Source organism: Polyodon spathula, chromosome 8 (assembly GCF_017654505.1).
Source record: "Polyodon spathula isolate WHYD16114869_AA chromosome 8, ASM1765450v1, whole genome shotgun sequence".
Lineage (NCBI taxonomy): Eukaryota > Metazoa > Chordata > Actinopteri > Acipenseriformes > Polyodontidae > Polyodon > Polyodon spathula.
Window position 1 is genome coordinate 19,716,874 of NC_054541.1, and position 256,638 is coordinate 19,973,511.

Genomic DNA, 256,638 nt, shown 5'->3' on the forward strand with positions numbered 1-256,638 from the left:
TGATGTCCAGGTTAATGCTGGCCTGCAGCTATAGCTTCGGATCGTGCTAGCAGTCTTGAAGACAAACAATACAAACAAACAGTGTTATAAGACAGACAAACACTCAGAACACTCATAGTTTACTCACAAATTACGGGCTACTTCTAGGTCATCGCTAACCATCTACAAAGGAACAGATCACTGAATCTACGCCCCCCTATTTACACCCTCTCCCATGACCCCTAGGTTAACAAGCGCATCCACTCCTCAGATGCTACGTCGTCTACTGTCCTTGTCAGTGAGCTTGGGTGCCGTAGCACCGCCCCCTTCCTAAATGGCTGACTTCCACCTACCCTACAGAATAAATTGTATTGCCATTTCTTACAGTTACCGTGTTCCTTCTTTCTAGTGCCCTCATAGGTCGGGATGGAGATCTAACACCAAGCATCATTTGATCTCTGCCACAGTAGTCCAATGAAGTTATGTAGTTAGGTGGAGCTGGGGAGTGAGGAAATTTACCTTTTAGAGTCCTCTTGGCCGAAGGTCGGGCTGGTTCTGAGGAAGAGAACCCTGAGCTGGCAGAGACTCCTCCATGCTTTCACTCTGGGGGGGTTGACCTGGTCAGGGTCAATCTCCTTACCAACCCATCTGATATTCGCTTAGAACAGTCCAGGGATAACACCTTATCTCACCTGTACGACCAAGTGGCAATTGTGGATGGCCATACAGTTGACAGCTATGTGTAAGGACATATCCTCAGTTTCACTTGATTCAAGATTTACTGTATAGAGTTGAAAAGAATCATAAAATGGGGGAGGTCAGGAAACAGCTGTTGGTTCCATGGACCCACAGGTTTCAAGTTTTTGAACTGGCCCTTGTATCCCCATGTCCAGACACCTAGGATGGGATAAAACTAGAGAGGCCGGTGGTTCAGTTCTACTGACCTGGTATCCGCGGAGATGTTACTCACTGGGACAAGGGCTGCCCCGATTGTCAGTTAGCCAGTGGCCGTTCAGAGCCTAAGGTCCCACTAGTGCCCTTACCACTAGTAGAGGCTCCTTTCAAGTGCACTGGCTTGGGTTTGGTGTTACCTCTGGAGAGGTCAGCAGCGGGGTACCTGTATGTACTGCTCATTGATGGACCAGGGTACTTCCTTTATGTCCAATGCGGTGAAAGAATTATGTAGGTTGTCAAAAATACGCTCCATCAAAACTTCCATTTATCACCCCCAAACTGATGAATTGGTGGAGCTTTTTAACCGTACCTTGAAAGAAATGATTCACTGTTTTTCTGAATCCGATGTACGGAACTGGGACAAGCTGTTACCCTCACTGCTTTTTTCTATCCGAAGTCCCACAGGCTTCTACGGGGTTCTTGCCATTTGAACTCTTGTATGAGAGGAGACATCGAGGAATTCTCGATTTAGTTAAACAGCTGTGAGAAGAACAGGCTTCCAACTCAGTTAATCTTGTGAGAAGCATATTGGACTTGTGCAAGAGGCTGAACACCTTGGGGGAGTTTGCTTGTTGTAATTTATTGCAAGCCCAACATAGGCAACAAGCCTCATATAACTTGAGAGCCCTTTTACGTACATTTCACCCCGGAGATAAAGTTTTACTATTACTACCCAGTTCATAATCAAAACTCCTGACTAGGTGGCAAAGACCCTATGTGGTCACACGCTGGGTTGGACTGGTGGACTACGAGTTGCCTCATCCTGGACGGAGATGAGAACTACAGGTGTATCATGTTAAACTCCTCAAACCCTGGAGGAGCCAAGAAAACCTTTTCATTGTGCCGGTCCTTGGTGAACCTGATCTGGGCCCAGAACCCTCAAAAGCAGAGGTAAAGGTTCAGGTGGGGGAAAAGCAGGTTGAGGGTCTTTTGCGAGATTTTTGAGGAGGTTTTCTCCTCTCGTCCAGGACATACAGCCTTAGTCCACCACCATATACACACAGACCCAGAGGTGCGGATTCGCCAATGGGCATATCACCTATCTGAATACTAAAAGGAGTTAGTTCAGTCTGAAGTCCACAAAAATGTTGGATCTGGGAGTAATTGAACAGTCTTTTAGTGACTTGTGCAGCCCTGTAGTTTTGGTCCCTAAACCAAATGGTACAGTGAGATTTTGTATTGACTTTCGGAAGCTCAACACAGTTTCAATATTTGATGCCTACCCCATGCCCAGAGTGGACGAGTTGTTGCATTGGCTTGGCAGTGCTCATTTTTTCATGACACTGGACCTAACTAAGGGCTACTGGCAGATTCCCCTGACGCCAGAGTCCAAAGAAAAAACTGCTTTCTCGACCCCTTCAGATTTATACCAATTCTGCACTATTCCGTTTGGGTGACATGGAGCCCCCTCCACATTCCAGCGAACGATGGCTAGAGTTCTAAGGCCCCCATGATGGATTTGCAGCAGCCTACCTTGACGATTTGGTAGTCTACAGTTCAGACTGGAATTTCCATCGCCCTAAAGTGGCTTCTGTGCTTAAGTCTCTTGGGACCACAGGGCTCACTGCTAACCCAGAGAAATGTGCCATTGGTAAGGGTGAGACTAAATATCTGGGAAGGGGATAGCTTCAACCTTTAGTAGGTAAGGGGGCTTGCCGGGTACTACCGTGAGTTCATACCTGGGTTTGCAACCCTGGCAGCCCCTCTGTTAGATCTCACGAAAAAGGGTGCTCCATATAAGGTCCAGTGGATGGAACAATGCCAACAGACCTGTTGAGGAGATCTGAGGAGATTAAGTTCCGGCTGTGTAACCAGCCGGCCTTACAGTCCGGATTTTGGAAAAGGCTTTATTTTACAAACAGATGCCTCTGAGGTCGGACTGGGGGCAGTTCTCTCCCAGGAGGTTGCGGGGAAGAAGAACCCAGTTCTGTTTATTAGTAGGAAGCTCCTTCCCTGAGAGAAGAACTATAGCACCATTGAAAAGGTGTGTCTCACAGTAAAGTGGGCTGTGAAGACACTTCACTATTACCTCCTGGGGTGACTGTTTCTCTTAGGCACAGATCACACTCCCCACTTGGCTTAATCAGATGAAGGACTCCAATGCCAGAATTGCCCGCTAGTACTTGGCCCTTCAATCCTTTGTCTGCACGGTAGTCCACCGACCAGGGAATAAACATCAGAACGCGGATTTCTTTTCCCGGGTAGGGTCGGTGGATTCCATTCTAATGGGGGAGATATGTGGCAGGAGAAACACCTGTACAGTCTGTCTCCCTGAACGAGGGTCCGGGAATCTATGTGAAAATTCCAAGAATGTGAGCTTAATTGATTTCCCAGCCCAAAACCCTGTATATAAAAGACTTCTCTTTCATTTACTAAGTGGCGGCCGACCAGGGAGGATGAATGAAAGAGACGCTGTCCGAGCTACACTGTTCAAAAAGGTGCTGAAAAGTGCGGAGCTGTCTGGGTGCTGAAGCTGGACAAAGATCGTGTAATTACAGGAAGAAGCACGCCTGCTGAGCCTGATGTGAAAGTTCACATTTTTGTTTAAACTCTTTTATTTTTGTATAACAGTTTTGATTTGTGTTCTTCTTTGCACCTACCATTGTTTTCTGTATGAAGATTTTTCCCAGCAAACCCAGTCAAATAAAGCCACCCACGAGGTGTTCACTAATAAAGACTTTACTTCTACACCCACACCTCTGTGGCATACAATTATAACTTTAAAATCTATTTTAAAGCTCTTTTCAAAATGTCCGCTCTAGTACCATCAGGTTTGTGATCTGGCCTTTAAATCAATGCAGTGCTCTGGCTTTTCTGTTCCATGCACTATCATGGACTGGTATTGCTGTGTTACTTGTTTGGCAATGTGGGCAATAATCCTCAGACTATCAATGCACTATGGGGATGCTTCATTGCGTCAGGGCCTGGAAAGCTTGTGAAGATAGAGGGCAAAATGGATGCAGCAAAGTGCAAAGAAATCCTGGAGGAAAACCTGCTGAAGTCTGCAAGAGACCTGGGACTTGGGAGAAGATTCATCTTCCAGCAGGACAATGACCCCAAACATACAGCCAAAGCCACACTGGAGTGGCTTAAAAACAAAAAGATCAATGTCCTGGAGTGGCCCAGTCAGAGCCCGGACCTCAATCCACTTGAGAATATGTGGAAAGAGTTGAAAATTGCTGTTCACCAAAGGTCCCCATCCAACTTGACAGAGCTTGCGCAATTTTGCAAAGAAGAATGGGCAAAAATTGCAGTGTCCAGATGTGCAAAGCCGGTAGAGACTTACCCAAATAGACTCATGGCTGTAATTATTGCCAAAGGTGCCTCTACCAAATATTAACTCAAGGGGGTGAATACTTATGCAATCAATAATTTCTGTTTTGTATTTGTAATTAATTTAGAACAATTTGTAGAATTTATTTTTCACTTTGACATTATGGACTTTTTTGTGTTGATCAGTGCCAAAAACTCCTATTTAAATCAATTTTGATTCCATGTTGTAACACAATAAAATGTGGAAAAGTCCAAGGTGTGTGAATACTTTTGAGAGCCAATGTACATGGCCTCTTGAGTGGCTAATACAGGGATTATCTTGCAAATGGTATAGGCTAATCAAATTTGGCTTTGCTTTTGTTGTCTGAAAGCAACGTTTTTTTCATATAAAGGGTGAGCTCATATATTGGGACTGGTGTGGATTAATTTTCTTTTGGTCTAGATACATCTCTTGGTGATTCAAGTGCCCCAATACACAGGAGCAGGAGGCCACCCAGAACCATTGCTCGGTTTATTAAGTGTACTACTTCTATTTCAAATGTAAATGTGAATATGTTGATTACAGAAAAGCATTTGTTTGTGCTCCATCACAAACCACAGTTGTTTCATGCATGTGTCCTAAAATATTCCAGAATTAGAGTTACATTATAAAGTTTTGATGTAATCACAGATTCATGTGTTATTTGTATGCAGGTATTTGATTTATGTTTCTTCCTTTTCTTTCTGTAGCTTCTCCAACACCACTGATTTCTACCACTAATAGCCATGGGAGCATTTCTCCAGGCAGTCACCATGTGAGTGCTGAAAGGTAAAGAGAGCACAGGACAGCTCCTAATAATAATAAGTTCATCTCTTTTCACGTGATTATAAGGGTGTAATCTTGGGATAATATACAGCTTGTATTTCTCGCGATACTAATGACAGGTTATATATGTATAGAAATATATGCTGATATGGACAGTCATCCAAAAACTAGAGATATTCAAAAAAACTATGGGGAGCTAGAGGAGCTATGTATACGTTTAGAAGAAGAAAATGCATACCAAAAGAACATGGTAAGAAAACATCAGGTTTTAGGAAAATTAATTACGAATTTAATGATATCAGCAGACTCCATTTATATTCCTTAACACACTGTATGTAATTGTAGCGTATCCAGCTAAGGTACTCACTGGAAGTGCAGGATGCGCCCTCTAACCCGGAGAATTACTGGTTCGAATCCGGGCTATGCCATTGCCGACTATGGCCAAGAGTTCCCAGGGGGTGGTGTACAATTGGCCAAGCGGCGCCCAGGTGGTGAGGGTTTAAATCTGCTAGGTAATCCCTGTCTCACCGTGCACCAGTGACCCCTGTGGTGGCCGGACACCTGCAAGCTGGCTGTATTGTAACTGGAACTGCGATGGTTGGCTTCACTGTCAGCATGCAGAGTGAAAAAAAGCAGGTGACCTGACAGCACACATTTCAGATGATGCTTGAGTGCGTTTGTCTTTGCCTCTCACTGAGTTGCAGCTGTCAGACAGGGTCTTAAAAGTAATTGGTCATTCTAAATTGGGGAGAAAATGGGGGCAAAATAATTTGCACTTCCATAAAAATTGTGTTCGTCTTTTCAGAACTTCTACATGAGTTCAATTGGTGACAGCAATACTGGGCACAGTGTTAGATGCATGATGAGGAAGTTGGGGGCATACCAAGTCTGGGCTCAATACAACCTTAAGGGCAGGAAAGAAAAGAAGAGTTTCCAGGATCTTCCCATCCGCAGAATTATTGGTTGATTTTATATTCATATATATTTAGAATTGCCATTTTCACATTTCTTCTATTCCCATATGGTAATTTAAGGCTCATCCAGTTATGTTTTGTTTAATGTAGTAAAGGAAAATATATAGTCTTCATATTGAGGGAAGTCTTTTCATTCAATTTCATTCAATTGTGAACACAAATGAAAAAGCTGCTGCAAATGACCATTATACAATTTAATTTATCTTGAACAAAACTTTCGGGATTTTTTTAGGGTTATGATCTACATCTCCAATGCTTTTCTTTTGTAGAAACATTTCATTGAACAGACAAAAGTGCAAAGGCCAGGGTAGCGGAAGACCTCATTGCGGAGATGCTAAGATATGCTCTTCAACAAGAAAAAAGGAAATGACATGTAAATTACAGTCATGTTCGGTTGAAAAAATTTTAAGTTCACCTTTTTTTGTGTATGATTATGGACGTTCTCCAAACTGTTATTTTCAAGTTCTTTTTTACCCATACATTGCTTCCTATAAAACATTGAATTTGTATGCTATGCCAACATTTTCTAAAGAACTTTTAATTCTTAGAGAGATAATAGTATCTGTCCATATGGTAATTAGTTTTCAGTTTTGACTAAATACAATAAAACCTCTTTGTAGCAGTCGTGGACCGGACTGCACCTGACATTGTAGGGTTTTGCAGCAAACCTATGGTAGGTCAAAACGTCCTGATGAGCCCCAGGTGCACTGTGATGATGTCTTCTATAGGCGGCAGTTTGAAATGAAAAGCTGAACAGAAGGAGGAAGACAGCAGCGTGACAGACACAGCAGAAAGCTTTATGTTTTTTTTTTACTTTTCTGTTTGTCTCCCCTTATGCAAGGGACATTCCGTGTCAAATGCACAAAGAAATTGCGAAAATGGTTCATTTCTAATAAATGCGGTCATCCGACCTAAACCCATACCTTCCTATGTCTGTGTTGTTGTTATGCATCCGGAACTTCAATATGTTTGATATAGCAATTGATCGAATATTCTAATGTTAATGACCAGGACCGGGAGATTGGCAGGCACAGCAGAATAGTAGTGAGACGGAAACTAATGTTACCAGAAAGTACTGTAAATATTAATTCATAACATTTGTTGAGAATCATTACGAAAACTTTCCAAAAAAATGTTCTTTGAACAGTACTTCATAATGTTATCCTAACCTTAGAATAACATTCTGGGAACATTCTGTTAGCCGAGTATGGACTACCAGTACACAGGATCCCCAATAACAACAACATTCGACTGGCAAGAGCCTTGCATTGTCCCTGTAGATTTCGGATTCAGGTATTATTATTATTATTATTATTATTATTATTATTATTATTATTATTATTATTATTATTATTATTATTAGGGACAATAAACATATTATGTTTATAATACATCGTCTTTACACCCATGAAATCCTTCGGTAACATCTACGTGATGGTAATAATATTGTAGATGCATACATTATTAGAAAACTGTAATGTACTAAACATTTTGAATGGATAATTTTATATCATTAACCTATAAGGTACAGGTATATATATATATATATATATATATATATATCTATATAATATATATTATATTTAAAATGTTTATTAATACACTATAGTACACAGCACTTTCTTACAAATGTTGTTTTTTTTTATTATATGGTGCACTTCAACATAACCTAAAAACTTTGTGGAAACCAAGTTTAACCTTTGGTTCAAATTCTTTATCAATAGTATCGAATATATAGTTATCAGCCGTTCCGGTGAAACCTTTCGTCTTGTGTTTGTAATTTATGTGACGAGGGTCATGATTAAATTGTGCCCATATTTTAATATTAACTAGATAGTTTGCATTTGGAAGGAGAATTTCTCTCCCTAAAACAAGATTACATGGAAACCCAAATTACCCAAAAGTTTCTACCAAAATAAGCAGAGAAAAAGGTGAGACTATTTTTTTCAAGGAAACGCCGCCATAGTTAATCCTAACCAATACTTTAAGCGCAGCACAGAAACCAGGGCCACAGGACACAGTTAGAAATTAAGTAGAGATAGACTTAGGACAGAAGGAGGGAGACACTTCTTCACACAGCAAATGGCAAGGTTATGAAATGGGTTACTGTGAATGAATCCTAAACAATCTCCCTCTAGACCTGTGAGAGCACTGTACAACAGGAATTGCGTGTCTCATACTGAAAGGTTGGGCAGTTCATTCTGGGGGCAGTCAGAAGCCGGCCATTTGGGAAGGGGGCGGCGTTACGGTACCAGGAGCCATGGCCCTAGTACTGAGAGTGAAGTTTCAGTCATGAATTGGAAGAGACGTGTATCTGTGTTGTGTGTCTGTGCTGGGTGTGTTATTATTATTTTGGGACTGCAACCCTTTGGTTTATACACTGGTGATACCCATAGTTTGGTAGAGCCAGCATTTATTATTTTTACGGTCAAGGAGAGTAGAAACAGAAAAAAAAAAAAAAACTTGAACCATGAACTTGGTGTTTTGTTGTTGTCTGGTGCACCTGCATCACCCTTTCACTGCGCATTGCAAGCCACATGTTCACAGTTACCTAATGTAGTCATGTTGTTGAGGCAGAATCACTTGGATCCTTTAAAACCCAACTTGACAAAGTTCTGATATCAATCAGCTATTAATCAGCACCAAAAGAGCTTAATTGGACAGGACGGCTTCTCATTCAAACATTTTGTTATGTTCTTCTGACATAAAAAAGTCACATGACTCCAATATAGTCAAAGCAAAGGATGATGTTAGGTTTTGCCTGATTAGTTTACATATTACTGAACACATGAGGTTGGTAGTTGAAGTGTTTTCTTAGATAACAGTAGTTGCTACATTAGTTAAATACTTGAATATATTTGAGCTCTGCCCTCCCACACCCCTATTGCAACAAAAAGGATCATGATGTTTATTCTGCCTTTTACCTAAACTATATCTGCAGTGAAATGTAATTAGTCATTAGATATTCATTATTGTAGACAGTGTAATTTGCCTACCTCTCATACCTTTACCCTGCTGAAGGTGTGAACAACTAGATATTCCTTGAAGACAAAAACTGTCAGAAAGCAGTGTGTTATTATTTTATTTACAGCAAGAATTAATTAACTCCCTTTTCTTGTAAAAACCCAGTTTTCAATGCACTAAAGTATAAGTTGTTTTGTTATTCTTAGCATTTTCTGCTACTCTCTGAGGAAGCTGTAACTGCCTTTTTGGTCTTTACACTTTGGACAACCAAGTTTGTTCTTTGTAGTCCATTAGACATAGTTTACATTTTTTAAATACTCACTGAATACGTTATTACCAACCAATATTGTCACATTTGCCAAGAGTAGTCAAGTGACCTCAACATTGACCTATTGTCCAGATTTTGCTGAAGGTTTGATACATTTGGGCTGTTAAATTTGGCATTAATCTAGTTGCACTGTTTGCATTGCACCTCTGCCAAAGGGTGCCAGGACCTTACTTAAAACAAAGAGAGCAAGTGGGGTTCAGGTAAAGGCTGTTGACTCAAATTATTACTATTGTGCCAGCTTTGAATGCTTTTTTGTATTTCTGATCAGTTGAAAAATGTTACATGCCTGAAACTACAGATTAATTTTGATGGCTTACCTCTTTACAAGAGTTCCACAATTCAGTTTTGGTCGATTTTAGGGATGTTATGGGATTTGTCAAAAGGTACCCATTATCATTGCTCTGTACTGTGATTCTCCAGCTAGAGCATTTCTAAAAAAAAATTAAATCTCACAATGGATACTCAGACTGCATTTATTCAGTCTGGAGTTTATGTGAAAACAGAATGACTTTCCCAGAGACCAATTCCATTAAACAAACTGATGTTCAGTTTAAAGAAATGCTTGATGAGGATCATCATTTAGGTCCATCTCTTTTGTATAAAACATCAGTAGGAATGGTATCTCAGTCCCTTGATTATATGCATTTAGCTTGCCTGGGTGTTATGAGGCATTTATTGGGGTTTTTTTTTGGATCAAAAGATCACTTAAATACAGACTTCCAGCATTTGTTGTACAGATACTATCCACTAGATTAATTAGCCTGAGAAATAGCATTCCATGGAATTTTCAAGACTACAAGGGGCTGAACGAGCCGGATTAGTGGAAAGCCACAGAATTTCATCATTCCTTCTTCATACAGGACCTGTAGTTCTCTCAGAAATATTAAGTCCAGCTTTGTACCACATTTATTTGTTTTTCTTTGTCGGTATTCATGTACTTGCCAGTCCAAACTTCTATATGAATTACTGTAGCTATGCACATGAATTGCTTGTTTTGTTTGTAAATAATTATGCCGTTCTATATGGAAATGAATTTCTTGTTTACAATGTTCACAACCTCACCCATTTAGCAGCAGATGTTAGAAATCATGGACCTTTTGATTTATTTTCGGCCTTTCCAATTTTCTTGGCAAACTTAAGAAACTAGTAAGGAAACCACACATCCCATTGCCACAGGCTGTACGTCGCTTGTCTGAAGGAAACCTTGGCTGCAATATGCCAACAAGCAGTCCTAGAGGATGTAAAAAGGAACATTCAAATGGGCCTATGCCAATTGAGTATTCAAACTGTGCACAACACAAAGAAATAATACTAGCGACCTGTTACCTGAGGTGACTCAGCCAGACAATTTGTATTGGCAACAATGTTTCATTAATGTGATACATCATTGTTTGCTATTCAGCTGAATTCATTGCAATAGAGAGGTTTCTGCACAACACATCCCTGTTTTACCCATTGGACTCTAATGTGTTCAGCATTTACATAGTAGCCGACCCTTGTGGTGAACTGGAGTGTGTTCCTTTGAAAGAAAATCACAAAAAGAATGTGCTTCTCCCACACGGGCATCGTTTTGCTGCCATTCCACTACTATATTGTGATTCCTGACTGATACTGTCTTCATGTATAGCCTCCAAACAAATAAGTATTGTAAGTACAATATCATAATTAACAGTAATAGAAACATTTGCACAAATATTTAACAATATAAATAATAGCACAGTACACCTTTATACATATTTACACCAACACAATGCCATAATAGAAAAACACCCTTCATGCTATTTAAAACAGTTTAAAGACAATTATATAAATAGACTGGGGTGAAAAAAAGAGCCTGGTTTGTTTTCTAACTATTAGTGTACTTAAAGCATGTTATATTTGTACTTAATACAAATTGCAAAACTGCTATGTTCTAGTGTAGATGCATAGAATATTTACATAATGAAATCAGTAAATTACCACAACTTATATCATTTTAATAAAAATATCAATTTATTAACAGTAAAGTGCAGTATTCTCACTTCAAAACATAAACTTCAGGTTTACACCAGGATGTACAAGTATTAAGCTGATATACAATGAAATTAAATACATCTTGCATGTTAAATGTACCTGAAGATTTATATATATATATATATATAAAAAAATATATGCAATTAAGGTGTTTCACATGATTTCAGGTTAAATACACCTGTCTCTGGGAGGTCCCACAGTTGCTTAGTACATTTCCTAACAAAAACTACATCATGAAGACAAAGGAACATTCAAAGCAAATCCGGAATAAGGTTCTTCAAAAGCACCAGATCAGGGGTAGGATATAAAAACATTTCTAAGGCATTGAATATCACCGGAGCACAGTAAAGTCCATTATTAAGAAATGGAGAGAATATGGCACAACTGTGAATCTGTCTAGAACAGGCCGTCCTGAAAAACTGAGTATAGGTCGAGAAGGGCACTAGTCAGAGAGGCCACCAAGAGGCAACTTTAAAGGAGTTGCAGTCTTCCATGGCTGAGCTGGGAGACACTGCATCTGGCAACAATAGCCCGGGTGCTTCACAAAACTGGCCTTTATGGGAGAGTAGCAAAATAAAAGCCATTGTTGAAAAAACCTCACATCAAATCTTGGCTAGAGTTGGTCAGAAGGCATGTGAGAGACTCTGAGACCAAGTGGAAGAAGATTCTATGGTCTGATGAGACTAAAATAGAGCTTTTTGGCCTCAACGCTAAACGCTATGTTTGGTGCAAGAATAACACCGCACATCATCCTGAGAACACCATCCCTACCGTGAAGCATGGTAGTGGCAGCATCATGCTATGGGGATGCTTCTCTGCGTCAGCGCCCCGAAAGCTCATGAAGATAGAGGGCAAAATGGATGCAGCAAAGTACAGAGAAATCCTGGAGGAAAATCTGTTGAAGTCTGCAAGAGACCTGGGACTTGGGAGAAGATTCATCTTCCAGCAGGACAATGACCCCAAACATACAGCCAAAGCCACACTAGAGTCGCTTAAAAACAAAAAGTTCAATGTCTTGGAGTGGCCCAGTCAAAACCCGGACCTCAATCCAATTGAGAATATGTGGAAAGAGTTGAAAATTGCTGTTCACCAAAGCTCCCCCTCCAACTTGACAGAGCTTGAGCAATTTCTCAAAGAAGAATGGGCAAAAACTGTAGTATCCAGATGTGCAAAGCTGGTAGAGACTTATCCAAATAGACTCATGGCTGTAATTGCTCCCAAAGGTGCCTCTACCAAATATTGACTCAAGGGGGTGAATACTTATGCAATCAATTGTTTTCTGTTTTGTATTTGTAATTAATTTAGAACAATTTGTAGAATTTATTTTTCACTTTGACATTATGGACCTTTTTTGTGTTGATCAGTGAAAAAAAAAACTAATTAAATCCATTTTGATTCCATGCTGAAACACAATAAAATGTGGAAAAGTCCAACGTGGGTGAATTTGTTTAAGACCCACTGTAAATATCCCCTCCCCAGAATTACTATGAATTGAGTAATCTGCATTGGTACGGCCATTTTTTTTCATTAATCAGAACTGCATAGCAACGCATTTCCTGAAAAGTACAGCAAACAGGTTGTGACTGTCATGACTTGTGCCTGTAAACGCCACCACTGTTACTTGGAACACCAGCAAACTTTCTCTTCTGAAACTCATCAGTTGGTCGCCTGTGAAAAGAAAACTGTAGAGAAACTAATTACTGAAGAACCCAAAATTGAAAAGTGAAGAAAATAATTAATAATAATATTCACCTGAAGAAAGAATGAAAACTTTGGAAAAGCTTGTTTTAATTCCTCCCAGGAAAAGTTATAAATCTGAGTGCAACAACCAAAGTTCACTAGTTATGTTATACCACCTTTGACCACTCACAGAAGTACAGGCTAGTTTATATATTAGAGAAGCCAGTTCTCTAATAGACTTTAGTTAGGGAGCCAGTAATATGTTTAGTTAGACTCCAGATTTTTGTTGTTTTATTTTTGTTGAATTTATTCTTTGATGATGTTTTTCCTTTAAAATAAGGAAGTTAAACTTCATTAAAAACACTTGCTTTACTGGACAGTGCTCAGTTTGGACATTCTCATTATAGCCACTCGGTCATAGTTGTTCCTATATATATATATATGTTTTTTTTTATTATCGATGCATCGTTTTCATAAAGACCCAATGCATCAATGCATTGTTTTTTCATAAAGCAAAAGACATGTTTAAATGATAAGTACATATATTTTCATCAAATCTAATCACGAAAAGTAAACATTTTGCCAGTTGAACTTAAAACTACACATTTCTAATTATTTATGTCTAGTCACACTGTCGGTGAGGTTTCCTACAAAAAATGTAATGAAATATTACAAATATTACTGTCTTACCTGAAGATGACAACAACAGGATTAAAGAAAGAAAAAAAAACTCCAACAGGGAATGCAAGAATTTAACTATTTACAAGTTCAGCGTAACAAACTCTGTGCTCTCTCCAGAGCTTAATTTCAGTTTTTATTCAGAAATATTATAACATCCACATTCTCCAGTTTAAAAGAACAGAGTTTGTTCACAAACATCCCTGCTTTGCTGAACACACGTTCGCTCGTGACCGATGTTGCAGGGATACTTAACATGCTCTTTGCCAAGGCTGCTAGTTTGGGAAAGCGTGTCTGGTTGTTTTTCTACCAAATCAGGGGATCTTCGTTGATGTTTAATGGAGTTTCAGAAGCATAAATCGTCATCTCTTGTTGGATTAAGGTTTCCTTGGAAGCAGTGTGTGTTTGTTGCCGTCCACAAAGTAACAATTCCATTGCTTTTTCGGTCATCGTTTTCTGTTTAACAGGTAAGTCCTCTGTGCTGCACTCACTTGTACAGGCATGATTTCCATCATTTTCAAGGTTGTCCTCCACCAGTCTCACTAGTTTGGAAGATAGTGCTTCAGACACACGGGCTTTGGCCTGTTCGGCTAGGGAATCCAGGTGGCGAAATCGAGGGTCAAGAAATGATGCAAAACAGGGGTCATTCAGCCGATATAAACAAAATCACTGAGACAAATTACACACTAGCTTATCTCTCAAACTCTGTGTAACTGGACTAAGCAAATCACTTTGTAGAAGACGGAGTCACTCCTTCATCAGGAACATCTTCAAATGTGATTTATCTATCAAGAGCTATAAAATACTTATTTTCTAGTTAAAATGAACAGACCAATGCAGGACTGCACAGCAAGTCTAAGGTGTGATTATATTGAAAAAAGAAAAACGCAAACACAAAAATCAAGAAGCACAAAAACAAAAAGAGGCGCAAACACAAAAAGAAAAACATAAACACAAAATAAGAAACACAAAAACAAAGACACAAACACAATAAGAATGCAAACACAAAACGAGAAACACAAAAACAAGAACGCAAACACAAAACGAGAAACACAAAAACAAAAAGAAGAACGCAAACACAAAACAAGAAACACAAACATAAAAAGACCACTCATTACTGAAATGCATCATGTTGGAGCCTTCTGCCAAAAAAAGAATTCTTGCACCCAGCAACACGTAAGCATATGTCTGCTGAAGGTAGAGGGAGTTTCAAAGACGAAGGTAAAACAAAAAAGTTATTATTATTATTATTATTATTATTATTATTATTATTATTATTATTATTATTATTATTATTATTTCATCGTCATTATTTGGAGTAATTCCCAATGTGTCTGAGAAGGGATTGTGGCACTGATAATGGTACTATTGTTGCAATCCAATGTGCTTTGAGGTCAGTGCACAGATGATTTTGCTAGATCTGCAAGTCATATTTATGGCCCTTCCACAACAAACCAGCGGATAGAAGCTTGGCGGTCATACTTCAGAAAACACAGGTATGTTTTTTGTTCACCATTGGCCTTTTTTTCATACAATAATTAACAATTTGTGACAGTTGCTTGTTTGTAGTGCAGTCTTTTAAATCAAATTAATATTTAGTTAGGTTACCCCTGTATTTTGAAATACTGCTGACTGTCACCTGAGGAATTAAGCTCCCAGGTATTTTGAATATCTTCTGATGTTCTCCACAGGGAAGCCTACACACAACAGACTAAAAGTCTGAGACAGTGTACTTCTTGTATTTTTAAGCAAAAATTTGTGACAGCTTAAAAGGGGACGGAGAATCTTAATCTGTTCCTTTGCTTTGGTTTTTGCATATAAACTAAAAAGGACTGTGAGAGACCCCGTTCCTAATCGTAAAAAGTACAGTGAGTGTTTTGTTTGTTTTATTTTGTCTTGTAATTGTCCTGTCTTGTCTTGCACATTACCAGACAGCTAACACAGTTTTGGAGCTGTTGCCTAGGGCCAGCACTAAGCCAGAACGGCACTTCACCAACAGTCACTAAATAACCTGTATCACCCACCACGAGCACTACTGCACGCACCCAGGACTGGTGACTATGTATGTATTATTGTGGATCAGATATTGTGTTTATTAGTTGGGACTGCAGTCCGTTATTGTTTACCCCATGCAGTACACATTGTTGTGTATTGCCAGGGGATTATTGTTTAGGTCACCAGACTTGGAATAAAAATAAAGTTCACTGTTCCAAACTGGATTACAAGACTCTGTCTGTTTATTTACCGCACTTCATCACTCCTGCACGTTCCCACTCAGCCACTTTGTCACAAACATACATTTAACATTCCTCATCACAATTCTGGACGGATCTATTAAATAACCTGTGAGAGTGTGGTCTTTTTAATGGCAGCCATGAACACACATGCTTGCTTCATTTCATGTTCATGGATGCCTTCCAAAAGGACCTCGACGAGTGCAAGCAGATGTGGAACACGCACACTAGTGGAGCTTCACGACAGTCTTGTTGTCCATCAGGCATACCGCATGTGTTGTACAATCTACCTCACAGATTTGTATGTCCTGTCAAGTAATCTTTAGGCACAGCATTGTACTTTTCTTCTCCTACTAGGGGGATTGGCAGCTCCAGTCCTCAAGGGCCATAGGGTCTTCTGGTTTTCATTTCACCTCAAATCTTAATTACTGAACTAATTATTTAGATAATTGTAAGATTAACCTTTTATTTTTTTCTGAAGCATTTGGCAATTGAACGATCCTCATAAAACCTGCATGAATCTGTCTCTCGCTGATTGGAGTCTATCGGTGACGGGCAGGAAAGACATTTTATAAAATAGGTTTATTTGGTATTTAAACAAAAGACTGGCATGACAGCCAAACAGATTTCACACACACGCTGTATTCAATTCCTCTAAACAGACAGAATGCAAACAAGGAACAGACAACCCAATCAACGTTGTGCATTTCTGCAGTCCTACAAAATTTTAGCTATAACAGAATAAAGGGGGATTGAATGACTTCTTAATGCAGTACAGAAAGTGAAAGGTTCCAACAGTTTGCACATCCACATACTGTTAAGTTTAGTATTATGTATTATTTTGCTATAGTCCTTTTAACATGTTGCTGTTGCAGGTTTGTTGAAGGGAATTGTGGATTTCCTGTTTCAGTGGAGATGTTACAAGAGTTCACATCAAAATGTGGTATAATGAGCTCCTGTGGAGATGACGCACTGCAAGAGTATTTCAGTGAAATACAAAGCCAGCACAACATACCACAACCTGACAGCTGGAAATCAGCAGTGGACAACTATGTAAAACTCAAAGAAAATGCTAAATCACCTTCTGGCACCTAAAAAATACCAAACAAGTACTTCATTCTTATGCCCTGGGGGCCTTAATTAGAAGGGCGAAGGGCCTGTTACTATCTTGATTATGTTCTTATGTTCATTTTTATTCTAGCTAACCACAAAGCAACCACAAATAACACAGTTTCTCTTATTACATGTATTTCAAAACGTATTCCACGTCAGCACAACAGCATCTAAAACATCATAATATTGTTACATAGAGCTACAGCTTTTATGTTAATGGAAGCAACAACAAAAAAAAACTCACATAGCATGTTTGCAGCAAAACGTGAGGAATACAACAGATTATACAATGAAAACTGTCTTCTATCTTATAAAGTGTACAACAAAAGTACGTGAGTGATATCTACCATTGAGCTACAGGTAGTTTACTATATGTTTGATAAAGTATTAGCATTAGCTCAAGTACTGTGGAAAGGTTTAAACTATATAAACTTTATGAACTGAAACTGTCCTTTGGATAATTAAAGTCAGTACAACTGACAACTATTTTTAGTCAAGGTTTTCAGGGACCCTAGTTTGAAAAAAACCAAAACTATTATTGCTAAATTTAACATTCAGCACGGAGAATATGGCAATGAATGAATGAGGATTGCAATTGAGGGCAGCCCTTCCTCCAGGCTCTAAGCGGTGAACTGTTTCGGCTTCCCAGCGCTTGACTGAGCAGCCGAAACAAAAAGTAGTAACATGAAAGAATAACACACTGAGCTGTTATGCACTTGCTGATGACGTGTTGGTTAGGGGACGGATTTTCCTTTGCAGAAAAGCAACCAAATTTACAATCCAGGTATAGATTACCCCAGGAAAAGGCATAAAATAAAACAGCATGTACAATTACAAGATGCAGACTGCATTTTCAGTTTGTATTCTTCAGTAGAACAAGCTGTGGTTGACAAAAAAAAAAAAAAAAAAAGTTGCATGTGTTAGTTCTTTATACTTGACCCAAGCTGCTCAACATTTGGCCCTTCCAATCCACTACATTGCTGAATTTTGTGAAAACCAGTTAAATTATCAAAGTCATAATTAGCTGGATCAACACAACAATTTAAGCGTTGTTTTTTTCAAGAGTGCAAGAGAATGGAATGGAAGGGCTGCATGTTGAGTAACCTGGATTTAGACAAATGAATAACCTGGGCTTAAGCAAATACAACTCAAAAGCAGAAAACCAGACAGTTTTTAACCCTGCAAAATGGTGATACATAAAATTTAAATGCATGGTTATGCACAACCAAATCCAGGTGAATTCTGAATTCCACAATCCATATTTTCCTTTTGAATTATTTGTAAGTGTTAAGCACAGGAAGTCTAATACTATTTTCACATGTGTTTGACATTGGGAAAGGTGAAGACCTGTCAAAGTGAATATACGGGCGTGGCTGAATTCCTGCTCGTGGAAGTAAGCAGAATCCTGTGGTAAACATGAGGATATCCTGGAGGGACACACCATTAACTTGTTCTGGAATCATTAATAACAATGCTTTAGAATTCCATTTTAAGTCACCTAATAATAATCACCTACAACTCCTTACTTTAATCAAGATATTAAATATATTCTGTAATAATTTAACTCTTGGGACATTTCACAAAAATAAGTAGTTTACTAATAAGAGATTATGTTTTCACAATTTTTTTTTTTCAGCATTACATGTAACTTTAATTACTTGTGTCTTTAACCCCTAAATACGCATGTACTCTATAAACTCAAGAGTCTAGCAGGTAGTCTGCCCAGTAACCAATGATTCTGGTCTCGTCTATTGCTACTGACTGAACTTAATGGAAGAGGTTTTCTAGCACTGCAGCTGTTAGCGTCTCCTCACTGAGACAGTTCCTCCTCAATGACAGTTGTTCTAGTTTCTGCAACACGACGCCCGTTGTTGGTTTTGATTGTTTCAGAAGGGATTCGGTTTCTCTAAAATAACATTTTTGATGTCAGAAACCCCTCTCCACCATAACGTCAGATGCGCACTGCCCAGCATTATTTATCCCACATACAAATATTACTTTTATCTTGTAACTGTAAAAAAAGAGATACCATGAAGCATTTTTGTTTTTGACAGAATTCGACTTTAATATTGATATTTGGAAACAAGTTCACTGCAGCTCTCTGAGTGCACAATACAGTGCCGGATTCTATTGCACTTCCGGGTCTCACGTGTCATTGCAGCAAGGAAACCGAGAGGAGGGGAAATTCTTCTGCAACTCTGTAGGTAACATATGTTTATCTTATGTTTGATAAAACGGTTAAAAAATGGATGTGTTAACATTTACAGAAATCCGGGGAACGTATTCCTTTGCTTTTTCTGTGCGAGCATTGCAATCCGCCTGGGTTGTTTGTGTGGAACTAAAGTTTAATCATGTGCCCTGACACAGTATACAGCGAAGAGTCAGAACAGGTAGCAGCTGACATAACAAATGCATTTAATTAGAAATGAAAGTGTTACTCATTTAGGAATTACAAGTTAAACTTCTCAGTCATTGTGGAGAAATCACTTCAGTTGCATTCGTTTGAGCATTGAAGTGTTTATACTGTCCATACACAATTATGTATAATACGTCAAGAAAAAAAATATTCAAAAGCAAACTGTACATTGCCAAGAATTATACCGTCTGTACCTCCACCACTAAATTAGGTGACGAGTAAACGATGTGACTATTGAATAGAATGTTTACACAAGGTTCGTTATTGCTAATAAAACAGACCAAGTGAATTGCGTTGATACTAACCACATTAAACAGTGTTTATACAACTGTATAATAAAAGTGCTAAATTATTTAATGCAGAAAAAAAAACAAAAAAAAAACATAATGAGACACCTGGCATTAGACACAAAAACATGAAACTTTTTGCAAGTTTTAAATTACGTTGTTAGTTGTGGTGGTGTTACAGTACCATTAATCCTATCACGGTGACTTTAGTGAGCGGGAACAAAAAAACATACAAGCACACGTCCTACCTCCGTTCATGATGGTTTCGTGCTTTTCATTAATACCTTGTTCGCTTGTTGTGTGCTTATCGGTTAATATACCCATGCAACTTGAATGTGAAAAATGCAATATGTAACAACAAAACGTTTAAATTGTGACAATACCAAACACATGTCAAATGCCTCTTCATGTCACGATGTATATGTGCCCGTGTAATATATACGTACATGTGTCAATGATGCCCTGAAACAGCGAGGTAGGCTAAATAAGAGCCCATGAAGTTTTTAGCATGTGTATATGTGCAAGGAACATTGTTATTAACTTTTCAGGGTAGTTAGCTGTTCTATTTGTGCTGGTTCTGTGCAGGACATCGTTTATCAAGTGCAAATGCCAGTTATCTGTCAGTGATATGTGTTTATTGTTCATTAAATCAATATTATTCACTAGTACACATTTATGAAAGGACAGGATTCTATAAGCTGGGAGTAGAATCCTGTCAGGCCCAGACATGCAATTATGGTCATTTCCCCTTTATGTGAAATCTTTAAACAAGCCAGTATTCAGTATGCTGTTTAGCATTATGAGATGTGGTGAATATTAAATATGATATTGTTTAAAGCACTCACATAAAACATGGGTGCAAAGTACCAAACATTACCTTAAAATGCGCAAAATTACACAAGCGGACCTAGAGTACACAGGATTCAAAACTCATGGAAAAAATAGGTGTGGCAATATTCAAGTTCAGCAAATATACCCTGGTACATTAGTTCCAGTTCATCATATACTAGACCCTTGTTCTTTAAGGTGCTGATCCTTTTTATCAAGTATCACCATGTTCCCTTGATGATGGAAGCCTTTCGTGAGACAAATTGATCAGTAATGCAGTCTTTTATAGAGCTTGGACTTTAAACTAATTGTAGGAAACAAAATAATTCCATAAATCTTGCCCATTTAGCACTTCCATTAGATACATAGATCTCAAATGTTTAGTTTGTTAACAAAAACATGTTACTACTATTAAAATTAATATTACCACAATTCCTTTTTTAAAATTTTTATTTCAATCAGACTCTTGTTGCTGTAATAGTAAGTAAAGCACCTGAAGACCTGAAACCTGTCATTATGTTTATGTACATCACTTGGCTCATTGCTGGCATTAAAGTAAGCAGGAAAACCTAACAATTATATTACAGCAGTTCAGAAAACCAAATGTCCAGCAGAGTCATGAGAATCATCCACAAACACAGTAGTTCAGTCTACAAATAAAGGTGTTTTGGAAAAACCTGTTTTTGTATAAATTTAGTTGCCGCCAATTTTTTACCCCAGTTTTCTCCCCAATTTCAGTATGCCCAATTATCTGTATCCTCGGCTCACCGCAGCTGGAGCATGCGTCCTCCGAAACGTACTCCTGCCAATCTGTCATTCTTCGCTCTGTGGATCCACAGCAATGCCACCAGACCTATAGTACTGAAGGACAACACAGATCTGACGGCTCCACTGCAGAACCACAGGCACCCTATCGGCCACAGGTGTCGCTGATGCGTGGTGAGCTGTGGATTCCACTGCCGACCTAAACGATTTAAACCCTACCTGGGCAGCGCTCTGCCAGTTGTGCGTCGCCCCCTTGATACTCCTGGTAACGGTCGGCTGTGACATAACCTGGATTTGAACTTGCGATCTCCAGGCTATAGGGCACATCCTGCACTCCACGTGGAGCACCTTTACTGGAAAGTGTATTGTGATTTTTATTTATGTTTACCGGAGTATTTATACTTCTGAATAATGCAGGAAGATTGAGCTTCACTGATTTTAGCATTCAATCATATGATGAGTTAAAAAATGTAAAGTTCATTTGTAGAGGCAGAATCGCCAGACACCTACTTTGCCCGCCCTGTATCAGTAGATTCGCTGGTGGCAGAGCAAGCTCTGCACTAATGTGACGTGCATTTTTACAGAGGGAAATCTGAGAAACAGCAGCAAATTAGCCACAAATGTGCTTATGTTAATACTTTGTAAGAATGGACTCAAAATAATAGGTTTACCTCGAGAGGCTACAGTCTTGATTGAGGTTGATATTTATGATAATAATTTGCGAAAGTTAGTAAATTGAGTGCAAAGGTTGTTGCCAGTTACTTTGAAAAATGTGTTTATTTTTCTTAGTGGAAACACTGGTAAGACTTAAAGCTTGGTTTGTAAATGGAGATATTATGTTTTAAAATGAAAATACATGTTTTCTATAACGTGTTTCTTTCAGAATTGATTTGAGAGGTATATAATGAATGAATGTGCATGGGGAGAACATTTATGGAACTATTTTGAGAGCTCTAAATACTTTACATGTATAAATCTTAAAATAAACAAGCAAAATTGTTTTACAAACTTTCGACTGGATGTTTTTATCAATGTCTTATACGAATAAATAGTTTCTACATATCATAAGTTTTTCAAAATTTAAATGGACTTTGAATGACAGAAATTCATTATGAGCTGTTGTTTACTGTGGTATAAAGGTTACATTGCAAACTTGCAATTCGGTTTCTGTTTTGTTTTTCAAAAACAAGAAACGCTTTAGGGGGTTACAGCTGTCTAGCTACCGGGGAAGTTTGGGAGGTGTTCTTTTTATTATTTACTCAGGCACTCGCCTAACATCCATGACCTTTCTTCAATTTACCTTCCATCCATCCAAGGCTTACCGCATCCTTGCACTGCAGAAAGAAATACTGTTCTCTCAGGTGCTTTTTCATTTAATAACAACAGGGCTCGTCCAAAAGGATTTGTGAAGTAGTCCTACTGTTTCTTTCCCCTGCCTGCTCTGCAAACAGTAGAAAGGTTGAAGTTTAATGGTAAGGATTTCTCAAAAAATTGAAAGGTTCTTTTCATTTTGTTTTTCATTTCTCTAGGCCCCCACGACTGTTTGATCAGCACACAAATCAAAATGTAAGCAGTGCAGTAAACTTTGGTAATAAAATGGTGGCTGGGTATGTGTGTTGACCCTCACCCAGCATATTAGTGGGCCAGAGCACCTAGAGGCTGAAGCAGTGTCAGTACAGTAAGGGGAATAGTCTATGGGCCATTAGCTGCAGACTTCTACCATCAACTTCCTTGAAGTAATTAGAGGTGGTAATCGCTGTAGTCTGTAGAACAAATAAAACACCCTTTGGACTGGTTGCATGTTGTACTGGCTGCCCATGACCCTACATCAGGGATGGGCTACTCCAGTCCTGGTCAGCCATTGCACTATGGATTTATTGTATAATTAAATAATGAACTACAGTCAAACCTGCTCATGCGACCACCTTTATCGACCACCTGGTCTAAGTGACCACTTTAAATTTATTTGTGCTTTTATTTACCTGTATTAAGTGACCACTTGTCTGACAGTGTTTTGAGCCAATTCTGTTAATTACAAAACAAAGTTACTTCTTTTTACCTTGATGTCCTGATTGACTTGTTGATTCTGTTTCATCTGTGTTGAGAGGCGACTGTTGGTCTGTCCCTTGAGAGGTCTCTTAATACAGATTTGACTGTACTTTGAATGATGAACCACATTCATTCCATATGTGTATGCTGTTATGTAGGGTATGGAAGTAGCAGCAGCTGGTTACCAAGGGACTATTTGCACTGGACAAGTGTAACCATTCCCAAGGTTACCAGGTGATGCTAATGATTATTTCAGTTTTGCAAGGTTTTGGATATTAAAGTTTATGGTTCCTTCTATATATGCGGTTTAGAAAGGACAGTTGGAAGGTCAGCAGTCACTTGTCCAGCGCAGCAGAGAGGTGGCAGTTATGGAACTATACTAACCAAACCGAGATTTGCTGTATTTGAACTGAACTGCCTCATTCAATTGTGGGGCTGTAGTGTGACTGCATGGCTAGAATTAGACGTTTACAGTACATTCTGAGTCTGATTGGTGCTGCTGCTGAATAATAATAGTCCCTATATAAATCTGTAGTAAATAAATCTGCAGTAAAAATTCAGCAAATCTGCTGAGAGAAATAATTTTTTGGCAAAGAACTTATCCAATTTTGCCAAAATTACTTTTCAATGAAAAATAGTGTTAATGATAATTAATAAATAAGAAAAAGCACATCACTATTAGCTTAGTAAGCAATTACCCAAGACAGTGTGTGCTGTAAAACATAGGAAAGGTTGCTGCCAAGAAGTACACCAAGGTTTCGTACAGTGGGGGAAGGCAGCATCAGACAGTTTCCAAGGTTCAGGGCAGCTGTATTAAGATTCTTAAGTTGAGTTTTAGATCCTACTAGTTCAGATTTGCTAGTGTTAAGCTGAAGAAAATTGGCAGATGTCCAGGCCTCGATGTCTTGAATGCAAGGCGAGAGCCGGGCCATGGCAGATGGGCTTCCAGGGTCGAGTTGTAAGTAGAGCTGGATGTCGTCAGCATAGGATTGAAACATGAGGCTGTGTTGGCGGATGATTTGACCCAAGGGAAGCGTGTAGATGTTGAAGAGAAGAGGCCCAAGAACAGATCCCTGAGGGACACCACTGCATGCAGCATAGAAAACAGACTGCTTGCGTCCAGATAGGTAAGAGGACATTCAGATGCGACAGTTTAAGCATACTTCTGAAGGCAGTCAAGAAGAATGCTATGATCTGTGGTTTCAAAAATAGCCAATGTTGCGAACTTACTATCTTCTTGCAACATTGTGGGTGTGGGAGGCTTGAGTTTGTTTGAGGCCATTCTTCTTAAATAAGCCCGACAGTAATACTGCACATCTGGCATATAATACTGTAATACTATATGTAGCTCATCAGCGTTCATGTGAAGAGGATGATCTCTTTTTAACAGTAAGGATCATATTTCAATCCAAGAATGCTTGAAAAAGCAAAATTAATAACCATTTTAGATGTGTTTTATTATCATGTATATGCTACTTTGAGCTAATTTAGGCAGATTTCCAATTACACTTCAGAAAACAAACCAAAAAAAAAAAAAACTTTCGATAGCGCAGACTCATATGGAACTTTAAACTTGTAGTAAAAAATGAGCATTGTTTAGTAAATGGCAAGCAAAACTGACCAGAATAAATAGCCTAAATAAAAATGCCATTGAGAGTGAACTGTTTTGTTTAGTGTTCTGCAGATAAACTGAAAGTTCATTATTTAGTTGATAAAATTAACGTCTATGAAAAATAAACCTTTTAAAAGATTCCTGGTCACTCTAAATATATGACCTCTATCTCATAACACTTGCCTGCAGTTGGTATAACCTGTGCCAGTGACCTGCAAAGACTCCTCTGTGGACCTGCTGTTGGAAAACATTGGTCTAAAGTTTGTCAGGAAAGTGGTCAGTAAACATGTAACACCGGACTAGGATATGCTGACGCATATGGAGTTGGTTTAAAACAGGGATATTTCTTTTTTCTGATGCCATTGTTCCACGTTGACCTCGGAATACTAAATTGAAAAGTTTCCTTGAATATTCATGGGTTATTCCATTTGAATTTGGCTTGTCATGTTCAATATAGTTCTAACCTTTAAGTCCTACGCACGCATACAGTACGTATGGTTGTGATCAAAACATTACTGTTTTTTTTTTCCTGACTACTTTGAGTCTGAGGAAGAATTAGGCAGTTCCCTAGCTCCAACCAGACTCCAGAAGGAAATCTATCTGACTCAAATCATATAAATAACCGTAAAACAGTGAAAGAAAACAAGCCACTGAAGGGCTAGGCAGTGCGAGAGAATGAAACCAGAGCAATTATTATGGTTAGCTGCCTTTTTGAGATTAGTTTTTGTGGAACAGAAACAAAAAGAAAAGAAATTGATTAAATTTTCTGTTTTATCACAAAATTGCTGTGTGAAACTAGTCCAGTTGATTTGACGCAAAGCAGAAAACTATTGTTCTTGAGTCAGTAATTCCAGTATGAAGGAAGTGTCTCTCTGTCGTGCCAGGAAATTGGAGCCTGAGTTGCTTGTTGTCCTATTATTTGGAATTGAATTTGGATTTGAACTCATTTTAACCATTTCAACTCCATTTGTAAAAATGAAACCCCTTCCAAGGTACCAGATTTTGAAAAATGTTTGCAAACCTGTAATTGCTATAAAATGTTAACACATGATGAATAAAACACAAATAAAATTACTGAAACCCATGTTCAATATAGAGATAAAAATATATATTTTTTATATTATATTTATTTTTTGTTTGAACAATGAAAACAAAAACGCTGCTAAAAACAATAATAAATCAGTAAACAGTAATTATTAAGTAAAAATTCGAACATTAAAATGTGTGCCATTATCGATTTGCTATTTATTGAGATGTTAAAAGCAACAGAACCAGGAGTTGCTTTCGCAACCACTGCACATGTTTCTTGTGTCCTTTCTTTTGTTTTCATTTTCGTATCAGACCCTGCACCTTTGTTGCGGTGTCTGCTTCCCATGTGTTGGAGGGATAGTCACAAATGCGTGTACAGGGCTACTTTGCACAGGCATTGTGATGGATCTGGCTGCTACAAACGCCTGCTTTATTGCCTGTACCCAGTCCTGTGTTTTGATAGTATTTCATCACAGCACTGCCATTTCAAACCAAACAGCTTTCTGTTTGCAGCTGGTGTACCTATAAAGTAGCTGCATGCTCTTTTGTTTGTACAGTTTGTACTCTTCTTGGCTCCACATCCTGTTCGCCATCATGAGTGATAAGTCAGCATCACTGTTGCTGGTATCGAAATCCTCAAAACCAACTTCACTCCCTTGTCGCTATCCACGTAGGTTGCCATGTTTATCTTTCGCTAAAAAAACTTTATAAAACTACAACTAAATAAGTAAAACTAATAATAAAATTAAAAATAATTTTAAACTCTCTCTCTCTCTCTCTCTCTCTCTCTCTCTCTCTCTCTCTCTATATATATATATATATATATATATATATATATATATATATATATATATATATATATAAGATATATAACTCAGTGTTCGAGTCTCAAGCGACGGGGGACATTTTACAGGACCCAAGACACGAAATGGAAGTTTTAGCAGCGCTTGTGCGCTATGTTTAATAAACACAGAAACAAACACAAAATAAATAAAACACCAAGCTCCGTTCTGAGCACTAACTGAACACAACTGGAACCTAACTAAAACAGGACAGCTAGGCTGCTTACCTGTTATACAAACAAAACAGAACACAAAAAAGCCTTTTACACAGTACCTTTTATCTAACGGTTGAAAACTCCATCAACCGGGCCCTCCGCACAGCAGCAGCCCTGAACACACTGGCTGCTTTTTTTTAAATACACTGCACCTGGCTCTAATTTACAATGATAAATTAGAGCCACGCTACACTTCACGTAAGGTAATTGAGGAAAACAAGTTAAATACAGTAGTCTCCGTGTATAGTAACACCTCATAAGAGAACACTTCGCCTAAGGGAACACCCTTGTGGTGAGACAGATTTCTCCCATTGTAAATGCTCCAGCTAAAGTAACAGTAACTTTGCTTAAAAGAACACCTTCTTGGCACTGATAGCAATTCATTCACAATGGATAAGGTACTGTTTTGCAAAAAAGTGGCTTGTCATTGCGAGTGTCTTGAGGGACACAGATTGGTTTATTAAATCTTTCCAGAGCTGCCGTCATATCATTGAATTGTTTTGCATTCATCGCTACAAAATAGCATGTAAACAAATGGCAAAATGCGCCACTGTTTCTCTTGCTAAACAAAGTTGGAAATTGTTCATGCTCTTGAAAAAAACTGAATCTCGCTGAGCAATTTGATCTTTCCCTTTCTGGTGAGTTGCTTCACCATTCTGTTAAATAATGTACATGTCTTGTTAATTATATATACAGTACCAGTCAAAAGTTTGAGTATACCTGCTTGAAACCAAGTTTTTTTCATAATTGACAATGTTTTACGTCGTATACGTTTCTGCAAATACTTGAAAATGAAAACACACGTTACAATATACAAAACAAAACATAAGGAGTATCATAGCAATGTGCAAGAAAACTGAAAATTGTCCCTAAATCTTGGATTCCTCTTGGAATTTTGTCATCTTGGAATGACAAACTTGTGCCTATGCTACCTATATTTATAGTAATCATGGACCCTCACCTGTTAACAATAATTGGTGACAAAAGGTTAATTAGGTAACATGCTAGTTAACTCAGAGAACATCTAACAAAGACACTTTTATACTTAGGCCAGTGTTCTAACACCATGTTATAGACATTTCAGACTTTTAACTGACTTGGGCTTCAGACTGAAATCCCCTTGCTTTGGGTGACCATTTCATTGAAATTGACAAGACAATTGACTGCAGTACTTCTCCAAAGTTGTGCGCCTCATTGTTTTCAACGAATGTTTTGAGATTTGGGAACATGTCCATGTTATCCTTTTCTAGTCTGCTACTCCACATTTCCAGTTTCCTAACGAACAAATTTATCTTATCTGCAAGCTGAGTGTGAGTGCGAGTGCCTTGTAATTGTGTGTTCAAAATATTCAGTTTATCAAAACTATCGCTTAGATACGCCAATTTCAGAACAGAGTTTCGTCATGAAATTTCTCTGCATGTGCATGCTGTTCCTCTTCCAGAAAGATGCCTACCACATCTTTGAGCTCAGACATGCATGTCGTAACTTTTCCATGTGATAGCCATCTAGAGAATAAAACAACAGTGCTTTGTGATCTTCTCCCAGTGAAAAGTCTGGCTTTTAAAGGTCTTGTTTTTGTGTAGTTCACAATGATGATGACAGTTCATAACACGTAGTGTAACTCAGAACTTAAATTCTTGAAGCCAGCGTCTGGCGCTTACTTTCTTATCAAAGCCTGAAGACCTTCATGTTTGCCAACCATAGCCTTTGGCCCATCTGTACGTATTCCAACACAGTCCTGCCATTTCAAACCAGCCTGTTGCATAAAAGTGTCGATCAGTTTGAAAAATCGTTCGGTGGCTGTTCTGTTCGATATAGATTTACAAAAAAGTAATCCCTCATTAACAGTTGTTTTATCCAACTATGGCACGTAAGTAAGTAGATGATTAGATCATCCTCTTGAATAGCAAAGCAATTGTTCCGAAGCTTTTCAATTAGTTGCTATTCTAAGTCTTCTGACAAATCGAGCTATTGTGTTGTTAGATAAAGGAACACTTTGTATTTGATCAGCACTTTCTTCAGTAAGCATAGTTGACACAATGTCTATGGAAGCAGGAAGGATTAATTCTTCAGCAATGGTGTGAGTTTTTTTTACACTGAGCTACTCTGTATGCAACCTGATAAGACAGTAATAGGGCCTTTGAAGGGATGGGCGTAGTTTTGATGAAACGATTTTGTTGACCACGATATTCATTCAGTTTTCTAATCAAGAATTTGCAAGGTTTTCCCTATTCTTAGTCTCTAAATGTTGTCTCAGTTTATTTGGTTTTAAAGTATCAGCTTTAAATAATTTAACCCTTTGCAGTCCATTTATGCAGCGCTTGTCAGACGCATCAGGTCCAGTTTATTTTCACACGCGCTGTTTATTTTACACGTGCTGTTTAAAATATATTTTTTCAGAGTAAAACAGGTTTAAAAGGCATTGAAAATTACAAAAGGACACTCTGTACTGTATCTCCAGCCAAGCTCCTCCCCTTGTTCACTGTATTGTTGACATACCTCTTTATATATGTACATACTGATAAATCTTCAGCTGATGGCCATGATATTCTTTGAGCTATGAAGTTGCTCATGAGGGCTAGCAGAGTGTTGGCATTGAGAAGCCAGCATTTGAGCTCCCTCAGCCGGGGTTGGATTGATGCACAAAGATTTGAGTACACTTGGGACAAGCTTTGCTTAAGTGGGGGAAGTACGTAAGGATCTCCGATTAGCGGACTGTGAGTATTAAACTAATAGAGACGTGTCTGAAATCTATTCAGAAATATCCAGAAAATAACTCTGATGTACCAAATAAGGGGAGTCAGTTTCACTTAATGTACTGTTTGACCCTAGTTTCTACCATAATGTTTTTGTTGCAAGTAAGTTTATTGTATTTGTCTGTTTGATTCACTAATTTGTACAATATTTACCTTGGAAATTGAATAATTATTTTTTTTTGTCACAAGTTGTCCAAAGTAACCAGTACAAACATTGTACTTTTATAAAAAAAAAAAAAAAAACTATGCTGAAGAACTTGCATGCAGTATCTATTCTTTCTCTTGACCTGGCCCTCAACACAATAACAGATTCACTGCGAAGGGTAACCACAAAACAGTACATTTCTTACACAAGACAATTAGATTTTTAAAATGACCGCCCATTTCTTATTCCCAGGAGTCAGTCTGACATTTTGTGGAGGTACTGCTGGGACAGCTTACTCCTGAAGTTAAGCCACTTTTTGCCAGTTGACGTCTATATTATTTACTCATACACCAGTGCATTTTTAACCTTTTGACAAACACAAATTTCTACTATATATTATTGATATAATCCATTAGAAAATCACTCCGGTGCAGTGGTGATGACACAGATTTTGACAGGAAATCAGCAATCTTTAGCTGGGGAGTTTATGACTGCATGTGTTAACAGTTTCAGAAACAGCAGTGTCAAAACCTGATCACTTACACATATGTACAGTACACAATAACAAATTACAATTGGAAAGATGATTTCTAATTATACTGATTCATGTTAATGACCTTTTACAAATGAATTGCTTATATCACAGGGACTATTTTATACACATTTCGAACATTGGCGTGGTTTGCATGTAAAAATACAAATAAATCTCGCCTTTTTTCTCAGGCTATTTTGTTTGTACCTTTTTGAGTAATTTGGGCTTCCACCTATTTTTCTTTTAGGAAGAGAACTTCTCCTTCCAAATACAAATCACCTAATTAACATTAAAATACAGGAGGGGATATTTCTGTTTGCATTTGGCCTTGTGTGACTACTGGTATCATGCAGCTTTCTAAAACTGGGTCTTCACAAAATTTTTAGGTTGTGTTAAAGCACCTGTAATAAACATTTTGATTATTTTAATATAAAATTATAATTTTTATATTATTAATGTAAAATGCTAGACTTTAGCTCTGTTCGTAGACAACCATAGGCATCAGAATTGCTGATGCTACAGTTCTGTAGGAAAACCTACATGCATATATATATATTGCTCTGCTTAAAGTATTGGTTGGTTTAACTTTGTCAACTCCTTTTAAGATTTTAAATTCATTTCAGTCCGTCCATCCCCCCCCCCCCCCCCCCCCCCCCCCCCCATTGTTCTAGGCTAAATTCATTTTTTTCAGCCTTCTTCATATCGTAGCTAATTCCTTTCCTTTAATCCCTGGTTCCTCTCCGTTGAACTCTTTCCTCATGTACGTTTCAGATTATTTTTTAGATCACTCAAGTTTCCCCTTTACATGTTGCCCTTTTGTTAAGCTCTGTCAGATGATTAGTATATTTCATATAGCTGCAAAAGCGCTTAAATACCTATTGAGATGAAACTTGGTATTAACATTATTTTTTAGCATTAGTTATTGAGAGTATTACATTCAAGATATATGGAGGTGTTTGGCTGTCTGTTGATTTACATTGTGTTCATTCTGCAGTATATTTGGAGAAACAACTTTTCACTTCTTAGAATGTATAGCAAAAATCTCCTTTAATGTAAATTAGAGATGCATCCAAGTAAGTTTGTACTTTATGAAAAATGTTAAAAAGAGCCGTTCTTCACATTGGAATAAATTGAGAGTCATCATTGATTACCACTGCTTTATGCTATGGTATGTACATCCCTAAGGTATACGTTCAAACATGTAGTTGCATATTACATTGTTTTTACAGAATCTACAGTAGATTAATAATAAAAAAAAACTGTTTAAGAAGCTTTGAATCCAAGCCATAACACTTCAGACCTTCACTGCCATGATAATATACCTATATATATATATATATATATATATATATATATATATATATATATATATATATATATATATATAATTTTTGCAGTTTTTATTGCTTTTCCCCCTTGTTTAAAAATAATTAAATAAATAAATCGAAATCGCTCATAAATTCTCAAAAATATTAGATTGGCTTGTATTTTCCAATCGTCAAACCAGTGGTGTCTATTAATCTCAACCCACTTGTAACATTTAAATGAGCATATGCTGACATGTTTCCTGCCAAATTACAGTTAACATGCACACTTTATTTATTCATATAGTATTTTAAATGGACTTCTTTCAGCCTAAACCTGCTGCTAGAAAGTTGTGTCTTTTCTGCCTGCCCTGCGATGCTGTCCTTGGCACGACTTGGACATGTCAGGATAAACATGGCAACCCCTGAGAGTTCTACTACAATGTAGAAATGCCACCCAGTTGTAAGCGGCGTGGCCACATAGGAGTGGCTGAACTTTCTTAACCCTGTAGTGCAACAAAACTGTATAAAAGCAAAAAAAGGGGGTTTCTGCAGTTATTTTTTCCAGGGAATTAAAATCACAAAAGTGGAAAGCAATCATTATGGCTTATTCTCCCCACAGTTGTTGTCCTCACAACTACTCTCCTCACAGTTGTATGGCATCAAAAGTGTGTATGTGTGTTGGGGGGGGGGGGGGCTTCAAAATGCTGTAATAAATATTTTATTCAACACCAGGCAGCTGTGTTTACACAATTTGTAATACCTTATGCACATATTGTTCATTTATAATGAACATTCTACCATGATATGATTTAGGTGGCAACGTTTTTTATCTTGGTTTTGATTGGAAGCAAGGAAGACCACTTTTCTATATCCGCCACTGCTGTTTCTCATAAATCTACCCATATCTCATCAACTGTTTCAGAGCTTGATATACTCAGTGTTGTGGGAGCTTGTCTGGCAGAATCTAGTGGTACCCTTCACATTGACATTTGGCCTAAAATGGCTGCATGTGACAGCAGTCCTGTCTTGATTTTGTAATGATTTTTTTTTTAACATCTCTTTAGCAGGTGGAAGGCAGTCAACCACCGTGCCTTACGCTTGAGTGTTGTTCCATTTTAGACATCTACTGTGTTGTGCTGAAACTCTGCAAGCTAATGAACTTGCTGGCCACTCAACAGGGTGCTGATGTAGCCTATTGGCACATAAAGGAGGATCCCAATTGCAACTCATGGGAATAGAGCTGAAAAGCAACCCTCTGGAGCACAGAGCCTTTGCTTTATTTGAATTTGTATATTCACTCTAACTAAGGCATTTTGTTTTGTAAGACGTGAGGCCAATGATAGAGGTTCAGTCATCATCTGCTGTTGTGGACAATACCCTTCTTTGTGACACACACACATGCCTCTACTGTTATACTTTTTTTTGCGGTTACTGTATTCAGTGATTCTCTAGGTCAAGTTCGATCTTACAAATAACATCCCTTTAATGACAGTAATTTTACAAAAGTGAAAAATTGTAAAATCTTGTATTTCATTTTTCATAAATGTGTCATTAACCGCTGACCTAAGTTGATTCTGTTACAGGTGCTATCCAGTAGGAATGATCAACTTTACTTATACAGACCACATATTTTAAGATAGTGTCTTCACATTTGGTACAGCTGTATTCTATGATTCTCACAATCTAGCGCAGTTATAGGTGCTGATGTTTCACAGTGACATTGCTTTAATCTCCATCCATATCTCAGAAACCTGTAACAATACATACTTACATTAAACTACTCCTCAATCACAACTCATTCTTTACTCATGTGATTCCCTTACATATCCTGCTTTGTTGTTGAATTTGACGCTTCAAGCCTGTCCCTAAAGGGGACAATTCTGTATTTCAAGAATTGTTGTTCTGTTTGTGTTTCCTTGTAAGATGGCCCTTTACTCCTGCAGCACAGGTAATTAATTTGCAGACCTTCAATGTTTTGGCATATTTAAAATACATTGAAACCATTTTATTTTTAAAAATGAAGAGTTCACACAGTCTTAGTTCTATATGAATCCAGTACTAGACTGTGAACATCAGCAAAAACATCTGCTGGTAAAACTGATGAGGGATACAGACTTGGCAGTTCCTTGCTTACAGTAGGGGCTACTCTACAGCCCTTATTTATTAATCCATCCCTTGTTCCCCCATTAGGTTTGAATTACTGAACCACATAATAAACAATTGAATTTAGTCTTAAATCCCTTGGCAGACTGCAGATCCCACCAGGGAGTTTACTGACAGACATCTCGACTACGATGTGAACTGATCGTCTTGACTAATTGAGCTTCAAATAAAGTAAAAAAACGAAATAAAATAATGTAAACCGGCTCTCACTGTATTTCAGGTTTAGCTGGAGGTCATACAGTAGCTTTCATATGGAAGGCAAGCATAACAATTGGCTAATGTTTTTTTAAAAAGTAGCTTGCAATTAAATGTTCTTATAGATAGATAGTTAGATACTAAAAATATATACTTTATTTTAACAAAAACCAACAACCAAAACCAAACACATTCATGTTACTGTAACCAAAAATCAGATATAAAACGGAGTTAAAGTATTTTATTACATTTAATACATTTTAGTATCACCCTAAAATGTAAAGACACCACATTAAAATCACAAAAACAAAGAATAAAAGTAAAAATCGAGTCTAACAAAACCAGCACTCTAAAAACATCAAGGGCATCAGAAGCTATAGTCAAATCCACCTTGTGTTTCCTGCTTTTAAAAATTGCCAATGTACCTTGTCCAATTTGAAGTTTGCTAGTTGGCATAGATGTTTCCTGCATTTGGTGTGTGTATATATACACACACAGTATGTGTGCAGGTCTGTAAAGGAATAACCTGTGCTGCATGAGTAAGGGGCCATCTTCCAAGGAAACACAAACAGCATATTAGTTAGCTACTGTGTTCTCAGTCTCCTCCTACTAGTACTAGGCTGTTACAATTCTAGTTGTTTTCAATAAATCTTCCTTCCTTAGTCTCTTGTACTGTCCCTTTCCAAGTTGACAGACACACTCCCTAAAAATGTAATGACAAAAAAATGACCACAAATATTTGTAAAAAAAACTGTACAGATACTACAGTAATACAAATAAAGCAATATAAAACATCCAGATTCTCTCCAAACATAGAATACTGTATTTATTATGTAGAGTTACCTTCCAGAAATGTGGTTGACAGATAGGTAAATTGGTAGTTTAGGTTAAGTTGGAGGAAGATGGTACTGAAAAATCTAGAATCAAGTCTCACACACAGTTGTAGTCAAATGTTTACATACCCCAATTCAAATTTCTAATTACATTTCTAGAAGTTTCTCAAAAAAATTATAGGAAAAATCTTTTTTAGCAAGTTTAGCTTTTGTGGAGGAGGAAAAAAGTTACAAGAAACTAGCTATTAATTTTATTTTCCTATTAATATAATTTTATTCTCAATAAAAACTTTTTTCCCCTTAAGTGTGGAGTATGGTTTGTAGATAAGTGGAAAAAAATCCTCATTTAAATGCATGAATCCCTGAGGCACTGACACAACAAAATGTGAAAAAAGTTCAAGGGGGTGTAGACTTTCTATAGTCGCACTGTATATATGTTACAGCATTGATGTTATGATTTCAGTGTTTTATATAAATTGTTCCGGGAGTCAGTGCTGTTTTTTTTTTTATATATTTTCTTGGCAAACTATGTGTTCCTACTAGTAAATTAAAGCATTAAAATGATTTTTAAATTCTAAGAAATATTGAATAAGATGAATTGGTAATAAAGGGATGCATGACTAAATAAATGTCTGTAGCTACTGCTGCCGCCTAATCAACGCGCCAATGCGCGTGTGTGTGTATATATATATATATATATATATATATATATATATATATATATATATATATATATATATATATATATATATGTATGTATGTATGTGTATATATATATATATATGTATGTATGTATGTATAGTGTATATATATATATATGTATGTATGTATGTGTGTATATATATATATATATATATATATATATATATATATATATATATATATATATATACATATAACATATGTTTTTTTTTTTTAAAAAATAACCTGCAATAGGAGTCGAATTTCACTAATGAGAAGAATATGCTGTTTTATACAGACGGTGCTGTGTTTGGTATGATTTTTGATGTTACATCGCATATCGCTGCCTCACATCAGCTGTGACAGACAGAGTCACATTACAAAGCAGGAGGATTTTTTTTTCTTTGCACACACTTCCCCACCCCTCTGTTAAAGGGGAAGTCGGGAAGTAATCAGTTCAGAGCACAAACAAACTAGATTAATACTAGTATTAATACAAAAATAAAAAAATAAAAACATTTAAATTAAACGTCAAGAAATGATAGACAAACGCATGTTAATTATCCAAAGAAATTAACACATTAATAACAAGTTAACTTCGATTAATTGACAACACTAATATGTATTTTTTAAATTTATTTTACTGTTCTCTTTTTTTGGTGTTTGTAATTAAGTCACTCAGAAATCTGCGTTCTTGTGCTTTCACCTGAGACCATATGTTGTGCAGATAACGGATCTTCTTGTGTGTTAATTAAAGTACATAAAGCTAATAAATAATTCAGGTAAATCTTATCTAATGTGTATTACCATCACTTTGTAGATCTCACATTTTTCTATGAAAGAAAAAGTGGTTTGCATTACACATGTGTAGTGGTGATGTGATTAGGAAACACAAGACAGACAACAAAGTTCACAGTCCAAACAGGTTTTATTTTGTAAATCCTGGTCTGGTGACCACAAAGAGTAATCCCAGGCAATGTAAGTACAAGTACATTTTGAGTACACACTGATTGTCAAACTCGGTTCCTGGAGGGCCGGCGTGACTTCTGGCTTTCGTTCCAACCTGAGCTCTCAGTTACTTAATTGGTCTAATTATTTGATTAACTGGACATATTTAGCATTTCTCTTCAGGCCTCACAATGTTTCATAGGTAGTGTACTTTGAATCCAATACATTTTTAAAGTTATGAACTGTAAACATCAACATATAATTATATCATTTATGTTAATTGAGAGCTTAAGTTCCCTCGAGGACTATAGGTTGACACCCCGATGCTAAATTCTCAGACAGCATGCCTGCGCCCAGAGGTACCAGGGCACCAGGATATTAAGCTCCTGTAGAACAGACCTCATTTTACTGGTTATAGTTTCAACTCAACCATCGGGCACATCAAAATAACTGATCAGCCGATTTAGTAGCTTTGCAATCCTTCATATAGTGAATGTAAACAATCTGTTTCTTTTTAACGTTGATATTTGTTATTTTGTCAACCAAAGTCCCAGTGCTGTAGTCAGGGGTACACGCAGGTTAACTACGTGTAATCATTTTTAATTGGGGCAATATAGCGTTTATCCACTTCCCCTATAAGTAGGGCTTCTGTTTTTTTGTGCTTTTTCCGCTGCCTTTTCTACTCTCCTTTTAAAAATTCAGTTAATACCTGTTAAGCCTTTCGTGTCTCAATCACAACTAAGAAACATATTAATAGTAAAATTGATTTAATTTATGGTGTTTTTATGAATGGTTTAACAGGTATCAATTGAATTCTTAAAGGAGAGTAGAAAAGTCAGTGTAAAGCACAGATAATCAGAAGCCCTACATATAAGGGAGAGTACTCATTTCTACTGTCCTGTGATATTCAAATCCCTGGTTAAAGACGAGACATTTTAACAGTGAGCATCTGTGATGTTTTGCTGCGCGAGACTAACAGCTGAGAGCTCTCATTTATAACTGTGGCGCGAGCAGGGGGTGTGGCCACTGGACTGCGTGTTTTCTGTGTGTGCGTTTGTCTGAATGAGTGCTCTGTGATTGGTTGTTCTGTTAATGTTCTGTTGTTCGGCACACTGGACCTGCAGGGCGGTGTTAGTTGACTTCATCCTAGCCTGTGAAAGGACGCTCAAAGAACTGTTCGTGTGTTGTGAATAAACCATGCCAGCTTGATCATAAATCCTCCAGAAACAGGGCAGGTGTCATGAAATAAGTCTGCCCCCATAACAAAACCTGGACGCCTGACTGGCATTTTCAATTGCATCCCTCTGTCTCTGGTTGTTCAGCGGACACCCACAATTGACATAGCAGGTAACAAAAACCCCTGTTACAGTGCCTAATAACAGCTATTTGGATGGGGGGACGGGGGACGACATTGGTTTATTTAACACCAAAATCATGCTTAAAACGTTGTTGCCACTGTCCCTGTGGAACAGAGTGCCAGAAATGCATTTTAATGGCTTTTTTGCCCATGATGTCCTCCACACCCAATTTAAAAATGGAAACAATGGCCTGGAGCACCAAACAGGAGTTTACCCACTTTTTTTATTTACCTCTACACCATTGCAAAATTCCAACTTGAGGACTTGCACTTACTTCCTGAAGAATTTCTTCTGTCACACACTCGGCAAGAGCATGCTGAATGTTTGCCACAGATGAGCGATGTCTATATAAATTGTCAAATTTGAGTTTTGTGTGGAAACTCTGAAGCCGTATTACAGAAGAGAACTTCTCATTTGCTATTTCTTCTTGTCCATCCAGTGGACCGTTTGCATGACAATGAGACGGGATTCTAAACACTTTGTTGGCTTCATCTATATGTGTTTTCATCTTTTCCTGTAATCCAAGAAGTGCAACAGCATTAACATGTAGGTCTTTTAAGAGAAAAGTCTTGAAAATCTGTACATCTTGCCATTTTGATAAACAAGCCACGGGTACTTCATCTCCCATTCAGAATTATAAGAAAGTCTTTTTTGTTTGTGTTCTCCATTACTACTGGTTGCAGCTGCTTCAGTCACTAGTACAGTAGTCTCCGGCTAAGAGAACACCCCTCGGGAAGCAAGCGAAGTGTTCTTGGACCCGAAGTGTACTATAAGACGGAGTTAGCCACCAGACACAATATGAATCAATAAATAAATAGGTATTACTTGTCATGACGTATGAGCATCAACATATTAAATTAACTGAATAAGTAAAAGAAAAATAGACAAGCGTATGTTAATACATTATAATTAGATTGTAACAGACAAACTAACATTAATAAACTGTCAAACTAAATTAACACAGCAGCCCTACACACGTTAAACAATGCAGCAGCAATATGTAAGACATGCACGTTATTTAACAGAACCGGAAACACCAAATTGCTCAGCGATTTGTGTCTGATTCAGGTCTTTTTGAAGAGCTTGAAAAATGTCCAACTTTTTATAACAAGAGAAACAGCAGTGCATTTTGTTGTTTGTTTACATGGGGTTTTGTAGTGATGTGGTGCACTCGTGGAAATCAGAATACAAAATGAGTGAAGAATATGAAGGCGGTTCTGGAAATATTTAATATGTCTCGACAATCTTGTGATGACAAGTTGTTTTTTAAAAGACTGAATAAACCATTTTAATTTAAGTTTGATGATGAGTTATCAAGTTATAAAACAGTACTGGGTATCTGTTGTAAACTATTCACTAATTGGTGCCAAGAAGGTGTTCTTTTAAGCGAAGTTCCTGGTCCTTTTAGCCAGAGCATTTACAATGGGGGGAAAAAAAATTTCACCACAAGGGTGTTCCCTTAGGCAAAGTATTTTCTTAGGATGTGGAGACGACTACTCGCACAGTCAGAAGTAGATAGCTGAGATGCGGATGGATGATCTGCACGAGAATCCCCAGAAGATGCTGACTTAGCAAAAAAAAAAAAAATCAGATTGACAACTGCTTCGCCATATTGTCACAGACATTGGTCTAGCGCCAGAAACGTCTAAAAGTAAATATCCTTCTTAATATTGCTGCGTAAGCCAAATATGAGGTTTTTTGCTGTCACTTACAGGATTGGAGTGTACCTTAATCAATGTTGCATCTATGTACTTGATGTATATATATATATATCATATGCATTATGATATATATATATATATATATATATATATATATATATATATATATATATATATATATATATATATATATAGTACCAGTCAAAAGTTTGAGTACACCTGCTTGAAACCAGTTTTTTTCATGATTTAGCTATGCTTTTAACTGTATAAGCTTGTCTATAAACACTTAATATTTCATTATATGATATGTGTACTTTATATAAGGTGATAATCATAAGTGAATTGCATTCAAAAATTTTATTTTTAAATGAAATTGAAAATCTTGTCAATTTCAATGAAATGGTCACCCAAAGCAAGGGGATTTCAGTCTGAAGCCCAAGTCAGTTAAAAGTCTGAAATGTCTATAACACAGTGTTAGAACACTGGCCTAAGTATAAAAGTGTCTTTGTTAGATGTTCTCTGAGTTAACTAGCATGTTACCTAATTAACCTTTTGTCACCAATTATTGTTAACAGGTGAGGGTCCATGATTACTATAAATATAGGTAGCATAGGCACAAGTTTGTCATTCCTGAATGTGAGGGAGCAGAAAATGGCAAAATACGCTCAGTTAAGCAAAGAAAAAACACAGTCTGTAATTACTTTAAGAAATGAAGGTCAATCTTTAAGACAAATCGCAAGAACTTTGCATATATATATATATATATATATATATATATATATATATATATATATATATATATATATATATTATATATAATCACTCATTACCTGTATCAAAAGCACAGAGATTATTGACTCCTTCAAAGTAGGCCTGTAGAACAACCTGATAACTGGCATCAATGCTTTACTTTGGACATTAGGTTTCAGAAGCTGTTCCTTACCTAAGCAGTATCCCAGATTGCTTGCAATAACTAAAGGCAATTACAGCAAAAAAGGTGTTTTGATAACATTAGGCCTTGGCTGTAGTTAAGTACAGATCTGTGCCGGTTGTTTATCCAGAAAATTGTATCCATTCCAAGAGTTAATAGAGTCCTTTTATTTAATCATAGCGTTGGGTTTTTTAGCGAATAGAAAAGTTTTGACTTCCACTCAGGAAATAATTAGTCTCATTTCCTTCTTTATTGGTCAAATGTGCCTCCCTTTGCCAAAGCAGTAATGGAAGTTTTGTGTAATTTGCAAAGAAACGGACCCTGAAGAAATGTCTCAGAGAAGTTGCACAGTGTTCATGCGGTGTCCCTTTTCAAAAAGAAATATACAAAGCAAAGGTTTCAAAACTGTTAACTGCAACGATGCAGTTTTTACATTGTCTGCAGAGTTTATGAGGTTTGGATAGCAGATGATAAGACTAAAAATGAAAGAGGTAATCAACTAACTGTTTCCGTGTTGGGTGGCACTAATGCAGCTACTGAACATGTTGCCAATCACAAGGACTATGATTTCCCAGTGTTATGTTCGTATGGCCAGTCTTCGGGGAGTCTTCCCTATTCAGTGCAATGGAACAGTCGCAAGTCCCTCAGCAGGCAGCAGTGACGTCAGACAGTTATCGTTGGGGTTCAGTTTCTTTAAAACTAGGACTCCCCAAAATATATTAATACCCTGTTGCACATCTACACCTCCGGGGCTATGTGTATGTCGTCTTAATTAAAAAAAATAAAGACGAGAAACAGGTGCTTTATACACCACTCTTTATCTGAAAAAGTGTTCAACCAAATGCTACCCCGTTCACAGGGTTTGTTGAGCCTGCCAGTCCAACCACACACATTTTCATGCATATTGGTGGGGTTTTACCCCCCTTTTGAGCTGGCTGTAAAATTGACTTTAAACAAGACCAACGTTCAAATCTTAATTATGTCTGTGTGACCTTGCAGACACAATGAGAAATTTGATATATGACTGCTAGAAACAGTACAGTGTGCCACGAAAGAAAAACAAAGATGTTGAATTGTGCTGCAACACCTAGATGTTGACTTGTTGATGCCAGTCGTCGACTAGTTTCCAATGTGTTGTTAAAGTTTATCTCAGATGCATGTGTAACAAAGTAAGAAACAAAAAATAGAATAAATGATGACAAAAATAAATATACAAATGCATGCAGGCATACAGAAATTAATACAATATGGGAAACCCCGCCTAATGGGAAACCCCGTTGAGAATATGCATAGCTATGACATCAGTTGCCATCGACTATGAATTTAGAGTAGCCGAACTGGCAAAGCTTAGCCTTGCCGTGGATCTTTCTAATAAATTAATCTCATGAAAAAAATATAACCAAACGTTGAGAAGAGGCTCTACCCATGCCCTCAAGATCACCTTCTTGGCTGCAGTCAATCCAGCAAGCAACAGCATGTCTTTTTCTTCAGTTCAGGGTTCTTTTTCCCTTCCTCTGATGAGAGCTCTACGTAATGCAATCATTGGGAATGATCTAATTTAATGATTCAAGGATTTCTTAAACAACCCTCAGCTCAACCATGCTTTAAAACTCATAATATGCAGGGATCACAAAGAAATATAGCCCATGGTACTGTATGTGTAGTGTTCTGCATTTTCGTTTTTTATCTTTAAAAAAAATAGTTTTTAATTGAAACATCAGGTAGAAATTGGGTGGGACATGTGGAATATGATGTATAGCAGTTCTGGTTTCTGATTAAGTTTGATGTTCTTGGCATCTATGATGAAGCAGAATCTCCAAGTCAAGGCCACGTTTTCCCAAGTTACCTGGTACTTTGTGAACGTTGGGCAATCACTGTGCTGATGGAAATAATGTCTGCAGAAGATACAAACATGACATCAGCACAAAACAAGCCAGGTTTATTCACCTTGAATAAGAAAGAAAAGTGACAGAACTGGGTGGTGCAAGCAATCGAGAGACACGTCAAACACCACACTTGACATTTCCATTAATACATTCCGTAAGTTTATCAACTAAAGCATCACCATTTTCTGTAAAATATTTATTATTAAGATTGTTGGTGTTGGGCAGTGTTTTAGCTGATGGACAGTACTGCCGCACAAAGTCACCAATACACACCTGTGCAATAAACAGTGGCGGTCCAGCAGAGTACATAGCTCTGACTAACTCATTAACACAGTCATTCTGCTATTTCTTTTATTGAAGCGTGTGTAAAAGCCACATAAATGGATTGCTTGTGTCTCAGTTAACATTCTTGTTTTATTTTTGTGTGTCACTTATTTTTTAATATGTTCTTTTATTGTCAACGCAAACATGTACCTCAATGCAGCAGTATTTGCATAACATTTGTTTTCATTTGAATGTTCATAAACTCATTTATATTTTCGTGTAAGTATTTCAAGTAGTTTTTGATCAAGCCAGTAGTTACCACGGCCAGCAAGTGCCACAATAATCAGACTTTGATTGGCCACCAGAATCAGGTGATAATGTGTTTGTGAACAGAGAACCAATGTGCGACGTTTGAACGCCTAAACCAGTGGTGCACAACTCGGTCTTGGAGGGTCGGTGTCCCTGCAGGTTTTTATTCCAACTGCACCCTAAAGTACTTTATTGGACCTTTTTAGAAGCTTAATTGGTCCAATTAAATAATTTAGGGTATGGTTGGAACAAAAACCAGGAGGGACACCGGCCCTCCAGGACCGAGTTGTGTACCACTGGTCCAAACATACCTGCTGAAGTAACTTAAAAAATAGATGGTGAGTAAGTAGATTCAAGAAAATGCACAGAGTCCTTTTCTTCAGTCAGTTGCCAGGTTTATTGAGATATGCAGGGAGTCTGGTCCCAGGTACAGGACAAACAACACTCAAAATTACAATGTTTGCGTGACATTAAATACCCTTCTGTATAGATGGTCCACCTCCCCTTTCTCTGACATTAACCAATGGTCAAGGTAATTTAATTTATTGTGTGAGTGTTAATGTGTGTGTGTCTGTGTGTGTGGTCTAGTGTGACAACCTCTGAACTCAGTGCATTCTTCACACTCCTGGAGACAAAAGGTCCATACATCTGCCTTTTGTTATCTCCTTGCGACCCCCTTTGGTGCCAGTGGGATTATCTCTTTTGATCTCTCTGAAGTCTAGAGCCTGTTCCCTTCTAGTCCACAGCATTGTTATCTCATTAGCTTGCAGTCATTGTTGGGCAGTTTGTAGACACATCGTCTCTATCAGTGGTTAGCAGTACATGCAATTTGAACCAAACAGTCTGCTATCTGCATTATTAGTCTCTTTTCAGAAAAGAACACCAGTATAGCTCTGCTAGTCCATATGCGTAGCAAACCCCTAATCAATTCTCAATCCATGTTTTCCAACACCTGCTATATCCCAGGATGCAATGTAGAGCTGCTTATTACAATCAGAGTCAAAATAAAACAGCATTTTAATCAAAATATTGAGTAGTTCATAGAAAATAGAACCAGGAATATATTGAATAGTAGACAAAAATATATATATCTTGTAATTTATCGGTACAATTTGGAATAAACTGGAAAAGCGGAACACTATGTATGTGTTAAAGATTAAAAAAGAAGCTTCATGCCAAGTGGCTAATTTTATTTAGTCTAATTCCAGTATGTGCAATAAAGTTTTATGATCGTATTTTACTACTTACCAAACAGATATTAACTTTAGCTGTAGGTTTCTTTTGCAAAACAATAGCTACACACTGTACAGCACACAGGGCTTTGATTTTCCCTTTTTCAACTCAGAATTCATCCACATGTTTGTCTTAGGCTTTAGCAAGCGGCCAGAGAGTGTTTTTGTGCTTTTGTGTAATTTATTTGCATATTTATTGAGATCTCAGTCTACATGCTTTCATTCTGTACTTTCAAGTGCTGGCTCCTACAGAAATGAGGTTGACCATTCAACCATTGGTTTTGCTACACCTTCAATAAACTAGTTGTCAGCTAGTCAACTGCATGTAAACCACCTACAGTTCAACCTACAGCTCCTATATATAAGCCAACTCTGTTAGGATGATTAATTAGGGGAGGCAAGGAAGCAAAGGTTGTGCACTTTGTTTTAGATTGAAAGACAAAGTGGGACAGTCAAGTCCGAACAACTGCAGTGAGGTAACTGAACAAAAAATAGTCTTATTATCTAAAATGACTAATTTATTATCAAAGGTAGGGTGGGCAAACCAGGGGCTGTAGTCTAGAACCAAAACAAGGGCTCAAGCCTGTTTTGCAGACTATGCCATGACTGTGCTATTAAGCCCGATTCACATAGCAATTTTCTGGAGGTCTTAATTTAGATCAGTGGTACCAACTCTGGCCTTCAATCTAATCCAGTCCATGTTTTAACTCCAAGGAGGCTCTAATGTAGTTAATTGAAGCTGCTGAGAGGCAATGAACTAATTTAGGACCTGGTTGGAATAACGACCAGGACGAGAGTAGATCTCGAGGGCCAGAGTTGAGTACCACTGACTTAGACCGTGATTCTGTCGTCGCGCAACTTAACTTCACTATCTTCCACTCATGAGAAAAATTGTCAGTTTGGCTCCTTCACTGGGATTATAAAATAAGAAATATAATTGTATCAGAAAATGTACTATAAATATATACACTAGTCAAACTAATATATTGTAAAACAGGATTAAAATTAATATTTTTTATTAGTAACACATCATTATAATTATATTATATTATAAATAAAGTGATACGCTGCATAGAAGCACATTTATGTGCAGTTGTGCACTGTGTGCTTTCATTTACAATACTGTTTTTATTGAATACAACGTTTTCGTGCTGTGCTAGCTTGCGGCATAAAACAATTTGGTAGCTTTTCTTTTTAATTGTACAGTCTTGTACTGTGAATATTTCTGCAGGTTTTTATAGTTAACAAGGTGTACTATTTTGTTTAAAAGAAAATTCCCTAAAATTGACAATTCCATTTATTTAAATAAGTTGAGTGATTTGTAAAGATAGTAATATATCGTTTGTGTTTTTTTTTTGTTTGTTCTTTCTCCAGCAACAAAGGTGGTATTGCATTGCTTTTGTTGGTCAGTATTTAAAACATTTAGTAACTTTTCAATTAACTGTCTCGCAAAATGGTATTGACTTCTCAGTTCAGTCTCGGTAAAAACCTCCGAAGAGTGTTCCCTGTTCCCAATTTTCCACATCTGGGTGATCTTCAGATAAATCATACAGTATTATCTGTTGAGCCATTTTAGCTAAAAAATAGCCGTGGTCAATAGCACATTCCTCCTGGGGTCTTAAAGTTAAGACGATACTTAACCACTCAGCTGCCCCTTTATCTGAGCAATTTCAATGTTAAAAATGTTCCTTTTTTTTTTTTTTTTTTCAGATGTTTCATTCTTAGCCCTCAAATAAGCAATTTGGACAGTTTTCAAAACTATTTTTGCCTTATTTTTTTAAAATACACACTTCTTTTATTGTTATTATGAAAAGCGGAAATATATTATTTCAGTAGAACTTAAATAACAACAATGTGTTTACAATTGTATCATTATAATATAGATCACAACATAACAAAAAAAAAAAGCTGCATTTGGTCCATTACAACATATTTCTTATATTAGAAAAACACATTTTTTGGTGCATTTTGATTTCAGATATGTTAAGTTAACAATCTGTTTTGGATTTTGTTTGTCGAAATCTAAAATTTGGTTCGACCACCCTACCCAAGGGTCTTATGGAGGTTATAATGAGGTTGAATAATGCACTGGTGAGACTAGAGTACTGTGTGTAGTTCTGGAGTGAGTCTAATAAAGACTATCCCAGGGCTTAATGGAATGAGATATGAAAAGAACTAAATGGGGACACAATTGGAAATTAAGTGGAGATAGACTAAAGACAGAGGAAGAGAGAATGGCTTACCTAGTCATGTTGTTGATACTGGATCACTTGGATCCTTTAAGACCCTAATTGACGAAGTTTTGAGATCGATAAGCTACTAGGAACCATATGAGCACAGATGGGCCGAACAGCCTCCTCTCGTTCGTAACTGTCCTTATGTTTTTATCTGTGGCCCTTAGGTTAGCTCAGGTTGTTTCCATCAGCTGTAGATTACTCATTGTATATTGTTTTTAAATAGGCCTCTGTATAAACTGTTAGGGAGCTCCAGTATAGATGCAATGCAATGTGGACTGGCCTGCTGTGGTGCTTGGCTTCACCACGCTTGCTGCAGCCAGGGAACCATGTCACAAGTAAGTGTCATATAAGTGCAGTAAAAAAATGTGTACTTGGAATTTTCTGTGAATTTTCTCATTGTAGTTCTTTCTACACTTAGACTGTTTTAAGAAAAATCTTTTAATTGAGAATGTGATAGCACTGGTTGTACCTGCCAGTTACTGACTACAACTTAAAAAAACAAATAAAAATGAGATTTTCTTCTGTAATTGTAAGAATAGCGTATCAAATCACGTCCTTTACTTATTTAGATTAATTAATTGTTAATTGATGATGTAATATGAACATAATTAAGTGGCCGAAAGACGAATAAGGTTTTCAAAACTGAAAAAAATCTAAATTGAAAAAAGATAGATCTAATTCATTTTGACATTTTTTACAGGATGTAGCTAATTTGTGGCCTACAAATATCCTATGGTGTGACATGTTCTTTAAAAAGATGAATATAATGATCTTGTAAAAACATTTTTTAAATATATATATATATATATATATATATATATATATATATATATATATATATATATATATATATATATATAATGTTATAAATACATGTATATGTATATATATAGTATATATGTGTGTGTGTGTGTGTGTGTGTGTGTGTGTGTGTAACTGTTGTTACCATGACCAAAAACAATTTGTTTTCTATTTTTGAAAGCGTTTTAAATGAGGCTTGTGCTGTAACAGTGGTCATTTTAGCCATAGCTGACACCTATCATTTTCATTTTTTTTTTTTAATCAAAAATGTATTCTACCTAAAATAAAATTATTTGAATAGCTTTGTACTAATCAGTTTTCCCTAATGTTGTGCAAATTTACAGAATAAAGCATTATTCATTACATTCTGTTTACCAATTTTAAATGTCACACCGCAGGACTGTGACGTCACACTACAGGACACTGTCGTTAGGACTGACCTGATATGGTGATGATTTGAGAAATGACAAAAGAAGAAATACAAGATAGACAATGGGAAACATTTAGAAACAAAATATACTTTGATTTTATTTTTGTTTTTAAAAGCAACACATGTTGAACTTAAGTACGGTAAGATACAGCATGGGCGGCAACAGCCGGTCCATTTTTGGGACAATTAATTTTTTTATGGTACTTCATGGCTAAGTAACAATAAGTGCAGTAAGTAAAATAACACTTCAAGTAACATTGTGCATTACAGTAACATTACAGTAACATTAAGAGATAACATCAAGTTACAGGAAAACAAGTACTGTACTAGTAAGTATGGAAAAAAAAATGACATACTAGTTCATAAATTAGCTAAAAATAATTTAATTTTTAAAATAATTGTCCATGTGTGGGGTAGTCGAAAATCAGACACTTTGAGAATCAGGAGGGGTTTAAAAGTATCATTTAACTAATCATGCTAGCTGACTTTTGAATTTTTCCCAATAATCATGGGACAGCTTCACAAAGGGTGATGATGGTGAAGGTTCTGGCTCTGAGATATGACTGAGAACTTCTGAATGTATCTGTATAGTGAATCTTGTGGCCATCTAAACACATTGTTGACACCAAGTTGCATCATGCAGCTCACTTCCACTTTATCTTCAGAGATCTTCATAATTTGACCGACATATGGGACTGTGGCAACTGCAAATGTTAGTTCTTTCACAAAAACAACTTATGTCTCTGTGATGAATCACTCCAGGACTTGTTGCAATGACCTGATGTGATTTCATTATGCCAGGTACTTTCTCGACTGTGACAGGTAGTTTATCGTCACAGCTCAGCATTTTCAGATCATCAAAGTTTCTTCCATGGCTGTCTCTCATGTCTTTGAGTACAGGCTCAATGTGAGCCCATACATCATGGCGTGTGCAGTTTGAAATTGTTGCATACGTCTGACATCCATCTGATGTGTATGCTACCACTGTATGGATTGTGGCTTGCTGTCGACTGCAAAGTGGAAAGCCTGTATTTCTGAGCTCAGCTTACAGGCATAATTTATTGAAAAATCAACATGGAGAGTTATTTCATTATTTCTCAGTTTTTCTTTGAAAATCCTGAACTCTTTTGCCTGGTGGATCCAGTTGAATTGTTGCTGTGCAAAACATATTCTAGCAAAGCATAAACTATATTTGAAATGATAAAATGATCTTAGAAGGCTAAAAGAAACACAAGTGAAAAGTTAATGTCCTATGGTGTGATGACTATGTCCTGTGGTGTGACACACCTGTCACGCTATAGGACATTTTCGTCACACCATAGGACTTTTTTTGATTTCTGATCCCAATCAGACACTTATGAAGCCACCTATATATTATCTCCTGGCCTTGAACCTATTGTTGTTCTTTAGTTTTTAATGCAAGATAGCCCATTAAAAAATATATAATTAGAAATTACTTTTCTATATGTCACACCAAAGGACATAAAATGATGGTATAGATGGTGATTTAAATGATATTTGTCAGACTAAGTTACGTTGATGCATGTGCAGGGGGTCCTCCTAAGACTGACTGAAAATGCTGACTTCCTGTTGTTAAAAGTGAAGTGTAGCCGTCTTCAAAAATGCCATAATTTCTTGGCAGATTAACCGTCACACCATAGCACATTGATTTGGGTGATAACTTTTTTATTTGATTAAAAAAAATGTGGAAAAATGATTTTTTTTTTTAACGGTGTGATGTAGTAGCATAGGAAACCCCTGTAGAATCAGTTAAGGAGTTCTTATATTGCATTTTTTATGCATAAAAGGTTGAGTTTATTCAGAGTTTTTGGAACTGCACACCTCCGGGGACAGTCACACCACGGGACATTTTGACTATTTGGAGTGAAAAAAATCAAACATGAAAATTCCTTTTTTTTAAATAAAAATCACTGTAGTTAGTCCATAGTAAGTTGTTTTATGGAATATAAAATTAAATATGTCAACATTTCATTGAATATCACTTATGTTGCTAGGACATGAAAATGGATGCATCTTGTCTTTTGCCCAAGTAATTAAGACTTGTTAATTGATTAATAGTTTGAACTGCCTTTTTACGTGCAGCTGCAGGTAGTTATTACAGATGATGAAAACGTGACGGACGTGCTGAAACGCGTTGTTGATGTGATTGTGAATATCAATCAATCTTTATTTTATATAGCGCCTTTGATAGTGGAACACCGTCACAAAGAGCTTTACAAGATGCAGTAAATACAAGAAAAAACATAGTACTTCAAATAGAGAAATGCATAAAACATGATATACAGTGGAAAGTACTTGATAGCATAATACATGAAATAGTACACTAAATACAGTAGTCATGTAGAGTTGACTACCAAGCGGAATGATCACAAGCATGTATTGAATGTAATGCAGTTTGTTTCACCCTTATGTTTTAACTATGCTTTTGGTTTTAAAGGTATAGTTGATTATCCCTGGGCGGGGCTAGTGATAAGGGTGGAGATATAAACATGGTGAGGGCTCATTTTGAGAGAGAGGTTGAACAGTCCAGGGAGCCTGGAGTGTCTGAATAGTTCTGTGTTCAAGGAATATAATTGCTGTGTTATAGAGTCTGTTATTGGTTTGCCTTATTATTATTTTCAAAGTTTATTTTGTTTATTTGTTCCTGTGTTTTAAACTGCCATTATATTTTCACTGGAGGCCTTCAATAAAAGCTCTCTTCTGACATTTGAACCTTGACCTCAGTCTGTTATTTGCTACCTGTATGACAGCTTGACTTGACATCCTTACAAACCTGTTAACTGTCATTACAGTCACCACTGGGGAAGAACTCTGTCAGTGGCAATGCATTGGCCTTTAACTATGTAAATTTATCAGCTTAGCTTCAGAGATCTGACGAGATCAGACTCCAGAGTAGTACTGTGTGGCTGTTTTCCTTTAATGAGCACTGTTTTTACAAACATGTTAATAAAATCATTTTAAAACCAGCCAATAACTTGCTGACATTTGAAATGTTGATGTTGTTTATGGTAATGTTAGGGTATGCGCTCATGTTTTTATAAATACTGCAGTTAATACATTGCAACTTTTATATGCCATTATTAAAAACCACATTTTAAAATGGTTTATTTTTAGAAGTCTCAATAAACCACTTTGAATCACAAGTTGCGTAAGACACAGTCGCCTAACCCAAAAAAATATCACTGGTGTTAGAGGTCTTGTAAACTTTTCTGATTCCAAAGGCTGTGCCACCCATAGACAAGCACTACATATTTAAAACATTTTCGCAGTCTGTAAGGCTAATTTAGAATCATTATCAATCTCTTAAGACACTGCTTGCAGACTAGACAAGTGAATTAAAAGAATCGCTTTCAAAATTTCAAAGCAGATTTTGGCCAGTGTCTCATGACTTTGGTTTGTCTGGTTTTGTACAACAGTGTAAAAACTGTGCTTTAAAACCCTGTGGTGTGGTGGAGGCGACTGACAGCACTGTGACATTATGTAATGATCATACACTGTGTAATGGGTTCCTGTTATTCATCTTTCCATTGCTCTATTGTTATTTATAATTACTTTTTTCATTTTGTTATCCATCATTCAGTTTAACAGACCTCCCAAATGTATTTTGCTGTCTTCAAGGTACAAAAGTATCTATTATCTCATCAAAGTACATGATGCCATTGATAAGGACTTCACATTAAAACGGCCTCAGATTTTGCACAGTTTCTGCTTTACAGTCTAAAACAAAGATGTTGTAACAGAGCCATGTTTCTGTTAAAAATGTTTTCCTAGTTTTGTGTTCTTTCTTAATGTTTTGGCACCAGAAACATCACTGCTAATCTGACAAGTGACTAAGCCCAGTACAGTTGACATACAATTACACCAGTGGTATTACCCTTTAATTGTTTTTTCTTTTATTTATTTTTTACTTTTTTCACTATTTAAGGGTGCTGACAATCATTTTGAACCTGTCTGGATAGACATCCTCATTCGATTTAAATCATGTGAAAATATGACCTTTCAACTCGGCCAAACACACTTACTCTACGTTTATACAGGCAGGTGTGGCTGGAATGTAATGCTGTCCCATAATTTGAATAAAGTGAGGAAGTCTGTTCAGAACCAACATTTACGATTCTCCAGACAAGCCCAAAGTAAGCTCAAAGCAGGGTAAAGGCAGAGAAAAATTATACTAACTCAATATCGGTGCAACAAAACCTAAAGCTGCTTAGAATTATAGCAGACGTCCAAAAATAATAAGAAAGGTGTAAACCAATGATTTTAAATACATTTGAAGCAAAGTTTTGTAGATATTAGAATGTATAAACTAATATATGGCAAGATCATAATGTTTTCTCTATTTCAGGTTTTCACGGGAAGGATGGACGATGATGATTTTGGAGGATTTGAGGTATGTACTGAATTATAAAGCTGCATGCAGCAGTTTGATCATGGGTATTTTTTCAAACTGTTGTCCATATCTCAGAAACCATTTACATGTAGGCTTGTAACTTAACATCTTTGGCATATATGTTTTGTATCAGGATAATAATGGCCTAACATTTTGCTTTCGAATTTTATACACATAAGTGTTATACTGTATGGCTCTCTAGTTTGTTATGGGTACAATACAAAGTGAACAGTTGCTATTTGTTTTAACCACCAGTGCCACACTTTCAACACCTCATATCTTGGACATTGTTATACAGCACCTTGACCTTAATCTCTAACCTAATATGGCTACCATATTACAATTGGAATAGACAGTGAAACCTCTGGGGTTTAAATCCACATAATCCATTCTTCGGTACACAGACCCCAACAAGTTAGATCCACAGGGAAAACTGCATTTAATGGGTCCCATGAGACCAAGCTTGCCTGATCGGGGGAAAAAAATAGGAATACAACAAAGCAGGCAGCAGTGGTAGCAATGCATTGTTTTAGTACAGAGATAGCTTAAATGTTATTTTTTTTATTCAAAATATGTTGCACGAATAACCTGGTCAGGAACATTACCGGCATCAATATTTTCATTTAGACATTTTCCATATTTTTCTAAAGGGGGTTCATATTTTCACTGGCCATTACTTTCCAGTAATTTAAGGTCATGTAGGAATAAAAGGTTGAGGTAGTCTAAAATGCAAGCCAGTCTGTCTGATTGAATCTCTAAGTAAATGGTGATGATTCGGGATGCAGTGGTGGTGTTGTCTGTGAAGTTGTGTGGTATAGGACCCTGCCCAGATGGGGTGGCACTGATCCAAAGAGAACGTGGTCTTGACTTGTGAGGTTGGTTTATTAACATATTGTGTGGTTCACTGTCCATGTTGAGGTTTTCTGCCCTGTGGTTTGGTTTCGTGCCATGTGGTAAAAGTCCATTGGCGTGTATGTATGTATGTGTGTGTGTGTGTATAAAGTCTACACCCCCTTGAACTTGTTTCACACTTTGTTGTACCAGTGCTTCAGAGTTTCATGCATTTAAATGAGGATTTCTTCCACTTATCTACACACCATACCCCACACTGTTAAGGGGAAAAAATTTTTTATTGAGAAAAAGATTATATGTTAAAAATATAAATCTGAAAGATTATAATTGGATAAGTCTCCACCCCCCCTGAGTTAATACTTGGTGGAAGCACCTTTGGCAGCAATTACAGCTGAGAGTCTTTTGGGATAGGTCTCTACCAACTTTGCACACCTAGATTTGGCAATATGTAACCATTCTTCTTTACAAAACTGTTCAAGCTCTGTCAAGTTCCTCGGGGAGCATTGATTGCAGCAATCTTCAAGTCATGCCACAAGTTTTTGATTGGATTTAGGTTTGGGGTCTGACTGGGTGCCACTCAAGTACATTCACCTTTTTGTTCCTTAGCCACTCCAGTGTAGCTTTGGCTTTGTGCTTTTTGTCGTTGTCATGCTGAAAGGTGAACTTCCATCGCAGTTTCAGCTTTCTTGCAGCAGGCAGCAGGTTTTCCTCATGGACTTCTCTGTACTTTGCTCCATTCATTTTCCCTTCTATCCTGACAAGTTCCCCAGTCCCTGCCAATGAGAAACATCCCCATATAATGATATTGCCACCACCATACTTCACAGTAGGGATGGTGTTCTTTGGGTGATGCTCTTTGTTGGGTTTGTGCCAAACATAACGTTTTGAATTTAGGCCAAAAAGTTCAATTTTAGTTTCGTCAGACCACCAAAACTTTTGCCACATGTCTACAGAATCTCCTGAGTGTTTTTTGGATACTTCAAACGGGATTCAAGGTGGTCTTTCTTGAGTAAAATACAGGCCAGATTTGTTGTCATATGCACACTTTGACCAGTCTTGCCCATAAAATTCTGTAGCTCTTGCAAAGTTGCCATTGACCTCTTGGTAGCCTCTTTGATCAGTCTCCTTGCTCGTTCATCCAGTTTGGAGGGACGGCCTGATCCAGGCAGGGTCTTGGTGGTGCCATAAACCTTTCACTTCTTAATAATTGTCTTGACCGTGCTCCAAGGGATATTCAAGGCCTTTGATTTTTTTTTATACCTATCCCCTGATCTGTGCATTTCAACAAGTTTGTCGCAGAGTTCTTTTGAAAGCTCCTTGGTGCTCATGGTTGAGTCTTTGATTTGACATGCACTACCCAGCAAAGAAAGTCTACAGGAACTGCTGAATTTATCCTGAAATCACTACAGTTTAGCACCAGTGGAGAAAACTTAAATTGGTGTGTGATTTTGAGGGCGATCGGTACACCTGTGCTAATTTAGGATTGCTATTACAAGGGGGGTGGACACTTATCTAGTCAAGCTATTTCAGTTTTTATTTTTAATTAATTTTCTACAAATTTCTAGATTTTTTTTTTTTCACTTGGAAGTTGTCAGGTAGGATGTGTAGATGAATGAAAAAAAAAAATATTTTAATGCATTTTAATTCCAGGCTTTAAGGCAACAAAAGGTGAACATTTTGAAAGGGTTGTAGACTTTCTATAGGCACTGTATGTATGTATGTATATACACAGTGGCTCTCAAAAGTATTCACCCACCTTGGACTTTTCCACATTTTATTGTGTTACAATATGGAATCAAAATGAATTTAATTAGTAGTTTTTGCCACTGATCAAGACAAAAAAATCCATAATGTCAAAGTGGAAAATTTAAAATCTACAAATTGTTCTAAATTAGTTAGGGTTCTGATTTTAGGGTTAAGACTAGAAAGTTTTTACCCAGAACTTTAAAATTTTTAAATTAAGCTTAAATTTATGTTCTGTTCCTTAGGACATTTTACTATCCAATAGTCGAGACCAAAGAAAACAAACAGATTTTTTTCTATTTCCTGCTAGGGATTAATTTCTCTGCCTGGGTATGCATTGGAGCCATCGTATCTATCTAAACCAATAAGCATGATTTCTGTTATATGTAAACTTATGGAAACTATAATAAGATCCAAAATGGAAAATTACCTATATGGTAACAGCATCCTGGGAGACAGTCAGTATGGTTTTAGGAAAGGGAGATCGTGTCTAACTAACCTACTTGATTTTTTTGAGGATGCAACAAAGCATATGACATGGTTTATTTAGATTTACTGAAAGCTTTTGACAAAGACCTGCATAAAAGATTAATTCTCAAACTGAACGCAGAGGCATTGAAGGAAATGCATGCATATGGATTAGGGAGTGGTTAACATGTAGAAAACAGAAAGCACTGATAAGAGGAGAAACCTCAAAATGGAGCGAGGTAACCGGTGGACTGTTAGAGGGATCAGTATTAGGTCCTCTGCTCTTCCTAATCTACATTAATGACTTAGATGCTGGTATAGTAAGTACATTTGTTAAATTTGAAGACAACAAAAGATAAAAAAAAAGTCATTCTACAGAAATAAACCCCATCAATTACCTGTACAGTAGAATGTGTGTTAGGTTTCAGACATCTTTTATGTATAACATGGTCATTTTGCCACCAAATGTGTTTGTTGGATTGTTTGAATATTTGTCCCAGCTCTATAAACAATTGGTTTACTAAAAAAATACACAAGCAACAATATGATTACATTCTTTAATTTACACACACCCATATTAACACAACCACAAGCCTTTTTATTCCTGAGGAAGCCAGACACACTCAGGATAGGACAGGTTCAACTGGAATTAAAAACAAGGTCGGGGTGCGTGCTTTGGAACTTTAAATAAAATAAATTGGTGTCTGAATTAGATGCATAGTTATTTCAAGTTGTGACTTGGAAAGTACCAAGTAGAAGTTGTTAACTAATCTGTTTCTTGTTCCAGACTGCTGAGACATTTGAAAGTGGAGATGTGTCCCCGGCGATACCATGGGCTGCCTTTTCAGCAGGTATTATTATTATTTTGTGTTTTGTTTATACAAAAAAATACTTACAAAATCAGTGAGAACTTTGAAGTGAGACTGCATGTTGATTTGAAAAACAGGTGAAACTGACTATGCCAAAATATGAATCATGTTAAAATGTGTTGTATACTGTGCTAGCATGGTCAGAACTAGACAAAATAAACTTTACTATAAAGCTGGTGTTTCCAATAGCCATGTTTATATTTATACTAGTGTATAATTACTTGTCTGTTAGCTAGATTTTTACACATAAAAATAAGAACACACACAAAAAATAACCCAAAGACACAATAATGCTGCTTTTTACAAGTAAAAAATATAAGACAACTATAAAGGCTTCCAAGAAAACATGGTTCAGTCATCACAAGTAATCACTAATACAGCTCGCTACGTTTCCTATAATTAGTTAATGGGTTACTTAAGTTGCATCTTATACAGACCTTAATCTTACGCTGAAGACTAAGTGCATTGATCTTTGTTAGACACAGCTGAGGAGCTATAGGCTAATTTGTGGATTTTGAACGTTAGCAGAGGTCAAAGGTTCTGGGTGATGACAGTTTTTTATAGTGCAGACATGTTAATGCCATTTTTTATAGCGCACATATGACTTCCTATATGTGTTTCCTATGAACCATGACTCTATCTCTAATCCTTGAGGTGCAAGGAGACAGTTTTTAGTTTGACCTTTTAGAGAGGTCAAAGGTCGCGGGTGATGACATTTTTTCATACAGCATATATGACTTCCTATACGTGTTCCATTATAACTTTGACCACATCGGTATGCCTAGGAGATACAATTTAAACAATAATTCCAATATGGATGGCAAAACATGTGACCAATCTGCTTTAGATTTTAGTGGTTATTACTTTATTATGGGCGGCACAACTGTACCAACATTGAAGAGCATATGTGCTACACTGTTGTTATTATCGGTCATAAAAGTCATTTTTCAATTATCAATATGGCTGCCAAACCATGTGACCAAAACAAGCCATTTTTAAATCGACAGTTCTTCACATTACCCTCTGCTGTCATACTCAGTTTCATGTATCTAGTCTATAAATTAAAGATTTATAGTTTAATATATGTAAATATAGCACTAGTGAAATTGTTGTTTTGCTCGCTGTATCCATGTTTTTTAACAAAAAAGCTGGGATTTTACAAGCTTTAGAAAGGACCTTCTCATGAGCAAAAATAACAATTTTGATGCCGATCAACATTGCAGTTTCAGACAAGAAGATCTTTGAATATTTTGCGCAAATCCAATGTGCATCATGAAATTGTTTTGTTTGCTGCGTCCATGTTTTTTAATGAAAATGTGGGGATTTTACAAAACTTAGAAAGGACCTTGTCATGAGCAAACGTGACAATTTTGTTGCCGATCAATGCTGCGGTTTCAGACAAGAAGATCTTTGAATAACACTGTTCTGTTATGGGTCATAAGTCGTTTTTTAATTATCAGTATGGCTGCCAAACCATGTGACCAAAACACACCATTTTGAAATCGACAGTACTTCACATTACCCTGTACTACCATACTCAGTTTCATGTCTCTATAGTCTATTGCAGTATGGATTTATACTTAAATATATGAAAATATAGCACTGTAACAAAGTGCCCGCCCCTGTGTATATTATCTGTTATGTGTTGCGTGTGGTGTGTTTAAATGTTGGTGTATAGACATTGGTACACGGGATATAAACGGGTCTGTGTAACACGAGTGTTTAAAAATGTATATGTGTATTTAGGCACGAGGATTGCACAGCACTTCACGTGCAAGTAAAATGTAGTAATATGTGAGCACGGGGAATTGCACTTTATTAATTCACGTGCTGGGATTCAAGTGAATAATTAATTGGTAATTGAATCCCAGCACAATAGTATATATAGATGCACGTTGTCACATACTGGGGGTGGGGTGTTCGGTGAGCAGAGAACGGGATTGGAGACGGAGGAAATAAGTATAGTAGTAATAATAATAATAATAATAATAATAAGAGAAAGTATCTGCTCACCGTGTTTGTCCGTGTCTGTCCGTGCACCGTTTTAAGTTTAGTCTGTTTTTGTTTGTCTATTTATTTTGGCGTAGAGTGCCGTGTCCTGTGTTTTCGTGTTTGTTTAAACCTTTTATTTTGTAATAAACCGGCGCCAACAGGCGTCTTCATCATTTCATTTCACATCATCGTCTTTGTATATTTCATTCCTTCCTGGTTCTGACGCCGCCCACTTGGCCGTCTTTGTGACAAGCACTCATGAAATTTTTATTTTGCTCGCTGCAGCCATGTTTTTTAACGTAAAAGCAGGGATTTTACAAAACTTAGGGAGGACCTTGTCCTGAGCAAACCTGACAAATTTGGTGCCGATCAACATTGCGGTTTCAGACAAGAAGATCTTTGAATATTTTGCGCAAATTGTTCTGCAGCCCAGCCACGGAGAAGCAATCACCGTGAATCTTGGGAATCCTCTCCAGCTCGGCTGTATTTTGAAGACTGGTCAGTCGATAAACTCCTGAAAACTCTTTTTAAAAGAGGTATTCCGATTCCAGCGGACAGTGAACGCAAGTCCATGTTTATTCTATAGTGCAACAGCATTTCAGCCAAACCTATCTTTTCTCATCAGCCCGTAGCGACATCATCAGCATTTCAGGAATCCACGCCACACTGCATCCTTGCAGCAAGCCGCCCCATCAACCAGCTCAGATCCTCAGCAGCCAGCAGCCTCAATCTCTCCAGCTCCTCAGCCACCAACCGTCCAAGATCCACTCTACGATCTACATCAGGCAATTCTCAAGGACATTAAACAACTCAATTCAACCTGTTGCCGATGCCATCTCAGATTTCAGCACCAGCCTGGGAAATCTGGACTGACGAGTTATTGTATGGAAGTTAATTTGTCCGTCCCTTCAGCCACCATTTCTGTCATTACTCCAGCAGCCGCTGCAAGCTCTACTGCATCCATCATTTCTGCCGTTCCAGCAACTCCTGTCCCTAGTCGACCTGCCAGTCTACAGCTTGGCTTCTGCTTCTTGTGCTGGCTCCACCTCTGCTTTATCTGTTCACAGGCACTCCCTGTCTCCTCAACTGAGACCCAGTATCATTGAAGGTAAAGATGTTAATTTAGTTTCTATTCTTATTACCACTTCGGAATTTTTAGATCAGAGAATCATCGACTGCAGGGCTCTTTCTGTAATACTGAAACCCAGGAACCCTAGGCATCTTAAAAATCTTATACTGGGAGAATTTGTGCTGGCTTTTTCTGTTTACAGCGATGTAATGTGTGAATCATATCCCAACCGTCGGCATGAACTGGACTCCTGTGTTCAAAATAGTAGTACCACAAATCATTTTCAGCTAAAGCAGACTCAGTTCTCACCATGGATTATATCATCATCAACTGGTCCCAATCTGATCCACATCTTTTCAATAAAGTTTTCAGTGGGCTCAGAGCAAATGCTTGTGGCGTGTGCGCATCCACTGCACACTCAACCTCCCTCTGCCTGCCTCAGACAAACCATTTTTCATGCCAACTCCACCTCGCTTTAAAGACCATCTTTCATCATTTAACCATATTCATTCTTCTAGAATCTAGAATCTTCCAGAATCTTCTCACAGTAACCCTTCATCTTATGTTTACGGATGTGTAATCAAATTTTCTGGCGGCAGACAGCTCTGCAATAACTTCAATGAGAAATACTGCTCTCTGGATCATTGTAGATATATTCATATGTGCAGTTTCTGCGGCTACACCCACTCTCGGTCCATCTGCCCATTAGCTTCCAAATGACTCTCTCTTCTTTTAACAGTGTTCACACCTATATCTATCCTTACACTGAATAATTTATTGTAAAATCGCCCAGACCGTATTTTCATCAAATATCTCATCTACTACCTTTCTGATGTTTTTTTCTGCAGGAATTGAACACACCCCTTCATCACTGCACATCACTGCACATTCAAATATCAAAGAACCTGCAATAGTTAAAACTCTCATCAAATCAGAAGTATCTAAGGGGTTTATGTTTGGCACCCTTATCATCGTCCCCCCCCCCCCCCCCCCCCCCCCCCCCCCCCCCCCGTTTTGCATTAACTGGTATAACTACCAGAACGATGTCTGGTAAAAAACGGCTCATCATTGGTCTATCAGCTCCTCATAAAAGCCTTTTCAGCAGCATTAACTCTCCAATCCTTTTAGATCCATTCTTCCTCCACTCCATCACCATCTTCGATGCCATCAACTCACTCAATTAAGACTGCTTGCCGAGGATCCTGGTTAGCCAAAGCAAATATTTCAGATGCATTTTAAAGTCATGCCCATTATCCCCTCCCTCCGTCACCTCTTCAGGATATGTAGGAACAATAAATTCTATTTTTCCACCCAGCTGACTTTTGTCTGCCGCAGCAGCCCCAAGATTTTTGACTCTCTTTCTGAAGCTTTATGTTGGATTCTGTTAAATATTCACCACATCCCTTTCCTTCTCCATCTCCTTGAAGATTTTCTTCTGGTTTTGCCTCCCTCGGATCCCCCAGCTCAAGCAATCACAACTCTCAAAACCCTCTTTTAAATCAGTGGGCGTTCCACTTTCAGAAGACAAAACCATCAGACCAATGGACACCCTGGAATTTCTCAGAATCACACCCAATACCATGCACTTCGAAGCCCACCTTCCTCCCAGCAAGCTCACTCGCATCCGTTCTCTCATTCAAGAATTCCAGATTTCCAACACTGTCAAGAAACGTGATCTTCTTTCACTGCTCGGTCACTTCAACTTCGCTATTCATATCATTCCGCATGGCAGGACATTCATTTCTCGTCTTCTTGCTCTATCTGCCAAAGTAAAAAATCTCAACTCTTTTGTTAACATTTCAGCAGAGGCAAGAAAAGAAATCAGGATGTGGTCCTCTCTGTTACAACACTGGAATGATTTATCTCTTTTCTATGACGACTTCATCTCAGCCCAGCATGACCCATTTCTGCACACCGACGCATTCTTCTCTGGTTTTGGCGGGTTCTTCTCTCAGCAATGGTTTTCCTCAGTTGAAATGTACCGCCCTACTAGAAATCTATCCATAGTGGTGGCGGCTCATTTATGGGGACCCTGCTGGAAAAAGAAGTCAATTTTATTTTACTGTGATTAATCATGCAGTTATTACCCTGCCTCGTCTGGATCTGCGTATGTAACAACTTCATCATTCAAGCCTGTAATAATGCTGCCGATGCCCTTTCTCGTCTTCTGATTCCCAGGTTCAGATGTCTGGTTCCATCTTCTCAGCGTTTCCCTCTGGCAGTCTCTCCATTCAGCAAACTCGTGATGAGATGAACCCAGCTATTCAAAACCTGTTCACTGTTGCCTAGGGATACATTATCAACACCCTCGCGCCTTCTACTCATTCCTCCTTCTCATCTTGTTGGCCTACCTTTTCATTATTCTGCAATCAAAACCGGGTTCCTCCAACTCCATTCAACCTGGACTTTATGCTTGCCTTCCTCGTTCACGCAAAAGACTGCCTTCACTTATCCACAGGAACTATTTAAATCCTATTAATCTTCTATTAATATCCTATTAATATATCAATTCTTCACCAAGGTTGTTTCAACACCTTCAATGATCTAGTTATGGAGTTTATCTATCTGATTGCCTTTTTTGGTTTCCCCCGTGCTCCGAGTTTGCAATTCCTTCCCAATCCAGTTTCCCTTCAGTAGGTATTTGTTGCAGTGATCTGTCCTTAGTTCTTAACTCTCTTTATATCCTTTTCCTCCGTATTTCCAAACGAAGCAGTTCTGTCAAGGATAGCTCATTCTGCTCTGCAAGCTTAATTCTCATTTATTCTTCGGATCCTTTAATTAACAGCAATCATTGTGTAGTTACAAGAAGTTACAAGGAGCTGGTTTTTGTCCCACCTCTCGTATCTCATCTCTAAAGCAAGTGTACGCCCGCAGTTCTACACTTCCCATTCTTTTCGCATAGGCGCAGCTACCTCCGCAGCCAAAGCTAACATCAATCAACATTTGATTAAAACAATGGGGCGCTGGACATCCTCTGCAGTAGAAACCTACATTCACTCCTGTCTCTCTGACATTTCCACAGCTCAACAGAATATTGCCAGTATGCCCGCAGTGGGGGCTATCTCTCTGCCTGGGCCACCAGAGATCCCCCCCCCCCCCCCCCCCCCCCCCCCCCCCCCCCCCCCCCCCCCCCCAAAAAGAGGTTTTCTTTCCACAGAGTGGTAGATCACACATCATCTAAAAAAGAAAAGGGCTCCTTCTTTGAGCTATGGGATCCTGATGTTTACTAATACCACTTGGGGCACCAGTAGCGTGAACAGGGTCATACAAATACATAAGTGGCGCTCCTGTTATGCTGCTCTCCATATACTGTATGTACATATTTTCAGTTGTAATAATTGCTAGTCCTCATGAAAATAAACGTAGTACTCCATTGTATCTGCAAAAGGATTTGTATCTGCAATTTGAATTTATTTTTAAATTCATATTTGTTTGTTAATTTATGAATAATACTGTTAGTTTCTTACATTTTGTCTTTTTTGGTTCTTTTTTACTTTTCTTTCTTGATCTCCTCTTTCTATGTCAGTCCAAATGCACAGCTGCTACATAGGACTACATTGATTTTTATAGTGTGTTCAATTGTTAACACAGTGCTCAATTGTCTATTTGGGACCCCACTGCGCCGTCAGAATATCAGAATTGCTTTGGTGAATATGTTGATGATACCATACCTCGAAATTTATGCCAACCCATGGCGACAGGGCAGGTGCTCTAGAACTGTGCAAGACATGTCTTCAGAATACAATTTCAACACTTTTTTTTTTTTTTTTTTTTAACATCTTCGCTCCATTTATACTCCACAAAATAGGGGGCAAATGCCTTTTGCGCTTGCACTCGCATTTGTGCTGTGATCAGAATACAGCCCTATAATTGCTATAATTATTATTTTGTATTAAAATATTTTTTTCAATTGTGGGATTGGATGCTATGATCGTAAGGACTGTAAGCGAAGGGTTTATTGAGTAATCTAAAGAGTGATTTTAGCTATTTGCTGACTTTGGTGATTTGTCAGCCACAGTCTGGTGGTATATGCCAAAATAAATAAAAGATGGCTTTTGCTTGCTTGCCCATCCCTGCCAAACTTAAATTCAAAATAATAAATCTTTATTAAAACCCACACAGCTAAACAAAACACTGTGCCAAAGCTATACGGCTGCAATCGGCCACCTCCCTCCTTGAATAATCCCCCCTCTGTAAAACCAATTTCCCCATGAGTCCCATATTGTCCCTTTTTATTTTTACTTCTTGTGGATGGGGTGGAGGACGGGTCAGTTTAGGTTCCTGCACCTCTATCATGGGACTGAGAACCGACGACAGGGGACCCGGGTGATGTAGACGGGTCGTTGGGAGCACAGGTTGGCGACCGGGTAGGTGCAGCAGCAGGCAGCAGTTTATCCTTTGGCACAGCGCTCCAAAAGTGAAGCTTTACCACTTTAGAATAGACTTCAATCTGCCATCTTCCCAGAGTTCAAAGGTTTCCATTCGAGAAGCTGCTTCAAAAGGGTCAGCCAGAAATCTAATCTCTGGTCTTTTCATTATTTTATTTTTAGTTTCCGCATTTCAATTGAGTTTTTTATTTAATTGGTAAGATTATTATTTTGTTTCTGTTTTAGTTTTTGTTTAAAATTTTTATTTAGTTTTTTTCAGTTAACTAAATTCAGAAAGATATATTTCAGTTTTATTGTTCGGTTTCAGTATCTTTTCATTTTAACCCTTTGCAGTCCATTTATTTAGCACTTGTAAAGCACGTCAGGTCCAGTTTATTTTCACATGCGCTGTTTATTTTACACACGCTGTTTAAAATATTTTTTGCAATTCAATGCCTTTTAAACCTGAGTGCTGTATCTTCAACAAAGCCCCACCCCTTGTTCGCTGTATTTCACATACCTCTTTATAGACGTGTATACTGATACATCCTCTCCTGATCACTCGTTTTATCGCCAAGCTCCTCAATAATGTAATCCAAGTCATTATTTTATTACTATAACATCTCAAAAAAACTCTGCAAATGTCTGTGATACTCTTTGTTATCAAAATGTTTTCTCTGTTTTTTCCAGAGAAAAAACGACTGGGTACCTGTGCTTTATATCTTTTTTAATGATGTCGGACAAGGTCCGACAATAGTATCTCAAAGGGTTAAGAGACTTTTTTAGGTTTATGCTGAGTTTCTTCGGTGGTGGTCCAGTTGGTCAAGTTATAAATACTTATCAGATGTTACTATGGTGACCAGGGCCTACTTCTCTTAACCTAAAGTAGTATAACATGGTTTAAAATGAAAATACACGTTGCTTTCAAAACTGCATATTTCAGACCTATGTTGCTAATAGAATTCCAAAATACAGTAGGTAAGATTTACAGAATTATTTTGTTAGCTATAATTACTTTAACATCTGCACAAAAGAGTAACAACATTAATTATAGAGCTTGTAATCTTTCTCAACTACAGGGGTCATGGAGTTGGCTCCCCATTTTTACTGTAACTGCACATGCCTTAGCTGCAATATACATAGGCACTTACAATTACTGTTAATTTTATTTTGAACTGCACATCGCAACCAAAAATATACAAAACAATTAAAAACAAAGCATTAATATCATACTGTTGTTATCATATACACATGCATTGCACAATAACACAATGCAAACTAAATATCTACATTGCTGAAGCGGTTTTTATTTTAGTCAGCAAGGTGTTCACTTGTGGTAGCAACGCACTAGCAAAAGTCACAGGGCAGTGACGTTGGCTCCCTAGCAACACGCCTGTTGGGAGTGGATTCTTTCAATGCAGCGGGTTTGGGCATTTGAGAAAGGAGAGGAAGACTCCTTAATTGCAGACTGAAGTTGAGGAGAACCAATTGCCCTCCGCTGTACGAATTAAAATGGTGTACTACTCTTTATACGAAAAAATGAGAAAAAGCAGGGTGCGTAGAGGACTTATACTGGACCCTGACGCCCCTGATACAATGAGGGAGTAGTTATACGGTAAATTTATTTGTTAGCCTATTTGTTTTTCTATGGGTCTCTCGCTCTATCGTGGCCCTCGACATATAGCGGATTTGTATTGGACCCCGACACCCGCGATATATCAAGTGGGTGGTGTCTTACCACTCTATAAAACTAAACCCTGCTACAAAATTAAAACAAAGGCAAGGCACTGTTTGAGAGGGGGTAGACAATTTGAATGCAAGCACACATCTTAGTGAAACACAGAGTTTCATACACATATCTGTCACATTCACACAACAACCATAGCTTACATTGCTAGCCAAAACAAAAACATATACGGTAAATATTATAAAACAAACTGCATTAATTTTGCTGAATTTAGGTGAAATTCGTTGCTGTTTCAGGTACATCATCAGTAAAGTGGTTGTATTGTAGCTAGCACAATCAGACCTGTAATGTAATTATATAGGTCTTCAGTGTGCAGTTTGCAAACATGTACTTTCCTTTTAAAAAATCTAGTACCACACTATGAAAATAAAAGTTTTTACTTTCCTTCCCTTCCAGAAAAATGGTCACACTTTCACTGCTTGGGTCATTGGTACAATTTGAATATGAGTCTTTTGTCAGCCCTCTCATGTTCTGGCAGCTGGGGCTCGTGCTCACCTGCTATTGAGGCAGCTCACTTACCCATGTCTCCCAGTCTCTTCTCCCTTCCCTCCATTTCATCTGTCTCAAAAAATAAGATTTTGCATTTAATAGATACATGTTAATTTATATAATTTTTATCATACCTTTCTTTCAGGGGTTAGTTTGTAAAAAATAAATAAATAAACAAATAAATAGGTACTGGATCTTACAATGAAGGCGGGAGATAGCATTTTTGTTGCCAAAAAAAAAAAAAAAAAAAAAAAAAAAGAACGCCATGTACAATACAAGCTAGTTTGCTGTGCCTTGGATTGAATGAAAAAGTGTTCTGTAACAATATATTTTAGGATGCAACATCATTAACGATGAGGCATCTAAACTACAAGCAGGGAACAGGTGTGGGAGGTGAAACTAACTACTAATCAAATTAGTCTGACATTGACACAAAAAGCCCATTGTGGGAACTAACTAGAAGAATGTTGTATGTCTTAGTAGAGAATATATCACTGGTCCTTGAGCTCAGATTTTGTAAAAAGAAGTTTCAAGGATGTGATGAAAAACCAAAAAAATAAACCAAATACCGTGAACGGTATGTGGGTGAGAAAATTATTTAATGTTCAATATTTGTTCATTTTAATGAATACTGAACACTAAATTGTATGGCCCCATAAAATAGAAAATACACTCTCAACCCTGAGATTTTCATTCTCAGCTAACCAGCCATTTCCCCTCAAAAACATGGCACTGTTAGTGTTTATGTTTGTAGAAGGAACTCAATCCCATCCCAAAAGGGGTTAAACAATCCCATTAAATAAAATATGATCTCCAGTGGGGAATCCAACTTCTGACATTACATTTTTTTGAACACCTCAAACGGACAAAATCATTAACACTTAAAAAGAAGTGGGTGTGACTGGTTTATAATTTATGTTTGTCTTAGAAGTCAGAAGGAGTAAGGATTTTTGAAAGGAAAACCACAAATACCGTTATTTTAGACAACCCCAGTGAAGACAGATTTATCAGCCTTTGGTTTAACTAGATTATACAGAAAGAAAATGCATTTTAATCATGATCTATGGTCCATATTATTAACAGGAAATACTTTATATATAAAAAAAAAAAAAAAAATGCCACTGTTAATAAATTGTAAAATTACCCATTAATTATAGAACAAATTTGTTGATAAAGCTTCAAATTAAAAACGTGATGTACCGGTACAGTTAGTAAATTGTGAACTTAATATGAAAAATGAATTGCAAATGATAATCACAGAAAAACTTCTGACTGCATAGTTGTAAAGAGTTTACAGGTTATTGTTCTGACTGCAATAATTATGAGTTTTCTGACAAGTACCATAAATATTGCTGACAGTGAAACTCATTTATGACAGGGCACTAAACGTTATGGTGCACCATAATTGCAATTGCTGTGCACATTCATGATTTCCGTATTTACTATTGCAATTGTATTCATTATCGCATGAAATAGAGGGCATATTATGGCACACACTGATTTTATTGTGCCACACTATGATAATCAGAATGAATATGTGATTCATATGGTAATGCATGATAATGTATTTAAATGGGGCACCCCGCTCTGGATAATGAGATGAGCTTCATTCACACCATATTTACTAAAGGGAGCTAATCACAGTGTGCACCTTAAAGTGAGCGATAATTAGTTAGTTTAGAAACCAGGCTTCAACCACTGATAGGCACACTATTTAAACCTATTTTTCTGGGCTGAAATCTCTCTGGTATCATGGAAGCATTACTTGCATTAAAGTTTTCATATAGAGCAGTGAAAATAACAGGTTATATTAAGTGTGAATAAACGTGTTAATGTTATCATTTGTTAGGTTGTATTTTATAGTTCATTACATTGGTACAAATAACAGAGTGGTTAAATAAAAAACTGGACCAAACAAAGTATTATAATTTAAAACAACCTCCTCAGCTAGAATTTCTAACTCCAATGCGTGCAGTTTCACTTTACGTTGCCTCTGCCTGTCCCCAGCGGAGGACTACGTCTGTTGATCACTCATTTTCAGTCAATGTAAGCCAGCTCCACCTTTCACAATAAGCCAAAAGATACGCCTGGACTGCTGTGGTTTTTTATATCACGGTGGTCATTGGTAAATCTTGGATATTATCGTGCACATTAAATTATCACTGACAATAGTAGTGTGCACGCTATGGTATGTTAATTAGCCAAGTAATGTGCACCTAAATTAATATGTTTTCTGTTAGTAAATGGGACTGTACATTTTGATTTATGGTGCATGTTAGGCTCAATTTTGAATTTATGGTGCATGTCATGCTCATTCAGGTTTGGAGCAGAGCATGTGAGTGGAGTACAGCACTTATAAATGCTGCTTCTGACTCTCTTCCTCTTTTGAAACCGCTCGCTCCAAGGCTTTTATTTCCCCAGTCCGTTCCGCTCCACTCGCACTCTGCTCTCGTGCTTCTAATTCTGCAGCCAGCTCCACTCAAGCTCCACTCCACTGCTAGTGTAAATCACTTAAAAATGTAGAGGTGTGTGAACCGGTTCCTTTGAAATCGGGTACCCGGTTCCTGCTTTGGTGCCGACGAGCTGAAATCGTGGCAATCGTGAAATCGTGTCGTGTTCTGCTTCAGGTTGTCTTGCGAATGATCCTATTGAGGTGCAACAGATTCACTTTACCCAAAGTGTTTTCATCACTCAAAACTTTAAAAGCCCTGTTATTGCTGTAATAAATATTTTGCAGATTTTCTCTAAAGCATGAACGTGTCAATTATAGTTATCAAATGTATTTTTGACAGAAATTAATGTTTTAATAATCAGTTTTACAAAAAACATAATAGCACCCACTGGAACCGGATCCCTGATCCGCACGGGGTATACATTGGGCTATGTAGCACAAGTGTTGTTAAAATGTATATTTGTATTTAGGCACAGGGATTGCACAATCACTTCACGTACAAATACAATATGTATTAGGATGTGGGTACGGGGATTGCACAAATTAGTTCACATGCTGGGATTCAAGTGAATGATAAATTAGTAATTCAATCCCAGCACAGTGGGGCTAGGTGTTTGGTGAGTGGAGAATGGGGGAGAGGAAAGTAAAAACTAAAAACAAACAATGATACTTGTTTGTTTCGTGTTTGTCCATTGTTTGTTTGGGGATAGGGGGTCTAGCGGTGAGGACACAGCCCAAGATCACTGGAGAAGGTTGTGGAGTTGGTCCTCTACTACCTAGAGGCAGATATGGAGAGAACAGCAGCCCAGGTATCAGTGTCTCCCGTGCGAGAGGGAGAAGGCACGCCTTGGTAGGCCTGCTCGCCGTCATCTGGGGTTGCCCGTGTGCTATTGCCCGGACATGCCTGCCCTGGAGGTCCTTTACTGCTGACCAGGGATTTTCTGGGGCTGGAGAAGCCAGCCTGGGAGCCATTGATGGCTCTGCTGACAGCATTTCCGCTGGCAGCTGGGAAGCTGGCAGCATTGCCACCAGCAGCTGAACAGTGGCAGAGGCATCTGATTGGCCCCAAATTTATTCTGCAGCATAACAACGACCCCAAACCTACAGTGAAAGCCATTAAGAACTATCTTCAGCGTAAAGAAGAACAAGGAGTCCTGGAAGTGATGATATGGCCCCCACAGAGCCCTGATCTCAACATCATCGAGTCTGTCTGGGATTACATGAAGAGAGGGAAGCAACTGAGGCTGCCTAAATCCACAGAAGAACTGTTGTTAGTTCTCCAAGATGTTTGGGCCAACCTACCTGCCGAGTTCCTTCAAAAACTGTGTGCAAGTGTACCTAGAAGAATTGATGCTGTTTTGAAGGCAAAGGGTGGTCACACCAAATATTGATTTGATGTAGATTTTTCTTCTATTCACTCACTTTGTATTTTGTTAATTGATAAATATAATCTATTAACATGTCTATTTTTGAAAGCATTCTTACTTTACAGCATTTCTTCATACCTGCCTAAAACTTTTGCACAGTACTGTGTGTGTGTGTGTGTGTGTGTGTATATATATCCATTTTATAACGTTTATTAATGTAAATATAATGGTCACTCTGGTTAGTGCTACACAGGTGAAACGCTGCATTTTTTTTTTTTTTAAATAGACACATGCACAAATATATTTAACCTTTATTTCTTGACATCCTTCATCAAATTCATTTTTTCTCAACATTAACGTGATAATACATTTACATATACCGCAAGGTTTCCCGCTGCCAGTGTAATATGAAAAACCACACGTTTATTGCTTTCCACTACCGCTCCTGGTGTAATCAGACCTTTATGCTTACATGCACTACACAATTCTTTGTATGGATCAGTTATTGAAGTTTATTAGAAAGCTAACCTTGTTCTAACTTTTTGTATTCACTGAAGGTTAAGCTGCATGAACAAAATAATTTCATATATATGTTTACAAGTTTTAGGTTAATAAATACCTAAAGTTTTACTACACACTTTCCCATTGTGTATGATGAGTCAATAGAAACATACTTTAATTAATACCAGTCAGCTGGTTCCAAAATCTTCATTGGAATACTAGTTTCATACACATTTCTCTGTATAAACAAATATGTCAGTGTGCTGTAGGGGCAGTCTTCAAAACACAGAGCAGCACTGTTACAGGTCATTGTGAGACAGTCATTGAGATTTTACCATAATAACGTGCCAGCTAAAGGGGAGGATAGTATACCTGTAAAATCATTAAACATAATCAGTAACTAACTGCAGCTCTGAAAACAGGAAATATGTTGGAGGTACAAATCACAGGGTTCACAACCCTTATTGTTTTTGTGGTTTTTGTTTTCTGTTCCTAGCTTTTAGAAATCATGGGTGGTTTAAGGAACCTGGAACATTTCTTGTTTATCAATAGCAAGTTATCTGTTTTTGTGATGAATTCACACATGTTTTCTTTTTACTATAAACTTCCTTGAAGTGCTATACAATGTAATGGTTGATTATTACAAGCACCCGCCTGGAATAAAAACAAGTAATACCCCATTCATAAAACAGGAGCTTTTCTGTAAGACAAATGGAAGACTACCAGGTGAATTCAGTACCACTTTATATGGTTAAGTTAATATGTGGTAGTCATTTTGGCTGACTTTAAAACATTCTGACTGAATTGTTCTGCTGTAACTAACGCATAGAACATCCTGTCCCTAAGGCATGGTATATTTCAAATCTTCAAGATTCCAATTTTATGACAGGAAAGACGTATAACAGCCTTATGGGGATTAAGAGGTACTTAATGTAATAGTAAATAGTTGTTGTATTCTTTTAATCTATAATACGAAACTCTACAGTTCTTTTAAAACTTTTTTTCCAAGTGAAATACACTGCAATTACAGTTTAACCTAAGGATATTACATTTTTGGCACCTCTCTATCGTAATAATAACCTCTCAGGTTTGTAGTTTTTCTGATACAGTACATCAATCTTTAATGTTTAAAAAATATTTTCTTGCCTCCCAATAGCATCACATCTTTCTTGTACCTTATCTTCTGTGAATTGATTGCTTAGTTTTATGTATATTATTTTATTTTTTACTACACTGTATTTGCATGATCTGGTCAATCAATTTGATGACCAAACTATGAACTCTATATTTTTTGCTGAAATGTTATATGAAATGCAGTAAATTGAATAAACAGGGAAATCGAAATCCACCGGATTTTATCAGCAGGTATGATGTCAAGAACGTTTCCTCAAGCCCTACTAAATTTTTCTCAAGGTGATCACTCATTTAGATGGAAGACATATTTTTCTGTTTGTTTCTATTAGGGTTAGGGTTAACCCATGCTGGGACTCCTGCTCTTTCTTATTTTCATAAATGATCTGGACAGAGGGTTAGTTAGCATACTTGTCAAATCTGCAGACAAAATGAAGCTGGGGGAATCCGTGGCCAACACCCCCGCTATGAAGCATAGTGAAAGCATTGGTAAAAACTTTTAAAGCCTTGAGAGGTATGATAAAGCATATAAAAAACAAATAATTTAAAAATGGCAAACCATAAATACTATGGTGATTGCAAACTGCAAAATTACTGTGCAAATGTATCGTGGGAAACTGTTACAAGGAAAATATCTTAAAAGTAATGTTAATAAATAAGGTGTTACTTATCAGTGACAAAAATATAGAATTAAAATACCAAATGGGTGGTAAAGAACTAGAACAGGCCTGTCATGAGAAAGACCTTGGTGGTGTAATAAACTTATCACTGTCACTAGACAGAGAGTGTAGTGAGGCAATTGAAAGGCAAACACAATGCTTGGTTATATAATGAAAACTAAAAATCAGGAGTTGTACCATAGTGAGACTGCACTAAGACTGCGTTCACTCCTGTCCCCTGCCTTACAAAAAGGACATTGTGGCTTTGGAAAGAGTCTAATATTGACCAGTGACGTTTTTAAAATAGACACTACAGAGACTAGGACTAGAGGACACATTGAAAATCGAGTGGAGACAGACTTAGGACAAAAAGTAGAGGCACTGTTTTAAATAAAAAAGTGGTGAATCTTTAGGAATGAGTTACTGAGTCCAGTTATTGCTGCTGAATCATTTGAATACTTTTAAAATCGACTGACGTGCAACTACAGCCCTGTAATAACCCTTAACTAATTGCTTACTGCACCTTTATGTATAAATTTCTACTGTGCCACCTACCGGGTTGTACTCGATTATCTCTCAGTTGCGAGGAGGGCAGAGAGCTGTGTAGACATGCCTTGGATGTATCCAGAGTAAGGCGGGTTAACTATTGGGCTAAATAATACAAGTGTCTGGCTCGGTGCCATGTATGTTATTGAATAGAACTGTGGAACTAGACTGTGTATGGTCTGAAACATTTGACTACTAAAATAAATGTTCACTGTGCACATCCCACAATCCGTGGCTGGCCTAGATTAACATCAAATCAGCCTGCTCATCATTGCAAATCGGACAAGCATAGATGGGCCAAATGGCCTCCCGTTGTTCATGACTTTTCTTATGTTCACTTGATAGTTACTGTGGGCCAATATCTTCTTTTAAACTAAATCTAATGCATTTCCCCACATAACTACAATTGCTGTAAAAGCTAGCTGTAAAGATAGAGACGAAAATAATTACCTTGCACTTTTAGTATTACCAAGAATATGCTTTGTTCTTTCTATTTCCCTGTTTATTTTTGGCTTCAACTTCTAACACTGTGATTAATGAGTGAACAGGAAAATCCTTCATAATAATAATTTGCTACTGAAATATGCCCTTAGCTATCGCTGCTTTGAAAGCCTCCTTGGTGCAAGCCAGTGGAAGCATGTAGGGAATTAACTTTACGACCCAGGGAAGTATTCATCGTAGCCAGTTTCCATTTTATTATTTCAAGACCTTTTTAATAACAGGTTGCTGCTATTTCTACGTTAGTATTGTGGGAAACATTTATTTCATTTTGGTTTTGCTATAGTAAATTCACTGTTTCCTTTTTGATTTAGGTCTTATCTGTCAGGGAATTTTTTAACTGTTGGTAAAAGAAACCTAATTTAGTTTTCTTAACTAGGCAATTTGACACAAAATAATCACTAATCATATTTTATGAATTTTCCCCTGTGGACCAAATCAATTTTCAAAAAAATGAATTATTTGTTTAAGAGGGACCCCATTTGAGATTTGCTGCACATCTCATTTTCCAGGGTAGTGCTTCTCACACGCTCGCAGTAAGAGGAATGATAACACCGTGTAACAATTTTATTTATTTTTTGTTCCTGGGTAGTAAGTGTTATTTCCTAATTGCTTATGCCTCAAAAGTATAGAAAATGGCTATTATTCCCCACAAACTTTGCTTTTGTGACCAGAACAGGTAAATTTCAAAATATCACTATTTCCAATGAGAAAACGGGCGAATTTGTGCCTTCGTTTACATAAAGTGAGAAAAAAACAACATATGAATCCAAATTAACATGTATTTATACTAAAGTAATACAAAAATGACTACAAAAGATTTAGAAGTGAGTAGTTTTTCAAGATTTACGATTATACTGTAAATTTACAGTATAATCGTAAATCTCGAAAAACTACTCACTTCTAAATCTTAAGACTTGTTTAAAGTCTTTTGTGAATGGAAATGTACTGAGTAGATAAAAAGTTTCCTTTATTGCTGTATTCAGAAGTTGGGCCATCACTCCATACATGCAGTATAGTAACCCCACTCTCCTTTAGTCACTGTAAAACTGGTTTTAGATGTGCCCATACAGGCATGGAGATATTGTGGCAAACGCTTGATGCTTTATGGACTCTTCGTCTTCATTAGGAGAAGTCTGGCCAATGTAGGCTACACCGTCATGAATGGCAACTTGTTTCTGTTGCCTCCAAAATAGATTCAGCATCTCTATTAAACAAGACTGGCTAATTGAAGGGAAACAAAAAGGAAAGCGCTATGAGAAATCGCAATGTAAACCCATACTATGGCAATAGTAGTTACAAAATGGATTGAAAGGGTTGTGGTCTAATGTAAAAGCATGTTCAGCGGGTAAATGTACTAAAAAATGTCTCATTCAAATGCATTGTCATCTTTGTGTTGCAATATGTACCATTTCTTGAATTTGGTGTATAGTTGCACCTTTACTTCCTGAGACGGATAGTGAAATCTAGGATATGGCCTGCTTGTGTCCCACCATTCTAAGATCTGAGTGGGGAAATCACAGTCAGGATTTACAACCTTTAAAACATAAGAACATAAGAAAGTTTACAAACGAGAGGAGGCCATTCGGCCCATCTTGCTCGTTTGGTTGTTAGTATCTTATTGATCCCAAAATCTCATCAAGCAGCTTCTTGAAGGATCCCAGGGTGTCAGCTTCAACAACATTACTGGGGAGTTGCTGCAGTCAGTCATCACATTCGTCAGCAGCACTAGCTAGTCCTGATACACAGCAATTTAATTAAAAACTACTATTCTTAACAAAAACAAAAGTATACTGCTCACTGCCAGTATAAGTTCTCTGTCTGAAAACTGAGCTGTCTTTTGAGGGAAGAAAATGCCAATGTTTCCAAACACACTTCAGCCAGGCTTCTGCCATTTACCTTCTGCTTCTGTGTTTCCTAACTCTGCTTTAAGAGCAAATCCCTGAAGTGAAGGTTTCAGCATCACCTCATAAATTCTGAGTCCTGGGCCTTCCTTCTTGGGTCAAGGTATTTTATTTTCTTAAATGCAGTTATCCTGACTTGTGGCATCTGGGGAGCAGCAAGAACTTATGACGTGTTGTCAGGATTTTAAGTGTATATTAACAGGTGTGTCATCAAAAAACAATATTTTGTGTGGGCGTTTAGTAAGTTGGTGGGACCTTTAACAGAAGAGAACCTTTACTGAGATTGTGTTTTGAGAACAATAATGGAAAAGGATAATTTTATATACCTGCTGGGTTATCTTTAGGTGAAGTGTTGTTCCATAAAACCCAGAAGTCATATGTATAGTCATATATTACTCTATCAAGTTGTTTGTTTCTCAGTTAAATTAACATGGAATTGTACCGTAATAAATTAGTTACAGTACTTCCTGTTCCCAGCTATATGTACCATACAAGACTTTCCATTGGCGCCCACAGCCGTATGAACGTTACTCACTGTGTGTACCATTGGTTTGCAAAATTGGGCGTCATAGGTGTGGACTCGCATATAATCTTGTGCGATTGGTTGAAAAGAAACATATAATTTAAGCTTACAGGATTGTACTGTTTATTTAGTGGTAATAATGAGCAAACAGAAGCAGATACGTTTGGTTGAAGCTTGAAAAAGAGCAAAAATCTTTCTTCTGATGTCCCAGAATGTTGGAGGGAAAAAAATCAGTAAAAGCGCCAAGCTGTCTGTTTCTGACAATAACGGTGATGGAGTTTTAAGTGCCGAAAATATGTTGGCAGCATTGGCTGTTAGTCCTGCATGATCAAAATTGTGCTGCTCTTCCAGGATTGAGCATGGTACACAGTTATACAAGTTGTATTTTCATTTTATTAGTGTCTTATATTAAAATGAAAAATACATTTTCTATCATTAACACATAATTGTCAAGTTGTGGTGGTGGTGGTGGTGGTGGTGTTGTTGTTGTTGTTGTTGTTGTTGTTATTGTTGTTATTGATGTTTTATTTAAACTGCCTGTTTGGTCACAACATGCAAGATTAAAAACAAATAATAATACGTTTATGTTTATAGTCCCTGCATAGGGGGTGAGTAGTAATAAATTGGTTGTGAGAGTATGATTAATAATGGAACCAGCATAACAGTGTTGTGAGAGAGTTTTTTCCCTGGTTTAAGTCTGTATTTCAAATAGGTTTTATTTGTACCTTTTATTGTTGTTGTGGACTGTTTGGTTGCAGTCAGTGTAGTTGCTGTTCTGTCTTGATGGCAGGGCATAGTGTTTATTCATTTTTAGAAAGGGAAACAGGGATGCAATTTGATTTGCAGTTTTCTAATGTGACAGTTTAGGTGCTGGATGCACAGTGCAAGGAAGAACAAAAATGCAGCACTCTGATAGGCTGAAACATTTTACAGCATGTTGATGCAGAGTCGTTATCGGCATGAGATGGGATGTCGGTGTGGTTCAGTTTCGCTTACCATGTGAAAGATTTCTGGGGGCGCCCCTGGCCACATCCCCAGGGTAACTCGTTTAGACACACAGTCTACTAACAGGTTTCAGTCAAGTGTTCAAGGCACAACAAAACTTACCTGGAGAGATTACTTTTATTAAAGGAACATTGCAGTTTTCATTGAAAGTAACTTAATGTCCTGGTTTCACAGAGATTGAACTCTGTTTAATGGATAAATAAATCTAGAATGCAATACTCAAAGAGGACTGGCTTTGCCTGGTCATCAAAATGTAGTGTTTATAAAGGGCTATGACAGACTGCACAGAGCGATATGGATATGCTGGCAGACATTGTTGAATTGGGGATTGATGTGTTTTCTGGATGGATTTTGTTAGAATAATAAAAACTAATTGTATAATCTTCTAAAACTATAAGGGCCTAGTAGCTTTGGAGATTACATTTTTACCAGATTAAGCACTGTTTTCCCTATAAGGACCTCTGAAGAAACAGGCACTGGTTTTCTTTTAGGTGTGAAGAGCTGTCAGTCAACATGGTCTGCTACTAACCGGAAATCGCCTCCTTTTTATACACACTTACACATAATAACATTTTACGAACAAGAGGTCATTTGGCCCATCTAAGCCTGTCTGGTTCCTAGTAGCTGATTGATCTCAAAACTTTGGGTCTTAAGGGATCCAAGTGATTCTGCGTGAACATTCTCTGTGTGATCAAGTGTCCCTCTGTCCTAAGTCTATCTCCACTTAATTACCAATTGTGTCCTCTCGTCATGGTTTTTGTAGTGTGCACAAGGATTCCCTGATGGCCTCAGCCATCACAAGGCTGTAGAAAGCTACTTGAGATTTCCATCAAAATGAAATCAGCCAAATAACAGTAACAGTAAAACACTAGCTCCATCTTGCAACACATTTCTACTTACCATTGACTAGTCATTTGTCCTGTCTGTTATACCTCTGAAGTTCCAGGGATGACACTGACACAGAGCTCCCCTCCAGAAATCCTCATGGACAACAGTGCTTCCTCTGCTCTAAGCCTCCCCACCGAACCTTTCCCCTACCAGGCTGACATACCTGACCCAGCTCCTGTATCTGTTCCTTCCACCGTACTTTCAGCAGTACAGCAACAGGTGAGCTTGTTCTCAGTACCAGTGTTTTCATTGGTCATTGATTTTGTTATGATTATTATTATAGGTGAATATAGCCACATATTTAAAGTAGATATAGTAGAACTGCTTGTCCGACTGTGGAAGTTCTTGAGAATTTCAGAATCTAGATACTGGAGATCTGGTGTCTGATTGGTTGGGGCAGTGCACATGGCATATTTTTGGGTCAGTTTTCTGCCTTCAAAGGTTGTGTGTTTCTTTTGCAAGAAAATAATTATTTATTTAGGCTTTGTCTGTGAAATTTTGTAAAATATTCATTACCTTCTAATACTTTTTTTTTTTTTTTTTTTTTTTTTTTTTTTACCACTTATGAAGGGTTAAATAAAGACTGCAAATTGTTCAAATTGTGCTATATTGTGTGGTCATTTTGTCATTGTCACGAAAGGCTAAACTGACAATAATTTTACCCATGACTTAAGCTAGCTTTAAACCCAGGTGAAGGGAAAGGATAGGGCATTAACTCTCTGTTATCTCACCTCCAATTATCCCAATATTGGAATTGTCCTTTTATTTATATTTAGGTGCTGCTCCAGCTTTCTCTGGATAATCCATCAGGCTCTCCACCGGCATTGCCAGAAGAAGCCAAGAAGGCACCTGTTTCTCTAGAAGTAAATCTAGCATCATCGACAGTGAAGGAATCCGAAATTCAGCTCCAACAAGCACGAGCCAGCTTGGAGGCTAAACTTTCAGCTGCCGAAGAGGAAAAGGTTCGAATTAAAAGTGTGAGTGTAATTATTAAGGAAATATTTGTGAGAGGAAAAGCAAAACTGCAGAAAAATGTTTTCTGTACTGAGGAGTAAAAACAGCAGCTGCAATATTAATAGCCATCAATAGACTGGTGCAATTACATAAAAAATCAGAAACGCAAAGAGTTTTAACCCTTTGCAGTCCATTTATTCAGCTCTTGTCAGGTGTGTCAGGTCAAATTTATTTTCACACACACTGTTGAATTTTTTTTAAAACAGGTGTAAAAGACTCTGCATATCAACAGGACACTCAGTACTGCATCTCCAGCCCCACCCCTTGTTCGCTGTATTTATCACATAACTCTTCATAGTCATGCATACTGGTAAATCATCTCCTGATCACTTGTTTTATAACCAACCTCCTCAATAATGCGATCCAAGTCATTATTTTATTACTATAACATCTCAAAAAGCTCTGCAACTGTCTGTGATATTCTTTGAGCGCTGGATGCTGAAGCAGCTATCTTCTTTGTTTGTGTCCGTGTTATCTCTGTGGTGCAGGGGCTGTAATGCTCAGATCCGCCCTTTTTTTTTTCCCCTGGCTTCTCTTGGCTCCTATCGGTCTCGGTCTCAGTCGGCCATTGAAAGGTTTTCTCGACTAGAGACCTGTGCTTAAGTAAAGGGAAAATTGTAATGTCAGACCTGGTCCGACATTGGACCGCAAAGGGTTCAAGTTTGTTGCACAGTTTTATTTCTGAGTAACAAAATAGTTGAGTAAATAATTCCATAAATCTTGTTTTGCACTTCCATAATCTATCTCCCAGGACACTGGACACACTTCCTCACTGAGAAAAGCAAGCATATGGAATGGGCTACCTAGTCATGTTGTTGAAGCAGAATCACATGGACCTTTTAAGACTCAAAGTGAAGAATCAGCTACTGGTAACTGGATGAGCTTAGATGTGCGAATAGCCTTTGTTCTTGTTCGTAAAAGCAGCTCTCTCTCTTTGATGTTTGCAGGATTTGGAGGAGCTGATGGAGAAGCATTCAAGGTTAGAAAATGATTTCCTGAAAGAAAAGGAGGATGAAGCAGAGTCTTACAGAGTCCGCTACACACAGCTGCAGGTAAGCTAGACTATAGCAGAGTGATTGGATGCAAATAGGAGCGTGAGTTTATGTGATGGAAGTACCCCTATATACAGGACTATTTCAGAAAAGATTAGCACATTTTAAGAAGCAAAGGAATTCGGTTGCTAGGCTTTAATGTGATATTTTATAAATGTTACTGTCACAGCTGTCCAAGCTGGCAAGTAATAATGCAGCTCTACCTTAGCCCCTACACCTTGCATTTACACTTTCTGTCTTTATCTGTGCAGTCTCTGTAATGGTGGCTGCCAAGACTGGTAGCATTTTAAAATGCCCTATCCCGAATTTTTACATTTCTAGAAAATGGAAAGCATTTTTGGGTATCACTATATATATCCATGGTATTTAGTAAGAAATTGATCTTGAATGGGGTAAAACAGACAGCAAATAACCAACACTTGTGGGCTTTTGGAACTTACTCATATCAATGGTTTCTCAATTGTTCCCTAATCTTCAAAAGATAATGATACGTTGGTTTATTTCAGATGACTTTCTGTGGCCTGTGAGTCCCTCTCACTAAGTGCTATCTCCTTCTTTCCTTTCCTTTGTTGTGAAGGTATGGGGCTTGCCACAGCTGGTTAACCACACCTAACAGCAGAGCTGCATCGGGAATCACCGGGTGGGCAACGATGCCTGTGGTTGGTGAAGGAACCAACCTCGTCATGTATTAAAATCAGGCGCGGTAAAACAGCTTAAAACAGGGGGCACATCTGTTATCAAGCAAGAGTATAATGCAGATGCACTATGTGACCTGAAGTGGGTGTGTTGTCTGCCTGAAGGTAGTGGGTAGAAGTTGCTGGGAAACCTGCCTGTGTCAGAGGCTTTATTTAACATCCATTTGATTCACCTCAAAGTGTTGCTTGTGGTGAGCCAACCGCAACTGCTGGAATATTCTAATGCTATTTGCGAAGCCGGTTGGCATTCTCTGTAGTTCCTCTGTGTTATCCTGTTTTTAACAAAACAATCTTGTTATTTAATTTGATCTTTTACTTTGTACAATGTTTACTGCTTACAATTTCTCTTGTGTGTGATAGTGATAGTAATAGTATGAACAAGGGTGGATTTAATCTGTTTTACTGTGCCTGATTTTAATACATGACGAGGCTGGTTCCTTCACCCGCCACAGGCATCATTTTCCACCCAGTGATTCCCAATGCAGCTCTGCTGTTAGATGTGGTTAACCAGCTATGGCAAGCCCCATACCTTCACAACAAACGAAAATGAAAAGAGGAGATTAATAGGATCATTAACATTCAGCTTGGTGAATGTCAATGATCATATTAAACATGCAGTTTACAGTACTGTTAGTGTGAAACACTTCATTGTTATTAGTAGTGGTTGTTTCATTTTAATAGAATTTTTATCTAAGCAGCGGTCTTGAAAGTCTAAGAAAGGCCTCTGTTTTATTGACAAGGAAAAAACAGTACTCCCATTATAAGGTATACAGTGGAACACACATTGCACGCGATTTCTCACTTCCCCAAATACTAGAGTGACCAGATAGCAAGGGTGAAAAATTGGGACACTTTCAGTGGAGGGTGGGGGGGTTATAATATAAGCATTTATATAAATAAAATTTTAAAAAAAGAGCGTGTACATACCATGTACTATAGGTGGTATGCCCTCTAATTGTCAACACCAGCAGTCACATACATCTTGGATGACTTGGCCATGCGCATAACATCCTTTCTGCTGATGACATAACTGTAGAACTCCTTGCAGCTCATGTTGAAATTAAGTTTTACTTGCGTTTCTCACCTCACCAGCTCAATACTGCTTCGCTTCCTCGCGCAATCTTCAATTCACAGTCACAGGACTGATAGGAATGTTGGTGCTCTACTGTGTGATACACTTGGGTGGGCTCTGTAGCAACAACTTGGGTATCCAACATTTCATTAGGCTTGCTGAAGAAGTTTGAGACAAGGGTATTCTGTTTTGTAGTTTGGCAGTTTTGCACATCTTGCCCCCCTCTTCCAACCCCTCCACTGACCTCTCTGTCTCTATTTCTCTTGAATCTACCACCCTCTCTCCCTCCTCATCCACCAAGAACCTCAATGTCACCCTCAACCCCTCCCTGTCCTACTCTCAGCACATCTCTACTCTGGCACGCTCCATTCGCTTCTTCCTCAGCAACATACTCAGAATTAGACCCTTTCTCACCGACATGCCCTAAACCAGCAGAGTAAGCTATTGCAGTGCAAGACGGTACAGCAGCCACATATACGGAATTTCCGAACAAAAAAAAATCTAAATTTCACATTTTACTCCGGGGTTTGCAACGTTTACTCTAAAAGTCGGGACAAATGGTGTCCTGACAGTACCTCGATCGGGACGCCTGGCAAAGCCCCTAATATTGATCCTGATTTTCACCCTACCAAATACAGCGTTATTATGGAGGACCACTGATTTTATAACTTTAAAAGGATTAAAGGGCCCATACATATGCACAGTGTGCACAAAGCTTTGCTTCATTGCAGTAGAGCGGCGGTTCTCAAACTTCGCTGCGTTCTAGCAATAAAAATAACTACGCGACCCCACTGCCCTGTGTAGAATGGTTAGTATTAAAAAGTAAAGGCAATATCAACAAAATTAATATATAGCCATTTGTTATTTTTAATTAACAATGCAATCGCTAGATCTTTTATAGCCAACAGTAAAAACTTTTTAAAAAAATGCTTCCAGGTGGCTGCCACAGTTTACGCGATCGGACAGCTTCTTGACCCAGAGTTCAGTTTAGTCAATGAGAGGTAGATGTATCTCGTCCTTGAGTGGCATGTTAAGAATATTTAAGTGATCAAAAATATATGCCAGGTAAGCAAGCAGAGCAAGCCATTTAGCATCTACAAGCTTTTCAGGTTTTTATTTTTTTCTGCTGATCGTGTCCTTGTTGTCGGCAGTGCCGCTCGATTCCCCTTCATTACTCCCATTTCCAACACTTTTCTTCAGAAAAGTGTCAGTTTTTAGATATTTATGCAAAGCAACTTGTTTAACTCACTTCACAACAAAAATCACAGAGACTAGACTAAACACTATAGAAGTGCATTCCGCTGATTAGTTGACATACAAGTTGGTTGCTAGGTAACCAGTTCAGCAGGTTCAGACAAAGGCAGAGTGAAGGAGTCATTGGGAGTTAAAAATTGGAGTAAACAGTGCCAATAATAATAATAATAAACTAACACTAACATTACTTTTCATTAACACAGATTTACAGAGAGGGATAAAAGTATTTAAAATGCGGAAATGTATTTATGTGATTAGTTACAATACGTCCATGAGGTACCAGCACAGTCAGAGCTACGAATCTCCAGCTATTATCTTGATTTATAAAACTGAATGTTTGAATTAACATACAGATTTGTTGGTTGAAGGCATGAAGCTTAGTTTTGTGCCTCTAATCCAACTACAGCTGTATGACAATGCAACACAATCCATGCCCTGCCGTGTGTTATCCCTTACTTTACAAGCTGCTGTGTTGAGTGCACGTGAGCGCAACACACAAAAACTCCCTAGTAAAGAATACACACTCCAAAACTATATATGACAGAGAGTTTAGACCTTTTTTGGATATGTTCTCCATATATGCATTTTCTTCCCGCTTCTGTAGCTGAGTTTTTAAGGTCTCAAGTTTTGGGTTTGCAGTGGGATCTATAAACTATGCTGCCACTTCCTTTACGTAATTATGCAGTCTTTCCACGGACCACCTGAAGGGAGCCGGCAAACCACTGACATTAACCTATGACACCACCTAGCCCCCTCCTCCTACTTTTTCTGAAGAAGCGTCCTGTGATTGGGCATAGCTTGCTGGCCAGCGAGGCAGAACCTCTGTCATAAACAGCACGTGTCATAACCCTTGTGGTCAGTTTGTTGTCACCTACTGTGTTGTGAGGACCTCCACTACAGGAGCAACTTTCCTAGGCAGAGTGTCAAAGACCGTTTTTTTCTTTTTTTTTTTAATATTTACTATGGTTCATACAGATGTATCGCATTCGATCAGCCAAATTGCAATTTGTAAAGGAAAATTCAGACTGTTAATGTTACAAAACTGGTAACAAGCTACTTACAGGTACATGTCTCCTCTTTTTTCTGATCATTGTAGTGCCATCTTGTGAGTTAATTGAAGCAGGTTGAAAATGGAGATGCTGTTCTTTACAGCAGTGCCAGATGTAATTTTACTGTTTGCATCCAAAAACATTGACTGTAAATATAATTTACTTGAAGTACTTGTTGTTAACAAAAGAATAAATCTTACTTGTTTTTCACCTCCATTAAAAACAAAGGTCTCAAATGTGCAGTTTTGAAAGTACATATGTTATAGCACACATATATTTTAATTTTAAAACATAATGGCCCATATGCATGCAACTTAACAGCTCCTTTATCATGCTAGCAATGGTGTTTAACATGACAATATTTCACTTGTGACGTTAGAGACCAATTTTCTCATTAACATATTATATCTAATTCATTAACTGACCAGGCAGAGAATTGACCACGCGGAGAATTAGATGTGTCTAAATGGTAAAAACATGTACTCTGTGTTTAATTATGCAATAATACGGTAATTTAAGTATTTTGTTATTTGTAACACATATTTTTATATTGCATTGTTAACTCGTCTGAATGGGATATGCTACTTATTGGTTGAAAAACATAAAAATCAGGTTTGTAGCCTATTCATTGCTTTAAGCGGAGAAAATGGCAGGCTTGCGTGGTCTGTACATCAAGAGGAGGGAGATATCTTGGAAGATGGTCCTCCCAGAACAGTGAGAAGACCCCACAAATTTGACACTCTGGATTACTCTGATAATGTGATTTGTAGCAGGTTTCCACTTAATAGGAGCACAATTATTCACCCTTACAGAGAACTAGAACATGAACTGGAGAGTTACAAACTCTAAGAACTAGAGCATGAACTGAAGAATTACAAACTGAGATCTAGAACATGAACTGAAGAGTTACAAACTCTAAGAACTAGAACATGAACTGAAGAGTTACAAACTGAGAACTAGAACATGAACTGAAGAGTTACAAACTCTGAGAACTAGAACATGAACTGAAGAGTTACAAACTCTGAGAACTAGAACATGAACTGAAGAGTTACAAACTCTGAGAACTAGAGCATAAACTGAAGAGTTACAAACTCTGAGAACTAGAGCATAACCTGAAGAGTTACAAACTGAAAACTAGAACATGAACTGAAGAGTTACAAATTATAAGAACTAGAGCATGAACTGAAGAGTTACAGACTAAGAACTAGAACATGAACTGAAGAGTTAAAACCTTAAAAAGGTCTCCCCACAGTGGCAAAGCAAGGTTCTAATGATAACATTTATTTCTTAAAGTGTATGCATTATTAAAAGAATGGTGGAGATTAAGAAAAGATGGAACAATATTCCACACATGAAAGAAAGTCTCATATACAATGAGGGCTCATCCTCCACTGTTATTTAAATGTACAGTTCACAGTCTTTGTAGATACTGGCAGATTCACCTCAAAAAGAATAGCAGGATGATCAGAAATAGTAAAATCAAGGGTTTTAACATTCTTAACAGCTAAAGATTAAGACGGCGAGAGATTACCAGATCTAAAGTAAGGCCATGATTATGCGTAGGACCTTTGACATGCAGGATGTAATCCAAGGAATACAGTAGGATCAGAAAGTTGCCCAATAAAAGCTTCCTATCATGTTTGACTGTCAGTATATATTGACGCACAAAAAAACGCAACATTTAGGTCTAATGGATTTAATCAAATATTTTGAACATCGATATCAAACAAAATCACGTAAAATGTGAACAAAAATATAGATCAAAGAACCATGAGAGGTTTTCAGTATGAAACATGACACACTATCAAAATGAGAACATTTTCAACGCGGGTATGACCTCCCTGAGTATTAATACAATCTTGGCAGCGTTGATGCATAGACCTGATCAGCCTCTGGATAGTCTGCTGTGGGATGTTCCGCCACTCTTCCTGTGCAGTTGCAGCCAGCTGGCGAAGGTTAGCTGGTCATGTTTGTCATGGACTGTTTAATGTTAATGAAAACAGTAGCAAGTCCACCTCCACACCCAGTAGAGCGAGCTTTCTGGAAAAAAGAATAGTTAGGTGGAGAAGCCTCAATCAGGGAAACATTGTCATTCGGTCCAAGCCAAGCCTCATTAGACAGAGACCTAACATTAAATAAACCTAGGCATAAATTGTGTTTACTCAGCGGTTAGTGGGAATGGCAGGATACTTTAACCTGAATTTAACATGCCTCTTTAGATTCCTTCCCCTCCCCAGTCAAATACCTTGCTAGGTGGTGTTTGATGTTATCAGCTAGCCTGCTTGCCCCTGACCTATGTAGGTGCAGTCCATCTTGCCTACAATATCTGTTTCTTTTCCAAAAGCAATCACAGTTGTTTGTAAATCCCAGCCTTTCTTGCACACACCAACCAACCAGCCAAGTATTTAAGGCCCAAATTCTACTGAATACTTCATCCCCACCACCAGCAGGTAGTAGATCTGAGAGAGTAACTTTTTCAGCTGTCTTGTTAATGATTTAAAATCTTCTTTAACCCTTTGCAGTCCTATGTCGGACCAGGTCCGCCATTACAATTTTCCCTTTCCCGTCCAATGTCAGACCCTGTCTGACATCATCAAAAGATGTAAAGTACAGGTCGCTAGTTATTTTTTCTCAAGAAAGTGAGACCAATAGGAGCCCAATGAAACTGAAAAAAAAGGGTGTATCTCATAGCCCCAGAGATAGCACAGACATAACAAAGGTGGTAGCTGCTTCTGCATCCAGCGCAAAGAATATCACAGACATTTGCAGAGCTTTTTGGAGACACAGTACATGTATCTGTAGATGTGGCTGTAGATACAGTACTGAGTGTGCACTATGCCTTTTAAACCTGTTTTACTCTGAAATAAAAAAATTAAAAACAGCATGTGTAAAATAAACAGTGCGTGTGAAAATAAATTGAACCTGACGTGCCTGACAAGTGCTGAATAAATGGACTGGGTTAAGAATCTCAGATTTTCAGTTTCGTATGTCATTTATACCAGCATGTACAATGACCGCAAGTTGTTTTTTGTGATTTAACCCTTTGCAGTCCATTTATTCACTGCTTGTCAGACGCATCAGGTCCAATTTATTTTCACATGCGCTGTTTATTTTACACACGCTGTTTTAATTTTTTTTTTTCAGAGTAAAACAGGTTTTAAAGGCATTGAATCGCAAAAGGACACTCAGTACTGCATCTCCAGCCAAGCCCCACCCCTTGTTCGTTGTATTTTTCACATACCTCTTTATAGACGTGCATACTGATAAATCATCTTCTCATCACTCATTTTATCACCAAACTCCTCAATAATGCGATCCAAATCATTATTTTAATACTGTAACATCTCAAAATGTCCGTGATATTCTTTAAGCACATGGGGCTATGAGATACGCCCTTCTTTTGGGGGGGGTGGGGGGGTGGGTGGGTGTCTCACTCAGCCATTGAAAGGTTGTCTTGTTTTTTTCCAGAGAAAAAAACGACTAGAGACCTGTGCTTTACGTCTTTTTGATGATATCGAACTTGAAAGGGAAAAATGTAATGTCGGACCTGGTCAGACATAGGACCGCATAATAATCTGTGCACTCTTGATTCATTATCCTTTACTTTTGCTCCAGTGAGGCGGGTAACAACCCTATTTACAGGACCTTTACTAAACTAAAATCACTGTCGACATTGTGTATAATTGAATCACCTACTAACAACGCCTCACCCCAGTTTTCATCCAGCACAGGGTTGCCATTGCTCAGTGCTTGGAATCTATTAGCTAGATCAGTCTCTTCTCTATGTTGACTGCTCTGTGTCATCCTCCTACTTTTTCTAACAGTTACCCAGTCCCCACTCACCTCCTGCCTTTCATCCATATTTACCTTCTCAGGTCCATCTACACATACAGTTCCACTATCATGCTGTGGCACTGAAACATCACAGGCAGGTGCATTTATAAAGTTAAAATCAGAGTCATTTTCAGCCTCACCTTCAGTATCCAAAGCTAACCATGTTATTAATTTTGTTAAAACTATTTTCAGTTAACTGCTCGTTTTTGTTTATGCTTCTGAGTATTCCAATTTGTTCATCAAAGCATGCGTTTCAGAACCCATAATGTATCAAAGGCAATAAATAAAATAGGGTGTATAATAATTTAACAAGGAAGAGCAAGGTGAGAAAAATGGTAAAAACTGAATAAAAACAAAAGGTAAACTTATAGCATAGGTTACAAGTGACTTACCCCTGTTCTGGACCCAAACACAGTTCCACTCAACCAACAGCAGCCTCTCATGGGCTAGCTAGGACAAATACAGATAACGAGCAGCAGCCTATCACAGGCTAGCTAGGACAAATACAGATAACCAGTAGCAGCCTCGCACAGGCTAGCTAGGACAAATACAGATAACCAGCAGCAGCCTATCACAGGCGAGCTAGGACAAATACAGATAACCAGCAGCAGCCTCGCACAGGCTAGCTAGGACAAATACAGATAACCAGCAGCAGCCTCACAGAGGCTAGCTAGGACAAATACAGATAACCAGCAGCACCTCGCACAGGCTAGCTAGGACAAATACAGATAACCAGCAGCAGCCTACAGGCTAGCTAGACAAATACAGATAACCAGCAGCAGCCTCACACAGGCTAGCTAGGACAAATACAGATAACCAGCAGCAGCCTCTCACAGGCTAGCTAGGACAAATACAGATAACCAGCAGCAGCCTCTCACAGGCTAGCTAGGACAAATACAGATAACCAGCAGCAGCCTCTCACAGGCTAGCTAGGACAAATACAGATAACCAGCAGCAGCCTCTCACAGGCTAGCTAGGACAAATACAGATAACCAGCAGCAGCCTCTCACAGGCTAGCTAGGACAAATACAGATAACCAGCAGCAGCCTCTCACAGGCTAGCTAGGACAAATACAGATAACCAGCAGCAGCCTCGCACAGGCTAGCTAGGACAAATACATATAACCAGCAGCAGCCTCTCACAGGTCCGTAGGACTGGTGGAGGTCTCAGAACAGCTGTTTTCCAGACAATTAGCGCAGTATCTGCACCACTCTGGGCTAATTCCCAGGGCAATCAAAAAGGAATGAAGCCACTCCCTACCAGATTAAGTACCAATAATGTTAAACAAGCAACTCAAAATATTTAAGCACTATTAATAAGCTTGGTAAAATGAACTTGCCAATCACTAATAACACCTCAGTAAATCTTCAGTAAATCACAGATCAAGTGACCTCTGCCTGTACTGGACTCTAGCTCAGATCTGCTTAAAAAACTATATTGTTTTGCAACATCTTTTTGTAGTGTCTTTGATTACATGATGTTAAAAAAGATCTACATTATGTTCATACATTTTTTTTAAGTGATGTCTCAATCTTAAAATTCTATATGATGCAAAACTTTTGGCTATAGCTGTATATTGAAAAATACATATATGTGTCAAACGGGATTATATTCTTGTTTTTCTGTTCTTTAAGGTTGGCAGAGTTTTCTAATCCAATTTCACTATGAAACCGAGTAGTACTGAGTGCAGGATTTTTCAATCTAGCTATATTTATTTATTTTAGTTTAAAAGAAGCTTTTTGTATGGTAAGGTGCACTGTATGAGAGACAGATTTGAGATGTATTATTATTGTATTTGAATGAATTGTGCAGTTATTTGCAAACCGAGCGACTACAGTAACAAATTAAAACATTATTTCCGCCATTTAATTGTATTGTAATGTAACTGCAGTGCTGCTTTCTGTGCCATTTGTAATTCAAACGAAAGTTAACCGCAGGTTGCTGACGCTCCAGAAAGCTATACTTCCTTGTGCGCTGGAAAGGAAACGTATGCTAACATTAAAGTATCCTTTTTTTTCTCAACAAAAAGTAAAATATCATGAACTGTGACAAAAATTGCATTCCTGATGATTACAGTTCTTTCACTCGCATCCAGCACCTTTCCAAACTGGACATTTGAGACCTTAAAATGAATGGATGTGAACAGTAGGTGTACTTTAAATCTGTGGCACTGTGGTTACCAATGTAATGAATTTTGTGTGAGACACGTCACATTAAGTATTTAAACTCAATACAACAGGCCTGAGTTTTAAGGCTTACAGTTCTTTGTTGTCTGCTTGAATAAAAATGTGTTTTCCTGATTTTACACAGTTCAAACGACAAAATTCTTGGAAGAAAATATGAGTAAAGGGAAATGACTTATGGCAGTGAGTGAAGCTGATTAATGAACCATGAATATCTTCACAGCAACAAACATTAATACTGTTGAGCAGCTGTATTGAATTGCAATCAGCCCTTTTTGGTGAAGTCGGGGGCCAGTTTTTTTCTCCTTGACTCCACATTTTTGTTGCGCAGTTTGAAGGCATCGGTAGAAAGAAGAATAAAACTTGAAATAGCAAATGCATTAAAAATACAAAATGACAGCCAAACTTTGGAATGCTGTTAATAATATTGAGCATCACTGGTGGCATGAAGCAGCGCAACTATCTGTTGCTATTAAAGTAGTGAGTTCAGCTGTAATAGTTAAAATACCTCCATTGTCTAACTGATATATGTTGATGGCAAGACTCTTTTCATTAGATCAGTGGTACTCACTCATTCAGACATGGACAACTCTGGTCCTGGCGGGCCATTCAGATATAGTGGTTAATGACTTTAGGATCTGGGTAAAGGATTAATTGGTTCAATAAAACAATGAAGAACATGGTTGGAACAGAAACCTGACCATGCAAGGCCTCCTTCACTTGTAGCTCCTTAAATCTATTCTATTCTAGGACAATGTTCCAACTAGGGGAGCTGTCTTTTTGGCGCATCACATTTTTTAAATGCATTTTTCTCCACTGATTTGGCAGCTAGGCACCTGTGTGTTTTTTTTTGTTTGTTTTTTACTTTTTATATATATATATTAAACATCTCAAACCATCAGTAGACCCAGGGTTGCAGAAACTTATGGAGATATACTGTAATACGTTATACCTAGAACTACCACAGCAGTCATTTTGACTGTCATAGTAAAAACAGTGGGTTTGGCGTAGTGCTGCTGAACTTGAGAGCTTTGCGCTTGTTTTGAATAGCTACATGAGACATTTTCAGACGTGATTTATCCATCAACAGCTGTAAAAATACTTATTTTCGAGTTAAAATGAATAGACCAATACAACGCAGGACTGCACAGCAAGTCTTAGGCTTGCTGAATAGTAGTGTACCAAAACAGCTACTGCAAGACTGGAGATGAAAATTACCATTGAGTAGCTAACAGAGTCGAACATAGATACAAAATAAAAGGGTAAACAGAAAACACTTGTATGAAACAGTCAAACAAACAAATCTCAGTCACTATTCTCTTTTGCTTCAGAGTGTCGTAAGCTCCCGCTGCATGTCAAAACGTCGTCTCTGAGCTGCTAAAACCACTCTGTTTTATAGCCTAGCATTTGCAATCATAAGTCCCCTTCCAACACCACCCCCAAGTCACTTGTTAGTGCTCATGTTGTAACAGGTTTCCCTCACGTGTAACAAGCAGGCTGCAAAAACGGAGTCGCAGACCATATCCTAAAGGAAAACAAACAATAACATCAAAACATCTGATTTACCAAGAAATTATGAGAAAATACAAGTGAGGAAATCAGAATTAAAGGTAAGCACTATGTTTGGTATGTTAAAATAAACACACTGCTTTGACTACATTTAACACAGAACAGTTTTGTAGTGTGCAGTGCTGCAGTAGTTTTATATGCATTTTCAGCTCTTTCAGCTCAGCAGAGCACTAAAGATATTTACGTTCCAGAAATGTCTGGACCTGATGTCTGGACAAGCTTTTGCTCTGGGCACACGAGAACCTCCTCTCATGGGTGACAACAGCTGCATGTGAGCTGTCTGGGGCTTTCTAATAGGGTTATTTAAACCCTGCACAGGACGAAAAGTTGGAGACAGTCTGAACAATTTTTTTGTCTACTATGGGGCTAAGTCCCATTCCTGCCCATTGCACCAGGGGCTCTACCCATTTCACCAGGGGCATGAGAACTTTGTGGGCTTTATTCCAGGATGCATCTGTCAAGGCCATATGCTGCGAGACAGTGTGGGCTACTCCATATACTTTCACTAGGTTTTACAGGCTGAATGTCATGGATCCTCAAAACCCTGGTTTTGGAACTACTGTTAATTAGTGTTAATGGCTTCCCAGTCGACCTGTACAACACAGGGTTTCTCTCTCAATTTTTTCAGCCTAGCTACTTGTTACTGGGGTTCCGTATAGTAATGCTCAAGACAGCCTCTCTGCTTAGCCTTGTAGCATTCTACTTGTTCTGCAATCTTGACCTTGCAACGGCTTTCGTACACTCACCCATATAGCAATGGTTTCAAAGTCACTGCATCTATGATTGCAGCAGGCTTGAAGGAAGAATTAAGCTGAGATCTGTGAGTGCAGTTTATGCCCTCCGGGGCGGGCCATAACTGTGTCACAGGCTCGTTGAACAGCTTTGGTATAGCAATATTCAGGTTTCGTGTCTTTAGGAGGTAAATACCCCATACAGTAATTGTTACATTTCTATTTCAGGGAGCCAGGGTTATGATAACATTTTATTCCATTTAATGGATACCAACAATTTCAAATTCCTTGGAAAATACAAGTATTGGCACACCCCTAGTTCCAATCATGTCCTTATTTATTGAATTGAGAAGTCCGGTGTTTTGTTCCAAACAAGTATTTAAATGTGTTCTACTGCGTAATTAAGGACCTGATTAAAACAATGTCCTGGATTAGAGTGGACAGAGACACTTGTTGTTCCCAACTTGTACCCTTGAGATCCTTTCCAGCCCAGGACTTTGTTTCAACCTAGGCCTAAATTAGTTAAATGAAGCATAGCCAATTCAATTAAGTAATTTCGGATGTGGTTGGGAAAACATGTCTGTGCTGGAATAGATCTTGAGGACCAGATTATAAAGCCAACAGAAACACATATGTTAGTAGTTTCATGACAGAACATATTTGCAGACCCATATTGAAACATAAAGCACTATCCTCCGACATGAACTGGGACAGATACAGTGGTGCACCGGGGGGGGGGGGGGGGGGGCGCTGAGCAGGCGGTTTGCTGAGGGCCAATTTCAATTTTTTATTACCACATTAAATCAGCTGATCCCTATTGAGTCATTATTGTCTCTTAATTATGGTACAATCCAAAATGTGTTATTTGTAGTGCTGGGGCGAACACAGGATTTTCATGTTTCGGTATTCGCTTTTTTTTCATTCCTTGCCATTGCCATTTCTTCGCAGTAAACAGTGGCCATAGACACCTTTTTATAAAGTATTAACATGAGGTTTACTTGTGTTTTTTTGTAGCTGAACAAGCAAATAAAAACTTAAATTTAACTTTAAATACTTCAAATAAAACAAACGTGGAAATGGCGTTGTAAAGTGAAAGGGAAAAAAAAACTCACCATTCTGGTTCTCGTTTATTACATTCCACACAACAGAAAGTCGCAACAAAATATATAAAATATATGCAGTCTATAAAAAATAGATACAGAAATATTTGGTCTAATATTCAAATGATAAAAATATCCTTTAGTAACTTTCCTAATCTGATTCTCAAATATTTGATTAGTATCAAAGGTGAACCCAAACTCTTAATTTCTAGTTTAAGTTTTGATAAGGGACTGCAAGGGTCAAGCTCATGTAATCCCACATTTCCTTTTAGTAGTGCAGAACAACTAAATGGGTTGGTCGTGGGATTGGAAGACGCCCACTTAACCTTTGGGTGTCCTGAGCCATGGGAAATTGCTGCGGTGAGGGAAAAGTGATTGAGCATTCCAAAATGAGATAATCGGGGGTAAAATAATAATTAAAAGGGGTGTGATGTAAAGCCAGGAAATCTGTTACATTTGATGTGTATTTGTCCTAGACTTGGTGTGTTTTGGGCAGGGATTTGAGCAAATATTGATACAATAATGAACTCTAAGTTGATATGAACTCTGAGATGGTATGGCAACCTAGAATAATCATTCTAGGCAATACTTTATATGCAAGATTTGAATAATGTTTAAAAACAGTTAATAAGTGAGTTAATAAATGGGGTCAGTTTTATCCTCCAACATATGAGGAATGGAAAGATACTATATGAAATAGTGAAATGTGTTGGATTTCTGGGCTAGCACACTGGGAATTTAGAGGAATATTTTAATAAATGGGAGTTTAAGTAAAATATTATTAGAAATACATTGAAATATGGTTTGGCCTATTCAATGGGGTTTATTTTCTGTTATTGTTTCTATTTGATTTTTATGAGCACATACTATAACAGGCCAGGGCAAGGGTTAGGGTTGAATGCATAATTAAGAAAAATATTTATTTTTAAACAGATACATTAAATTGGAGAAACCAAATATATGAGGTATCTTGTACAGTGGTAGGCACAACCAGCTGTTAACCTTACGGAGCAACAACGCAAAGATGCTGCAGCTTTGCAAACCAGTTTTTTTTTTTTTTCATTCTGAAAATGCATTAAACAAACCAATAAGAAGGCCAATCTTGCATTTAGGAAAAATGAATACGAAAAGGACTGTGCTATCCCCACCTCTGCTGTTGCAGCAGCAGCAGCAGCAGCAGCAGCCACTACCCTTATCAGTGTACCTCTCAGGAGGTGTGTCTGTGTGTGTATGGGTGTGTGTGTGGATAGTCTTTAAGACATTTAGAAAAAGAAGACTCACGCTCGATTTTCCATCTATTTGAGGTTCATACCGTGATAATATATGTAATTTCAATTTGAAGAGCAGTCATACACGCAGGAATGCTTTCATTTTATTGGATAATCTTTAGGAACAGCCTGCAGATGTTGGGATTGAGGGGAATATTGGGAGCGTGTTAAGTATGTGTGTGTTGTCTGCTCTTCAGCGTGCGTATTGAGTTGCGTGTTAAGTGTGTGTGTGTGTGTGTGTGTGTGTTGTCTGCTCAGCAGCGTGTGTATTGAGCCTCATGTCATGGAATCCTTGTGGATGATTGGGTCTGTCACTTTGTTCTCTCTCTCTTTTATGAGTGTGTTGTCAGTTTGCCTGCGCATGTATGCAAAATGTGACAGTGACACATTTGCTGTTGAATAGTTTCAGCAGACTGCTGTTAGATGATCCTGATTCCATTTCACATTTATGTTTGAGTAAGTCTGCCGTACCTGTTCATGATTATTAGGCTATTTATCTTGTTTATATAAAGCGATGAAATGGTTGAATCGATTAGGTGCAAATGTGCCGTTCTCCTTCTAATGGCGCTATTTGAACCATTGAACATTTTTAAACAAGGTATAAATATAACTGGACTGTGTCGCAGCCCAACTTTGGGCAGCAGACCACAGTTTGGGAACCTCTGCTCTAGGCTGACACCAGGCCACTTTGACTTTTCCCCTTCGTATTATGCAGCCTATGGTGTATATTACCCAGCCCAATTTCATGTGCCCAGTACATCAACAAAGAATGAGATACCTGGACAAAAGTATATATTTTGCTTCTTCCACAGATTGGCTTGTGCGTGTCACCCAGTCACTTAATGAGATGTTTACAAGAGGAAATCACAACTGTACTCGTGTTTAAAAGCTCTGGGAGGTCTACCTACAGCATGAAATCGTGAAGGGAAAAAGCCATTTCTATATTTGCTTGCTTCGTTCGCGTTGCTTGCATTGTGCATTACTCCATTTAAATCAATATTTATATATTTAGCTAAAACTGAACTTTTTTGTTAAATCTAGGAAAAAAATATGCGATTTACATTAAATACATAGTGCTTTTTTTTTTTTTTTTACACTTGTCGCCACTGTTCACTGCAGTTTCACTGACACGCTCTCCACTTAAAACATAATTTCTCCAGTTCTACAAGTACTAAAGTGATCGTCAACGGCTCATTTGAAAGGTAGAACTGTGGTAAGAGAAAAAAAAAAGTAGCATTGTTTGTTCTGTAACCTAATTTTCTGCTGCCTTGTTGAGTTTCCTAGCTGCCTTTACAGTGGAAACAAAGTCAGCATTGTCGAATTGTTCCCACTCAGGGCTGGTAATTTTTGTCTGTCTGGGTGTGGGTTTGAGGCCCTTTTCAGTTGTGGTTCATTGGAAAAAGATTCCATTTTAATAAAGTGGCAGTCATCTTTTTTTTTTTTCCACTTTTTTTTTTTTTTTTTTTTTTTTTTTTAACACTGAATTTATAGTGGTTTCCCAGTGGTTTATTTTTGCTTATATTAAAATTATGTAACTAAGAAAACCACACATGCATGTTGTAAGGACAGGACTCTAGGAGCTGTGCTCATATTTGGGTGTCACGCATCATAAGAACTGGATATTACAAAAACTTTCCTATTTTACCTACTTAATCTTGGCCACCAAGGTTGCAAAGTATGTAATAGGAGTGTTCTTTCTTTCTCTGAGAATGGTTAAATAAGGACTTTCCTGTTTCAAGGAGAATGCATAAACTATTAGCAAAACAGGGCAGGGAATATAATGTTATTCTCCAGGGATTTTTAGACAATGGGATTTTTTTTTTATTGGGTTAGACCTCTCTTTAACCCTTTGCTGTCTAGGTCCGACATTACAATTATCCCTTTTCAGTCTGATGTCTGACCCTGTCCGACATCATCAAAAAGTTGTAAAGCGCAGGTCTCTAGTCGTTTTTAGTTTTAAGCCGAGAAAACCTTTCAATAGCCGAGTGTGGCAGAGCACAGCTCTGCTCTTTAGAAATTGGCAGGGATGGGGTTAAATTCCCCTACCTGCCTGGGTTTATTATGTTCAGGTGGCTGGGGTTGATTAGTTGATTAGGTTAATTAACGATCAATCAGTGCCCAGCCACCTGACATAAAAGGAGGCCTCTGCTTCTCATTTGGGGAGAAGAGAGCTGAGGAAGCAGGTTGGTGTTTGTGGTTTTTGTGAATTGTAAATCCAGTGAAGGCATTGCCCAGCCTGGAAATTGTTATTTTGTAAGTTTTGTTTTTTTGTATTGCTTTATTTGTGTTTAAATCTCTTTATTTTGAACTTGTGCACTTTATTTATGTGTTTATTTATAATAAAATCGTTATTTTTTTTTGAACTGCCGTCTGTCTCTGTGCCTCTATCCACTCGCCAGCCTGCCACATTTGGTTTTAGAAGTGGGATAGCGCCACCTACAGGCTCAGAGCAGTATTATTATTTTTTTGGGAATTTTTGAAAAAAAAAAAAAAAAAACTTACAAAATAACAATTTCCAGGCTGGGCAATGCCTTCACTGGATTCACAATTCACAAATCACAAAAACCACAAACACCAACCTGCTTCCTCAGCTCTCTCCTCCCCAAATGAGAAGCAGAGGCCTCCTTTTATGTCAGGTGGCTGGGCACTGATTGATCGTTAATTAACCTAATCAACTAATCAACCCCAGCCACCTGAACATAATAAACCCAGGCAGGTAGGGGAATTTAACCCCATCCCTGCCAATTTCTAAAGAGCAGAGCTGTGCTCTGCCACACCGAGTGAGACCGATAAGAGCCTAATGAAGCTGGGAAAAAAGGGCATATCTGATAGCCCCATGCATCACATTGATTACACAGACATAAACAATGGAGATAGCTGCTTCTGCATCCAGCGCTCAAAGAATATCATGGACATTTGTAGAACTTTTTGACATGTTATAGTTGGGGGTCTACCTAAATCAAGATTTCACGGAAATCGTGAAATTGAGGGATCACCGCGAAATTCACCTCTTTTAGTGTAAAATGCATACAAACAAGTACAGAGAGAGAAAAAACTTTTTAAATGAACTACTGCACAATGCAAGTGACGCAAACTACGCATCTTCCTTTTTTATTCCTTCACCGTCTTGTGCATTGCACAAAAATCAAACAAAAAACATGCACAAATAACATTTACAAAAAAAATCTCCAAAGTGGTTAACGTTCTTGTTTATTATTCAAATGACAACAAAGTTTTAACCAGCCTATCAGTGCGTCTTTAATGCTTTTCTGTGACCTGTAATGTGCAGCTGGGGGTGGGACAAAGTTGGTGCTACATTTAGGCTGCTAAAATGTAGTTTTCAGCATTGGAGGTAAAATATTAGAAATGGATGAAAAAAAAAGCTAAGTATATTTCGGCTGATTATTGTTTCAAGATATTTCCCAAAGAAACTGTACATGCAGATTGAGGTAATTGTTTTGCATATCTTAATGAGTCTGGAGAAAATACGATTGATCGCTATTTAGCTTCAGAATAACACATTAAACAAAAGGCGACTACAGAGGCTGCTGAACGGAACGTGAAATAAACAGCTTTCAGAAACCAAACTGGAAAGTCAGCTGAGACAAAAGTATTCCTGTCTGCAAGTTAAATCAGTACTAAAATGATCTAGCACAGCCACCTCGCTTCAACCTGCTGCTTACTTTTTCGCAGTTGGAATGTTAGACCCGAATAACCACGTTTTCATTGTTTTGACTCGGTACTAATAAAATAAATTATTGGATGGGACAAATAACATGACAGCGAATGTGCTGCATATATGACCTTTATTAAAGTATGCCAGATGCCCTGGGGTAACCAAGTTTTGTGGCTGTTTCTAATCGATTTTCACATCTTTTTGTATAACTTGGCAAAGCTTTGCCTTAACTTTGAACCAATTCAGTGGATGCAGAACGTGCAGTCTCATATACGGGCAAGTCAACTGCAGGGGGATGCTGCATATTTGCCTTTAACAAATGACAGCACTCTGTTTTAGTAAGGAAGCAAGTATCACTATTTTTAGGCTTTATAGCATTCTATATTACTATCTACTTAGGTTTATTTAATGTTTAAACAGGTCACAAAATCCTAATTTTATTCCGCAACCTACCTGTGAAAAATATGTAAATTTACAGCGATTTAAGTAGACCCCAAGTTATAGTAATAAAATAATGACTTGGATCGCATTATTGAGGAGTTTGGTGATAAAACGAGTTATCAGGAGAGGACTTATCAGTAAGCACGTCTAAAAAGAGGTATTTGAAAAATACAGCGCACAAGGGGTGGGGCTTGACTGGAGATACAGTAGTGAGTGTCCTTTTGCGATTCAATGCCTTTTAAACCTGTTTTACTCTGAAAATTTTTTTTTTAAACAACGCTTGTAAAATAAACAGCACGTGTGAAAATAAATTGGACCTGACACACCTGACAAGCACTGAATACATGGACCGCTAAGGCTAAGCAATGGGTGTTGTTGGCCATCCCCTACGATTTGTGTCCGGGCAAACTCATAGGTGACGTCCAGGACGTCTTGAAGCTGTTGTACTTTTTCGGAGGCTTGTACCTGCACTGCTCGTAGCACAGGCTCTCGGAGAGCTTGGGGAACTACCATCTGCCAGCGATTCTGACCACTTGAAGGATCTGTCCAGGGTTGATACAGCACCCTGTCTTAGAGAGCCAAGGCACCCCACTTAAATGCAACACCTTGGTCCCCTTGGGGAGAGTGCTGACACCTTACCCCAAGCCAGCTGTTGCCCCATTAAGAGCCAGCGAAGAACTGGAATCAGCTCAGTGTCCAGCCCTTACAACCCCAAACCTCCCCTTCAGTCGGCTCGGGCAGGGTTTTCACCCTGGCAGTGATGGAGTTTACCCACTCATCTAGACAGCGTTGTGCCTCCCACTCGCGCCGTGCACAGTGCCTGCATGGCATCCACCGGAGTAGGTGTATCCCTGATCCAGAGGCTGACCTCTCTCTGGCTGGTGGAACCAGAGCAGCCACTGCAAGGATGTGTGATCCATCTGCAGGTGGAAGCGTCTGCCACACAGCTCAAGGCGGAAGTGCTGTTCAACCTGAATTACAGCCAGCAGCTCTCAGCGGGTGATGCAATAGTTCCTCTAGGCCTTCCTGACAGCGGCTGTAGTACGCCACCACCTTTTCTTCTTTGAAGCCCTCCTCGGCCAGCACTGCTCTGATCACCGTGTTGCTTGAGTCTATCTAGGATGAAGGGCCTGGGGGGGTTGGTCAAGATCGGTGCTTTAGCGAGAGCCTACATCAAAAGCTCTCCAAAAGCAGTGTCACAGGCAGTTTACCAGCAGAAATGGTTCCCCTGCTCTGCGACGTGCGCTAAGTTCCTCATGGAGAGGGCCAGACAGCGTCACACCTCAGACACAGTCTCAGGGGTCGGACAGTTCTTCATCGCCGCTACCATGACCGGGAATGTGGTGATGCTGCCTAGTCTGATGGATAATCCTGTTGAATGCTTGAAACACTAATGAAAGTCATTCTATACATCATATATTATTGTGATGTACACTACATTTCACAGGCGAAACGACTGTGCCACCCTGAGTGTGACAGTGCAAAAACTTTTTTGAAATGTGCATATTCTAAGCTCTCTGCACAGATCAGTGGCCATCAGGACTGAAGCTAAACAAAGCTAGAGACTGTTGCATTTTACAACACAACGAAGTGCGGTGTGGATATACTGGATCAAATGGCATGGCTGTATTCTGTCAAAGATGGTACTCGCAGGTGGCCTGTGGCTGTTTTTTATAATGTTTTGGAACTGGTAGCTATCAGCGCTTTGGTTTTGTACAAAGAGTGCACCGGTAACACAATCATTCAGAGTGACTTAATTTTGCAGCTAGCCCTGGAGCTATGGCAGAAACATTTTGATAAGAGACATGAAATCCGAATGGCAAATGCCCCACAACCTTCAGCCAGTGCTGCGCCCACTGGCACACGGAATAAAAGACAATGCCAGGTTGCCAAATGCAATAAAAACAGAACTTTTGATGTCTGCAACATTGTGAAAAGGCAGTCAGTGGCAAATGCACTGGTACAGTTGAAAAGTGTGTTTTCTGCATAGATTGTACTTAGAAAGCTGTAGTACAACTCTGAGCAGACAGACAGAGCATTTGAACTCTGTTTCACTCAAAGCTCTTTTACATTGCATAAGTATATTATATTTTTGTTTTATGATATTTTTATAACTAGTTATTTATGTTTTATAATTTTTTATGTGCATACAGCTTTCTACACCTCTTTACACAGAAGTTTATATAGGAAAGTTTATTTTATTACAGTTTTTTATGTTTGTGCTCTTTTTGAAAAAAAAAATTAAACTGTTTAATTTTCAATGTAAATACGGTGTTTCTGCTCTGAAAATGTTATGTATGATGTTCATAAATAAAAATATTAAGTTGTATCCGATAGTTTTTATATTTTTAGTTTCATATCAAAGCCTTTTTAAAATGGAGCCTCACATTTTGCTGGTGCGGTGGTTGTATGTAGTCTGAAATCTCGGCTGTTCTAGTGTTAATGAATTATTTTAACTTTGGCTGTATTTAAATCAGCCATCTTTTAGATTAATTGATTTTACTCTAGTATCTTTACAGTTGCGTGGCGTAGCGGTGGGCGTTCAAGGCTGGTCAGCGGCAGAAATATCAAACTGAATTTCAGTTTTCAGCAGTTTGAATTAACACACGTTTTGATTGTGGAGGGTCTCTGCTCTCTACCAAGCTGGTACACAGCTGTATTCAATGATTCTCTTGAAGTTATTTTGCAGGTTCTGTACAGTAACAGTGAACCGTTTCCCTGCCTCTTTGTTTTGACATCTGGCCATGTCAATAACAGGAACAATATCAGGATTTTTTTCTCATATTCCCCAATTCTGTGCCATGCCCATGATGAGTTAATTCTACACTATTTACTGCATATTGAGGTCCCTTGATATTGGTACACTGGAAGAGCCTCTAAAAGGAGGTCTCTTGTTATGACAGCTGAAAGGGTTAATGTTTAGAGGATTGATCCAGGATTTTATTTCTAAGCTAAAGCACACGCACTTAATTTTCAACAGACTCCTCTAAAGTGGCGTCACCGCAGCGCCCATGGTGGGCCAGGTGTACTGTTGGGCTGTGTGACTTTGCCAAGGCCTGCTGGCACAAGGGCAGGGCATGGAAAGTTCTGGAATCCATCTGTGCTGGCAGGGGCCCCGTCAGTCCTGGTGTTGGTTTTGCCTCCCCTTCAGCCTTTTCTGCTGCTAGCCTTTGGCAGAGGGCAGTGTGGCCACACACAGGGACACTGAAACAAACACTAACAACAGGTACAAACATTAAGACACAACCAGCAAGTCACAAATTCATAGACACAGACAGACAGACAGACAGGCAGGCAAACACACACTCACACACTAGGATTCACAGACAGACAGACACAAATACAGTATATTGCAATTTTTTCAGGACCTTTTTGATGAAGGGAAATCTCCCTCCACACTTAAGTACTACCTGGCAGCTATCTCAGCTTGCCATATTAAAATTGACTGTCTCCCCAAGAGCACACTTCCTGGTGGAACAGTTTTTGAAGGGTGCTCAAAGGTTAAGACCCCCTAGAAAGGACCTTGTCCCTTGCTGGCGTATTAAAGCACTGCTGGATGCACTTACACCACCACCATTTGAGCCCCTACATTCAGCAGAGCTGAAATTCCTGCCTTTAAACATTTTTCTTGCTTGCACCTCTGCTAAGCGTGTAGTTGAAATACAAGCATTCTCAACAGCAAAAGCCTGTTTGTTTTTTGCGGAGGCTAAAACTAAGGTTACTCTTCCCACTAATCCTGTTTTTTCTACCTAAAAGCATTTATATATCCATATGAACCAGCCAGTGGAATTGGAGGCCTTCCATCCACCTCCCTTCCAGTTTGACATGGCGAGAAAGTTCCATATGCTCTGTCCGGTTAGGGCACTGGCGTATTATATTGACCACACCCAGAGTAGGCAGCAATCAAAGCAATTGTACATTTGCTTCTGGTCTAAACAGTGACTGTCAAGGTGGATTTCAGACATGGTCAGGATTGCATACAATCTAGCCAACCTGCCCCCACAAGAAAAGGTCACTGGTCACTCCACAAGAGGTCTTGCAACCTCTTGGGCATTATTCCAGGGTGCATCTGTTGCAGACATTTGCAACACTGCAGTATGGGCCACACCTCTTGCTTTTACCACATTTGTCTGACTGAATCTCATAGATCAGCAGAACCCTGGTTTTGGGACCAGAGTGTTAAGAGCAGCAACTCATTCTGCTCTTTAACATTTTAGTATTGTTCCACTTTAAGCCCTGAGGTAATTAGCCACATATTATAAAATATCAAATTACAGAATATCACATTATAGATAAGAGCAGTTATAAGGTACAGTAAAATCAGTAGAAAATAAGATCAAAATAAAGAATACAGTAAATAATTACATTTAAGAGCGAGTTCGACTAACAGCAGTATTTTCTTGTACAAATAAAGTCCATTAAGAGTACTTAGTAAGTACAATGTGCATGAGAATGATTTCAAATAACAGCAATTACAAAATATGTGAATACGGATACATATAAGAGTAAAATCAAGTACAAGATACAATAAATAGTTAATACTTAAGAGCAGTAGTAGAGTACGGCAAGGTATGGAGCAATTCAATACAAGTACAAGCTGATGCAAGTACTGCAACAATTGGGTGCCATATAGTCCAGTATAGTTGAGTGTTGTAAGGTTTACAGATGCTGTCTGAACAAGTGTGTTTTGAGGAGGTGACAGAAGTTCGTCAAGGACTGAGGGTCGAATTCTGTGTATGTTGCTGAGGAAGAAGCGAATGGAGCATGCCAGAGTGGAGATGTGCTGAGAGTAGGACGGGGGGGGTTGAGGGTGACATTGAGGTTCTTGGTGGATGAGAAGGGAGAGAGGGTGGTAGATTCAAGAGAAATAGAGATAGAGAGGTGAGCGGTGGGGTTGGAAGAGGGGGGCAAGAATAGATCCAGTTTGGAGAGGTTGAGTTTGAGATGGCCGAGAGGCAGGAGGAGATACAGGAGGAAATCTGATCGAGAGAAGAGCAGATGTGAGGGAGTCGAGCTGAGAATTTGTTGACAGGAAAGCAGAGAGCTGGCGATGTACCTCTCGCTCAAGGGTTTTGGAGAGGAATGGGAGATGGGAGACAGTACGAGAGTTCTGGAGGGATGAGGGGTCAATGGAGGGTTTTTTTAAGATGGGGTGATACAGGCCTGTTTGAAGGCAGAGGAGTAGCAGCCAGAGAGGTGTTAAGAAGAGAGGAAATTAAAGGAAAAAGAGCAGGGGTAGCAGCCTGGAAATGGAGAGGGGGTCCAGAGCACACATGGTGGGTTTATGGCTCTGGAGCAGGGAGCAAAGATAATCAGAAAAGGGCGAGAAGGAGGGTGGATTAATAGGGGTTGCAGAGGGTGGTGGGGAGTGAGTGAGCAGAGGACAGGTTGTGGGTGGGCAAGGAGATGAGGTATTGAAGAGTTTGTGTATGTTAGTGATTTTGGAGGAGGCAAAGTCATCAGCCGAGATAGAGGAAGGTGGGGAGGGCTAAGGAGGGAAGAGAAGGTAGAGACAAGTTTACAGGGAATAATAGTGGAAGTAGGAGCATTTGGCAGAGGTGAGTGAAGAAGAGAAGGAAGAGAGGAGCGAGCGATAGAGATCTAAGGTAGCAGGAGAACAATGAGGAGGAGGTGACAAGGGGAGATGATTTCAACAGTGTGAAATTCAAAGGTGCTAACAGAGAGGGGAGGGGAAAAGAAAAGAGAAGAGAGGGAGAGAGCAGGTCGAGGAGAGTGGGACAGGACACAGAGAGAAATGGGTGGCCGGAGTGGTAGTGTTATCAGAGGAGATTCAGGAGAGAGCGAGAGAGAGAGAGAGAGAGCACATGCATTCAGTCAGAAAACAATGCAACGATGCTTCAAAAAGCTGGGGACAATGTGGGAATGGACCTGATTATGTACCGGGGAAAAGGGGATGGGAGTACTTTGTAAATAATGTGTGTTTCTAAACTCGGTCATTCTTGTTCAGATCTGTTAGCGTTCTCTGTGCGTTTTGGTGCTTGTGAGACTACAGCTGAAAGACTGCTTGTGTGTGAGTGCGTCACTAAAGAGGGTGGGAGCAAGTCTGACATGAGCAGTCATAGATATTGAGTGTTGGACCAGTGATTGGGGAAGGGGGAGGGACTGGGTGTGTGAGGAGGTGACAGTTTGAAAGAGAGAAGCGGGTCTGGCAGCAGGAGAATTGAGAGAGAGTTAAGAGAGGTTGAGTTTGTTAGTGAGAGGAATGAGAGATATTGTTCATTAAAAGCTAAAAAAATATAATAAATATTGTAGTTTTCTACTGCTTTGAACCACAACTGTTGTCTGTCTCATATCCTGCAGCTCAGCGCTACAATATGTAAATAAGTCCTGTTTGCCTTCTGGGCATATCAACTTCAACCTGTCTCGATCTCCTGCCTGTCAGCGAATGCACGGATCCACATGGAAGACCGCTACTCTGGCTCAAGCATTAATAACCTGTATCTTTCTAAACAGGGGATTTAGTCGAGCTCTCTAATAATAGCTGAATCTCAAAACAATAATAATATAATGCAGTAATTGTTACAGCTGTGTTTAATGGTATTTAAAACAGGATTCATTCATTCACCTTTTAACATATCCACCCTTACTCTGGTCTCATCACAGTCAGATATGCAATGGATTACTGTACTTTTTATTACATTCATAGATTTTAATACATCTTTTTTATTAGTGTAATGAGTGTCTTAATAAAGATTTTTTACCGCATGCATGCTTGTTTGTTTTGAGTACTGTACTAGCAGATTCTTGGCAGCCTGACACCCATTAAAGTGCTTTATGATGGTGTTCCACTATAAAAGGCCCTATATAAAATACAGATTGATTGATTGATTGATTGTTCTATAAAATCGCAGTATTTCAGCACATTTTCAGATTTTCTGTTGCGTTCATCCTTGAGTGTAAAGGCTGAGCATAAAGTGTTGCCTAAATTCGATTAACGCTTCCTGCCGAGCTGTATGTCTGTGAACTCTTGACCTCTCTGGCAATACGTTCTAATTTTAGAAACAGCCAAAATATTTAACTTCTCATGTATATTGGATTTGAAGACAAGTTTTGACTCATTGAATGTATAGTTTTAATTCAAAACACATGGATTGCAAAAGGCAAGTAATACAGCGTGGAATCTTCAGATTAATATTTTAGTCAATGCTGCTTTTTTTTTTCTTTTTTTAAGTCTGCTTGTCATCCTTAGTGTTTTTAGCAAACCAATTCAATAAATCTTACCTGTTTTGCATTACCTATACATGTCCCAGATGTACATCACATTTTAAAGAAAATATGTATTTTCAATATAAAACATGATCTCTGGTACTAAAAAGTTTACAGTTCCCATGCATTATTCTCAGATAATCTGCCACACTTGCACATCCTGGGTCGTTTCACCTCAGCAATGTCTTTTAAGTCGAGCATGTTACTGGTACAATAAACCTAAGAGATTCAATGACAATGAGTGTTTTGACGAGAAGTCTTTCTCAATGTCTTCTGAAGAATGAACAACTGTGAAAAACTCAACATATACTCTTTTAACTGCAGTGCTAAACAATCATAAGATGTTACTTGTAGAACAATAAATGTTAACCTTGTAATAACCCGAATAACAATAACAATAACCTGTCTGTTTTATGTAACAGGAAAAACACAAGACTGAGCTTGATGAAATAAGGAAGGCCGGGCATGAAGCTTTGAGCATTATCGTAGAAGAATTCAAGGTGGGTAGCTTTGAAAGACAGCTTTATTATTTTCTGAGGGGCAGGGTGTTTTGGCAGCAGTAGCAGTGCTCTGCTCCCCCTCCACAACTTCCATTGGCTTGGTGGAGAACTGACTGAAAAGCCATCACCTGCATCTTGGCTTGGATCATAAACTATGCAAAAAGAGAAAATGAAAAATGAGACTAAAATGTGTTCTCTAGACTTATGCAAAATGTGTATTTATATTTCCCTGCTAATTTTTTAATTCCATGTCGTGCGAGTGTTTATATTACAAGGTACAATGGAAAAATAGACCCGAAAAAATAATGTTGAGAGAAGTAATTACAGGAAGAGGAAATTACCGATCTGTATGTAAATGGCCAAACGGTTTTCCAGTGACTGTTGTTTTGGAAGTCTTTCGTCCATATTTTTTCTTTCTGGGCTGCTTTTCGGTTACATCAAGAAATTTGATAAATGTAATTTGCGGATCGCTGACACTCGCATGCACTGTACTAAATGTGAACTTGTGTTGTGTAACGTCTTTAAAAAAACACAGATATATACATCTTTAAACTATTGGGCTGGAATTAAGCCATGTTCGTATTTAGCTTTGATGAATATTTATTTAAAGATACTGATAGGTACCATTGGGGTATATTTACTTGATCTAAAAGATCCAAGATTATAATGACTGTGTCAGATATCCAATAGTTTACTTTTACTTAGTTTTGCTGACATTTTGAAAAGAGTTTTGAAACAATTTAAAGTTAGAAGTTTAAAGAGTTGTCAGGATGTTAACAATGAAAAGAAAAATGACAGGTAGATTATTTAAACAGGGGATGTATAACGCTGTACTGTTCGGATCCACACTGCTTGCTATTTAAGATCTGTTGTTCTTTAAATTAAATGAATAGACCCCATTACTCTAACTCAAAACCTTTATCATTTCTGATCATTCAGATTTGATTTTAGCATATCATTGTAGTGAGGACCCTCAGAATTAGTGGTGCAGGTTTTTACTGTGCCTCCACAATTTCACTTTACCTGGGTTAAATTGTTAAATGCGCAAATCTACTCTTTATACTTTTAATAAATAGACAATAACACAAGCTATGATAACTGTGTTAATTAGTGCTAGCATTGCATTAAATTCCCTAAACCGTCACTTATCTTAATCACAATTGCTATTTATTTTGTTATCTAGAATTTAAAAAAGCCACTAAAAGGACAGCAGCTCCATAATTAAAATGCAATCCTATTGTTGGTTAGTATAATAACATAGTTTAGCTAATTCTACTGATCTTGTGGTGTTAATAAGGTATGCTTTGAACTGTTACTGTGCAAACATTATTCAAAACCAAATTTAAGGATGCCATGTTTCAGAAAATGCTGCATTCTGCAGTTAAAGTTTTTAAGAAGTTGTGCGATGCAAGTATTTTTAAAGCACAATACTGGTTTAAAACAAACTCAAAAATGTAATTCCACTAAGTTGTACTTTGTAGTAATAAAGTGTGTAACGTTACGGTCGTTTTCACTGAAACTTTTGTGTTTCTATCCTATAAAGGCTTTAACGCTAACCGAATCGCTCTGCTGTCAGCTTTAAATATCCCAGTTAAGTAAACATTTCACAGTTACACTCTGTAACTACTGCTGCATCAAACAAATAGCGGAACAACATCATATCGTTTTACAGTAGCAGCTAGGGCATTATACTGCTCTTATTTAAAAAAAAAAAAAAAAAAAAAAAAAGTCAGCATAACGTATGCCGAAATGTTTTTCTCGGTTCCCATGGAATAGTCACGTATTGCATGGGCTTTACAAAAAGAGCCAAGGGTAAGAATGCAGCATTGCAATACCAAATACTATTGATCATTTAATTTACCCCGATCAAGTAAGGATGGGCTGTGAATTATTTTTTTTGTAAGAAAACTAGAATTTAAAGAAATGAGTAGAATCTAAAATAAGGTTAAATTGAAACCCAAAAACAAACAGCACATCCATGAGCCTAAATCTTGTTTTCAAATCTATGGTACCTTTTCTTTAGAATATAAATAATTATACCTGGACATAAGCAATATTAATAGTTTCTTCCGCAAGTGAATCCCTCCTTGGTGTCTCGCTGTTTTCCACCATTTCCCTTTGACTCATTATGATATCAATAGTATTATATTATTGTAGAAATAACAGAATACAATGTATTTCTGTGTTGTCAATATAATCACTGGACAACGATGAACTGTCAATCAAAAATGAATGAATGCCGCCGATGCCTTGATAGTGTGAGCAATTACATCACCATGGCAACTGTTGTCTTTATTCTGGATCCGGGTTAGATTAGAAAAGAATGATATTTGAAAAGCATATTTTATTTGTGAAAAAAAAATTGACAGTCTTATATATGATTATATTATGTGTCTGGGGGAGGGTGGGCAAAAAGTGGAAGACATATTGGGTATTGCCAGTACAGTGTGGTGGGGGGGTGGGGGGGGGGGGGGGTGGGGGGGGGGGGGGGGGGGTGGGGGGGGGGGGGGGGGGGGGGGGGGGTGGGGGGGGGGGTGGGTGGGGGGGGGGGGGGGGGGGGGGGTGGGGGGGTGGGGGGGGGCGGGGGGGGGGGGGGGGTTCGTGTTGACCGGGGGGACCCCAATCGCACTCGAAGTAAAGATTGACAGCGCCCGACAAGCTGTCTGTCTGTTTGTCTGTCACATTATACTGGGTAAATTGCATAAACTTTTATTATACACTCCTCGCCTGCTGTGGATGTTTTGGATTGCATTTGGCTATAATCCGATAAACTTTTATTTGGATTTTTTAAACTTGTAGATGCACTCATTCACTTTCTCACCAAAAGCAGTCAAAAAATATTTCTATCATCACGTTATGCTATTCCTGACTAATACACCTGCACAAGAGTACTGTACTGTGTGCTTTATTATATGACTATGAAGGCCCTCTGTATGTGCTGGCACTGGTTAATGTTATCTTGTGATTGTTATAATCCCATCAATTTGTGCTTTCACCTTGTCCTAAAACTGCATCTATTCATCTGCGCTATGGATTATGAAATATGTTTAATTCTGGAGTTAACCTGTTAAGATTTAACCACCTGGTACAATTGTCACTAAAATATAAGTTTGCTGATTTTACATATTGTCTTTGTGAACATTGTTTTAATTCATATTTTAAGTACTGGTTTGGTTTAGATTGGTTTATAGTTGATATATGCAAATTCCCATGCTGGTAAATGAAAGAAATTGGGCACTGGTAGTTTTATGGTAAAAGAAGGTCTTCTCATTAGGACTTTACCTCTTCCAAACAAAAAACTACATCTCAGGCAATACAGTATATTGTTTTTAAGGGAAAAAAATATAGGAAGCAGATAAATCAATCTAACAAACTTCTTTTGTATGTGTTCCCCTATTGTCGGGGGTAATTTGTATACCTAAAAACCTGGTCTGTTAAAAACCATTTTTATTACACATGAATGTGTTGATTAAGTTTGTTACACATGAGTGGTAGAAGATCAAAACACCATTAAGTCCTTTTAAAAATAGGCATTTTTGCCTTGATCCTAAACTGTTAAGGGGTTCTGAAAGGTGTTTAATGAGCTGTAAATTTCAAATACTCTAAAAGGTTGCAGGCAGCCCTGAACACCCGCTGTCTGGGAAACCCTTCTTGGTATGTGTCTTAATTCATTCTGCAGATGTAGGCTGTGCTGTCTTAGAGGAAAAGGAACATATGAGTAATGCATTGCTTGGACTCGGTGTTGTTGTAAATTCTGAATTGATGGATTTATTATCCGTTTGTATTCCTTCTTTTGTTTAGTGTTTTTTCTTTCCACCGTTTATTCTTTATGGTCTGTGATCCTTATACCTATTTCTTTTCCTTTGCTCCACTCTAAAGCAATTGACCTTATTGATTTACTACTTCTTGCTTTCTTTGATTCTTACTGTTCAAAGCTAATTGTTGTATGAGGGAGTATTGTCTAGAGCCCTGAATTGGGTCTGTTAAGCTTTTTAGCTGAATTAACCATATTTATAGTTTTCAAACCTACCCTTAAAGAAATGTTTGACAAATCCCTTTGGGGAGTCATTCAAATACCAGTGTATTACCCTTAAGAAGCTCTAGCAGAATGACAGCATTACCATCACGGGAAGCATACTAACTGCTATTAATATGGAACCATGGTAAAAGTAATTGCAATACCATTATTATATTGAAATTTGAAAATATTACAAATGTGGTGCTGTTTTAACAATTGTAAAGGATCTCCCTCTAGCGGCTGGTGGGGTTTTACTGATATCAGCATAAGATGTGTTCTTACCTCTTGACTGCAGAGCATACTTTAGTTGCATTTTTTTAGCAGTCTGTGTCAAGCCTTTCTTCACAATTCAATTAAGTGGGCTGAGATGCAAAGCCATTATAGTGGCGCCCTATGGGAAATAATCTTGACCCCTGTGGTTCTCTCTAAAGGTGCCCCGGATCCTGGGGAACAGTGATTGGTATTGTGACTGACTTGACATTTTTAGCCTACTTTACTGGAAGAGGACGAGCTTTGATTAAGCAGGTGAATTAAATTAATCTCATCCTAGCAGCTGATGAGTTAATATTGGTCTAAGTTGTTGGTGTACATAAGAAAGGATGGAGCCCTGCAGCACCCCTTTGAGTGCATTCCAGTTAGAGGTTTCCCCTCTTGGAAGTACTGTCTACTTCCTGTGTTTTAACCTTTTTTTTTTTTTTATAATATCTGCTTGCAGTTTGAGTATTAGTCTTTCATGTGGTACTGTGTCGAAGGATTTTGGAAGTCCAAGTGTTTAATGTCATAGGATCTTTTGGTGTCCATCATTTCTCAGATAGGAGCTCCCTTTTCTGAATCTGTGTTGGCTGTTTCTTATGATGCTGTTGATGTATAGATACTCCTCTAGTCTCCCTCATATGAATGATTCCATGGTTTTATGTGTTATGATAGATAACTTAATGTTCCTGCCCAAGTATTTGCCTGAAGTCGGGAAACAGTTGTCTGTCAGTTGTCTGATAGGCTTCATTAACATTTGGGCCTTGCTTTAGATGATAACCCAGAGATTCAGAGCACATTTCACCCAGTTCTAATTAATTTCCTTCAATATTTGCTTGATTTATAAACAATAACAGCTGGAGTTCCCTTTCAAGTACGAAATGTAACCATTACCAAATGAGTATTTACCTCCTAAAGACCTCAGTCCTGATTACTGCATATCAAAGCTGCTCTCTTGAGCCTGTGATACAGTTGTGACCCCACCCCCGAGGGATCAGAATAGCTGCAGTTACAGATTTCATCACCATTTTTTCTTTCAAGACTGACCTGATTAGAGAGCCTTGCTGGAGATGTACACTGTTGCTTTTATCTGTTTTATTCGCATTCTTTATTTGCATGTTTTTTTACACAATTTATGTGATATATATTTAACAAATCGCTAAAATAGTTTTTTTTATATATATATAAAATCTATTATGTGTATTTGTGTGCACTACAGCCTGTTTCTGGTTATGTCGCTGTCGACTTTGTGCCTCGTTGAAGCCAGCGGCTTGCATCTCTCCTTCCCAGGGACCCAACACCTTAAGTTGGCTGACTTTATGCTCTTCTCCCCAGGCTGCATAGTTCTGGCTGGAGCTTATTATTTTTCTTGTTTTTGTTGCTTTTGCCAATACGAGACAGTTATATATATTTTTATATTTGTAATATATTTTAATATTTGTAATTGTTTAAATTACTGTTTTGTTTTTTTCTCATTGTACAGTAAAAGCAACTGCTGCACAAGACTGAAATACTAGCTTCAGCATTTTTGTTGGTTGTATTACAACCACAATATCCCGATGCTGCTTTGGTGAACAGCTATTAGCGTCATCATTGCGAAGGCTGTTAATTTATTTTGACAAGCAGCCTGCCCTCAGCCCCTCGTGTTGGTACTGACTGAGTGGTTTTGCCAGTGGCTTTTACTGTACATTGTCTGTACATTGCCACCCATGGTAACTGCGATCAGGCGGCCACTTCCGATCCCAACCAGGTACCGAACTAGGACTAAGGTTACTGTACCGGTATCGATACGATCCCATAACTGACCTGGTTCTAAAGTCACTGAACCGACCCTGTGTTAAAGTCACCGAACCAGTACCTACTGACCCGGTTCTGAACAGTGCCAAAGCCACCCGACCGGTACTGAACCAACCTGGTGCCGACCAGGCACCGAACCAGACCTGAACTGGTTCTGAACCAGTACCTACCAGGTGTTAAACACACTGAACCGGTACTGATCTGACCAGGCCGGTACTGACCCAGTTCAAACCCGCTACCAACCCAACCAGTCCCCCTTTTGTCTTCACCCACCCTGTCGAGAACTGTGTACTGTGCATTGCATTGCTTGCTCCTTGCATCATGCCTGGGTTTCATCCCTGTGAGACATGCAAAGCCAATCTTAAGGAGGACAAGCACGACAGGTGCTCTTCCTGCCTGGGCCCAGAGCATGCCAAGGAGACGCTAGTTAATCGCAGTTTCTTTGAGTTTTGTGCCCCTTTCTCCAACCGCACTCAGGAGATGTGGTTGTCCCACAGCTCTAAAGAGCACTGCATCTCTGACTCCTGAACAGCGCTCTTGTTCATCACCCCATGGGTTTTCTGCATCCTCACCCCATGGCTCTGTGACAAGGGAGTGCAGACGACATACCCAGGAAAGTAGCCCAAGTTCAAAACTGTCCTCATCCGCAAAAGCAAAACTTTTGCTACAAAAGATTTTTCCTATATATTGTTTGTTTTCGATAAACTTCTAGAAATTTTAAATCTCCATTGGGTTATGTAAACTTTTGACTACAACTGTATATCCTGCCCACTATTACAGTTTTGTTACAGGATAGATTGTTTATCTCTAATGTAATTTAATCACAGTTTTACATATAGACTGTCTTTCTTTTCAGATAACGTCCCAAATTCTGGGCCACTCTGCATTTCCAAATTCAGCCCAGTTTTTGGGATGTTCTGCTCTTATAGATGACAGCCGAGTTTCTAGGTCATGCTAACTTTACCTAAAAATGTACACGAGAACCTGATTTTGAATTAATTTAAGAGTACGCCTTAGTACATGAGTCAAAGTTAATGTATTTTTTACTCTCCCAAGAAAACATTATTTTTATGAAGAAGCAGAAATCAAATTTAAATGTTTTTTTTTTTTTTTTAAAGATTATTTCTTTATTACAATGATGAAACTACATTGCACTGAAATAGATACATGAAAATTCATTAAAGCAGTCATTTTCCTCAATTAAAGGTTAATATTAAAACACATTTTTGAGAAGGAACATGGTATTCCAAAAAAAGTTCATCTCATTTGCTTATGTAATGTAATGCACAGGTGTTTTGGAGCTCAAAATTAATTAAATGCCCAGTTCAACATATTGTATAACTATCACATGCAAAAAAAATACAATAAAAGCCTATATCAGCTCTTTCATTTATGGGTTTTAAGAGACCAGTTCAGTAACTTAACATAAATATTAATGTATTGTATTGGTCAAATGTTTCTTATCTGTTTATGATAGTTTAAACTGTAATTTAACAATAAATATAAATTTTAAGTGTGATTATAGCATCCCTTATTGACCTTACTGAATTAAATAAATCAGGTCTTATCATTGCACAGTGGACAACAGGGCCAATGAATGTGTTTTTTAAAAGTAAATCTGTAACATCTGTAAGCAGTGAGAACTTTTTTTTTTTTTTTTTTTTTAGTCCAAGGGGTGTTAACAATTTAACTCCTTCTTACACCCCCACTAACTAATGATTTACTGGCGGACCTCAGCAATGCAGTACAATGCCAAGGCAGAAAGTCTGGGGATGATTAGCATGAAATATTTAACCACGCCGATTCAAAGTTTACTTTGGGAGACAAGTTTGTGTTGGAGCTTCGCTTTCCCGTTGTTAAAGCTTTGACCTTGTAATTCTGAATTGGCCACTTTGATCTTTTCATCCTTTTGAAAATGGATCTCGGTGATTAAATGCACTTAATGATCACATGTAAATGGTTTTAAAATCACGTAGGTTGAATTTCATCTAATGGAGACAGTTATTTTCTGTGGTAGATATTTGGACTCTAGAACACACGCAGATTGATATTAATCTTTTTTTTTCTTATAGTATGAGTTTTCTCACTAATTATCGATCTGTATACACAAGCAAAAAAAAATAACCCCCAACTGCAACAGCTTAGTGGTGCTGAGCTATTCACTTTTCTAACTTAATTCAGCTAAATACAATTTTGATTCTTGACTGTTGTTGGCTTTCTCACTAATCAACCCAAACCTGGAATAACTTGGACTCTTCACAATCTCTTGCTTAACTTGTACCACTGTTTAATCTGTTGTTACAGGACATTTTTCTAACTATCCTGTAACAGTAACAGGTCAGGCTGATCCTCTTTTTAACTTGTTTCTTTTTGCAGAATCCAATATCTCATTTTTATACAATGGATCCCTTTATACCAGTGCAGGTGAAATGTCATTTTTTTATGTTTTCCCTTGTTGGTTTTCTGGAATGTTGCTCTACTAGGAACACACAGCAGACTATCTTGGTGGTCAGTACAGCCACGCTGGGATACGATAGTGGCCTCCTGCACTGCAATCTGTCTCTCTCCCCCTCATTGTTGATGACTAGTTGCACATAGCTCTCCTGTACAGGCCTAACAGATCAAATGGCACTTGACCACATTGCAGGGATTTTTACATTGTAATTAAATTACAATTTTTTGTCAAGTCAGTGTACAAGATACTTCTGATTCCATTGGGAGATTTTTTTAAATACACAGGGGGACATTAAGATAAGCTCATGACATACCCTTTAACATTGTTATATCTGTCAGTGAGTACAGATTTGAGTCTTTAAACTGTGTTATCAGATACAAGTTACCTGGTTAAAAACTTGAATTTATATTAATGTGTTAAATAAAGGATTACTATTTACAAAAGGTTTATGGTGAAACTTTATACTGTTAATATAAGCTCCTGATTTTGCATATTTGCGTAATCATTTTCCTTGAACTTCATTTTTATAAATGTTAAGTTAATCAATGGCTTATCAAGAACAGCTGCCTACCCTGACCAACATTTTATGATGAGACAGCAATAGAACATCAATAAGAAATGCCTTAAGCATAAACACTCCCTCATCCTCATAGTTCTGTGCTACAAAGTACATTCCCTCTAACGATGCTCATCAGAACTTTTGTTATTCAGATTGGCCCTTGGATTTTGGAGGTAAAATTGTCGTATTTGGCACTGTCGGAGGAAATCAGATCTTTAATTTATTAGTTATTGTAAACCATGTTGGTGTTATAAGGATTACAAATAAAAAGGCTGGAATAATGTGCCTGCAAAATAAATAAATGAGAAGCTTTAGAAAATGTAAATGTGCTCGTTTGCATTATTTGTAACATAAAAGACTTTTCACACATTTTAGACTTGGCAAGCTTCCTGTGTTTCTTTCTCCCTTTTTATTTTTTAAAGAAGGTTATTGTATTTCATTTTGTTTTGTGTATCCGTTTGTTACAAGTACAATATCCACTTCAAAAAGGTTCTTTGCCTTAATGTAATAAAACTCCTTAGCTACTTAGGTTTTCTTGGCAGTTGGCGTGTTATGAATTTAAAGATCATGGGAAGAAAATAGTGGAAAAGGGCTTCCTTTCTAAACTTTTATCTGCCTGGGTATTGAATGGATTGGTGGGCAGAATACGTCCATACAAAAATGTTGGATAAAAACTTCACGATCGAGGTTTGCAATCAATATTTACGATAGAATTGTGGGCCATATGAAAGAGAGGGGGATGTTTGGCCCATCAGTGCTTGTTCAGCTCCTAGTAGCTGATTGATTCTAAAACTGGGCTGTTCTAAATGATCCCAATGATTCAGCAACAACAACATGGCTTGATAACCAATTCCATAACCTCACCACACTGTCTCCTAAGTATGTCAACAGTGTTGCTGAACAGGTTGTAGGGTTTAAAACAAAACGCATTATTTCCTCTAGCTGTCTTCTATGTTATACTTATTCTTGCAATACCTTTTTCAAGATAATTGCGATTTTTTGGTATTTGTATTAAGATATCCCTGGTTATAAATCCGTTTTGACCAGTTATTTTCGTTTCACATTGGTTATGCATCGGTTCTTCCTGTGTCATAATATTGGCCGCTAAAATCCAACCGGTTCAATCAGAAACATTTAATTAGTTCCTGACTCCTCTCTCAAAGTTTACCATTTTGATTAGTTCATCTGTCCTACCTGCTCCCTCTGGCACAGGTTCAGAGGGGCGGGAACAGGTTAATGAATGCATATGACAAGCCCTATGTAATGGAAAAACATAAGTATGTCAATTATTTTGGTGGGTTAAGGTAGAATAAGAACCAATCAAAATGGTGAACTTTGAGAAATGAGTCAGGAACCAAGGAAATGTTTCTGATTGAACAGGTTAGATTGAAGCAGCTGATGTTTTGAATTCAAAACACATTTTGATGGGAAGACTCGATGCATAACTAATCAAAAATGATTTATGACCAGGGTTATGTTAATAAAAATGTCAAAACTACCACAATTATTTACTAGTCACCAATGAAAAAAAGTATTTTGTGGAATTTGTGATTAAACTGTGTAAAATATTGGCATTTTCTCAATGAATGAAATAATTAAAATACAGGAAAAACAACAAAGTCCAGACTAATATGAATAATACATACAGCATGTTGCCTTGCTGTCATTATCAACCTCACATTTGCCTTATTGCTTATCAGTTATTAAAATAGGAATCACAAATCAAACAAAAAATGTCACTCTCCTCCATCTAAAAGATCGAAATTGGTTTCAGAAATATCGAGAGGAATTTACCACAGAACGGTCATTCATTAAAAGAAGTCAAGTGTCTGAATCTCACGTCTCTGTGAAGCATGGTGGGTGTCATGACTGCATCACTCACATCAGTATGAATAAATACCAGCAATATGCAAAATCTATTGGTAATTCCAAGTCTAGACGTGAATTTGTTGTGTTTTAGTGGCACAGATAATGCAGTGATAAAGGCAGACACCTTTTGCAAACTTTGTCGATGAGCACAATGTTACAGTTTATGTTTCTGATCATATCAGTTCATTTTACAAAGCTGCATTTCCTGACTCAAACATTGCCAACAAATTGGGGCAGGCTGCGTAAAAAAACAGTGGAATAATCAAAACCCTGTCGAATGACACATCAAAGTCTTTAGTCTCAGAATTGTCGTTGGGTTGTTTTTCACTGAGCACAGATGGCAACAACGACACAACAGCCAGTCAGCTGTACCCAGTTGCAGTCAGATACAGTGGCTCTCAAAAGTATTCACCCCCCTTTCACTGCAAGAGACCTGGGACTTGGGAGAAGATACATCTTCCAGCAGGACATTGACCCCAAACATACAGTCAAAGCCACATTGGAGTGGCTTAAAAACAACAAGGTCAATGTCCTGGAGTGGCCCAGTCAAAGCCCGGACCTCAATCCAATTGAGAATATGTGGAAAGAGTTGAAAATTGCTGTTCAGCAAAGCTTGGGCAATCTTGCAAAGAAGAATGGGAAAAGTCTAAGAGGGGTGAATATTTTTGAGAGACACTGTACTATGACCTTTTTTGCTTTGTTACTGAGTTGCCAGAAATTTAGTTTATATATTTTAGTTTAATTTCAAATTACTTAGTATTAGTATTAATTAGTCTGAGGTACAGTTTTGTATTAAATGATAAGAAAAGTATTTATAGGTTTATGTGCACTGTATTTACCTTTTGCATAATGAACTTTAGTGGTACAAAATTAAATGAAAATGTGGTTAAAATATACTGTATTCCTTTGAATTTAAGACACCGTCGAATTTAAGATGCAGCCCAAATTTACCACCCTCAGTTTGAGGGAAAAAAAAAAACATGAAATAAATATGCATTTACAAAGATACAACCCCAGTTATGCTGTTGTAGCATATAAAACTGGCTGAGAACAGTGTTGATGTAGAGTAACCACGGAGCTTGTTTATTGTGCTGCGTACTATAATACTTAAGATGGTGTCTCTGTCGTACACACACACCTCACTTACTTATAGCATCGCGCATCCCGGCAACAGCAAGCACGACACAACACTCCACTACATCAGGCAACAGGTAACCCAGCAACCACAACAGCATTGATCGCATTCCAAACAACAGTCAAAACAGTGTGCACAACACCAACAGAACATAACGTACTCATATGGAGATTACATAAACCTGTTTTTCTCCCAATTTGTGAACCGTGGTATTGCTTGGCATGTTGAAAAATACGGGAGTTTGATCAGCATTTCCGATCTGTCCAGCTGGTACTTGTTAGTAGTGCTGAAATTGTAAAAGATTATCTTTGAATTCCTCAGGAAGCTAACAACGACTCTGTGAAATGGTTGCCTGTATGTCATTAATGATTCGAGATCGGGCAGTAATGTTTTGGTTCGTCTTTTCTCAGCAGTAAGTCATGTTGCTGTCAATCTTTTTTTGACGATTTTAATACATGCATCACTATACTGCATTTGAATGTAAGACGCAGGCTATTTCTGAGAAGCAATACGGTAATACATTTTCTGCTTTGTTTCAATATCGAGAGTTGCCAGAAGTTTAGTTTTAGTTTTATATATATATATATATATATATATATATATATATATATATATATATATATATATATATATATATATATATATATATATATATATGTGTTACTGTTGATGTGTGAACACTGACTCCCATCTCAGACACAGTACTTTGCAGATCTCTCAAGGTCATTGTTGGCTTCAGAGTGACATCCTGAACCAGGGTCCTGCTTGCCCAGCTGCTCAGTTTGGGAGGGCGACCTGATCTGGGTAGTGTCTGGGTGGTATGATGCATCTTCCACTTCTTAATGAATCTGCCACTTCACTGTGCTGAGAGTGATAATAAGCGCCTTAGAAATTTTCTTGTACCCTTCTCCTCGGTTTTATTTGCTGATTTATATATATTTGTATGTGTTTTTTTGTTTTTTTTGTTTTTCTTTATCATGTAAAGTGCTTTGTGGCGACCCCTGTTAAAAGCGCTACACAAAAATAATGATTGATTGATTTAGTTACAGATGTACAGTAACTATAAAATTGAGTGACCAATTACCTGCAAAAAATCCCAATAGTAGTAAGTAGACATAAAAATGTGCCCTGTCAACTCCGCCCCCTGGTGTATCTTTTCAGTGGCAGTGTCAACAATATCGTAAATACAGATGTACTTTCTTTTGCATGATAAATAATTTTTTACCCTAAACATGAAAACATGATTTATACTTTTTTTTTTCTTCAAATCCACTGTTTTGCCAAGATTATAAATGTAATAAGGCCCTTTATGGTGTCTGTATAAGTCAAATATACAGATGCCCTGTTGGGCCTTATTGGATATATATATATATATATATATATATATATATATATATATATATATATATATATATATATATATATATATATATATATATATTCATACTTGAAAAACATGTTTTATCCCTTACCTTTCAATGTCTCTACGTTCAGTCCAAGTAATGTGTTCAATCCAACACAATTGGTGCTGATCCTTTCTGCTTGTTGCACTTTATCCCCTTGAGGGCAGGGACTCTGCACAGCTTTGACAAACAGTATGTGCTCAGGTAAATCGGGCTACACAGAGGCTTATCCCAATCGGTAATGGATAACATTTCTATTTCAGAAAAGTTTGTATTTATGTTTTATGTCATGTATTACTGTGCATACTTTGTAAATGTACTGTAGTGGAGCACTGACTTGATTTAAAACTACTGAGAGTGACAGTGAGGTAAGACTCAGCACTTCTGTTTACTTAACTTTTGGTAAACTGATATCTTAACCTTTGTCCGACCTTTTTGAAGGTCACTAGTAGCATCCCTCTAAGGAATTGCTATTTAAGGAACAGTGGCCTGGGTTTCACACTTTCGCTTCCATGCGCAGACCCCCCACACAGACCCCCCATACAGACACACAGAAGTCTACTGCATTGTTGGGCCTTCCTTCCAGCTGCAGGCATGTTGGAATTCCCATCTCCCTGTCCTCAAGATAACTCCTTGCCCAAGGGAGTACTCTACATGCAGCTTAATTTTCTGAGAGAAGATGACAACTTTTTTTTCCCTGTTAGCTAATGAAAGATGTTTTTGTGGCCTCCAATGTGCTGTTCTGCCTGTGTGGTCTCTTAAACTGGAGTAACGCTGAGCTAAAGAAAACATATTTGCTTATCACCTCTTGATCTGTGTATATATGGCAGTGGGGGTGGGAACGAATGACAAAACCTAAAAAACATGTCCACACAATGTAGTTTCCTATGAATTCTGCTTCATTTGTTACAGCTCACTTGGTTTTATTGAATGGGCTTAGTTTGTTTAACTCCAAAAATCCAAAATCCAAAACCATTACCAATGCTGCATCTTTAAATTTACCCTGTTTAAGTGTAATATTGTAAGTGTATATTCCTGTTTTACTGTATCGTGGTAATACTTTTTATTCAGTTAACTGAGCATGTTGTGCTAAAATTACACAACATTTGATATAGGTATGTCAATAATGATTTCTGTTAAATTTTTAGGCAGGCAAAAATGACATGTACAGTGGCTCTCAAAAGTATTCACCACCACCACACCCCCCCCCCCCCCCCTTGGACTTTTCCACTTTTTATTGTGTTACAACATGGAATCAAAATGGATCTAATTTGGAGTTTTGAACACTGATCAACACAAAAAAGTCCATAATGTCAAAATGAAAAATAAAATCTACAATTTGTTCTAATTTAATTACATATATAAAAAAGAAAATAATTGATTGCATAAGTATTCTCCCCCTTTGCTATGACACACCTAAATAAGCTCTGGTCCAACCAGTTGTCTTTAGAAGTCACATAATTAGTTGAATGGAGTCCATATGTATGCAATTAAGGTGTTTCACATGATTTCAGGTTAAATATACCTGTCTCTGGGAGGTCCCACAGTTGGTTAGTACGTTTCCCAACAAAAACTACATCATGAAGACGAAGGAAAATTCAAAGCAAGTCCAGAATAAGGTTCTTCAAAAGCACCAACCAGGGGTAGGATATAAGAACATTTCCAAGGCACTGAATATCCCCCTAGCACAGTAAAGTCCATTATTAAGAAATTGAGAGAATATGGCACAACTGTGAATCTGTCTAGAACAGACCGTCCTCAAAAACTAAGTATCCGGGTGAGAACGGTGCTAGTCAGGGAGGCCACCAAGAGGCCTATGGCAACTCTAAAGGACTTACAATCTTACATGGCTGAGCTGGGCAACAACAGCCCAGGTGCTTCACAAAACTGGCCTATATGGAAGAGTGGCAAAAAGAAAGCCATTGTTGAAAAAAACACATCAAATCTTGGCTAGAGTTTGCCAGAAGGCATGTGAGAGATCAAGACCAAGTGGAAGAAGATTCTTTGGTCTGATGAGACCACAATAGAGCTTTTTGGCCTCAATGCTAACCACTATGTTTGGCGCAAGCCTAACACTGCACATCATCCTGAGAACACCATCCCTACCGTGAAGCATGGTGGTGGCAGCACTATGCTATGGGGATGCTTCTCTGCGTCAGGGTCTGGAAAGCTTGTGAAGATAGAAGGCAAAATGGATACAGCAAAGTACAGAGAAATCCTGGAGCAAAACCTGCTGAAGTTTGCAAGAGACCTGGGACTGGGAGAAGATTCATCTACTAGCAGGACAATGACCCCAAACATACAGCCAAAGCCACACTGGAGTGGCCTAAAAACAAAAAGGTTAATATCCTGGAGTGGCCAAGTCAAAGCCTGGACCTCAATCCAATTGAGAATATGTGGAAAGAGTTGAAAATTGCTGTTCACAAAAATCCCCTTCCAACTTGATGGCGTTTGAGCAATTTTGCAAAGAAGAGTGGGCAAAAAGTGCAGTGTCCAGATGTGCAAAGCTGATAGAGACTTATCCAAATAGACCCATGGCTGTATGCTGCCAAGGGTGCCTCTACCAAATATCGACTCAGGGGGGTGAATACTTATGCAATCAATTATTTTCTTTTTTGTATTTGTAATTAATTTAGAGCAATTTGTAGATTTTATTTTTCACTTTGACATTATGGACTTTTTTGTGTTGATCAGTGGCAAAAACTCCTAATTAAATCCAGTTTGATTCCATGTTGTAGCACAATAAAATGCGGAAATGTCCAAGGGGGGGTGAATACTTTTGAGAGCCACTGTAGATGTGTGAAGAAACCATTAACTAATGTTTTGTATTACCTAGAATGTTTTACTTAACATCATGTAATCAAAGAAACTTTAAAATGATATTGCAAGTGTCTACCAGAATTTTTTTGTTAATTTTATGGAAAACTACAAAGCGCTATGTAATTCAATATGTTAAAGTTACATTATTCAGCAAGTTTATTCGACTTTATAAAGAAAAATTAGTCGGGGGAGGGAGGTGTATTATAGCTAGGGCTTCTGATTTTTGGTTTTAATCGAAAAAACACCCCAATACAAAAAAAATGAAATCTTTGGATAGCCAATAAACACCAGAAAACACCATAAAAACTGAGGAAGTGGTTAATCAATTCACATTGACTTTACCCTTTTCCCATTAAAAAATAAAAACTACTACAAAAATAATAAATACATGTCCCAGTGCTGCTGGGCAATGTCCCGCCTTCCTGGCTTGTATCTATGATTGATTCGTTCTGAATACTAAACCCAGGAGGCAGTATAGTCCAGTGGTTAAAGTCCAGAGCTTGTAACCAGAAGCTCTGAGCAAGTCGCTTAACCTCTTTGTGCTCTATCCTGCGGATGAGATGTTAAGTCAATGTCCTATTGTAAGTGACTCTGCATATAATGCACAGTAAACAGCCTACCTCTGTAAAGCTCTTTGTGATGGTGGTCCATTATGAAAGGCACTATATAAAAATAAAGATAAAAAAGATAAACCCGCCCCAACTATTGAGTGACAGCACATTCCTACATTTCTCCGCTTGCGAGATTTAAAATGAAATTACAATCAGGAATATAGGCTTGTTAGCCGGATTTAAAGCTGCATTACAGTTAACATATGAAGGATTTAAAACAGACTTGTAGCAAAATGTACAAAAATGCCTCCACACAAAAACTCCAGAAGAATGTGCCCATGACCATAGGGATTTCATTGTGGAAAACAGCAAAGGAGAGAAGCTACAACTTAAGTGTGCAAGTACTGTCGAGTTACTACTATACATATTTTGACAGAAAAAAAAAAAACGCTCAAGCATTTTGGAAAGTAACCAAAAACAGTAATTTCATAAAGTATATAAAAAATGAAATCCCCGAAAAAAATTTTTTTTACATAAAACTTGATAATAGCTAAAAATAAGCACCGAAAAATGCTATTAATAAAAAACGAAAAACAGAAGCCCTAATTATACCATATAATAATATAAGGAATAATTACTTATTTAATTCCTTATGGGAAGTTTGAGCAGAAATGTGTTTTTCAGAATGGGCCATAAAATATTTTGTTCTTCATGACAACCAAGCATTTAGTATTAGATCTCTGTTGATGTCTTTCTGATCTGCTATTTTTCAGTTAACGAATATTATGCATATTTAGGGATTCTCCGAGTGGCCTCTATGGACAGATCGCTAGAGGTGTATGTTCTGAATTTTTCCAAGTGCATCGAGTAATTTCATCCAGTGATATTTCCCATATCACATAACCATGTAATACGGGACACACACACTCATTAATCACCGCAATTCAAACAGCAACACATCGCCACAATTCTCTTATGTGTACTTGATAAAGAAACTCCTTCAGAGACCTCCACATCCAGTGAAAATCAGATCAATCTAAGAGAAACTTGTGAAGTACTTGCTTGTTTGTTTTTGGTGCGAGCGGTCAGGGGAATGGGAACACCTTGAAAGCATGCAGAGATGAACGTCAGGGTGTATTGCTCTGTTGTAACTCTGGTGCAAAATCAGAGGATGGTTTCAGCTCCATGTCTACATAAGAACATAAGAAAGTTTACAAACGAGAGGAGGCCATTCGGCCCATCTTGCTCGTTTGGTTGTTAGTAGCTTATTGATCCCAGAATCTCATCAAGCAGCTTCTTGAAGGATCCCAGGGTGTCAGCTTCAACAACATTACTGGGGAGTTGATTCCAGACCCTCACAATTCTCTGTGTAAAAAAGTGTCTCCTATTTTCTGCCCCTTTGTCTAATCTCCATTTGTGACCCCTGGTCCTTGTTTCTTTTTTCAGGCTGAAAAAGTTCCTTGGGTCGACACTGTCAATATCTTTTAGAATTTTGAATGCTTGAATTAGGTCGCCACGTAGTCTTTTTTGTTCAAGACTGAACAGATTCAATTATTTTAGCCTGTCTGCATATGACATGCCTTTTAAGCCCGGAATAATTCTGGTCGCTCTTCTTTGCACTCTTTCTAGAGCAGCAATATCTTTTTTATAGCGAGGTGACCAGAACTGCACACAATATTCAAGATGAGGTCTTACTAGTGCATTGTACAGTTTTAACATTACTTCCCTTGATTTAAATTCGACACTTTTCACAATGTGTCCGAGCATCCTGTCACTTCCTGTCATCATCACTTCCACAAAATAAAATCTGTTTTTTCAAGTTATTGTTTTCAAAACAACCTGATCACGCAGCAAACTCTTCTGTACCTCTGGATTCTGAATATTTAATTTGCAATAATAGCAAACAAGTTATGCCAATATAAAATAAAAGTAAACAAGTAATACTGCAAATAAACTGTACCAAAATGTATTATATATATATATATATATATATATATATATATATATATATATATATATATATATATATATATATATATATATACACACACACAGAGACACACACACATATGCGGAAACCTAACGATTGCTGTTGGTTTTCTACTGTATCTCCATTCTTCAAAAAATGCACGCACAGAGTCGAGTTCCCTAGGGTTATGCTCAAAAAGCAACCTATGGATAAAAAAGTAGTCCAGATTGTGTTTTTCAACATAAGCAACTTACTTTTAAGAATTATATATATATATATTTACGCATTTAATTAAAATTTTTAAAAAATAGCACGGTAAGTAATCTTAATTTTACTGATACAGTTCTTAAATTCATGACAAATAAAAATACTTCTAATACTACTAGATATTTCCTTATTTCACAGTCAAACAAGAACCCTGGTCAAATGCATATGAGTGTCATGTGTAAGAATCCCCATGTTAACCAGTCCTGAGAAAAGAAGTTCACCATTCTCTTGAGCCAGATTTGCTGAATGCAAGTGTTAGTGTGATTTGGATGCAGAGCTCAAGAAAAAAGACAAGGGGAGGGCATATACTATACAGGACATTGTGGTGATTGAAGTTCTGCGCTGGTGATTTACCTCATAATCGAAAGGAATAGAAAAAAATATACAAAATTAAAATTGCCAAACCGCTAAAGGCAATATTTACCCACTAGATGGTTTCAAAACAAGCCAAATTTGGCTGCAAAACCGACAATCTGGCAGCACTGCGGACAACCTCAACCTCCCCCGATTGTAAAACAAACATTCCACAACTATACAGCATGCACACTGACAGACCAGGCTGAAAGAAACCCCATAGAATAGATGGCAAAACTTGACATACGCAGGTACGGCATGGTGCTGCAAGTGTCTTTTGACGTACCTACGTTCATCCAGGAGCTGAAGTGGTTAAATCATCTTAATAAATTCAACAGATTGTGACTTTTTTTGGCTACATGTGAGACAAAATATCAAAACATGAATCAAAATATCCAACAAACAAGTCGTGCGAGAAAAAAGAGGTTTGTAAAAGTGTGGAATGTGTCATGAACTGTTGTTAACTGTATGAATTTGAAAGGAAATCGGATGTTAGTTCAGGGCTGCAGAGTGAGGGCATAATAAAATAACATTAGTTGACATGAATCAGTCGACAGTCCAGTTTTTTATAGCTTTACCTTCATCAAAACGCCTGGCAGTAAAGAGTGTTCCCAGTAAGCCTTGACTCAGCTGATTTTGGTTTTCTCCGCAGGCTTTGATGAAGTCAGCTGTTCATCAACAACAGGAGACAAGTGAAAAACACCTTGAAGCTGCAATACAAAAGCAAGCCCATAAGTGCGAAGATCTGCTTAATGCCCAGGTAACAAAGAACAAAACGGTTTTCATTGTCAGAACACATTGTAAGAGACCTGCTTTTTATAGCAAATCTCATTTTTTGTCACACTGGCAGGATCTGAAGGTTTGACCCCATGAGTATTAAACACTGACTCATAGTTTTTTTTTTTTTTTTTTTTTTTTAAATAGCATTAATTAAATTATAGCTCAAATCAACATTAAAAGTTTTTGTTTAAAAATACTTTTTTTTCAATGTAATGACAGATTTTTAGTCACGTTGCAAGTTAGTATTGTAAATGTCAGCCATAACTTCATCACTAGTAATTTTCATAGCGAAAAGTAACATTATGTAAGAGATAAACAACTCAAAGTGTTGAATCCGTAAAAATAATTCACTGTTTCGAGTGCCGTTCGGCGCGATTATTTTCTTACTGATTCAGCACCTGAAAACATTTCTTCCTAATTGTTACTTGTTCGATAATGAGATTCAATTGAATGTTAATTTGGTAACTGGATTTGGTTTTTGCTCTTTTGTTATGCTTAGTTTAAACAGTTGAAATGTTTGTCTCTCACATTGTGGGAATGTTGTCATGAGTTCCTCAGAGTTTGATTTTGAAAGTGCCTGTTGTAAGTGAAGATAGTAGCGAGGACTGTGTTTTAGATGTAGAACATGACAGTGGCATTAGAAAAATAAAAATACAAAAAACAAAGGATTGTGAACCAGGCACGGAGAGTAAAATTATTGATCTTTTTGCCAAACCTAAAGCACATGAAGACTCAAATATCATTGCCAGGGATCTGTTATCTAGAAGTAAGGTAAAATGTCAGTGGGCTGTAATCTTGTTTGACCAATGGTTAAACAAAAGAAATACAACAGTTCAGTTTAAATGTTATTGATGTAGATTAACTAAGTGATGAGGAAATTGCTGTTGTTAATAAATAATAATACATTTTATTTATAGAGCACTTTTCTCGACCCAAAGCACTGTACAAGAACAATAATACAATATACAAAGGTACATATAAAATATTAGTTCAGTAAAACAAATCAAAAGTTAAAATAAATCGTCAAAAGCTATCTTAAAAAGGTGTGTCTTTAAGTGAGATTTAAAAATATCCACAGACTCGAGAATCTCGAATAGATCTGGGCAGCATGTTCCATTTTCGCGGGGCAGCACTACAAAAAGCTTAGTCTCCCATAGTACAGAGCCTAGACCTAGGGTGAATAAGACACCCGGCATCCATCGATCTTAAATTGCATGCTGGAATGTACTCTTGCAATAGATCTCTCAAATAAACGATGGCAGCACCATTTAAGGTCTTATAGGTAAGAAGCAGAATTTTCTAGTCAACCTGATACCTCACAGGGAGCCAGTGCAGTTTATACAGTACAGGTGTCATGTGCTCACAAGAAGAGGTATGAGTTAAAACCCGGGCTGCAGAATTCTGCACATACTGAAGCTTATTTAGTACTTTAACAGCAACCCCAGTCTAAGGAACATTGCAGTAGTCCAGTCTTGAGGAGATGAATGCATGAATTCATTTCTCAGCAGAAGATGAGGACCAAAATGATCTTAACCAGGCAATGTTATGCAGATGAAAGAATGAAACTTTAGTTATATTTCTAACATGAGTTTCAAACGATAAGGTGGAATAAAAAAATAATACCCAAGTTTCGCACTTAAGGTTAAGCTGTAATGTCAGTGCCATCCTCGGCCAAACTAAAATCAATGACCTTGCACAGCAGTTGTTGGGAGCCAATTAGCATAACCTCAGTCTTGTCAGAATTTAACTTTAAGAAATGAAGCTGCATCCAGTGCTTGATATCAGACAGACAGCTGAGTAGGTTGTTCCTGAACCTGTCTGGAAGACATGTGAAATAAAAATGGGGGGGGGGTATGTGGAAATTAATTTGCAATTAGAAAACATTTTTTTTATTCTATTACTTGTAAAACATTGAAATGCTAAACTGAAATCGCAAGCCATTTTCTAAGTGTTACATTTGAAATGTGTAATACCATAACTAACAAGGGTCATTGTTGAAATGATTGTTGTGTAATAATATGGTATTCACTTTTCTGTTGAATTGTTCTGACTGTGATTTCGTTGACAAATCAATTCGTTAATCAACAGTATATCTGCCCTGTACTCCCCTTCTCTTCAAAGCCACACAGCCACTTTTAGTTAGAAGATTTGTAGAATGAATCAATCAAAGAACATCACAGAACAAGATTATATTTATTTAATGGAAAACTAGAATACTTATTTCTACTGCTTATAATTAGAATGGAACTTGGTATGCACATAACTGTTCTACCACTAAAAATACAGTAGAACCTGTCCTGTCATCTGATTTAATTGGTTCCAGGGGTCCATACGATAAGTGAACATATTGTTTCTCAGACGGAGTCGTTGTACTACATTGTAGTTGCATTCTTAACATTATAAATGAACAATGTCAGGTACATCTGTGTGTCATAAAACACCAAAGTATGGTACTGTACACATACTATACAAAGAAAAAAAGCAAAAAATATTGCTAAACAAAGCACTATATTACACTGTTTGGCAATTTACAAAACAGTATTCCAAAAACAGTTCTTCCCCTGCTTTCTCAATCCATGCCAAAGTAATCCAACAGTTATTTTTGCAGTATAAGTGTGTGTTAACCAGAGACAGAAATAGCAATTAAAACAACAAAAGTGCACCACAGTTTTTTTTTTACAGTACTGTAATTATACTAATCCCTTTGCTTGTTTTCTTTTATTGAACATGGTTAAACTGGGAAGTTTGTTTTACATGAAGTGACAGCATGTAAAAAAGTTAAACTTAATACCCAAATGCAACGTCTTTTATTATTATTTGCAACGGAATCTGTTCTGTCCTGCTAAGAGATAGATTTGCAGTTTAGACTCATACTAAATTGTGCATTGATCAGTTTCCATCTATACCTTGGATAGCAGAGGTTCTGCTATACAAACTTTAATCTGTTACGATTAATGAACTTTCACGTCATTTCCAAAATAAACCACTGAAATCTATTAGAAATATTACACAGAATGTCCGAGCATTACTCACAAAGCTTTAACAGCAACCAAATGGCATCATTTTCATCCAACTAGTTGACTAATTTCGCAAAATCAGTTTTTGGATCACCAGCTGTGCAAAAAAATGTAGCATGCTTCTAACACCATTACTACTTCAATGAACCTCTGTCTTTTGAATTGTAGGTTACTATTGCTAACATCAACAGGAAATTCCTGAAAACAACATTTCATAATGGATATATCTCATGAAAATAAACTGAAAAAGGATTGAGCTGTTGCTGTTTCACACTCGCTGTGCTTGTGTCGTCTGGGCTTAGGGAGCTCTTCCTCCTCTCCAGATTGCCAACTCCACTAACTCAGCAAGGCAGCTCCCCTGTTTGAATTCCCAGCAGGAGAATGTTCCAGACAGTTTATCTTTTGCACAGAAAGTTGCCATCATGTTGGAATGCCTCATCCAGGATTATTCAATGTGGGTGCTCACCCACCCATTGCAACATATCCAGATATTTACAGGCACCCTGAAACCCGGCTTAAAGCACCCAGAGTGCCAAGCAAAACAACAGTGACTGCTAGATCAGTGCTCGCAGTAAGGCTGTTGAGCATTTTATAGATCTTCAGTGTTGAGATAAGACGGTAATTGCTGGCTTGTTGAATTACAGTTGATAGTCTGACCCCATCCCCCATTTAGCAGCAACGAAAAACCAGCATCTGACAAATCAAGCTGTACTCCCACAACAACACTACAGACCTGATTGCTGAAACCAAGAACATACCCTTTTATCTGAAAACAAAGCATTACCATTGACTTGAAATGTGGTCAGCTAGAAAAATCAAAGGTATTTATTTATTTAATTTGATTTGACCTGGGATAGCCCCTTGAGGTCTCTGTAAGAGGTCCCTGGGGAAACTGGTAGAAATAACCGCTTTGTTAGTGGCATACACGTTACACAAAAAGGTCATTATTAAGCAGTCTTATGTTTTTGTAAGTATGCCACTATTTTATTTGCTTTTCTCAGAAATCATTTGAGTTGCCTCTGTATTTTAGTTTGGGGAACTCCTACTGCCAAATCTAACGATTCCCTTCACTTTGAACTGTGACCTAAGATGCCTGCCATATTGTGGTCATGTGAATGGTTTCCAGATGATAAAGATACTTTGAGATATTGGCTCATAATTGGTACACAACGGCCAAGTATGGGTTAGTACAAGACACATATACCACGCCTTTCACATACACATTTTACTTCATGTTTACAATAGCAGCTACTGGCATTGTTAAGAAAATCCTACCATGTAGGAACTTAATCAGTGCCACCGCAACAGAACTGAACAGCTGAGCTGCTTGTGAACACAGCAGAACTACAGCAGCATTAAAGGAAGACACACATTTACTTGCTTCTCCTTTACAGAACTGGGTCAGATTGGATTTAGACTATTTAGACATGACCCACATTAAATTAAATTTCAGTCTTGAGGATTGTACACTAGTATACAACTATTTGCAACTACTGTTTAGTCTTAGCAAAAGTTGAACTCTACTTTTGCTATTATAGCAGCAGCAGCCTTCACACTTTTCTGTACATTGAGTACAGTAAAGTGTTGCATGCAAGGAACAATATTTTTCACATAAAAAATTTGTAAGAAAAAAATTGAAGTTGCTCACAAATAATATGAACTTGTAGAAATATATTAAAAAAAAAAATAGTTATAAAATCAGAATAAAAGCCTTTTTGAGCAGTCTTATTATAATAATGTCTGTCTTTACCTGAGGGCTCAGGAATAGAACATGCATTCTGTTATAGGAGCATTCCCTTATTTAGATAGCAATCATTATTTAATCCTTACTGTACTGTGAAAAAAGTTACATGTAGGATTAAAATGAATACAATGCAATAAATACAATTGGCCAAACCAAAAAGTTACGTTTTTATCCAATTTTTAAAAATCAGAAGCGAGTTAGCCAAGCTACTCTCGGGAAGCAAATTCCAGAGTCTGGGAGCGTGATTAGAGAAAGCTCTTCCACCTATAGAGACAAGGCAGAAAGAAGGAAGAGAGAATAGAGCTCAGTTAGAGGATAAAAGACAGTGAACCAGAGGGTAGGGCTTCACCAGCTCACAGGTGTAATCAGGACCAAGTTCCCCACAAGCTTTATAGGTCAAAAGTAGGACTTTAAACTCAATTATCTACTTAACAGTCAGCATGTATGGATGCCAAGACAGGGCTAATACGCTGTCTTAGTTTAGTTTGTGTTAGGAGGCGCAAGGCAGGGTTTTAGAAAAGCTGAAGTGGTGACATGGTAGAATCATGAAGGCCTATAAGAGAAAATTATAATAATCACTCTTGGAAGAGACAAGAGCATGGATCAAGATCCCTGCATCCTTTTAAGAGAGCATGGGTCCAACTCTGGAGATATTCCTAAACTGAGATTCAAAAGAGAGCTTAGGATCAAAGACAATTCGAATATTCCTTGATAAGTTCAAGTTGATTGTCATCAAAGGACAGTGAAAAAGAAGACCATTTTCTCCACTGGATCCAATCAGCTTTGCTTGAATTTAGCAGGAGAAAGTTGTTACTCATCCAGGGATATCACTGAGACAAAGAGAGAAAGTAAGAGGCATGCTTGTCAGAAGGATTAAAATATGCTATCGACATAGAAATGAAAACCCACGTTGTGTTTCCAGATTACCTGAGGGAGCATGTAAATAGTGAAAAGGAGGAGCTAGGTCACTGGCAGAGAGCCTGAAGAATTAACTAACCATCTCCCTATGCCTTATGAACCTGTAATATAGGTTCTGTGAGCAATCCACCTGATGTTAGTTTGGAATAGCTTCCAATATAACATTTATTTTATTGTGTTTATTAATGTTTTTATATGAAAAGGAAGAGTGCTGTGAATTCAAAAACACTACTACGAGTTCTAATATAAAGCTAGGAGAGAGATCTATTAACATGATAAGTGACACAGAGTTTTAGATAAATTGCACTTATTGCAATTTATCTAGTGGCCTTGTGCCTAAGTCAGTTACTGGTTAAGTGTAAAATATAGAAGTTTTTATAATAATAATATATATATATATTATAATAATGGTAATTGTCTGATTACTGTATTGTGTGAGAAAAAAATGTTTTGTCTGTATTTATTTTCTGTTTTTTCCACAGAAATACTAACGTAGCGGGGCTCAGCTGCCCTGCGTTAGACCGTGACACGCGCTCTGGGTCAAGCTGCTTGCAGTTTTTACCAATGTCTCATTGTCACATTAAGATCTGGAAGACTGCCTTCGTGGTCTTCCTCTCCTTCTCCCTCCCATCCTCTGGTTTCCCCTCTTCTCATTCCCCTCCTAAGAGTTGGTTGAGCTACTGCACAAGCACACTGCTCCACCTGCTCCCTGTGTGCCTTTAGAGCAACAGGGAGTAGTACACACAGAATGGCAGCAAGAGGATCTGCTGTCTATCGCTGCCTCTGATGAGGGGTCCGATCAAGAGTTTCCCTCTGAGGAGGGTGACTCAGCCACTGATTAAGAGAGCCACTGACGTCTTGCATGTCCCATGGCCTGTAGATGACAAGTGGAAGCACTTTATTTTTGAGGATGATCCTACTCTTTCTCAGGTGTCTCCTCCGGTACACCCAGATGATTTTCTTTTTGAGGTGCATTCATCATGGGGTCACCCGGCTACAGCACCTGCTGCTTCACATTTCTTGGGGATGCTGTACACCTTACATGAGGTGGAAAAGCTTGGCTTGGCTGACTTTTCCCCAGTAGATGCCGCTGTTGCATCACTGGTGCAAGCACCAAAGCTAGCGCTTTTGAACAAAGATTCTTCCTGCTCGAATAAACAACGCAGGGCTTCAGAGACTACTCTTAAGAAGGCTTACTCAGCTGGTGCGTTCACTGCATGGCTGGGCAACTACAACAGCATCTTGGTAGCTTACCAGAGCTGTTTGGTAGTGTCTTTCCCAGAAACACAGACCCATGCCACAGCAGCGCGAAGAAACGCGGCACGTGAATAAGAACCTGCTCTATATATCAAATTCAATGGCTAGGCAGTGGGCAGGAACCTTGCTGTGTTTATAGCAGCAAGAAGGCAGCTGTGGCTGTCCTAAGTGCATATAACGGATGGGGACAAGGCACCATTGCTGGATGCTCCCATTACTCCAGGACACACTTTTGGTCCTGCGGTAGACGATAAGCTGCAGCGCTCTCATCGGGCGTTTACGAAGGAACTGTTGTGCCTGCTTCCGAAGCGGCCTCCTCCAGTACGTAGACCAGTTCCAAACTGGCGGCCAAGGTTCCAGTAGCCCCAGTGACCAGCACAGCCAGCTCCTGCTAAAGCCAGAAGTGATTTTCACAACTTACCCACGGCTGCGCAAAGGGGGAAATCCAATAAGTTCCGCCATCAAGGGCAAAGGCAAAAGCCTCAGGCTAAGCCTCAAGCTAAGCAGCAACCCTAGCAATTTGCTGTCACAGGCCCAGGGCCCCTTTTCTGGAAGGATCCTGGAGCACTGGCATCAATGCACCACGGACACCTGGGTGCGCAATACTGTACAGACCGGCTATTCTGTACAATTTAGACACGGTCCCTCTCCTTTTCAGGGCATGACCTCAACGTTAGTCATGGACACGCAAGACGTGACATGATGGTGTTGTCTCAGGAGGTGACAGCCCTGCTGCAGAAGTGGGCTATTTGCACACTTCATTTGGAAGAAGGGTTTTACTCCAGGTACTTCCTGGTGCCACCACAGGTTCGCGTGAAAGTTTCGGGTACTGCCAGTAGGCCTCTCTCTAGCCCCCTGCGCTTTTCCAAAGTGCATGGAGGCTATTCTGGTCCCATTGAGACGCGGAGGTATCAAAGTAAATTACCTGGACGACTGGCTCATGTGTGGTCAGTCTCCAGTGCAAGCAGTGGCCCACACGTAACTTATTACAGACCATATGCATTGGCTAGGCCTGTCAGTGAACCGTGCAAAGAGCCAGCTCACACCCTCGTAGACAGCCTCTTATTTAGGAGTGTATCTGGGTTCCAGTACCATGCTGTCCACTCAGTCGGGCATGACTCCATCACAAGAACTGCGTGCAGCTTTGCTATATCTATTCAGGTTAGATGGAGTTAAAGAATAAATAGCCATGAGGTAATGGTTACAGGCTGGAACACGCGTCCTCTGAAATGTGGTCTTGCCAATCTGTCATGTTTCGCACTGCGGATCCACAGCGAGGCCACCAGACCTATAGTGCCAGAAGACAACACAGATCTGGAAGCTCCACTGCAGAACTGCAGGTTCCCTATCGGCCACAGGGGTCGCTGATGCGCGGTGAACTGTGGATTCCCTTGCTCCCTGAAACTCAACCTAAGGTTACAATTATGTGTTGCTTAAGGTGACTACCACTAATCAAGTTGCGTGTATTTCTCACTCTTTGCTTTTTTGCAAGAAAGTAAACTCTAAATTTGATTAGAGGTAGCCGCCAAACACAGACATAAACCTGATATTAACACGCATAGCAATTGTATTTTTCTCTTTCTCGTTCTCCTCCGCTCTCTCTCACATACATCCTCTCTGTACACCCACCCCATTCAGCCAAAGCAGCATGTGGTTATACATTTGCTCATCTGCAGATTAGCAAACACTTTGTCAATCTGGAGATGACCACATTCTGCACAAGACTTTTTAACATGCGTGATCGACAATAATCATTCGCTGCCGACCACGCATTCTCACGAAATATCTGGCAAATCACCCGTTTTTAACCCCGAACAATAAATGTTAAACTTTATGGTGCATAATAATTGCAATATTTGCAATTAATTGCAAATATTATGGCACACACTAAATTTTGTGCTTCATGCTATGGTGTGAGGAAACAGGCCATGTTTGCTATTTGATAAGCTGTTTTACTATCTGTGTGAGCTGTGATTGGCTTAATGGGAATTTTACTCATACAATGCAGACTGTGCATGTTGAATATGCATGTTATGAGGCATGGCTGTTTTAAAGAATGCCACAACAATACAGTACATCAGTGCTAAAAATTGTCCTTTGGGCCGTTTGTTTGAAACCCTTGCTTTAGAGTATTTTATTTTAAACTACATCATTCAGGAATACATCTTAAAATAAAAAGTAAGCAGTGCATTTTCACTTTACGTTGTCTCTGCCTGTCTCCTGCTGCTGAGTGTTGTGTCTGTTGGTGGCTCATTTTCGGTCAATGTAAGCCACCTCCACCTTCACAATAAAATACTGACCAAAAGATACGCCTGGACTGCTGGGACTTTTGATATCGCAATGGTCACTCGTAAGTCTCAAACATTATCGTGTACATTTAATTATCACTCACAGTACATGTAGTGTGCACGGTAAGGTATGGAAATTAGCCAAATACTGTGTATTTTAATGTGTTCTCTGTTAGTAAATGGGGCTGTAATCTTGGACGTTGGTCTCACTACTTTACGTGTGCGCTAACTCCAAATGTAGCTCCACTAAGTTAAAGTAAGTTATTGCTTTTCATATGTAAATATTTGTTAACATCTGTATGTTTGATATTGCAATTGTGTTATAATATTTTTCTGTGTTTTGGAAGACTTCAATATTATCAATATCGAAATATGTCCACAATATCGATATAACATTTTCATATCGTTGCCCACCACTACTGTATAGTTTTCAAATGGGTAGCAAAACATATATTGTTATTTTAAATGGTATCTGGTACTAAATTAGGTTAAAGAATTCTCTGTTTCCAGGCCATTTGCAGTCTTTCACTTTCATGGAGAGTGAGATTGTTCCCACCCTGGCTGGGCCTTCTTTCCTCTCAGTTATCAACTAGCTGTTTCCCCTAATGACTGACATGTTTTACAGGCAGTAAGATGCATGAGCCCCTAAAAGATGCGAGGTGAGGTGAAATGACCTAGGAATTGGAAGTGTAACAGATTTCCTGGAAAGCAAACCGAGAACTTTCTTTTACCTAGTGTAGTACCAGATATCAATTATCAAAATCAAAACAGGTTTGCTGTTTCATGTGATTATTTCGAAACTGCACATTTAAGACCTATATAATAAATGGCAGTGAAGATTTCTGAAAGTATTTTGTTAACTACAACCAGTTCAGTTTCTACTGTCAGCACTAATAGTTCATGTGAATTTGATGTGTACAAGATTTCTTTGAGGTCTTCAATCACGATGCCTAATGTTATTGGGAGAGGAAGGACTTTAAACCAAGCACATTTGGGGACCCTTGGGTGTGGGGATCAAGGATTAGATTTTTTTTTTTTGGTGAACATCTGTGGGCTTAAATATCTCTTTTTTTTTTTTTGCTTCTCTGCCTTTTTTAATAGACCAAAAAAAGAAGAAAAAAAAAACACTTCCTCCTTTGAGAGAAAATAAATCTGGTTTAGTTTACTGGAAATAAAAAAGGCAAATAAACAGGTCTCAGGGAGTGTTTCTCTCAAGAAATGTTCACCGCCAAAGGTTGTGTTGACAGCTGTTCTCGTCCATGTGGTGATTCTCGACACAGAAGCCTTATGGGAGGGGAAACGTCTCTTTAACAGCGCTTTGTTGGTGTTCCCAGATATTTGGGGTGGCATGTTGGAAAATCTGTATTCTGTTTTCTTTAGGGATTACAAAAGTAGTGAGCTGTCGTTTTCCCAGATGCTTTGCCCTGTTTAATATTGCTTATCTTATGAGGAAGCAAAGCCCCTTTGATTCCATCTCGGTGGATTATCTTGAAGCGTTTTCTTCTAGTCATTTAAAAAATGTGCCTTGGAGTTTGAGGTAGGACAGTAGAAGCTGTCTTTACAGTTATCTGAGTGTACCTGCTATTACCAGCTAGTAAACTCTGGGATGGGTTTTTAATGCATTTATAAGGAACTGAAGAGCAGCTCCTGAAGTCGGATGAAACCACTGTAACACAAGCTTATCAAAACGTAAAAGCACAGTATTTGAGGATAAAGCATAGTAAAGCAAATGTAAGCATTGTAAAGAATAGAGAGGTATGGTATAGCACCAGGCTACTCAACACATGGCCTGTAGGCCACATGCAGCCCTCTTAATGCTAGTATGTGGCCCACTGCACTTTCTATGTGCAGCAAAATACTGCAAAAAAAAAAGGGTTATTTTTTGCATCATAAACTTCATTCATAAATACTGTACACTGTCAATGTAAATATTAAAATACAAAAAACTCTTTGACTTTTCTAAGGGTGGGATGAAGTGACATTATTGAGAGTGCACTTAAATAGCCAGAGAGGGGACTAGCAAGGTTAACGTTAAATGTTGAAATGCAGTTGATCTAAAGGAGAAAAGAAATGGCAACTATAAAACGCAAAATCGCAGTGAACACAGAGTATTCAATCCTAACTGGGAATTGGAATTTGCTTTCAGTGAGGTTAATGGAAAACCAATGTGCCTGTTGTGCCAGAAGACTAACTTGTGTGCCATTCTGATACCTGTCTCCTTGACTGTGGTGACTCATACCCAATTGGAAGAGAGCTGAGAAAAGACAAGGTGTGTAAACTTGTTGCAAGTTTACATTAACAACAAAATGTGTTTCATGCTCATGTAAAAGACAGTGATAATGTTGGGGAAGCTTCGTTTAAGATTGCGTGGCAACTATCAAAATGTAAAAAACAAATACTTTTGCAAATGGAGAACTAATGAAGCAGTGTTTCCTAGATTGCAGTGAGTGACTGCTGATAATATAATGAAAAAATAAGGATGACATTATTAAACAGATCTCTAAGGACAAGGTCAGACTCAACAGTTGCAAGACGTGTGGAAACTGTATCTGAAGACTTGTTTACTCAGCTGTGCGGTGATCTTGAAAATGCTCAATATTTTACAGCCTAGCACTAGGCGAATCCACAGATCATTCAGATACTGTAGTTAATTGTTTGGGTACGCTTTTACAATGATGAAAAATGTGTGGAGTAAATGCTTACGTTACTGCCCCTCACTGACATAATGCATGGAGAGGATATTTACAAGCAACTGATGACATAAGAAAGTTTACAAACGAGAGGAGGCCATTCGGACCAACTTGCTCGTTTGGTTGTTAGTAGTTTATTGATCCCAGAATCTCATCAAGCAGCTTCTTGAAGGATCCCAGGGTGTCAGCTTCAACAACATTACAACCTATTTTCTTTATCTAATCTCCATTTGTGGCCCCTGGTCCTTGTTTCTTTTTTCAGGTCGAAAAAGTCCCTTGTGTCAACATTGTCAATACCTTTTAGAACTTTGAATGCTTGAATCAGATCGCTGCGTAGTCGTCTTTGTTCAAGACTGAATAGATTCAGTTATGAAAATCTCGACAAGTGAAAATTACTGGCTCAGTGATTTCAGTTTTCTGATATAAAACCACTGAGCCAGTAATTTTCACTTGTCGAGATTTAATTGTATGCTGATGTTGAATCCATTTCAAACACAGAAGAAAGTTTTGGTGTAAGTCATGTTTTGAGGATTTTGTATATTAAGTATTTTTGTGCAGTAAACTTATTTTTTAAGTTGGTATCATTCCAAATCCTTGAGTGTGTGGGGCTTGTTTTAAAGCAGCAAACTGGAAATTTGAGCTCTAATATAAACAAGAGGTTTCAATATAGCCTGTTAGGAGAGTCAGTAATAATTTAATAGAAAAAATGATACAGTATTGTGCAGTTTTGCCAAGGCCGTCCATCCCCTTTGCTGGTAATCTTGCAAGTTGGCATGTGTTTACTGTCTCTTTGTGGTCCAGTGGTTAAAGAAACGGGCTTGTAACCAAGAGGTCCCCAGCTCAGCCACTGACTCATTGTGTGACCCTGAGCAAGTCATTTAAGCTCCACTTAAGCTCCATCTTTCAGGTGAGACATTGAGACATGAGAAGCACATAGCAGGTAAATAAAAAAATACACCTCAATACCAAACACAATTTTAATAATAATAATAATAATAATAATAATAATAATAATAATAATAATAATAGTGCCCTGTTCTTATGGCAGGTATTTGAAAGAACTATGTCTACTGCACTTGTTTGTGAATGTATGTTATTATTTGTAGTGTTAGCTGTAGCAGTCATATTAGTGCATGTAAGTGACGATAATATTTTTCAGGCGTCATACTGTGTTTACTTGCAAGTACAGACTGATAGGAACTTATACTTAGTTTCAATTACTGTGGCTCATTCAATGACCATTTGTAAAACTAATTGATTGTAGAATGTTAAAGCACAGGCAAGTATGGTAGTGTTGTAAAACATGTTTAACCATTGTAACACCATTTACTGAATAGATTTAGCCATAGTACATTTTTATTTATAAAATCCTGTGCATCTCTGAGACTAGTGATTAGATGTGATTTAATCCATCTAATCCTACAAGAGGATGTGTACATTCAAAATCCCTGACCCAACACTAAAAAAGCAATGGATTTCCAGGGGAAGGGCATCTTTTATTACTCCCCACTGGGGGGTGCATGTTAACATGCTGGACGCCCATGTTTGTCCAGCTGCTTATCCAGTTGTAATGACACTTGGTAAGGACTATCTGTAGCACAAGTTATTGAATATCAGATTTTGGGTATGTAAGTAGGTGCTTGTCTGTCTGTCTTCACTTATGTATGTACAGTGCCTATAGAAATTCTACACCCCCTTGAAATGTTTTCACATTTTGTTGCGTCAGTGCCTCAGAGTTTCATGCATTTAAATGATGATTTTTTCCCCCACTTACTGTACTGTATCTACACACCATACTTCACACAGTTAAGGGGAAAAAAGTTTTTATTGAGACAAAAAATTATATATTAAAAATACAAAACTGGAAGATCATAATTGGATAAGTCTCCACCCCCCTGAGTTAATACTTGGTGGAAGCACCTTTGGCAGCAATTACAGCTGTGAGTCTGTGGGATAGGTCTCTACCAACTTTGCAAACCTAGATTTGGCAATATTTGACCATTCTTCTTTACAAAACTGTTCAAGCTCTGTCAAGTTTCTTGCATTGATGGACAGCAATCTTCAAGTCATGCCACAAATTTTTGATTGGATTTAGGTCGGGGCTCTGACAGGGCCACTCAAGGTTCCTTAGCCACTCCAGTGTAGCTTTGGCTGTGTGCTTTAGGTCGTTTTCATGCTGAGAGGTGAACTTCTGTCCCAGTTTCAGCTTTCTTGAAGAGGGCAGCAGGTTTAACTCAAGGACTTCTCTGTACTTTGCTCCATTCATTTTCCCTTCTATCCTGACAAGTGCCCCAATCCCTGCCGATGAGAAACATCCCCATAACATGATGCTGCCATCACCATACTTCACAGTAGGGATGGTGTTCTTTGGGTGATGCTCTGTGTTGTGTTGTGTTGGGTTTGCACCAAACATAACGCTTTGCATTTAGGCCTTCAAACTTCAAACAGGATTCAAGGTGGGCTTTCTTGAGTAATGGCTTCCTTCTTGCCACCCTACCATACAGGCCAAATTTGTGGAGTGCTTGGGATATTGTTGTCACATGCACACTTTGACCAGTCTTGGCCGTAAAAGCCTGTAGCTCTTGTAAAGTTGCCATTGGCCTCTTGGTAGCCTTTCTGATCAGTCTCCTCCTTGCTGGGTCATCCAGTTTGGAGGGACGGCCTGATCTAGACAGGGTCTTGGTGGTGCCATACACCTTCCGCTTCTTAATAATCATCTTGACCGTGCTCCAAGGGATATTCAAGGCTCCTTTGTGCTCATGGTTAAGTCATTGCTTTGAAGTGCACTACCCAGCAGAAGGAACCTATAGGAACTGATGAATTTGTCCTGAAATCATGTGAATCACTACAGTTTAACACAGGTGGAGGCCATTTAACTTGGTGTGTGATTTTGAAGGTGATTGGTTACACCTAAGCTAATTTAGGATTACCAGGGGGGTGGACACTTATCCAACCAAGCCATTTCAGTATTTAATTTTCTACAAATTTCAAGAATATTTTTTTCACTTGGAAGTTGTCAGGTAGGATGTGTAGACAAATGAAAAAAATATATTTTAATGCATTTTAATTCTAGGCTATAAGGCAACAAAAGATGAACATTTTGAAAGGGGTGTAGACTTTCTATAGGCACTGTATATATATATATATATATATATATATATATATATATATATATATATATATATATATATATATATATATAATGATCTGTTAGAAATATGTAACATATATCTGGTTAAAAAAAAAAAAAAAAAAAAGTTTTATCCCCACCTACAACGTGTTGCACTGACACTTACTTGTTAATGAAATCATAAGGGTAGTACATAAAGATTGTAAAGTGGGTTATTAACATCAGAGGAGACCGATGTTCACTATTCCTATGACATTTCGTGTTCATGTGTGGCACAAGTTACACACATGCCGCTAATACACCTATCGCGCACCGTTTAGGGGGCAAAATCTGGTAAATTGCGGACTGCCGATACTACTGTCCAGGTGTTAAATGTAAAATCACGGTGGTCGCTTTGTACAGCTTTTGTAAGTATAGCTGAGGAGGGAAGTGGAATCCTTCACGGAGCTTGAATTCCTCACATTAAGGGACCGTGTTAATTGTGGGTTATTTGTCAACTATCAACAGCTAAGTGAATTAAGCTAATTCTATCAGTATCGGAACCATTGCTACTGTGTACTGACTTTTTTTTTTTTTTTTTTTTTTTTAACACCTGACAGTGCAAATGCTTGTGGGAATGATCCTCTCCATTTCAAATAAATTTGTTTCAAGGTTGTTCTTTCTTTTCTTTCTTAGCACCAAAGGCTTCTAGAGTTGCTGGACACCGAGAGAGAGGCTTTAGAAGAAAAACTAAAAGAAGCTTTGAGTCAACAAGCACAACATCAGAAGGTACCGCTTTCTATAAGAGAATGTTTTAGTTGGCTTTGTGCAGTCAGAAAAAGTCAGGGTTATCCTGACTAACAGAACGCTTTCTGCTAACACAGATGTTACATAGTGCATATGTTAATCAAATATTCCCTAGTACTGATGAATCAAATGGTAATTAAAAATTTAATGCAGTACAGTGCAGTCATTCTTCAAAAACAACCAAACTGCACTGCCCTTTCTCTCTATTATCTTTCTTCTACGCCACCCCATCCACTATACCCCAATTTTTACTGCTTTACTCCTATTTACTTTCTCATTTCACCAGAAAAGTGGTTCTGCCCAGTAACTCTAATAAACATTTCTGAATGTTGCCTCTTTTTTTGCTAATGACATATTTTAAAGTGTACCGCAAAGGTGAGTGAGTGTGTGTTTTAGTGGTGCAATTTCTACATTGAATATCGAACAGGTAATAATCCGCAATCTGTTGCATTAGAATATACATGCATTGAGAAAACGTTATTATTAAAAGAAAGCCAAAGACAGTATACCTTTCGCAGAAACCTTCAAACACTTATGCTAGTAATATAATAGATATACCTGCATACATTTTATTCCCTTTCAAGTATGAAATGTAGTCATTACCGAATGGGTATTTATCTCCTATTAGATAAGTAGTTGTTGCTTTTGAGTGGGTAATTTTTTGCAAATTATTGTGTTTTACACTTAATTTATGCAATATTACATTAACGCTGTAATAGTTTTTTTTCAATTTACACATATATTATGCACTACAGCCTGTTGTTTGTTATGTTCTGCAGCGGCCTTATGCCTCATGTGAAGCCAGCGGCTTGAGTCGCTCCTTCCCAGGAATCAAGCAGCATAAGTCGGCTGACTTTGCGCTCTCCCCCCAGGCAGCATAACTTTGGATGAAGTTAAATAAAATTCTTGTTTTTAATTACAAGACATATATTTTGGGAACTGTAATTGTTGTATTACTGTTTTCTGTTGAGAAATAATATTTTTCTGTTGTATTTTCGGGTTTTTTTTTGTTTGTTTTTTGTTTTTACAGAAATACGAGCACCACTGCTGAGCTCGGTGGTTTGTACAGACGGGCATCCCTGTACATTGCTACCTGCGCTAACTGCAAACCGGTGGACCCGTACCATACCGGTACTGAGGTCACCGAGCCGCTCCGTTTCCATTCTTGTACCAACCCGGTGCTACAGTCACCAAACCGACCCAGTACCATCTTGGTTTTGACCCGGTACCGTACCGACCCAGTTCTACAGTCACCGAACCAACCCAGTAATTCCCCGGTTCCGACCCGGTAAAGATCAGTGTTTATGGCCCTGGTCCAGTACCAAACCCAGTTGAGGCAGCACCTGTACATCTGTGTACTGTACACTGCATTGCTTGCTTCTTGCATAATGCCTGGGTTTTATCATTGTGAGACATTTAAGGCCAGTCTGCCTGTTGAGGACAAGCACGGAAGATGGTCTTCCTGCCTGGGGCCAGAGCAGGCCAAGGAGGCTCTGGCGAACCGCAGTTTCTGTGAGTTTTGTGCATCTTTCTCCAAGCATACACTTGAGAATCATCTCTCCCGCAGCTCTGCAAAGTGCTCTGCGGCCCTGATTCGTGCACAGTGTTCTTCCCCATCACCCTCTGGTATAGAGGGGGCTGCATCCTCAAAGCACTGGCTCTGTTCTGAGAAAGACCAGACAACATGCCCGGAAAAATAGCCCATGCAGGAAGTCGTCTTCACGGACTTCCTCATCTCCCCCGAGATAAAAGAACAGTTGCCATTCCAAGCAATCGGTGGTCTTGGAGCAGATGGAAAAGCTCTGGGCAGCTGTTTCCCACAAAGGAAGAGTGCTCGCAGAATCACTGCATGAACGTTTGGCGCCATCTGCCCCACCTGTCCCCCTGGGGTCCCATGGGGCTACGAGTGCAGATTGATAAGGGGGGCGAACAGAAGCTGGAGTTAGACAGCACATCTCCTGCGGTTAAGCTCTCCTTGTCAGCAGAGCTTCTACCGCTGATCCAGAGGGCCATTGCAGTCTTGCAAGTGCCCTGTTCTACACAAGGTGAGACAAGGCAGTCCATCATTGACAATCAGCTTACCACCTCTCCCCTGTGCACCTGGATTTTTTTTTTTTTTTTTTTTTTTTTCTTCCTTGGATCACTCGGCTATAGCTCCTGCTGCTTCCCAGTCGATGGACACCCTATATAAGGTATATGATGTTGAAAAACTGGGCCAGGTGGAGGATTCTATTGCTGTGTTGGTACAGACACCTAGTTTGGCGCTCCTGTCCAAGGACGATATCTGCCTCAACAAGCAGTGCCGGGTCTCTGTGGTGATCCTCAAGCATGCCTATTCAGCCAGTGCATTCGCCGCATGGCTGGGCAACTATAATATTGTTCTGGTCGCCTACCAGTTCTATTTATAGCTGCACATAGGCAGTTTTGGCTTTCCCAGGCGCTGTTGGATGCCCACATTATACATGGAAATACGTTTGGTACCGCAGTGGACAAGATGTTGCATCGCTCTCACCGCACACAGGAATTCATGAAGGAGCTGCTTTCCTGCATCCTAGGTGACCACTTCCAGCGCCTAAGACCCCAGCAGCCTCAAAGACCAGCACATCCGGCTGCACCTGCTGCTGGTGGTAGCAGCTCTTCTGCAAAAAGTGGCTATTCGCATGATAGACCCCACCAGTTGGAGGAAGAGTTCTACTCCAGGTACTTCCTAGTGCCCAAGTGGGACAGTGGTCTCAGACCGACCCTCAACCTCAGACAAGTCAACCTGTATCTGAGCCGAAGGAGGTTCAAAATGTTGACGATGCAACAGCTATTTAAGTCGATCAGGTCAAGCGACTGCTTCACCACGGTGGACCTCAAAGACGCCCATTTCCACATCCACATAAAATCAATGCACAGGAAGTACCTGTCTTGCCATTTGGCCTCTCTCTATCTCCTTGTGCCTTCTCGAAGTGCATGAAAACTATTCTGGTCCCACTGAGACACAAAGGAATCAGAGTGCTCAATTATCTGGATGACTGGCTCATTTGTGCCCACACGGAACTTTCAGCAGTTGGGCCATGCGGTGAATCATGTGAAGGCCAGCTCACGGTTTCTCAGACAACCTCCTATCTAGGAGTGTGCTTGGACTCCAGGTCCATGCTATCCACTCTGTCGGACGGCAGAGTACAAATAATAACCGCCTGTTTAGACCTCTTTTAAATTCCCCCAGCCACTCCACACTAATGTGTGGTTAATGTAACTCTTCTATTATAGGCATCAACTACAGTGACCTTCAGAATGGTCTGGTACCTCCATCTTACAGATTGCATTGCTTTTGATTAACTATCTTTTTTCTGCACTGTAGTGGTGTCCCTTTTGGTTTGACACAATTGCAGATAGTATTTTTTTCCGGTTGTTAGCTAGTCATCTCATATTGGAAATATCAGCTTAATAGTTTCATATAAAAGATAATCAGTGAAATAAAACACAGCCAAGGATGCAGGTCTCATACATGTATAACCTCTTGCTGCTGCAGGTATTAACAGAATCATACCTGTTTAGTACACAGCAATTTCATTTCAATTTCAATTGTTTTATGCCCCTTAGAACAGGACATTGCGAGTGTCTCCTTCCTTCTGTACTAAGTCTATCTCCATCTATTTTCTCACTGTGCCCTGACCCATGTAAGCTGATTGATCTGAAAACAGTGCAGAGTGAGGTAGGAGGGATGTACACATAATAGTAAGCTGACAAGGTCTGATTTCTATTAAAGTTCACAAAACAGTGTTTTATGGGCAGTCATAGTAAACAGTCACCCAAGAATAATATTGTACTGTCAAATTGAACAGGATAGTGGTGCTGGGTAGCTGAAGGGAATTCACTATATTTTCCTTTTTTTTCTTACAGGAAGCCCTAGAAAAATGTTTACAAGAAGAAAGACAGAAGGCCCAGGAAGCAACAGAAGCTGCTGTTAAGGTAACTGCAATGAAAGTGTTCAGAAGAGGTGTCACAGACGTATCTATCTTTAAGCTTACCATTTGTGATTTAACTTCATTTTTAGCACCTGTCATTGAGCTAATCAAGTACGTCAAACTTACATTTTTACAAGTGATTACTGTGGATGTACATTAGGTAATTGCAATTTATTTTTTAACAGGTTATATTTACTAAACTTTCCATTATATAAATTTACTGTGTTTAGTTGTCATAGTAATTTTCCAGTTTTTACTTGATTTTCCCATGGTTATCCTATGCATTTCCCATGGTTATCCTATGCATTTCCCATGGTTATAATATGCATTTACTGTGGTTTCACTATGCTTTATTACTATTTGACATATGCTTTTACTTCGTACCAGTTGAAATATCTATGTATTTATCTGGTATTCTTATTTATAGTTTTGAAACATAGTATAATGTAATAGCTAGAGATTAAAAACTTCAGACACTGGCTTTAAATCTGATACACGTCAGTAGTTTGTGATTCCCGCTGTCAATACAAAATTACCTTTGGCAGCCATATTTGATTGTGGTTGCTTTGGACACTCAAGACATGAAATGTCACAAATCCGGGGTTAAAAAGCACTATATTGTTGCCAGGTCTGTACACGCATTAGCGGTATTGATAGACAGAATTGTATACAACTTAGGATGCTTTTTTTTTATTCACAAGAACATTATAACTTCTCATTTACATTGTTTTACAGTGTTGCTAGACTCTTAAATACCTCTTTGGTAATGTAATCTTGCACAAACTCAATTTTAGAAGATTAGTTCGGAGCTTGTAGATCCTACCAAAGTTTTTGTATACTGTGTTGTATGTGTTCCGTTCGCTGCCATTGCTGGTAGTGTCACGTGAGCTGTTCAGCGTGTTGCTCTGTAAATAAATCCTGTTTACCAGCAGGGCATATCAACTTCAACCTCCATCTCGATCTCCTGCCTGTCACTCAGCAGCAAATGCACACACCCACACGCCAGATGGCTACCCTGTCACAAGCATTAATACCCTGTATCTTGCTAAACAAGAGATTTAGGGGAGCTCCTTAATAAAAGCTGGGTCTGAAAACAATAATTGTGTGAATAAAGTAATTGTTACAGCTGTGTTTATTGTTATTTAAAACAGGATTCATTAATCCGCCTTTTTCCATATACACCCTTACTCTGGTCCCACCGCAGTCGGATTCGTGGCAGATTACTGTAATACATGGTAACAAATACATTGTGGTACTTCACTGAGACTTACATTTGCTATCCAAGTGTCACGTGGGTCTAACTGAACTTCATAGCTCTGATGGAACTCTAGTTTTGTTCTTTGGTAGACACAGGCTGACAACTTTATCAAGAGCTGTATCTAATATTAGTTTGGGCTACCAGTCTAGTAGAAGGTGTCTCAATTCAGTTGTTAATATTTCATGCAATTGGTGCAAAGAGGTAGGTAGAGGAGTGTCATGTGAATGCATCCTTCAAGTTCATCCCAAACATGCTCAGTTGGATTGAGAATCGGGCCATGGAAGATGCCTGAAGTCTCAGTCAGGCTTCTCAAACAATTCACACTCAACTCTGGCACAATGGATGGGTCTTAAATGTAGCCATCAGGTTAAAGGAGCAGTATTGTTAGGTGGGCTTGATCCACAACTGTGCGTAGTTGAGGTACCTAGGGTATACTAACATTCCACACACCAGGGCGATGCCAAATCCAATAGAGAAAACCGATCCCAATAAAGTGCCCAGGTAGTTTATGTGTGCATTTGTACTATTTTGCTCCTCAACTTCAAAACTAGATGCCATTGTTAATTCTGATACCACGTTCTACAGCAATCCTGTATAACAGAATATGTGTTGAAAAGATGACTTCAGAAAACTGCAATTTGATGATAAGAACACCACTTAACCTGCGGGTAATAGAAACAAAAGGTCCCAATGTATTACAATAATAATGTTTTGTTGTGCTGTATTGTGAAGGCAGAGACAGCGCATATACAGGAATCTCTTTTGGAGGCAGTGAAGCAGGAGAGACGGAGGATGGAAGAGGCTCACACTGAGGATAAGGCCTCCTGGGAGGCAGAGCGGGTCATGGTGGCTCAGGCACTACATGAAGCCCTACAGGAGGAAAGAAAAATAAGCAAGGTGAGGAGGAACACTGGCACTCAAACGTGTCAGCTTTAAAATCTTCTTTTAAGAGTAAGAAGTTTCAGATGTCAGTTTTTCTTTTTTACATTTCTCTTACTATTCGGTCATGTTTGCAATCTAAGTGTTCTAGCTGCTTTGAACTTTATAGAGAAGCACTGAATAGCCTTCCTCATTCCATTCAAATCATATGACAAACAACCCTTTCAAACCTGCAAGCCCCACCTACTTTACATGAACATAGACAGAGTAGGTGGAACTGGTAGAGTTGAACAGAATGCAAAAAGTTGTTCAGTGCCAGCACTCTACCTCAATCTCAAAGTAAGTTCAAAGCCAGTGAAGACATATTTAGAGAAAAACGATAATATTCATAATTGGAACAACAGAACCCAAAGTCACTCAGGATGATTGCAAACTCCATATAGTAGGAATGGAAATGGCAATAAAGTATGGTTAAAATGACATTAGAAGCTGCTGATGGCCTTCATGAAAGTGTTGTGACTGGTACAGGCTAGTCTATATATTGTCAACTCAATGTACATTTTCCACTTGGGAGCATTTGGTTTGGCAAGGATTGAGTATTACTATTGAAACAAGGTCTGAATATCACTCTGTGTCATGAGTAATATTTGTGTGGTGTCATGATTCTAGTTGATTACACCGTGTAACAAAGTTTTTTTTTTTTTTTTTTTTTCCTGGGTAGTAAGTGTTATTTCTTAATTGCTTATGCCTCAAAAGTATAGAAAATGGCTATTATTCCCCACAAACTTTGCTTTTGTGACCAGGACAGTGATATTTCAAAATATCACTATTTCCAATGGGAAACGGGCAAATGTGTGTCTTTTCGTTCACATAAAGTCAGAAAAAAACAACATATGAATCCAAGTTAACATGTATTTATACTAAAGTAATACAAAAATGACTACAAAAGATTTAAAAGCGAGTAGTTTTTCGAGATTTATGATTATACTGTATTTACAAATCTCGAAAAACTACTCACTGCAGATGCAGATGTCAACTACACAGCTGCAGATGTACCGGGCTTCAAATCAAACTACTACTGCTACCACAAAGAAAAAAAAATACTAGGATTACATCTCTACACCTACTACTAATAATAATGATAACAATAAAACTGTTGGATATAATGGGATGGTCAATAACTCTGATCTATAAGTCCAACCTTTATTTTACAACAGAGTTGCCAGAGGTCAGAGTGGTAGCCTTTTATCAAAACAAGACCTGTTTTGTAATGGGAGAGCCCATCTCTAGTGTATCTAATAGGAATGCACGGGCGGGGTCATGTATTTATTTCCAGTCTTTTGGATCGTTTCCAAGTCGCGTCTAGCGTGAATTGACATTCGGTGACTTTGCTCACTCTCGTCCAGTGGGGATGCAGCTTAATCTACGTTAATGACATAGGTTTTGGTATAGTAAGCAATAGGCAATATAACACATAAGCATAACAATAGTGTGTAATGTTTTCAGGTACGCTTTTTAAAAAGTTCCTCTTGTTACAATTCTTCGATCTATTGATGTTGAGGTTTTAAAAGTTTTAAAGTGAGATGAGGCAAGATACACTTGATGATAATTGCCCAGTTAAAAGTCAACAATTCCCTTTGAATTGAAAGCACTCTGCAGAACCTAGTGACATCATTTAGAGCGTCACCATGTTCAAATTAAATGTTGGTTCTGTTTTTTGGGGGTTTTGTTAAACCCAAATGAAGGTGTTACACACTATTGTTGTGCTTATGTGTTTGTAATGTGGATCTGCATCAGCCAATCGAAACTCATCTGTCTACAGACTAAAAGGTGAAAGTTTGTTTTTAATTGAAAGCACTGTGGAGATTATACACACAGTACAACCTAATTGTGTGATTTAAAAGGTTAACAGTCTTTAAATTGAAATGTGTCGGTTCAGTGAGACCTTAAAGGAAAATTATTCTGAACTGCTGTATTCGTTGTGTGTGTGTTACATGGATAGTAGCTATATTTACACTGTGGCCCATGTTCAAAACAAGTCATATTGCACTTTTGTGACATCACAAATTCATATTGCACAGTTAACCTGGCACTTTGTGTAGGAGCCTGCTGTTGTGGAAGCCGACTCTCTCTCCTGGTTGCTGTTTCCTGTTATTAGCAACATTGCTTTCATGGAGCATGGCCGCCCCCAGAGGTTCTGATCAGACTGTATAGGCTGGGGATTTCTGCCTAATAAAGAGATACATTTCCTTGAGCTAACTGCCTAGACTTTTCTTTAGCAGGTAGGTTGCGTCTTTTTAAAGATTGCTACAGTATAAGTCTGAATTAAACACTTGTTGTTGTAATTTATGATTTATGAAAAGAGATGGCAGGGAGTATGAACCCAGAAAGGAACATTCTATTTCGAGTGGTGCTGATGAATATCTTGAACAACGTGTTTTATCATCTCTTTAAAATCCATGTAATATAAAACGCAAGAGCGATGGTTCTTGAGCGATGCTACAGTAATAATTAATATCGGGTTCTGTGCCATTTCATAAACCACTGGAGCTTCACTCTCGCAGTTCATGATGTCAGATAACCCTTGATTAAATATCTTCTCGTACAGCACTATATAGATAGATAGATAGATAGATAGATAGATAGATAGATAGATAGATAGATAGATAGATAGATAGATAGATAGATATGTGAATAATGTAAATCTTACTATTATGTTTGTGCAGCCAATTAAGTATTCTAGGGTACTGCTGTTTTAATGGAAGATTATTTGCCAGAAATACTATTTTTCAGTCCATGGTGCTGGAGGATTGCTGAGTACAAGCAGCACTTGACTTCAATTGGAGGGCTCACATCCAAGTGCTGACCTGGCTCAACTCATCTGAGTTCAAGCTGATGTTGCTGCAGACACCAGAAGTGTAGTTTGAATTACTACTATCTGATAAAATGACATGACTTCACCTTGACACAGTTATAGTAGAGATGCTAGTACCAGTACATAATTATGTCACACTTACCTTTTTAGATATATCTAGAGAAGTGATCATCCAGTTGTGACAAAATGGTGTAAGGTCGTCTTGATGCTATCAAAATCAAGTTCTAGGTGTCCTAATTATTCATGAGTTCTGGTTTTCAGGAATAGGTTACCTCCATTTCAAAACATCTTATGTAATAGGTTCTATGTCAATCATTTTGATGGATTTGGCTGACATGTTGCAAAAAAAAAAAAAAAAAATCTAAAACAATGAATGGTTAATGAGGCTGCAAATCTTAAACCACAGATCTCCAGGTCAATTAGATCAAGAGATGACCATGAAACGAAGTATGAATCAATCTGCAAAATGTTGTAAACCTCTGCTTGTGCAGTATACCATATGTGTGTTTCATGATCTTCATTTGGAGTTATTTATGTTTTTTGTTTTTTTGTTTTTTAATTTCAGATATGTATTAGGTAGTTGATTTCTCTCAATAGGGAAGGTTGGAACATAAAACATACTCGGGTTATCTGTAGACCTCAAATGCATTCCTAAGCATACAAGTGTTTTTTGGGGGGTTTTTTTTCCCCATCAACCCTACTGTGACATACGTGGAACCAAAAACCTATAATTTATTAATTATGGTGCCCTTTGGCCTTGCATTTCCTATAGAAAGATTTGTATTTTGTAAGTTATATTGAGTTATATTGTAAGATTCAGAATCAGTACCTTCTAAATTGCTCTTGTCTCTTCAACAATTATACATACACATTGAATAGGAACTGTTGAAACTGACAAACACATATTATCTTTGGGTGTTAGCACTTAAACTTGCTCTGGAGAGCTCTCATCTCTAAAGTAGATGAATAATATTTAACAACAGCTTTTTGCAGTACTACTTTATTCGACATGATTGACATAAGACTTGGATGGGTGTGCATTTTAATGTATTTCAGCTAATATTTCAATATGCCCAACTATGAGATATTCAAGGTCAACGCAATGGAGGCATTTTAGGCTTTTGGATTCTCATAGTAGTGCCCATGAGAACAAGATGTTAATGTATGAATATATTTCAGTAGGTCTATATTTGACATGTTTGTTTTTTGTACCAAGCTTCCTTTCGATAGGAATTTGGTTAACAAAAGCTGTAGCATTTAACACATTTTAATCATAAACTATTAAATATAAAATAATGGTATACTAAGGGGTTTGATATGTTTTGACATACAATGTTGTAGGTTGACAATATCACCAGGATTGAATTAATCTAGAGAACTGTCATTTTTAGTTCAGCAGGTTTCTTAGGAATCTCATTAACAATGATGTTTTCAGACTTGTCAGCCCTAATTTCTCATTAAATCAGGATGTTTGACATAGAATCTTGTTAAAGGATGTTACTGTAAATGTAGATCATGGTAGATCAGATGATATGTAAATCTTATCTTTTGGTGACCTACCTGTTCGTGATATCTGGCTTGTAATGGGAACATATGACTGTAGGAAAGAAGAATTTGATCTTCAAAATGTGTTACCTTAAGTTATTTAACATACTATTCATGTAGTGAAAACTGAGAGAAAGCATTCTGTGTCACTCATTTTTCCAACGTGTTTCATTATATCCTTCACAGTACATACAGTACATTTTCTGGTTTAAATTAATATCAATAGGTGAAGCAATATTTTCTGTTCCACCATTGAGTGTCAGAGATTCATCATCCATATAACCTATGGGTTTATCTAGGCACGTTTAGATACAAAGCTAGTGGGTTTGGTACACAGCCTGGGATAATAGTTCACCCTTGCCAGAAGTCTACACTGAATCCGCCAGATGCAAGGTACAGCCTGTTAGGGAGCAATAGTAAATCTTTCATTGTCAGAGAGGACCAGAGAAAGAAATCCATCCTCCTTAAAACAAGTTACTGCGGCACTTGATACCACAACACTAGTACCAGTGTAGACAGTTATGTTAGTAGTACCAAGTTTATTAAGTAATAGTTTGGTACTTCTAAGTATGCTGTTATGTGTTGCTAACAGTTAACAGACGTACACCAGTGGTCCAGTTGAGATGTTCAAGCGGTAATTAAAAAGCAGTGTGATTTTAGTATGATGTGTAACCAGCTATTGGATGACATGCCAAGCTCGAGTCGAGTCGAATCACAGACTTCACTCAAGTCGAGACGAGTCACCTATCTGGCACGAGTCAATTCAAGTCATTAGTTCTGACAGTTTGAGACAGTTTGATTTAGTCAGATAAACTTTACAGGAGGTTAGCAATCTACAAGTAAAAAGAAAATAACATTTTTAATTAAAAATGCAAAATTGAGATGCACAATAATGTGCTCATACTTGCCCCACTGGTGTTCACCATTAAAGGTCCACGGTTTCTGCCTTGTGTTTTGTCTCCATTTCAGTGAATTCACGATTCCTTGGCCTATTTATAAGCAGGTTTTGTTATTGACCATACAGAGGCCCTATGCTCAGTTGGGTTGGATGTACAGTAATGAATACCACAAAACAAAATAATGCATTTAACCATTTAATTTCAATTTTACTGTGGCAGCCTGAGTGTTTTTCACTTTTTCTCAGCAGTGAAACTTCCTGATAGTTTTTATTTCAGATACCTTAGCCATATTAAAGGACATTCGGTTGCATTTAATTTGACATTTGTTGTAATGATCTTGCTTCTAGGCCTTGAAACATAGCAGCTACAAAGGAAAACAGTCCAAGTAATGCAACTGAGGCAAAATCAGAGTTTTAAAACCATTGCATACTCGCACATATATGCTCCAGTTCAAAAACAATAAACTCAACCTAATTTGCATAATATTACAGAAAGAAATGTTCTTGAAAGGCTAAGAGTTTAGCATAATAATGTATGTTACTAAATAAGTAATTTTTGTTATCTGCAGATAAAAAAGGGTCACTAATACGTTTAAATAGTGAAAATATTTCACTATAAACCCTTTAACCACCTACACTTAGCACAAAATAATCCCAGTTGTTTCTCTAAATACAATCATCAATATAGTTAAAGTGTGCAAACATACATTATTACTAAGAGGTCAGTGGTATTTTGAATAACCCTACTAATGTAAAAGCACTGGTATTGTAGCTGCTGTTCAGAAACACATGCAAAATACCAGAGCAGCGCATTTTTGATCTGCTCACCAACTATGACAAAATCCACAGACCATTTCTTAAAAATTAATTGAAAACAATGCAGTTCCGTCCTCAGCATCCTTTCGTCTGGCAATGTTGATTGTGCCTATTCCCAGAATCATGCTGCTATGGTCTGGTCTGCCCATTTTCGTTTTTATGAATTTGTTCTTTAAAAAAACCAAAACGTTTTTAACCAAATTAACTCTAAAACATCTATCCAGCATGCAAATCCTGATGTTTTAAATTAATCAAACACATCTAGAGCTGATTATCTCGATTATTAATTCAGAAATTCTGGAAAACAAAGATGACTGTGTAACAGCTTCACTGATCATTTATCTGTAACCATGTGCTGCCAGTGGCTATAGTAGGCTACAGGAATGTAAAAAAAATAAATACAACTAGAAGTTGCAAGCAACTTGATGGCTTCCAAGGCATTCTTGTTCCTATCTGTGTTCCATAGTAACCGTGACCATACCTGCACTCTCTAAGCAGTATAAGCCACTTTTGCATTTTAACTTGAGAGGTCAAAGGTCACTGTCAAAGTCATTTTTTGTGTTTATACATGTGTTCATTAGTAACTATGACACTGCACTCTCAAAGGAGTTATGCACAAGTTTTGCATTTGACCTTTAGCAGAGGTCACAGGCACGGGCATTTTTTGATAGAGCATATATGGCTTCCATAGTAACCATAACCCTATCTGCACTCTCCAAGGAGTTATAAGCTAATTTTACATTTGACCTTAATGAGTGGTTGTGACAAAGACCCCACCCCTGTGTGTATTTTCTGTTATATGTTGTGTGTGGTGTGTTAAATGTTGGTGTATAGTCATTTTGGTACACGGGATATAAACGGGTCTGTGTAACACGAGTGTTTAAAATGTAGATTTGTATTTAGGCACAAGGATTGCACAGCACTTCACGTGCAAGTAAAATGTAATATGTGAGCACTGGGAATTGCACTTTATTAATTCACATGCAGCTGTACTGAGACTCCAATTGAATGATTGATTTGCAGTCGAGTCTCGGCACAGCTGCATAAGAGCAGCATGTTTTCACATACTCTGGGATGTGTGTTCGGTGAGTAGAGAACAGGTGTGGAGAGGAGAGAAGAACGACAAAACTTAAAGTAATTTATATGACCTTTGTTTTCACTCACCTTGTTTGTCTGTTAGTCCACTGTTTGTGTAAGTGTTAGTCTGTTTTGTTTGTCTGTTTATTTTGGCTTCACGTGCCGTGTGCTGTTTTTGTTACAACCTTTTTATTTTCTGTTCTGTTTATTAAATGCTGAGCGAAAGCATTCGCTCAGCTCCACCAAACTCCACCTCTCTTTGTTTATTTTCCTGTTTCTGGTCGGATGTCCCCCACTCTGGCTGTCTTTGTGACAGAGGTCAAACAAACTTGATAGACAACCTTACCAAGGATATGTATGCAAAGTTTTGCTTCAAACTGGCCGACAAACTATGGTACAGATTTTTTTCTTGTGAACAAATCTAAATGTAGGCCATAAAGGGAGAATGTGCACCAAGTTTCAGATCTCTGCTGTAAGTGGTTTCGGAGAAGCAGATTTTTTAAAATGTGCGACAAAATCCAATGTGGCTGCCAAACCATGTGACCTTTGACCTTCGTTTTCACTCTGGTACAAATTCGCAAAGGACTCTACCACCCTACCAAGTTACATGAGTTTTCATGCAACTGTGTTGATTTTAGAGCCATTTGAAAAAAGCAAGGGAGGAAGAAAAAAAAAATAATACAAATCCTAACAAAAACAGTAGGCTTCCCAGCTGTAGGCTTGGAAGTCTAATTATTAAAGCTCCGGAGGGCTGTTTTGTGTGTTGATTTCTTGTACAGTGCATTATTATGTTAAATTTTGTGTGCAAAACATTTTTTTTTAAGTATATACCGTAAGCTTGTACATGAGTTTGGATTTTTTTTTTATATAAATTTAGTCGTCTCCAATTTTTTACCCCAGTTTTTCTCCCCAATTTAGTGTGCCCAATTATTATCTGTATCCTCAGCTCACCGCTCGCAACCCCCCCTGCTTGAAACGACCTATCAGGAGCCCATCCTCAAAACCATAAAAAACAAAAATTTTGTTAGTTTATATATATATATATATATATCTATATATAATATAATTATATAATATTATTATATATATTATATATATATAATATATATATAGATATATATATATATATATTATACTACCTTGCAAAAGTATTCAGACCCCTGACCAATTCTCTCATATTACTGAATTACAAAAGGTACATTGAAATTTCGTTCTGTTTGATATTTTATTTTTAAACACTGAAATTCAAAATCAATTATTATAAGGTGACATTGGTTTTATGTTGGGAAATATTTTTAAGAAAAATTAAAAAACTGAAATATCTTGCTTGCATAAGTATTCAACCCCCACACATTAATATTTGGTAGAGCCACCTTTCGCTGCAATAACAGCTTTAAGTCTTTTGGGGTAAGTATGTACCAGCTTTGCACACAGTGTCAGAGTGATTTTGGCCCATTCTTCTTGGCAGATTTGCTCCAAGTTGTTCAGGTTGGTTGGACGACGCTTGTGGACCGCAATTTTCAAATAGTGCCACAGATTCTCAATGGGATTGAGATCAGGACTTTGACTGGGCCACTGCAGGACATTCACCTTTTTGTTCTTGAGCCACTCCAATGTTGCTTTGGCCTTGTGCTTTGCATCATTGTCTTGCTGAAAGGTGAATTTCCTCCCAAGCTTCAGTTTTTTAGCGGACTGAAGCAGATTCTCTTGCAGTATTTTCCTGTATTTTGCTCCATCCATTCTTCCTTCAATTGTAACAAGATGTCCAGTCCCTGCAGATGAGAAGCATCCCCACAGCATGATGCTGCCACCACCATACTTCACTGTAGGGATGGTGTGTCTTGAGGCATGGGCAGTGTTAGGTTTGCACCACACATAGCACTTTGAGTTTTGGCCAAAAAGCTCTATCTTGGTCTCATCTGACCACAAAACCTTTTCCCACATCGCAGCTGGGTCACTCTCATGCTTTCTGGCAAACTCCAGACGGGCTTTCAGATGGTACCTACTGAGTAACGGCTTCTTTCTTGCCACCCTCCCATACAGGCCAGTGTTATGCAGAGCTCTTGATATGGTTGACTGGTGCACCATTACTCTACTCCCAGCCACTGAACTCTGTAGCTCCTTCAAAGTGATTGTTGGCCCCTCTGTGGCTCTCTCACAAGTCTCCTTCTTGTTTGAGCGCTGAGTTTTGAGGGACAGCCTTTTCTTGACAGTGCCTGGGTGGTGTGATGCAGCTTCCACTTCCTGATTATTGATTCAACTGTGCTCACTGGTATATCCAAACACTTGGATATTATTTTGTACCCTTTCCCTAATCTATGCATTTGTATTACTTTATCTCTAACTTCTGTAGTATGCTCTTTGGTCTTCATTTTCCTTCAGATTCACAGCCTTACCAATGATCCTTCAACAGTGGGGTTTTCATCCAGAAAATGTGACAGCAACTTTAATGGTTCACAGGTGGAGGCCAATGGTAAGGTAATTGTGTCCTCGTTAGGGCAATTTCTTTCATCGGTGCAAACTGGGAGCTTCCACAGCACAGGGGTTGAATATTTATGCAAGCAACATGTTTCAATTTTTTATTTTTCTTAAAAATATTTCCCAACATAAAACCAGTGTCACCTTACAATAATTGATTCTGAGTTTCAGTGTTTTAAAATAAAATACCAAACAGAAAGAAATTTCAATGTACCATTTGTAATTTGGTAATATGACATAATTGGTCAGGGGTCTGAATACTTTTGCAAGGCACTGTATATATATATATATATATATATATATATATATATATATATATATATATATATATATATATATATATATATATGGACACACACAACAAACACTAAACCCCTATTTTTTCTACTGCATTTAAGTTTTAAACTTACTTAAACATGTATTAATTGGCCCACCAAAGATGTAATTTCTTATTAATACTTGGTAAGAAATAATAAAAAAGACCAAAAATGATTTAAGTTATTTTAGACACAGTTTATTTTAGTTTGGCATTTCTCAGTGCTGGCAGGATGCAGACTGTTTATTTCTCTCCCTGTCTACTCCACAGTTCTTGTGAACTCAACGAGCGCAGGTACTCTAGATTTACCTTCCGTGCTGCTGACGCTCTTCTCTCTGTCTCTATGCTGTCACGGGTTCCTCTCACTCATAAAGAGGCAGGGTTTGTAAGCATCAGAAGAAGGTCGAATCTTTTAAGCAGGGACTCGAGTCGAGTCTTATAAGCAGGGACTCGAGTCGACTCTTTTGAGCAGGGAGTCGAGTCTTTTGAACAGGGACTCGAGTTGAGTCATTTGATAACAATGACACAAGTGGAATCAAATTACCGAAAATTGCGACCTTGTCTGACTCGAGTCAGGTCCTTTGGATTACACAAATTGGTTTTATATTGCCTAAATGGTTTTTTGGTTTTGTTTTGTTTTGTTTTTTTGTTTTGTTTTTTTTTTATTTTTTTTTTTAATGTCATGAACAATGGACTGGTATAGAGTTTGCCATGCACGGTAATTTGGCACTGATTCCCCTGTACTCCATGGACAAACTGTTAGAATGAGAGTCCAGATGCAGTAAATCAGTGGTTTGTGCTGAGCTGTAATAAACTTGCATAGAATTTAATACAATCTGAATTCCTTTTAATATATTTCACTACTGAGAGAAATGAAAACATGTTATCAATGTTATAAAACTACAATGTTCAGGCAAATGCCCCCTAGAGGAAGTCTCTTTGATGAAAATGGGCCACAGCATTAACTGCGACCAAGTGTTGTATCTATTATCTCTCTCGTTGGATTGGAGAGGTTTTTTGCAACAAGGATCTTGCACATGTCTAACTGTATCCAAAACCTGTTTCCATAGGAGGCTGTGAAAAGTGCAATTGAGGAGGAGCGACAGAATAGTGAAAAAAGAATAAAAGAAGCTGCAGTGAAAGCCCGTGAGGAGCTGATGGATTATGTGAAAGAACAGAAGAGGGTAAGTTCACCTGCCATGCACTCTCTCTGGCTATACAGGTGCCTCATGTGAAACACATTATAGTAAACATGTGTAATTATTTTATTATATACATATGAGTGTGTGTGTGTGTGTGTGTGTGTGTGTGTGTATATATATATATATATATATATATATATATATATATATATATATATATATATATATATATATATCTATATGGCTACTAAAACTAGGTCCTTGGTCATTTCACTGTACTAAAAACATGTAAAAAGTCCCCAACAGAACATTTGTAAACAAATAACATTCTGGTATGCACTGTTTGTGTACAACTATCAAAAATTCCGGAGAAGTAAATGAAAAAATGAAAGGCGTATATTCTCGTTTCTGTTTTTTAAATAAACTCAATTAGGCTCTTTTCTTACATAAACCCTGCCTACCCAAAACATTCTTTTATAATGCTTTTCTATCTCAACTTCAAGATAACTTTACTTCCAGATAGTTGTTATTTCATGACATTGACATGCTTGGGCTGGCAGTAAAGGGATCAATGCCCAATATATTTACCTCCTGCAGTGTGGCCTAGACCTCCAGAAAGGACAAACAGCAGTCACTAAAAGCAGCTGTCTCCCCCAGAGTGGAGGGTTTTCATTCAAATGGATACACATGTACCTCAGTTTGTGTTGGCACACTGCTGCTGTTGATACATGGTTTCAAAAAAGCTTCAATAAAACCACTTGATCCGTTTTGATTTCTCAGCATGTGATTAAAGTAAAAAATTATGGTCCCACTGTGTCCAATGTAGGAAAGGGCGTACTCATTTTCGAACAGAGTTCTCTTTTAATATTGTAAGTAAGTACCGTATTACTTTGAATTAGCGGTGCAGAGTTTATTTGAAATTGCTAAAAACAGCTGCAGTGCTTATTCGAGGGCGGCGGTAATTCAAAGTAATATGGTAAGCTACCATTTTGTAATGGCTTTGGCCAGCATTAAAAGGCAGGCAATTTGTTGAACAAGCTGCTGGATTGTGAGTCGGTATCAGCACCAGTTGCTGTGCTATAAGAGACAGAGAGCTATAATGTTGAAGTAGGGTTAAGAAGATGCTATTTGATTCTCATAGCATCTTAAAATAAGTATTCATAATCATATTATAGGCAATAATCGTGTTTCTGACATACAGAAAACTAAAAAGTGTCGGTGCCACTGCTACCGAGATGTTTTGTCCCTCTCTCATCCTGTTGACAAAACCGATTTGTGGTTAAGTGCCCTGTAATAAAACTGACATCAGAAAATGACTTTTTCAGTCCTCCCACCACTATAGGAGAGAACAACATTATGATTTTATTTTAAAAAACCAACTATCGAAAAGCAGTACTTCCAATAACATTTCCGATAACACAATGAGTGTGAGAGAGGAAGAACTACTAACCAGGGAGAAAGTCACAATTAATGGGATTTAGGATCATCGTGACTATTATGATGATTGTTTCTGATTTATCGTCCAACCCAAGTGTTTGTATTCTTTTCAGCTCCCTCAATAGCACTGGTTTAACCTAATGGTCTTTAGTGGCAATGCAATAACACACAAAGGCAATGCACTGGTTCTGTGCCAAGGATAGCCCATAGAGAGCCATAGTGGTATTAACCAAGAATGACACCTCAGCGGTAACATTGAATGTGTTGACATGTGAACTAATACACATTGATAATCCATGTCAATACCACTGGACCATTTCAGAATCACTGTGCTACCAGATCAGGACTACTGTTCAATCCTTCTTCTGAATCCACAAATACTGTGGTCTCATAATGGTTCTGCTGGGACTACCCTAAAGCAGCAACATACACTTTTTAGATACAAACATAAGAACATTCATGAACAAAAGAAGGCAATTGAGCCCATCAAGGCTACTTTTAAATGCTACTTTTAATATCAAAACTTAAAGTACTGTACTTTCTGGCCAAAATTTTGTATTGTTTTTTTTTTTTTTATTGTTATTTCAAACTCCAGCATAAGATACATCAACTTTGTAATCCACAGTCCTCCTAGTCTTCAGATGGGTCCCAGTGAGTGAGTGTCACACTCATAATTCCCAACATTCAAACATAATCAATAGTCTGCATAGTTTTTTTTTTATTTTATTTAGTAATTTATGTCAACGTCTTGTTCAGACACCACAGTGATGACTACATTTCAACAAATTCTCCTCCACCCAAAAACTGTTCGGACTGCAAAAGCAGACTTCATCTGTAGAAGGCTTCCAAAGTCTCACCCAAACAGTATAATTTTTTCTATGAGGGCATGCAATTAAGATAACATTTATTTAATCTAAAAAGTATTTTAGCAACAATATTTATCCAGTTCAGCTAATTGTTCATATTTATGTATTTGGAATATTGAGTCTCTCTTGCAGCTTTGCATTTTAATGAGAATACATTATGTAACAAGCAATAACTTCCTCAGGAGAACTTGCACTAGAAGCAGTGTCTCTGTGTATTTCTTGTACATTTCATACAAGGAGAACACAACATAAGGTGATTTTTTTTTTTTTTTTTTTTTTTACAATAATTCTTCCAAATATTTTTTGTAAAATAGAATACTTGGAAGGCTTGTGCAACAAGTTGTACAAGATGGGGCAGCTTTCATGTCCCCTAGCCCACCAATGGCCTGCCCTGCATGTGATCACCCCTCAAAGGCTTGTGCAGTGCAACAGCATGATCTCCCTTCAGCCATATAAAGAAAACAAAAAGGAGGCCAATGACTCATTATATTCTGAGTCACCTTTAATTACTTAAAACGTTATCCTATAACAAACCACCAACATGATAAACAGTAAGAGATGAATACCCAAATAAAACAAACCCTTCTTTTCTTGTACAGGTAACAGATGAAAACAAAAAAAAACATTACAGGTACACTTTCTAATATATCAATTAGGCGTAGGCAGGAGTTGCCCATCCCTATATAAAGATGATATATTAAGATACAGTGCTGTTGAGGTAGGTTTTTTTTTTTTTTTTTTTTTTTTTTGCATCTAAAGTATATGACTGACAAATGATAACATCCGCAGGCAACCAACCCATAGTATAAAGATCTCCTTTTCTACGAAGATCAAACAGCAGACAGATGAACACTCAAAAGTGCATTTGTTGTCTAGACTAACTTGAGTGAATATAAGCCTTTGTTCTAGATTTTGATAAATCATGTGTTTTGATTATCTTCAAAACTGCTAATTGAAATATGTGTCACGCTTTGAGGTGCGTGGTAATGTACACAGAACAATTGCAGCAGGGGTTGGGATTATAGAACAATGAGTCATTGTAGATTACGGTTTTCTGTTTATTATCTTCATTTGATAGTCAAACCCTGACAAGTGGACAGCTGCAGTATATTGTCTTCTGGCTGTGACTATCTGTCTGACAATAAGAGAACGTGGTGCCTAATCTCAAAACATTTGACACTTACATTCACAAAACTGAACCCCAAAAAAATGAGCAGTTAAATTTGAGAATTCTTAACATACTCAAGTTGTTTCTTTTTAACATATTGTAAGTGTTGCCTTTAACAAACAGGACATAATTAGTTTGGAGACTGTTTTAATGTTTTGGAGGTTTCACCTTCATTATGTGCTTCACTCATTATCCCCTAGAAATCCTCGAAGATCAGATATAGTGTATGTATGTATGTCACACTTAATGTTTCCATATAATTGAAATTCTACATATTCAATTGTGATAACACTTAGTATTGACATTATTTAGCATAAGTAACTAAGAGTACCTGTTTCTGTAAAAATATGGGGGTGTCTGTCCACACATTTGTCCATCTGTAAATCGCAGCTTTCAGCATTGCATATTTTGCACACAGAATTCAATGTACCTTTTCAACAGCAGGTGTTGTAATGTTGTTCTTACCTGAAGAACAACATGGATAGCCTGGACTTAAAATTTCAGCTACGATAAAGTGTATTCTGAAATTGTGAAAAGAAACCAAAATATGTGCATACCGAAGATTTAAAATACAATCATAATAAGTCGTTACAAAATATCATAAGCAATATTTAAGTTTAAAAGTATAAAATGTAGTTTACACAAACAATATTGTTTTTCTGTGGTCACTGTTGATTCCCGTTGACATTAAATGAGCAGCAAGTACACAGAAAACAATATGTACATTTAAAACTGCCTTCTGGTAGTGGAAGTTATTAATTACAACTGAAGTAAAAAAAAAAATGATTCAACGCAACACAGATGCTATACACACAGCAATACTGCAATACCCCGTCAGTTGCCCCATGGCAGCCATACTGCAATTTGTGTAGGACCTTTGTTTTAACAAGGCTAAATATCCCTCTACTCTTAAGATATACCTTAAATCTATTGCAGCATTCCATATTAAAACATACTGTCTCCCCAGATGATCACTTCCTGATGACAGGATTTTTTTATTTTGTGAAGGGAGCTCGGAGGTTGCATCCTCCTAAGAAGAACTTTAAGAACTTTCTCCCTCGCTGACAGTTGAATGTGGTGCTTAACGCGCTTAAGAAACCACCATTGGAGCCCCTCTGCATTCAGCACAGCTGAAATATGTATCTTTTGAAGGTTTTCCTACACGGAATCACCTCTGCGAAGCGAGTAGGTGAGATGCAAGCATTTTCCATTGCTGAAGCCTGTCTAAGGTCACACGTACTAACCCTGCTTTCCTCACTAAAAGCATCTCTGTTTTTCATGTCAACCAGTCAATGGAGTGGGATGCTTTTCAGCCACCACTTTTCCAATTTGACAGATAGAGGAAGCTCTTCACGCTCTATTAGACATTAGCGTACTATGTTGACTGGACTGGGGTTGGCGTCAAACAGAACAGCTGTTTTTCTGCTATGGGTCTATGTTCCACGGACAAGCCCTGTCTAAACAATGGCTGTCAAAGTGGATTGTGGACACTGTCAGGATTGCCTTGATCTAGCTAACCTGTCCTCACCAGAGAAGGTCACTGGTCATTTCACAAGAGGCCTCACAACCTCTTGGACATCATTCCAGGGTGCATCTGTCTCTAACACATGCAATGCTGCAGTAGGGGTGACCTCCCCATATTTTCACAAGGTTCTATAGACTGGGTGTCATACATCCACAATACCCTGTTTTTGGGACCAGAGTACTAAGGGCAGCTACTCAATCTGCCCTTTGACATGCCTATACCATAGTGTTCTGTTCACTATAGGACTGTCAGTTAATCCTCCAAATAGCAATCGATTAATTGGGCACACAAAATGGAATTGTTCGAATAAATATTGATGATTCACATCATTACTTCATCCACATCATTACTTCATTCCTCCCCCTGATGTGATTATTTTAATATCATTGCAGTTAAGTAAAAGGTTGAGAATGCGAGGGGTAAGTATGCATTGGTAGCATCAGAAGAAAAAAAAAAAAACACAACATTCACAACAAGCCTAAAGCAAATTTAACATCCTACAGGGGTATTACTAAAATATTTATTCCAAACAGATTACAGTACTTTGGAATGTAATCTATGTAAACTAGACACAAGTTTATGAAAACCATCTTTTTTATTCAGTGATCCACCTAACCTTCACTATCTGTGAAACACACAATGCGGAAATCCCTGTAAAACAAACGATCGAAAAATCTATTTTTGACTTAATCGTACCAGCCCTTTTCAGACTTTGAAAAGGATCTCTGGGTGGAGTCTGTCTATAGTGGAGTCATCATTAAAGGAGTCATTGTTCAGATCAGGTAGAGGAAATACTTTTAAATCAATGTTTAACAATCTGTGATTTAACCAGTGAAATAGGACACCCGATGCCCAGGCAGTGTTCCTTTGAGTCCAGAAGCTGCCCTTTAGTAAGTCTGAAATGCCTACTTACTTTTAGTTTTTTTTTGTTTGTTTTTGTTTTTGTTTTTTTAACACTTGAATTGGTGTCATTGGTGTCTGAGTCATACTCATCAAAAAATCTCCTCTGGAGTTTGATTGTCCAGAAGGTTAAAATGTACATAAATCTGGTCAGTCATGTTTATTGCAATAAATTCTAGTGGCTTATAGATATCTACTCGTGATTTTCCCCTTTTTGAAAAGAAGTGCCAACCTATGGTGATATACTGTAATACCAACACTTCCATGTGACCTGTTTTGACCAATCAAGATAGTATTTAAAATACCCGTTTTATAAATAGATATATTTTCAACCCCTGTGGATTACTCCACAGGAGAAATGAAGACGTTAGGTCGTTCATTTTTAGTAAGTCCTTCACAGTGAATATGTACTGTATAGTATGTTACTTACACTTATTTTCTGAGCTATTTTGTTTTAAAAAAAATGTAAGGAGAGGGCTGCTCTGATAATATTATCAGATTTGGGGTTAATTTCAGAGCTGGTTTCAAGTAGCCTGAGCCAAAAAAAAAAAAAAACTGTTGTCAAAGACAATTCATTTTATTGTCTTTTTTAAAAGGACCATTGTGACTAATACTTCCTTGTTTCACTTGAGTACCCAGTAATCAACCGGAAATAATGTATAAGATTAAGTATAATTATTACTGTTGTTGTAGAGTGTACTGAATATTTAATTGGGTTTCTTTGTTTTTGAAGAAGCGGTCGTACTACAGTCTGCCAATTAAACAGACAGAGTTAATTTTTTCAATCAAGTTAATTTTTATCTGACTTCTTAAAGAACAATCCCCCCCCCCCCCAATAAGTCTTCAGGCCCTCTTTCTAAATAGAATAAAACATTTTTATGTTTTTAAGAAATTGTGTGTTGACAGGATCAATGCAAATAAAAACTGGAATGTGAACACAGTATAAAAATAAAATAATGTAATACAGAAAGGACTGAGTGTGAAATGGTAGCGTTGCCGACAAGGCTGGTTACCACAAGAAGGGAGATGCAGTTTAAAACGCTAGTATGCACGTTTATTAACAAAAGCAAACAAAACCAAAATAACAATATAAACAAAACAATACAAAACAAAATACTGTATTTCTTCAAATGTAAGACACCCTCGAATTTAAGACGCATCAAATACATTTGCATTTACAAAGAGAAAATCTCAGTTACCCATATGAGGGCAGTTTGTGGCTGTCTGCTGTCACACAGAGCATTCCAGTCGTGATTATTCAGACCTGTTTTTCTCCCAATTTGTGAGCTTTGATATTACTCGACATGTCAAATAGAGGGGTCTGATCAGCATCTGGTACTGTTTGTTAGAAAGGCTGAAATTGTAAAAACTTCTCTTTAGATTCCTCAGGAAGATAATGACGCTGCTTTGAAAATGGCTGCCTGTATTTCATGAATGATTCGAGATCGGGCAGTAACATTTTGGTTCATCTTTTCTCAGCAGTAAGTCATGTTACTGCTTGTGTATTTGGGCAGTTCAAGTTAAACGTTGTTTTGTTTATTCCCGAAATAAATAGTACACAAAGTTGACACTGTATTTTAATCATTTTTTACAATTTTTTTTTCATTCCTTGCCCTTGCCATTTCTCCACAGTAAACAGTGGCCATAGTCACATTTTCATAAAGTAATAACGTGAGATTTACTTGTGCCTTTTTGTAGCTGAGCGAAACCAAACATAAACTGAACTGTAACTTTAAACACTTCAAATAAAACAAATGTGGAAATGGCGTTGTAAAATGAAGGGGAAAAAAAAGTGTTCTTTTGGGGCTTTTTTCGTTCTTGTTTATTACATTCCGCATAATAGAAAATCAGAACAAAAAATATATAATATATAAAATCTAAATAAAAAGCACTACACATTTCCAGCAAGTTGGGCACTGTTTAACTGTTTAACTCTTTAAGGACCGGGATTGTGGTCACATGATCATACTAAAGTGGGCTTCTAGGACTGTGATTGTGTAAACATGAGAAAAAAAAAAACACTTAGTTTTGATGACTTACAGGACCACCGTACTTTGCCTTACAGGCTTGAAACACATATCATTGCATAGGGTAAGGACTGACGTTCACTTCCTGATTCCTGAGAAGGGCAGTGAGTGTATTTAAAGGGCGGAGACAAAAGCAGAAACAAAACATCACAGGAACTTGTTTAGAACTAATAAAAAAGAGAAACACTGTAAACCCCATGTATTTGACTTATAATTATATTAGAACATGTATTCTGTCTCGTATGTTTTAATAAATGTTTTTAAAACATTTATAAATATCAGTAAACGAGTGGCAATAAGCATATACTATTTGATTAATTAAATGTATCGAGTACATTTTTTCCTTATTACTGATAATAATTAAATGAATAAATGTTATTTTATTTATTCGTATTTATTTTGAGAAAATAAATCGAGAGTAGTGTCCATTATTGCTTTTAAAGACTCTGAGAATAAACGTGTATTATGTCATTGCAATCACTCAGGTGAAACAATGTCTTGTAATCTGCCCAAACATCAATATTTTTCAACAAGAATTTCAGGAAGTTTTGCAAGGTCCCCCGGGGTCATAGAATAACGTGTCTTTATACATGTATCTCTAAGCAGAATATATAATAAAAAATACTTAACTTTAAAAAAATATATAAATCAAATAAATAAATAAGAAATATTGGGGAAAAAAGCAGTAAGTTTGTATGGTTTCTGAAGTACTTTATAATGTTCCCCAGATGCTACTGTAAAAATTTATTTTTAGTGAATTTTTATGGGAAGAGAGTTAACTACAGCCAAAAAACACCTGGTCCTCGGGGAAGCATCCCACTGAAAAATGGTTGGTCCTGAAAGGGTTACTATCATCTCACAAACCATTGGGGTTATTATCATAATCATGGTTCCCTGACATAGAAATGCAACCATTACCGAGTGGGTTTACCTGCAAAGATCACAGAACCTGAATAGAATACCAAAGCTGCACGCAAGTGCCCGTGACGCAGCCCTTCAAACAGGCAGTAATCATGGACACAGCGACCTTGAAGGTTAATGATTACATTTTTATTTCAGGGAACCATTGCTATGATAATAACCCAATGTTCCCTATCAAGTACGAAATGTAACCATTACCGAACGGGTGTGCGTACCAAAGCCATCGCAAGGCAATATTGCATAACGACCAGACTGCCACTGCTACTGCGCCTTGTGCGTTACCATTCAGATCCCAGAAACAAGCAGCTATGGCCAAAACTGAGGGAGAACTGACCTCTGTTACATTGTAAGGGTCGACCCCGAAGCCACCTTCGACACTCTCATTCTAAAGCCAGGGTATACCTTCCACTTGTTAATGATTAACTTGTTTGTGCGCCAAGGGATATTCAGTGTCTTTGAAATCTTTTTATACCCCTCCCATGACCTGTGCCTTTCCATAACTTCATCCCTGAGTTATTTTGAAAGCTCCTTGGTCTTCATGGTAGTGTCTTTGTTTTGAATGCACTACCCAACTGTGGGACCTTACAGAGACAGGTGTATTTAATCTGAAATCATGTGAACCACTTTTATTGCACACAGATGGACTCCATTTAACTTATTGAGTGAATTCTGAAGGCAATTGGTTGCACCTGAGCTTATTTAGGAGTGTCATAGCAAAGGGGGTGAATACTTGTCTAATGAAGACTTTTCAGTTTTTTATTTGGACAATGGTATGTAGATATGTTAAATAATAATAGCCCATAGAAGAATGGTACCTCTGCTTAAAATATAAGAATTTGAGCGCTGAGACAATCATCAGTAATACTTCAAATTTGGGGGTCCCAGTATGGCTTGTCTGGTAAAGACGCAACTGCACTGTGTATAGGGTTAGTCATACAGTCAGGGGAATGCACGTTAGCACCCTATTATCTAATTTTGCTTTGTAAAGTCAAATAAAACCTGCTGAATAATTTTATGTTAACATATTGAATTACATCTAGTTTTCCATATGGAAAAATTTGACATTTCAAAATCTAACATGAAATACTTTACTACTATAATGGCTTCCAGTAGACTTTTGCATGAAATGAATAAAAAGGTTTGAAAAGTTACGAAAAAAATCAAACTAACCAATGTATATATAATGTATATATATATATATATATATATATATCTAATATATATATCTATAATATTAAGATATATTAATATATATATATAATGTTCATATAGTTTTCTTTTTTAAATGATGGAACTTCCTCACAAAACCTTCTACTGAAGGTAGAACTGGATGTGAATCATGTGACTGTATTAGGTGACCTGTGGCTTGGCTACAATCTAGAGGCAGACAGTGTTTACTGTGTACTTTTTCTTCCCTAAGAGAAGGGAGCTGTTTTTCTTGTTTGTCGAGCTTTTGAATTTTTTTTTTTGGTGGTTTGATGATTGTGTTGGAAGTTTATTTGAGTAAAGCTTGCTGCAAAGGTGGTGCACTTGTTTCTTGTATTTTTGTTTTTACTTTTAAGAAACCGGTTTTGATTATTTACAGTAATATTACAGTGTTACTGAAATCAAGCCCAGAATTGCAGACAAAAAAACAAGGATACAACACTGCCTTTCTATAAATATATGACAAAATGATGAACAACTTCATGAAATTAAACTGTGTCATTTGTTATATTAAAGACGGAAAAAAAAAACTCCTGATCGTGGTAGTTTTACCTTCTGCGAGGGGTATTCCCTAATTTCTAAACTAATTGCCGCAATTAAAAAACAAAATACCTTTGTGCTCAAGTTTAAGACTTAACAAACCATATCCTGTCTGGTCCAAATACTCTAAATCTGTTTTATAAGGGAGTAAACCTGTATGACCCAGGTTTAAAAAAAGCTTGTGTCACCAGTGCACTTGAGTTCAAATATTTAGCTTGGCTTTTAGTACACAGCCCCATTTGCCAGCTACCGTCCAAGGAGCTTGTGGCTCATGCTGAAAACAGGACTGCGGTGGGCATAAGAGGGAAAAAATGAAGACATTTAGAAGGCCGTGTTTATATTTTCCCAGAGGTCACTTTAGCAATCACCCAAACCCCAATCCTTACCACCAACACTTTTTTGTTGGTTTAGCAAGCCTTTTTTTTTTTTTTTCTTTACCTTTATGGTGTGGGTGTATGAGGAGGTTGGGGGAAAATGCTTAGATCTATGTACTGTAGTACATTGTGAAAAACATAATGTGGAAGTGTCCCTGAATTGCTGTGTTAGGGATTAAAAGCTTAAAAACTTTTATTTTCATACGCATATTTTATTACCATACTTATGGGAAGTTAATAATACAATAGGAGACGATGTCCCCGAGACAGTAACAGAACATGTGCAAATCAATATGTGAATTTTTATTTGCACATCAAAACAGAAAAGCAGCTGAGCAGAAACAAGTCAAATAACACATGTAATTGTTCCTTCTGAAAAAATAATGCTTATATTTTGAGTAAAGAGCTTTGAAAATCCCATAATGATCCACTTTGTTGCTCTGCAGTGAATGTTTCAAAAGAAAGAAAAAAAATACGGTGACTTCCATGTTCCTAAAGTCTGCTGAAAATCACGAAGCATGAAACACATAACATTTTGGCCTGACAGAGACTTTTGTTTATGCAAATATCCCTCTTGGAAAATTGGACAACCAAAAGTTACATAATTTCTTCAGACAGAGTGTAGCAAATGTGGAGCGATTCCTTCATCAGCCCAGCTGAGACATGAATACTTATCTAAAGTTGCCGAGTATCACAAGTAGATTATGGAATTGGTAAAACAGTCTGGTTGCTTGTTAGTGGTCACTGACAAGTCGACTGATGCCCATTTGTTTTGTAAGACCTAAAAGATGAACATGCATCTGACGTAGTAGAACTGAAAGCTGTCTTTGCAGAACCACTTTACCTACAGGCTGTTAATTACAACACAATTTCACAAGCTATTATAAAGTGCTTGAATAACATTGAAGTTGATTTTGATGTCAGTGTATTTATCTCTATATTTGATGTTTAAAAAAAATAATAACCTGTACACATAATTTATAAAATAGTTCAGTGCACGTTCCGCGAAATACGACACATTACCCGTGACACTGCCGTGAATTTTTAAGAAAATCTCTGTGATTTTCACAGGGCCTTATACATGAGAGACTGGATTTATTCTCACAGAGCAATCAGACTATGTGTTATTATAGCCGGACTGCTTCTCCATGCATGGAGGTATACATTTATTACATTTAGGCTCTGAAGGTGCAGATTTCTAATGAATGTGATCACCTATACTGCACTAATGTAAAGGCAATGGTTAACATGTATTGATTTGTGTGATCCATATAATATGATGACAGCATTGTAATATATTACAACATGTAAGTGTATTCTGGGGAAAACCCTCACTTGTCTAGCTAGTTCAATAACAGTCACAATCATCGTGCATTCTCGAATTGAGCACATACAGAGACAGGAACACAGCTCAATAACTGTCAAAATCATCATGCATTCTCGAATTCAGCACATACAGAGACAGGAACACAGCTCAATAACCGTCAGAATCATCATGCATTCTCAAATTAAGCAGTTTATTTGCCAGATGCAAAGGTACAAATCATACAAGCATGCTCAGGTTCAGGTCTACTCTGTTAACTATATGGTGCTCCCATAAACCATTGGGGTACCTGTCACTTATAGGGCCAAAAATAATATACACTAGGCATAGTTAAGTAATTCTTAAAGGGACAGGGTTTAACCGGCTTTATTACAATAACTCAACAGTAACTCAAAAAAGTACCCTACGCCACAACTAGTTTGTTCTATTTACCCCATCCAACCCCCTGTGCTTGAGAGTCACACGTTTCAAACGTTTCTGTTTATCTGGATTTGTCATTGTACTGTTGGTATGTTTCTGTATTGCTGTTGAACTGTTTGAATGGCTCCCAGAAAGGGACCCACAGTTCTTCCCAGGTTGTTTAAAAAATCACTTTCCATTGCCTAGAGAAATGCCTGTGTGGGTAGAAAAAAGCTACCAGAATGACAAATATGCATTTTAATTGGCATATTTATATTTGAAAAAAGAAAATATTTAATCACGATAAGTATGTGCTCTGTGGGTGGCGATGTTTGTAGATTTTTGAAGCTGAAAACCTCATTTTAAATGAGAATATAAGACACATATGCATATACATATTCAGGGCTTAAAAGTCACAACAGCTTAGTATTCACTCCTGGGTTTCTTTCTTAGGTAGATCATTGAAATAACTAGGTTCTGGATGTTTGAACAATTATGCCCCTGCTAAATCTGGAGGAATATGTCACACTGAGTCAGTAGGTTTACTAATATGACATGTTTATGCTGCTATTAGGTAGGAACAGTGTATTTAATATAAAACTTCTGTCTCCTGATCCTTTAAATAATATGTGTATTATACTGAAGGTAATTCTGAGAGCCAGGAAAATAATCAAGTACACATTAAAGGGGAACAATATAACACGTGTTGCACATATTGTATGTACTATACTGTATGTAACATCTGGAAAATGGTGTGATAGTCATATTTTAAATGTTTTGCATTGTAGCCTGGATGCTCTTAAAAAGACAATGTACTGCTCAGTGTTGGATAAAATTGATTTGTGGCACCCCTCTTAACCATACCTGACTGTAAATGCAGGCTGGGCATCCATAAATCAATTGCTATCAGTCAACCTCTGAGGTGCGAATGGAATACAATGCAACCGCATTTTCCATTTGATGCAAAACGGGTGCTCAGTAAAATGGTTTGTGCATTACAAAATTACATTACAAAATCTTTACTATCACATAGCACAGTGTCAGAATAATCACATTGGCCAGGTTCCATAGTCGACTACAGTTCCGGACTGCAACAGTTGCTGTGTAATTTGTTATTATTTTAGTAATAGTAATAATGTGACATAAACTTTACATACAATGTATTTCAATACAGTAACTTTCACGTGTATATAAAAAAAAAAGTTCTATAGCAAGAGCATGTGGTCTGTGGTCTGCAATTGATTCTAAATACGAGGCTGTGTGGTCAAGTGGTTAAAGGCTTGTAACCAGGAGGTCCCCGGTTTGAATCCCAGCTCAGCCACTGACTCATTGCGTAACCCTGAGCAAGTCACTTAACCTCCTTGTTCTCCATCTTTCAGGTGAGACATTGTTGTAAGTGACTCTGCAGCTGATTCACACACCCTAGTCTTGTATCTTGTAAAGCGCTTTGTGATGGTGGTCCACTATGGAAGGCACTATATATATATATATATATATATATATATATATATATATATATATATATATATATATATATATATATATAAGATTTGGATAAGGATAAAATATTTTAAATGCCACCAAACTTTAGGTAATAAGTTAGGGGGTTTGGGTAGCAAGTTTATGCAAATCAATGATTTGCATAAACTTGCTACAATCAATAACAGCACAAGTAAGTGTGAACGTTATACTTATCATACAGTAGTTTTAGCAAAGATTTTAAGAATGTGGCATTTAAAAAGAAGCAATGCAAAAAATATGAAAATATTCACCAAGATTGTGTCAAAAAGAAATGACATTTTTTTTTAGTACTGTGGCGACATTGGATTGTAATATTACACCTTGGAAAATGCTTCTTTAAGAAAATATTTCAATTAAAATGCCCATTATAAGACAGCTTCACATTTGTATAAGTATTTACTTCTAAATACACTATTAACCAAAATAGGTCTCCAATCAAGTGCAAGGTTTCAGACATTTTGTAGTTTCAGTTGTTTTATTTTTTTATATTCCTTTCAAATTGTCATTTTCTGAACACAGACCAACTTGAGTTTCAAAACACCATTCCTCCCTCACACTCTAATGCTCTTGAAGAGGGATAATAGGTGGAAAAAGGTTTGCAAGAATCGCTGAGCATAAATCATAACAGTGTATTTTTATTATTAAATGAGCCGAGTTATTCTAAAACACACCTCTCTAAATCGTTGTTTATGTGCATGATTTATCTTCTTTGTTTTACAAGCTTAAGTTTAGGTTATTGGTGGTTTCACTAGTTCAAACCTAAACATATGTTGACTGATGACAACTGCTTTTCACCACATTACTGCAATATATTCCTTTTTCCAATTTTCCAAGAGAGATATTTGCATAAACAAAAGTCTCTGTCAGGTCAAAAATATATGTGTTTTCAGTGGACTTTTAGAACTGTTTCTTTCTTTTGAAACATTCACTGCAGAGCAACAAAGTGGATCATTATGGAATAATGATTTTCAAAGCTCTTTACTCAAAATATTAGCATCATACTGCTCATTATACCATCTAAACAGTCTGAATATTAGTTTCTCCAAGTTATGATAATATATTTTTGATATTGTTAAAATAATTGGTTAGGAATTAAGTCAGGTACTTTAAAATACCATTTGATAAAGACCTAGGGCATTGTAATATGGGCTTCATATCTGTTGGGTTCCAGTTATAAACCCTGTGTCATGTTGTAATCTAAGTAAAACTGCATTCAGACTTAAGGTCTGGTCATTAAAGGTTACCAAAAAAGATGTTGCCCACTGCTGCTTAAAAATGTGCTCCAAAAGTCTAAGGAAGGCCTTAGTAATAATAAGAATAGTATTTTTCATGGCACTGTCCCTAAAACACAATAGTGATTTCCTGAAGAAGTATCTTTGTTTAGTCAAACATGTATATTCCCAAGAAAGGAACTTGTTTAGAAGTGGGTTGAACCTTAAAACAGGTAAGTATCCTGCATATAATATATGCATCACTACAAAAATGTAGGATATAATTCTTAACCACCAGCCCCCACCACCCTCGATATACACGTCTTTTTACAAAAAACAGGCTGAAAGCAGGAAACCAGGATTTTAACCAAGTTTACCTCAAAGACCTTCTAAGGTTACATTTTAAAAAAATACTTACTGAAACTTGAGACGTGTGTTAAAAGTGTACAAAATGTTTCCTCTTGTCTTTCTGAAAGACTTTCAGGAGCTGTTGTTATTTTTCAACAGTAAGAAGATAATACCATTATTTAGGAACATGATTTCACTTAACAAATAGTCTTTCAGAAGCTTATGACTTACTTATCTGTTCTCATTCAGAAGTTAATAAGACGTCTACAGCAGTGGTCCTCAAATATGTGGGCCACAAGCACATTTGTGTTTTTCGCCTGAGGTCAAGGGCATGATCAATGTCCTCTCATTTAATTACAGTATTATTCCAAAATATTAATTAAAATGTTGTTAATATCCACATGTATCAATGTCATAAAAACAGTATAAGAAGTTTTATTTTACCAATACAGTGAAGAGAGCTGCTTATCCAATTGCTATGAAACTTTGTTTGGACAAGTTATTGCGAGTACAGTACTTAGTGTCCACTGCATATCTGAGCCCACGCCTGTGTTGAGAGTTTCACGGCTTGGTTCAGGTATGGCTCAGATAAAAGGACAGTGCTCCGTCCACTTGTGACAGTGGAAACGGGGTGGTCCCTTTCTGTTTGCCCGTCCGTCACACTTTTACTCGTTTATCCAATAGTGATGAAGCTTGGTTAGGATATTCTTCAGCACACATTATTATTATTATTATTATTATTATTATTATTATTATTATTATTATTATTATTATTTATTTCATAGCGACACCCTTATCCCGGATGACTTACAGTTGCTACAAAGTATTACAATACAAAGTATCACATTGCAAAATATTACATTACACAATATCACCTTGCATATAAAAGCACAATAAAATCAGTAGAACATAAGATCAAATTCAAATAAGAGCAAAATAAAGAATACAGTAAATAATTACCGTTAAGAGCGAATTTGACTAGCAGTTAAATTTATAGTAAAGGTATTTGCTTATATGGGTAAATTCCATTAAGAGCACGTAATAAGTACGATAAATGGATAAGAACGATTTCAAATAAGATCAATTACAAAAAGCATGGATATGGATACCTTTAAGAGTAAAATCAACTACAAAATAGTTATAATTAAAAGCAGTAATACAATACAGCAAAATATGGGGCAGTTCAGTGCAAGTACAAGAAGATGCAAATACTGGTACAATTGGATGTCATCTAGTCTAATATAGTCCAGAGTTGTTACAGATGGTGTCTGAACAGATGAGTATCAGATTCTGGGTATATGGAGAGATGTCTGTTCATTTGTCACGACTGCTTTTTTACTTCTACTGTATGTAGAGAACCTCTTATCCGATTATGGTAAAACTTGGCTCTGACAGCATCAGAATCTGGGGCTATATAGAGGAACCTTTTTGCTGTCTGTTCATCGGACTATACAATAACTCTGATTTTGATGATGGCAGAACTTAGCCAGTCACTTAATTGAAACTTTTGTCTACTTGACTTAGTTTAGAACATAAGAATGAGAAGAGGCCATTGAGCTCGTTGAACCTCGTCCAGTTCCTAGTAGCTAATCCCAAAACTCTGTCAAATTGGGTCATAAAAGATCCAAGTGATTCTGCCTCAACAACTGGGCAATCCATTCCATACCCTTCCCACTCTCTGCATGACGAAGTATCTATTTCCCTTAGCCCTTCCCTTAGTTCCCTTCATAGCTCAGTTCTATAAACCATGGCATTAGTCTGGTTGTTCTTCATAGCTCTGTCCTTTAAACCCTGGCATTAGTCTGGTTGTTCTTCTTTGGACTCACGCCGCAGTCACAATGTCTCTCTCCATTTTAACGTATAATTTTTATTTTGTTGTATTTTGTAAGTAATGAATACTTATGAGTGATAAATTGTGATAATACCACTGTGGTAAGCAAAACTGCAAGACAGTGAGGTTACAGGAATGGATGTGTGAGTCAGTGTTCAAAGTACTGAGCCTGGGTATTTGCTCCCTCCAAAGTCAGACAGGATCCTGACAGGAAAGCCCTTTGATATTTTTATTCATGGGCAAAGCAAGTGACAAATATAGTCTCCATTTAATTGGAAAACTTATGACCAGATGTATGTCTCCACTAATCTCTCATTGGTTTTGTGTGTGTGTTTTTTTACCACCTGGCTTTTTAAACTCATCTGTAAAACATTCCTGACTTCCATCCTCTTGAACTGATGCTTACAAAATAGTTGTGTCTGGTGAAGCCTTAGCCATGGACAATAAAATGGTTGTCTGACCCTCTCTCTCTCAGTCTCTCAAAATCCCCAAGGTAGGACCTGGTTATTTTTCTTGTATGGTGCAATCCCCCTCATCCCAAGGCACATGTTGAGTTTTCCATTTTTAGCCTCACCCCCGAAAGAGCCCTAAACATAACCATGTTAATTCAATTGGGATATTGCTTTGTTTGTGTGTGTGTGTGTGTGTGTGTGTGGTGTTTTCCTACATTTCTGCACACAGCAGTGAGACAAGAGGAGACACAAAGGATTGACTGGGTGTTTTCCCATTTCTTACACTGAAGACGGGGCAGAAGCGTATCTGTCTGAGCAAGAAAGATGTGCCGGACAGATGGTATTTTATTAATAGTACACAAGTTTTTTACACAGTGCATTCCTTTGACCTAAAGGTGTTGTGGCAGGATAGGAAATATTTAGTGGTAGGGAATGCAGGGAGAGAGAGGGGAGTCATTTTGCAGACTAATGTGTTTAAATTCCGCTTACCGTAAAAAAACGTTGTATAAGTCGATTTTCTAGGCATTTTTTCGGGGTCCTTAGGGGAGCAACTAATACACAGGTGCGATGTATGCACTGGTGTGTCTAATATTAAACTACTGTACCAGTGCCACAATGGGATTACTGCAGATACGGTTATGGCTGTGTGGTAAGGATGGGTTTGGGGTGACGTCAGACCCGCAAATGAATGGAACATACAACAGGCAAGTACTGCGGGGCAATTGCACTCGCTTCTTTATTAAATAAAGTATTTAAACAAAACAGAATACTTTCCAAAACACAACAGCACGGTGGCCAAAACAGACATACACTACAAACAGCACACAAAACAGATACCGTGCTGGTACAGCAGTCAGCTAGGTAGCAGTAGTTTTTATAGTTTAGTTTTCCTCTCCTCTCTCCTGTTCTTTTGCCTGAACACACCAACCTTGTTCAGCCAAAGCTGCTTGTTTTTATATTGTGGCCGAGGGATTAACTGGCTAGCAATTGCCTAGATTATCCCTTGACCACATTCGGCACTGATTTCTCATATGTGTGGTCAACAGCCAGTTTGTCAAAAATCACTCACTGTTGACCAACCGTTCTCACGTTTTTAGCTGGGTGGGGCATTTTAACCCCAGGCTGTAAACAATAATAACAAAACATTGTGTTTTTACACAGTAAACTATACATTTTAAAAGATACAATAGAATACAAAATACAGACAGGGGCGGGGTGTATCTCACCACAGGCTCACACAAACTTAACAACTAACACAATTTGGAATAGGGATTTACCACCATCAGATACTGAAATTAATTGGGGTACTCTCTGGTCTAATATAGGCTTTGCCTCCAGGAACCCTAATCACCAGATGATTTTCTTCACAGAATATATCTGACCTCTGGTAAACGATTTCGAATGAAATTGATCACAAAAAAATCTATATAAACAGTAGCAAGTTTAAGCATATTATTAAACACTTTATAGCTAACAAAATAATTATATAAACATTGCACTTTTTGCATTCTGATTTGCATTGCAGATCTCACGTGTGCAGTCTGACTTATATTTTCTAATTGGGCATGCCTTATTTTAACAAGTCTCTAACACATGCTCTTACTTGGACATTTCACCTCAGGTGTGATTTGGGGTGAAAACTTGTCACTGGCTGCAAGAGGTCTTTCACTTGCAAATTATTCAACACTTACTGATGTATCATTCAAACTACATATAACAGTTTGGGAAGCACTATATAATTTTCTGTTTTTAGTTATACCCTAAATACTTATTTTTTAATTCCTGCTCTGTCAAATAGAGGGATAACATACATGATTATCAATTAAATAATGTGTTCTCAATCATGTAGATCAGTAAGGATCTGCACTGGGAGGCACAACAGACCCAAGTCACTTCTAGAAAAGCTTGAACTAGTTTGCGAACAGCTGCCTTCTTCAACGTTTCATGATTGAACCCAGAATTCAGTGTGTTTAGTTTTAATGTGATTGAAGGTACTGAAGCATTTCCCTGTGGTTTGGTGTGTTTGTTTTATAAATCGGAAGCCAAATTTGTACCATTTGATGCCAATAAAGCAGACTGGTTGTACTTTTCATTGTTGAATCCTTCATTTCATAGTCTGCATTATCTTAGTTTGGGTCAGAATATAATATTTCGTAAGTTTAGGTTTTTCTAATTTTTGTGACGTGTGAAAGGAAAAATGATCCTAGCTGTTTAAACCAGAGGAACAATACTAGTATTATTGTTAAATAAAGTCTTTATTTATAACCTTGGTAGTCTTCTCTGACAAAATATTGTTTTGTATAATTACTCCGGAGATCGCTGTTGCCATTTTTATTATTGCATAAGTGGAGGAAAGCAGTTCATGGTATGGAAAGCAGTTCATGGTATGGAAAGCAGTTCATGGTATGGAAAGCAGTTCATTGTATGGAAAGCAGTTCATGGTATGGAAAGCAGTTCATGGTATGGAAAGCAGTTCATGGTATGTATCTGGGACAAAAATAAAGATTTTGTGGCCACCCCTGGTTTTCTATAACATTGTTTCTTCTTGCTTACAACGTTGTTTCAATTTTTGTTTTTAACACAATAGCAATTGTTTTGATATTTGGCCCATCAATGCTGATTGGTTTCTTGTAGCTTCTTGCATGCGTTTGGTATTTGAATACCTAATTTTAGTGAACGGCATTGAACACATTTTTCCAAGCTTGCTATTTGTTAAAATGTTTCGGGGTGTGCATTGAGGTTAGGAGAACAAATAATGAAAATAATCTCTTAAGAACCTTGTTTTTAAACAACATGTAACATTTTCATTAAACACAATATCTTTTAGATAAAACATCTACCTTTTATGTACAATTATCGTCACTGTGTACTTACAATATCTAATTTGTATGTGTATATATTGCTTGTCTATGGCACATTGTACTATAAAATGGTGTAGAGAATAAACGACGAAACCCCATCGAATACAGAAAATGTACAACAAAGTGGATGGATCCATAACCCACCAAAGTGAAAGTTCTGTGTTGCTGCTCTGACCACTGTCTGAGAACACATAAACATGGTGCGTTTAAATTTCTTAAAGAGCCAGGAGATTCAAGTCACACACAGTCTGATCGACTATAAACAGTAACTCAGATAGAGCCATTTTTAAAGTAGCAGCAAAGACAGAATACAATAATAGTAGTGCATCTCAATTATCATATTAACACATAAGAATAAAATCAACAAATAATGAAAATATGCATAAATTACATTATAATGATTGACTGCATATACGCAGCTCAAGTAAGACTTCAGACATGTGTTGTAACTTGGATTATAAATTAAATCACTTCCCAAACTATAAGGAAATTTGAAAAAAATAAAAACAGTCAACTTAATTGTACATTTGTGTTCATACAAAAAGATAGACGGAATTATTGATTAGTGCATAGTGAACTTACCACTTAGTAAAAAGCAAAAACATTCTGCCTCTTTTCAGTTCCAAAATGAAATTGTTAATCTGATATGAGATATGATTATGATATGGTATGCAGCTTCTAGTGTATTTTACCATTATGAGGTGGAATTTTAAAAACAAATTGTGTATAATGATTTAGTTCCCGTCAAAAGGTATGTACATGTATTATATATAAGCTCAAACAGAGCTTATATATAATATTGAAGACATTTGGGCACCACAGCACATACAATTTGGCGCTATGCCCCAGTCTAGGTTATTTATGTAGAAAATAAAGAGGCCCCAGCACAGATCACTGTGGCACCGCGAATGCATTGTCCCATATATACATTACTCACCAGTACTATGCTTTCTGTTTTAACCAGGTGCATGATCTGATGCTTGCAGTGGTGTGTAGCTGTTGGATGTTTGTAGCTCTGGGACCACACCCCTTTCTTCCATCTCTGCCTAATTTTAGATTCATCAATCTACTAACTATTGAGTAATACTGTATGTTTCAAAACTACCTGTGTCAGTTAATAGAATTAAGTACAAATGAAAAGTTATTTGCAAGGTTCCAGAAATATCAATATTGCTAGGACACCAATACAATACCGACGTATTGAATTGTAAGCTTGATAACCGTGCTAGAGTAAAGGAAAAAGATCAATCTAGAATATCAACTCTGATCCATTATATGGTATGCTTAATATTGATTCCCAAGGCAGCAGTTATTCAAAGCACACTATATTGTGGCCTTGTTGCTTAACGGAGAACTAGCGGTTTTCTTATCTCCCATAGCAACAAGTCTTGTATTGTTTTACTACAGATCTTTATTTCACATAGGTTAAAACCACTCATCCTGTTTTAAATTTGATGGAAGTTCTTGTTCACTTCTTGTGTAGCAAGTAGTATGTTTCCTATGGACAGCTGAATGAAAGTGTGAGACTATTTCCAATAACACGAGGAGTCATTTCAGTAAACGTAACAGTGACAGTTTTTACTGAAAGAAATACTCTGAAGAGACTCGCATGCAATATTTGATTTTAATAACCTTAGTACACAAAAGGCCCAATTTGTATTACCAGTACGATGAGATTAAAAGCATTAACCACAAATGCAGATGCGCCTAGTAGTTAAAGTAGATGTAGTTAACAATATAGCTCTATAACAACTACAGGTTGTGCACATGCATTATATGTCTGAAATGTGCAATTTTGAAAGCAGCATATGTTATAGTAAATGTGTTTCTATTGTTACGCTATCTGGTACTACTTTAAGTTAAAGACATTTCTGTGTTGCACTTGCTTGGCCATTTCACCTAGAGGGTATCCTCACCCCTTCAATGTCTAATCAGCCAACCAGCTGCTTCCCTTATTGATCGATATAATTTAAGCTAGCAACATACTTTGACCCAGAACACTCTGCTGAGGTGAAATGACCCTGCAAGTGCAAACAGAATAAGGTACAGAAACCAAGAGCTTCCTGGAATCTAAAGTAGTCCCAGGTGTTTTAAAAGGAAAATAAATGTGTGCTATACCATGTGCTTCTTTCAAAACCATTTGAGACCTATTTAGCTAAAGGAAGGGCACAGCAGGTAAGATTTATGAAATAATTTTGTTAGCTACAATTAGTTTAAGACGCTCGCTCGCAGTTCGCGCCTTGCCTCTGTCCTGTTACATTTACAAAACCTACAAATGGATCTAAAAGTGCAGAATACAGTTTAAAATTACAGAATACAATATGTCTTTGAGTTATATACAGCTAGAATGGCCAGAAATGTTGCATCATCTAGAATTTTAGGATTGAGACAGCATTAAAAAAAAAAAAAACTATATGAACATAATTTTGATCTTTTATTTAACATCATGTAATCAAAGAAACTACAAAATAAGATCGCAAAAGTCTACCAGAAGCCATAATAGTAGCACAGTATTTCATTTTAGAATTCGAAATGTTACTTTTTTTTTTTTTTTTTGTCAGTTTTTCAAGTATGTGAAAAACCAGAAAGCGGTATGTATTTCAATATGTTAACGGAACATTTTTCAGCAGGTTTCATTCGACTTTATGAAGCAAATTTAGGTAATTCTATTGAGTGATGCGAAACTTTTGGCCATAGCTGTATACTGCTTTAAAAATATGTGGAACTGAAAGTAATTGTGTAACTAGAAGACAGTCTCTTAGCAGCAGTTTGGAGTTCTGACAAACCACCTCTAATTGAGGAGTATGTAGATCTATTAGAAACATAGTTTTTCGCTGAACATGGCATTAACTTTAGTTAAAAAATGTCTTTGTAAATGAACGTTTCTCATGCTGACCAAGCTTTTTATTCTCTCTTTTTGCACATAGGAGATTTATATCGTTATTATAAAAATAAATACAGTTGAATAATTGTCAGTCCGATGCCTGCAGGAAAGTTTGCAGAAATGTACATAACGTTCTTGGAATTAAAATTAGGGCCAGTACAGAGAGGCAAAGATTAAAACCACATTCACTAAAGCTGAAACACAGTCTGTCTATTTACTGTCAGAAATTATGAAAACAAATACTTTAATATTTAGTGTTTATGTAAGAGTGCATTTACAGTAAAATAAAATAATCATAGTGAATGAGGTTCATTTTGTGACTGGATCTTTTTTTTTTCATTGTGAAATACTGGACCACAAATATCATTAAAGCAAACTCTATTACATAATGTTCATAGCCACAACATACAAAATATTTTAGGTTGGAAGTACACTTTTATCTCAATTTTTACTTAGAAAAATTTCAAAATTTTGGTATGAAGAATGCACTTCACCCAGCACACCTGACGAAAGGAACAAGGAACATCTGTACTGCCTTGTGATAAATTAGATTACAGTGCCTTTAAATGGGTTTGGGTAGCTACAGTATTCTTACTGACATTTATAGAATATAAACACTTGTGGCTTAAACAAAATATGTTATGAAAAACAGTGACGTCCAGATATATACATATTGATATCATGAGTGGTGAACAACAGAAGGATAGCAAAGGCTTGTTTGTGATCATTGTGTCTGCCTGCAACATAAATACTGTATGTCATGGCTTTTCATGACATATCCTCTACAGCAGTGGTTTTCAACCTGTGGTACATGTACCAGTATTGGTGCGTGACAGGCTTGCCACTGGTACACACCAGCAGTTTATGACGATACGATTCCTCAACCACAATACTCCCTCAATCACACCATCATAATGAATCTATCTGTTTGTACAACTGAATCACAGAGAAATGAGAAATTATGATGCAAGGCTCCAGACTGCAACTAAATTGGTTCCAAATGTGACAAAAGTTTTGCTAGCTGTTTTTTGGGGGTTTGGCACTGTGGCAGAGCACAGCTCTGCTCTTTAGAAATTGGCAGGGATGGGGTTAAATTCCCCTACCTGCCTTGGTTCATTGTGTTCAGGTGGCTGGGGTTGATTAGATGATTAGTTTAATTAACGATCAATCAGCGCCCAGCCACCTGACATAAAAGGAGGCCTCTGCTTTTCATTTAGGAGGAGGGAGCTGAGGAAGCAGGTTGGTGTTTTGGTGTTTGTGATTTTTGAATGTTTTGAATCCAGTGAAGGCATTGCCCAGCCTGGAAACCTTTATTTTTGTGAGTGTATTTTTGCTTTATTTTGTTTATTTTGTGTTTAAATTGCTTTGTTTTGGCCCTTGTGCCCTTTCATTTTTGTGTTTATAATAAAATAGTTATTTTTATGAACTCCAGACTGTCTGTGGGCCTCTATCCACTCACTAGCCTGCCACAGGCACAAAAACAACCTAGGTGTTATTTTGGACCTTTCCCTCTCCTTATTCTCAACACATCAATCGGCCAATGATTATTTTATTTATTTTAAAATCAACAGGTTTTTAATTCAGCTTCTAGTGTGCAATCACTCTGTAATATGAAACAAAATGTATTGGTTGAAAATCAATGTTTTGGCAAAAGCGTTAATGTTCCTTTGAGATTGCCAATTTGCTTTTTATTGTTTAACAACTATTCTACAGAAGAACACAACACTATAGGGAGTTATCCAACCATTTGTGTGTCAGATATTAATGTCAGAATAGAACAAGCAAAGCAGACCAAAAAGATATACTTTTTGAACTTGGCCTTTATTGTGGATTAGAATTTAACATTAATCTGTGTCGTCATATAATCTACTGTGTTTGGAAACAAAAGTTTATCTAAACAGAACTATTTACAAGACAGTATGATTTTTAAAAAAACACACCGTACATTTTGTACCGTACATTTTGAAAAAGCAAACTAATACAAAAACTTAGCAGAAAGGGCAACAAAACCATTGTCACGCCAGCTACTACAGTACCTTCCCCAATACTGTCAGTCTAATTACACACAGCTCTGTAACTAAACTAACTTCATGCTTTTAGAATGCTGTACTTGCACAAGTCCCAATGCATAATCTTCTTTTTTTTAAGGGTAAGCATGTAGACTATTATTAAACATGAAGGCAGCAAAAGCCGTCTGTATGTGCAGCAAATACACAAACACGAAATACAGTACGTAACAAGTTTATCATTATTATTAATACATTTCTCAGTTGTAATTGAGATACATAAATGGCTTATCACAGATCAATTGAATAACCCTACACATGTCTGTTAAATGCATTGATGATGATGAGAGTAGAACATTCAAAGCAAATCCAGAATAAGGTTCTTCAAAAGCATTAATCAGGGTTAGGATATAAGAACATTTCCAAGGCATTGAATATCCCCCGGAGCACAGTAAAGTCCATTATTAAGAAATGGAGAGAATATGGCACAACTGTGAATCTGTCTAGAACAGACCGTCCTCAAAAACTGAGTATCTGGGAAAGAAGGGCACTAGTCAGGGAGGCCACCAAGAGGCCTATGGCAACTCTAAAGGAGTTACAGTCTTCCACGGCTGAGCTGGGAGACATTGTGCATACGGCAACAATAGCCCAGGTGCTTCAGAAAACTGGCCATTATGGGAGAGTGGCAAAAAGAAAGCCTTTGTTGAAAAAAACTCACATCAAATCTCGCCAGAAGGCATGTGGGAGACTTTGAGACCAAATGGAAGAAGATTCTTTGGTCTGATGAGACCAAAATACAGATTTTTGGCCTCAACACTAAGTGCTATGTTTGGCGCAAGCCTAACACCACACATCAGCCACTGTAATATGTAGTTTGTCCTTGAATAACTGAATAATCCAGTATTGAATTAAACTTGTGTTTTAATCACAGGCTTATTAAGGAACAAGAACACATTCTCTCAACTCAGCCGCATCTCTGACTAACTCTCAACTCTTGTGGTGGGTGCGTGTCTACGTCACACAGCTGTTGAATATGAACATAACCACCCCCACCACCCCCCCACCCGTATGTAACAGCACATGCGATACATCACAGAAGGTAATTGTGAGCACACAAAAAACACCAGTCACCAAAGAAAGAAAGAAAGACATAAAAAAAGAAGCGTTTACATTGTATCTCATTGTATTTAATTGTTTTTAGTCAGCTATATAAGCTTTAGACACATAACAGGAAAGCTGTTTTAAACACACAAAACAGATTAGTGTTATTAAAATAAACACGCTTCTCTCAGATTTAGTGATTAGAAACAGTGTAGATGCATTATTGTATGAGAATGAATTGTGCAGTTATTTGCAAACTGAAGGAATACAGTAACAAATAAAAACATACTTTTTTCACCATTTTACAATTAATTTAATGTAAGTGTGTGGTGCTGTCTTGCTATGGAATTTGTCATTCAAAAATTTTAAACAAATAACTGGAGCTTGCTGACATGCCAGTGCCTTAGTTCTATACTTTCTTGTGTGCTGGAAAGGAAACGTGTGCTAACATTAGAGGATGCTTTTTTTCTCAACCAAGAGTAAAATAACATGAACTGTGACAAAAATTACATTTCTGGTGGTTACAGTTCTTTTTCAGGAAGACATGTGCATCTATAAGCTATATAAAAATATTAACATTTTTTAAATGAAAAGGCATACACTGCCCCTAATCTCTGACTTGCATACACTGCTTCTAACCTCTGACTCCCATACACTGCCCCTAACCTCTGACTCCCATACACTGCCCCTAACCTCTGACTCGCGTACACTGCCCCTAACCTCTGACTCGCGTACGCTGCCTCTAACCTCTGACTCGCGTACGCTGCCCCTAACCTCTGACTCGCGTACGCTGCCTCTAACCTCTGACTCGCGTACGCTGCCTCTAACCTTTGACTCGCGTACGCTGCCCCTAACCTCTGACTCGCGTACATTTCCTCTAACCTCTGACCTTTTTTTTTTTTTTTTTGAGCCAGACATTTCGGTAGTTCAGACAACCTGCCTGCCTCCAGACATGTCCTGTTGACATCCTAAGTAAGGGACACCGCTCATTTGCATACCTCCGTCAAATAAACAGGCAGTAGTTTTATAAATCACGTATTAAATACTGCCCAGTAGTTGGGTTTTTTTTTCGGGTTTTTTTTAATGGCTGGCGGAAGTCATCTTTTACGCATGTGGACCACTGACTTGTCTTATCAGGTTTCTTTTGTATACCGTGGTGTATTAACACCTAAAATATAAATGTCTTTAAGTTATTTCATTTTATTGTTAATGGAGACCGTAAATGTATATAAGACTCTACCCACCTTGAAAAAAAAATAGATCGGGAGACTTTCCTTGATGACATCACACACTTGCTTCACGGACATTTTTTCTCGTCAACTAGACAGGCAATCACATGACTTTTCATTGGTTGGCTAATAATATGATGTAATGTTGCTGCAACAAAATCAACTCTCCTTTGACAAAGTTGCCAGAAACTTGTAGTTTACACATCACTTTCTACAAAAAAAATCTTGTTTTCTGGCAACGTGTAGAATAGTGTCCCCTTGGCTTTATGGTATTTTCTGTAAGGGAGAGGTGAGGAAATACTTAAAAGACTTTCCAGCTGTAAGGTGTGTAAAATTTAAATATCCCAATACCGTTACGTTCCAGGGGCTAATTCTTCTGCAAAGTGTACAGTGGCTAATTTTGCAGTATTTGGCCTCCAGTTTACAGTATTAAAATTAAATTTAATATAGTACATGAGTTTCTGACACTGTCAATGCTCAACAGGATCACAAAGAGGGCACAGGTCAGGGAGGGCAGCAGCTGGGATGATGCATAGGGTCCTGGGTTATTAGAAGTAATAACACCCTTCGCCATCAGCACATTAGGAGAGACATCAAAGGATGAGATCTGTCATTAAAACAAATATAAAGGTTCAGTGAAAAATGTTCAGTAAATATTTATATCAAACACGCTTAATGCAGCTTTGTTCTTTCATAGTAACATTGTGTAAGGGGGTGCAGTGTATAACAGTGCATAAGGTCATATAGCTAATGAGAGAATTTCCACAAATCAAGAAGCAAAACAGAGGAGCTATTACCCATACTCCAGCTTGAAGCCACCAACACTTCTGTGATTCCTTACTGGTGCTCCTGTTTAAAAAACTGCACATATGAACCCAACATATGATTTATTAAATCATTTAATTAGCTTGAACCTTTTTAACTCTGGTGCTAAACAAGGAAGGTAACACTGCCAAATCTAAGCAGGTCACAAAGGTGAAGCCGAGTCTTTTAACACTAGAAGCCCCGCGGCAGTCTTACGTGGGTGACCTGCTCGTTTCAAATAGAGGAAACCAACGCCAAGGCTTACGTGGGTACCTGCTCATTTCAAATGCACTTTTTTTGGTTGGACACAGTGTGCAGGCCCAAGCCAAAATAATGTTCTGCAGACTGGGAATATTTGGAGGGCTGTCTCCTTTAATTGCCAAAAAAAGGCATTGATGTTTATTTAGAAAATGAGATCATTTCTCCTTGGAGAATGTTAAATAAAAATAGATTTTTTTTTTCTTTTAGAAAAGCTACAAGTTTTTAATGTTTATATTATTAATTTGTACTTTCTGATTTAGCCAACAGTGTCAAAAGTATTCAGGATAACTGCAGACTCTTTGCACTTCAATAACAGTGTAATCAGGGCCCGGTGTAGTTTATAAACCTAAAAAATATATAGGCGCCGTCTAATCTACGGGGATTAGAAAAATAAACCATAGCAAGTCAATAGGGGAAGCAGCTGGTTGGTTATTGACAGGTTTTCATCTTCTGGATGAGTACACTGTATGTAGGTGACACTTTTTATGAAAATTATGGAGAACCGTGGAAATATATAAGATAACAACAAAAACTAAATTACGCCAGTGAGCCTCAATTTTGACAACTACCGTATTCCTTTGAATTTAAGACACCCTCAAATTTAAGATGCAGCCCAAATTTCCCATCCTCAATTTGAGGAAAAAAGAAAGCATCAAATAAAGATGCATTTACAAAGATACAATCTCAATTACGCATATAAGAAAATGACGTATGAAGGCAGTTTGCGGCCGTCTGCTGTCACACAGAACATTACAGTTATGTGCTGCTTCTCATTTCCATTACTCTCACCTGTTTTTTCTCCTTTTTTGTGAACTGTGGTATTGCTTGGCATGTGAAAATGCTGAAATTGTAAAAGCTTCTCTTCAATTTCCTCAGGAAGCTAATGACACTATAATGTTTTTGTGCTTCTTTTCACGGGAGGTCAGTTACGTTCCTATTTGTGTATTCGGGCACGTCTTTTGTTGGTGATTTTAATACACACATCACAATACTCGAATTTAAGAAGCAGGCCATTTTTGAGAACAATTGGTTTACAAAGTGTGTCCTAAATTCAAAGGAATACCGCCCATGTGTGGATTTTGTATTATGTATTGCATGTGGTGTGTTAATGTTGGTGTATAGGTATTGGTGCAAAGGGTCTGTGTAGTGATTTAAAATAATATAGTTGTATTTAGGCACAGGGATTGCATAATCACTTCACGTGCAGATAAAGCATGTGAGCACGGGATTGCACAAATTAGATCACGTGCCGAGATTCAAGTGAATAATTAATTGGTAATTGAATCCCGGCACAACAGTATATATTGATGCACATTTTACTGTGTGTTCGGTGAGTGGAGAACAGGTGTGGAGAGAGAAGGAGAAAGCAAAAAGTAAGAGACATTAACAATTGCTGCAACATGCTGGAAGCACCAGCATGGTACGTGTTTAGTGTTCGTCCACTGTCTGTTTTGTTTGTCTATTTATTTTGGCCTCAAGTGCCGTGGGCTGTTTTTTGTTTAACTCTTTTGTTTGTTTGATAAACGCACTGAGCACCGCAGTGTCTCAGTTTCAACCTCGGTACTGTCTGTATGTTGCTTCCTGAACCTGACATCACCACCCACACACACCACTCAAGCCATCTGTGTCAGTCCATTATCTACAGGTTTGTCCAGTGCAGGGGGTATTAGTGACATTATTTAAAGAAAATGTCTATGAAGACATCTTGTAAATGAGTTTCTTAGGGGCCACCAGTGATTCAATCAGCAATGTGAACTAGTGCTTAAGAAGTGCAATGGGGAAGAGGCTGTGCGCAAACTGTCAAGCACACACATCGCAAGCAAGCGCCATAACCACAGCAAAAAGCTGGTCTGTTTTGCATTCGTGGCTAGAGAGCTTTTAACTTGGTCTCATTTCACTGATAGGGACCAGAATACATAATGACAGTGAATCCCACAACACTGCCTGTTACAGAAGGTTTGGTCCTGTTTGACAAAGAAGTCATTCATTTATTCTTTTTCTTACAGCTTGACCAAGTGACCAGGCAGCGAAACCTGTCCAGCCTGGAGCTATTTCTTTCCTGTGCACAGCAGCAGCTGACTGCACTCATGGAGGATAAGCCTGTAGGTGTTGACAGTGAAAAGAACTGAAGAACATTCAAATGGCACTGTGAAGACTACAGCGCTGTCCCATTACTGCCAGGGTGAGGGTCTTTGAGAGGGTTGGCTTGTTTGTTTTTTTCTTTTTATTATGACAAAAAGATTCTATCTTACCTATAATGATGGAAAGTCCTGCTAAAAAGTGCTTTAATTATGATCTCTTTCTTGGGAATGGTTGGTCTGATTCAAAAGGGCTTGCATTAAAACCTGCTGTAGTTTGACAAAGAATAAATACTTTTTAAATCATTCCTCTTTTATCTAAATGTTGTTTTTTCTTTGTTATTAAATAATTTAATACTCATTTAAGTTGAGCGCAATTGCACTGGCTACAAGTGAGACTGCCTTTTATGGCGAATTGTGTGATAGTTTTGTGATGTGAACTAATGTCCACTGGTTTCTGTATTGAGCCCACCAAACTCAGAGGGGGTGGTAAGTGTATTTTTCTATCCCTGTTTATATTTGAGGTCACTGTATTTGTAGTACAATAATTAAACTATCACATCACTATACACACTGATGTCTGCAATTACTGTACTGTATTTTACTTTTTTACCATTTATATTTATTAGGCTTCCAAGCTGGCTTGGGAAGCCTATTGTTATTGTAAATATTATTATTATTATTATTATTATTATTATTATTATTATTATTATTATTATTGTTTTTGTCATTTTTCCACCCAAAACTTTAAACTACTCCTGTTCGCATGTTGTGTAACCAATCAACATGAAACTTGGCAGTTATCATTCCATGTAGATTACAGTTCAGATGTAAAAAAATTACCAACATGGTGGCCTGACAGATTTTTCCAAAAAATGCTTCTTGGGAACCATTGAACTGATTGATCTGAAACTTTGCATATGTCATCAGCAACCAAACCCACATTCACTGAAATGCGCCCCAAACATCAAACTGCTTCTGTTTGAAAACCATTTAACCAACTAATTCTGAGCTTAGTAGGCATCATCCTGGGGACAATGGAATTGAAATAGAGAAAAATTGTGTTCTTTTGTAAAACAAGATGGCCAACAGACCTACATTTTCTTCTTAAATTTAAAAGTGACATTTTTCTTTTAAAAACTTTCAAAATCTTCGGTTAAATGTAAAGCTAGCTTATAACGCCTTACGAAGTGTGGATAGGGTAATGGTTATTGTGGAACATATAGGAACCCATATATGCTCTTTTCAAAAATTGCCTTGACCGGTACCTTTTGATATTTCCTTAAAGTCAAATTCAAAACTGCCTTATAACAAGTGCAGATATGGTCATGGTTACTATGGAACACATACAGGAAACCATGTGTGTGCTATCCACAAATGACCTTGCCTGTGACCTTTAACCTCTCCTTAAGTTAAATGTAAAATGTAGCTTTTCTAACTCCTTACAGTGTATAGATATTGTCACGGTTACTATGGTGTTTAAAGTATCGTTAGATAATGAACTAGTGCAGTATTTTGAATTGAAAGTGCTCCATAAAACACTGACACTTGTGCTGTAATGCTACAGTGTGCCAGAATTTCCAACTGGTACTGAGATTGGAAGACGGAAAAACTGCCTGGCAGCTCTAGTTATTATTATTAGGCTTCTGCACTATTTGCTAAAGTGTTTGTTACTGGTACTGGCATTCTGCACTATTTTCTAAAGTGTCTGGTACTGGTACTGCTACTGGAACTGGAAGCCGTAAAGTTGCTGGCAACTCTAGTTGTTATTTTTTTTTTCTTTCTGCCAAAACTTGCTCGAAAACTCACCAGAATGGGTAGGTTGGTAGATGCTTATGGGAAGATGTAAATGTTAATGAACATATGTTGTTAGTCACATGGTTTGGATGCCATATTGGATTAAAAATATATATTTTTCCTAAATGTAAAAATTCTAACAGTTGGTATAGTGTTTGAGGGATAGTCTAAGATTAGCTGGTGTTCATAAGAAGCTGATAGGTTGTGTGGTATGGTGGCCATGCTGCATGATGTCAAAATTGCATGGTACAAATCACAAACTACAAAGATATCTCCCAAACTGCTAGTTCTATTGAGCCAGAAAATGTCACACATGATCCTAGTGTGGTTGTCTTTTAAAGGTTGTTAAAGGGAAGTTGCTACAATAAAAAAACATGGCGGTCACGTTGGATGACATCATCAACATACAAAACTAGCTTATAACTCCTTACAGAGTGCAGACAGGGTCATTGTTACTATGGAACACAGATAGGAACAAGAATGCCTTGGAAGCCGTCAAGTTGCTTAAAACTTCTAGTTTTTTTGGGGGGGAGGGGGGGTTCTGCCGTGAAAATGTAAAAGTTGCATGAAATCAACACCTTCGCACAAAAAGTCCCGAAACTTGGTACGGTGTAGAGGCCTATGGGAAGTTGTGTAAGAGCGAAAACGAAGGTCATAGGTCACCTGGTTTGGCAGCCATATTGGATTTTTGGCCAATTTTAAAAAATCTCCTTAATGGTTTACAGCAAGATCTGAAACTTGGTGCACATACCCCCCCTTATGGCCTAGGTGTATAGTTGTTCAAGAGAAGTCAATCAGTAAAATCATTTGGCAGTCATATTGGATTTGTCGAAAATATTCAAACAACTTCTCTGAAAGCTTTGTGTCGATTGAATCAAAACTTTGCATACATGGCCTTGGCAAGGTTGTCTATCAAGTGTATTCAAAGAAAGTCGCTACATAAAAAAAAAAACATGGCTGCCATGAGCCAATCAAATTTCAGCTGTGGTCAATTTGCATATATTGCAGTGTTTCTCTATGGTACAATGTGGTAGAGTGATGAAACTTCATACAGTAGTAGAGGCCTTTGGGAAATTAATGCCAAATTTGTGTATGTCCGTAAAATCAACACCATACGAAACTTGGTATGATGGTAGAGGTCTATGGAAAGTTCTGTCAGAGTGAAAACAAAGGTCATAGTTCACATGGTTTGGCAGCCATATTATATTTTTCAAGAATTTTTGACAATTTAAAAAAATCTTCTTGTCCGAAACCACTTATGGTAGAGATGTGAAACTTGGGGTATGTACTACCCTTAGGCGCTATATTTACATTTCTTCAACCAAAGTTTATTGCTCACATGGTTCTGCAGCCATATTGGATTTGTCAAAAATATTCAAACGTCTTTTTCTCTGAAACTGTTATGCGATTTAAATGAAAGTTTGCGTACATAGCTTTGGCAAGGTTGTCTATCATGTTTGTTCAAAGCAAGTCGCAACATAAAAAAACATGGTTGCATGAGCCAATCAAATTTGAGCTATACTCAAATGCACATATTACCTTGCTGAGATTATATATATAGAATATATATATTATATATATATATATCTATATATATATTAATATATAATATATATATATATATCCCTTATACCCCTATAACTTGTCAGGCAGGACTTTCAACGTACATTCAGTTCATGTAAAAAGAGTATCCTTGTTCAAATATTTACCCCCAAATGCAAGGACTGGATAAAGCCGAACCATGAGATGCAAACATGACTTCTTCGGGGTCCCAATATCCTTTACAAAAATGCCCCATTATATTTTACTCATGCAAATATTTATTTAACTCTTTGCACTGCCTGGTGATTACACGCATATTACTCAGACACCTACCTGGCTTGTTTGAACGTACAGACTTGGGGCTTTCCAATGACGTATTCAGTGTGTGTATGTGGTACTTCTAGCAGGAAATACGATCGGCTGAAGTTAAGCACCTCATCATGTGACAGAGTTCACAGCTTAAGTTTCATTTTGAGTCAATTGCTCTTATCAGACATTGTTAACAGCAAATAAAGTAAGAAAAAAAAACAAAACAGTTACATGCATAAAAAAAAACCAAAAACCAGGACTCAGGTCTTGCCGTGTCATAAATGCCGTATCGATGTTGTAAAGTCGATGCAGGGTAATAATGCAAAAGAGTCGTAAGTGCTGTGCGTCGTAAGTCGAGGATCGTCTGTAATTTGTTGTCATACAAAATATTAAGAGAGATTAAATGGACAATGGAAATTAAAAGACTCAAATTCCCAGAAACACAAAGGAACTAGGAAGTCAGCTGACCTGGGAGCAGTAGAGTCAGGATATAAGGGCTCAGAACTCAATGCCCGGAACCGGAACGACACAACACAACCTTTAAAGTAAAAGGAAGCTTACTTGACAATGAAGCAAACAAAATGATAGTTTGAAGCAGCACAATCTTCTAGGGGAAAACAGTGTGGAGTCTTCCTGGATTCATTCACGTTCTTTTTAGAAACACCACCACGAACACAACAATGAGTAAAATATGTTTTATTAACCTTTTGCTGTGGAGAATATCAGTCAGTCACTATATATATATATAGATATAGACATCTATATATATAGATATATATTATATATATATAATATATATATAATATATATTATATATATATATATCGTATATAGATACGCGCACACACGTGTGCGGCACGCGTGCGGTTTCAAATTTGAGCTATGGTGAGTTTGCACATATTTGCACATATTATCTTGCTTATATATCAGGCTAACTTAACAAACCCTTCTTATAATGAATTAGCCCTATCAGAACAATCACGTACAGGATGAACCCGGATGCAACGATCTCAAAAAAAAAAACAAAGACCATGGTTGACAATTCAAAGATAACGCTAATTCAAAGGTGACCTACTGTACTACTGTTTTGTGTGCTTTTTCAAGTTGTTATGTTTGATCAAATGATTGTTTACAGACTGCAACACGGTACTTGTGAAGGCAATGCCCAGCCAAGGCCGTATGAAGAAGCAGGAGTCGTCTTATGAATACCGGCTCATAAGTAGGTTAGTTTAGGGGATATCGATCCCAAGTAATGTACAGCTAGGGTAACGTAGTGTAGCCGGTTCCTTGTGTGGGACGCCTCATTCAGTAAGGCAAGCGCCCCCACCCTGTGTTGCACCTTTTTGTTTGTAGCTTTTCCGATCAGAACGAAGCAGCCGTTCCTTGTGCCTGTTGCCATGTTACGATACACGTCTGAACTTCACAGTTTATTCTTATTGTTATTTAGCTAGCCGGAATCGTGTCATGTTCGGCTTGGGGTTGTCTTGTAAATGATCCCATCGAGATGCAGAAGATTCACTTTACCCAAAGTGTTTTCTTCACCATGTAAAAGTGAGACTGAATTATTCTCCAGGGAAATGCATGTAATAAAAAAAATAGAAAAACTTAAAACCTGTGTTATTGCTGTAATTTTTCTAAGTGTGAACATGTCAGTTGCAGTTATCAAATGTATTTTTGACTGAGATTTATGTTTTAATAATCAGTTTTAATAAAAACTTAATAGCACCCACTGGAACCAGATCCCTGATATTTGTATCCAGCTTGTCGGTTCCAAAGTAGGAACTGGTTACCGGATTTCAAAGGAACCGGTTTGCACATCTCTATTGCTATCCACACCATGGTGCAAGCAAAGAGCTTATGTCTGCAATATTCCATAATGTTACACATTGTATGTACTATGTATCTACATGTTGATTATACCAGTGACTGGGGTGTTTTTTTACTTTCTGTGGCAAGGGGGCAATGACTAAGCTCAGCTGATCCTTAGGGGGCGTTGTTATGAAAAGAGTTGAGAAACACTGCTGTAGGCTATCTAGTGGAGTGCAAAATAAAGAAAGAAATACTGAAAGTATGATGCTTTATAAAAACATTACATAAGTTTTGGGACGGTTCTTCAACATTGCAGGTGCACATTATGTGCTGCTTAATATTCATGCAGAATGTTTTCTTCATTAAACTATTATTAATAGAGCTTAAACACTGAGGTCATTTTATGAAACAGGCATTCATCTGCTAATCATAAAATCTGACTTCATCATCATGCCATGCAACACAGTGGGACCTGTGTTAAAATAACCCCTCTTCATGAGGGGAACTGTCAAAACTGAACAGATTTCACCTTCACTTAAAAGAAGCTGAATGCAGAAGTCAGCTGTCTAGGACACATTTTCCCTCCGTCCTACAGATGGTCTTTGTGGACAGGTTACCCTACCTAGTGCTCAAGATACAACCCCTGAGTGCTTGACATGCCAAGTGACAGAGACCTGGCACAGAGGATTAGAAGTTTAGCACCTGTATTGCTGTGAAATTGCATCAGATTGATAATAGAAAAGAGAACCGTCCTCCAGGAAAGGTGTGTCACCCTGAACCCCAGTTTCATAGACCAGCAAGCTTGTCTCTTTTTTTTTTTTTTTTTTTTTTTTTTTTAAACAATTTGGCTTGATTACTCATTCCATATTCTTACTCCTCCCTGCCTATCTCGTCCTTATTTCCAGCTTGATATGTATTGTATTACTGTGTTAAAACTGCAGCATCTCTTAAGAGAATTGTGTGTCTTTGTTTTAGTCTGCCTATGAAAGTAAAGTGATGATCTAAGCAAAATAGTGGTCAATACTATGTAACTCATACTTTGACAAATAAGGTTGCCAAATTCAACAAACAAGCCAATGCAGTAAAACAGAAAACAGATTCCTATGTAAACCACTTGCAGACTTGAATCTTCTGTGCCATCTGTCCATATTAAAGCTCATCAAGTTGATAATGTAAAAAAACCTCATTTTTAGTTGTTTCTAAATTGCCATTTGCTACTGTATATAAATATCCTTTTCGGTCTGTCTTACATGAAAGATATTGATAAATTAGTAATTAATTTATAAAAGTAGAACAGCATTAATGACAACTTGAAGAAAGTATTTGTACAGTATTTTTGGTAGCCATGGTAACTGTTCAAAACAGCGAGTTGTACATAAGCTGAAGAGAAATGGCAAACAGATATGTATTGGTCTTGTACTTTCAAAACTTTGTGAACCATTGTAATACTAGTGTGTTACATTGAAGAAACTCCAGCAGCACCATTAGAGGAACAAAACATTACCATTGTGGTACCATTATAACCAGCGATTCCTACCATGTGCAGTGCTACTGTGTAGCCATTGAAGATCTTTTGGTAAGGGTGCCCAGATATAGGGATGGGTCGCTATACCGGGTTTTCAGTTTACCGCAGTTTAGGTACATTATGGTATTAATACCGTTTCTTTTATTCCTCACCACAATTATCATAATTCGGTTATACACCGGTTAACGCATTTTTCAACTGCAAACACGCTTCTTCTAAATCGAGCAATGGCACTTGCAGCCTTAGCAAAGTGTCTGAGGAAGATCTTTTTGTGAACTGATACTGTATTTTGATAATGGTTTTGAAGGAAATGGCCAACGACACAGAATACATGTTTCAATTGCTGCGTTCCGTTACCCAGAGCTTGCTGCGCCGGCTGCTCTTGGCTGCTGTCTTTCTGAACTCGAACGAAGCTTTTAGAGAAACACCTTCTCCAAACTTTGCAGCACAGCACACATTTTCAACGTGCTATATTTGTCTGGATTTGTCAGTTTAGTGTAATAGATAAACATTAACTATTGTAAAATTATACATCACTTATCACAGATTTAGTACATTATGTTTTGTTTTGGGTTTTTTTTGTTTTTGTTTTTTTTTTTTTTTTATTGATTTATTTATTTAATATAGCATGGACAAGGCTGTTCAAGGCTTCTTTGTAGAATGATGATTCCATTGTCCATGATAAGGTGGCAACCCCGTTCACATTTGCGATTTAAAGCACCTTTGCACGTTCACTTATGTGACTTAAGATGCAGGCCTAAAATGTGGCGAATCGCTTGCTTATCACCAGAGGTTAGAATGAGACTGTCCTCTGAACCATTCGTCATCTGCTTCAAGTCCACTGACAAAATTTAAAGTAGGACACATGCAACAATAGACCTCCATCATACACCTTTTAATAGCTTGCTTTGTTTTGACTATTGTATGCAGCCAATGTTTTTCTGTACACGCAGAAAACAATGAATATCCGAAACAGGAGCAACACAATACTACAGTAACAATAACAATAGCAATGGCTAAAACAAACTAATTGTGTACCCAGTTCATTAATGCACACAAGAAAAACAAAAACAATCACATCACGTTTCGATCTCCACAACACGGTCAAGAGGAGAAAAAAGTAAGTTGCAATTTGTAAATGTATGGAAAAAAAAGAAAGACTCTCATACAGCTTTGTTACACAACAGTGGTATATGTTTCTTGGTGTCATTAAAAAAAATAAATAAATAAACAACAACAAAATTCTATAGCTTTTTTCTTTTTTTTTGTCAGCACAAGTGCACTTGATCACTAACACAGCATGCGGCTCACTGATCAGTACTGAGATTGACAATTCTGCATTTTTTTTTTTTTTTTTATATTTAATCGCTTAATTACAAAATAAACAGGAAGAAAATATAATTGTGACAAATTAAGCTTAACACTAGAACCACCACAGCAGTCATTTTGACGGTCTGAGGTTTTCAAACTTTACTCTGCGTGTCTGAAAGTTATGCGGTTGTCAGTTTATGACTTTTCCTAAATACATGATTTAAATATCCTGACGGTGTTTGAAAGGCAGGATCACGTACATAAGGAAGTAACAAAGTGCCCGCCCCTGTGTATATTATCTGTTATGTGTTGCGTGTGGTGTGTTAAATGTTGGTGTATAGACATTGGTACACGGGATATAAACGGGTCTGTGTAACACGAGTGTTTAAAATGTATATTTGTATTTAGGCACGAGGATTGCACAGCACTTCACGTGCAAGTAAAATGTAATAATATGTGAGCACGGGGAATTGCACTTTATTAATTCACGTGCTGGGATTCAAGTGAATAATTAATTGGTAATTGAATCCCAGCACAATAGTATATATAGATGCACGTTGTCACATACTGGCGGTTGGGTGTTCGGTGAGCGGAGAACGGGATTGGAGACGGAGGAAATAAGCAGCAGTAGTAGTAATGATAAGAGGGGAAAGTATCCGCTCACCGTGTTTGTCAGTGTCTGTGCGTGCACCGTTTTGTTAAGTTTAGTCTGTTTTTGTTTGTCTATTTATTTTGGCGTAGAGTGCCGTGTCCTGTGTTTTTCGTGTTTGTGTAAACCTTTTATTTGGTATTAAACCGGCGCCAACAGGCGTCTTCATCACTTCATTTCATCCGTCCTGTGTTTTGTGTATTGCATTACCTTTCCTGGTTCTGACGCCGCCCACTTCGGCCGTCTCTGTGACAGGAAGTTATAATCCCGCCCATGTAGATCCACCAGAGCAGTCATTTTGATACATTCACAATACATTTTTTTTTTTTTTTTTTAATTTTTTTTTATAACCTACAGTAGTCTATTTTTTTTAGATATACAAGCTTGTTGTTATCTCTACTGGGCTTCACAGTCACCAATTCCTTCATTTTGTACAAGGAATGCACAGGGGGGAATTATCATTAGGAGAGATTTCATCTTGAAGCTAGCCACAGTGCTTCGGCAGAAACATTTTGATCAGAAAACTGCAAAGCAGCAGGCTGCAGCAGCTCAGCCTGGATTCAGTGCAGCAGCAAATGACATATGCAAGAGAAAACATGTCACTTTCATTTTAAATAGAAAAAAAATTTCATTTTTACAGTTTTGTAGGTTCAGTACATATCTGTTTACACACTAGTTTCTTTTAAGAAGAACATCAGAACATAAGAAAGTTTACAAACGAGAGGAGGCCATTTGGCCCATCTTGCTCATTTGGTTGTTAGTAGCTTACTGATTCCAGAATCTCATCAAGCAGCTTCTTGAAGAATCCCTGGGTGTCAGTTTCAACAAAATTACAGGGGAGTTGGTTCCAGCTCCTCACAATTCTCTGTGTAAAAAGTGCCTCCTATTTTGTGTTCTGAATGCTCCTTTGTCTAATCTCCATTTGTGACCCCTGGTCCTTGTTTCTTTTTTCAGGTCGGAAAAGTCCCTTGGGTCGACATTGTCAATACCTTTTAGAATTTAGAATGCTTGAATCAGGTCGCCGCATAGTCTTCTTTATTCAAGACTGAATACTGTAGAATCAATTCTTTTAGCCTGTCTGCATATGACATGCCTTTTAAACCCGCAATAATTCTGGTCGCTCTTCTTCGTACTCTTTCTAGAGGAGCAATATCCTTTTTGATGCGAGGTGACCAGAAATGAACACAATATTCTAGATGAGGTCTTACTAATGCATTGTAAAGTTTTAACATTACTCCCCTTGATTTAAATTCAACACTTTTCATAATATATCCAAGCATTTTGTTTACTTTTTTTATAGCTTCCTCACATTGTCTAGATGAAGATATTTTGTTTTTTAGTTTCTGATACTTACAGCATTTAGATAAATACATTTAATGGTTGTCTTACCTGAGTTGTTGTCCTGGTTTTGATGTGGTCTCCCTTGTTTTTTTGTTGATTTCTCCCCCCTTCCTTTGTAGTCTAAATGCTTCTGAACCTGCTCGAGTATTTAATGTGCCATTGTGAAATGGCTGATATAAATAACTTTTCAGTAGATGACAAATGATACTGTTTTGATGGACTTATTTGATTTTGTGACATGTATTTGCTGTTTTGAGTGTCTCAGTGCCTTTGCCTGTTGCAGATGTGACTTTTGATGTGATAAGGGAATGGTCACAATCCCCTTGAAATTGTACAAAGAGCATTTCAATGTAAAGTGGAGTGATGAAAAAAAGAAGCCAATTAAAAGCAACAATTGTACGAATGTTGGGCCCCAGCAACTTTCTAATTGTGTCTGTTTGCTTGATGCTTGACAAGGTTGCCCCAATTGCTTCTCCTAACTTGGGCTTTTGTGTTTGATATCACCCTTTTAAATGGCTGTCTAACTTTTTTTTTTTTACATTTTGCTATATATTTTATACAGTAAACCAGCCAAAAGTGTCAATTTTTCACTTTCACTATGGTGAGTAATTACATTTTGAAATTCTAGGGCCTATTTCTGATGTCAGCATTTTTATAAATGCTTTGGGACGGGGGTCTTGAAAAATAGCATGCTGTGTACACTAGCTGCAGTACACTATAAGTATTTAAATTTGACAGCAAAACCCCACGAGCAATCCTTGGTTTTTACCCATTTTAGGAACATGCTTTGCGTCACCATTCCAAGATGGCTGCCAAATGGTCCCTGCATTATACTCATAATTTGACAAACAACTGCAGCTGCAGGCCTGCAAGGGTCCTGAGAAATGTTTGCTTTTCAGTTTCTGAATATCTAAATTTGATTTAGTTTTCTAAGAGCATCCAGGGACCATTGCTTGAGGCAAGCTTAACTTGCAGGACTCTGGCAAAGCTTTTCCTGTGTCTGTGAAGTACATCATTGTAACGGATACCAATGGGCAATAACTTCAAAGTGTTTTTGCAGAATTGTTTAGGATTTTATGATTGCCTTCTCTACTTCCTCTTAGAATAATTGCCCTTCTGTGCAACTGCAGGCCAGTCATTATGATTTTTTAGAGTTTTGTTTCAGCAAATTTACTAAAGAATTTGCAGAAGTGGTAGATTCACACTCACAAGAGCCTATCTGATTTATAATATGGTGAGAACGTTTTAACAGTGTTGAGTTTTTAGTTGACTTGGACTCATTCCGAGCTCAAAGAGTTCACAATGTTGACTCAACGAACAACAACCAGACTCAGGGCATAATCTCATAGCTTAAATGAATGAGCTACAAAGATAACTTTGAAGATCTACTGAAAATTGAATCTAGTTAGCCTGGAACAAAGAATTAGGGGGACATGATTAAAATATGAAATATTAACCAAACCAATATTTTAGGAGCAGTATGGAAACCAGGATCACAGGACATCTTTAGAAATTAAGTTGAGATAGGACAGAGGGAAGGAGACACTTCACACAGAGAGATGAGGGTATGGAGTGGGCTACCTACTCATTTTGCTGAGGCCCAAATCACTTGGATCCTTTAAGATCCAACTAGGGAAAGACCATTGAGACCATTCAGATACTAGGAACCAGACAACTTTAGATGAGCCGAATGGCCTCCATTCGTTTCTTAATTTTCCTATGTTCTTATGAGTGGAGCTTCCATTCTTCAACATTAGTATTGCATGTTGAAAAATGGAAGCCCCTTGTAAAGTGCAGATAGGGCCATGGTTACTATGCATGCCCTATAAACAAATGTATTTGCCTATGCCTTTGACTTCTCCTAAAGGTCAAATGTAAAACTGGATAATAACTCCTTAGAGAGTGCAAATAGGGTCATGGTTACAGAAGAACACATATAGTAACCCATGTATCCTCTAAAAAAATGTAATTGCATGTGACCTCTGACCTCTCCTTAAGGTCAAATGAAAAGTTACCTTATAACTACTTAGAAAATGTAGGTAACACCATTGCACAAAAACTGACAGCCATATTGGATTTTGCGGAATTCGTTAACATAGCTATATATTGAAAACTACTGATTGCAGAGTTCAACACTGCTATATATGTTGAGGGATAGTCCATGATTAACTGCTGTTAATATGAAGCTGATTGGTACTGTGGTTTGGCAACCACATTGATTAATATCATAAAATCATCAAAATTCAAACATCTTCTCTGAAACCGCTTATCCGATTGAAACAAAAATTAGAATAAAACATCTCAGTATGGCCATCTGTTACACTTATTCAAGGGAAGTTTCTACTGTGAAAATCATGATGGCCACACTGGATGACATGATCTGCATGCGCAACTGGCTATAAAACTGCCTATAACTTCTTATTGACTGCAGATAGGGGCGTGGTTGTTATGTAACATGTATAGTAACCCATATATGCCCTATAAAAAATTTCATTGCTTGTGACCTCTGGCCTCTGCTAAAGGTCAAATTTAAAACTGGCTATAAAACTGGCTATAACTTCCTATTGACTGCAGATGGTTATTATATAACATGCAGAGTTCTGAAACTCGCTATACATGTTAAGGAACAGTCCAAGATTGGGGCACATGCATCAGAAGCTGATCGGTTGCGTGGTATGGCAGCCATGTTGTGTAACATCAATAACAAACATCTTCTCAAAAATGGCTTCTCCAATTGAAGCAACGATGAGCATATATGATCTAAGTATGATCCTTTATGCTTGTTCAAGGGAAGTTGCTACAGTAAAAAAAACATGGCTACTATGGGCCAATGAAATTTCAGCATTGATCTTTTTGCACGTATTGCAGTATGTCAGTGGTGCAATGCAGTAGACTTTTGAAACTTTGTATAATAGTAGAAGACTATGAGAAGTAATATCAGTAACGTAATAAAGTTGATTGGTCACATGGTTTTGCAATAACTGCTTGGAAGCCATAAAGTTGAATGCAGCTTTAGTTATTGTTATTACAAAAATGGAATACTGGGATTAAAAAAAATAAATACCGAAATCCTAAGATTGGGAAAAGTGTCTGGAATTGAATTCCTTACTCCAGACCTATTGAGTGTGTTCATATCATACAGCGAGTGCCCATCGGCAAGCTTTAATGGTCTTACAGCTGATTAAAACGAACAGACTACTGCACTAAACACTTTAACACAAGCATTTTGATAATTTTTTGACTGCCTGATATAAATATACCATTTCTATTTTTACAAATTTGCAAATTAACACACATAGCATTTTACATGGTCCCAGCTCAATTGGGCAACGATAAAATTCAAGTTCAATTAAAAAAAATAATATATATATATATATATATATATATATATATATATATATATATATATATATATATATATATATATATATATATATAGTCACCTTTTTGCTCGCCACACAGGCTCTCATGGGTTCTTCTCCCTTCTGAATCACGACCCAACACACAGGATTGTACTGAAACAGCGCTCACACGCACTTTTAATAAACACAAAATGAAATAAACACAAAACAAACCCCTAGCTCCTATTTGGAGCACTCACTAAACATAAACAGGAACCTAACTATCACGCTGGACGGCTAAACCGTTTACCTGCCACAAACATTCACAAACACATCCTCACACACTACCTCAATACGACTGCTCACTCACACAGTCGGGCTCTTCTCTCAGCAGCAGCCTGGAACAAGCTGGCTGCCTCTCTTAAATACCCTGCACCTGGCTCTAATTTACAATTACCACCGGAGGCAGGGGATTACTAAACAATAAAACAATTACACAATTAAACCCCATAACACCCAAATGTGCATTCTCACAAGGTTTTTAGCAGGGAAGGATTTTAACCCCCTCCCTGCTATCTCACTATATATATATATATATATATATATATATATATATATATATATATATATATATATATATATATATATATATATATATATATTATCTCTACACGTTTTCTGCATTTGTTTGAAGAAATGCATGACTTCTGTTTGGCAATTGCATTTTTTATTCTGTTTGGAACCTTTTCTTTTTCAAAAGCATAACCTGTTTTTGGACATAACATTTTTAGTTTGTTGTTAACTAATAACATTTTAGTTTTAGTTTTTAACAGCAGTTTTCCATTTACAGTACTTAATCTAGAAATTAGAAAAGACCATTATTTTGTCCTGTTTTCATAGGTATATTATGACTACAGGTCTACTTAAATTGCTGATAATTTACATATTTTTCTTGGGTAGGTTATGGAATATAATTAGGATTCCATTGACCTGTTTAAACATTAAATAAACCTATGTAGATAATATTTCAGAACACATAAAAACCTTAAAATAGTGATCCTTGCTTCCTTACTAAAACGGAGTGCTCTGATTTGTTGAAGGCAAGCATGTTTCTCTGTCTGTGGTGTGAAGACTTGCCCATACATTGTACTGTGTCAACAGAAAGAAAACATGCCTATTCAGGTCTAAAATTCTAACTGCGTCAAAGTAAGCAGCAGGCTGTTTTGAAGCGAGATGGCTGTTCTGGATCGTACCTGCAGTACTGATTTAACTTGGCTATAACTGACAGGAATACTTTTTGTCTACTCTGACTTTCAATAAGATATTATTTGTTTTATGTTCTGTTTAGCAGACTCTCATTTTTATTTGTGATTCTGAAGCTAAATAACGATCGATAGTATTTTCTTCAAAGTCACATTACAAGATGTGCTAAACCATTTACCTCCATCTGCATGTAAAGTTTCTTTGGGAAATGTCTTGACACGATCCTCAGCCGAAATATACTTCTCTTTTTTTGCTTTGTTATCCATTTTTGGTATTTTACCTCCAATGCTGAAAACTAGATTTTAGCAACCTAAATCAAAACTATGCATCTTTGTCCCACCTCCTGCTGTACAGTACAGGTCACCGAAAAGCCAGTACAGGCGCGCTGATAGATAGGCTGATTTAAAACATCGTTGTCAGAAAACTAGAAAGTTAACCACTTTGGAGTATTTTTTTTAAATGTTGTCCATCTAAGAACAATTCACCCCCTGGTGTGCAGTAGTTCATTAATTAGGTTTATTTTCTTTTTCTCTCTCCGTACTTGTCCGGTATGCATTGATCCCTAAAAGACGTGAATGTCGTGGTGACCCCTCAATTTCCCGATTTCCGCCCACTAAACAATTGAACATTATCTGAATGTTACAAGAACATTACTCTTAACTTACCAGAACATTACCAAGTAACATTGCGAGAACGTCATTATGGAAAGTTCTGTATTCCTTCATAGAACGTTACTTTGTAACGTTATTTAATAATCTTCTGAGAACATTTTGTGAACACTGAATGTGTGCAAATAAAAGAAGCAACAACTATGCATTTTCATCATATTTAATTATTTATTTAATTGTATTTTTTTTTTATTTTATTTTAATCAGCATTAATCATCCTCTTCATTTCCGGTCACTACATCTTGTGCCCTGTGCCTGGTCTTGTTCAGCATGTGCTCAATTCAAAAGTGTAATGATAGTCACTCAATGTACATGTCAACTTGTTGATAGAGAACAGCTTGTTCCTATTCAATCAAAAAGTCTTATCACTTATAACTTATCACTTATATTTGGATAAAATTCACTAGATGTAATCAAAAAATGGCAAACTCTTTTAGAGCAGGTGCAGTGACTTCTATTGTGCTGATTAACAATTGACATCACAAAGATGCTGCAAAATTATCTGTCGATCTGGGCAGGTGTTGTGACTCTTGGTCTCCCAGTTCGTGGCCTGTCATTGACAGTGTGTTTGGTTATACTGTCTCGCCAGGTTTGAGATTGCTGGCTGTGAGTACTCCGTATCCAGAGTCCAATCAACTGTCTCACTAATTAGGTGATTAATTGCACATGCTTCAGTCATAGACACTCAAGCGTGTCATGGTCAGGGATGAATGATCAAGTGATTAAAAAGAAACCAAACACATTTTGTCAATGTCCATCATTTATATAACTTTAAAAAAAAAATGTTATAATAGTGATGTTTCTTTTGATGCTCACTATATTAAAATCCTAGTTCCTGATTCTCAAATACATAATACTCTCTAAAAAAAGAGTATGGTGGGGGCTCCCGAGTGGAGTGCAGGATGTGCCCTATAGTCTGGGAATCGCAGGTTCAAGTCCAGGCTATGTCACAGCCGACCGTAACAAGGAGCAGTGCACAATTGGTCAAGCGCTGCCCGGGTAGGGAGGGCTTAGGTCGGCAGGGGAATCCACGGCTCACGGCGTATCAGCAACCCATGGCCAATAGGGAGCCTGTCGTTCTGCAGTGGAGCCGCCAGATCTGTGTTGTCCTCTGGCACTATAGGTCTGGTGGCCTCGCTGTGGATCTGCGTGTGTAAAATGATGGATTAACAGGTACATATTTCGGAGGACGCGTGCTCCAGCCTCCATTCCCCGAGTCGGCGGGTGGGTTGTGAGCGATGAGCCAAGGATACAGATAATAATTGGGCACACTCAATTGTGGATAAAACCAGGGTAAAATATTGGAGACAACTAAATTAAAAAAAAAAAAAAAAGTATTGTGTTTGCATACATTCAATCATTAAGACTACCTTATATGGTGACAACAAATTTTAAAATGCATTTTAATGTTAACATTACAATAGGTTGTGAACCAATTAGCACTTTCATAATCAACACTTTCAGAATTTATGTGTATAAAAAAAAGGTGAATTAATTATCTTACCAGAAATATATGATTATGTATGTGTAATTATGCTATTTTACTTAGTTACCTGAATGGTCTCAGAAGGAAAACGAACAAGGTGTCATGGCTGCATACCTGTTTTTGTTTCTCATAATGTGATGCCAGTTTCAGAGTCTCCCCTATTTTCAGCTCCATGTCTGTTCCGGACACCTTGTGGTTGCGTTTCTTTGCTTTTACAATTTTACAAAATGCTTCTGTGAATACATTCTGTCGTCTGGGTGAGAGAGATGTGGATGTATTACTTAAAGAGCAATATAAACATAACTCTAGAGGGTACAAAACACATAAGTTTAAAGGAGGCTGTGTGTTCCAGTGGTTAAAGAAGCAGGTTTGTAACCTGGAGGTCCCCACTTCAAATCCCAGCTCAGCCACTGACTCATTGTGTGACCCTGAGCAAGTCCCTTAGCCTCTTTGTGCTGTCTTTAAGGTGAGACGTAAGTGACTGCAGCTGATGCATAGTTCACACACCTTAGTCTCTTATCTTGTAAAGAGCTTTGTAATGGTGGTCCACTATGATAGGCGGTATATATAAAAGAAAATAAAGAGGACAAATAGCTGTCTTTAAAGAGTCTTAGGGAGAACAAGGATATAATAATTACCCCAGCAGACAAGTGGGATGCTGCTGTGGTTCAGGACACACACTCTTAAAGAGATGAGATTATTAAACAAGAGGTTTACCAGTTAGTCAACTATATGGTTGCGCAAGATCTGTGAGGAGGAGGATTTTGAAGAAAAGGCAGCAACAATGACTGAACGTTTTCAAGGGAAAGGTTAACCTGATGTTTGGCTAACTCAAGCACAACAAACCGTAAGTTCTAAAAGTCAAGGTGACCTGTTTAGGACCCAAAAATTCCCGCTTCGTCCATCAAAATCAATTAGTCATCTCCAACACTGCTTTTACTACAAGCAGGTAAGAAAAGATCACAAAAGGTGTTGTTTTCCTTCACTATATATTTAATTTAGTTTATACTATTGTGTCTTATTGTTTTGCTTTTTCAAATATAATCTAATAGCTGTAATATTTCAGTCTTTCTAGAATATTTGCTTTTAACTAAAGGGCTCCTTTTTTCCAAGTCTTACTACTTATTCCAAATAAGATACATGACTGCTAATCCATTTAAACTGTGCGTTTGTTTAACTCTAAAAAATATAGTTGCAGTATTAAGACTTAAGTTGTTGATTCAAGTATTCTGTTTTCATTGCTTTAGAATACTTGCTTTTAGATTAAAGCCTTTCTTTAAATCAAACTCACTTGTTTCTTTAAATAAAAGAGACTTGACTGAGTCTGCTCTTGAACTACTTAAAATGTATACTGGTTTTCTAAGTCTTTTTTAGTTTCCCTGTTATAAGATTTTTATGCTTTACTACTTCAAACACCTACACTAGTAAAACACAATATTTCTTACTTGGTGTACAGATCTGAAAAAAAATACAGACAATATTAATATCATTATTGACCAAGTATATCCTGTTAGTTCAATCAATACATGTTAGTTTAAAGCATCCAATTTATGCCTAACAAATCAGCACGTTCCCAGCAGGATTCAAACTCTGCACCAGGCTCAGCTCGGACTGGTTCTGCGAACACTATGACAGGCCTTTTCACCCAGCGTTTTACATCACAGGTGTTGGCAGCCAGGGTCTTCATTTGATACCTGCAAGACACTTGTACGTGTTTGGCAGGAACACCCTCCTCACATTCTAGCTTACCTAAATGAGCCCATGTCACTGGATGACCACTGTCACAACCCTTGCATTCAATTCTCTTTACATCCTGTGGTTCTACATTCAAGTGTGAAAATGACATCCCTTCAGGACTATTACATTCAAGCAGAATTTGACTGTGTCTGACTAGGTAACTACAGGCTGGGCACTTCTGCATTTATCACATCCACACATTAGAGAATGATTGTTTTCAACTGCTCAGCTCAGAGTCAGCTCTGTACCATGAACAATTTTTTGGAAATTAGTGGAGACACACTTGGGACAGAGGGTAGAAGACCTTTACACAGAGTGTGGTGAAGGCATGGCTTCCCTGTACATGTTGATGTTGAGTCTTTGGGATCCTTTAAATGCAACTTGACAAAGTTTTTAGATCAACCAGATTCTAAGAACCGTTGGACATAGATGGGCGGAAAGGCTTACTCTCATTTTTTCTTATGTACTGTACAAAATACATGCATATTTACCAGATGATCCCACAAACAAAAAACTACAAGGAGTCTTTATCTTGTTAGACTGTGAACTCCCATTCTTTCCCTGATTCATGCAGTTGTATATCTCTGGTAGCCAGTCTTACAGTCAAACAAAAGTTAGTTTGTTATTCGCCAGGGATGTTGCCAATGTTTTATTTAAAAAGCGATTTCCATATAAATTTTATATATTAAAAAAACTAGGCATTTTAAAGTGGTACCACTTTCTGAAACGTATCCCCTTGACTATTTACTTTTTGCCAACTTTGTGGAGAAAGCGAAACTAAGAACCTTTATGTGTTGTATTTCTTGTGGCTTGAGGTTGAAACTCAAAATGCATGCCTTGGGAACATAATTACTCTTTTTCCTTTGAGAATGTTTTGTAGAACAGGGTGAGTATAAAGTCACCTGGCCACTTCATGTTGTTGCTATGGAAAAAACATTTATCACCCAGCAATTAAAGCTGGCAGGTGCAGGAATAAATTGCAGCACCATTACCACTGGCTATAGGTAGCACTGCAACTAAGGACTATGAGCTCTGTGTTATTTTTCAAAATGGTGGTGAATCTAATTAGTCCAGCTCTGTAGTCTAATATCCTATTCACACTATCTAAATAATATGTGATCAGCATGCATGAAAACCAAGTGAATATCATCATTTCACCCTCTGTCTAAAAGCATGGCTTGCAAACCGAGATTTCTTTAACTTAGCGTAATACCAGATATCATGTTTTAAAATGAAAATACATGTTTGCTAAAACATGCATTTCTTTCAAATCTGCACATTTGGGATATAATGAGTGGATGTACATGGCAGAGAAAATTAACAGAACTATTTTGTTTGCTACAAGTACCTTAAAGCAAAGAACAACAAGTATAAGACAAGTGTAAAAATACTTTTTTTTAAGGTGAAATTATATTGCTGAAAAATGTGACCTAAATATCCCCAGCAGAACTGTAAATACAGCGATGAAGCTTTGTGTGGGCACACCAAAAACTCTGTGTTTACAGTTCAGCACGGTTTGTGCACTTGTTTTATTTACAAACCAAAAAAAAGCAAACAGTCCTAGTCCCTGGAGCACTTACTAACACAATTCTCTCAAACAAACTGGCAGGAGCCCTGCACATGAAGAATGGGTTTTGTGTGTATATATTGTTAATAGTATTGTGCAAACATCTGTGCACATTTATTGTAAATAATTAGCACCTGACACTCCTGGGTAGGGATGAAATGATAGAAAATTTCCACGATACAAATAGCTGAGAGCCCACTTTTTCACGATACACCAATTATCACGATAGTAGCCGTTGTTTTTCAAAAAAGTATGTAATTAAAGCGACCTTGCTTGTTGACTGCTGACGTTTTTGACTCCACCGGGTACTAAGTACGGAAGAGCGTGTTTGAAGTTGTTCCTGCTTTTGTTGTTGTGCTTTTGCCACATTCTCCAGATTGGATGTACATCCTATGATACTGTATTTCCCGTGATATATTTTTTTGTAGTGAGAGTACACACTAGGGCTGTTAAGCCTCAAAATAGCGATCGATTAATTGGGCACACAGAATATAATCGTTCTAGTAAATATTGATGATTGCACCATACATTTTCGGTGCATTCCTCTCCCCGTGACGTTATTATTTTAATATCATTGCAGTTCAGTAAAACCTTGTGCACAACAATTGAATGCGAGGGGTAATTACGCTTTGGTAGAGTCAAGAGAAAAAAAACACACAAAAAAACACAGCATTCGCAACAAGCCTAGCAAGTAACATACTACAGGAGTGTTACTAAAATATTTATTCCAAACAGATTACAGTACTTTGGAATGTAAGCTATATAGACATGAGTTTATGAAAAATGCTTTTTTTTTGTTTGTTTGTTTGTTTTTTTTAAATTCAGCATCACGCATTGCATCTTGCTAATACTGTACCACCTAACCTTCACTATCTGTGAAACACAATGCAGAAATCCTGGCCTAAAACATAATAATAATAATAATAATAATAATAATAATAATAATAATAATAATAATAATAATACATTGATTTATTTACCACAAATTGCATAAGCACTAATCCTTACTCCAAAATTGCATTTAACATCACTGATTATTTGTTTATTTTGAACATTATTGAATATCGTTAAATATTCATTATATAATAATTCATTTTGAAACTCCAAAACAGTGCAAACTATATACAGTATTTTTTTTTTTAATGTGCACAATTTATTTAGAGGCTGTTTGCCAGAAATATAAGCCTGTCGTCCTTCTCTGGATACAAGGTTGCACTTTTTTTTGTTGTTGTTGTTGTTTTTTGCACAGAGAATACACAGAGGGGCATACTAACAAAGAATTTTCAAACCTGATTCTCTGGTAGGATGGGACCAGTAAATCAGATGCTAGTTTACACGAGCAGGAAAAGAAGCGCATGCCCACTGCTTGTCTGTGGCAGAAATACTGTAAATAGTAAGGCAGCAAGACGTTTTATACCATTATCGAATCATTTAAAAATGTTAACGATACGATTATCACAAATATTCATAATCATGATATATCGTACAATCGAAAAATCCTCCGTACTCCTTGGAGAACCTGTCTGCTGTGTGTGATTGCCAGCTGTGGGATCCTAATCAGCAGGTAGGTGTGTTCCAGCAGGGTGTTGGGTATAAAAAGGTCCCCATTTATACACCTTGGGGCTGCTGCAAAGCCATAGCCAATGGGCTAATGAACAACCACGCTAGTTGGACAAAGAAAGCAAAACATATTGCTGAAAGCCTTCAATTGTCATGAGGGTAAACCGGGATCGGATGTGCAGTGTTTTATTTTTTTGGTATATTCACATGTATGTCCTCCATGCGCTACTGTTGTTGGTAGCGTCACGTGAGCAGTGTCTGTGAATATGTAAAGAAACCAGCGCACCTGTGGGACAAGGGCAAGCTCACATGTGACACTCAGCAGGCACTGGAGGCGCTGCTAAGGGAGCCAGAGAGAAAGCTGGAGCCCCAAAAGCAGTAAGGGGAGGAGTTACCATCCTCGAAGGCCAGAGTAGGAGTGGCTGCCTGCCTGTCTGAAGAGCCAGATGAGGAGCTACGGTCCAAGAGAAGGAAGAGTTGCCATCCCAATGGCCAAAGAAGGAGGAGATACAGTCCCGGCAGCCTGAGGAGGAGGAACTGCTACCCCTGAGAAGGGGAAAAGCGACAGTTTCGATGGCAGAGGAGTTGGAGCAGATCCACCACAGCCCCGACCACCACCACCTCTGTGCTCCAATCCAGCGCCTATAGGTCAGCTCCCTCTACCCGTTTTCCAGACACCCCACCATCGTGTGTGGACCCCTCATCGCTGGGCCTGGGTCCCAGGTCATGGGACCACCAGGCATGGTCATTCAACCATTCCTCTTCCGCTTCCCTTGGTTGACCAGACGTTGCTACACTGTAGCCGAGGCTCTCATCTCAGCCTGCAGCTGCAGCCACTCGATCACCAGCCTGCACTCTAGTTGCTCTATCCACGCCATCCGGGTCCCCTGACGCCGGTAAACATCAACCTCCATCTCAATCTCCTGCCTGTTAGCAAGTGGCGAATACGCATCCACACAAAGACATCTGTCACACAAACCTAAACATAGGGCAGGGAAGGCTAACTCCTTTTACCCTGTAAACCAAAATACATATCTCTTTAAATACCTTTCTCTTTGTTTTGAAGCCTCATTTCCTGATCGTCTACTCCTCACATCTACACACCCTTAGTTTATTTGTACCTCTGAGAGCAACTTAAACAGCTGCACCTGTGTCCAATTGTTTGGGACCTGGTGTCCATTTTGGCTCCTGACGTCCCCTGTGGGTCCAAAATGACTGCCAGCAACCAATCACCATGGTCCTAAAACTCCTGGGTTGTGGTAGCGCATGTACACCCTATCACAATACATATTCAGTACCATGAAAACATAACTCACCATGGCTACAAGTAGGGCCAACATTTTTTATACTGTCAATAACTTCTGTCGGAAACCTGATAACTTTCATCCACCAATCAGGAAGCTTTTTTAACGCTATACATTCTACCTTAAAGTTCCACTGTCAACTGTGGTACTGCCCTGAAATACAATGACAGTGGAACTTTAAGATAGAATATCTAGATTTAAAAAAGCAAAACAGAAGGAAACCAAAACAACTGGGCAACTGTCTAGAAGTTTCTAATAGCAATTGACTTGTTAGTTGGCCTGTATGATACCTTCCCAACACAGTCAACAACCAAGCAGTAATGCCCTGTAATCAGGGTTCTAGAGTTTAATGAAGAATATCCTTACCACGTTTCATTGCAATTAGAGAAGTAGGTCGGTAGATACAGATGTAGGAGGTACATATACTTACTTGCCTCTGTTGCTTCTCTTATTTGTAGCCTGCTTCTTCTAAGCAGCTCCTTTTCTCTCCCACAGTGTCAAACACAGTCAAGGACCAGCATTCTGGTAACATGACAAATGGCCTTCAAAATGGCAACCAGCTAATTCATCTGTTCTATCGAATACAGTAACATTGAAGCCAGGTCTGTGTAGATCAGAACATTGATTTTAAGCTTTGGTTATCATTCTTCTGGCCAATTATTTTACCCCAGTTATTCACCAATTTACCAAATGCACTTCCTCACTGCAGCAATTGCCCACAACAGCTCCAGAGAACTGAAGGTCAGTGATCATCCTCAAATCGCACAATTAAACCAATTGTCTGTTTACACCCAGGAACTTGGGAAAATATGTCAGCGAGCTAACAGCCTCTGCAAGACCAAAGCCAGTAAGATCCACAGTAGTGCAATGTAGAGAAACAGTCCCTGCCTCATTAACCCGCAGGAGCGACAAAGCCAATACAATTCTTCCTCTGGAAACCCCAGTGAAGACCAGCAACTTTTCACAGCCAGGATGCAAACCTGCACTCCCTGACTGTTTGACTCACCTTGCACACCACATAGGGGTCCAAGTTATCCTTACTTTTAATGACACAGTTCCCAGAATTATACAATTTAATGAAACAGTTTGGGTTTACTGTGTAATAAGTGAATAGCTCTTGGTGTCGTGAAGAGTTTGCCGCCGAGGGTCCGCTGCCGCTGTCCCCGCCTCCGCCTCCACCACTAGAGGGAGCCGGGCCGCTGGGGGGGGGGGGAGTTGGCTGATTGCGGCCTCTGTACTTTGTACATGGGGGGAGGTGTGTGGCAGAGCAGAGCTCTGCCCTATATAGATTGGCAGAGATGGGGTTAAATTACCCTACCTGCCTGGGTTTATTGTGTTCAGGTAGCTGGGGTTGATTGGAGTAATTAACGATCAGTCAGCACTCAGCCACCTGACATAAAAGGAGGCCTCAGCTTCCCATTAGGAGAGGAGGGAGCTGAGGAAGCAAGCTGGTGTTTGTGCTTGCTGTTTTTGGTTTGCTGTTTTTTGTGGGGTTTTTTTTTTGATCCAGTGAAGGCATCGCCCAGCCTGGAAACCTTTAGTTTTGTAAGTTTTGCTTTGTGTTTCATTATTTGTGTTTAAATGTCTTTGTTTTCGCCTTTTTATTTTGTGTTTATTTATAATAAAATTATTATTTTTTTTGAACTGCAGTCTGTCTTTGGGCCTCTATCCACTTGCCAGCTTGTCACAACCACATTTTAGCAATATTTCGGATGATAAAAAGTCACTTGAGCCCCACATTTCTAACATCAGATTTGCCCAAATCTATTTAAGGAACTTGCAAACTCTAACAGAATGTATGTCTGATCTGAGTTAAATTGCATTACAGAAATATAGTTGTGTGTTATCAGCATAACAGTGAAAATTCACACTGTTTACGAATGATCTCACTCAGTGGCAGCATATACAAAGAAAATAATATGGGACTAAGAATTGAGCCCTGCGGGAGACTGCAAGTAATAGAAGATAATCCTGATACAGACCCCTAAATAAATACGGTACTGTCTGTTATTTACAACTTAAACCAGTTTAGAACAGTTCCAGTCAGACTAGCTCCATTTTTATGATGATCAATTAAAATGTCATGATCCACAATATCAAAGTCAGAACTACTGTTAGAGTCCACATTCATCGTTAAGTCATTCACCACCAGGGCAACTTCTGTCATCTCACGTAACTTGAAATTGAGGAGGAGTGTGCCATCTTTGTTAGGGTCAATGCTGCATTAGGATTGTACAAGTTCAGTGATCCCTCTATTTTGCTGTCTGACTTACACATCAACCAAAGACCTTACACAGTAGAAAACTGAACTTTTTCTGTTTACTATCAACATGGCTTAACCATAGTAAATTATAAAAACATTAAATATTGAAGGACTGTCCAATACATAGATTGTTTAACAGAGCCAAAGTGTACATTTCTTTCAATAAACAATTACTTTTAAATGGCCTCTCAACTAGGGATGGCAGAAAGGGATCAGAAGGCTTGAATCTGTGTCTGACCTATCAAAGCAAACATTTTGAAGCAAATGGTCGAAACCTCACGTGAACTTAAATTCCCACGTTATCACACTTTTCGTTTGTCCTGTCCCATATGCGTAACATCGCACCAGAGATGGGATGACGATGAAAACTACTGTGAAACAATGTTCATATGCATCTCCATCTGGTATTTCATGACAACAAGTATTAAGGTATTGCTGTGTCACCCTGAAAAAATAAAAATAAAAAATATATATGAATATGAATAAACATAGTGTAAAACAGCATAAATGTAACTGGAAAGTTATGTGTTGTGTTTTAGATAGTTTGACAATAGGTGACATTCATTAAAACTTATATGCAGCAGTATTACATATGTTCATAGACTGTTATACTTGGGAGACATGGGATAGCAATTCGCAGTCAAAGCAAGATGTGTATCAATTGTATTGTAATGCAATAAAAAAATAAATTAACACATTTTCTCACTGATTCGTCCATATTTCATTGTTAAATTATGATCTTTAACGACATGTTTTTGTCACAAGCATCAAGGAAATCCCCGCAATGCCATGCTTGCTGTGTTCCGTGTCTAAACCAGTTTGTTCATTCAGGGAAATTTCTATTTAATCTTATTATTGTGGGTTTAAATGGATCATATATTACCATATCCATATACCCTATCATTGTGCATGTGTGTGTGACACAATGAAGTACCTACAAGCAAGGGAATGACACTGCCTCCTCAACATAGCTAACTGGTGTACTGTAAAGCATTGATTTAAAGTATCTTCAGACCAGAAAAGCAATGACACTTGAATCATTATCACGTGCCAGCATATTACCGGGGTGCGTTTCAGCTTTGAATGAAGCAAACAAAACAAAGTTGCCTTCATGAAATGCTGCTGATACCTGTGATTGGTTCACCCTAGCTGAAATGCAATACAATATTCACAGAAAACCCCGAAGTAGACAGATAATGGTTTGCTTGGTTTCTGAGTTGCGTGTATGAATTACCATACTCCCACCCGCCTCCAGATGTCACTGTTGAGCGCAAAGCCCCAATTGCTTCGAATCAGTGAAGCAATTTTGAAGCAATTGCTTCAAGTAGCTCAAGATACTATGCTAAAGTGCTTTATAGCTAACTAAACATTTGTCAGGAAGCTAGTCTAATACACCGGACAGCTAAGCTGTTTACTGGCTGAAAAAACTTTTAAAGAATACACAAAAAAAGGCTTTACACTATACCTTTTAGTATGATTGAACAGACCATAGGTCAGGCTCTCCACACAACAGCAGCTCAGAAGAGACTGGCTGCTCTCTTTTATATACCCTGCACCTAGCTCTAATTTACAGTAATAGTCAGGTGCAGGTGATAATTAACAATAAAATAAGTAACACACAGTGGTTTGCAGAAGTATTCACCCCCCTGCAAAGTTTTCACATTTTGTTGCCACCTGAGCGTACTCCATGATGCTTTCAAATTAGAATTTACATTTAGAATCTACACAACCTACTCCACATTGATAAAGTAAAAAAATGCATATAGAAAATAAATAAGTAACATTTACAGGGAAAAACAGATTAATCTCAGTTGCATAAGTATTCAACCCCTTTGCTACTGCAGCCCTAAATCAGTTCAGGTGCAAATGATTTGTTTGAAAGGTCACAAAATTAGTGAAATGGTTTCAGCCTGTGTGTACTCAAAGTGGTTTAACTTGTAGATAATTTCCCTCAGGTATATAAAGACTTTCATGCTGTGACTTACATAGTGATCCAACAAAGCAACCACGAACACCAAGGAGCTTTCGAAAGGGAAAAAGTGAGAGACACAGAGCAGGAGAAGGGTACAAGAAAATTTTTAAGGCGCTGATTATCCCTCTCAGCACAGTGAAGTCCATCATTAAGAAGTGGAAGATGCATCATACTACCCAGGTCAGGTCACCCTCCCAAACTGAGCAACCAGGCAAGCAGGAAACTGGTTTGTTTGTCACTCTGAAGCCAAAAATGGCCTTGAGAGATCTGCAAAATTCTGTGTCTGAGATGGGAGTCAGCGTTCACACATCAACAATAAGTCGGTCCCTACACAGCTGGCCTGTATGTACGGCTAGCAAGAAAGAAGCCATTACTTAAAGCATGCATGGAGTTTGCAAAAAGCATGTAGATGATACTGCAGACATGTGGAAAAAGGTTTTGGACACGAGACAAAAATTGAACTTTTGGGTCTAAATTCCAAGCATTATGTCTAGCGCAAGCCCAACATTGTCACCTATTCAACACCATCCCAACTGTCAAGCATGGTCATGGAAGCATCATGTTATGGGGATACTCCTCTTCAGCAGGGACCAAGAGGGTCCATGAGTTTCCGTGAGGGTCCATGAGTTTCCATGAGGGTCCATGAGTTTCCGTGAGGGTCCATGCTGAATCACCTTCAACACATTGATGATGCATTTGACCTCAGGACACATCAGGGTGTCAACAGTATGGTCAAACTAAGTCAAGTAGAACAATGTTTCAGCTAGTGCCTTTGTAACGCTTGTGTATTAAGTGTTGATACACAATAAGTGGCTTCAAAAGACCGTATTGGGACGGCACATGGTATTAAGAGATGCACAAAGCAAAAGGAATAGTGCAACTATTTACTTGCTTACAAGTCTCACTCACATTTCTCTCTCCTTCTCAATTCCTGTATCCCCTACATAAATGTCAACCCCAATACATATAGGGGCAATCTAATAGTCCAAAAGTGCATTCATTCACACCTGCAACTTAAAGGTGTAGAGACACATTTCAAACACAGTATAATAAATACAACTGACTTTTTTGTCCAACACCTTCATCATCAGTGCACTGATGAGCCATGTTTCTTTCAAACCTGCAGGGAACAATTTTTTTTTTTTAAATAAATATTTGTATCCTTTAATTATACAGAACTGTCTGCAGCAAGTTGCATTGAAATACCTCAGTGAGTTGTTATGTATTAATTGTACAGCTGTTGTACATGTAGTCAGTATATTTGTTTTATGAGAATGCCAGAGGAAGAAATAATCTGTAAAATGTTGCGTACTGTGGCTCCCTCTAGTGGAAACAACATTAATTGCTGTGTAAACTATATAAAATAGTCCTTGAAGGGAAAAAGTATCAGATATGTCATGATCTCGACCCTACTGGTTCTCAGGCAATGAGTTTAAAGTGGATTCTAGTGCTGCAAGATATTTATAAGGAGACAAAATGAGTCAAGGCTTTGAATCAAGTAAATAACCTTTATTATACCCATATGAGATTTATTTTAAAAGCATTAAGCATTATGCAAACATTATAATCAACAACAATTAGTTAAACACTTACAGATATCAAGAAGTCCCCCTTGTATGCTGAATAAGTCCTACAACTTTAAACTGAAAGCTGTTGAAATGTCAACTCAACAATGTCTGTTTATTTCCCCTTTCTTTTCTTACAGCAGTTTCTAAGCATTGCAGGGCTGAACTCTTATATACAGTGTGTTTCTTTCTTTTCAATCAGCAAGAGAACTAAATACTGACAGTCTCCTGATCCAGGCAGGGCTTCGGTGAGGAAGATGAGTTAATCCTGTAGCGATCCCCTAACAGCAACACCACAACAAGAGTTACACTAGCTTCTGCTCCCCATTGACACTCTAACTCCACACACCCCACCCTCCAAACTTGCTGTCTGGATCAGTATTCTAAAGCATCTCTTTATTAGCGAAAATGGAAATGCAATTAAGAAACTTAATAATAATCATACAGCTACTGCATTACAAATACAATGTATTATTTTTCTTGCTAATTTCTAAATATATATATAATTTTATTTTAGTGCTGCTGTATTCACTCCTACAAAATATGGTAGTCTTATTTTGTAGAACCTTTGTGTATTTCAGGGGGTTGGAGCTGGGACTCCTCCGTTGTGTCATCCTGCTAAAATATCTCTCAGTTAACCTATTTAAACTGTAGCTGCTTTCTAATTCTCATCTTGTTTTTCAGTTTCTGGTTACCACGCAGACTTGCAGACCCAATATTAAAACAAGTGTTTTGTTCAATTGGTATAAAATAACTACTCACACGAGACAGCTTTCATTTGTTCTGACTCAGATGAAGAATTTTTCTCTCCTTCTAGCTGTCTTCCTTCAACAAATAATCCACCAAAAATCAACAAATCTGCCTGTCCTGCTTCTCCTCCATCTGACAATGCTGCTGCTTCAACCTCTGCTTATCCAGCTGTGCCCGCTGCCATTCCTCTTTGTCACTCTAAATGCATCAAACCACAGGATGATTCTCCAGCACAACCTTTTTACAAGGATTGGCCCATTAACAAATTCCTGAAAGCTCTTTTCAAAAAAGGATTGCTCATTGAAGCAGGGAGCGATCGAGCGGCTTTATTTGTTTAATACTGAAATTCCACATCAGCCGAGTCTGACTTTCCCCCTCAAAAGGCACAGCAGAGATCCAAACTTGTCAGTTCATGCTCTTCCTCTGCAGTCCAAGCTTAACTTGCCTCTGATCCAGCATCTACACCCCTCAGTTCTCAATTTCATTTGATCTTTCCTCCGATTTACATTATCAAATTTCTAACGATATCATCCAACTCATTCATCCTCTAGCCACCTCCATTTCTACAGTATCTGATCGCTTTGATGCACTTGATAACAGAATCACTCGCCTGGAACCGGCAGCCATTACATCACCATCAGTAGCACCAGCAGGTGCGCTGGCCTCTCCTGCTGGTTCAGCCATGCCCACACCTATTCTCGAGCTGCCAATCTTCACTCGCGTGACCGCCACTAGTTCAGGATCCTCTTCTGCTTCAGCAGTCAATTGCCACGCTCTCTCCTAAACTGAGACACAATATTATTGAAGGTAAATACGTTAAGATGGCCTCAATTCTTATTGCAACCTCAGAATTTTTTGATCCCAGGGTAGTTGATTGTGGACATCTGCCTGTTACTCTAAAATCTCAGGATACTCTTGGAGAATTTGTGCTTGGATTTTTAGTTTTTTGCGATGTCCTTGTGAAGTTTATGCTCACCGATGACAAGAACTCGGCACATATTTCTCTCAGTCAGATATGGTGGTACCATTTTTTATGAGTATCATAAAGCTTTTTCAGCCAAAGCAGCTTCTTGGTTAGCATTGGACAATACACTGATTGATTGGTCTCAACCCGATCATGATTTTTTCAATAGATTCTTCAGTGGTCTCCATACCAACGCTTGCAGAGTTTGTGCTTCCTCTGCCTATCTACCTCTCTGTGTCCAAAATCAGCCTTCTTTTCAGCTTCCTCATCAGACCCATCAAATATTCTGGAACTAGACAGCTGTGCAATAATTTCAATTCCTCATTCTGCATTTCCAAAGAATGTGCAGTTTCTGTGGCAATTCTCATTCACGTTCCATCTGCCCTCTTCCATCTAAAAGCCATTCATCATTACTAATCTCTTCTACCCCATCAACATCTTGGCTCTATCAGATGCTGTTCAATATCACCCTGATCGTTTTTTGTTAATTATCTAATTTCTGGCCTTACTAATGGTTTTTCTACTGGTTTAAAATCCATCTCTTATTCCTCTCTTATTTGTAAAAACCTACAATCTGCTATAAAAAAACAAGAAGCCGTTGATTCTCTCATCAATTCCAAGATCTCAAATGGATTCACGGAGGGCCCATTTTCAGCCCCTCCCTTATCTCAATTCTGCATTAATCCTATTGGAGTATCTACAAGGAATATGTCAGGCAAGAAGCGCCTCATCATTGATCTCTCTGCCCCTCGTGGCTCCTCCATCAGCAGCATTAATTCTCTCATTCCCTCAAATCAGTTTTTTCTTCATTAAATCACCATATCTGATGCTATCCATTCCATCAAAAATTCTCCTTATATCTCCTCCAGCTGAAGCACTCTAGAACTCAGTTCTCTCTTCTCAGCAGTCGGCTTCCCCCTCTGAGGGTAAAACCATCAGTCCAGTTCACTCTCTTGAGTTCCTAGGATAATATTCGATTTGAAGCACGACTGCCTCCCAATAAACTAGAACACATTTGCTCTCTCATTCAATCCTTTAAGATCAACCATTCCTAAACTGAATCATCTTTCACTACTGGGGCATTTCAGCTTTGCAATTCGCATAATTCCTCAAGGTAGGACATTTATTTCTTGTCTTCTTGCTCTCTCTTTTACAGCTTAACTCTCACATTAATATTATAGCTGAAGCCCGGAAAGATTAGGATTGGTCTTACAGCACTGGAATGGCCTTTTTCTGTTTTACGATGACTTCATTTCTGCCCCACTACCTCTCATTCCATACGGATGCTTCTTCTATCGGTTTTGGTGGAATTTTTTTATCAATGGTTCTCAGATGTCTGGCCTCCAGAAAACAAAAATCTTCCTCCCCAGCTTTAATCCACAGCCTTACTTGAAGTATTCCCTGTTGTTGTTGTGGGGCCCATTCTGGCAGAAAAAAATCTTAATCATTTGCGATAATCAATCTACTGTTCATATTACACCACCCACTCGATATATCATGGGTGTCGGGGTCCAGTATAAATCTGCTATGTATCGAGGGCCACGATATAGTGAAAGAACCATAGAAAAACAAATAGGCTAACAAATAAATACTTTACAACCACACTCTCATTTTATCAGGTGCGTCAGGGTCCAGTGTAAATCCTCTGTGCAACCTGTTTTTTCTCATTTTTTGTATAAAAAGCAGCACACCATTTTAATTTGTACTGCAGAGGGTAATTGCTTCTCATCAACTTCAGTCTCCAATTAATTTTATGAGTCTCCTTTCTCAAATGCACAAACCCACTGCATTGAAATAGTCCATTTCCAACAGCATAATAAGCTTGTTGCTAGGGAGCTGATGTCACTGCCTCGTGGCTTTTGCTAGTGCGTTGCTGCCACATGTGAACACCTCGTTGGCTAAAATAAAAACTGCTTCAGCAAATAGATATTTAATTTGCTTTGTGTTATTGTGCAATGCGTGTGTCTATAGTAACAGTATGATATTAATGTTTTGATTTTAATTGTTTTGTATATTTTTGTTTGTGATGTGCAGTACGAAATAAAACAAACAGTAATTCTAAGTGTCTGTGTATATTGCAGCTAAGAAACATGCAGTTAGACAGTAAAAATTGGGAACCAACTCCAAGACTGTGATATATCCGAATCCACAGTATAGCGAGGGGCGATATAACAAAGGGTGGGTGTATTAATAAAGGCCATTTCTATTCCCCTCTAAGTAGGCAACTTCTTCACCAGTTAGTCTGGATTTCAGTTATTGATGATTTTATTTTGAAAGACCAACACTTTCCAGGTATCACTAACACTGCTGACGCTCTTTCTCATCTTCAGAGAGCGGAATTCAGACTTCTGTCTCCCAAAGCACAATATTTCCCTCTATCAATTCCTCCATTCAGCGAACTGGTTTTCAAATAAATTCATACATTGGCAATCTTCTGTCTTCAGCTCATTTTAAGCTGGTCTTCCTCTTCAATCGTATTCTTCCATTCATTAAATAGGTGCAGCAACATCAGCAGCCAAAGTTAAAAGCAATCAGTCTTTCCTCAGCAATGGAATCTTACATTCGTTCATCTCTACCTGATATTATTTCTGCTCAACAAAGTATTGCTAGCAAGCCCGAAGTGAGGGCCATCTCTCTGCCAGGACCACCAGGTTTTTTCCCACAAAGTTTTTTTTTTTTCCCCTCTGCTGAACTAGATTAGTTTAACACTAGAACTGCCATGGCAGTCATTTTGATCTTTTGAGGTTTTCAAATTTAAATTAATCTGTGTGTCTGAAAGTGTCTGTTTATGAGTTTTCCTAAATTCGTGTATTAAATACCCTGATGGCATTTGAAAGACAGGATTATGAAAATAAGGAAGTTATAATCCCGCCTAACTAGAACTGATTCTGTGGTGCACCAAGTCACACTCGCACAAGAGAAAATGTGTTACTTTCATTATAAATTAAAAACTACTTTAGTTTTTACAGTTTTGTACGTAAATACAGTATACCTGTTTATTTTATTATAATTAATTTTTTGAAGTAGAGCTTTATATATGGTAAGTTAAAAAAAATGTTTAATTGTTCATTTAAATACAGTGTTTCTGCTGTGCAGATGGTTGATATGATGTGCTTGAATAAAACTGGTCAGAGGGGACCCCTAACTACATTTCATTTTCCATTCTCCTGCTTAAATCTATTCATTTGCACCTGTGCCAGTCTCCTCCTTTTGAGAGCAAGGCTTGCTCCCAAACCTTTAAACGAGTCATTGACTCAACTTAATGAACGTGGCTCTTATAGCAATATTATTGCAGAAATCTAAATTAGCCTAAATGAGACTCAATGAAACTATATTGCTGCCTTGAAACTTGGAAACTGTCTGCTGCTGCCTTCCGCCACTGTACAAAGCCTTGGGTACACTTGGATAGCCTTGGATTGTAACCTCTCCTTTGATGCCCAAATCTCCTCTGTAGTCAAATCCTCCTTTTACCCTACCCTCCCTACCTTTCCCTCCTGGATGCAGAGTACTCTACTATTACAACGCTCTCTATGGTGGTTTTCTGTCACGCGCTTTGTGATGGTAGTCCACTATAAAAGGCGCTATATATAAAATATTGATTGATTGATTAAACACTGACCTAATTCAACAACCTTGATGGTGTCTCTTGGAATGCACATATAGCTAAGTTTCTTATCAGCAGCTGCCTCTTGTTTTTTATTCTTTTCTTGTAGGAGTACTACGATTCTCATGGTACCAGAAAAAATATGTTTTAACAACAGAGGTGAACCTCACTGACAAACCAGGAGTTCTATCTCATGGGCCCCTCTCTTATCATTTTTATCTTAACAAGTGAGAGTAACTCCATGGTAGAAGAACATATATTATTAGTTTTAGAGAAAAACCTCATACATCCTTATTGATACCAAAAAGTATATTATTCACACAGAGGTAAAGGCTTTCTAACAAACCAGATGTTTAGGTTTAATTAAGCCTTTTGATACATGAAGGGAGAGAAGAAGTCTTATAAATATGCAAATCTGACTGCTGTTATACTCAGCATCTAGTTTGGTAAGCATAACCTTGAATTTGTAGTGACCAGCAGTTCACCTATATTGACGCATGATGCTAGGATAGGATTATTATTAGCTTTAGAGATGTTGTTATATTGTATGCACTTAGTGTAAATGGGTGCCTTCAGACTGCCTGAAGGTGTGTAATCTAGGGCTACTGATTTTTCACGATTGTGGAATCATGGATGGAATCGCATAATTAGGCATTGGGTCTCTGCCGTACCATACACCAGCCCTACCTGTTCAATGAGCGCAGTGTAGCGCTTCCCTCTTTCTCTCCTGTCTCCTGTCTGCTGTCCAGTGCCTCCAGCTGCTCTGCCAGTGTGTTGCGGTCCATGATCCCATGTTCTGACACCACGTGTTGGTTGTGTACAGGTGCAGGATTGATGCAGTGCGCAATGAACAGACAGAGATTTGTAATCCTGGAGGAAAAGGGATTTTATTTATTATAATCCTGGTCTGGTTACCAAGCAATATTTCGAGGCAATACATAACAATGTGCATTGCACTGGAGACAAACTAATGTGTTGCAGTCCTAAATAATAAACACACGTATGTTTCCCACAACGTGAAAACACGGACACCAGTTTTGGGTGTGTGCTGCAGTGCTCGTGGTGGGTGACACAGGTTTATTCACCACAAAAACGAAGTGCTATTCTGGGTTTTGTGCTGGCCGTTGGAGACAGCTCCGGAACGTTTTAGCCATCTAATAATTATAAACAAACTCACGGTACTTTTTTTATCATTGGGTCTCTCACAGGTCCTTACAGGTTTAAATGCTCAAACCAAAATGAAGGAGCAGAATACGATTCTCCATCCCCTTTTATGCTGTCACACATGACCCCTTGGTAAACGAGTGCAACCGTCTCTCCAATCTGCGGCTGCCACGTCGTGTCCCTTCCGAGTCAATGCATTATTGCAACAGAGTCTCTCTCCCTTCCTGGATGCCTGACTTCCCTTGAACCCTAAGAAAGAACTGTCAGGCCAACCCATCCAAAGAACTCTGTTCTCGCTGCTTAGCACCCTCATAGGTCAAGAGGGTGATTTACAACCAAGAATCATTGTATTTTTGTCACATATGTATATTTCACAGGGTGCCTTAGTGAGCTTGGGTGTGACAGAAAATGTCAGACACAAAGAAATGAGACTGGACAAATCAATATTTTTAAATTAGTATGTGTCACAAAGACGGCCAAGTGGGCGGCGTCAGAACCAGGAAGGAATGAAATATACAAAGACCATGATGTGAAATGAAATGATGAAGACGCCTGTTGGCGCCGGTTTATTACAAAATAAAAGGTTTAAACAAACACGAAAACACAGGACACGGCACTCTACGCCAAAATAAATAGACAAACAAAAACAGACTAAACTTAACAAAACGCTGCACGGACAGACACACTGACAAACACGGCGAGTTTTAAATAAACAAGTATCGTGCTGGTCCCACCAGCACGCAATAGCAATTGATATATTAAGTTACTCCTTCTCTCGCTCCCGTTCTCCACTCCCGAACACCCAACCGCCAGTATGTGACAGCGTGCATCTATATATACTATTGTGCTGGGATTCAATTACCAATTAATTATTCACTTGAATCCCAGCACGTGAATTAATAAAGTGCAATTCCCCGTCCTCACATATTACTACATTTTACTTGCACGTGAAGTGCTGTGCAATCCTCGTGCCTAAATACACATATACATTTTTTAAACACTCGTGTTACACAGACCCGTTTATATCCCGTGTATCAATGTCTATACACCAACATTTAAACACACCACATGCAACACATAACAGATAATATACACAGGGGCGGACACTTTGTTACAGTATGGTAGAAATATTTTCTCATTTTGGCAATTAATGTATTGTTTCGCTTTTAGAACTGAATCATACTTTTATGTGCAACATACCTCATTTTGTTATTGTGAGCATTTACAAGATGTCCTTGCTTTCAGCTCTCAAACTTGTTGTAGCAAGTCTGGCAGCTCTAAAACAAAAGTCAGTAGCAGTTCATACCATAGACGTAGGTCTTTTTCAGAATGAACAGACAAATATATTTACTCCCTTTAATACAATGAATGTAAAATGAAACAGCAGAAAACATTTCATACTGTACCATGTTTAATACCTGTCAACAGTGCTTTTGCATTATACAGCGCTTCTTTCTCTTTTTTGCATATCTCTAGCTGAGAGTGAAAGTCTTCTTTTTCTTTCTGACATTTCTTCAAATTCTGTTTCAATTTCAATAGATCATCTTTCCCCATCGTGGTTAAACCCTAAAACATGTATTAAAAATACAGCTGTTATTGTATGTACAGTTACTTTAATAATACAGCTGTATTCCTAAATAAAAAAACTTGCAAATGTTAAAACTATTAATGCTCATGGAACAGCGACAGAGAAAAGGTGTTACAAACCATGAGATACAATATAAATAAACAGATAGGTACTTCTACAAACATGCACAGAAACATGTATTTACCTGTGTCTTTTCAGCTTCTTTCTTTTGAAGTAAGCGCTCAACAAGAACACTCCTGCTACAGATTGAGAGCTTTCTTGCCTTCTTTGGCTTTTATTTATTTATTTATTTATTTATTAAAAAGGTCAATCAAAACAAACCAATGGTTGAATAGCAATAATTATAACAAAATATAATATAAAATACAATTAAACGTTGAAATGTTTATATATGCAGATAGCAGAATTATAGATTGTATAATTATTTGACAGATAATTGGCCAGTTTTAAAAGATATATAACATTCTTTTGGATTTTCCATCTGGTCCTCATCAGGGCTATACTAGTCTGATACTACTGTGGCATCATTAAGGGACCTTCCCCCCCCCCCAACAAATTCTGGTATTGTTAAATAACCACGCATTTTGATTAATTTTAAATCAAGACGGTTATCTGAAATTATATATATATATATATATATATATATATATATATATATATATATATATATATATATATATATATATATATATATATATACACACACACACACACACACACACACACACACACACACACATAAAATTACATTTATCTTGGACCAAAATCTCGTACAAATCAACATCAATGTTACAATAATAAAACTAGTCATATTTAAGTTACTTAGAGTTTGCTATTTTATAGTAAAGAGCTTTCAAACCTGAGAAATACAGAAGTCGGGCCGTGTATTGAGCGTTTTTTTTTTTGTTTGTTTGTTTGTTTGGTTGGTTGGTTTTTTTGCTGGTCAATTCACCAATATCTCTCTCTCTCGAGTCGAAGTCCCAATCAAAGATGTTGAAATGTTTCGTCTGAATGTCGTCTCTGGGACATTAAATCTGTGACTCCAATCTCCACTGTCCCTTCTTCAAAGAAGTCAAACAAGACGTACTTCATATTTTTCTATCACCAGACAAATGACGGTTAAGAATAATCAGCAATCGGCAAATATAATATGTATGTAACTATTATTTTCTTTCTTAGGAAAACAACAGTCCAGCAAAACAAGTTATGAAGACAAGATTCTTTTTGATGAGGTTAGTAAAATTACACTTGAACAGGTTCTGAAATGAAAACCGTGGCTTTCTGCATCAAGGCTGCAGCCTCTAGTTTCACATATAAGTCTCTTACTTTTGTGTCATGTAACACGCATACTATTGTCAAAGTGAGAATTGTATTTGTTACAATAGGTTAATGTTCTGTAAAAACAAAAGTAAGAAAAGTTATCTTAATTTGCAACAATGGTAGCCTATATTTTAAAACAACAAGACAATGATCACATTTTTTTAGACTTTTGATGAAGATACAAATGATGAAGCTGTGCCAATGGTATTTGGACTAGATTCCAGCTTTCACTATGAAGTTTGATGGTGTTGATGCCGTAAAGCAGCATAGGAAAGGGTAAAAAACATGAAGCAGCTGTAGAGTGTGTACGCAAGACCAAAACCATTGCATCTTTCTTCGCACCGAGGAATACAGCGAAAGAAGACACTTAACGGCAAGTGAGTTAGCGTACGTGTTTCATGGTGTTAAATATCATTACAGCTTTCTGTCAATGGATTGTGGCAGTAAACTTGTTACACGACTGCATGCTGAATCACCCGTAACAAGCAAGATGCAGTTGGGTCGAACCAAAATACAGAGTCTGGTGGTGAATGTACTCGGGCCTTTTTCTGTTGAGACCGCAGTTAAAAAACTGAAAGACAGCCGCTGTCCATTTGCAGTTGCGACAGATGCCTCTAACAAGGGAAACAGAATTTTTTTCCCATTGGCTGCCGGTATTTTTTGATATAAGAACAGGGGTTAGCAATGTTCTTTTGGATTTTTATGAGTCTGATGAGACATCAATTTTTTAGTGCATTCATGGTGCTCTGACAGAACTTGGGCTGGACGTCAAGGACGTGTGTGCTTACAGGGTAGACAATGCATCCCTCAATTATGGAAAAAACTGTTCTGTCTTTACAAAATTGAAGGCTCTGCAACCTCTGATCATTCAAGCAAACTGCAATTGCCATGTGCTGCAAAATACTGCAAAACACAGCATGAAATCACTTAGTTTTGACGTAGAGGGATTGGTCCTTAAAATCTTCAATGAATTTTCATGCAGTGCAAGAACAATGGAGCACCTGAAGTCCTGCTTTGAATTTGTGCAGCAAGACTACCACAAAGTGCTGTCACATGTACACACCCAATGGTTTAGCCTCTTTATCGCTGTGGAAAGGCTCTTGCTGAATTGGCCAGCAATCAAGGTGTACTTCTTTGAAGTTGGGGATTCGGAGTGTGACAAGCTAATCTGGAAGTTTGTTGGAGACCAGGAAAATGCAATCAGCGAGAGACTGATGCTCCCAGAGTGCTACATATACTTCGTGCACTCTGTCATGGCAATCTTTCAGAAGGCAATTCTTGTTCTCGAGAAAGACAGTACCAGTGCCACAGAACTTTACGATATCATGTCAGATGTCCGGCGGCAGCTGACTGACAGAGAGAGACGGGTTCTTTGGATTCCAGGTAAACAGAGCTTTGCCACACTTACCTGTAGAGGCGCAGAGGAAATTCTGTGACAAAGCAAGTTCAGTGTACGCCTGTGCATTGGCTTACCTTTAGTGGTTCTCTTTCGAAGATTTCCCTTTTAAAGTATTTTCTTCGCTAAACTTCAAGACTCTGCCATCATTGGATGATTTAATGAAGCTGGACGACCTTTTGAAAGCAAATTCTGCCTATGATCGTGTCACATGACCGTGTCTACTCCACTGAAACAACGGTTAAAATGGACACTACGACAGCCAAAGTATATACTTTGAAGGCTATGATTTTTTTAAACGGTTACAGACTGGAATTACAAGCTACAGTACTCTGCTTACCAAGATTCACGTTTTGTTATCTTGTCGTTAACGTTATTTCCCAACCCAGGGAAAAAAAAAAAAAAAAAAAGTGCTGTGTTCTTCAATGAATAGGATATAGCTAGAATACTGGGTGCAGCGTGCCACAAATAGGTACTGTACTTGTAGTACTACTTTTATTCACAATCACTTTGCTATTATTATTATTTTATTATTATTATTATTATTATTATTATTATTATTATTATTATTATTATTATTATTATTACAAATAGTAGTAGTGACAAATACTGTAATAAAATAAAATCAAAGAATAAAACAGTACTGATATTATTAATAATTTAGCTGATGCCTTTATCCAAGGTGACTTCCTTAACTCACTCCAGCAGCTGATATTGTTTTGGATTGTCCTTTTACTATAGAGAACAAAAGGCTTTGGACCCAAACAGGGTTGTTATAGCGAGACACTTGCACCTTTTAATATATAATGCATGCACAATTTTATTTTTGTTATTTTTCACCTCCCATAGTGTTCACCATTTAACAGAGAGTATAAAGAAGTATGGATCAGAATCCAGTATCATCCCTTACAAAAAAGTAATATACTGCAAGTATACCTGTGCCAAAATTGTCTAGTTTTAGCATACTATTGGTACCATTATACTTTCCACAAATATACTGCAATATACAACTTTGTATATTGTTTTTGTAAATAATGCAACATAGTTATCAAATATTGGACATTTCTTAGATTGTATCTTACTTCTCTTTTGCATACCTGCGTTGTCTCTTGCTAGATATGCACCTCCAGATTCTGACAAATACTTTTAGAAAACCAGGAGCAACTTCTGCTATCAATCAAAAAGCTATAATGCTCTGCGGTTGCCCGCCTATCTGGATAACTATCAAAAAACTAGTAGAAACTAACTAAAACACAATTCTGGGGAAAACGAATGGAAGTCTGGAAAAAGTGTGGAATTTTTATGTTGAAAAAGTGTAGGAATCCTGAGATACTGTTCCTGTATTGAGTAAAGTGTATGTTGTACAAATCACAGTCCATAGGTCAATTATGGGCAATTTGACATTTGTTTGGACAACTAAATGGTGTTTTGCAAGCCCTGCCACAAACACCACTGTGTAGCTGCTTTGGTTCTCCAGCCAGTAACTTTGAAAGTTCACAACAAATACTTAATTGTAATTTATCAGGCAGGCTTTGACTCCTGTTTTTTTTTTTCCTTTTATTTTTTTTTTATCAAACTGATTGATGCATCACAATATTCCACCATACTAAAAAAAAAAAAAAAAAAAAAAGTCAGTTAATATACTCTATAAATTCAATTATTCAGACACAATTTAAATTTGAAAGAATAAAACAAATCTTACTTGAACCATTTATATTTTTATGCATGTATGTTATCTTGAGAAAATTGAGAAAATTCTTGCTATCTAATGCTATATAAAGTGTTTCATTTTTTATATGGTAGGGAGTCCACCCTAACGATTCTCCAGTTTATCCAGGAGCTAATATAAACATAGATCAAGCAAATCTAATGATCACAACTTTCATCTACCGTCAGTTTAACTGGCACAGCACTACAAAATCTTCTTATTCTGTTGAATGAACTTCTACCAGGGATAACACCACCTACCAATTTTTTATGTCAAAAGACTTTTTCAAACATTACAGGTACTACAGAGCTACATTATTACTGCCAAGATTGCTTTAGTTACATTTGATTAAGAGAAGACATAGAAGGACGTCCTAATTACAAATGTTATGGAGAATCCAATTTAAATAAATGTAGAATGGCGGGAAACTTTTGTCTTTTCTTACCGCTGACTTCACAGCTACAAGATTTTTTAGAAAATCATAACATCTCTAGTTTGCTAATTAACCAGTGTAACAGGGGAAATGTTGATGTAATAGAAGATATTTTTGATGGGAATGAAATGAAAAGGATTATTAGTGAAAACCATCTTGGTTTACATGATCTCGCCTTACTTTGGAGCTGTGATGGTGTTCCAGTTTTTGAGTTATCAGGGTATTCAATTTGGCCTGTTCAGGTAACAGTTAATGAGCTTCCTCCAGACGAGGAGGCAAGTAAGCTTGTTAATGATGTTCTTTTCTGGAATTGTTTTACATATTGACTGTGCATGTGTGGTAGAAACTGTTTGTCACTTATCCTTAGTAATTTTGTACACAAGTCTAAAGGAAGAAACTAACCACCTCTAAGACTGACAGCTAGGTATAAATTCTGCTGGTCTGGTACATGAAGTGAGTTTCGAATTTGGGACCAAGCCAATATATGGAAATAATCTTAAACAAAAGTGTGTATTAGTTCCTCAAGGAAGAAAAACACACATAATCCCACTAGTAAATACTGTGGAATCTGACTAACTTTCTCATTAATCCATTATTATTTGCATTGTTTTCTCTCGGTTTCTTTATTTAAGTTTAAGTTTACTTCATTTAAATTTAATTTAACATTACATTTTTTTCATTCTTTTTTGTACACTTGATGTATGAAATGTGCTGTACATTACGTTATTACTATTTTGTAAATCTGATTTAAATAACTACCATGTTACAATGTGATAAGTCATTAATTATGCAACTAGAGTATAAATAGGTGATGTTGCTAGTAAATCTCCCAAAGGTTTGGATAAGGCGTTACTAATAGCAACGTGACGTCAAACAGAGAGCAGCCAGGAGCAACAAGTACAGCCACCTCTGGGATACAAAAACACGACCCCAGTCGGCACGATCTGTGAACCCGCTGGAAGTCAGTGGCAGCGTGACTTAGTGGCGTCTTTTCCGGCTGAGCTCACGCAGACGGCGAACTACAACGGGTTTTGTGCAGAATGCGCAGACTGGTGAAAATCTGCTCGTCGCGCGAACGCAGCCACGTTCTCCATTAGTGTTAAATTCTGGAGGTTAGTAGCACCAACTGGAAGTGAAATTGTTGCTAGGTTTTCACACAGCCTCCGTGACCCACCAGTGTTTTCGAAGACAGCGGTTTCCACATTGAGTTGTTTCCGCCAGTAAAAACGATAAAACTACATTTCCCAGCAGCTCTTTGAACAGGAAGGACATTTGGCCAAATTGATACGGGCGCGCTTTGGTTTTTTATTGGTTTAGAATAATACCGACACCCACGCAGTCTAATCTTTCATTACGTTAACCTGCAGCCAAGGAAAGGGAAGCCTTGCAGACTAGTAGTACACGTGGTTGAAGAAGCAGCATGTCTCCACCGAGTGGGAAGATCAACAGACCGAAAACTGTGAGCATTTTTGTGTGTTAAATAATTTGGATGTCTGGTCAGCTATATTCTAAACTAGGATTTTGTACAACGATGGTTGTAATGCACTAACTAGTTCGTTTACGTAAGACAGCATTAAACTTCAGGTGCATTATTATGTATAACACAAGCCTAACGTGTTTATTGATTTAGTAACATTATCGTTTTATTTTTTCGCGTTTTCTTTGGCTCCATTTTGACAGAATTGAATTTGGAACGGTGGCTATGCTTTTTTTTTTTTTTTTTTTTTTTTTTAAATACCCATACAAAAACATTTATTCTCATACAAAAATTACGAAGTTGGAATGGTATCGCCACCTATCTCTGTCTATATCGGTCGCTACAAAAGGGTCACACGTTTAGTACATGGTCAGCCCTGTAAATATGTAATTAAAACCAGTGTAGTTGCAATATTAATAAAACTAAAGTGGAGACCAAGTTTGACCCAATTGTCTCGTTTTACTTGGTTACTTTTAAATTACTTATTTACAGTCAAACCCGTTTGTAGATACACGGGGTTTTTAGTTCATTAAGGTATGTGGCATTTACAAGGTAGAGCACCGATGTTGGAGGCGATTAGCATTGTGTCGCATTTTTGCATGGTTATGCTGTACTAGTCGGCTTGTAGTGTCGGGCATGGGTACTTCATCAGTGCAATGAAGGAGCTTTATTTCAGCAGTGTTCATAGTAAGGCAAGATCAACAAGATAATTTACTTTTGGAGCATCAAGGCCCCTGCAATACAAGACTGACTGGGAATGTGTGTGGAATTGGTGACGCAGCTTTTAGGTTTAGTTGTAGTATGGAAAACCGCAGCGCCCATGCTCGGCGTTTAAGTTCTGGTCTGACCGCATGCAACACGGACAGCTCTTACACGTTACGTTTATTTGTCAGTAAAGACACGTTTAAATAACAGCGTGTTTGTTATGCTATTTTTAATATTAAACACACCACAGCAAGTACACTTGTGATATTTTCATTAGCACTGTGCAGTCAATTTCATTATCTAAATGTTCTCCGCAGTACACTTACTAATTACAGTAGCAAGTATTTATATGCATCGTATTCACCTTTCTGGTCAGTTTGAAAAATAAACTTAGTTCTCTGAAAAGGCTGACCCTGCTTTAGTACAACACTGCATATGATGCTGAAGTTGGCTTCTTATTCGCATACCACAAATGTACAAATTAAGTACCTGGGGTATTTCGGGGGTGTAATCGCGTTGGGCCACTTATTTCAAAGTTGATTCTCACGGGGGGGACCCCGCTATCATCCATGGGTATTTATATTTCCCAAAACGGATTTTGATACAAAAACAGCGGGCAGAGATAGCAAGTTGGCATGTTATCCAGTTACTCCAATTACTTATTAAATTTGAATTATTTCAGGGGTTACTTCTTTCAAAAGATGATTCTCAGAGGGGTAACCACTATATCACAGCTAGGTATTTATCCTGGCCAAAAATGAATTTTGATACAAAAACAGCAGCAAACATGGCACTGATAAAGTTGGCCAATAACGCAAATTGAATAAGTAACTGACTTAAGCCCCAGCCTTCCTGCCCTTCTGTAACACCTGCTCGGTCAGAGGGGCTACAAAACACAGGGTTACATATTTAATATGTAGTCTGGCTACTTCAGTTCAGTGAGACGCAGGATATTAGGTAAATGATGAGGTTCTTTTATTCGGATACAGAATTAAAATATGGGAAACAATGTCACCAAGAAGAGTAAAAATGGTAAATATAAAAGCAATGAGAACGGTTTTATTAGACGGCATGGTTAGAAGGAGCCGTAACATTGTTAAAATATACAAGTGGGCAATTGCAGACTTTCCATCAGAATTCAGATTTATCAAAATGCCACAGTGCAAACTGCAATATTGCACTTTTTAAAAGTGCCGATTGTCTTTAGGAAAGGCGTTGTTCATTAACCAGGCTAAAATATAGGATAAAAGAAACCATTGTTTAAAAAAAATAAAAAAATAAAAAAAATTGAATTATGGGAAGGCAGCATTGTGATGACGTTGCTGCTTGGCGTGCCATGTCTGTGTGTTTTCTCCAGTCTTGCTGCAATATTTTCGCAGTGTTTTTACACTAACAAAGTATACTGGAGTCTGTCCTCTCAGTCTGGAATATGAAAAACTTGTGAGGGTAAGAGGATGGATTACAGAATGCGTTTGCTAGCATTTACACTACCAAGATATTCCGCAATACATCCTGTTGTCTGCTTGTTCCAGAATATTTGTGCAAGTGTAAGTGCACCTTTTCACTATCTACCATGTCTTCACGCATCTTCCACCACTTGCTCGGATGCACTTTTTGTCACCTCTTTTGTAAATTAGAAGGCTTGAAATGGAAGGAACTTGGCTTGGAACTTCATAATGACTTGGATGAGTGAGGGCTATTTTTCATGGGCATATTCCATCACTAAATTCTTTTCCATTTCGGTGAGGTTTTTTCCCCCTGAAATAATGGATGGATCAAATTGCAAGTAGGTGAGCTGGTGTTATCATTTGGTCGTATCTGGCCTTAAACAATTTTGTCCCCTGTCAGTTGCTTCTCCAGTTCTTTCCAAATGTCTGCTGCCTCTGACAGCTGCATCTTGTCAACAGCAGCAGCTATTGGCTCAAGTCAGGCAAGTAACTCTCCTGACCTCTTCAGTGCAAGGTTCAACACTTCTTTTACAACAGTGGCATCAATATTCTCCCTGTTAACCTTGCATATTTATCAGGATGGGCCATTTCATGATGTACAGTTTAAAGCAGTCTGACATAATATTCCATCTCGTGTCCTGTGGCATGACAAGGCACTGTCCACCTTCTTTGCGGTATTGAGCTGAAGCAAAGTGATTGTTTCTGAAGTACTTCACCACATGAACAACATGCTCTTTCACTATGGCTATTTCCAAATCTTAACCGAACAAGTTTAGCATATACAGAGCAGACATGCGTTAAGGTTTGAGCCTCCTTTCCCCTCCAGTTTCCTCAGCATCTTGGCCACGTGAGCTGCATTATCTGTCACAACGCTTCCAACATGCCACCTGAATTCCTTCTCTACCTTATCTATTTGAAGTTGCAGTAAGTTCTTCAAGGTATTCAGAATTGCATGGTTTTCCCAAAGTATCTACTGTGTCTACCAAATGCACTTGGCCATCTTCTGTTGTCACAGTAACACATGTGATGGGCTCATTGTTAACACTGGATCATCCATCTAAAGCAACACACACTTTTCCCCTGCAATTCTTCAGCGCGCTTCTTGCGTTCTTTGTTATATACCATAGGCAGGAACTTGTCTGTAATGTCTTTTCTGGAAGGAGGAGTATAGACAGGTTGCAGCATTCTTGACATCTTTTTGGAAGTGGGGATGATCCACTGAACGATCGTTACAAATACCATTGTAGCAACTTGCTCGTCAAGCTCAGCGTTTTGCATTGAAGTAGTTTTCACTACAAAACTGGCTAAGGGTAACATCCTCCTAGTGCTTGTGGGGTCTGATGGTCTCTTAAATTCAAGTGAGGTTGAAAGCCTTGCTGAATCTGGATCTGGCAGGTCAGATGATGTGGTTGATGCTGAAGCAACACTATTTTTTTTATCCCCGTGACTTTATTCATTCATTTTCTACCTGATTTTGAATGCATTGACCGTGACTGAATGCTCCGTGATTTACGTCCAACTTTTCAGTGACAAACTCCTAGCCCTACTTATCAGGCTCCCCACTTGTGTTATATGCCTCATTACTTTGAAATGTTTATATACCCTTGCCGGTGTGTCCGTCTGAAAACGCTTTGACTCGCAACTTAAGAAATTTTATATTTTTTGCAACAAAGCCCCTTTGTTGAATAATAATGTAAGGATGATATTTTGTGTATTTTTAATCATTTTGTGTTTAGCATTCACCAAGTGGTAATTAAAAGAAAGATAACAGAATGAACACATTATATTTCAAATACAAGTAATACATTAATATTTTTTTTTAAATCGTTTTGATATTTTATCAATTGTAGATTTCTCTTTGTTTATATTGCAGCTCTTCTACAAAAGCAAAATAATTAAAAGGACTACTAAGATTTGAAAACAGGTTATTTGTTTAAAGTCCACCCTGCTGAGAAATGTAATGGTAAAGTTAGACCATCTGTTTTGTTTTACAAGTAAAGAATTACATTTTTTTTCCATACCATTCTATTGTTAGAAAAACATTCATAAAGTAACAATTAACCCATAGTTGCTTTTTGTCTTTATGAAGTAGTCAACTTAAATAGTTTCTGCTTGTAAAATTATAAAGTTTATTCGTGGTATTTAATTGTCAATGCATTAGTTAGCTGTCATTTGATTTTGCAGTTATCAGAAGGATACTACACAGAGTATTCCTTATTTAATATTTATTTTGGATACTTTAGAAATTGTAGAGTATTTTTTGTTGCTGAAATAAAGCAAATGAAGTGCAATCAAGACATCTACTGCCCTGGGTACATAAAAATCTGTAAAAAATGGTTCAACTTGCTATCTATTGTGTGTTGGTATTTATCCCAATCGATTTAACTGAAGCAATAATCTATAGATTAATCAATTACATTAGTAATCATTTCATGCAGCACTGTACAATACTAAAAATTGACAATGGTAATATCTGAAAATAATCTATTTTAATAAGTAGCTGGCGCAAATATGATATTAGGCGGTGGTATGTTTTGAAAACCCAGTTGCATGGCCCCTTTGACTGGTACCTCATCCCCTAACTTGGTAGTTTTTATAGATTTGAAAATGTTTTTTTTATACAGATTTTACTTTTAGGACCTAACACTACATGATTCTTCTATATTGCCTGTTACTGTGACTTCTATAGTGGTATATATTAATCAGCTGGTATAATTTGATAATATTAATATGCCTTCTATAGTAATGTAGTAATAAGTCAAAGTACTGTGTAGGGCTGCTGTAATTCCAGATCTTTTGTAATACATTTTAGGAACTTGGAAAAAAACTCTTCAAAAGACGACGAGTTCTGAAAAAAAACAAGAGGCAGAAACATAAAATTGTGGGGGCGATTGTGGATAAAGAGTTAATCACCATCTGTCATCTTAAGAAAAGACGGTAAGTGCCCACATCCTTTAATCCAGCCCTTGGGCTGTTTCACAGATTTCACACCCAGAGCCAGATGGTCACTTCACAAGTAGATATGTCGGTATTGTACTTGAAGCACCATATGATGTTTGCATTAACGACCCTCGACTCAGTATTTATCACAATGGAGTCCTTGTTGACAGTCTAGTTTATTTATGGGCCCCAAGGGTAGCTATAGTGTTACTCTTGGTCCACTAGATGTGCTCTGTATGCTTGCTCCTTTCAACATTTCACAAAATACTGTAATAAAGCAATTGCTGTTTAGAGTAATGAGGGGTTTTTTTTGTAGACTGGTTGTTTTTTTTTTAAACATTATGAAACCTGTCAAGTGTAACTGTACCTGTTTTAATTTAACTTGAGTTACCTTGTTTAATATCCAATGTGGACATTTAGATTGTGCTGTACTTAATGTACTGTACCGCTTTTAAAATAGTGGTCAAGTGGCCGTAAACGGTCAGTCAAGATTAAAATGCCAAAAGTAAGCTTTTTGTTTATTTTTTTTTATTTTTAAGGTTCAGGTGATGATTGCCAGTACAACTCATTAATACGCCTGTATTTAATACAGAGTACATAGCTACTCGGACTCCGCTGGAGTCTCAAATCTAGTGCCCAGAGACTTCAGGATTATCAACTAGGGCTAGACTCCCCACGGCTTACCTGTTTTTGTTTTATTTCATGTGTCCTCTTTTTTACACTAGGGTCAAAATCTCTTTCTCCATCAGGTTACTCCCCACACATGCACTCCCTTTAAACATACGTAAGAGAACCGCTTTCCGTGTGTGCCGTCTGCGTTCAGTTAGTAAACAGTCAGTCTGCCACTGTCATTGCAAATTTCACCCTGGTAGTCCTAAACGAGTCAGGTGGGGATTTTGTTTGGAGATTCAGAATGAACAAAGTAAAAAAGAACAATGTATAGCATGCTTCACATTGATCTGTGTTTAAGTACAACCTTTACAGTAAAAAAAAAAAAAAAAAAAAAAAACATAGAATATGGTTTAATTCCTATATTATCATTAGCCATGAATGTGTATTTACGTAGTTATGCATAGTTATTTGTAATCGCATACTGAAACCCAAATTTGAATACATTTTATTAACTCATTTCATCTCGGACACGAACGGTTGTTTTGACACGTATTAATATTTGTTAATGCTGAAATGGCGGACATGAGGTCTTAGTTATTAAGATTGACTCCAGGTGTGCATCCAGCTGTTCCAGTGGATCAGGGCAGTTTCTTCCAAAAGCAAAAAGTCAAGCAAGGGATTTTTTTTTTTCTTCCTCCAGATGGAAACTGGCACGGTGACTTGCTCTTTATGCAAACAGTGATTTTTTTCTTAACAGCAGTTCTGCTTGAACACCTAAAAAGCAAGCACCCCTTGGCATTAATGAATGAAACAGAAGACAGAACATTAAGGAATACTTTCTTATCAAAATAAAACATTTAAATTTTATAATTTGTTCATCTGGTCATTTATTTAAAAAAAATTATCTGCATCACTAAGTAATAAAGTAAATGACCTGATGAAAGACCAGTTTTAAGCCCTGCATGTAATTACAACATTAAGTTGTGTCAGTTCAGCTAACATTGTGTAAGTTAAAGGCCTAATAAAACGAAAATCGGAAAATGTAAAATACATTTCTTAAGCTGCTTCCACACTGGACAGAGCGAAGTTGTCGAATGTTGGTCTACATCAGACGCGACATGGAAATGATCCAAAAGACTTGAAAAATACGTGACCCCACCCGTGTGATACTGGTCTTGTTTGGTTCCAACCCTCTCCTCCAGCAACTCCATTGTAAAATAAAGGTTGGACTCGTAAAATCTATAGGTCAGAGTTAGTAAACATCCCTATATATCCAATGGTTGTATTGTTATTAGTAGTAATTGTACAGTTGTAGTCGTAGTATTTTTTTCTTGGTAACAGTAGTAGAAGTCTGATTGTGAAGCCCAGTACAGATCCAGCTGGACAATGGTAGTATAGTTGAACTGATATCTTAATTTATTTTTATACATATATAAACTTGCTGTAATGTCAACTGTTTCTTGACAAATTCCTCCTTTTCATCCTTTTTGTTTATTAACCAAGTATATTAAAGTGCAACATATTACGTTAAGCACTAAGAAATCACCATCTTCATTATTATTAGTCTGTTATGTGCAGGTCACCACTTGTATTTACTTTTATTTAGTTTTGCCTTTTAAAACAGTCCAGTGAACTTGACAGAAAATATTTTATTAATATGTCTTACAATTAGGGGTCTACTTAAATCGTGGTCAATTTACATATTTCACAGGTAGGTTGCAGAATAAAATTTAGATTTCGCGGACTTGTTTAAACATGAAGTAAACCTAAGTAGACAGTGTCATAACAGTAAAGTCTAAAAATAGTGGAACTTGCTTCCTTACTAAAACAGAGTGCTGTCATTTGTTAAAGGCAAGCATGCAGCATCCCCCTGCAGTTGACTTGCCCATACATTGAGACTGCACGCTCTGCATCCACTTACTTGGTTGTTAAGTTAAGGCAAAGCTTTGCCAAGTTATACAGATGTGAAAATTGATTAGAAACAGCCCAAAAACTTGTTTACCCAAGGGCATCTGGCATACTTTAAGGCAATATATGCAGTGCATTTGTCATGTTGGTCCCTGCCGGTAATTTATTAGTACTGAGTCAAAACAGAAAACGTGGCTATTCGGGTCTAAAATTCCAACTGTGAAAAAGCAGCAGGTTGAAGCAAGGTGGCTGTGCTAGATCACTGTAGAACTGGTTTAACTTGCAGACCCAGGAATACTTTTTGTCTGGGCTGACTTTAAAGTTTGGTTTCTGAAAGCTGTTTTTTACGTTCTGTTCAGCAGCCTCTGTAGTAGCCTTTTTTTTTTTTTTTTTTAATGCGTGATTCTGAATCTAAATGGCGATTTGATCTTATTTTCTCCTTAGACCCATTAAGATGTGCAAAACGGTTACCTCCACTTGATTATCCTGACATGATCAATCACCAAAATTATACTTTGCTTTTTTGCTTTGTCATCCATTTCTACTATTTTACCACCAATGCTGAAAACTAGATTTTAGCAACTTAAATCAAAACAGTGCAGCACGGACTTAGTCCCACCCCGTACTGCACAGCACGGGTCACAGAAAAGCCAGTACAGATGCACTGATAGGCCGATTAAAACATTGTTGTCATTTGAGTAGTAAACAAGAACGTTAACTGCTTTGGAGAATTTTTTTTGTAAATGTTATTTGTGGATGTTTTTGTTTTTTGCTTAGTGCAATGCACACAGGACAACGAAGGAATTAAAATGGGCTTTTTATGGGAGGAAGATACATAGTTTCAGTTGTGCAGTAGTTCATTTAAACAAGGGTTTTTTGTTTTTTCTCCGTACTTATTCGGTATGCATTGGCCCCTAAAAGGTGAATTTCGCAGTGACCCCTCAATTTCATGATGTCCATGAAATCGCGATTTTTAGATAGACCCCTACTCAATCTTCAGAACTATAAACTTCAAAACCTGAACATTTATGAAATATTTCAGTAGTTTCTCTGTTTTCCTGTTTTAATACTAGAACCGCCAAAATTTCTGAGTAAATAAACGACCACACCCACAATGTGCAGCTCCATTTTAAAACTGCTTCGATATGAAAAACAATCGGATACAACTTGCTTTTTATTTATAAGCATCATGCGTAACATTTTCAATGCAGAAACAGAATATTGTCTTATTCCATGTTCCAGTGGGCGCAGCACTGGCTGAAGGTTGAGGGGCATTTGCCAGCTGGCTTTCATGTCTTATCAAAATGTTTCTGCCTTGGCTCCAGGGCTAGCTGCAAAATGAAGTCCCTGTGAGTGATGTGTTGCTTCTGCACTCCTTGTACAAAACCAAAGTGTTGATGTCTACACATGCGAGTACCGCCTTTGACAGAATATAGCCATGCCATTTGATCCATTATATCCACACTGTACTTTGTTGCGTTGTAAAATGCAAGAGTCTCTGGCTTTTGTTTAGCATCAGTCCTGATCATCACTGATTTGTGCAGAGAGCTTAGAATAAGCACATTAATTTTTTTACACCTGTACACACAGGATGGCACAGTAGTTCTGCCTGAGGAGTGTAGTGGAGTGCAGGGAGGCTCGCATGGCGTGAGCTGTTGGTGGTAACTCTTGCCTTGTTCAGTCTCTACGAGGCGTGTGGTGTTTTTTGTTTTTTTAATATAAATTGCTCTCCAACTCCCTGGTCAAACGGAGAGAAGTATAAAGCCAGTGGTGACATTTTGTCCTTTGCCCAAGTACGGCTCAATCAGCCTCAGCACATCACTGTGCCCCAGTCTGTCACCAGCAGGGCACATTTCGTACTTTCCCAGGTAGGAGAAACCATTTACTAGTTATTTGGAATCAACAACAGCTGAAAGCTAGAATTTGATGCAACTTGTCTGGTTTGTTGGCCATGTACTGTTTCCAGCCACAGTGTGCCATTGTGGTAAAACAGCTGTTCATCCACATTGATGTTAGGTCCAGGCTTATAACAGGCAATGCTATTTGTGATGAAGCTGTCCCAGACCTCTGGTGCCATGGCAAATTTGTTTGCAATAGTCAGGCTGCTCTTACTGTTTTCAAATCAAAATGTGTGATTCTCAGGATTTCCCAAATGTGATTCTGTTTCCTTGAAGGGAAGACCACACTCTTGTGACTAGTAGCTCTCCACATAAATGTTTTTGCCTGCATATGCGCCACGCACATACAGGATTGCAATGAAAGCTTGTAATCCCTCCAAAGACAGTTCCCAGGGGTCAACATTAATTACCCGCTGTGCCTGTGCCACGCTACAGCGCTGGCTGAAGCGGCAGTTGCATAGAGATCAACAACAGAAATGCAGAGTGGGGTATGTGTTTCATTTTGTGTGCAGCATTGGGCCTGAAGCTTCAGACAATACCATTTATTTTCTGATGTGCGTTTTCTCAAAGTCTCGTCGCCGGGATATATCATTTTCTAAACTGTCCCGTCTTTGCCCATCTCCTGAATTGCTTGGAGAAGCTGATGCAGCAGGTGAGGTGTAGTTGCTCTTGGCGCTGGTGGTGCTGAAGCGGCAGATGCAAGAGGAGTCGCAGGGACAGCAGCTGTTTCTCCAGTACTGAATCTGGTTCTGCCACGGCCTCTCCCCCTGGCCGGCACTTGTTATGTTTTGACCTGGAGGTAAATCCATCTCGGTTGTCCTAACTTTCACTGTCAATACTGCTGGTTTCGACAGCCCAGGATGCATCGCTGTCGTTATCACCCCACCATCAGACTCTCTTTCAGCCAAAACTTGTAACCATTCAAGCATTTCTTCTGTATTCTGTACTCCATCTTTTGAGCCATCTTCTCCGTCAGTATACGGATAATAATGAATTGGGAGTGTCCACAGCAGAGTCTAAAACGCCAACACCAGCCAGCCTGTCGCCAGCCCTACACCTAATAAAGAATTGGCATACATGATCAAGAAGTGATTGATCAAGGCATTGATCACAACACCTGGGTTTGCAAAGTTCTAAAGATTGAATTACAAAGGACAGTTAAACTTTGTGAGCTGATTCACTGGACAGGCAGACGACAAAGTAGCGTAGCTATATCATACTGTGATTCAATGTGTGTTCTGACAGCTGCTAATAAAAATAAATATGATGTGTAGAATGACTTTAATTGGTGTTTCGCCACTCGACAGGAGTATATAATACGTTCTTTCACAATGACTTTAATTTTATTACAAAGTCAAGACTAAGTTGTTGGCAATATTTTGATTTCAGTGCGCTGCATAAACTGTGGTTTGGCGGTTGCAGAAGCAAGTACTTCTAACTTAATTTTTACGATTCTGCAGCGGAAACACTGAGTATTTAATTCAAATATTTAGTTACACTTAAGAACAGACATGCACGAGATATTCACATACGCAGAGAGATTTGAATTGCAAAAGTCTTTCAAATAATGGCTATGGCGGTGCTAGTGTTAATGGTTCTTAAATAATACTGTATTTCACTGACAGTTTATTGTGGCATTTTAACTGACCTACTAAAAGCTAAGCCAGGTTGCTTCGTAACCAGTTTAGAGGTCCTTCAGAAACCGCTGGTCAAATGTTGCCTTGCTGTCATTATCAATCGCACATTTACTTGGTTGCTTAAGTCACGGTGGACACGGATTCTGTGTGGGTTTTCTTTTTTTTTTTTACCAACACAACTTAATTCCACCTTAACAAAAAAACACCAAGAAATGCTTTAATGGTTTAAACATACATGCAACTCCTACTGCCTGATTTGTCAACCTGCAGCTGCATTTTTCAATGCCTGCTGAGTCTTGTTGAATCAAGTGTAGTATCTCAGCATAGCAGAGAACCATTCTTCTGTTTGGAGACAACTGTGTAGCACAGTGTGAATACCATGCTTACTACAAAATTCAGTGAAATGCAGTGTTTACCAGTTCTGGAATAACATCGAAACAAGATTCCAAGGTCTTCCTGTAATCATTTTCTGCATTTTTTTTTTTTTATAAACTAACTTCTGGAGGATCAGACCTCCAGAAAGGCATCAAACATGTAGAACGTGTTGTATCAGAATATGTAAACAAACCAAAACATAAAAGAACTGCAAGGTACCTCAGCAGAAGCACCAAATGCACACAGTTTCGACTTCAAACGATATTTGTAGGTATGTAAAACCTACAGTTTGCTTGCTGTCCTGTAGAAACCCCACCAAATGTTATGTAAAACAAACTTTTATAGTTGTATACACTGAAGCTTTTTTTTTTGTGAACCTGATGTTTTGAAAACCATAATAAATATTTAGATTAATTCCCAGTTTTCATACATCTACGGACAGACTATTATTTGTATGTAGGTACTTGTCACAAAGACTGCTGTAGTGGGTGATGTCGGAGCAGAACCAGGAACCAACACAACGTGGAGCTTTTGTTTTTTTAAACTCAGCACTTGGTCCTAATTCCACCTGTTATTCACTGTTATTTCATTTATGAATGTTTAACTACTGGATAGTGTGTGTGTGTATGTAATATATATATATTACCTGTAGAAAGTCTACACCCCCTTGAATTTTTTTCACATTTTCTTGTCAGTGCGTCAGTTTCTTGCATTTTAAATGAGGTTTTTTTTTCCCACCTATCTACACACCATACTCCACACTTGAGAGGGGGGGGGGGGGGTTTTTTGAGAGATTATATATTAAGTACAAAACTGAAAGATCATAAATCTCCAGCCCCCCCCCCCAGTTAATACTTGGTGGAAGCACCTTAGGCAGCAATTATAGCTGTGAGTGTGTTGGGATAGGTCTCTAACAACTTTGCACCCCTAGATTTTTCAGTATTTGACCATTCTTTACAAAACTGTTCAAGCTCTGTCACTTTCCTTGGAAAGTGTTGATGGACAGCAATCTTCAAGTCATGCCGCAAATTTGATTGGATTTAGGTCGGGGCCCTGAGTGGACCACTCGGACATTTTACCTTCTTGTTCCTTAGCCACTCCAGTGTAGCTTTGGGTCATCCTGCTGAAAGTTGATCTTCCGTCCCAGTTTCAGCTTTCTGTTTCTTACTGCAGTGCACTGAGTTTCTATAATGCTTCGATTGTGGCCGAGAATCACGTACAAGAGTAAATTAGTACCTTCATGATCAGTGCAGATATTTCTGGTTTTATGCTGTACCTCATTTTTTTTTCTCATGTTAGTTTAATGTTAATCTTAACTGTCTAACAAGTAATACTGTGCAAAATTTAACTGCTTACACGCTAGATGAACGTACGTGTTCCGCCTCCGCACATTTGATTGGACTGCTGCAGAGAGAATCTTCTGGGATATTTTCCTACTCTTAGTACAGTGTTACATTAATGGCTTTGATAACGTTTTGAAAATGAACGAATATCCGAACATGAGAATTCCATGTTCATCCCAGAAATTATTATTATTGTGGATGAGGGTTAAAATCGGTATGACTGTTAAATGTGTGGTAATAACCAAAGTGATTCCAGGATCCCTTTTTTTTTTTTTTTATGCTCTACCAGGATATATTGTGATAAGCAGAGGGTGTCACTAACAGGCATGCTGTTAATCAAGTTTGTATTCATGCCATTCGGTGACAACAACTTGCTACATCTTATTTTGTGACTGTTTCCTTACGTTTCCAGTGTTCGAGATAACATCACACTATCTGGAAAGAAGAAACAGAAGCTGAAAAAGCAGTTACGACACATGCAGCAGGATAAAGCTGCAATGGATGGTAAGGAAATTGAGTGTAAAACGGAGCTCTAATAGTTAGGGAGGCTAGGAAGAGGCTACCATGCGCACTGCAAGAGGGCATCTTAACCACTGTGCAATAGAGCCAGGGTCGTCTGCAGATGTAGTTTAGAGCTTTTTAACTTTGCCTTACTGATGGATGTCACAATCTGTAGTGAGTTACTACAAGAGTATTGATCTGGTTCCTTGACAAAAAATTATCAAAACTAATGCAAATATCAGATAGGGTTTCTGATATTTAACCAATAGAACACCCCTTGCAAACACCAGATTGCTTTTGTGTGATACATAACATGTTTTCATAATTTGTCCATAAATGTTGCAGTTCAAGTACATTTGATATTCCTTTGTGTGATGTACAGCATCTTAAATCTGACTTTTTTTCTCCCCCCCCCCCCCCTTTTCTGGGCCCAGTTGAGGTAGCACCCAAAGTGAGGAAGCAGACCAGTTCTGTAAATAAAGTGAATATAGTCTCTACAAGAGGAGAAAAGACAAAGACTCCACAGGATGTAGAAATGGTTGAAGACATGAACTGAATAAGGGACATTGCCATCCACATTACTATCTGTCTCAAGATGGGATTGCCATATCTATCCACCCAGAGACTATGCCTTTACATGCTTGTCAATCAAAAAATGCATTATCTGAAAGAAGAAAAAATAAATTCCATTCATCTTCAGTTTTTTGTTCATTTCAATATGGAACATCCATTTCTAATTAGCTTAGAACAAATTGATAATGCCTGATTCCTGCTCATGACTGGGTACAATACAGAAAAATGTTGCATTTTGCAAACATATATCCAAAATCTAATTAAGTTTTTTCTAGCAAAAAGTAAATGCAATGGCTTAAAATATACTGAGTTTCAGATTGTTAAAAGAAATATCCCAGGAGTAAAGAACAGGTTGTGTAGGACTTTATTTACCCCAGTGAATTAACTACAAAATAAAGGATGCCAAATAACAGTTCAAGTTAAGGGTTTTTTTTTTAATTCCTGAAACAGTTGTTTTTTTTTTTCCCCATTCTTTGCCATCTGAGTATTTGATATGCTATCAGTACAGCTAACCAGCTTGTGTTTCATCATTGCCTATTAAGTGATACGAAATTACCCTCATGTCTTTAGTTGTTGACTGAGATTTTGGTAACTAACAAATCATACACATATATAAAGACAGCAATTTAAAAAAAGTGCCACAATATCATTGAATCCTGCATTTGTATGACGAATGATAAGGTTACAGCCACAAATGAGCTCTTTGGAAAATGAAAGCTAATTCTAGCACGGTATTGCTTAGTCCCACTTGCAGACAATTCACTTTGAATATCTGGCAGTCAATCTTGGATTATTAACCTTCCTCACAATTCCTCTACTTGTTCTTGGTGAAAGAACCTTCCTTCTTCCAGACCAAGCGAGTGTTTTACTATAATAAACAGTAGTTTGAAATTGGGATACTCAAATGCTTGGAAATCTTGTATCCTCCAGCTTTGACAACAAATAATTTTCTGCCAAAGGTCTTCAGATAGCTCTTTACTTTTTCCCCATGTTATTGGTAAGGACAGTAATCATTCTATGCCTAACCCTCTTTAAACTCTGTGAATAGGATGTCTGTAGGGTCGACACAACACAGGCAATATTGTGGTGAAACAGACACAATGGCGTGCAGCTTTTATTTAACAAAATAAAGACTTTTAAACAAACACAAAATAAATTGCACATTGGCCAAAATAAGCAATGGGTGGTGCGGGACGGGCAATCCCAGGCGGGAAGGGACAGTTGGCTGGGAAATGGCCACACTTCCCGCAGGCAGGGCACCAACTCGAGACCTTGAAGATGGAGGGCACCGGACACTCTGGCTCCCCTCTTTTGGGCTCTGGATGCACAGGCTCCCCCCTACTGTAGGTATTTGTACTCCACTGTCCAATACGATTTGCATTGTGGGCTTTGTGCTTATCTAGATGGGGCGGTACAAACCTCAGTCATGTATCGGGAAGCTCTATTAGTAATTATGTATATTCTTGTACAGCTCATTGAAATCACTTGTGGTCTGTTGCACTCTATAAAAAATGTTTAAATAAAAAAAAAAAAAAAACTTACATTGCAGGCTGGGTTTTATGTAAAGTGTGCAAAATAATCAGCTGTATTACTTGTAAAGATTATTTGACATCATCTAGAGCACCAAGTGAGTTTGATCAAGTATCGATTACGTCAGCTAAAGAATGAGGCGGGCGGGGGGGGGGGTGGGTCTGGTGATACCATCTTTAGGTACAGTGTCTGTTTGCGTGTGTTTGAGAGGAGCATTAGGAAAGTAATGAATGTGTAGTGTCAAAAATCTGCACACAAGATCAAGTACTGAGATTTGTTATGTAAGTTATAGGGCTGTGGCAAAGTGGTTAACTGCAGGTGATCAAAGAACAGACAGAGTTATAATCCAGGTGCAATGTTGTTTAATGTTTTTAATTCCAATGGCTTGATGGCAAAACAACATTAAATAATAACAATGGTAATGAGGCAATACAGCAGTGTGTGTTGCTTATTTGTAATCTGCTGGTTGGCCCTGAAATAGTAAGTCCCTTTTTTAGTTCACCCACATGCAACACATACACAAACACCAGTCCCTAGTGCTTAAATACAGTTCTTTAGTGAAAACAAAGAGCAGTGTTGTAGATCCGGGTTTAGTGCTGGCCTTTGGCGACAGCTCTGGACCATGTTAGCATTCCAGTTAATTGCACACAGTATTATTAACAACAAACAAAACACTCATGTTTCACAGCACAGGTTCTTCTGGTCATTTATTTTAACCATTCACAAAGAAACAGGTCACATCACTACGTCCCATTTTTGTAACGTCACCCATGACCTCTTGGTCAATGAGTGCATCCTCCAATCTGCGGATGCCACACAAATGCATTATACTGTAATATTGTGTTACATGTATTATGATTTATTATATATGCTATGTATTATTTGTACTATATGTATTATGTGATGTATTTTGTATTATATACAGTGTGTGTATATATAATATAGTGTGTTAGCTCTTTGAGCTTTATACACACACATACACACTACTGTGCAAAAGTCTTTGCATGTTTGCATTTTTCATGTCTCAATTGCATATTGTTTATCTGACCCTGCCTTTCTGTTGATATTTAGAAAATGATTAAGTGTGAGCAGCCAATCAGCTTCCAGATCTAGCGGGCTTCTATTTTGTTTAGATGCCCGCTGGAACGTTAAAGTGCTTAACTGTGAATTATATTTTAAATCAATCAGCGCAATACAAGCTTTTTCCCTTAACATTCTAATCTACAGTCTGATAATATAAAAAAAAAAAAAAAAATACTTAAACATACTTTCTGAGGCTGGTCTAGAGGACAAGGGAAATAATGTCTGTGACAGGACACCGTAATGACAGTAAATCAACAGGGAAGACACGATTAGTCCATAATTTTGTCATCAGCTGGATCCAAACACACTCCCTCAAAACCAGCCAGTCAAACTGCCAACCCTGTTTCAGTTCTTTCCGCACCAGCCAATCCACTCCCTGCCTGCTGTACCATGTCGCCCCGCCTCCAACAAGAAGTTTCGACTCAATACTACACGGACTATTCAACAGTTGTACATGTGCAGATAAATTAGATTAAGAAAGAGCAAGACCCCAATAAATAAATATGTTAGCAATAATAATAATAATACCCGATCAACACAAACCGAAGATTTGTATGACTGTCAATATTGCATGTATCAATAGCTTATCTGTCAAAAATAGTTACATATATTTTTACATACACAATGTGCAAATGTATTCGTACCCTGTAAATATGTTGAAAATAGATACTTTATTTATCCTGCCACACCTTTTACTCATCTGGTAGTTTCACAAAACATCAGGAAGGATAGTCGACCACATTCTATATAAAGGTAGAAACAGACATAGACATCGCAGAGTAGCAACTTCACGTCTTGTATATGTAGCCGATGTCTTGATTTTTGCTTTCGCAGCTGAATACATCAATTAACTAGACCTATCAAGAGTTGGGGAATAGTTTAATAGTATATAATCAACGTTTTAAAGTACCTTTTTAATGAAGCTAAATAAATTAAACCCCAAAAATGCTGCGTGTACCTGCATGTTTACAATGGTTACAGCGTTCTTAGCGGCAGGATTATTATCCTCCGAGATGGCGGACGACTGCACACTAAAGTAATCTGATTGGCAATCTAGTTTTATATATGTGTCTATGGCCGAAAAATAACCCTTCGCAAAAGTTATTATCTCGCACTCAAATTCCATGTGCTTTTTTTTTTTTTTTTTTTTTTTTTTGGACTAGACAACAAGAGGAGTATATAAAGCACTGCCAATCACAGTCAACCAAACTGTAAACAAATCAAACTCCTATTGGAACATTGGGACAAAGAAACACAAACCCAAAATAAACTTGATTGCCATCCAGCCCTAAAAAGAAACTTTACCCTAGCAGAGTATCTCTTCACTGTCAAAGATACAAGACAGAAGAAGTCTGACCAAGTATAGGCTCAGTGACCACAGCCAGCCATTGAAAAAGGCCAACACAGGCAGACTTGGCTACCCAGAGAGAACAGACTCTGTGGTCACTCTGAGACAGGGGGTCGAGACAGAGATGCACTTTCTCCTACACTGCGATAAATACGTCCAAACAAGGAACATGTTCTTTAAAAATATAACGACTCCTCTCCCACATTTCCAATACATGATGGACCCAGAAAAACTGGTAGTTGTACTGAGGGACACACACACCCACTGGCTGCCCAGTATGTAGCCGCCTGTCACAGCCTGAGGGACACACAGTGAGCACTCTGCACAGGAGGAGGCACTCCTGGGGATGGAGGGCGTTGTTTAGTATTTAATGTTTCAATGTTTAATTCAGTGTCTTTGTCTTGTTTTATTTACCATTTCTATTTAAATATGTTCATAATGGCTATAGATGCTGTATTATTGTTATAATTATTATTGTTACTGTTATTATAACTGTTACTGTACTCTTTAAATGCTTTGGCAAAACTGCCGTCGTTAGTTATGCCAATAAAGCATCTTTGAATTGAACTGAATTTGCATATAGCTGCAGAACGAAGGCTCCCACAGCGTAGCTCACGCAGGGTAGTAGTGATTGCGCAACTCGTAATTTAAGCAGTGCTTCATTGACCCGCAACACCGCTACCACGTGACCATAATACCCTGCGAACCTTAGGTTTCGGGTTAGGTTATTGTTATGCAACAAACTTCGTTTAATATCTACATTTATCAGCCTTATCATGTGATCGGGCTGTAGCATATCATGATGACGCTTACTACGAGTTGCGCCCCCAGCACTACACCGTGTGAGCTACGCTGTAGGAGCTTTCGTTCTGCGGAAATACCCCTCTCCTAGACAAGGCCAAAACCACGAGAACACTCGCGAGAAGGAGGGGTGGTTAAGCGGTTGCTATAGAAAAGATGTAAACAATGACGTCATGTGACCGATCCTGTGTTCTCTTCAAGTACGTAACAGGGGTGCATAGCAACAGATACAGGTATGTTGGCAAGAGAACGCTAACTGGAAAGAATGAAGAGCACAGCAAAAAGGTATAACGGTTTTATTCTCGTTGTAGTGTGAAATCCCTAGAGAAACGACAAACACCTACATAAGACGTTTTATTATTCGTACAAGCAGAGAGGAATATACGAGCTATGTAAGTATCATGAGAAAACTATATTCCAGAGTATTTTTTAATGTGAACATAAACTACTGGTATATGAGGTGCCGTTCAGGAAATAATTAATTGGTTGATTTATAAACGGTACGGTTAATTTATTTTACAGATGGTTAATTTACAAACAGTGGGAATCATACTCAAAAGTGTAGATACCAAAATGTCTTAATAAGGAACGTTTAAGACACTTTTTAAAAAATATTTGCGATACTCAAAACACTCCTTCCGACATTCCGACTATTTAAGCAAAAAAATAAAAAAATAAAAAAATACCGCAGGTTTTCACTATAACGACGACTGACAAAAATCCGACAGTTTGGCTTGTTATATCCTCATTAACTGACCATGTAGGAGTTCGAAGTGATACACAAACGTTTAGTTATGTTTAAGGAGGCTTTTTTCTGTAAAAAATAAATAAATAAAGTAAAATAAAAATACCGATAAGTTTGTTCTGCGTTAAACAGCATATTACCTTAGAGTTCTCCATAGGAACTGGTATTTTGTCCCCGTAAACAAGGATTTGTGCCGTTGTGCTCTCGTGTTGCAGCTGTTATTAAAGCGCCAAGTAACGTAGTTGCTGTCTGGAAAATTATTATTACTATTTTATGTGTACTGATTTACTGCATTTACTCGTTTAAATGACACGCAAAGCATTACTGATGTATGAAACTAATAATGCTTTTTGGGAATTTTATTTAATAGCACGGTTTTTTCGAATAGCCATTAGTTGAGTTATTTCATAAGGCAGTCAGTTCTATAAATATTATTTGCACTGACATCAGCATCAAAAGAAATATGCGTAATAATATTGGTGAATGTCCATCAGTGCTGGGCTTGCACATAGCCTATGCGGCATGGACAAATGCAAATTATTATTCAACCCATTTTTATAGTGTTTGTGAAGACTTTACCATCTGATCTTGTTAATGATGCAAAAAAATATGTATTTTTTTAATATTTTCTGCCTAGAAATGTACACAACTAAATTGAGACAAGTACAATACACTAGTATTTTTTGTTTTATTTTACAAAAATAACATATTTTTTAAGATACATATTTTTAAAACTGGAGCATCATTTTCTTGCTCTTTCTTTTCTTCTGTCTTCTCTTGTTCAACGATTTCTTCATTTTTTCTTTTCCTTGAACTTTGTGAGCCTTCAGTTTTGAACTTTTTGTGACATAACACACCTGGGGATTGAAACACTTGCACTTTGTTCCCTGGCAAAAGCAAGACAAGATTCTGTGTGCTATGGTAGGCCCAGAGGTGCCTTGAGTCAGCCCAAGCCAGTCAACCTGGTCACACAGATTTGCATGATTGACTGACCAAGTTGACAATTGACAAGTTTCCTGCCAAAAAATGACAGAAAAGGCCCCATCTCCCTGTAATGTTAGACAAAAATATACAAATAACCTTTGCCTTTTCTGTACAGTTTGAATATTTTAAACAATTTGAGACTAAGGACCAAGTTGACATGTTATGGCTATCAATTCTACATACCTTACATAGATATGAAAAAAATAAATAAGACAGACACTTACCAAGCCTCTCTTATCTTCTTCCTATCAGCAGTGAAGTAGGACCCCTCTGAGGACCCCAACATTGTAGATGTCTTAAATTCCTTACTTAATTTGGCGAAATCCATAAACTGACCACGTTGACGTTTTTGCATGACATGATATTTTCAGAATATAAATGCATTTATTTCTAATTTGACATTTATTTTTATGTTTTGATTATTTGTTATTTAAAAAGATACAACTGTTTATCAGGGAGGCTGAATTGCTTTACAACTTGCAGAAATATTTTTTTGGTGAGATTTTAAAATTTTGTGTCTTTAGCTTGTGACACTCTATTTTAACCATGTTACTGACTTAAGTGTAAATTTCTATAAGTTACAGTTGTATATTTTTTCTAAATGTTATTGATAATTTGTAGTAATTTGATCCTACTTTAAAATCTAAATATTTAATTAAATGTCAATTTAGGATGTAATTGAAAAAAAAAAAATTGCAAAAGTCCCAATTTTCTCAAATCTCTGACCAGACAAATACCTACACGCAATTGTATTTAAAAAAAAAAAAGTTAATGTGGGTTTTAAATGAAGTTTTTAAATTATTAAAAATATATATTTTATTTTCAGGATGTTTTTAATACATTATTTTCTGCGCCATATATTGTCCAGAAAATCCGTGGGCAATCAAAATGGAGAACAAAATGGACTACTAATAATATAAGTAGCATTCTTTTGAACTTGCTGGTGAATCCTGACGTGCAAAAGGCAATATCAGATGCATTGACAACAATTATAACAGTGCAACTCCAACACACCGGTTCTCAAATTCCATTGAAGATTAAGTTAGGATTATTTTTAATTTCAACGAGCGATCATTTTTCTCTCATCACACTTGCTGCCCGGCATGTTGTTTGTTGTGTCTTTGTGGAGTGTACTGACTGATGCAAAGTAATGACAAAAATCCTTAACCCCGCCCCTAGCTTGGCTTGGCTCGTAGCCAGATTCAGATGTCTTGTGAGGCTGGAATTTCACGGTTTTGTTCTCGCTCGGCTCGACAAATAGCCAGTGGAAAATCACCTGTACCTGTACTGTACTGAGCCCTGACAGGTCAGATATGCCAGTGGAGAATCACCTGTACCCAAACCGTACAGAGCCCTCACAGGTCGGGTGTGACAGTGGAGAAGGGGTATTAAAGTTACCAACTTTCCAAAGCCTAAATCTGGGACGTCATAATTATACCCGAATCTCACCCTCACAGTGGGGTGGTCGACATTTACACAAGATCAACTTTTACTCGAGCAAATACGGTAGATCAAACCTTGCCAAAGTGAAAATAAAAACCTTAGAGCTTCCCCGTAGCTTGGAAGTTGGACGTTATTCACAATATTTCCATATTGTCCCAGTTTAAAGACTTTTTTAAGGTTTAGGCATTTTAAAAATAAACTTTGTATCTTCTATCTTCTTCTATCACAATTTGAACTGCCAAATGACTCACTCCAAATTATACACCTGTGCAAGTGCTAGTCAGAGCTTCTGTTTCCCTTCAGACCGTGTCTATGGTAAGAGCTGAGCCCTGACAACTACGGTTGCAAGTAGTTATTTAAAGTATTTTTTGTATAAACCTCCCAATTTAAAAATGTTATTCTGTGTTTGCTTCATAATTTTTTAGTTTTATTTAGTTTTGTATGTTGAAGTTTTATTTAGTGCTATTTCATATTTGCAAAAAACTATTTACTCTAGTTATAAACAATGCATTTTTTTAATGGGTGTTGCCAAATTAGCTTGGCCATTTATTTATATCAAATCTTTGGCTCTATAGGTATTTGTGTCTTTGTATGTAATGGACATCCTGGTTCACTGTCATCTCTTGCTAATGAGAATGCTGGCTCCGAGTGTTATATGACAGGGTTATGCTCCAAGTTTTACCTTCCCTTTCTGTGCAAACAGCTTGGGTTACAGTCACTACACGGTGTTAAGGAAGAAATTGAATTATAAATCTGTCAACAACTTATTACTGATTGATAAATCAGAAATGTGCTACACACCAGACGCAGTGCGGCAAGCGAAACTGTGCAGTGATGCAACAAAATGCATAGCACCTATACTTTTGATAAGCATCTTTCACACTACAGGCGCTACTGGAGTGACGTGAAATGAATAGGATTGAGTCAT

General features: G+C 37.9%; 2 protein-coding genes across 3 annotated transcripts; both read left to right on the plus strand.

Annotated features, from left to right (window-relative positions):
• Nucleotides 1-19,039: 19,039 nt before the first annotated feature.
• On the plus strand, nt 19,040-190,949 carry LOC121319559 (coiled-coil domain-containing protein 91-like). 2 transcript variants are annotated; one of them, XM_041257129.1, is made up of 13 exons: nt 19,040-19,195; nt 52,074-52,118; nt 55,969-56,032; nt 77,241-77,407; nt 77,965-78,165; nt 79,150-79,254; nt 105,776-105,853; nt 125,955-126,062; nt 141,802-141,894; nt 145,801-145,869; nt 147,856-148,020; nt 159,078-159,191; nt 190,352-190,949. In XM_041257129.1, exons 2-13 carry the CDS (start codon nt 52,089-52,091, stop codon nt 190,472-190,474), a joined length of 1,317 nt encoding a protein of 438 aa, XP_041113063.1. In that variant the 5' UTR covers nt 19,040-19,195; nt 52,074-52,088; the 3' UTR covers nt 190,475-190,949. The 2 variants fall into 2 exon arrangements, with proteins under 2 accessions (XP_041113063.1, XP_041113064.1); XM_041257130.1 differs by having other exon boundaries at nt 19,136-19,199; nt 190,352-190,947.
• A 42,540-nt stretch (nt 190,950-233,489) lies between these two features.
• On the plus strand, nt 233,490-248,188 carry c8h11orf98 (chromosome 8 C11orf98 homolog). Its single transcript, XM_041257131.1, has 4 exons — nt 233,490-233,818; nt 238,802-238,926; nt 247,115-247,206; nt 247,638-248,188. Exons 1-4 carry the CDS (start codon nt 233,780-233,782, stop codon nt 247,757-247,759), a joined length of 378 nt encoding a protein of 125 aa, XP_041113065.1. The 5' UTR covers nt 233,490-233,779; the 3' UTR covers nt 247,760-248,188.
• Nucleotides 248,189-256,638: the final 8,450 nt, after the last annotated feature.

What these genes read in the sequence shown, in the direction of transcription:
- LOC121319559 (XM_041257129.1), top strand. Translation starts at nt 52,089, where the DNA reads ATGGACGATGATGATTTTGGAGGATTTGAG. An exon ending in TTTCAGCAGTACAGCAACAG is followed by an intron (nt 77,408 to 77,964) that starts GTGAGCTTGTTC and finishes ATTTATATTTAG; the next exon opens with GTGCTGCTCCAGCTTTCTCT. An exon ending in TTATCGTAGAAGAATTCAAG is followed by an intron (nt 105,854 to 125,954) that starts GTGGGTAGCTTT and finishes TTTTCTCCGCAG; the next exon opens with GCTTTGATGAAGTCAGCTGT.
- c8h11orf98 (XM_041257131.1), top strand. Translation starts at nt 233,780, where the DNA reads ATGTCTCCACCGAGTGGGAAGATCAACAGACCGAAAACT. An exon ending in TGTCATCTTAAGAAAAGACG is followed by an intron (nt 238,927 to 247,114) that starts GTAAGTGCCCAC and finishes TTACGTTTCCAG; the next exon opens with TGTTCGAGATAACATCACAC. An exon ending in GGATAAAGCTGCAATGGATG is followed by an intron (nt 247,207 to 247,637) that starts GTAAGGAAATTG and finishes TTCTGGGCCCAG; the next exon opens with TTGAGGTAGCACCCAAAGTG.